The following is a 271,924-nucleotide window of genomic DNA, read 5'->3' on the forward strand; positions in this document are numbered from 1 at the left end:
GGCGGATGAAAATAGCCAGCCTCAGTTTTGTGAACAAAGTACGTTAAGATTAGAATGATGGTGTATTTCCCCAAATATTGTGTGTGTGTGTGTGTGTGTGTGTGTGTGTGTGTGTGTGTGTGTGTGTGTGTGTGTGTGTGTGTGTGTACATGTTTGTATTTGAATGTTCCCTGTCAGAAGCTTAGACGTATTTTCTAAAACGCTAACCTCATTTTAACCTCATAGTCAAAACTCGTAAGTGCGAGTGTGAAATATACATATAACTGGTTTTGACCTGCGTGTGGTACAATTACAACTGCGTCTACATATTGCATGTTAGTATTTCGCAAAACGTGCTTAAGAATTTGCATTTAGTTTCAACACTGTGACAATGATAATTTGAATTGTGCTGTGACCAGTTGTGTTAATATTGTGGGGTTTTGAGGCACTATTTTGAGAATGAGGTTAGTGTTTTGGGAAATGCACCTAAGGGATTGAGGAAATTGTATATAAATGCACCCTTCATGACTTCTTTCTGTATCGCACTACGTCCACTGCCTGTTTCTACACCAAGGCCAATCTGTGAATGCTCCAGTGACCTCTTAGTCACTCCAAGGAAGCATATTTCTGTGCTCACGATCAGTGTTAGGTTGTTCTGAAAGCCCTCCTTTTTGTGCAAGTAGTATTGTACGAAAGAACTTAACCACTGTGTGCAATGCAAAGCTTTATTAGCTGGTCATTTTCAGACAGCTCCCAAATATCTAATATATCATATATGCACATCTCTGTATAAAATACAATATTATCAGGCAAACCGTGGCAATTTGATTACTGAAATATTTTTAGTCTTTACTGTGTCCACTTGTTTATGGGACGATATGATGTCTGCTTGCCTCGGAAATCCTCCTCTCGAGGTTAAAGACCCGCTTGTGTATCGGTACTGGCCAGCTAGCACCAGCTGCCAGACCCTGTACGAGTTCGCCGGGTGACAGCACCAGCTATGTCCAGGCAGGCCTCTCTAAAAATGTTGGAGCATAGATCTGTTCAAGCTGGAAGGGTAAATCTGCCTGAATCACACTGAAAGACACAATAAACAACATCATATTTCTGGATACCTAATATTTCATTGTGGGCATTACTTTCAAAATAATTCCTAGTAAAACATTTTTTTAATATGCAGACAGGAGGTATCTGTGCTGACACAGTTCAGCGTAGCTTTTTCAAATTTTTTTCTGTCATAGAAAAGAACAGGATATGTGCCAGGTCCATCATTTTGTCTGTCCAGCCTGTTCTCCACACTTGTTGGCTGTCTGCTGTGATGGAAAGCTAAAGCATTAGCGTATTTGGAAGTCAAAAGTGTAAGTATAGGTATTAAAAATGTCATACAAATATAGAAAATGAGAAATGAGAAGCAGCTAATAAAAATGGTAGCCTTAAGGTTGTCTTTGAGTACTCATAACAGACATTTTAAGAAATAATAGTAAAATGTGATTTTTATTATCGACTTGCATGTTAACTCAGCCCCTTATATGGTAAATGGACTGTATACCTTTTGCACTTTTCTACTCTTACTTTCTTACTGACAACTCAAAGTGCTTTACACTACATGCCAAAGTCACCCATTCACACACATACTGATGGCACAGCCATCGGGGGCTATCTGGGGCTCAGTAACTTGCCGTAGGACACTTCAGCATGCGGATCCAACCACCATCCTTCCGGTTAGTGGATGGTGGGCTCGTTCCCGGCTAAGGTTGTGGAAGGTTGTTGGCAGCATGCGAAGTGTAAGCAGGTTTTTTATACAGCTGTTGTTTTGTTTTTTTTTGGTTTTTACGTGCGTGTCACGAACTGACTTTATAGGCAATTGGCAGTGCTATCTGTGGTACTGCCAAGTTCACCGCTGGCAGAGGGATGTCCAAAAAGTCTGGTGCCAAGATAGACGAGGAGGGCATTTAAGTTGCAGTTTGCAAGTATGCATTTCTCTCTGTGTGTAGATGTGTATGGTTCTTGAGGCTGGTCTCATTATTTGAGTTTTGATTGGAAGCAGTCCAAGTCTCAGTCTTAGTAACCATTGGAAGCATTGCACACTTTTGATTGGGAGTGGTACGTATTCATCCTCTGTAGCAACCAAGTATTATATTTTGTTATAGGCACCCAGATGACAGAGATGTGTTTATTAACCACTAGATTATCTTCTGATTTCTAAGACACGAGGACTGAACCGTTACGGTGGAGAAATATTTGCCTATCTAACGGCTCCTCTAAGAGAGATGTCAAAGAAGCCAAATGTCACCTTCTTCTGTATGGATGTTACTTGCACGTAGTCCTTACTGTCATATTGCAAATCCATCACCATGTTTAAAATGGCCCGTGCCTCAGCTTTAAAGTGCTGTGGTCATTTTAGATTGACATTGTTGTCATGTCAATGAAAATGGATCTTTGTAACACTCACATATGCTGCTCCTTCTTTTTAGGTACTTACCCTACCTAAACAACGTAGCAGAGGGGTTACCAAAGCGTCTCCCCCTGACAGAAATGAGGCCATTTCTTAGCGTCATGTGTTCAGAAGCCCATACAGCAAAATGGGAGGTACCTGCAATTACTTCAATTCCGGTGTGAGAGTAACTACGGGGAAATAATGGGCAGGCTTGGAATGTGCTGTTTGTTAAACTACACCAACTGCTTTTCAGCCGCTTGTAAGAATTTTTAGAACAGGGAATTTGTTTTCCCATCCAAATGGAATTATGTCATGTCATGAGATATCTGAGAAACCAATTATAATGTTCTTTTTCAAATATATAGATAAAACATACAATCTTTGATGCAAAGAATTTTTGAAGTGTTGTGCAGTGGTGTCATGCCTGGTTGGATTATGTTATATCAAAACTTCTTAGCAATGCTACGTAACACTTCTCATGCTGTGTTGCAGGTGGGATGGGGTGGCACAGTGGAAGAGGAAGTGGAGCGGGTCCATTATGCTATTGACGTCATTATTGTAACTGCATGGATACAAGAAATCAAACACTAAACACTAAAAATAATTATTTGTCATCAGAGTGACAGGCTTTGTGTGAGGGATAAAGCACATCCTTTAAATGAAAGATAGGCAGTTGATATTGTCAGCAACGCAATATGCATGCGCATTGTAGGAAGGGGTCCCAGATTCCTGGGTTAAGTCAGTACACGTGTTTCCTCTTAAACCATCCAGTTTTTGATCTGTGATGTGTATGTGGTATTGTTATGTAATGGAGATTGAAAAGTAGTTGCAATATTTTCTTTATAGGTGAACAGCCTTCTCTCCAGGGTATCTCTCGTCACAAAATACATGACAAAGGCAGGTTGGTGTTACACTTAGACTACACACTCTGATAAGGCAGCCCCAAATAGTGTTTTTACACAGAATTTTACAAGCTTTTTTTCTGTCCCTCCTTTCGAAAGTTATCGCAGTATTACTTTACTGTAATTTCCAGTTCAACAAACTTTGAAAGGTTGGGTTAAAGATTTAGTTATGTCTATCAGATTTCTCTCTCATTATTGCCTTTTTTTATTTGAACACCTACTTTTGTCTTGTGGATGCATTTTTGTTTTAATTAGGAAGAGTGAACATGCTCACTCAACAGGCCATGGGTTTGGACAGACGAAAGAGGGACAACCTTCATCAAGTGTTAGCCAACAGATATGTCAAAGTAAGGGCAAATTATCGTTGTCTTTTCATCTGACACTGCATATTTATGACAAATGCCTGAACTTTTAAAGGACTGTAACCTCACAACTGTATATTATTTATATATAATATACAGTATACTATACTATACTGTACTATACTGTATACTATACTGTATATATTTATATTTTTTCTCTTTTCCACAGCTCCTCCCGGGAGTTAAATTTGCAGATAGCAACTTGGCAAGACAAAGCTAGAGAAAGAAAATAACATAGCTGAAGAAGCAGCTTCGTAAAAAGGTCTTGCAATACAACCCCATAGTGGAAGAAGATCAGATTGATGAAGAGTTGGCTTGCAGTGCGACAGAGGGCTACATCCTACTCTGGAAGAGACATGAAGATGGTATGATAATTGTTAGTTGGCTCTTTGTTCTTTTAGTCTGTGCCCATAGTCTGTGCCTATGGTACCATTGTACATTGACTTTACAAATTTTGAACGGTTTTAAATCGTCATATGGAGCAATGGTATGGGACGATATATTGAAATGAATGGTGAGCATCAAAACCAGCAGTATGTATACGATCTTAAAATTTGGAAATATTCATCCACTCTGCAACACTTTGCACGTCCTACATGAGTAGACCACATCACTTACTGTTTCAGGCCAAAGTGAAGTTGTTCTTTTCAAAGATTCTGTTCAGACAATAATGTAGTTTTAATGATTTATTCATTCTTGTATATATACATAGAACTCCACTTTGTACGTTAAACCTTGAGTTTTGATCAGACACCGAGCTGGCCAGCTATTCGGCACCAGTGTGCACAATGTAAAAGTTGCGTCTTCTTTTGACGAGTAAAGATAATGACTGATATATACGTATATGTGTGTGTGTGTGTGTGTGTGTGTGTGTGTGTGTGTGTGTGTGTGTGTGTGTGTGTGTGTATGTATACACACACACACACACACACACACACACACAAACAAGTCAAAGGAAAAATCAACATAAAGTGTCTTAGTAAAGTGTTGGGCCACCACCAGCCTCCAGAAGTTTCAGTGCTCCTCATCATTGATGCTCCAAGTCTCTGTGGACTCCACTGGAGGGAGGAACACCATTATTCCAACAGCTGTTCCCTCATGTCGTGTTTTGATGATGGTGCTTGAGAGTGCTGTCTAACATGTCGGTCCAAAATCTCCCATTGGTCGAGAATATGGGGAAGGATGACTCATCTGACCGTATCACTGTTTCCCACATCTCTGTGCCCCAACATTGAACACTCTTTCAAGGTCACCTAGCTCTTTTCCTCTTGCCATCTCGATACAAAGTCAGAATCAACTGGGCCTGCTCAGCAGTTTTATACATGACACAGAGCGTGATTGGATTATATGTTAATTGCTTCATTCTACCATGCAGTGCACCAGTGTGGAAGCGTCTGCATTTGTCAAGGTTCTGCACTCATTTATTCAGTATATAAACTTCTATATATTTTTTCAGTATGTATGAAGCTACAACCAGTAGATGTTTGGTATTCGCATTTAATAAATGACTGAAATGATTCGTTATCAAGATTAGAATCGATTCATTTCTGTCTATTGACTAATTGTTAACCACTATATTAAATGCATATGCAGCATTGTAGAATGCATATATATTTGCAGTTGTCTTTGCTTGTTTACATTGAGCCTTGCTGCTGTGTGATGTGTCATCTTTTACTTTCTGTTTTTCCCCACAACTCCTCTACAGATTTTGGTGACCTGACGGAGGATGATACACAATGGCTCGACAATGTGCTCAGTCGGAGGTGGCACTCACTGAAAAGTCAACACCAAAAGGCTGTTAAATGTGTACAGTGGTATAGCTGCTATGGAAACTGATTTACTTCACATGCAGGAGGACATTGAGGAGTGGGATGAGAATGGCTTCACAAGCCACGAGTCAGAGGAAGAAGACGTGTAAAGGCCACTGCCAAACAACACAGAGGAACTGGAGAGTTCATTTCTGCTTTAGACATGGCTGAAGGGCAGCCATAATGGAAACCAGTGTTGGGAGAAGTCCCTTCTGAAACTAACTAGTTACTTACTACTTTGTAACTTGCCCTTAATAATAATTGGTTACTTTACTAACTTAAAATTGTGCCCTTCAAATGTGTCTACACCAATGTCATCACTATTATTGTAGTAAATCATCGCTAAGGAACATTCTGCTGTTATGTAAAGAAAACATCAAGATGTTTTCATTTACCTTGTTCGACAGTAAATAGTCATATCACAGGTGAAGTCTTAACTGAGCCTGTCTCCTGGAAACTGCAGATTGACTCCAAAGTGCTTTCAATTGTAATCGTAGGTTAGATAGTGAAAGCTTCACTTGTGGTGCCGCTGCTCTGTAGGCGACCTGGACAACTGTGCTCCTGCATTGACATTTCTGGCTATAGTTTGGAGGCTGCAGTTTGTACAGTAGTGTGCTGACCATTATCTCCATTATCTAGTGTCAACACTAAGAAAACAGAAGAAATTATTTTTGATTCAGGACATCTGGGGGATGGTTCTTGCGCAGACTCGGGTGTTTGGGTTTGGACACAGGGTAACAATGTTATTTTATCATGCTGTGATAGACAGTATATTGCGTTAAGGAATTTCAGCTTGGTTTGGTGACTTATCATGAAGTTAAAATCACAAATGAACAGAGTGCTCCACGCAGCAATGAAAGTGGTGGGGGTTAGGGAGCATCTCTCCCTCCAAATGCTCTTTGAGAAGACTATAGTTGGACAGGCTAGGAAATTTAGAGCTGACCCCTTCCGTGTCCTGTATTCCGATTAGGAAATGCTCCCATCAGGTAGGACACTACATGGTTCCACTTTAATACAGGAAAAGATACTCGAATAGGTATAAAAACTCTTTTATCTCTCTATCAGTGAAACTTCTAAACTCAGGACATAAGGAGGGCGTGAAATGAAGGGCTGTGTTGCATGTATTTGAACGCACTTATGTGTGCACCTGTCTGTGCTGTGCACTTTATGTCAGAACCCCAGAGATCCTTTGTATCTTTATGATTCTCGGTTATACATACCCCATTTAACCCGTCTCCATCCTGTTTATGTGCGAGGACAGGTTAGGGTTAGGGTTAAGAAGGGCGTTGTGTCATGGGTGAAATACTTGTCGTATTTGACTCCTATTTCCGGTTGTCTGCTGTCAGTGGGCTTCCACGAATCCACACGCCGCTATCTCAGTTAACAAAAACCATTTTATAGCCTATATTGAATATTAAAATCATCAATTATGAAACACAGTGTCTTCCTCGATTAATGGGTTTAGTTCACATCCGCCTCTATTTGAAAAAAAGCGTCAGAAATTTAACGGAGCAGTCGGATCACTATATCAGACGCCTCAGATCATCATCTCAGGCATGTGTCTCCTAAATGTAGGCTACTTAATCAAATGTAAAACTGGTGAAGGCAAATCTTCTTTTAAAAGCAGTGTTTAAACATGGCTATATCTCAGGATTTTGGTAGTGCTGTGTCTTGAGAAATCCATGGCGCTGTCCGTGGTGCTGAAGTAGCAGACGATTTGTAATTGCGCCGTTTTCTGTCAGTCCCGCCCTTCTGTCAGTTTCGTCTTGGATCTAAAATATCCTCTAAACTATATGCTATAAAGACTCAATTCTATAATATATCGTTACCTATTTACTCTACAGAGAAGTGTCATCGCCACAATCTAACTGACAAGTAGCAGCGTGTAGTCACGGAGAGAGAGAGAGGATCATGGAGACACATTGCTGCCTGTGGTATTCCCATAATATTCCTTTAATATTTCTATGATCATGCTCCCAGTGGACCATCCCAGCTGTTAAAAATGAACAAATCACTGAACAGGATACAATTCAGTATTGCTGCATTTGATGTGTATGTTGCATTTGACTGCTGTAGATGTTTAAGGTTCAGCTATTTTTAACCACTTTACATACTGTTGAGTAGTTTAATCTACAGCAATGCATCACGGTCTATAAGATCATCATATGCTCATAACGTCAACATAAAGTCAACTTTTCATGAGCTCTGAAAATCAGCCTGTTTTCAGCTTTGTGACAATGCATTTTCCAGCTGATCCAAGAGGGTTTTTCAAATAGTTTATTTAGCTTAAGAGGTAAGAGAATTTTCTCAACCCATAAAGGGTAACACTTGATCCCTGTAACTCTCAGTAATTACACTTCTGACATTTACCAAGCACTTTAACCACTGCCACAACTCTCTTTTAATGACTGTATTCACAACACATGGGCAAATACATGCGTTCAAACTGATTGAGGTAAGTGACAGTGCCACAATCCAAATGTGCCGGGATAGCTAGATGACACTTAGCTGGCTAGGTAACTTCACCCTGAATCTGCAAGCTCAACGTTACAGGTAGCGTTAGCAAGCCGCAATTGGCAAATGGTCGAGCAGCAGCCGTGTAAAAGTTAATGCAACACACTAACACACTCAGCCTAATCTCCAGGGATGAAACGCTATAGACACTGTGCTACAATGACATAACAGCAACACTATTTCGTGTTTTGAGCTAATGAGCACCCCGTGGGTTGAAATACCTACTGTCGTCCGGTGGCAGGTGACATGAATAAAAGCGCAGTGATTATGGGTAAACGTGACGTGACGTTGCCATCGTCTTCTGATTCATTATTATTGATGATAGTAATAATACTAATGATAATGTTAATATTACTATGAATGAAAACACATTTGAAAGAAGCTGATTTCAGCCTCGATGTACAGGCAACCGCAAATATCTATTTAACAAAGATGGTGTTGGCGCTCTAGTATTAACGCGATTTCAAATCATATCAAACGTAATTATATGTAACATAATGTAATGTAATAATGTAACTATATGTAATTATACGTCATACCATATTTAATAAATTCGTCATTCCAATGCGGGGGGAGTGTTCTTCACAATCATTAAAATCATCATTCTATTATTATTATTATTATTATTATTATTATTATTGTTGTTGTTGTTATAAGATATATATTGTATATTAAGATTACATGGATATTACATTACATATTACATATCTGCTCAGACAACGCTATTTTCGTGGCTTTTTAGCCGAGACTCACTCAAGATCTAAAATTCGCTAAAGAAAAAAAACCTGATGTGCATCTGACTGACTCTTAGTTAGTGTTTGTAAAATGAACAGTTTCATTTTTTTACCGAGTAGTTTTTACTACCACTATTATTATTATTGCTGTTGTTGTTATTTAAAACCGGGATCTAAAGGGTAACCCTCTATTGGCACCTTGTTTTATGTTGCATGAGCTGTTCCACACACGCCGCGTTTATGCAGTGAGGTCATTTACCGTGCAGTGTATAGCGGCCGACTTTCTTTTGTCTTTCTGTTTTACTCAAAGCGAATCTCTGACCCCGGCTTCCTCCGGATCATGACAATAAATTATTTCTGTAAACAGGATTATTCCGCAGGAATCTCGGTTCATGTAAGTGGCCTAGCTGGTCGTGTTCGTCATAGGATTTGCAGGAAAGGCACTATTAGGCACCCGTACCCTTAGATGGCTAACTGCATACAACCTTTTAACCAACTCTTCAAACCGTGACTATATAGTCTACAGTACTGTAGCATCACACACACACTGACAGAACTTCAATCCCTCCCGAAATGTAAAATCAACACCTGACCTTGAAGGATGTTTGGGATGAACCAACATAAAATATGAACATGTAAAGTTCAGTATCCTATTCCGGATCATTTCCTCCACTGATGCGTGTCAATCTTTTCTCCTCCTCCCAGAGAAGAGGACTTTCCTGCAGAAATAAGCCCCGAGTCTCCTGCGGGCTCAGTACACCGTCGAAGCGTCCGCTGCTCTCAAAGGGTTCGAGAGGATGAGAGGAGCTGATGTGACTCCAGCTGTCGTCGGAAACAGATATCGGCTAAACGGGATAGATTCCCAGTCAAAATGAATTTGGAGCTCTTTACATGTATTGCAAACGACTGCTTTCATACCACGAATCGCAGGTCCTCATTAATTTCCAAGCCTTTCGGAAGCGTACACCTAAACACACAGGGGAGTTTGCGGAGCCTTCCTTGTTAGGACATTGTACTGACTTTGATTCATCATGGACGGTTTAGGCCTAAGGTCTGCTACGAGAAGCCTGGCGTCTAAGATAGCGATAGTTTACCCATGTCTGGTCTTGAGCTGGCGAGGAACCACCACTACGCAGGCGCAAACGCCGCACCAATGGACGGGCCCCATTCTTACCTTTGTCAGGTACCGTGCTCTCGACGACTGACCACGCCTTCTCTCCACTCAGATATTACACGTGGAATAACCGAGATATTCAATTGAAACACCGAACTGTTTGTTCAGAAATATTATTCTATCTAAACGACGTCTAAATGAAAATGGCTTATTGTCTTATGTTGAATTTCTAACAGTTTTAATTATCCATTACGCCGGAAGAACGTGCTTTTGTTTTTGATGCCATTCTAAAAGGTGCTTTAAAGGTTCTGAAAAAAATCTCTTGATTTAGAAGCCCTCAATAAAAAATGTAGTAACAAGCAGATTAGGAATCAGTACTCCCCCAATGCAGATTTCCTGGTCTTCTTTTTTTGAGACTTGAATTGGGAAAAAAAACAAAAAAAAAAACATGGAGGATATCAAATATTGTTTCAACAATAAAATTAAAGTAGCTTCATTCGAAATTCTATAAGAATATAGCCCATAAAGCATGTTCTGGGAAGGTTGAAACTGAATATCGATTCTTCCCATGATTTTTGTGGGCAAAGAAAAGAGACAAGCTCACTTATTTTTTCATTGATTTTCTATTCTATATTTTTCTGTGTAGTGTTGCAATTAAGTCCCCTGGTACTTTGTTTCCTCTTTGTTTTATATATTTGCATTTTATATAATTGTAATGTCATTGGTTTCAATAAAGTTTGGGAAAAAAAAGCCTACGTCCTAACAGTGCTGACCTGCTGCTGACCTTTTGGGGGACGGAAAGCTGAAGAGCCCTTCAATGGAGGAAGCTATTGTAGCCTCACACGTATGTTTAGCCTCTGATGATGGGTGAGGGTGGTCTGCAGACAGGAGCCACTGTTACAATTTTCTGAAACATCTTTTGAATAAACTGTGAACTTGGCCTGTAAAGTGAAATAAGTTTGCTAATAATGTCGTGCAATGGTGAACACAATGCTAAACAGAGGGAAGCAGAGAAAATAAAAGCTCTGGGAGCTTATGTTTTTTGCAAATCTTATGTCCCACCATAACTCTAAGTGGGGTTTCAAAGTGTTCTCTACACTGACTGCAAATTCTGGTTGAGAATTAAGGGATCTCTGAATGCTGAATTTTTTGGTCTAAGTATCATTCACAGTACATTTAAACACGCTAAATCTAAAAATATTGCTAAACTGTTACTAGCCAGTAAAATACCCAGTATGTGAGTATTAATTCTGTAATGTAGGTGCCTGAGTTACAGCTAAGTATCTAGACCTGCAATGTTGCGAACACACATTTGCTACAAAGCTGAGTCTTTTACAAGTATCTTCTTTTTTCCACAGCATGTTTTCCATTTTTATACACTTTACAAGATCTGAAACTGGCACAACACTAAACTCTGTATCTATAAATGTCAAAATGTCCCTGTCCAAATATAAGTCTCTCACAATACATACATTAGTTACATTTTTAATTTCTATTTACATACATTTTGTTATATAAATATACATAATTTTCAGAAAAGCTGTCAAGTCAATGCATACAAGAGCTCAATCACAATACAGTTAGTTTGTACAGATTGGGGGGGGGGGGGGTATGCTGTTTGGATTGGCTTGACTTTAGAAAATCAACTGCATGCACATGAAGACATGATAGTCTTGTCCTGACAGAGTGAAAATCACACAGAATGGGCAGTAAGAGGGGGTTCAGTTGTCAGTCTTCATCTTGCCCAGGACTTCAGGATAAGCTGGAGGCTTTGTAGCTGTAGATTCAAGGAGAAGGTGGCTGGGTGGTGGGATGTACGATATTCAGGATGTAAACAGCTCATTAGGATGACATTTCAAAACTACTGCTCAGTCCATTAAGGAATTTGACAAACGATTTATGTAGAGTTCATTATATTTGCAGATTGAAGTTGTTAAAACAAACAGACAGCAGATAGCATCATTCCACAGTATGGAACTAAAGGCCAGTCCAACTGAACTGGACCAAATGTACAGAAACTGATACCCCAGTGATGTGAGCACTCTTGTGATGAGGCTCAACATGGACACATGCCCTGTTCAAAAGAAATTCCGCACTCTCTCTCTGACTTTGCTTTAAAGTTTTAGATCAGAGTCAACATTCTGGTCTAAGACTAGCAAAACCTATACTTGTTAGGTTCCAACCACAAGTGGGGGTTTGAAATGCTGGTGACAGGTGGGTGAAACGGGGCAGGTGGAGACAGTAGGAGTCTGGAGGGCTGGATGATGGGAAGGTCAACCTGTGTGATGAGGATAGGGCCGCTACAGGAAAATTAACATGCAAAGGAGACTCTAACTGCTTGGCTGATGAAACTCAGTAGTTTGGAGGTCCATAAACTGACCGCATCACCTGTAACATCAGCTCATCAATCTCTATAAACTGTTGCTGTTTGTTTTAAATAAAACCTTCTTCTATTTTATGAATTGATACAAAAACATCTGCATTTCCTGCAGCCCAGTATTATTCAAGAAGACCAAGTATGGTCGTGTATAAAGTAGCTGGGGGAATCTAGTCAATTGTTTCTCTGTCCAAAGAGTCCAGACCCTCCTGTCTGCAGGCCTTGATGCGCTTCTCAGGCATTGTTGATGATTATGAGAGCGGGACTAGCTGTCTGCTGACTTGTCTCACACATGGCCCCCTGATTCGCCGGTTTTGCAAAGACTCGCGGCGTGTTAAGGTTGTAGACTCCTGCCTGGAGAAAACAGGCTTGCAGAGTCAGACACAGCACCTCCTGAGGCTTCAGCTGCAGCTTGTACTGGGTCTGACCCACCCAGGTGTACGAGTTGTGGACCTCCAGAGACTCTGGGCTGAAAAAGGCATAGATGGATGCAGATTTTACAAAATATGTTCACTTTAACCAAGACCACTTAAAGTGAATGTGTAATTGTGTTCCTTACTGTCTGTAACTATGTGTTGTTGACAACACATGACCCTGAGCCAGGTCGCTCTTGAAAGTGAGATTTGGACTCTCAATGGGACCTTACCTGGTTAAATAAAGGCTACTGAACTATAGAAAATTAAAATTATATTTAACTCTTTATTGGAACTTAATTGGAAATTTTACAGCATCACATTCTGGTTGTGTAAGTCTGTGTACATAATATACTTAGTACAGAATACGGTGGTGTTGTGTTATTGTCAGTTATTCTTTTGACTGAAATATATATTGTGTTGTTAAAAAAAAAGAGATGAAGGGGGATGGAAAGGAAGGGAAAAAACACCAAGTCCCCTGAATTAACTGTGAAAATTTACTGTATATGCAACAACTTCACTTCGTTTCGGATGAGCTGTTCTTTTGAAAGGGCACTCCAACAGTTACAAATGGAGGTCAATTTACTCCTCATAAGGAATAGTATTCAGTCTGTGAACACAGTTGAATCATCTTTTTGTGGCTCTGGAGAAACTTGGTCAAGTATGAGAAAATATTCCTAATGACTTCATAGTGATCAGTGTTATCTCAGCTTGGGTTTAGAGACTACAAATTTATAACAGAAAGCATGTTTTACAAACTGGATGTTTAATGTTTTAAAGATGTGGGTGTTCACAGCAGGAAGGGTCAAATGAAGATGCAATCAAGTTGCATTATGGGAATTTCACCCATGGACTAACATGGACTAAAAGTAAGGATATACAGTTAGGTCCATAAGTATTTGGACAGTGATACAGTTTTCGTAATTGTGCCTCTGTACACCACCACAATGGATTTGAAATGAATCCATCAAGGAGTGATTTAAGTGTAGACTTCCACCACTTTTAATTCAAGTGGTTTTAACAAAAATATCACAATAACCGTTTAGGAATTAAGGCCATTTTTATACATAGTCCCTCATTTTCCAAGACTCAAAATCAATTGGACAAACCATGAGAGTTGTAAATATGTGGATTATTTTAATACTTGGGATGAAAATCCTTTGCAGTCAATGACTGCTTGAAGACTGGAACCCATGGACTTCACCAAATGCTGAGCTTACTCCCCTGAGCTGCTGTGCCAGGCCTCAGTTTTGTCTTCAGGAAGTGAAAAACAGGCTCAGTTGGGTTGAGGTGAGTTGATTGACTTCGCCTTTGAAGAATATTCCATTTCCTCTGCCTTGAGAAGCTCTTGGGCTGCTTTCACAGTATGTTTTGGATCATTATCCATCTGGACTGTGAAGCAACGTCCTATCAGTGTTGCAGCATTTGGCTGAATCTGAGCAGGTAGTATAGAACTATACACTTCAGAGTTCATCCTGCCACTTTGTCAGCAGTCACATCATCAATAAACACCCAGTTCCATTGGCAGCCATATATACCCATCACATAAGACTGTCTCCACCATGTTTGACAGCTGATGTGGTGACTTTGGATCATGAGCCGTTCCTTTCCTTTTCCATACTCTTCTCTTCCCATTATCCTGGTAAAAGATAATCTTGGTTTCATGTGTCCAAAGAATCTTGTTGCAGAACGAGGCAGGCTATTTTAGAGGGTTTCTGGCGAAGTCTAATCTGGCCTTTCTGTGATTGAGTCTTACCAGTAGTTTGCTACTTGTGGTAAACCCTTTGTATTTACAGACATGAAGGTGTCTCTTGATTGTAGACTTTGACAATGAATGGAAAGAATTCTGTGATCATACACTTTAGTTGTCTTCTGTGGTCTTCCAGGCCTTTTGGTGTTGCTGAGCTCACCAGTACATTCTTTCTTTTTAAGAATGTATCAAATTGGTGATTTGGCCGCTCCTAAAGTTTCTGCCATCTATCTGATAGGTTTGTTTTGTTTTTTCAGCCTAATGATGGCCTCCTTCATTTGCATCGACACCTCTGTGGACCGCACATTGAGAGTTCACATTAACAGCTACCAAATGTAAATTCAACACTTGGAATCAACTCCAGACCTTTTATCTGCTTAATTTGTCATGAAATAATGAGAGAACAGGCCACACCTGACCATGAAACTGATTGTCAGTCAATTGTCCAATTACTTTTGAGCATGTGGAAATGAGTGACTATGTATAAAAATGTCTGCGATTCCTAAAAGGTTAGAGTGATATTTTTGTAAAAACCCCTTGAATTAAAGCTGAAAGTCTACACTTCAATCATATCTTAATGGCTTCCTTTCAAATCCATTGTGGTGGTGTACAGAGGCCATTACAAAAATTGTTTCACTGTCCAAATACTTATGAACATAACTGTACCGGCCCCTGCTGCACAGATCTTAACCATTTTTTCCCTATGTCTCTAGCAAGTCGCTTCACTTCAGAAGTGTAAAACTAAAACACTGGAGGCCCCTTTAAAGGATAGATTTAGATATTTCAAGGCTGCCCTTATACAACACTCACAAGCCAATATGTACATCGAAAGAGCTGCTGATGTCCGTAATCTTTCCTCTGCTCCATACTGGCTACGAGGAGATGTCTTCCATGATTTGTCTACCTTATCTCTCAACTCGCTTTTGCTGAACCAAAGAATGCATTTTACACAGACCAAGGGACAAATCCCCATCTCTTACAGTGGAATCCTGTTAGGAGGGATCAGATTATACATATACTACATCATCTGTCAAGAAACTTACCTGGTGCTTTTGTGCCGCAAATCAATGATGACGTCTACTTGAGCCAATGAGCAGTTGGACAGAGTCAGAGTAACTGGCACCAGACAGAGACTAGAGACAGAGAGGAAATAAGCTTCACTGACCAGTTCTTCTAGGAGGTTACAAAGGTTACATTTACTACTGTCAACCAAAGACGGTGACAGATTTAGCGAAATTAGAGCCATTTAAAGCTTTATTCCGATGCAAGTCCGATGTATATACTGCACAGGGGCTTGAAACATTTTAAAGAGAGGTGGTTTAGAAAGTAGGTGGGATTAGCTAGGTGGGATTAGCTAGAAACATTTACTAGTACTCTTTGGTTATTAAACTGCTTACCTGAAGCGGCTGCAGTACACACAAGAACTGATTAAGAGAGCAATGCTACACATGTCCTGTCAAATCTGCCACAAATCTGCCCTTTGTCCTCACTATTGTGCCAAATCTTACCCTAATCTCCACGTCAGCCTGCATGGCTACCTTTTCTGCTGAACCGATCCTAAGAACTGGAGATGGGGTAGTTAAACAGCAAAGTCTTCTTTTAACTTCTCAAGGCTGCTTAGTAACAGCCCCTAGATTTGTCTGGTCAAACAAACCAGGCCTATTGACACTGAACCATCAACAGTAGAGATCCAGAGTCTCATTCTCTCGCTCTCTCCTGTGAGCCAGACTCCTTCAGCTCACCCCTACAGGTGCTTTGCTTACTGACATCAATAAACACTGCCTAAGCATTGTAGAATCACCAAGACTACCTTAACAACATGAGGTGTTTGCCATACATCCACACTAAAAGCTGCATCCTCCAGAATATTTTGCAAAGATTTCACCTGCCTATACGCTGAAAACGCCACTGTTTGCGGCCTACTGAGACCTCCAATGGGCCCAAGTTTCAAACTGACCAGCATGATGGACCCCACTCTGAGCTGTGGAAGACCACCTACAGACCGTATGGTTGTCCTGCCATCTTCCTTTACCACACACTACCATAAGAATGTCCATTCATCATATTATGTTCCTGGGGTGTTTCAAAGTCTCCTACCAGAAATTGTCTAATTCTCACCTTTGTAGGTAGCATCTCTAAACCATCATAGATATATTGCTTATCATTAATTAATCTAACTTTAGCATGTATTTCCTTTTTTGGATGCATTGCCTACTTATTATCTAATTTGGTTTAGTCTTGGATTATGCTCTTGCTCCCCTACCTTTGATTAAATATTATTAATTATTTAGTGTCTTGATTAACAAGGCTACTAAGATTGTTAATTTCATAATTTATAGTATTATTAGGCATGGTTATCCTTGTTATTATTTGTCATTATTTCCAATAACTGAGGCTATTCATCACATTGTCTTCTGTCTGTGTTCATTATATCTGTTATTATGGTAAATAAATGATTGCTACTACCAATTCTTAATTGTGAGTTCTTGTAAATTTCTTGTTATGTCATTTTCTGAAACAGCCATCTTTTCATTCCCTGCCTTTGTCTTGACTTCATACTACAAATACTAGTCCTTGTCAGGTTTATTCACGAACGTTGCCTCCTCCTTTGATCATTTACTTAACATTTTCTAGTAAAAATCTGTAGAGAAATGTTCCACCTTGAACAAAGACAGTTCACGCACAGTGTAACACAATGTGTATAATGTGTGTGTTTGTGTCTGCTCAAAGTCTACAGCAATTATTTGCCAAATCAGATGCTCCAGAGAAACATTTCAGGGAGAGGTCTCACCTATCCTGGAAAAAGGGATGTGTGTAGGTCTCGGGGTAGTGCATGTTGGTTTTGATGAGTTGGGAAAGCTCTGCAGAGGGCAGGCTCACTGGAAGAGGCAGGTCTGATTTAAACTTGAGCAGCACCATCTCCTGAGCTTCCTGAAACAAAAACACAAAAACACACGTGGAAATATTTTATTCACTTGCTGTATGTTATTAATCACTTACTATATGTTGTTAAAAGTTATACATGTATTTTTTATTGAACAAATCGTGTGGAATCAGTTATAATGGTATCTAAATCTGAGAAGTGACTGCTCATATAGTCTGTATATTTAATGGGTAATCATTTATTTTTATTTTAGATATGTGGGGTTTTTGACACCATTAAAATTCTGAGGACGAATTATGAAACATGAATGTATGTAGAAATAATGATATATAAGAAGGTACACTGTGAAGGAAAAGGAGTGGTCAAGTTGCTCCCAGGACCAGCTCAGTTTATTGTACTCTGTTTGGAACATGGAACATATGCAATAAATCTATTATACATGAGACTGTGAAGACTTGTTGATTATTGTTTCCACTGAAGTGTATCGAGGTGTATCAAGGTGTCAACCTGGGCCAGGCTGGGGATTCTCAGATACAGACACTCAAAATCACAGGGCACAACACTTGCTCTGAAATCATCTCTTTTTATGACCTCATCCAATCAGTTTTGAATCTGTACTGAGGTATGAAGCATCCCACCAGATTTTGAGTCTAAAGCTGCTTCTGTATTATTGTAAAGATTTCAGTGCTTGGCAGGTATACTGTTTTAGGAATTTTAATTATGGCAAGATTACAATTTGTCTGGTCATGTAATTCAAAGTGTAACACCATGTCTACAGAGGAGGCATGGTGTGACTGGCATATTAACAGAACATTAGTGGCAGTTTCAGTGCACCGTGTGTGTCTACACAGGATGCCTCCAGAGATATGTATTGAGTTGGAGGTCACCCGTGTTTTGGCAGTGCTCAGAGGTCAATACACAATCACTTTACACAAGTTATATGGAAGAAAATAAGACTTGAAGTGTAAAAATACGCTTCAGACCATTTTTAAGAGCGTATAGCAAAAATAAAATCCAAGCCACTTAGATAGCTGGATTGATCAAAATAGAAGCGCATCTGTTCCATCAGATGTGCATGAGACAGACAACTGTAAACCGCAACTGAAACACCTGCTGCATAGACACAATGGAAGTGCCAGCAGCAAATTATCTGCAAGAGCAACTGCATGTGTTTATTAAGTCAACATGACCAAGAATCTGAAATGTTTCACACAGGCTGACATCTTAGTGACAAAGTCAAGGCAATACCTTTACTACAACAGACAGCTCAGGAAATTCAGAGTCTCTCTGGGGGTCCTAAAGACCTTCTACTCTGGTGCTGTGCTAAGCATCCTAACAGAAAGCATCATCAACCGGTTTGGGAACTGCTGTGCTCAAAACTGTTACAGCCCTATTGAGAGTGGTGTACGATCAGGTATGCACTCTCTTTACTACTTTGTAGGACTTATTCAACAGATGGTCCAGAACCAGAGAGGGCAGGGTTGTGAGGGATCCTCACCACCTGAGCAATGGACTATTCCAGCTTCTAAACCAAGGCAAACAACTCTGTAGCTCTAAGTCCAACACAGAAAGACTCAGACCATAAGGATGCTGAACCCTGACCTCCGGGCTTGTCTAACATATTGTCCTCAGGGCTTATTTACAAACTCATTCTATGGTGTGCTATTCAGCGATGAACCCCTATCTGCTTCCAAATGAGCTACTTGTTTCAAACTTGTGTTTTTTTTTTGTTTTTTTTTGTTTTTTTTTTTAGGGAAAATACATGTTATGTAGAACCTTGGACCATGTTCTGTATTTTAGAAAACAAAACCGTGGCATCTCACCATTAAAGGATGTTCACTGAGTTGCAGAGAGGGTGCATGTGTGATTACTGACCTCTTTGGGAGTCAGAGAAGTGGCCTCTTTGCCGATGGTCTGCAGTGCCACGTGAAGCTGGCCCTCTAGGATCAGCTGTTTGTTGTCCTCAACCACATAGGCCTGTACAAACCCACAAATTACAAACTGTAAACTCAAGCACTAACTGTCCATTTGGTGTATCATGAAAGTTACATTTTAGTTTTCTACATTTATTTGTGAACAAAATATTAAAATGTGGTTCATGTGTCAGCCACAGGGACCCTATTTCTGTAATGCCACATAGGGCTGGCCGGTATATCGACCTTTTAAGGTATATGCTAATATTTTCAAACAAGATACAGGATGAGACGATACCGTTTATATCGATATAGTTTGATGTTGCGTTATATAATCCGTTTCTTCCGTAAAGCCATGCCAGTGTTGGCATCTCTCCTCTCTCATACTCTCCACGCAACCCCGCCCCCACTCTCCCTCTGTGTCTACCCAAAAACCCCACCACCGCTCACCCACCAGTTCTCCTGCAACATGGAGGAAGACACAGCGCCAGTCCACACTGCCAAAGATAACTGTAATTGTACTGTATTTTAATCAGTCTGTTACTTTTGTTGAAAACAACTGAAGGAGCAGTCTCAAAAATTTGATTTTCTATTGAATTTAGGCTTTTTATTTTAAATCATTTTTCATTTACATGTTTTGCAGCTGAATATTTTTAAACAGGGTCTTTTATTTTTATTTTTAATTTTCAGTTTAGTTGATCACAGTCTGTTTCAATAAAAGTGCTATTGACATCTTGCATGTGGCTTTGACTTACAAGCGAACATTTAGCCCACTTTGTAGTAAGTACCGAGATTTATATCGTGTATGGCTATTCAGCCTAAAAATAACAAGATTTGATTTTTGGTCCATATTGCCCAGCCGTAAGGCCACACTCTGGTTGGCAGGACTCTCATAGTGTTGTTTTCCCACTGGCCATAAATTTAATGCAAGATTTGACTTAATGGATTAATTCCTCACAGATAATAAGCATTGGCTACATATGTAAATGACCACATCTGCTTAGTTCTCCCAGAACAGAAGAGAATGATTAATATGACAACGTGTCAATGTGTTGGCACAATCAGGTTTGAATATCAAGAGGGGATTGGTGCTGCTCCATTACAAAACTGTTAACATCTTAACATTCCCTTAACACCAGTACCTGGTAATGTAACAGTGTTAGGATACTCAAAACATGCCAGTGCTAGTTATGAAAACGGAGACTGGAAAAATCATAATTTCAGCTGGTGAGAGCAGTGGAAACTTCCAACTCTTATATATTGTAGATATGATTTAAGAAGTTTAAGATATTGTAAATAATTTATTTTAGAATAAAAACTTGGGTTTTTCAATAATAATAATAAAAAAAGAATCATTGAGCCCTATTCTGTACTTGCTGTTTTGTCTCAATCAGGAAGGGAGTCCAACATAATAAGGCTCTCTAGGACTTACCTGACTTCACTAAGCTTGTAATATACATTGCAGTTGGTTATGATCTGGCTGTGTTACATGTACCTTCCAGATAACAATTATGTTGAGGTCCAGCTCATTACACTTCTTGATAATGTTAGTGATGTCCTCAGAGGGGACAGGGCGATGACTCTTGCTGCTGGATGATGTTCTGGATGATGCCACATCCACTCGCTGAGACTCTGAGGTCCGACAGCAACGGAAGAAGAAATCGCCACAGGGTGTGGAGGAACTGACGATCTGCACCAAGATAATTGCAAGAGATGAGGGGAAGGCAGAGGAGGGTAGAAAGCAGAAAATAAAGAGAAAGAAGAAACAGATCAAAGAATGCCAGGATGTTGTGTGAATGTTACTAACATGAATTCCATACCAGCTATGTTATGCTTTTTCCTAAATGCTTACATGTTGCCATGGCAACCTTGACTATGTGGATTTGTTGTGTGGCACTTTTAGTTAATTTGGATTATTTATGTAGTCTCCTTAATTGCATTTGCATCTAACAGAAACACCCCTACAATCCTGGGGTCTAAGTAGAATTATGTTTTTGTTTTTTTTAGCAGTTACTTTGTGTTTTTTGTAACCTTAAAGGACATACAATCAATATTTTTATATTAACAATGGATTGCATCTTCATAGTGTCTTTCAGCTCATTGTTCTGTTTTTGACCTTGACTGTTCTGCCTAATTTAATAAATAAAGTGAAGTATTTAGCCACTAAAGAGCCTGATATTTCTCTCAGGATTTGGTGAAGACCAAAAGCGGCGCTAACATGAGAGTGAATGTTGGACTTAAAATCATCAGGTGGACATAAACATGACTCCAAATGAATGCTAATGCTGCTCTGTGTCTGGTTGATGTTTTAAGAGACAACTGTTTGCTAACATATCAACTTAAAAGGTGGTGACTTGTCAGTGTTTTCTTCACGACATGTTTCTGCTGTCCCACAGAAGCCGAAAAATCTGTTATTGCAGGTTTAACTGCTTTGCACAGTACATCATATGGATATCTACAGAGAAATGTAGAAAAACAATTTGAGTGAGATCGATAGATTGAGTTAACTGTAGCTACAATGTTGTTTGAGAAAGTATCAAACACCAGAGGTATCCATAGATAGTGAAATCAGGCATGTCTGATCACTGAGCTCCAAGGGATCAGATGACAAGTTAAAACAAACTATTACAAAGTATCAGTATGAGAATATACAACTCTTCTTTCTCTAATGTCAATGCTTTAAATTTACCCGTTCATTTCCCAGATTCAGGTCAGCAAACGTGTATTTCTCTATGGTGTCCGATGCAGCTAGAAACAACAGACAAAACAGTCAAACTGGTGCTTATTGAAAATTGTAAATCTAATCCAAGCATAGTGATGCGGTTTGTTTTTTTCTGTATGAATGACCTTGTTGGGGTTTGCATCGTGTGGCCCTGAAACACAGCTTTGCTCTTTCTCTACTGGTGAGTTTACAATCTGGAGGTGAAGAAGGCAGAGAGAGAGAGAAGTGGTAATTGATACTGACATCAAACAGGTTTGTCTTGGAGAGAACATCACATGTAAGCTCTGTGTAGATCAAATTATCTGTCATTTTTGTGTTGAATGTAGCAGTAACACTAGAATGGCCAATAGGAATAATTGACTACAGTTAAATTCCACATGACACATAAACAGGAAAAAAACACTCTAGATCTTCAAAAGTTGATGACTGGATTTCGGTTGTGTTTTTTCCCCCCTCTTTTTTCTGTTTTTTTTCCCCAAATGTAGGGCCCTGTGTTTTTGAAATTTCTTAGGGAAAGACGGGACACTGGGAAAATTTCCTCGCTCCTGATGTTCACGATACAACGAAGCTGAGACAACCAGGAAGAAATGGTGGAAAACAAGGGTTGTATAATATTTAAAAACAAAGAAGGATTGGGAAAAAAAGCTGTGAATTCAACATAGACTGCAGCTCATTTGTCACCTGATATTTTTTGTATCAGTTGGTCAGATATTGTGAAAAGTTCTGTTAAAATGGAATCCATAGCTGTGTTCACCACTCATGCACTTAAATATAGCTGTACACAATAAAGAATAAAAGGACATATTGAAATGACCATGGAAGAAAATGGAGCATGGATTACGCTGTACCAGACTCACCTTTATCCCTGCCTGGGTTGATACACTTGTGGAGGCGCCAATGTTGACTGCTGCTGGACACCTGGACAATGTGGAACTCACGCACGCCAGACTCACTCTGAAAGTCAAGAGGAGTCAAAATAAACAGAGTCTGAGTACTGATAGGTGGTTCAACTTGACAGCAAAAGCAAAAAACTACATACAATAAGTGTGTACTGGAGGTGTGTGGCATTCCCTAGATCTCACCGTATTGATGTTCTCGACATCAACGAAGACCAGCGTTCCACCACTGCCTTTGTCTTCCAGACTTTGATGTGGAGGGACACTGCTGCGGGAGGCCGACGCCTGCACACTCAGAGACCGACTGGCACAGATAAACACTGTGTGACGTAACACCCGATGACTTCACATGAAGAGAGAAAAAATAAGAGATGATGGAGAAGGGTTGTTTACACATGATAAGCAGTCCGAGCTACACTCACTGCTGGCTTAGTGGAGTGTCAATGGAGAGACCTCAGTTAACAGCCATTACATCACTAATTATTTTATGATAGAACTGTTACATTAAAAGTATGCTGATAAAAAAGGAAAGACAAAAATATTTTGAAATTTGACTAATGCTATACTGTATGTCCAGGCATCAGTCGTAACCTGATTGGATGTGTTTGAAAAGTCAACTGCAAACAGCTTTTTTTCTGCTAAATTATTTTGCCAAGGTCAATTACTGTTCAGATTGTTGCCTTTATTTTATGGTCGGCATTGACAAAGACAGAAACATAGGATGAGAGGGGGTATGACATGGGGTAAGACATGCAACAGTGTTGAGCCGTGGATGTTGCAGGTATGTGGTATGTGCCTCGACCACTAGGCTACTGGTGCTCCACTACTGCAAACAGATTTAAAGGAGGGACTATCCTGGAGAGACTGTCTGAAAATGTGTGCTGTTATCCCCATATTTAAACGACATCTAAACTGAATGGGTGGATTGGACTTTCAAATTTCAGGTATTATCTTTGTGCCATTGAGCCCTTTGATGTCATGGAGTAAGGATTACAGATATACTCGATGGCTCTGTTGAGGGGAGCTTCATTATTTGGTGCCGCTGACTCATTAGTGCTTCCTCTCTCTATGCCATTTGTTATTGCTCTCAGATTCTTTGCAAGTACTCCCTCTCTCTATTGACTAGTTAAGAAGCCAACTACAGAAGTTTGTTTTTAATGTAACTGCCCTTTACAAGAAATGTACGAACCTCGCTGTAGGTGATACCAGTGGCACCCAGTACTGTTTACTGTGGGAATGAACCTCCACACAAGTTGAAGAGCCCCTGGGAAAGTTCCCATAGTTGAAGTGGGCTATAAATGATGATTATTGATAAACTGTATACATGCTTGTAATTGAAAGGACTGATTTTTGTATGAAATTTTGCTCTTCCAAATGCAAGTGTGTCTGCACAATGACACACAGGGTGATCAATTATACTTAAACATGCTCCATATTGATCATATTTATTCATCATGAGTTTCTCATTTGTGATACAAGCTGCTTATGTTTATGTTAAGATGATTGGTTTGTACCAATTATTATGCATGCCTTCAAGCCAATTCCACTTAAATTTTTACCTGATTTTTATTCCTTTCTCTGCACTCTCGTAGTAGAACAGGAAGTTGATTTCATGGACTCCCTCCTGGTCTGGTCCTCTGAGCCAGAGAGGCAGCTGGGTGGACTCACCCGGTTGCAATGGGTTGCCTATTGGGATCTCCATCACACTGGACAGCTGGCTGAAATCCTCAGCTGAAACCAGCATCTCAGATGCCAATGTGCCCTGCTGGGGGGGCGTGGCCAAAGTTTTATAGGCCGAACAGTTTTCAGCTGAGGTCGGGCTGAGCGGCGTCAGGGGTGTTGTGGCCTGGCTGCCAAAGGTGAAGAAATCGGGGTGTGTGGACGCCACTCGCAGGCCGCACAAAGCGACACTGCTGACGTTACAGAATTCAACGTAGGCCTTCCTGATCTCACCACACAGCAGAGCAGTGGGAAACTGCAGGAAGAAGACCTGTAGAAGACCGCACGCAGGGACACGCATGCACGCACACACGCACGCACACACGCACGCACGCACGCACGCACGCACACACAGATAAACAGGCAGCATTGGCATAACTGCATAACCTTTTATTTATTTATTTATTCTTTTTTTTTTTTTTTTTTTTGCATTTTGTTTTGGTGATGCCACAGAGGAATTTATGAGTCCAGATGATTGTGGATGATGAACAGAATACGATCTTGAATCATTTTCAAAATAATGACCATGTTTATGAAAAGTGTTACATGCTGGGAATAACTGAATTTTTCGTTTTAGGTCAAATGTGGTGAAGACTAACACTTTTCCAATCAAATTTAGATCCAATTCAGAATTCTTGTGATCACTTTTAGAGCACTGCCTGATCAGGAACCTGCTTGTATTAAAGATCTACTGCAGCCCTACATTTCCAGTAGGTCTCTGAGGTTTTGTGATCAGGGTTTATTGTTTTCTCCTCTCTCTAGGCTTATTACTGAACAAGACTTAGCCTTTGAAGCTGTTGCTCCTAAACTACGGAATTCTTTCGCAAGTAGCCTAATAAGGGGAGTCAGAGGTGAACAGTTGCAGGGAATTAGGAACTGGGACGGCCAGACAGTTTTTCAATCGTGTGTGGGCATCTGTGCCTTTTTCGTCCTGTCGTTAGTTTTCTTGTTTTTTTTGTTTCGTAGCTACAAACTCGTTTTTAGATCATTCATTCAGTGCACCCGGCTTTTGTGAGTGTTTTTAAATTTATATATAAATTGTCAAACACATAGACCTAATTTTTTTGCACCACCACATGTTGCAAATGACTTTAAATTCGCTCAAGTGGCCTTTTTATGTTGTTCGATTACTACTATGCTTTGTTGAAAAACTGAGCTCTAATGGATGGAGCACTTTGATTTTTGATACGGAAGGACAGCGCTGCGGTTTATTGACTCTGGTCTAGCTGAATCCACTCAATTGGATGTCAACAAGTAAAAGCCTGGGGAGAGCAACACTGAAGAATCACCATAGGATTATTTCAGAATTGTTACAGGCTGTGTGGAGGAGTTTGGCCTTCTGACAAACAGGATACAGATACCTTTCGCAGCTTTGCTAAATCAATATCAAAATGAGTGATGTGGAAATTAACGCACTTGTCAATCAAAGTGAAACGGAGAATGGACTTGGTAAAAGACCTGTTCAACTCACGATTAAAGCATTGGAAGCAAAAATAATATCACATCAAAAAGAAAGGAAATCCAGGATAAAGAAACTCTTGAAACTAACAAAGGAAGTTGATCAACTGATGCTTTCAAACGAAAAATGTGTCTGAAGTGCAGACCAATTATAAAAAGTTTTTAAAACTCAATGTGAGATCAACATAGTTGCTTGAATCATTGAGACTATTAATGTCAAAACAAAATGAATGTGTTGAAACTTGAATGCACAGCAACAAAGAAATAATACAAAAAATGGAAGAGTGACTGCTTGATACCAGGGAACAATGCAAACATGATAATAATGATGGTGATGGTGATGGTGATGATGATGATGATGATGATGATGATGATGATGATGCTGAAGTTGATGACAATGCTGCACCAAACATAACTGTGGTCAGAGGTGTATTGGTCCAGTTGACAGCGTTCGTAATGTTGGTGGTAAAACATGCTCATCAACTGGCCACTCCAGCCATAGGTCTTCAAGGTCATCAACCTCCTATGCATTTCTCAAAGAAGAGGCTGAAAGGGCTGCTCATCTTGCTATGGAATTTGTTCCACAAAGTTCAAAACATCAGTTCGATCATCCACCAATAGAAGGCAGCAAAGCTGCAGTGTCAATGGAGGCACAGCCCATGGATTCAATTCATTAGTTCAATCATCTACTAATTGGAAGCAGCCAAACTACAGTGCTAATGGAGGCATGGCCCAAGGATTAAAATAATCAGTTCAATCCTTCAACTATAGGAAGCAGCAAAGCTGCAAAATGAGTGGGGGCATGACCAAAGGATTCAAACCAACAGTTCAATCCTCCACCTATAGGATGCGTCAAATCTGCAATATCAATGGGGGCATGATCAAAGGAAACCATTTTACAAATTCAACCAAAAGCTTATGCTCTGAATCCCAATCGAAGCATGACTCAGGGATCTCAGCGAACATATTACGCCACACATCAGACACACGAACCTGCCATGCACTTCCCGCAGGAACCCATTCAGTGTGCAATCTTCTTACCATCATGCAATGGCAAGATGACACGACGACTTTACTAGTGCAGCATTATATTTACTCCCAAGGGATATACCAACTTTTGATTGAGACCTTCTTGAGTACAACACATTCATCAGAGTGTTTGAGAATGGAGTGGAAGGACAGGCTGCTAGCAGTGTAGACTGCTTAAAGTTTTTGGAGCAGTCAGCCAAAGGACAACCTAGGGAGCTGGTCAAGAGCTGTCAAATTGTGCCATCTGACAGGGGATATCAAACAGCAAGGACACTTTTACAAGAACACTTTCGAAATGAGCAAAAATAGCCACTGCGTACATGGAGAAAGCTCTTGGATGGTCACCAGTATAATATGAGGATGCAAGATTTTGCTTTGTTTCTACGTGTCTGCTGTAAAGCCATGGAGAACGTTAGTTACATGTCAGAGATGAATATACCACCCAATATGCATGCTATAATCTTGAAGTTACCATATAAACTGAGTGAAAAATTGAGAAACACTGCTTATGAGCTGCAGGAGATGTACTGTGGTCAAACAGGTTTCAGTGATATTGTCATTGTGAGACAAGTGTTTATTGCTTCTTATCCACTCTTATGAAACAATCAGGACATATCTATATCACTAAAAAAAAGGACAAAGGTGGAAATAAGGTCTCACAGGTTCACTTTAGGGGAAAGGAAGCAGTTTCGCTATCTCTGTGTTAATTCTGGAACCACGACTCAAATGCAAAAGGAGAAAAACTTACCTGATAAGCCAACAAGGGTATCTTGTCTACTGTGTGAAAAGAGTCACAGATTGGAGTTGTGAAAATTGAATTTAAAAGAGAAAGCTGTGTAACCTGAAACATCCTACCACCCTCCACAACCATTCAAAGGAGAAAGACATCAAGTCAGAGGACATACAGCAAGAGACATCAGGGAGAGTTGTACATTTTCTCCTAAGATCTGTGGCCATATAGGGGTCGGAGCACAGAACTTGCCAATTTGTGCCTGTACAGAAAGGCAGCAAAATGCTAAAGACATATGTATTCTTAGATCCTGGTAGCACAGCCACTTTCTGCTCTAAACGACTCGTGAGGGAGCTTAAGGCAAGAAAAAAATCCCCAAATCCTTTGGAGAACAATGAATCAAGAAAAGTTTATCGACAGTCACATCATCTCAGGATTGGACGTAGCTGCACTCAATAGTAACACCTACTTTGAATTGCCTGATGTGTACATACAGTGTACAATGCCTGTGACTCCTGATAACTTTCCATGACAGGAAGAGTCAAGTGCTCAACCACACTTAAATTCCACAGAATGCTTCATTGATGCTGATGTGGAGCTGTTAATTGGGACTACTGTTCTGAAAGTAAGAGAACCATGGGAAGTGGTAAACAGCAAGGGTGAGGGACCTTATTCTGTCAGAACCCTTCTGGGGTGGGTTATTAATGGACCACTGAGAGAAGGCAATGAAACTGGGAGCATCTGTCCCAACATTACAGCCAACCGAATATCCATTGCTAACATAGAAGAACTGCTGGTGAAGCAATATAACTGCGACCACAATTAGAAATCAACAGAGGAAAAGCCAGAGATGTCCAGAGAAGATCTCACATTCATGGCAGTCATGAACAGTTCAGCTTAACTCAACAATGGACATTACTGCTTGAGAGGATTACGTTGCCATGCCCAATAACTGCCATGTTGCTGGGCAAAGGGTCCTCTGCCTGAAAAGGGAATACGTCCATTTTCTCTGTGACGTCATAAATAAAGGCTATACAGACATGGTGCCTGAACACCAACTGGAAGGAAAAGAAGGAAAAGTCTTGTAAGTCTGGTACATCCTGCATCGTGGTGTGCATTATCCTAAAAAGGGAACTTTGAGAGTGCTATTTGACTGTGATGCAAGCTTCGAAAGGAACCTAACTCAACAGTCAGCTGCTCCAGGGTCCTGACTTGAATGCTTTGCTCTGAGTTCGCACAAAGTTTCGTCAAAAACCTATAGCAATGGTGGCTGATATACAAGAAATGTATCACCAAGTCAAAGTGGCAAAACAGGATGTAGACTTTGTCAGTTCCTATAGTGGCCAAATGGTGAACTGTCACAATATATTACTGAATAGAGTGTCACTGTTCATCTGTTTGGCGCAATATCATTGCCCAGCTGCACCAGTTTCGTCCGAAAAAAAACTGCTGAGGACAATGGAGCAGCGTTCCCAGCACATGTGTTCACCATCATTGAGCACAACTTGTATGTGGATGACTGCTTGAAGCTCCTACCATCCACTACATCAATTCTCTGACGCTAGCAAGGATGGTTACAGCGCAGTTTTGTACCTGAGGCTGCAGAATGACAAGGAGAAGATTAATCTAGCCTTCAATAGCATATCTCAAGTTGATGGTAGCTTGGCATTTTAATGTACATTAATAAAAGCAAAATTGATGATTAATACTTGAAGGAAAAATTCAACAGTATGGGAAGTATACTCATTCCCTTTCTTGCCACATGTTGAGAAGAGAGGAGAAGATGAATACCACTCTCATATCTGTACACCAAATATGAAGTTAGAGAGAAGGATTATTTATCTTTAAATTAGATAATTTTGGTTTGGCTTGCACTTTGTATGAAGTTAATTGATAAATAAAACTATTCATGGCATAATTTTTGAAAGCATCGTCATTTTACTTTTAGTGCCTAAAACTTTTGTACATTACATTAAATGTTTTGGAATCAGGATCATTGCATTGCTATTTCTTTTCTGAGATTGGCAGTCTCATAGCTCTTGTGCCTATGAGAGACACCATTAAAGGAGAGCTGGGATGAATGCTTAATTTTCTTAATGCAGGGCTATTTAGTGGTCATACATACTGAAACTGAAAAGGCATTCCTTAGAGTAGAGCAGGCAAAGTTTCCACCGGGCAGCTGTATTTTTTAGGGAAATATCGTTAGTAAATTGCATTTAATGACAGTATAAGCACATGCTCAACATTAAATGACTAAGATTGGGTTTGGGGCCATAAAAAAACCGATCCAGACATCCTTAGTCTTTAGACTGGCCAGACTGTTTAAATTGCAGGATGTGATGAGTGTCTCTACAGTCAGTGAGTCAGTGTTACCTCCATCAGGGGCATGGATGGTGTTATGATGGGATCGAGACGTCGATCGGGACCATGCCGGACTGACATCTTGTCCTCTTTGGTCTGGTTGAGTCGTGGGCCCTGGATCTTAAGGTCCTGTCTTCCACGAACCACCATCAAATCCGTTGTCTGCTGGCCTGCAGGCGGGAGGAAATCCACACTGTGTGTTAGTGTGGCAACAAAACACAAAATATCCTGAATGATCTGTCAATGGCATTTTTATTTTCTGTCAAAAATGTTTTCTCAAAGTTTGACCAGACACAAAAGAAAGATGGAAAAAAGAACAGAAAATGTACATACAATCTATACCGTAAGTATTTGGACGAATACAAAGTTTTTGTTCTTCAGGCTCTGAGCTTCAGTACATTCAATTTGAAATAAAATAATGGATACAACATTAAAGTGCCAAGCCTCAGCTTAAATTTGAGTTAGTTAACGTCAATATAGAAGGAATTGTGTGTGAGATGTACTGTCCAAATTGCAAGGGTTCAAAAATAACTGGACACTTGGTTACTAAATATTCTTTGGGCAGCTGTGTTATGTCTCAATGTTAGTTGATGCACAAAAGAGGTCACACGAGGCTCGGAGTTGACAGAGTTGAGAGTTGCCATTTAGATTGAGATAGAGTTGTCTGTCAATATGAGGAGTGAAGACGTGACCGTACAAGTGAAGATGATAATAATGAGGCTTAAAAACAAGCAGGAGCAATATCAAAGGTTGGTTGGTTTGCCAAAATCAGCAGTTGGGTACCTTCTAAAAACCCAGGTGTGTACAGGAAAGAAAACTAGAAAACAGGCTCAGTTGAGGTGAGTTGATTGACTTGGCCATTGAAAAATATTCCATTTCTTTGCTTTGAGAAGCTCTTGTGTTGCTTTCACAGTATGTTTTGGGTCATTATCGATCTGTACTGTGAAGCACCGTCTTATCAGTGTTGCTGCATTTGGCTGAATCTGAGCAGGTAGTATAGAACTATAAACTTCAGAGTTCATCCTCTTACTTCTGTCAGCAGTAACATCATCAATAAACACCCAGTTCCATTGGCAGCCATACATACCCATCACAAAACGCTGTCTCCACCATGTTTGACAGATGTGGTATGTTTGGATTTTCTTCTCCATACCCCTCTCTTCCCATAATTCTGCTACAAGTTAATCTTGGTTTCATGTGTCCAAAGAATCAAAGAATCTGGGCAGGCTATTTTAGAGGGTTTCTGGTCAAGTGTAATCTGGCCTTTCTGTTCTTGAGCCTTACCAGAACTTGTGGTAAACCCTCTGTATATTATATTAATGAAGGCATCTTTTGATTGTAGACTTTGACAGTGATACGCCTTCCTCCTCTAGAGTGTTGTTGACCTGGCAAGATATTGTGAAGGGTTTTCCTTCACCAAGGAAAGAATTCTGTGATCATCCACTTTAGTTGTCTTCTGTGGTCTTCCAGGGCTTTTGGTATTGCTGGGCTCGCCAGCGCTACCCAAATGCAAATTCAAGACCTGGAATCAACTCCAGACCTTTTATCCACTTAATTTGTCATGAAATAACAAAGCAACAGGTTACACCTGGCCATGAAACTGATTGTCAGTCAATTGTCCGATTACTTTTGAGCCTCTGAAAATTAGGGACTGTATAAAAATGGCTGTAATTCCTAAATGGTTAATTCGATGTTTTTGTCAAACCCTTTGAATTAAAGCTGAAAGTTTGAACTTCAATCACATCTTCATGGCTTTGTTTCAGATCTATTGTGGTGATGTAAAGAGGAAAAATTACGAAAAGTGTGTCACTGTCTAAATACTTATGGACGTAACTGTATTTACAATATTTCGTACATCATACACACAATAAGCCTCAACAATACTTAAGACAAACACTGAGACAAAACAACAATAATTCAAATATAAGAGCATCACCAGGAAAGATACAAAGAGTCTGTTGACATCTGTGGGTCAAAGACTTCAACCAGTCATTGACTACAAAGGATTTTACACTAAATATTAAAAATTATGATTTCGTTTGACTGCATGTGTATCTGTCCAGTTACTTTTGAAATCCTAAACTTTAGGCACCATGTGTTTAAAGGCTATATCTCCCACATAGTTCTTTCTATACTGACGTAAACCTACTCAAATTAAAGCTGAGACTTGGCACTTTGTATGCATTACCATCACTGCTGGGAGTCATCTCTCCAGAGGAGGCTTCAGCCAGGTTGTACACCACACCAACAATGTTCAGCTGTCCAGTTCTGTGTGGCAGCAGCCTGAGACGGGCCTGGGATCAAAGGTCACAGAGACTGTTAATAGCACAACATATCTAGATTTTTATGGCGCCTCTCATGAGCCAGAGAAGCAACTGTCTCAATTATTATTTGCTGGAGATTTAAAAGAGTTCCAATTACACAATCATTTTAATGGTCTTTATGCATTTTTATGCATCTAGGGCCTTATTTATTGAAATGCACGCACGCACACACAGGAGTAACGAGGTTTACAGTTGTTTTTTTTAGTTTTTTTTTTTTTTTTAAAGATCACTGTCAGTCACCTAAGTCACAAAGCTTCAGACACTTACACACAGCAAAGTGTTGCTGTAGCTTTGATACGTCATCAGGCTGATGATCATTACTCCACTTGAGTTAATAAATGTGTAAGACAAGTCTTAATAACACAATGCAGATACAGTAAATCAGTTTGTTGATCTACACTCTTCATTCTATCACACATTTGCATTACTGTCTCTGCAGTAGATCACAAGATACAAACAATCAGAACCCGCTCACCAAAACACTCACTAATCTTCAAACCCTCCACAGTTTACCTGTGAGTCATTTGAGCACCTTACCACTTTGGTCTCCTCTGGACCCATATGAAAATCTGGAATGTTCTCAGTGGTGATTATGTCATCTTTCTGTGTCATCTGCAAGAAGAGAGAGGTATTGAAGAGACCATGAAAGTCTTACTTATGGTTTTTATTGCATCCATCAAACTGAAGTAAATTCACAGTATCTAAAAGGACATTTGCCCAAGTTGCCCACCCCTAGACTCAGGGTCTCCTCATTGGTGACGGCCTCTCCTGCCAACTCTTCAGTCGTCTTCTCCTTCGGCGTACCATCGGCAGTGAACCTCCAGAGGAGTGCGAGGTTGGACAGAGCCAGAGACACCTTCAAAGGGTTCCTGAATGTCACCTCCACTATGATTGGCTCTGCAGAGACAGGGACAGAAAGAGGGCTATAAACAATGCAGGCACAATTCAATGATAAGAGGGCTTATATTATGATTCCTTATACTAAGACAACAGAGGTTAAAGTTAAGATAATGGTTAAGGTGCATTCAACATAACCACATCCATGGTTCAACTCACTGACTGGGGGACCTTTGTTGCATGCCATACCCCTCTCTCCGATTTCCTGTCTGTACCTCTACTATTGCAATCAAATAAACGCCAAAGTGCCAAAAAGTACTAAGTAAAAGTCTAGGTACCATTTCAAACACAGTTCTACTGTGTCTGCTGAGGACCTCTTACCCTCCACCACAGCCAGTGGGTGGCGCAGGTTGTCTGTCTGGCTGTTCAGGCAGCACTGGGTGGGCTGGAAGTTTACTGGGACAATCCCTCTGTTGGCAGCAGCCACAAGCTGCTCCTCTAGGTGGCACCACATGGCTGCCAAATCCTGGTCATACTCCTGGTCTAGGGACACATGAGTGGCTGCCTGTTTTTCACCTGTACATATCAGATAATTAGAATCAAAAAATGATAAGTTTTTCAATATAATGACATATAATGTCTTTCCTCCCACGCTTACACATTCACACCTAGGAGCCTCAAATAACAGTAAACCTTTGCTCAAAGGTACCTCAGTAGTTAAGATATTGCTGTCGGTAAATAAGGTTATCCTGGTCAGACATCACTAGTATCACATGGTGCACTTTGTTTTTAAAACCAATAATAATCATAATTTAAGACCTTTTTAATACCACATAGAATGCAACTTTATACGTGTTAAATCATCATACTGGCCAAAGTGTGAAAGTATGATGGAAAACCATTAGTGACTACATGGGCTAGAAGTATTTTTTTTAAACACTTTTTTTTTTCATTACTTCCCAGAAGTGTATAAAACTCATTTCTAATGATATAATTAATTAATGTGGCATGAACCCACATTTGTGGTAGAAAATGAATGGATTGAATAACTAATTTAAATTCATTATAGATTTTGCTAAAATACGCACTTGCTCATTATTAGACGATGAGCTTTCTAGCTACTGTAGCTAGCAGTAGTCACTCCACAAAAAACAATCTCACTTTTTTTCAACAGCCCGCTATCGGATACAAAAACTACTTTCTAGTGTAACATACTGTATTCCACCAGCTTGACTTTACTGTATTTAATGTAATTATTTTTTTATAATGCAGAAGATAATTTGATTTGTGGCAAGCAAGCAACAGCCTGAACGCCCTTTTTGGACATGAAATACATAACGTTGCTGGCTACATCTATCAGGTAAAGAGATTATCTCTTCAACATAGAGAGAGAGAAACATGTAATAGCAGCAGGGGAGAAATCTTTGTTCTCTATTAAATTGTTATTTTGTTCATTAACTTTTAATCAGATAAAAATAATGGCGTGCATGTCTGAAAGGGGCTTAACAACATAGCCTGTGATTCTTAAAGGTGTGTCTGTGTGATGCACGAAAAACCCAAAACAAATGGTCAAGCATGACAAGTACTAATCACCACTCTTGTTTAGATTAAGTCAAGCTTGGAAGAGATCGTTACTAATCTGTGCATTACCTTCTGCAAGGCGGCGTTCACGTCCAAAGTAGACCCTTGTGGCTGAGCTGTGGATGCAGGGCAGAGGCAGCTGGGGGAGGCTGACTTCATTTCCCCCTGTCAAGCTCTGAAAAACATGCACACAACTTGGTTACTTGTGTGTCAACGTGTTTTTTTTCCCCCTGATCCTGCTTTAATTTCATTATTTCATTTACTATAATCAATATCTTTCAAATTAGATGTTGTTCATTCTTACAAAACAATGCCTTGCATTTACACTCACACAGAGGATGGCCTTCTAGTGTTTATGTCTGTTCCACTCATGTAAGAGGAAAAAAAAAATCCAAAACTTTAAGACATTCTGAACCTCAGCCGTGTGCTAATTTCCTCGTTAGCAGCATGTGCAGCTCTGCAGCCTGCTGTTTTTTTTTTTATTTCCATGTAACTGATGTTACTGTGAAAGGAGATTTGATATAATCTGGGATTTATATACCATTATGTTGTGATGTAGTTCGATTCCTGGTTTCTTTGTCTTAAAGGCTGCATTACAGTGGAGTGACATACTGTATATTTCTAAGGTTATTTGGTTCCTCTGGCTTACTGAAATAAACAGTGAATGCCTCTACCTCTTTCAGAATGATATCCATATAGTCGTTTTTTTTTTTTTTTTTTTTTAGTGTAAATCTCTAGCAAAAGCACTACTACCATCATATATTTTACAACATATAGGTTTTGTGATATTTGATTTTGTCATTACTAACATTGACAAGCTCCAAATTCATGTTACTAGGTCATGTTAGGTAGTCTGATTCAACAGACGGGTCACGTTGTCATTGTTTTATTACTTTGAGACTCATTACCTTACACACTGGTTGTCAGGGATTCAGACTTTTTGCAAGACACGTTACGGTAAACAACACGTCAATCTAATGTGCTTTTCATAATGAATTAACATAGGATAAAAGTCATGGGCATATAAATAGGATATAAAAAGAACAAACTATAACAGGGAATTTAAAAAAAAAAAGAAAAAGCTTTTAATCATTCTTCGACTCCACGACATTTATTTCAGCTTCATCTTTGTTCAACTGGCACATCCAATCACTTACTCAGTAACTGTATATGACCACAGTCACCTGGTGATATCACTGTGTAAATCTGTGTCTGGTCCTCATAATTATTGTTGTAAGATATTTTGCTGTCTTCCTGAATCTGAGCTGGTGGATGCATGTAGATGTCAAGGTTTGAGAATGGAGCCTTGGGTTCTCCATGTCATTGTTATTCACTCAGGTGTATGATTACTGATTGACACAAAGTAGTGTTTATCCTGTAATGAAAAGTAATAAGTGATTTTAGCATACAGACATGGTTACAAACTGTTGTTACCTTATAAACATAGAGATACTCTCTGAGAAAGGCACCCTGCTGTGTGGCTGTCTGTCTACTGTCATTGCTCAGGATCTGTCTGAAGGCTATTACAGCGCTCTCTGGTTGGCGAAGTGTGAAGGACTGACGACCAATTGTGAAGTTGATGTGGTCTTCTGCCAAAGACCAGCCCCTTTCCTTGTACACCTGCATGGCTTGGTAGTAACAGCGCAGTGCGTGCCTCCTCTACATGAAGAGACAGCAGAGAGGGCATGGGACAGGAGAAGGAAGGAGACTGTGAGGTACACAATGCAACCAACATAGAGCTGAAAATACAGTAAGGAGGAAGAGGAGTATAAGGAGTGTGAGGACATGAAAAGTTTTATTAAGATGCCCCTTCTGACAGCCTATTACTCAAGTTTCATAATGGATCACTGAACCGACAACTCACTCCATATTTTGTCTTCTTCACCACTCAGCTGAAATAAATTTTTTTCTGACCTGAGTGTTCATCTGATTGTGCTTTCATAACCCCAGGATTCCTGTCTCATATAGCATCTTCTCTAACACTGACAGTAAATCAAACAGTGTGGAAGTTAAATCAAGTACTTCACTAGGGAAAACTCAGCTCAAAGAAATGTAACTTAATTTAACATGCACATAGCTACACTGACGTCATTCTCTCTTGGCTGACAAAGCAACTGCCTAAATAAGCCCTTCAATCTACAGCAGACTCAATCTGGGGTGAACCATATTTCTCACAGGGGTATGATTTTCACCTAAAACAGGTGAAATAAGGTTACGTTTATCAATAAATATACAAAGTACATTAGACTTCAAAATAGCTTACCATATTATGTATGGACTCTATAACCATTGCAAATTAACCGAATCACAATCAGCATAGTAAATTTAAGTGTTTGGGGGCCTCCATGGCACTGCCACTCAGCCTTGCAGCCAATTTGCCCCAGTGGCCACTCACGGTATTGCAACGACAAAAATCCCCTGCGGCCCAAGAAGCATTTTCCCCATAGACCACCATTATAAAAGAAATGTCCATAAAACTGCTGACAGGACTCCTCCAACTTCAACCAAGATCGGCTTTTACTTTTTCTACTATGATTTTTTTAATTCATGGAGGTTTTATATTTGTAAAGGTTTCCCAGAGCCTAGAAAAGTGACTTTTATTTTTTTGATGTTGTACCCATATAAAGTCTATGGGCAAAGTGGGAAAAAGTAGGCGGGGCCAGCAGGTGAAACACTAATGTGAATGTGCATTAATGCACATGGTGATTATGATAATCAAGAGCAAAGAAAGATAACAATTAACAATTCAGGATTGAATTAATAAAAAATAACTATACTTAAACAACTCTATCCGTGTTTTAATTTAACCAGAAAATGTTGTAACACTCAAACAAACCTGGAATGGTAAGTGTTTGCAATGCTACAGATTAAAGATCGAAATTTGGCTAAAATGAACAAAAAACAAGCATGGTTATGAGAATTATAAGGTGTAAATGGGGACAAATAGAGTGTTATCACCCACTTTGTCACAGACAGGCAAATCCCCTCATTCACAGGTATAACCTTTTTTAGAGCTCCGGCCACAGACCTGGGCACCTGTGTTAAGTCAGACCACATAGATCACTGATGGTGGAAAGACTCACCTGTTCTGCTTTGCTGAAACGATGACCAGCCAGGATCATATGGAAGGCAAACTTGCGCACCATGGGATTACGCATATTAATAAAGCAGTGTGCGGCCTGTTCCAACAGCAGAGCACTACGCAGGTCGGAGTCCTGGACAAAAAAATAAAGATCCAAGTAGAACAACACAACACGGTACATTGCATTGTGGGATAATTTGTGTCCACTATAAAGATAATATAAATATAAATATAAAAATTCTCATTCTGACAACACTACAAAACTCCCAATGCGCTACATACAGTGAAGAACCAGTGAGCAAGTGAAAGTAAGCAATTTATGAGAAAAAAAAAGGTATTTATCAGACAAGTAAACACAGTTTATCACAGTTTTATCTGTGTATATGAGAACTACCGGAGTATGGCATGCATGTGTCCCTATAAGGGCAGAGACAAGTGTGCACTGCACCTGGGGCATTTCCAAACATACAACAAGACTGAAAACAATGTGGGTTTCCTCACCTCGCTGGTCATCTTAATGAGGAGAGTTGCAGCCTCTGAGTATTTTCCCTGACTCTTGAGTATCTCAGCGCTGAGTAAAGCACATCGCTCAGCCAGCACCATGTTCCTGTAGAGGGTGGAAGGAAGAGGTGCTGTCAGGAGAAAAAAATTGTAACATGCTGGGCCAAAGCCAAGCACACTGACAACTGCCAGACACACAGAAGGAATTTCATAAAAGATAAGCTCTGACACACTTGTCAAGTAATGAGTTAAGAGCCAAAGCATGTGCCTTGTGTATTATACTTCAGTAATCCAAACTTTGTCATACATTTGTCTGTCCTCAAAATGCAACATCATGGTGAATCGGGGTTTGCAAGCTTCTTGAGAACTCATGGGCAATTTTGTTTCAAGCTGGCCCTGACGGGGTCCCCCAAGGTAAACTCAGGTGAGGAGCCATGCAGTACAAAGTGCAGTTCATGAATGACTAATACGATTGGGTCAGAAATATTAGGCTTAGCCCTGAATGGAACAAGGACATTAGTGGCCACCTCTGACCAGGACTGGAAGTGGTCTTGCAAGGGAGCAAGTTATCAGGTTCAGCCTGGAAACAACATATATTTGTTTTTTATTAAATTTTTTCAATAGTGTTCAGTAGTTTTAAAAGTCTCAGATTAGATTTATGAACCCAAAGCCCTGAGAATAACTGTAGCTGTACTTGACAACCAAAGTGTTTCAAAAGTGAGAAGGTCATGGCTCACAGCAGTGAGCACTGATCCTATAATCCGGACACCACCAAACATCGTTCGTGACCCAGACGAAACCCTGCTGTCAAAGGTAACACGACACACTTCAAATATGTTCCTGGATAAATACCCATGACACAAAATAAATTTACATAAAAATCATGAAAGTAGATATATTAACCACCTGAAACTTTTGTTAAGGTACACAATGAAATAATCAATTTGGTTGGCCTCTAAGTGTTAGTTATAACAAGGGATCTGGTGGTTACTGAAATAGCACAATAGCCTATCCAAAAAACTACTTTAAACTGAAACAGCTGACAGAAAAAAACATGATTTAATTAAGTCATACTTGCAGACATCTCTGTACGTCTGTATTGCAGTGTCCATGTAATGTGCTGGATACGGTCTGGGAGCTCCAGCTTGCAGAAAGGCTGACACTGCAGCCATTTCCTACAGAAGAAACATCATGATAATGACTTAACACACAGGAGTTTAAGTGAGATTGTGTGACTTTTAAAAGAAGAAGAAACAAATTCTTACGACTGAAAAGTTGAATTGATAGGCAGATAGGCTGTTGTGCTGCAGGTAATGACCAGGAGATACAGAGGTGCATTTTTAAAGCTGAAAGAGGTACAGCCAAATTCTTTTGTGTATCCTTGCAAAACAAGTGCTGGTAGTAGCTTGGTGATATGGTGATTACTGTGCACTCTGTCACTAACCACACTCTAAGTTTAAGTCAATTCAAGGAATTGACAGGAGACCGCAGACCATACTGCATCTTGTTTACTGGAGCAGCGTATATTCCTACAGAGGAGGGTTAAATCACAATGGATGGTGTGGCACAGCTAGTATGATAGCATCCTCTATTTTGGACACTTTGCTTCTCCATTTCCTCAAGGTTAGCACTGTCAAGAAAGTTTACTCTTGGTCAACAGTGAAATTTGCATGCCAAATTTAACCAAAGTGCAAAAGCTCAGCACAAACTGATTTTACTGAAATTTCACTGTTTTCAACAGTATTGTGACAGAGCTCTTGAGTGAGCTCACAAAAAGTACTACAGGCTCTGCTCTTTGGCACACACTCAACAAAAATGGAAGATTATAAGCTTCACACACAGCGAAAAACTGTGTTCATTACTTTCAGAAATTTCATCTGAAACTGAACCACCTGTGAGAGAGGCCTGCTTTAGACTAGATATCCTTATTGCAGCTCTAAAACTTGAGTTGGGGAAATATTGCTATCAACACACAGTCCTCATATAGGACAGAAAAAAGGTGTATGTGAATGTGCTTGTTCTCACCAGTGCCCCTGCAGCATACAGCATGGCCTGGTCTGACAGGAAGTCTTTCTTAGCAGTGTGGTAACAGCTGTAGGCCAGCTCATAGTGCTGAACCAGGAAGCAAAGGTCAGCCATCTTCCTGATCTGCAACTCAGGGGCTTCCTGGGGATATCTGACATCACAGACATTAAATGTCAAACCAGCAATGTAGATTATATAGCATTGTAAATATAAATTCATGGGAGCCCAGTTGAAGTTTCATATAAAGTGTGATGAAGGCGTAGTGGTGGGGAGCTTACAGAAGACCCAATGTGCTCTTTGGTTCATTGATGCTCTTCTCTGGAGCTTTCCCTCCACCAAACCACTTCTTGGTCGCAGTGAACAGAGACCGACTCAGACCTTTCCTGGAGACCAGCTGTGGACAGAGAGGCAGATCATATGTCTGAGTGCTGGGAGGATGTTGGGGGGGTGTTAGGTTAAACAGCACCAGTACAGCTGAGTCCGGTTGATCTGACTGTGCAACAGCTAGTGTTGCTCTCACAAGCCGCTGCTTATAATCAGCTCCTTGCAATTACTGAACTTCAGGGTTCAACAGTTATGGTGTAAAACACGAAGTGCTATATACACTACTGGTCAAAAGTTTTACAACACCTCAATTTTTCCAGCTGTCATTGAAATTTCACTAGTTCAAGTCCAGTGAAAAACATTAAATGGTACAAAGGTCAGTGATAAACTGTCCAAGGTAAAAAAAAAATAAAAAATAAGTTTGTACATTTCACAGAAAATGGGCCTTTTTCAGGGATTGAGAAATGAGTTCATTTACAGCTTTCCTGCAGCAATGGTGGTAAATAAAGCTTTGGAAGTTGATGCAAACAATTCCTACAGGTGGCCCAACTTTTGTTGATGACTGACAAACCCTCTGATGCATTATTAGGACAGCAACTACATCCTCCAAAATGACTAAGCAGTTTAATCAACACTTCACCCCGGAATATCAAAGTCAGTTATAGTTACTTGCAGTTGGACCAAAAGATTTTTATTCTGTTAGTGTTCTCTGTCCATCTCTGTAAATCAATTTGATAATAATTGAACATATTTCAGGAGAAACTGGAATTGAATACATTGCTGAAGTTTGGAGAGCAGTTTTGGTGATACAGTCACAGTGCTCATTTATCACAATCAAATAATTTAAATATATCGAGGGTCAAGACATGGAGTTGTACCTGGTCGTTGAGCTGTCTGATGTTCTTCTCTATGTGTGGCAGGAGGCCTCTGAAGGTAAACTCTTGGATGAACTGTCTAATGTGGTCATGGTCATTCAGGGTCAGAGATGCCCCGTGGCTCCCTGCTCCACCCGCCATACTCTCTGGATCTCTTGCACCTTTCTTCACGTCAGTGTTAACAGTGCTGAGGGTGTGCAGGCTACCTGAGCTGCTTGCTGTGTCCAGCTGCAGAGGATGACTTTCCAGGCTGTTGCACACTCCGTCTGGTAGGAAACAGTGTCAAAACTAAGCTCACTCTCTGATAAATCAGGGGATTTAACATTACCTGTTACTCAGTGTTGTTAAGGGGTTCCTGATGAGGCAACCTATGATCATAGTCATTACAGGCATGCAGTTTTGGTGTTGGAGGGCCAGATTAATGATGGATATCCATTTGCCCTAAACCTGATAGGCAATCAGGTCAAATCAAAATGCCTTTAGTATTGCATGGCTGACACCAACACATTTTGGCTAAAAGCCTTGTCAGGGTGTTTTTTTGTGTGTTTGTGTGTTATTTTGGTGCCAAGTACAAAGCACGCAGAGCAAAGTGGGGGGAGAGGCACAAACGTCAGATGGTTATTCAAATAAGACAGCACAAGGAGAGTCATTAGTATTTTTGGAAAACGTGTCTTCGATTTTGCACTGAGAACAGACATTTTTAAGACAGTTTTATTTATTGCCATTATCACTTCAGTCATTTGTACCAGTAACTTTCCAGGAGGTGGAAGGATGGAAGGAGAAAATGTTGTGTAGCGATTGCCTTAAGTATTGCTTATTCATTTTACAGAAAAAATTTAATTAGATGTGTGCCACCAGTTTGAGCCAACGAGAAATCTTTCTGTGCACTGCCACACACACACACACACACACACACACACACACACACACACACACACACACACACACACACACACACACACACACACACACACACACACACACACACACACACAAAACTTAAATTAGTATATTGAGGAACTGTTGAATTGACTGACCTTTCTCTGTTAAGTGATAGCAGTCCATTTCAGCTGCACTGGTATTGTTCTCAACAGCAGCAGTATTCACAGTTTGATCATCAAGCATATCCTGCAATAAGGGTCACAATGTTAAAACGACGCACATTTTTGACAGTAAACATAACAGCCTAATACTCTGACTGATTCATGCGTTGATGTGTTGTGCTCTCTAGCAACCCTGTCACTACTGCTGAGTCGAACTGAACTGAGTGAAAGCACAGATGTTGGGGTTCAATCACAATAACCCCCTCCAAAAGATTAAAGTAGTTTGTATGCATGTGCAAGTTTACCAAGTCTCATAACACACGTATAAAACACAGTGACTTCAGAAAAAATTCAAACCCCTTGACTTTATGCACACTTTGTGTTGTACATTTAAGTTTAAATGGTTAAATTGCCATTTTTGCCCATCAATCTACACACAATAAACCATAATGACAAAATGAAAAAAAGTTTGTATAAATTTCTGCACACCTGTTTACATTAGGTCCCACAATTCACACTGCACTTCAGGACAAAAACCAAGCCACTAAGTCCAGAGAACTCTACGTAGACGTCTGTGATAAAACTGTGGTGAGGAATAGATCAGGACAAGGGTATAAAACCATTTCTAATGCTTTACGTGTTCCCAGGAGCAAAGTGGCCTCAACAAGGAACTGAGGGTGAACTGGTCCAAAATTGAGGGAGGGATGAATGAAGCCAAACACAAGGAGGCCCTTGAAGAACACCTGATCCACAGTGCATGCGACCTAAGACTGGGGCAACGGTTCACCTTTCAGCACAACAATGACCTGAAGCATTAAACCAAGAAAATGCTGGAGTAGCTTCTGGTCTCTGACTGTCCCTGAGCGAAACCTGATAGAACATCTGTGGAGAGACCTGAAGATGGCAGGTCACAGACCCTTTGCTGTCCAATCTGATGGTGCTTGAGAGGATGTGCCAGGAAGAATGGGATAAACTGCCCATTCCAGGGGCAAAGCTTCTAGAGACTTGCCCATTTAGACTAGCAGCTGTAATTGGTGCCAGAGGGGCTTCTACAAAGTACTGCAGTAATAGTCTGAATACTTTTGTACATGAGAGATGCCATTTTTTGATTTTTTAATAAACTTCCTAAATTTTCACTTTTCTGAATGAATGAAAACACATACATACACGCACAGACACATACATACACACGCGCACATACACAAAAACAGAAATAAATGAATGGGGTCTGAAAGCTGTAAAACTGTAGGTGAATGACACAGGCTGTTTAGTATTTAAACTGGCATTACTTGCAAGTGTATTATTATGAATTGACAAATGTCTGATTTCTTCTATTGTAATCAGATTACATAAATAATTTAAAAAAATCCGGGTAACAAGACATTTTTTGAGTGGAAATTTGATCAGGAAACACATTCAAACAGTATCTACAGTAGCTAGCAGAACTGCGGGCCAGCAGCGACACGCTGCAGGCAGACTGTCTAGCCAGACTGACTTTCCGGCCCACCACTGACCCAGCTTGCACTTCAGTGGTCCTAAGTCAGACTTGTGAAATTTGTTTTTATTTTATTTCCAAAGTTTAACTTTGCCATAGCTAATGACGCTGGACCATGCTCAGTCACTACTTGTGGAGGAAGCTACAGTGTTTACCTGGTTATGCAGATTATTCCTGTGCAGGTACTGACTCCAGGGGTCTGGAATCTGTTCATCTTCTTCAACTGAGAAGGTACGAGAGTTCATTTTCAATAGATAGCAGCCCTGAGGACCATACCTCTGTTTCATATCCTCATACACCGTTTCTGCCCTGGAGAGGAAGGAGGAACATTGAGCAAACACAGAACAGCTTACTCTTACTAAAACCAAACCCCTACAACAGCATGACATGTTTTTTTGCAAACTCATCAACAGTAACTCTTTAAAAAAAACAAAAAAACCCACATTTAACAATGTTGACTATTTAGCGATTCAAATTCGATTTTTAAAAACATAATCTTTAACACTGCTTGCTTTTCTCTAAACATGCATCGACATCTTTTAAATCAAGATCCGGTCCAAGAAGACAATAATCCCAAAACTAGTAGACTGGTCATTCATATTTCTTTCGTACAACATGGAATATTTCAGTAATGCCACCCATTTGCACAGAGACTCATGAAGGAAAATAATGCTAATGTTACACAAGCTTAGTTGTGTAATGGTATCTTGTACAGTACTACAACTCTAACTGGCAGATCTGCAGAAATCTATACGTGTGCATAGTAAAGCTTCTTTAAGTACCTTTGTTCATCCCCCTCGCTCATGTCATGCAATAAGACGTAGTACTTGAGAGTGTTGGGGATAAACCACTTTGGTTTAGTGTATTCTCCACTGTGCTGAATCCTGTGCTGCTCTTGGGAAAGCTTGAGGAACTGCTCCACAGGAACTGCCTCAGTGGACGACACCACCAGCAGGCCTGTCACAAACAGGATGTCAAGGACACAACTGTAAACCATGTGGATCCATCAGCAAAGAGAAGATACACTGAACCTGAAAGGTCTATGGGAGCAGAAGCAGCTGCTACTACTACTGCTATTGCTACTGCTACTGCTATTGCTGCTGCTGCTGCTATTGCTGCTGCTGCTGCTATTGCTGCTGCTGCTGCTATTGCTGCTGCTATTGCTGCTATTGCTGCTGATATTGCTGCTGCTGAATTCTCAGATGATTTTTATCAAGTTTAGTCCTTATTAAAGATGAAGTACTTATAGTAGGTGATTTCAATATTCATGTTGACATTGATAATGAGCGTTAGAACTGCGTTTATCTCATGGTTAGACTCAATTGGCTTCGCTCAGGGTTTAAATAAACCCACTCACTGTTTTAACCACACCCTGGACCTTCTTCTTACTAATGGCATAGAGATTGAACATTTAATAGTCTTTCCACAGAATCCTCTTTTATCAGACCATAGTTTGGTAACTTAAATTCCTATTGCTGGACTACACACCATTAGGCAGAAATGTCTTTAGTAAATTTCTATCTGATAGTGCTGTAGCTAAATTTAAGGAACTGATTCCATCAGCACTTAATTCACTGCCATGTTACAATATAACAGAACTCCTATGCTAACTTCAGTTCCTCCCAAATTGATCATCTTGTTGATAGTGCTGCAGGCTCAATAAGAATGACACTTGACTTTATTGTCCCTCTACAGAAGAAAATAATAAAACAAAGGAGGTTAGCTCCATGGTTTAACTCCCAAACCCGCACATTAATGCAAACAAGGTGAAAACTTGAAAGGATATGGTTTTCTACCAAACTGGAAGAATCCCATTTAGCCTGGCAGGATAGTCTTTAAACATATAGGAAGGCCCTCTGTAATGCCAGAGCAGCCTATTACTCATCTTTGACAGAGGAAAATATAAACAACCCTAGCATTTTTCAGCACTGTAGCCAGGCTGACAGTCATAGCTCCATTGATCCATTTATTCCTATAGTTCTCAATAGTAACGACTTCATGATAACTAGCACTGATTTATCTTCAAACACTTTAGAAACAGCTTTAAAACCTGATATATACTTGGACTGTTTTTCTCCCATCGACCTTCGCCAGCTAACTTCAACAATGTCTTCATCTAAACCTTCAATCTGTCTCTTAGTGCCCATCCCAACTAGGCTGCTTAAGGAAGTTTTACCCTTAGCTATCACTTCTTTAATATATATAATCAATATGTCTTTATTAACAGGCTATGTTCCGCAGTCATTTAAAACAGCTGTAATTAAACCTCTTCCTAAAAAGCCTACACTTGATCCATATGTCTTAGCCAACTATAGACCCACATCTAACCTTCCCTCTCTCTCTAAAATCCTTGAGAAAGCACAGAGACAGCACTGGTGAAAGTGACAAATGATCTACTAATTGCATTGGACAAAGGACTTGTCTCCATACTTGTCTTGTTAGATCTTAGTGCTACATGTGACACTATTGACCATCACATCCTATTACAGAGACTGGAAAATTTGATTGGCCTTAAAGGAATCACTCTAATCTGGTTTAGGTCCTATTTATCAGATCGGTTTCAGTTTGTTCACTTTAACGATAAATCCTCCATATACTCAAAAACTAGTCATGGAGTTCCACAAGGTTCTGTGCTTGGACCAGTTCTATTCACCTTATATACGCTTCCTTTAGGCAACATTATTAGGAAACACTCCATAAAGTTCCATTGTTACGTAGATTATACCTTGCTAATCTTCAAGCATCCCTTAATGACATAAAGACCTGGATGACCAGCAACTTTCTGCTGTTACACTCAGACAAAACTGAAGTTATTGTATTGCAGGCCTGCAGCACCTCAGAAACTGACATACTGACAGGAACTAGGAAAAGAAATCATATTTCTCCTGTGTGAGCTTCTCTGCAATGGTTTCCCTGTAAAATCCAGAATAGAATTTAAAATCCTCCTCCTCACCTAAAAAGCCCCTAATGGTCGCGCACCATCATATCTTAAAAGAGCTCATAGTACCTGTTAATCCACTAGAACACTGCGATCCCTGAACGTTGGCTCACTTGTGGTTCCTAGAGTCTCCAAAAGATGAATGGGAGGCAGAGCCTTCACTTATCAGGCTCCTCTACATTGGAACCATCCTCCAGTTTGGGTCAAGGAGGCAGACACCCTCTCCACATTTAAGAGTAGGCTTAAAACCTTCCTTTTTGATAAAGCTTACAGTTAGGGCTGGCTCAGGCTTGGCTTGAACCACCCCCTAGTTATGCTGCTATAGGCACAGACTGCTGGGTGACTTCCCATAATGCACCACGCTCCGCTCTCCTCCTCTTCCTCTCCATCTGTAGTCATTCATCAATGCCATCCCATCAATGCTCGTTACTAACTTGACTTCTTTCTCCCATAGTTTTTTGATTTCTCCTCTCTCTGCTCTCGTCGCTTTCTGCAGGTATTTCTGCCCCTGGTGCTAGAGAGTATGGATCTGGGATTACAAACCATTAGCTTTTGGTATTATGATTATCATTATTATTATTATTATCATATTTAGTCTTATTATTATTATTATTATATTTAGTCTTATTATTTGCCCTATTATAATAATTATTAGTGTTATTATTAGTCTCATTATTATTATACATCCTTATGTGGTAACCCCCCCCCCCATTTCTCTCTCAACACAGCCGGTCGATGCAGAGGGCCTGATTTGATGTGCTTTGAAGTTTTCGAGGATGATTCTGAATACAGTTCACTAATTTTTACCACTAACAATTCCATACATGCAGTAAAACCTGTTACTTTTTATTTCGAGTTCATAAATAGCACAAACTCAGTGTTGTATTTTAACACATTCTGTGACATGAATGGTATCACACCTCTGAACCAGGACAATGCTTAATTTAATTGGAATTTAAAAAAAAAAAAAAAAAAAAAAAGACCTGACCAGATCATGTTGACTCTTCATAACCTGTTGTCAGATTTTTATGCTGTTCAAAGGATACAGGCGAGGTAGTGATTGAGGAACTCATGGTCGGACGCAGGCATTGATTGCAGAAAGTTCTCCCTGTAGGCTTCAAACCAGGGTGTGGTTGCTAGAGACACAAAGACAAAACGAGATAGAGGATTTCATCCAAGAAACACCCACCATTTTTTAATTCTATATGTTTTTCTCAAAATTAAATGACATTTCTCATACTGCCTCATCTCCTCTGTAATATCCGGGTTATGGTTTCATAAAAGTTAAATGCATGTGACATCAGTACTGCACCTGCTTGATTTTGGACAAAAAGGAGCACTAGTGAAGCATCCCCCACTCCAAAAATGTCACAAATGTATATTATTGTGGCACTGGGCACACATGCACAAACCCCATTTCCACTCTCAGTTGTCCATGAATGGATGTAGATGCATAATTAAAACTATATTTGCGGATACTGTTCCAAGACTCTTTAGACCGGTCATTGAATTGGGCAATTTCAATGACTGTGTCACTTTAAGATTAAAAGATTCTTGAAGATTCTCCAACAGCACCAGAATAGCTGTCATTACACACAACCCTTACGCACAGATGGGGCTATTTACAGCGTGTATTATATTTTAATATAGTATTATAATGTATCCATGTAAAGTACCTGTAAACCATCATCGGCGCTGATATCTCAGTCATGATTATTAAACACCAGAAACAGAGTCGATAATTAAATTCTACTTATCATTATGAAACATACTTTACAATGTACTACACAATTGAGGATTAAATGAAAGATCCTCAACACGGGGAAATGATGGTTCAAACGTAAATAAAAAGAATGATAGAATTCATAACTCATGAAGAATTTAAGAATTTTGAAATTAAGCTTATAAATGTGCCTTCAATTGAAATTTTACAGACTGTGGAACAGTCTGAGAAAAAAATAACACAACCAAGCAAACAACCTAAATAAACAATATTTTCCCGTAAGATAAGATCACCTTATATTCAGTTTAGAGAACAATGTGTACACCTGGTCTGAAGTATGCAAGAGGTTTGCATTTAATACGAAATACCATAAAATATGCATATTTACCCATAAATACCAGTTTGTGTGTGGGAAATGGCATATGTATGCTTTTGTGTGTATGCATTGTTTGTACATCTGGCCGCAGGTAGAAAATAACCAGTTATTTCATAATGTTGGCACTGTCATTATATACAAAAAAAGCGCCCACAAGACACTGCAGCTACTGGAAACTATAGGAAGACGAGTTGGGCAGCTGTGGAGCTGAGAGGACTATGACTATCCACACACGAGCCACGAAACAGTGATACCTGTGCAGTGCTTGGAGGTGCTGACTTCCAACAGTGTTTCTCTACAGGCACTGTACCATGGGATGCTAGCTTTAAGAAACTGATCTGATAGGTGGAAATAGAGAGCCAGGGCTAATGTTAGTAACATCTAATTTCCTTCAAGGTGTCCTCATTCAAAATGAAAATTTGCACATGACCAAGGGAAAAACCAGGGAGTAGAAGCAGTGCAAAGGTCTGAAACTGACAGCCAACATTCAATTCATCCAAAGTCATAAGGACTTTCATTACATCAACTATTAGAGTTTAACTTCTAGAAATAATTGTGTCATTTTAATTTGAAGTAGAGAACGCACTGAATACCACATCACTAATTCTCTAACAAATTAATAGTCATCATATTTAAATTTTCTCCAGTTCTTTCTCATACCGTCCAGGCCAGAAGTACTTGGATGGTTACACATTTTTAGTTCTTCATGCTCTTTGTTTTAACACATTCAATTTGAAATAAAATAATGTAAAATTTAATGTACTGAGGCACAGAGCCTGAAGTGGCAAAAAAGTGTAATTGTAGCAATTATCATTTTAAAATTTTTTTTTTTTTTAATTTTATTGATTGTATTAATTTTTTATTCATGTTTATTGACTGCCCTTTTTTGCTGATGACACATTATTCTGTAACTGTCTATGATCTGGTTGTTTTTATTCTGCTGCCTTGTACAACCTGCTTTTTTTGATTTGCTGCTCTATGTGAAGCACTTTGTTACAAGGGTTTAAAAAAATGCTCTATAAATAAAGATTATTATTAATAATAATAACTTATAATGTTGGTGTGAACATGGTGACACCACTAAAACAAAGTCTGTCTAATAAAGAAACACGAGCAGTCAGACAGGTTGCAAACAAACCATCACTGTATCCAGATTATCTTAACTTTATTTGGAGTTAAAACTGAAAGTGAACAGTCTTGTAATGCCGCTAATAATGCCTAATAATAAGTTACAGCAGAAAGTATGTCTAAACTGTGAAAGATGTTTCAGGGTTTCTGCAGAGTCCTTCCAGGTTTAAAAATTTTTAAGACCTTTTCAGTACCACATTGAATGCAATTACATACCTGTTTCATGATCACGAGTATGATGAAAACCAGTATTAAGATATGGCCGAGAATTATTCATTATTATATCCCATTTCAGTACTTCTCAGCAGTATATAACAATAATTCTTAATGATACAACAAATTAAATAACATGACCCAGACAAGTAGCATGAAATGGATGGATGGATTAACCATGGAAAAAAAACTATTTCAAACTCAGGTTTTTGCTCAAATCTGCACTTGCCCATTTTGAGTCCTAGCTGCTGTAGCTAGCAGTAGTGAGTTTGCCACAGGCCTCATGATGTTGACTGAATATCAGCCTCAGCCTTCTGCAGCACAGTCCACTCTCACAACAACCCCAAGTTTAATGTATAGGTGTGTAACATCTCCTTTTATAACTGACATTACTGCCTACAGTAGGCAAGAGAAATATTTAAGACTTTTGTAAATTAAAATTCAGACTTTTCAGTACCTATTAATACCTGTCTTTGAGGAAAATGAATTCAATGCTTCATTAGACCCACAGATACCCTGTGTTTAAAACTGACAGCTATGTGAATAACTTTGTGGTTGACCTGTGTTTTCACTTCCAAGTAAGTCTGACTTACCTGGAGGTTTGCTTCTAACCTGTCTGGACATCTGACTGCTATGTTTTTTTTTTTTGTTTTTTTTAAATAAAAGTTATTGAAGAAGATATATCAAATATACAGTCAGTAAATCAGATAAATTAAAATAAACTTTTGCCTGCCCATGAGACTTTATGTACCTAACCAAACCAAACCTTTTATTAAGTTATATTTTTTTAGGCTGAGCTGAGCTGTTGATGTCAGCTATAGTTCTACTGTTCGTCCTCCTGTCCTCAGGAATTTTAACTCAACAGATCAGCTGGGCTCTGGTGATTGTCCATAAACACTGTGCCTTACATACTGTGACAAAATAATCTTTACTCAAACGTCCATGAACAGACTTTTTCGGGGAAAACATCTGCGTGTACAGTGACAGTGAGTGTACTAAAATACCTCTTATCCAATATGTAATGTATATTGAAAATTAAAGCAAAGTTTAATTTAGACCGCACTGCCTCTGTTCTGTCACATTCTGAAATGTGGTGATATATCTGTACATATAAGAACCACAAAATCCACAGTGCTGTCGTTAAACTGTCCAATAAAACATGTATTTAATATGTATTGACCTTCGGACAACCTTGCAGCAACTGTTATATTTCAACTCTGAGACCAAATTTTATCATCCAAAATAAATTTTATCACATATCAAAACAGACAATGGAGTCAGCAGTAAATTACCAAAGGGCCTTTTGAGACAAGGGTCTTATCTCAGTCAATGTACCAGGCAATGTGCGTCATCGTCTGGCTGGTCATCTTGGGAGTCGGACTGTGAGCTGCTGAGATGACCATCTGTCTCAACCACTAAACCCCCGAAATGTCGAAGCAAATTTCCAGTAAGACATTATTTGGACAAACTGACCACATTTTTAAAATCTAAATAGTTACTTTTTTGCCTCGAAAACTATCAGCGTTTAATAAAGGGTTAAGTTAGGTTAGGCACACTAAGTCTAATGAGCAGGCAAAAGTAAGTATGTTGCCACTGATCCAAAGCGAGCCCTCCCTCTAGTGTCCCGGAGCACTTCTGGTTTAGTAATTCTTTTTGCATATTTTTTCGTATTTGTCGCATTTCTGGATTTGGAGCTTACATCCAGCTATGAATGTACTAACAAAAAGATGAAATGTATTGTTTTACATAGATAATCAGCTCGGAAACATTTGACTTCTTGCTTGTAAATTTGGATGTATGAATATCAAATTTGTCAAAATAACTTAATTAATAAAGTAAAACCAGAGAGCAAGAACTCCTGTAATATTCAGCATATCAATACATTTTTGGCTGGACCACAACAGCAGGTCCAGCCCTATAAACGCAAATGTCTGTGACTGACGGAGTGATAGTCTGAGTGATGTAGTTACACTATTGCTCAGCCGAAGGCTGCGTGACGGAGAGCGGAGTTTCCCCATTGGCCGTTACTCTTTCAAAATGAATTGGCACAAGCAGTTTCTATTACATCATCAGGGGACGTTTACAGGCAGTGTTGCCGATTTAGCCCCGTTATCGCTAGATTTCCCAACTTTTTTCAGACGCTTTAGTTACTCTTTCACAAAAGCACTTAGCGTCAATTATAGTGACTTTCTGGACAAACCTTAGCTACTTTCTGTAGATTAGAGTCGCCAGTGTTTCCCCGCGAGCACAAGGACAGTCTTTCTCTCCGCAGACACCAATCTCTATGCGTCTCTTTCAATTGACCGCAGGGCGGCTGACACAGCGTGAATGAGCCTCTAGCTTTCTCTCTGACCTATCATTTTACAGGTAAATATAGCTGAAATCACAGCACAGTCGTCTTTAACTTATGTGTGTGATGATTCTGTCAGACGACATTGTGGTTATAAAATCAGGATTTTAGCAGTTCAGAGCAGGAGCTTGGAAAAGTCTCGGAAGTGGCTGCTGGTTAACATGTCGTCTTAACGGGCCAGGTTTCAGTCACTATTTCATACTTGTTCCTTTGTCTGACAACAGAAATGGAAAAACATGTAAATGAGAACAGCTTTATTGGGAATTCATCTGTATTAAATTACTGTATATGTGAGCATAGGGAGTAGGAGAGAAGCAAACAGATAAAGGGCGGTCGAGCCATAGACTGGGTTTCAACCCAGTCTTGTTAAAAAGTAATGAAAATCGACGGGAAGTATTGTCACAGTCACAAATTGTTTTGGCTTCCAACTTACAAGTTCTTACCCTAATATGAGCCTGACTGATGGAGATGGATGCATGAGAGTGGTGTGCTGCAAATGGATGCAAAGAACAACTTTCCATTGAGACCACAATGGACGATGATTGATATTCCTTCTCCTTTAAGTATTCTGGTGTAGGTTCAACTCACGACTCAACATTAAGTTGTCTTTGAACTGTCATCTTGGAGAGACCTTACATCTTGTGTTTTATTGATCTGACACACATCTTTTTAGTTATGTCACCATAGTACCAGATGTCCGCTACGGGATTAACTTGGTGAGTTAACTATTATTATTACTGACTGAAAGGATGGACAAACAATAACAATATCGTTTTTGTGTTTTCGTGAACTGCAGCCTGGTCTTTCTGTTTTTGAGGTTTACCAGGGGTATGCATCTTATAGTGGATCCTCAGAGGTTCTGGTCATGATTCTTCTCTTGATTGTTGACAAAAAAAACACGTTTGCCTACATCCTTGAGAGTGTTCTTGACTTGCTGTGCAGTCATAAAGGGGTTTTCTTTTGTATTTTGACACTATTTATTTAAACATGAATACATTTTTTAATGGGTTTCCCCTAGTTTCACTCAGCAGATGTGGAGCACGAGGATCAGCCTCCCACTGGCTACTGTACATTCTACGTTCTGCTTGTTTCCATAGTTTTTAATCACTAACATTCATTATACACAAAAAGTACACTACGATTTCATCCCACTGTGTCCCATTGTGTTGTATCAGTACAACACAAATAAAAATGGGCAATTTTGATCGGTCGTAAGTTAAGCTACATGCTTTGTTACAGCCTGTGGGAGTCAATGACATTACTGGATAAAAGTAAAAAGTTTATATTTTGCTATCAAATAATTATCATGTTACATATTATGAATAATTAATTATGAATAACTTTGAAAAACATTAGGATTTGGGGAAATTAATGGGTCTGCACTTAACAGATAGTCAGACAGTTCTAGAGGGAACAGCACCCCTATCATTTTGTCCCATGTCAGTACAACACAGAAAGCTTTTACAAAACATGTTTGTAGGTGATCTTCTGCTGAATTAGTCCCCTAGCTTGCCACCAAGCTAGCTAATGTCATGATTTTTCAGTATAGTAGAAGATATCAAATGAGTTGTTAAGTCATAGCATTATACACATTGTGTCTAACTGACCTAATGGTAAATACATTCGCCCCTCGCATTTCAGTACGCGTTAGTACAGTTTAAGTCGGTGCACTGAAAACAAATCTGATTTTCACCAGAGGAATTACGCCAGCAGTTGTCTCAAAATTTTAAGATGAGACACAGTGCCTTCTCAGAGTTACTAATCCCCTTTACTAATGTCTGATCCTCACATTCCAAACAGCTGACTAGAAGTGTTAATGGCCACTGGAAAAACAATAGCAATTAACATGTGCATGAGAATGAGAGTAAATGCTGACACAAGATACTCCCCATGCCCCCTCCCTCTCATTGCTTGTTTTGCAGTGGTGTTTGCTCTTAAGTGAACTTGATAACTGTCACTTGTGACATGCTATTGTAACAAGCAACGTAGTGGTGTCTTTAACAGACTCTTCACATACAAAAGAAATGATGAGTAGATAAAATATGATGCACTCTTATACAGTGGCTTAAGAAAATATTTAGCCCCCCCCTCAGTTTTTGCACACTTGTGTTGTAGATTTAATTTTAAATGGATATGGTCATTTCTTCCCCATCAATCTACACTCAATCCATAATGACAAAGTAAAAACATGTTTTTAGAAATTTTGACATATTCATTAAAAATCAGCAACTAAAATCTCATTAACAAAAGTATTCAGACCCTTTGCTGTGGCACTTCATAGTGTGTTCAGGTACATCCTCTTTGCTTAATTATCCTTGAGATGTGTCTAGACCTTGATTGGAGTCCACCTGTGGCAAACTGAACTGACTGGACATAGTTTAGAATGGCACAAATCTGTGTATAAAAAGGTCCCACAATTCACATAGCGTGTCAAAAAACAAACCATAAAGTGGTGAGGAACAGAACAGCACAAGGTATAAAACCATTTCTAAGGCTTTGAGTCTTCGCGGGTGCACAGTGGTCTTAATAAATGTGGAAAGGAGGAAGTTGGCTGTCTAGCCAAACTGAGTAAGAAAGCAAGAAGGGCCTTGAACAGGGAGGTGACCATGAACCCGTCGGTGAAGCATGGTGGGGGCAGCATCGTGCTATTGGGGGGGGGGCACAGTGGCCTCAACAAGGAACTGAGGGTGAACTGGTCCGAAATTGAGGGTGGGATGAATGCAGCATAATACAGGGATGTCCTTGAAGAAAACCTGATCCACAGTGCATGCGACCTAAGACTGGGGCAACGGTTCACCTTTCAGCACAACAATGACCTGAAGCATTAAACCAAGAAAATGCTGGAGTAGCTTCTGGTCTCTGACTGTCCCTGAGCGAAACCTGATAGAACATCTGTGGAGAGACCTGAAGATGGCAGGTCACAGACCCTTTGCTGTCCAATCTGATGGTGCTTGAGAGGATGTGCCAGGAAGAATGGGATAAACTGCCCATTCCAGGGTCAAAGCTTCTAGAGACTTGCCCATTTAGACTAGCAGCTGTAATTGGTGCCAGAGGGGCTTCTATAAAGCAGTGAATTAATAGTTTGAATACTTTTGTACATGAGAGATGCCAGTTTTTGATTTTTAATAAATTTCCAAAATTTTCCCTTTTCTGAATGAATGAAAACACATACATACACGCACAGGCACATACATAAATATACACACGCACGCGCACAAACACACGCGCACACACAGCGCACACACACACACAGACACAAAACAAATAAATGAACAAATAAATGTGAAAATCAATGAAAATGCGTATGGTTATTCATCTTTATATTTCCACATTTATTTTACAGATTTATCCTTTTTTAATAGCACTCCTATGACTTCATACCACATGAATGCATCAGTACTAATAACCCAATATGATAAATAATAGTATAGCACTCATATTGGGCCAATTTCTGAATTAAGAAATATTTTAAGTACATTTAGTTGAAAATTTCAATCCATGACATGTAAGTGTTGCTACTTTCAGGATCTGGAAATTCACCTACCACTTATCAACACACACCCGTTGGTGACACTGCTTCCAGTGCTATGTTATCGAACATGGCACACAACGAGTAAGTACAACGAGTTTAAAAGAGTCGCTTCATATTTGTTTCTGTTTGAGCTATGAAGCGCATGGGTTATGGAACAACAAGGGAAGGGACATTTGTTCCCCAAATCTGCCGTTAAGACAACCTTCTCCCTAGACTTGGTGCAGATTTAACAAGGTACTTATGCTGCTTGGGAGGAGGAACTGCCTTAAGGCTAAGGTCAGGGAACAAAAGTCTGCGACTGACTACAGCCTTATTCTGCAAGATGTACACTGATAGATATCTGTGGCTCTGTTAGTAAATCCCCTTGACTAGAAGAGGGTATATGCTGCATTCCTGTGTATACGCATCACAACAGTGACTTTAACTATCAAAAATTAATTCAGCCCAGTACCTATCGTATAATTTGTTATTGTCTAGAAAGGAGAAACCTTGCTTACTAGACAATTATAATTAGCAACAACAACAATAACTGACTGCACTTATATAGCGCTTTTCTAGTCCTATCGACCACTCAAAGCACTTTGCGCTACATACCACAGGCACCCATTCACACACATTCATACAGAGCTCTTCCCTATACAGAGTACGCTTTCTACACTTTCCACACCCACACACACACACACACACACACACACACACACACACACACACACACAGATAACCCTAACAATAACGATAATAATAATACTAATAACGATAGTAAAAATTCAAGGGAAATTTAGTGTTGTGATTGCTGTTAGAGTTATGTTTCTTGATAATAAAATATGCTTATTTCCAACTGCATATCATCCCTTAGTACATATCTTGGCCAGAACCCTTTGATAACAAAATGTAGGGGATCTTTATCAAAAATGTTTGTTTGTGTTGTGTGTTTTGGTTAAAAAATTTACATTGGCTGATATATCATTATCTGATTTTCTAAACCCTCAAATATACAATCAACCTTAAAAATCCAGCTCTAGTTCTTACCACTGAAGTTGAGGTTGTATTCTCCTGCTGTGATCACAGTGGTCACAGCGCCCTCTTGGGGCTGACAGGATAACACCACTTCATTGAGCAGCTGGCGCTGGGCGGGGCTAAGCGCAGCAGATGCTGTGTTCGGGCTCGTCACCACATTGTTGACACAGATACGCAGGTTTTTCACGACTTGCACCTGGTTGTTGGGGTCCCGGATGTGTCCTAGAGAAGACAGGAACAGCACTTTGTTTCAGTCATTCAGTACAGTAAATCACTGAAATGCATCCACACTGTCTCTAAAACTGTCACAAAATTTGACTACAAGGCTGTAGTCTGGAGCCTTATGAGATATATGTACTTGTGCATTACTGTTGGCCTCCTTGTGGCTACAGGTCTTAAGTTTATTTGTAATGAAACAAACATTTTTGAGGGCATCTATTTTTCGTGTGTATATCTGCTTGCATTAAAAATAATTGATTTCAGAACATATCTCCCTTTTATTCACAAAACGATGGAGTATAAATAAGAGCACTAAAAAATAACAAAACAGTAACTAACAGTTTCAATAGGCAGCACCAGTATGCATCATCATCATCCACTGAAATGATGCTGATGATGATGATAATTTGATTATCATTATCAAACCATCTGTCACATGACTAAAATTCCTTGCAAAGATCACATCATGGCAAGCGCTCTTCATCACAGCCAAAAATAAACAAATAAATAAAGAAAATTGCTGTAATTGTGCTACAAGTTTTAGGGAAGTGGTAGTTAGTTGTGTGTGAGGTTAGATGACGTAGTGGCAAGAAAAAAAATAAATGAACCCTTTGGAATTATCTGCAATTACATGTCAATTTGTCAGGGGAGAGATTAACAAAGGTAAGTGTCTTGTCTGCCATGCAACAAAACCTGGAAAAGACCACAAAAGAGATGGGGCAAATTATAGAGCATTTGGCACTTTTGCAAGCAAGCAAATGTCACAGCAAGATGCAGCAGAGTGTTGAATTTCTCAGCTATCTGCAATGTCAACAGCAAGACATACGTGTGTCACGTTCCAGCTCCAGCATGGCTGCCGAAGCCAATCCGCTACCATTCTACCCAGCATGTGCGTATTCACACACACACATGTCCCAGAAACTCTACCCCCCCACTCCACTATCTTTACACACCAGGTTTATCTTTGTTAGACCAGGGCGCATCTGTGAAGCGTGAAATTCCCTTATATTTAGAAACTGACCTAAAATAAATTTGTAATGCTCCATTTAATTTGTTACTTACTTTGTTTTAACGTGTATACAGCAAATCTAGTTTTTCTTGTTATAACTGATGGGAGAAAGACTGATGGAGAGAAGAAAAATAGAAGAGAAGGGGTGAGACCCATTCTGGCCCGTCCTGCTCTCTGTGAACACCTATACTGTGTTTTAATGCAACTGAATTTTACAATATAGTGTTTGTGCTGCAGACAAAATCATTGTTTTAGTGTCACTAGTGTCTGATAAAACACTCCATCAGACAGTCCAGTCTTGAAACATTTCCAGTCACATCAGCGGAGCCAGAATTATAATTGTCTAGTGAAAGGAGCGCACCAATCCCCAGTACCGATTCCAGAGGAAGGCCAGCCTCCCACACCGATTATCAAACTGTTTCTAAGTTTTTTGAAACAGGAACAAGTGCTGGCTGCCACAAGGGAGAAATACAGAAATAAGGAGAAAGTAAACTGGAAAGGTTGTAAGCTGTCATTTTTCTACAACATGACTACCACAAGACAGCAGATAGGGGGAAAAAAATTCACAGATGTCTGAAGGTGACTGCAGGATCTAGGTGTGCATATCCAGCTGAGCTGCGCTTTACGTGAAGGAGAAATAGAATTACGTTTGCAGATCATTAAAGGGCTATGAACTTTTTTGAAGCACAGGAGATTGAAGAGGTATGCATACAATACAGAAAAAATCATGAGGTACGGAATGAATATTTTAAAGTGATAATAGAAATGACATGCTTGAATGTGGTACTTCAGGTAGTACAGTATTTTAAGATCATTTTAACTTACTAAACTGTACCACATATTTTATAAGTCCAGACAGAGATATAATGTGAAATATTATAGTAATATTATACAGGGCTTAAAATGATAAACTGTGAACTAGTGTTCTGATTGTTAATGATTCAGTAGGCAGAGTTTTGGTCATTTCCATACTGTCTTTATGAACAGTGTTACTGATTTGTTAATTCACCGACTGGGGAAAGAATCCATGATTCACAGTGACTTGTTCCCCTGTCATTAGGTTCATTTGAGATGAAGCAAACCTGCACAGAATCGATCACCGGCCATTGACGCACAATGGACGCCAGTTAGATTTCTGCCCAACTTGATCCTGGCTCACCCCAATCTAAGAGCTGATTGGTTCAGATGTTGAAACAACATGAAGTTTTATTAAAAAAAAAAAAAAAAAAACTGTTTAAATGAAGAGTTTAGATTTTATTAATCTATGAAGGTTTATTCTTATAAATAGATTACCTTTTGCGTGGTCGATGGTGATTTATCAGGCAGACAGACTGAATACATTCAGCTCTTATTACAGACAGTTCTCATAGACTGCATTCAATCTATGATAGAAATCTTTTGTGAAAAAGTGGGATGTGAGGATTCATAAAATACCATCTGATTTCAATGCCTAATAATCTAAATATCTAAAGGTCAATATATAAAACTACTGTCCTGTTTTGTTGCTTTCCTCTCCACATGTATTCTGAATATTGATTCATGTTTTGAATTTCTTTAGTTTGAGGGGGACTGGTCCAGCAATCAAGTCTGGTTGGATGATTAATAGTCAGCAGACTGATATGATGGCTGCCGTACAGGAGAATTCTAGACCTTCTACATTATCAAGTAAAAATAATTGAGTAATTTGGAGGGTAAAACAAACATTTCATGATGATCAAAGATAGCCTACGTAGCAATTTAATAGGTTACACTGTTATACCAAAGAACACAATTAAAACAACATTTATTGGAGACTAAGCAGATTGGTCCGATAACTTTTTCTAAAATCAGGATCGGTTCTAACGGGATTAGTGCCGGTGTGTTCCAGTGTTTTTTTCCTTCAGTATATTATTCCGAGTTTTCAAATATTGGGTGTTGTGCAAGGCACACTAGTATGATATGCTGCTATCATGTGAAAGTAAAACAATAGGCTTCATTATCCTCCCAAATTATTAAGCTGTCGTTCTGAAATCAAGAAGTGATTTTACGTAACTTATTGTGGTAATAATGTGTTGATGCTACATGTATATTATTACAGTAAATAAGCAAAAATCTACCAAGTCATAAGTATTTGTATCTTGACAGTAGCAGAAATAAGACTTGACCTGGAGACGATAAAATTATTTAAATCAAAATGCAAAGAGTCCCAAAGCTCCTACTCCTGAAGTAAGGGAAGTGTTGAGGGAAGCAAGTATGTATGAGAGCTGGTATCAGCAGCAGCCGAGTCTAGTCGAGTATATGGTTTTGTACAGCTCTGTAGTAACGAAAGGGTCTCAGCAGCGAGCACAACTTAAATTACTCCTCTCACCACCTGCACTCCCAAAAGCGCAACTCTGTCACACAGAACTGAGTGGGTTTTTTAGGTTTTTTTTTTCTCTATTTAGGGTGGTAATAGTTTCATTTTTATGGCTGGCAGTTAGTTTGGTAACATATAAAAGTGAGATAGGCGGGAGAAAGTGAAAGCTTTTTTTCAATGTCGGACTTCAGAGAGTGAGTATGTGGCTATTTCCTGGAGGCAGCATGTACCAGTGTAAACTTGATTCATATCGAAGTCGTGCAAGGTCATTCCGTGTCAAATCTGGTAAGGTCGTTACAGCACGGTCTCAGATTTTGTTCAGAACCTGTGTATATCATGAATGGGTCCCAAAACCAAGGCCTGTAAAATATTTCTTTTCAAATCCTATGTTTTCATATTTTTCAGCGCTTGATATTATTTATGGGGAGAGGGTTATATTTATAGCCTCAAAAAACGCCTTAAATGGGATGCCTTGTTCGGGCCTTAATATTTTTAAAAGTATTATTCTCAGCCTCACCAAACTTTGTAGGATGGAAGACAAACATGTTTTGTGTATGTTGAAACCACAGCCTGTACCACATGTCATATTATTTTCTATAAGAGGCCCTAAATTTGGAAAAAAAAGTGCAAAATTCCTAAACGAGTGATATTGAGGGTATCATAAACCCACAGACTGTTTTTGCGCCAATATGATATCAATCATTATTTTTTTTGCAAATACATTTTTCTACATTAATTTTGTGCCAATATTTGAGGTCTCTGCCCCTACTGGACATGAATATATAAAGAATAAAACAAGGCGTGGTTGGCCATTTTCATAGGACCAAAATGGTTTATGGCCTAGTGAGAAGGAACATGAAAATGTATGTGGAAATAGCTCAATGTATGGTCATTTAGTGTACTAAGTGCCAATGCCCTTCAATGTTCCCTTAATAGATAAATACGCATAGTTGAAGGCATTGCTTTACCTCTAGGAATAAACGTCAGTAATGAAGAAGCAGGGTCTTCCCTTATTATCTCTACTTATGTTTTGTCCCAGCCTCTGAAACTTTGACTGGAGTAAAGATATCCATGTTTTCTGTAGGCTCATTTTACTATAGATCATTAATGCAAATATATTCTTTATTATCATGGCCTCATTATTGAAAAAGGCATTAAAGCTGATAAATGCTATATTCAATGGAGTTGTTAAATTTTATATTACATATTTAAAAAAGAATAAGCTACTCAGTAAAAAATTCAAATAACTATTGAAAATTATGTGCAATGTAGCAAATTATGTTCTAGAAATTATAATTTGATGAAAAATATGATACTTTAACCATATAACTTGAACAACAGGACTGAATTGGGCACATTCTCTGTGTTTTTTCTTGATAACGTGAGGGCATCTACTGATGATTTCACTGTGTGGAAATGTTTCAATATGTGTATCAGTACAATTTCCATATATAGCTTTCTAACATGCACGCTTTAAAATTACATTTATAAAACACATCCACCCTTTTATGTGGATAGACATTTATATATTGAGAGGACCATTTAACTTACTCCTCCTTATACGAGGGGTTTTATCAAAATAATTCACTTATTTTCAATATCTAGGACCTTAGGAGACACACTTGCTATCTCAAATGCCCTCTGTTCCAATTAACATACTGAAAACATGTGTAATCCTTTATCTCTTACAAAAGCTATGACACGGGAATTCAATAATCATGGCGATGCCAAGGCAAGGAAAATTGAAAACGTCTTTCTGCCATAGGTAAAATATCTCAAATCTCTATTTTTGTCGGAAAGAAAAAAAGAAAGTGCAAGAAAATGGCCTTTTAATACCTTCAATATCAATTGCACTTTTTTTTCCAAATCTAAGGCCTTATAGAAAAATTTATAGGAATGCAGTACAACCTTTTAATGGTTCAGTCATGTTCAGAACATGTTTGTCTCCCATCCCACAAAGTTTGGTGAGGCTAGGAATAATACTTATACTTATCGTATTAAAAGGGCCAAACATGGCTTCCCGGGCGCTTTTGAGAGATTAAAAAATATCAAGAGCCGAAATTAAATAAAAAGACTGGAACTGAACAGAAAATGTTTACAGGCATTAGCTTTGGGTTCAAAACATTATATAGACAAACTCTCAACAAAATCTGAGACAGTGCTGCAACCACTTTGCTGGATTCGGTGTGACTTGACAGAGAATGACCCAGTAGAAACGACCGGCTCCTTCTTTGTGGGTCAGCATTGGTACAGACTGTGAGGGCTGCTGGAAAATGTCCCTCTCCGCTGCACCTTCTTGTCACCTTCCCCTGCTCCCGCCTCCTGCTCTCGTCCACTCCCCAGTCGAGGCGCAGTTCATCTCGAACGGCTCATATTGTGTTGACAATGTTTCTGTGACTCGGCTTGGCCATCGAGTTAACCTTACTTTTCATGTTGGACTGCAACGAAAGCCCATTAGCCAATTAGCTTACTTACGACTTCAGCTGTTTCTTGTTTCTGATCATCCCGCACCGACAGAACTGTTAACTGGCTGCCCTGACGTTCTCCTAGAGACCAGCTTTAAAAGGCTGAATGCTCAGTCGTCACTCGGTCCCCTCAGATGTCAAGTCTGGACTTCGTATCCCCCTCCTGTCAACCCACAGCTGCTTAGTCACAGTCCAGGCTGCTAGCCGCCTGTTAGCGCGGAGCTCATGTCAACTGTAAAGCGTCTCAGGCTAAAGATGTTAGCTACCCCTTTCTCAAGCTCAACTTGTTACGGCTATAAGACTGCCAGTCGAGGGGAGCGGCTGGCTCTGGACGTCTGCCCTTACCTTCGGACGTGAGTCTGCAGAAAGGCCTCAGCAGCTCGGCGAAATTCAGGTTGTTCTTGCGAGTCACTCTCTCCGCTTCTTCACTACATAAGACGGCCACCATCGGGACAAACGAGTCCTGAACGAACTCCTGAACGGACTGCACACATTGGGCCATGTCGGACCAGCGTCAAAACCAGCTAGCACACTGAACTGAGTCAACCGTCCTAAAATTTAAGGAAACCGGACTATTTCATCGCTTAAGACAGGTCCTCCTCAATTTGCAGACAACAGCCATGTTGAATTAGCCAACCCACTTCCTGTGTAGAGCTGAGACGGTCAGGTGATGCCTGACACCGAGGCTGGACGAACACTTCCTTTTCCGTTCCTGCCGTTTGAACCCTGACGTCGAGGTCGTCCGGGGCCCGTTCCACGGCAAAGCAGTAAGCCCGAAGAGGCCGCGGCTCGCGGGGGGACTTCAGAGCCGCTCACGGGCGTCGCTGGGCACGACGAGGAGCAGGTTTAACCCGTGTGGAGCCCCGTCCTGAACTCCGAGGTGGGAACCTCCGAGTTTTCGGCTCCAGAACAGCTGAGCGGACTCGGTTCGTTAGGCCGAGAATGTTCCCGCGCGGGTCCCCCCCCCCCCCCCCCCCCCATCCCGAGAGTAGGATTCACCATGGCAACGGGAGCATTGTAATCCAGTGGAGCTAGAAATGATGAGTGTGTGACGCTAATGCAGACATATCCTAAAAAACGCAGCAGCAGCAGCTGAAAGAGCCCGAGTTGGAGTGGCTGACCCTTTTTTTTTCTCCCCCTGGACTCAGGAGATTTCACTGTGTGTAACAATTGAATGTGAGGACAGAGATCCCCCTCCCTGTCCGTGCGTGGATGACTGACTGATCATAAAGGCGATGGCTCGGGTAACGAACGAATGGCCTGTCCAACCGGGTTTTTTTTTTTTTTTTTTTTTGATCATTTGTCCCCAGGTACACTGAGCAGATTAGGTTGACGGAGTAAGTGACCGCAGTAACTGAGCTGGAGTTAAAGTGACCCCTGTTTCCCTCAGCTCAGGGTTGACAAAACCCCAGGTTTCATTTCACCCGCTTTCTGGAATACAAACACAGGCAAATACATATAAATGTACATGTAGCGTGATAGAAGACGTCAATTGCTCTCCACGTTGGAATCCATTGACTCCCTTTAGCCTTCATATGCCCTTTTCGGATTTGGTTATGGTCATTTATAAGAACTCCTAATTCCTAAAAGAGCTATGGGAAAAAGTTGAGCGTTGCCAAAAGCAAAATGTATGGAATCTTTGTTTGATCCAAAGGGCATTCCAAATGGATGCGCTCTGGAAAAAAATGTTAAACGATGCAAAACGGACTCGCTCAAATTCTCTTCCAAAGTAGGCCTGTGGGCAATAGAGCAAAGCATATACAACCATACAGTTATGCCTTTGGGAACACACACTAGTGTCACGCAGAGAGAAAAGGAGAAGTTGAGGGGAGAGTAGACGACTTGGAAATTGGTCCAACCTTTGTGTTGTTGATATTATGGAAGAACATAATGCCATTAAATTCATGTCAGGTATACCTTGGGTAATTTCCTTTTTTACCCTCCTCTCACGGTCTGGTCTACACCTGGCTGTATCCTGCAGCAGTCCAGAGGTCAGAGGAAGGACTCCAGGGACTGTCTGTATTGTGTTCTCCTGTCTCCTTTCTATTAGATACAAGTTTTATTTGTGTAAAAAGTTTAGATATTTTGGCGGACTGCGACATACATTTACCAAATTTAAAGAGAGTCTGTTTTAAACAAACAATAGATGATTAAGCAGAAGAGAGCTCATATGGAGGTTTTAGCTGTAACTGTTGTTCGGGTGAGAAAACCATGATTTTGGGAGGGGACAGTGTTTGGTTAAGAAGGGTTTATGCTGGATTATTTTGGCCATTTTGGTGCCAAAGTTTAATTCAACTTTGATTTTAAACTTCAGTCAACCCCTGGTTTGTGTCATGTCATAAATAAAACATACCTTAGGGTGTCAGTGTGCATGTTTGCATGCACACTACTCTTCCCCCTTATGGGCAAAGCAAAAGAGAACTTTTGGCAGCATGTTGTAGTGTCAGCAGTGAGTTCAGACTCTCAGAAGTGGTGATAAACACAATGCAGCAAGTGCTCTCTGCTAGCTCTGTCTGTTGCCGCACTCTGTATTCATGACATTGTGGGTTTGGCTGTCACGCACGTGATGGAAGATTTCTTTGTATAATTAGTTCTGAAAATTGATCATGTATAAGATGTAACATACTATTGCTATCACAATTACTATTATACTATATTTTATAGAGAGAAAATAAGATAGTTTTTTTCCTTAGAAACTTAAGCTTGGCTTCACCTCAGACAGACTGAAATAAATACAGTGTTTAATACAAAGTTCCTCCCTGAATGTCCCTCTTTACTGCTGTCATATCTTTTTTAGTCGAAAGAACTGCAAAGGATTCCAGTCAGCATATGTGTTTTTAAATGTACTGCAATCAAAATAAAACTAATAAACAAAAGCCATTGTAATACTTTTAATGTGTGCTGCTCTGTGGCCACAAACATCTCAGTTTTGTCTTTTAGATGTCAGTTTTTTCACTTTGAATTAATGTGATGAGAGCTTGAATGTCTCCAGTCTGTTTTTCAAAGTCAGTTCTTGATCCAGACTTGAATTAGTCTTATTTCATCAACTCTGAGCTTGCTTTACGAAACTGTTTAATCCTGAACAAGTTTGTTAGGCTCATTCAAGACAGACTTTTCACACTAAACCCCGCTTTTCTGAACCACCTTTGTGAAACACCAATCCTGTTCATCAAATGTGGCTTGACTACTTCAGACTAACATGCTGTTATCAGGCCAAAATAATTCTGTTAATTCTCATCTGCTAATTTGGTTCTTTGACACAGTTTAAGGATCGATTTATTAGGGTGTTTTCACACCTAACTTGTTTGGTTACGTTGAAACAAACTTGTGTATTTGCCCACTTAGTTCAGTTTATTTGGGCTGATGAGAAAGTTGTCAATCAAATCCTGGTGCAGGTCAAACAATTCCGATATGTGGTTTTAGGATGAATTCAAAATCTAAAATACTAATAAATTCATCTGTTTGTGAACTTTTCAGGAAACCATCTTATAACTGATCTTTATAAGCAATGTTTACGTAACGATGGTAATATGTATGTGCATCAGCACATGGATGTGGAAATTTTTAGCCTGATCGATCAGACGGTCAAAAGCTTGTATCCTCTGAGTACTTTGTCAGTTCAATAAGGAGACACCCCAGTAGCGTGTCTCCTGCTGCCATATGGAGTCTGCCTACAGACCATAAGGATACACTCTATTTGGTGTCTGCAGACTCCTCTTGACAGCCAACACTGGGTTTAATTAAGAGTAATGCATGCATTGACTTGAGTGGGACACACTGTTAAAGTAGTTTGGGTTTTTTAAATTAAACACAAAAATGCCCTCCTCATCTCTACTGCCCTTCCAGCTAGTTGTATTGCACACAAGAACACTAAGTTAGTGGAGGTCATGTAACATCACTAAACAACTGGACCAGAAATGGTCTTAGCCTTGACAAGTACAGGAATATTATAGTATTATTGTACAGGGCTTGAAAGCTAAAGTATGTGTAACAAAAAGTACGTGAGTGCCCAGATTTTCTTTTAATGTTTCATGGTGATTATCTGGAAAACCTCTTTATAGAATGCACGGACGCACAGTCTATAATATTATACTGATACATCATTATTATGTTATACTGCTAAATAAACACAAAGACCAAGATCACCGAAAAGATCACCAAGCACTTTATTAGGAACACCTGTACACCTGGTTATTCGTGCAGTTATCCAATCAGCCAATCATGTGGCAGCAGTGCAGTGAATAAAATCATACAGACACAGGTCAGGAGCTTCAGTTAATGTTCACATCAGAGATCAGAATGGGGAAAAAATTTGATCTAATTTTCAGAGGTCAGAGGAGACTGGTCAGACTGGTTGGAGCTGACAGAACAGCTACGGTAACTCAGATCACCACTCTTTTACACCTGTGGTGAGCAGAGAGGCATCTCAGAATGAACAGGTCCAACCTTGATTAGGATGGGATACAACAGCAGAAGACCACGTCGGGTTCCTCTCCTGTCAGCCAAGAACAGAAATCTCAGGCTGCAGTGGGCGCAGGCTCAACAAAACTGGACAGTTGAAGACTAGAAAAATGTAGCCTGGTCTGAAGAATCTGGATTTCTGCTGAAGCAGCAGATGTTGGGGTCAGAATTTGGCATCAACAGCATGAATCCATGAACCCAACCTTCCTCTTGTCAACAGTCCAGGCTGGTGGTGGTGGTGTAATGGTGTGGGGGATGTTCTCTTGGCATACTGTGGGCCCCTTAGTACCATTCAATCAATGGTTTGAATGCCACAGCCTGAGTGAGTGTGAACTTCAGTGTCCCTCCCTAGTCACCAGATCTGAATCCAGTAGAACACTTTTTGGATGTGGTAGAACAGGAGATTGGCAGCATTAATGCGCAGCTGACAAATCTGCAGAAATGATGCGATCCAATTATGTCAACATGGACCAGAATCTCAAAGGGATGTTTCCAACATATTGTGGACCCAGGCCATGAAGAACCAAGGCTGTTTTGAGGGCAAAGGGAGGAAGTACCCAGTATTACTGTGGTGTTCCTAATAAAGTGCTTGCGGATTGCACAGTACTGATGACATTAGAAATAACAAGAATGCAGGTACATTAAGCTCAACAAAAAGTACTAAATCCTATTGTTACTTTGGAATGATTAATCAGGGATTTATCAAATATCAGGTCATTTCAGGTTTGTTTCTTATTTGTTCCTTGATAACTACTCAGTATTTTGTGAACTTTATTGCAAAGTGTTACCTCTTTATTTTTACATTTTTTATAATTAAATTTCTTAAAAACAACAAAAAAAAAATTATGTATCCTGCTAACAAATATTGTGTGTATCTTGTCACAGAGCTTCACTGTTGTCCATTATATGCACAGCACAGTTTACTGTGCACATGGGGTTTCTTCATACGCACGGTCAGGAGTGCTTCTGAATTTCCACACACTCTCACACACAAGATCATACAGATGACTGTGCAAATGTTTCTCTACACTTTTGGTTCCTTTATAAAAACAGGGCTGAGGTTCAGCTACCATTACTGAACACACTGTTGCAGCATACAGACATGGATTGAACAAACGTCACATGGTTTCCACTGAAAACACTGATGACTGCTCATCTGCGGCTGTGCTTTAACACTCAGCAGCATCATTACCACCATGTATGTAATGTTCTGGTTCAGTCGAATGCTGACACAGATGTACTGTACTCTGTTAGGTTAGGGCCTCTATGCCGTTGCATTGTTGGTTCTGACAAACCACAAGAATGGCGTTTTATCTCTGTCTCACACTTTAATACAATATCAGCAGCACTGTAGAAACCTTACATACAATACAGTCATTGAGATTTGGCACATATCGTGATCTAGGGTAAAAAAAAAGCGACGACCAGATGGGCAGAGACCCGGTTTAACAGCCAGGACCAAATCAGAAGAAACACTCGACACTGCACTGAAGAATACAAAGACACTGCTTAATGTTTTCCAGGTATAAAGGCAGTAACATAGTGTTCGCAGTTGGCAGGAGGCACACGTGTTAAACAGAAGGTGACTTGGGCGATTATTTGATGTTGCGTAATATGCGCCGAGAATGACTGGTTTTCATGGCGGCCAGAGCAGCCTCCAGTGTGGAGATGAGGTGCAGGAGAGTGCTGGGGTCTGTCTGGAGAACCCTCCCGCTGTTGTCGCTGCGGCTGTCACAGCCTCTTGTTAGGAGCAGACGCATCGTCAGCATGGGAATGACCTGCTGACGAACTGAACGACTCGCCAACTGGCAGGAAGGAGTGAGGGCAACCGCAATAAGAAGCGACAGAGAAACAAAGGGGAGAAAACGAGTTAAACTCTGAATACTGATAACCTGAACCTTTACAGCTCCAAGGGCCAAAAACACAAACTGTATGAGCACAGGTTCTAAACATAAACCAGTCGTTTTTCAGTTGTTCGTGTACCCCGTTTCCCTCCTTTCCACATTTCATATCTGCAGGCTCACAAGGTCTGATGGAGAGGGACAGACTGATGGTCTGATCTTGGTAATTGATTAACTTTAAAACTAATAAATTAACAAACACAATTACACATGAAAAATACAACACATAGCAGAATATAAAAAACATATTCACATATATACAACATTATCCAATTGAATCCACAGCAGAAGAATAACAATTTCTACATGATATAGCATACACACACACACACACACACACACACACACACACCTGCACATCCAGTCTCCATTCCAGGTTGTGGTAAGCAGGTAAATTGGAGGGCAGCTGTCGCAGGATGCTGCGGATCTGACTGTGGTGCTGCAGGTAGAGCTGCAACACAAACACAAAAACACACTCAACCGCCATGCAGTGAACATACTGACTGATTAAAGGTCAAATTAAACTGCTCAAATCAACTCCTCACGTGAAGAAAACAAATTAAAAGTCACCTGTAAGAGGATCTGGTTAAGCTCATCACCAAACCCCAAAGCTAACACTGAGTCCAGGAAATCCACTTCGGAGATCTACACACACACACACACACACACACACACACACACACACACACACACACACACACACACACACACACACACACACACACACACACACACACACACACACACACACACACACACACAGAACAGGGACACTGGGATCAGTCGATGTTTGGCACAGTTGTAAAATACCTGGCTCACTGGTTTCTGGTGTTTTAGTGTTCCATGATGACACAGGGTGCACAGAAAGTCACCACACAGTACAAAATGTTACAGACATTGACCTGTCATCAGTGGAAAAACACAGGTATAATTATTGCATTCTGGGACTAACGGAACAAAGGCAAAATGAAAGGATGGGCGACTGTGGCTCAGGAGGTAGAGCGGGTCGTCGACTAACCGGAAGGTCGAAGGTTCAATTCCTAGCTCTTCCAGTCCACGTGTCAGTGTCCTCGGGCAAGATAAATAATAAACCCCAGGAACGTACTTAATTCTTTTCAGAAAGTTAGATGAAAGAAACGCTACATGAGAGATCGCACTGAGTTACTGAAGCTAGTGGAAGAGAGGCTAGCCCGGATGTGACGTCACGACTTTGGCTCTCTATGGGTTGAGCGGGAATTCATGGATAGGACCAGCGGGGTAAACACTAATGTGGAGCGGGCCATGCACTAACCGGAGGGTCGGTGGTTCCATCCCTGGCTCCTCCAGTTCACGTGTTAAATCGTTCTTGGTCAAGTTACCGAACCACTAACTGGAATTGCGATGTATGAGTGTATATGAGAATGTGATGTATTGCATTCACACGGTGAAAAAAAATGAAAAATTAAAAAACTGAAGGATAAAAGTCATATTAACCTTTACATACATACATCTGTACACAGAGTCTCGGCTCAAGGTTATGGTAATTCACCTATTCACCTTTACCAGTGTTTTCTATCTTCCACTTCTTCCTATTTGTTTTACATGACAATGGGTTTTCTGAATAAACTCTGTAAGTGTGGAAAATGAAACCAAGTAGTCCGGACAATGTCAGGCAGCCTTTAAGAATCTCTTCCATTTCGAAACACAAAGAGAAGTAGTGCATGAGTCACCATGTGTTTGGAGCTCTCCGTCATCAGGAACATCAGGCCTTCCACTCCATGCTGCACCATATCCACAGGAACGCACAGCTTCCCTGCAAGCAGTGGTACATTATGGAGTAACTCTGGGGTCCCGGGAGGTAGCACATAAGTAAGTTGCATAATGTATGTGTCAAAGCTGTATGATATGGAAAAATACCCAAATGATTTCTTCAGTTCTCTTTAGCACTAATAATAATTACCTTTAACCACCCTTATTATTATGTGCACTTCTACCCTTGACACACACTCCCAGAGCACCTGTACACCCGCGTATTCATGCAGTTGTCCAATCAGTCAATCTAACCAGTCTACCCGGCTTAAACTAATGCAGTGTACGACAGGCTTCGTGAATGTTCTGACGTTCAGTTTGTGTTGAAAGTGTTTTAGAGAGCCGTTGATTCAACTGATTGGTGTCATTTTGGAGGGCTGTAGCATGGGGGGCTGTCCAGTTGTATTGTTTTACACTGAGATGTGTTTCTCATATTTTGTCTGACTTATATCAACTAAAGGTGGACTAAATATTTCAACCATTATTACTAAAAGGGCGGTTGTGTCAGCCTGCATGAACTTTAGTAAGGTGTACCTAATCATATGACAACTAAATACATATCTCTGAAGCAACATAAACTATGAGAGTACTGCAGTACTACAAACCATACTAAATACTGTACATACAGTACGTGTAAATCCAGATGTAACTCTTTCAGAAGTTTCTGTGATGCTGTTTTTAAACCATACTGCCTGTGACTAGTCCACTACTGCCCGCAGTGCTGACTAGTGCCTTTAGCGGAGTGGACCAGTCGGCTGCTGGGTAAGGAATATGGAATGACAGGTGTCGAGTCTTACTGGCTGCTCCCTCATAGATCTTGGGGCTGCTTCCTCTCCGTAGGAACTCCAGAGCTATTCGACCAAACTCTCCAACCACTGAGGACAAAAAGAAAAGTTTTTAAAAAAAAATGTAGTAAACATAACAAATAAAAAAAAACATCAATATGTTCAATTCATATTTGGGGTTATGGTTGTATATTGCCTAATTGAATGTCATTCTCTGAAGAAACTACTATTTATGCAGATCAATTATTCAGCTGTTATATACAGGAAACACGTCTGTCAGAGGCAACGCTCCAGAAACTGAGAACCACATCAACCACTAATGTCTTTTCCACTTATTCTTTTAAAAACGGAGGCCAAAGTGTAAGCCAGATGCGGAGGGCTGCTCTTGTTCTTAGAACAGCACTGCAATCCGACGAATCGTTTTATTTCATGTGCGCAACAGGAGTGAAATCTCGCCCACAAGCCACGAAATAATGGGCCAATTTTGAGTTACAGACGAGAGGCTCTTTTCACACCAGATGCATTTATTTTCGTCAGGCTTTTCGCGGACAGCAGTGTTAAGAGACTCCATGTCTAAAAGGGCCGCCTGACTGGACCTGTTATCCCTTTGTGTCATTAATGGTGGAATGTAACGAAGTGCATTTACTCACAGTGCTGTACTTTTGTAGTACTTGTACTTTGAGTAACTGATGCAACGTTATATCTCACAGATTATGTCAAAGATTTTAATAGCAAAACTAAAATATGATACACTGATAGATTTAATGTTCCAACTGTATAAAAAAGTAGTATCTTCCTTCTGTCCTCCTGCTTTTGATCCTCTGTAATACATTTGATTATTGTGCTTCTGTCATTTTTTCTGGAACTTTTCTGAAGTACTTCTACTTTGAATGGAATAGTTTGTTTTGTTTTTTCTTTTCTTAGTGTTCTTCAACTACTGTACATTATATATGATACCACTGTAACCGAGGCAAATCTCGTGTGGTACTTTTGAACTGTGGGTTGCCCTGACATTAACCAGGCCTACCCGCGCACTGTGCACAGGACGAACACGAGCTCGGTGCCGGTTTAACATGTAGCGTTGGCGACGCGGGTTCTTCCGCGTTGGCTCGCCCGGTGTAGCGGTCCACACTGGGCGGACAGTCACCCAGTTAATCCTCTGCTCTCCCAGCGAGAGAACAGCGGGGATTTACCTGCGGGCTCGACCGTCGGCAGGAAGGCGAGGTGCTCCTTGTGGTCTTCGGACAAAACTAGCAGCATCCTCGAAAAAAGCGTCCTGTTCAACACCGCAGCGACAGTTTAACAACAGATGCGCACAAACACAGACATATGTAGTAACGGTTTGGACCCTAATGTCCCCTTCTTCGTCGGGTTCTTCCCCTCCTACTTCACTGGCCACTCATTCTTCTTCTTCTCGCGAATCTCCGGCACACTTGATGCCCTTGCGGCACACTGCTGCCTCCCTCAGGTCGGAAATAGATTGCAGTTTGGGACCTGCCTGTCCTACACGACTTCTCTCGCAGTCTGGCTGGTTGTCTGTGGGAAAAATCGGGTTCTTCAATGTAACTGTCTTTCGCAAAGGCCTGATACTGCAGCATACACGCACACACGTACGTACATTAAGCTCTCCCATTCCATGAGTAGGTTTGGACCAATTTGTTCGTTTCCGCAAAATCCACAAAGCCCATTCTCATGTTTGTCTTTGCTAAGTCCCATGCCAGTCCACATTGACCCAGTGTTAGTCCATTCATAAAAGGTGTATGCCTTCTCTCCCTCCCTCAAACACAATGGGTTTTTTTCTTACACTATTTTGTATAGTAAACTAAAGACATCCCTTCTTTTGGTTTTCATGCTCTTTCTGCCACATAGCTGTTACCTTTTTTCTTGATAATGGACTTCAGCTCAGATGTCCCAACACATTCTCGCGCACACTTTCACATCTACGGCCGTCCTCGGTGCAGCTTTAGCTGCCTCGGCTACTGCCTCACTCCACCCCAACGAGGGCTGGCACCCAAAGGAACCCCACTGAGTCTTATACAACAGAAGCAACTGCACCAGCACAAGGTCCCAAACGTGTTCTCCCCGAGAGTCATCTGAACTACAGCAGAATCAATCAAGAACATATGGCTGAGATGCTGAAGTCTGCTTCTGAAATGGGTAGAATCCATGGTGATATGACTAACCAGTATATTAGTGGGGCCCCCCTACCTCTCCCAATGCCAGCCTCTCCACCTCTTTACTCATCTTGAAAATAAAAACACTCTTTCATCCCTTTTGTTCCTCCCCATCCCTGTGCATTTTCCAGAACTAGTTTTGCCGGGGGCTCCCCTTGATGTCCCCTTTTCTCAATTATGCATTGTCAGTTATGTACTGCAATGCCAGTCACTCATTCAATTCCCACAAGTAATGGTGGAATTGGGGTTGTACAGAGGGCCCCACAACATATTATCAGTGCCTTTACTTGTACTATGTCCATTCCTTTCAGAGCTGATTTGGCTACAGTTCCATGACATAAACAACCATAATCTAGTCTTTAATCTTTCCCTGTAATTTAAAAATTTGGACCACCATTCTTTGTAACCAAGAGGCGGGAAGAATTCCTTCTTTCCGAAATACTGTGTATGAGAGCCAGTGCTTCATGTAACACTGAATTGTTTTATCTCCTAAGGATCTCATAGCTCATGGCATCCTTTCCAGGAGCTCTGCCCCATCCGTTTCACATAACTCTGGCATTTCTTCCAATGAAAAGTACAGAGTAACAGCATCAGTATCATCTTCATTTACCTCAAGTTTATATATGTGTTGCCTCAGCGTCTCACTCGTTTTTCTCGTATACCTTCCTTACCAGCGCTTGCTCCACTGTGAACAGCCTCAAAACCTATTTTCACACACTTTTGTCACTCACCTCCTCCAGCTCTCTTTTTGCAAACGTGACCACGGTCCCAGCCTTTACTCTCAGCCGGTTACATCCTGTTGTTCTGTTCTCTGATGACCACTTTCTCAGTGCTCCGTGGGCATGGTTTCTATCTCTGACTGCTTCATCACACGCCTTGTTCCACCATGGTACAGTTTTAGGGTTTTCTTTATAAGGATGCAGTTAAAATAGCAAAACCATTTCCCGCAGGCTATTATTCTGTTATCTATTGTCCCTTCCCCCTTCATGCTTTCAACGGCTTTATCACACTTGTTGGAGAACTTCTCTCGGCCCGCCTTAATATGATCGAAGTACCTTGGTCTTTTTTGCTATTCAGTTAATAAGGTTTTCCCAAATCTCATCAATATTGGAAAGTGGTCACTGCCTATTGTGTACCAATCCATAGTCCCTTGGTAAGTCACTTGATGCTAGAGCTAAGTATGTATGAAACAGCACGTGTTATAATATCACACCTTGTTGGTCTGCCAGCTCAATCAGAGTGCTACAGCCAGGCTTTTAACAAGGGCTAAGAGAACAGAGCACATGACACCTGTCCTCAAATCCCGACACCGTAGACTACAGACTAAAACCAGTAAAGAAATGTTGTTTTATGTATTGGTCTCTTGAACAGTAATGACTGCACATACACCGTAATAAAAGACCTTTACCTTAAAATGCCAAAGGTTTACCATTCAAAAGTCAATTCTCAGAATCTCTAAACCAACCATTCAAAACTTTTATTGATCTGAGGAGACTAGAGTCTGTAATTCTTTTAACAGGTGGCAGTAATCTCTTGCGAGGCACCTCAGTTGCATACTTAAATGACTTTCCTAAGATGAAGTTTAAAAAGAGGCTAACTTTAACTTTCTATATGATAAAGGGCTGAGGGAGACAAGACAGTGAAATGAACTCTCGAGAAAAAGTGATTTCTCTAGTGTAATAATAATAATAATCCAGTTTTCTAATACAGGGTGGGATAGGGTTCCCATTCCCTTGCAGCTTTAACAAAAAGACAGACTGACTAAACTTGTTTCACAGTGAGATAATACAACTCCCTGTTGTAAACTGATACCAAGTTCTTTCTATGCTGTCTGGTAAGAGATCTGTGTTCACTAACAGCTGACAGCATACCAGAGAGGAGGTTTGAAACATCTGTTAGGAAGGTGCCCACGATGGATAGTTACACTACGCATGGTATAAAAGGTGATAGTAGCATGTAGCATCTATCAGGTACTATCTAGCCATCTTTAACCAATTTCCACTGCTTTCTCTTTCATGACTGTCAGGATGTTAGCACTCCATGATAATGGTAGTACAACACCAAAAAAATACATCACTTCGTGGATTGCGGAAAATTTTAAAACACTAACCCCATATTTCAAAATCATATTTAGTTTACTTGATATAGATCTGATACTTTATGATGGATAATGTATTTCCATCTTGACTACAGAGCACCGCATTGCCCGTTCTTCGACATCTCCAGTGATTTTTATCAACAGTATTATCAACATTTTGATCAACTCCTCTCTTCTCACATCGGGTCATCTGGTAGCTCAACGGTCAGAGGACGAAGAGTTTGGTGTAGAAAGCAAACTGAGGCTGTAGGTGCATGTGTGTATAAATTACTCCCTCGAGATGAGGACATTCCCCAGCTCAAGCTCTGAACCTGAATTGTGTACCAATAACCAGGTGCAATACCACGAGTATATGTAAAACTTTTATTGTGTGTACAAAAAGTAGGTCAACAACAGTTAATCATGAATGAAAACTGACATTTTGCCCCCTCCCCCATCCCCAGTGTTTAAAGTTCTCAACAGAACTATCACAGTCACATCTATATTGTAGAACTAGCCAGACTTGAGACATTTAAAAGTCCCTCCAGGATCTGAGCTGTTAAAACTGTCATTTCAATTAGATTTAAAAATTTGCAAATCAGCTGCAAAATGTTGTTGCTGAAAGAACAATCTGATAAGCATGCATACTAATACGCAACAAAAGCTTCCAAAAACAATTACCTCCTCCATGTAGTTCCAAGGTCGTCTTTTTTTTTTTAGACTGAAACTTAATTCTTTGACTCTGGCTTGTGAAAAAGGTTCTATATTAAATCATATATGAAAATATTGATAGTTTCAGAAGTTTTTGTGAAAAATAAAATAAAATAAAACAATACAAAAAAACCTCTTGGAAATATTGCAGGGATCAGTTGAATTGAAAGTGAAAGATTGAGAATTCCTGGAGGGACTGAATTACCACCATATATCAAAGCCTTACAACGTCTCTGTTTGGTAGAGCAATCAAAATCAGATCAGTATTAAAAGTCACAGTTCATCTAACACCAACAGACCTCATCTCATTTGGATGTTCAAAGCTGGTCACTAATCCATTATTACACGTCATTGCTTCTGCCAATATGAAACTCTTAAAATCATTTTCATATCATTCAGTGAAGACTTTAAACGCACAGCAGAACAGTACAGGAGTAGTGTTCAGTATTGTTTTATCAAAATCCTGAAATATAGTTGAGCCCAAGAGTCAGTTTCTAACCTTCCATGAACACCCAGCCCTAATCACCCCAGAAATCCTAAACACAAAATAAATGAAGTATTTCATGTAAATAAACTGATTACATAGACAATAACTCTATAGAAGAATAACTAGCAATATAAAGCACAGCATACAAACACACAAGAAAAACGGAGTTTCCCGAGATGGCACACAAGTTGTGAGAGCAACACTCGTACCATGTACTGCAGTCCAAAACAACACACGAGAACAGACGGAGATAACGCTGTCCATCAGAATATCAGCTCAGACGCTGTATCATACCAGTGTTGTTTTCACTCTTTACCTTGTGTGTACTTTTAAAAAAATGGAGGCAATATTATGTCAGTTTAATATTTCTGATTGACAACGCCAGTCACAAGGCCGTATTATTTCAGCGGCCCAACTGATGATCAACCCGGTGGCTGCTATTACAACAGATCGGACATGTCCGAGAAACATTTTAACACATGACCATGAGTTAACACAGCACCCCTTCCCCACAGGAGATGCATGTCGATCTACTCCTAAGAGGCAGCTGTCACAGGGACACCTCTGGTTGTCCCGGTTAGAGACTCCCGGCTGCACTCTCCTGCTCCGTTACATGACATGATTACCAGATTAAGATAAGTTTCTGTTCTATTTCTCTTTGTGCACACCCTTCCTCTCACTGGTCCGCTCCTCAGCTCAAAGACACTGAACTTCTAGCGAGCCGGAGAGCCAACCCTTGTCAGGGTTTGCTGGAGGTGGACACATCAGTGAAGACTGAACTCACAGTCGGCAAGAGGTAGGACAGAAGCCTGAAATGGAGTGTACATGTTAAGACACTTAACCCAAAAAAAAGGAAATAAAGACGCCTGATGAGCTTCAGGAACAGGTTACCACTCCCCTTCACTGTTGAGGATTGTATTGAAGTTCTATTTTTTTGCAGGTCTTCAGACTCTACTGTGCACTTCTGAGGTTTTCATACCATTATATTTGTCAGAACGACCGGATATTAAGCGGTCACTGCGACCAACCTACCCGCTCTGCCCCTAATGTCACTGGGCAAGGAAGATGTCAACCACAGGCTCCCGGGCAGCACAATAGATCTTCCAGCAGCTTGCGCTGTTTGCAAAAACTGCTCGTATTATAAAGCTGACGCTCAAAGATTTTTATTGGGCTGCCTGCGGGAGTCACTGTGTTAGCAGCCAGCTTTACATGACAGCAAATTTTCCTTCCACTACAGCACAGAGACAACCGATTCTCTACTTTTTCTACATCACTGCTATCAGGAAAACCTAAGGTTGTTACTCAAAATACACTGGCAGTGTTTCTGTTCAAGAACTGGCCCTGCTGCAGGGAGTCCTTGCAGGTAATAGCGACAGTTAACTGAAGTACAGCTTCAAGGCAGAACTGGAAGCTAACTTCACGTGTGGCTCTGGACCTTTCCATCAAGTTTTCAGTATTTTTCTTTAGTTCTGTTCAGTTCCGCCAAGTAAAGACAGATCAGGTGAACAATCACTTTTCACTGCTCTCTTCCAAGAAGCTCGGAAGAGGAAGGAAAGGAGGACAGAGACAAAGCAGAGGGATGGAGGACCAGCTTCAGGGATGTGATTGGAATTCTGACAGCCGGTCATGTAAAGACAAAATGTGTTCCATAGGTTTGGATTTCAATTGTGATGGTCTAAACTCTGAAGTCACACACTCGCCAGGCTGGCTACAGACCAGCAGTGGATCTGCAGACTAAGTTTTGATTCGGGGAATTGTGGTTTCAGCACAGTCACAAGAAAAGCCTCATTTCAACAGGCTTTTCAAATCAATCCGTAATTTCAACTGCATTTCTATGCAGATCTTTCAAAGCAAAACTAATAAAAGGAAATGAGCAGAGGGGCAAAATGTATCTGGATAACCACGCAAAAAATGCTACAGATGGAAAACACTTAAAGACCCGAGGGTCAGAAATTTCTTGATTTTTTTGAGACAAAAAAAAAAGCCCCATTGTTTTCCAATCCAATTAAGAGCTGCTCATCCCTTGTTCAGCACATAAGTCATGAATTCTTTAGATTTTTATGGCTCTAGAGAGGTGGTCCTTATCTTGACAACTCACATACCAGGTTCGTTTAGTTGATCTCAATTGTTACACATTGTGTTCTGCTGGACATGAAGGATGAACCCAAAATGCTTACTGCGGAAGAATGAAAGACAGCCAGGAGAAGAAATATTGACAGTACTGTTAGTAAGGGTGGGGAATATTCAGTTGTAACACCACAGTTAGACAGTTTGGATCCATTATCTTTGCATAATGCACAGATGCTGGCATTGATAGTAACTTGTAGGGAAATGACTCTTATTAAAGCAGGCCCAGAAATGTGGAGAGCAGTAAAAACAGAGCCCATTAGTCCAAAAGTTCTTACATTGTCTTGAGAATAAAAACACAAAATGATGAGGCAATGGACAGGATCACATCTGAGAGGATCTAGAAAAAAAAATTGTAATGGGGGAGACAAAGCCATCAACAGATCAGGAAGGCTTCACATGATGGCACACTCTCTGGATGACACCTTGCCCTGAAGGAGAAACAGAAACATTTTATTAGGGATTTGTATTATTTATACCTATTTTGATTGAGTTTAAAAACAAGTATGATTAAGAAGTGAAGAAATAATTAGAGCCCAGATGATACAAAGATTGTGAGGTGCTATAGAACATCTGATGATACATCAACCACATTTAGAAACTCTGGAACATGGAAATGTTTGGACATTGAAAACCCGTGGCAGACATCTGCACTCAGGCGTCAGTTTATTAGGTCCACCGAGCTAAATCTGATTCCACAACAGTCCTGTAATAAATCCTCCTCTGTGAAGGCTCTAATGCCCAGGGTTTGCTGAAACTGTTTTACTGACGTGCTGGTTTCACTGAATGATTGGTGTGGAGATTGCAGTCTGTGCTGCTGTTGAACTGGACTGTGTATAAAGAGAGGGGCTTTTGTTATTAAGCCTACACTCATTGATATGAATGTGGTGGACAAAATAATAGGAACCCCGGTGCTAATGTAGTGCGATTTATCGCCAGCACTACAGCCTCCAAACTGATCATTCAGTTGAATATACACCTCTGTAAAACTGACAACTGAGTGTATATACTGGGGCAGGATAAATTATGGTCAAACATTAAACTAAATTATCGAAGCAAAAATGATAACTGAAACAACTAAACTACTAAAAGATACTGAGAATTAATCAAGATAAATAAGAGATGAAACACATCTGTACTGTAGTATCCTTTCACTTAGAAAAGGAATTGAAAGACAAAGTTATGAAAATATCATCTAACAGCAGGGTTATGAAGCAGATTCTATTCATCTCTCAAAAAGAACATTGCACATATGAGGAGTCAAGCCCAGAGGATAATTGTTCTTTTTGCACAAACAGTCATTCTCAGTGATGAAATTCAACAACTCAAGGTACAGATCCTTTCTCACAGGGGTGCTGATTCAACTTTCTAGGTCATTTTGGAGGCTGCAGTTTGTGGTGGTGTTAATTTTTATTGTGTTACAGGGACTGGCGTTTCTTTTATTTTGTCCACCCCATATGTATCAATGAGTGTACACCTCCTCTGTATAATGTAATACAGTTCAACAGCTCCAAAAATCAATCAACACCTCAGTAAAACCGTTTCAGCAAACACTGAGCATTAGAACCTTCATGAAGGAGGATTTATTACAGGACTGTTGGATTAGGCTGCATTAGTTTTAGCTAGGTGTTCCTAATAAACCGGGTGTAAAGCCTCTGTGGTTGCATACAGGCAGATGTAAGGGCTTTTTAGCCTCCCACATGTTAAACATGGCACTTTCAAATAGGATGGCATTAGAGGACCCCGTTACTTCAGATAATAGACCAAGATTATTGCATGTAATAGATTATCCGTTCAAAATACACAACTGTTCAAGTGCTTGTTGAGACACCCCCACAAGTTTGGACCACTTGCTAGCAACAGCCTTCCAGTGTGACACTTGTTATCCCAGGAAAACAAAACTGATAAGAAATTGCATGCAGATACTATTTCATAACCACGATCTCCTTATATGTTGTCATCAGATTCCTCATAATGAGTGGAGTCAAAAGAGTGGTCTTCACTTTGAAGGACACTGGTGGACAGAAGGTCTGGTCATTCCAAGACCTTAAAGGTACTTTTAATCTTCCTAATGTTTTTTTTTTCTATTTACATTTACACACTGCGCTACATGCTTATAGACGGTCAGGAGGGGGCAGCTTATCCTCTCATCCTCTTACCAAAATCCTTAAGTACTAAAGGAGTAGTCTCAAGTCTTTACAATTTTATGTCAGAACACAAGCAACTAGCCCTTAGAATCCGGACCATCAAATGATTCGTTATAAATCCATTCACAGATTTGAACTTTACCAGAGAGGATTATTTGAAATGAAAATACTGAAGTCCCCCGATTGCTTATTTCCCTCTAATGGCAAGCCAGGAACTTTCATACATATGGTATGGGAATGTCAAAATGCGATACTTTTGGAAAGCTGTGTGTGCTACTCTTTCTACTATTGTTGGTGAACTCAATCCCTTGCTGTCTCACATACTTTTTTTAACTGATTGCAACCAATTTAGACCTATCACTATCACAAAAGCGACTGTGGTTAGCCGCTCTTACAGCAGCTGAAAAAAGATGAGAGCCTGTAGATGAAAAACCACCGCACACATTATCCAAGTGGTATCAAATGGTTGCTTTCGCTATCGGATATAGCATCTTTTGGAGGTTCTGCACGCAAAATCTATGGGGGTAAAACTTCCAACATTGAATTCTGGGAGGCTGCTTTGATGAGAATCAGATCATGTGCCTTTTTCCTTCGTATTTTTATTTTGTAGCTTTGTATTGAGTTTTATTTTCATACTTGCAGTTGGCATGTACTATACAGTATACAGTATACAGTATGTAACCTGTCTGCGAGTATTTGTGCCGTGACCTTTGCTTGCTTTTCACAAGTAAATCTGGCAAGAAAATCAAGTATACTCACTGTTTGTGCCACTTCCTCCTCCTCTTCTCCGTTTTCGACCTCCACCTGAGTCTTGGTTACACTCCTTCTGGCCACCTCCTGCAGGACAGACAAAAAAAGATACACCTACTGCGAAGCTCAAGCACAACCCTTCACCAAGGCTAACAGAGGTGAACATCCTTCAGCATATTACGTGGTGGTCTGTGCACCAAATCAGGAACAAATAAATGCAGAGAAAACAGTTATAATTAGTGATGCATATCTTTACCTCGCCATCAGCGTTGACTAAGGAAGTAACTAAGTCATTTCCTGTGCCCCAAGAAGCCTGGCTCTTCCACAGCAAGTCAGATGGTGGACTGTGGGCCACGCCAGCATCAGCAGACCACACCTGTATACACACAGTGCAAGTATATACATCATAGACTCAAAGTGTTCATACCGAGAACTTGGGGGTTGGTGGGTTTGGGGGATGTTCCCCTAAAAAAAGGTTAATGTTTGGATAAAAAAAAATATATGCATTTTCAGATCATTTCAGACCATTATCATTACAATATTTATAAAAACACTTATAAAAACATACTCAGACATTAGCAAGAAGAAAAATATGCTCACTGATGAAGTGAGCGCTATGTCCTGAAGTACCTCGTCACATTTTTGTGAGTGATCGCATTGCACGCCATAAAAAATAACTTTGGTAAAACAAAGTTTCAGTGAATGGATTTGAACTGCAATTTTGTAGCCATCTGACAATGTAACAGCGCTTGGCTGCTTACCAAAATTTTTATTTGGTTGAACGTCTGTAGACAGCTCACTTTCCCAGTGGCCACTAGTCAGCTGACTGAGTTACTGTAGCGAGTTGACTCCTCTCTCACTCTCATTCCTCTCCCAGAATCATTTTCTCTGACAGTTGACATTTTTCAGACATCTTTTTGAGCTCATCATCTGTGTAGGTGTAATTCTTGGCTGTTTGACAGATTTTCTCCCTGGTTTATTTCTGCTGTAAAGACGTCAGAAAACGCTAAGTACTCGTCAGGAATTTATTTCCTCTGTGGCAGCAGAACATGTTGAACCAGCCTCTGAAACTCCTGCAGGTTGAACTGGACTAACCAAACACTTTTGAGGCTGAAAAACTCAGTTACTCACTATAGGTGGACTCGAAAACACCCACTAGTCTAGCAACATATTAAGGGTACAAACAACACAAAATGCAACACTCTGTAAAAGACTGTAGTTGCACTGGTGCTCTCTCCATTCAAAAAGAATATCAGTTTTAATGAATGAACACGTAATTGTCTCGTCCTCAAATATAAGACAGCCCCCACTTTTTTAAACCCAAGATTCAGAAAAAAATACTGTCTTATATTAGGGCCAATGCGGTATCCTTTCTCTCCAGAGCCGTAGAGAAGTCTCAGCATAGTTTTTTTCCCATTCATTAGGTTTAGGTGCTGTGCCTAAGTTATGTTAGTGAAGAACCTGCAGTATACCTAGTTATATATAACAGTGTAATGGTTCTTATCTACCTTATTGGGTACTTAATTTTCAAGTACAATTCTTTCTTTATTTTTTAATTTAACCTTTATTTAACCAGGTAAATCCCTTTGAGGTTAGCAAGCTCTTTTTCAAGTGTGATCTGGCCACAATGGCAGTATCCAAGTTTCAGACAGGATAATACAACATCAGGCACACCACAGTTTTGCATTAGCCTGGAATTCAGTCTGGGATACCAAATCTTTAATTTAATTTCCTTCTGCAAACTGTTCCAAGTGGCTCAAGCAGACAACATGAAGGTTTTCTTCACCATTTCTTTCTGTATAAGACTTCTGTACACTAGGAACAGATAATTGATATATGTCTTGTGATCTACACTTATGATTGGAAGATAAAATCTGTGAAATATGTCTGAAAATAGAGTGAGAAAAAGAGAGTGCAAGGCAAGGAGGGGCCGAGCAAATCAATGCACTGTGCACAGCTCTACAATGAAGCAATGGCTTTAAAATCTACGTTAGAGATCTTTTATGTTATTATGAGAAGTGTAAAAATATTTTGGTCATTATGAAACTATTGCAGGACAAATTAGACTGGCGGGCCGCCACAGTCTAGGTAATTAACGGGAAACGTTGGGGTAAACAATGTCATACTTGTTTGCCGAGTGTGGTTAACGTTAGCAGTGCTATCAAAAGCAGCCTTCTGTCTTTGCAGGTTAAGTTCACATGCCTGTGCTGAATGCTGTTACGTAGTACTTCAGTCAAGTGGTTAAATGCCCATTTGTTCTCACACAGCGTACATACAACCTTATTTTCATTTTTCTACATCAAAATACAGCTAGACTGCCGTGGTTTTACGAGATGTCTTCTTTTCCACTTTCCATCTTGCTTGTTTAAAACATCTGGGCATTAGCGCTGGGAGAGGAGTGCTGCAGCCCCAGCTGGTGGCAAGCGGCTGCGTATCATCTTACACGCAACAGTTAACTGGCATTGTACATTAATGAGACATTAATAATTAGTTTAAAAGAGCAGTATTTCTGGTGGCGACTAGCAAGGGCAGTAACCTTTAATTGTTTTGTCGACTAATCACGCACATCCCTACTTCCCGCCCGGCTCAATCTGCTCTCTGCAGCTTGACACAGCTACACAGAAGAATCCCACAAGCGCTGAGTATGTACACAATATAAATATATGAATAAATTCACACAAACTTTTGGCATACAAACTCTTTGGAAAAATAGGCTAGTCACACTGAAAAATATCTACAAAATTGAATACCTTGTAAAATGGCGTTTAAGACGTTTTAATACTTTTTAAGGGCCTTCATTTTTGCTGAATTGATTTATTACCTTATAATACTTGTTAAGATCCTGTGGACACCCTGATTAAACACAGACTGCAGTTTATGAAGTGCCTGAGTGAGCCAGGGTGCACAGCTATATAAAACCATCATCTGCACAACAATGAGTAGAAGTTCTATGTGCACTGACACCTCAATTATTCATAGAAAGAGAGAATAAAAATAGGCCAAGGATAGAACATTGAGACACACTGTCAACAACACAAAGCTAGTTTAAACTGAGCCCATTAACTTTCACACACTGAGTCCTACTTAAAAGAATTAAATTTGTAAACCAGTCTAGTGCTCTGTCGGATAACACCATATAGAGCACACTCAGCTTTCCACTTCATATCTCTCACCGTGACTGACTGTCCAGCCTTGAGGACAAACTTTGGTGAGAACTTGTAGATGACCTCGTCCTCGTTGTCAACCTGTCTCTTCAACCTCCAGTTGCCCAAAGGCTGGTCCTGCAAAACACAACAAAGCTTAATATTCAAGTGCATGATCTTCTAATACCAAATTTACTGATCCACAAACACACACACAGTTTTTGGTGAACTCTAACATGACCAGCATTTCAGCATTTACTGCTATCATGGTGATGGCTTTTCGTATTCAGTTTTTGTGGTGACTATGTGAGGCTACGAGTCACCAGCTGCTGGACATCTGTGTAGACTCGTCTTCGCCCAGTCTTGTATACCTGCTCAGTGTCATTCATCAGTGTGACAGCGTTTCCATCCATGTCAGTGGGTGATATGGTAACTGCTCCACTAGCCGTGGCCTCTTCCGACACCAGCAGCTGGCCCTCTCCTCTTCCCACGTCTGGCACATCCTTAGCCTCCATCTCCACTCTCTTCCTCTTGGAGGAGCGGGAGGAGGAAGATCCTGTTATCCTGGAAACAGTGACTCGAGCCGATGGGCTATGGGACAGCTTCAGTCTGAAAGATGCACAGCAGTCACCAGTGAATTAATGGCTACCCACCAATGACAAAATAAGGTCTACGCTGTCAGAGGTTAGCAGAAAGGACAGTCACTTCCTGCCTTTCAGATTAGAAACTGAGAATAGCCACTATTAAAATAACCTTACTAACAAAAATAATATCTGTTCTCAGTAATTCCAACTCAGTAAACCCCAACATGGTTTACACATTTCCTCTATATCCTCTATTGAATACACAGCAACCAAGTACACTTGCTACCCTACTCTGGACACCAAAAATGCAGGGAAGCATAGAACCCCCAAGCTGCTTCTATTATATTCTAAACAACCAGATTCAATTTAAAGCCCATTCCAGACATGGAAGACATGGCTGCCTTCATTTGTCTATTGAAGCTATGGTTTTGTGTCATTGAGATATAGGTGACTTTTATGTTTATGTTTCTCAAGGCTTTACTCAGACATGACGTAAATTTATGGAAAGAGCTGCATGCTTGCACGATAATTGGCACCTGGTGTGTGTGTGTGTGTGTGTGTGTGTGTGAGAGAGAGAGAGAACAGCGAAGAGCTACAAATGTTACGATAGCCTGGAAGAAAGCTGTTTGCTGGTTGCTCTCAGGCTGAATCACAGATGGATTTTGAAACTTATGTAGCTGTTGAAGCCTTAATTAATAACCACTGAGAGTGTGAGGGACCCTCGCCCCCGCTTCTCATATTGAATCGACTGATACATTTTCACATCAGTTTCATCATGGGTGTTAATTCTGCTGCCTGTTTGATGTTGTTTGACAATGCAGAAGCATTGAATGACAGGACGTAAAGCTGGAACTCTTGTTTAATTCCTATTTGCTCACATGCTACATGAAGTTTTTTCTGGATAATCATTTATTCATCCATGCAGCTGGCAATAAAAAAAAGTTTTATTCTGATCTAATAAGACTGATCTCCTCAACAACTTATAATTGGCTCTTTCACAGCATTTCATACTTTGTCCATTCGAGAGGATGTTTAAAATAATAAATGACAGTGACCTTAGAAGGCGGTACAAGAAGCACATTTCTCTTTATGTCTCTCTTTCTCTGAAAGTTCCACCTTGTGCTGCTGCAATCGCCACATAAATCTAATGGCACAGAGTTCAGACTTGTGCCGTGTTGAAAGTGGTTCAAAAATGTTACCAGGCCCAACCTAGTAAGACTGCCGTCATGACATTTACATCAAAGTGATCAAGGTGCTTATTCAGACACGAAGCTGACGTGTTACATTGCCATCACCTTAACATAAAGTAGTGCATGTCTGAAAGGGGCTTAATTCCAGTGGCTCCATCCCAAGCACAAGGCACATAGAGACAGACACACAGTAGAGCAAACATCAGTCGGTCTACCACCACCATCCTTGTTTCAATACATTAACTTTAATAGTTACTGATATCCCAGGGGAAAACTCCAGAAAATCACAAACACCACTCTGCCACAATAAAACTTCCTATCTGGAACTCACTTTCATTTACAACAACATTTAGTTGTTTCACACACAGACAGGTGTCAAATTAAAGGAAAAACCAAGATAAAGGGTCTTAGTAAGGTGAACAGCTTCAAGGCTCCTCAGCATAGATTGTCCCAAGTCTTTGGACTCTACTGGAGGGACAAACACCATTATTCCAACAGATGTTCCCTCATGTGGTGTTTTGATGGTGGTGGTGGAGAGTGCTGTCTAACACGTCGGTCCAAAATCTCCCATTGGTCTGTTTCTCCACTCATTTTTCAGGTTTTTCCTTTAATTTGCCACCGTCTATAGTATGTAGTCACATGTATCCTAAGCCTTCAAGTGTGTTTCGGTTGTACCTGTGCTCCTCTCCCTCCAGCAGTTTTCTGTATGCATTGATCTCCATATCTAGGGCAAGCTTCACGTCCAGCAGCTCCTGGTATTCACTGAGCTGAGCGTTCATCCTGTCTCTCATTTCACTCATCTCTTGTTCTTTCCCTTCAATGGCATGGCGGTGCTTGTCTCGCTCTGCTGACAGAATTTCCTCCAGCTCTCTGATACGATCCTCTGAGGCAGCCACCTACAAACAAGCACATCCAACCAGCATAATAATCATTTAGTAAGGGCAACTAGCAATGCCATTCCTGAGCTTAAATGGCAAAAACAACTGATTTGTGTGTAGAGGTGGTCATAAAGCAGTACCTGTTTCTGCAGGGCATTCAGCTGATATCCAAGGCTCTCTATTCTCATGCGGGACTCATGCACCTCCTCCCTAGCTGTGCTCATTGCCTTGTCATTCATCTCCGAGGACACCTTAGCATTATCCAACTAGAGGGAGGCCAAGACAGACTATGTTTCAGAGTCAGAGCATCAAAAGACAAAGGAAAAAAAAAAAAAAAGATTTGTCCCTCACCTTCGCCTGGAAGGTTTGCTCCAGTTCTTCCTTATAAACAGAAACTTGCTCATCATGTTGCCTCCTTAGGTCCTGGTGGGAATCATATAAACCTGATTAACGCTAATTCTCAAATAAAAGTTCCGCTTGGGGTGCCTTAATAGCCACATGGTAAATTATGCAAATGCTTATTTCAACAGTACGTATTAAATCAAAAGAACCACGTTGTAGTCACAACACCGTTGCTATTTGTTTTTCGATTTAACCGAGTAATGACCTTACACAGGATGTCTGCTCTTATCAGACACTTAATTTTAATTCTTTTTAGACCCTTTAAAAAAAAAAAACATTTTCAGTTAGTTTCTAACAGTATATTGATATTTCAGATACACATACAATTGTACGCAAAAGTCTGTGTAACCTTGGGGAAATTCCACATTTTGCAAAATTTTTTTAAGAGAAATTATGTAAACCCAACCACTGCAGGAATCAGACATTAAAAATGAGCCCTTCTTCAAATGTTGCACTGTTACTTTTTATTCAATGAAATTTTAAAAATAGAATAAAATTAAACAATAATTGTGGCGAGTGCAAAAGTTTTTTGCAATTAGTTTTGAGCCTCTGAAAATGAGGGACTGTTTTTTTTTTAATTAATTAATTAAATTTAAAAAAAAAAATTTTAGAGAAAAAAAAAAGGCTGTAATTTCTAAAACCGTCAATGCAATATTTTTCATTAACACCCTTGAATTAAAGCTGAAAGTCTGAACTTCAATAACATCCTGATGACTTCATTTCAAATCCACTGTGGTGGCAGACAGAGGCACAATTGTTTAAATTGTCACTGCCCAAATAACTTTTTGTGCTCACTGTAAAAACTTGGTTTCCACAAAGAAGATATTTTTCACATCATGCATCCCTAACTGCACCACTTACAACAAGCAGCCCCTGCATACACGATCGTGGGATTTTAACAATCGATAATGGATAGTTTGATAGTTGATAGTTGATAGTTCAAATCAAAATTGTGAGTAATTGGATTTTTTTTTTTTTTTTAATCCAGCCCTCCTACAAAACAGGGGAGGGCTATAGAAAGATATGAAAGTGCATCAAGCTTGAAATTTTGACTGTTCAAAATGTCATTAAGAAATGGCAGTTAAGGTGAACTGTATATGACAAAGGATCTGCAGGAATATTTAGCACAAAGAAACGAGTGGTAGTGCACAGTTCCATTTTGCAGTGTTACTTGCACAAACAGGGTCTACATGGAAGAGTTATCTGAAGGAAATCTCACCTGCGATCACACAAAGTAACGGTCTGAAGTAGGGATGTCACAAGAACTGATACTTCCGTAGCTAGTCAATGCCAAAATTCTGAAAACGTGAAGGTACTTGTTTTTCTACAGTCCTATAGGCACCAAAGGTCCCATAGCCGTCGTAGGTACTGGATATGTGATTCTGAAGTCTGCAAAGCAACATTTGGATAAGCCAGAGACGTTCTGGAAACAAGTGCTCTCGACAGATGAAGTTAAAACTGAGCTCTTGGCCATGATCACCAAAAGTGTGTTAGGAGACAAAAAAGGAGCAGCATTTGATGAAAAGAACACCTTGCTAACTGCTAAGTATGGGGGTCGAAATACCCTGTTTTGGGATTGTGTGGTAGCCAGCGGCACAGGAAACATTTCAAGGATAGAAGGAACAAATATCAGCAAATTCTGGAGTCAGTCCAGAAGCTGAAGGTGAAAAGAGGCTGGCTTCTACAACAGGGCCATGATCCAAAGCAGACCTCAAAATCCACCGTGGAGCACAGTCTGTGTGCAGGACAGACTAAAATATCTCAGAACCTGAAGTGATCTGCGGGAAGAGGCTGAAAACTCCTAAATCCAGAATAGAAAGACGCTGAGCTGGCCACAAAAAGCATTTGCAAGCTGTGGTATCTGCCAAATGACTTAAATACTAAATAGTGACTTAATAGGGTACTTCTTTTCACTTCACTTTCAAAATGTTGAATTTCCCCAGGGTTGCCCAAACTATTGCCCACAGCTGTATGTATATATGAATTTTCAGTGTACTGTTGTGTTTGACAAGAGCCAATCACATGACAGACACATAGCGATGAATGCAACGAACTTCCCTCTGTCGATTGCAAATGCGGTTTTTAAATTTAAATCTTCTCTTGGTGATGCTTTTCCCTAATTTTTGTAAATTCAGTGTGCTGAAGTATGCATCCCCATGTACTCCAAATGTATCTACAGCCATCTTATTGCACTTCCACATTAAACCCAAAACATGATTATGGATGTCCACATTTTTTCATACAACTGCATCAACCCTGTATCTTTATTCTTTTTCACTGAAATTAGTGTATATTTAGAAATATTGTTCCTATCACCCAACCCTACCACAGACAGGACAACACCAGAAATGACAGCTAATATCATTCCCCAACATACCTGTAAGGCTTGTCCCAATTTGAACTCGTAGTCCTGTCTGACTCCAGAGTCCACCTCCACTATTCTCTGCTCCTGTCGCCGCCGGGACTCGCGTACCTCCTGAACAAAAAGAGAAAAATTCTTAACGCCAGAGACTTTTCACAAGTTTGATCAAATAAAACAACCTTTCTGCCTCGGATACAGATGTGCCTAATACTGACTGTATTCAATTCTAAATAGTCTGCACACAAGAACGTTTTAGGGTAGATATGTTTTTATTAGAAAACAAAATTGTGACCTGAAGGATAAATGTTAGTTTTAAAAAAAAAACATTAAAATCTCTTGAATAAAAAGTTAATGAACAGCAGTATTTAATGTATATAACTTTTGACTAGTGTTTTTTAATTTTGCCATGGACCTTTTTTTAAGTTTGTGGATTGTTATTTTAAATTTAATTTTATTTATGACAAATCTAATAACTGAATAGTCATCTATGCCATTGGTCAAGTCAGACTAAAACAGTTTCCTTTGGACTCTGGGAACTTGAAATGAGAATGTCATTTTCTACATGTGTAATTGGAAAAATCGCTGGTAGATTAAAATAATGACCTGTGGCAGTCCAATGTACATGTCATTGCCTTCACAAACCCCTTACCTCTTCAAACATGTTCTTCCTGAACTCCAGCTCCTCACTCAGTGATTGACAGCGGTTCTCCAAGTCTACACGCATCAGTGTCTCTGCCTCCAGCTGGCGCTTAGCAACAGCATGGCTGTCCTCTGCCTACACACCACGCAAGGCAATAAGAAGTATTAGCACACGGACACCCCAAAATAAGTTTAACTGAGTAACTCACAAGGAAGCTGTGGTAGAAAAACTGAAACAAATTTACATCAGTGAAAAGCTACGGTAAGAAGTTAAGGCCAATTCATTCTTTCTGCATACCTAAAGGTCTGCTTTGGTCCAGCATTAGCCACATTTACACAATTCTTCTTTGAATTATATTAGATAATATTTTTTCTTTTTTTGCCCTCCTCTTGTTCTTCAGCCAAAAACAACAAACACAGGAGCTCTTCTTTCCGTCGTTGCGAGGTTACTATTTTCCCCCCCAATGTGCATGCTGCTTCTTCTGCTTCTTCAATTTTATAGCGGTTGGCAAACGTTTTGGTGCATTACCGCCACCAACCTGAACGGAGTGTGGATCATGAAATGCACGCGCATGCAGCGCCAGACCGATGCGGGCCTTCAATCGTAGTGTGAATAGAACTGCGTTTGTGCGACTGGAGAACGCGGAAAGTACGCCCAAGACATGGTGCCATGAACATGGATTTTTTCTTTAATTTCAGTCTATTGATCCTGAAGTTGGTTTGTAACTGTTGTCTGTGGGGTACTTAAAGATGTACCAAGTTTCTGTGTTAGGAATCATAATCTTTGTCTTCATGTGGACTATGACGTTAAGAGTGCTGCCATACTGGCTAATTTGGATGTGTAATGCCTACATACCTAAATCAAAATGTTTACAAGAGCTTCTTTTGGGCTCTGAACCTTAACTGATTAAAGGCATCTTTAGGCTGTGATAACAATAATTAGGTAAATTTATTGCATATCACACGGTGCATGATGGGTCCGATAAAATTTTGGCCTCAATCGTGTCAGATTGTAAGATAATTAGTTAGAGTACGTGATGAATGTTTAGTGAATCATAGTGCTACGATGTCAACAGAAAAAAGTACATGAGAGGGGAGGCACGTCATCAGCTTGTGTCATCCATCCGGCTGTTCTCATGTTTTTAAAAATGCAGCTCAGCAAGGTTTAGTGGGTTGTAGCAGCAGTCACAACATGAGAACTAGGTCTTAAATTTCTGGCAAAGTCTGAATTTTGCTTAAAGCGGTCTATGATCACCAAAGCTCCAAATGATTAATCTGCCCCAGTGAGATCTCAGACCACTGTTCTCGATTGACGACCACAGATTTTACCAGGCTTTTCCCACGAGAATTTATGTCTCAGACAGCCCAAAATCACACAGTGTAAAGGAGCTGTAAGGATGTACTGTCACACTTTCTCTATGCTTCTACACAGTCCCAGTTTGACACTGTAAACACACTCATGTTGGGCTACCTCTGCATCATCTCACTGCGTAATAAAAATCTCACAGCTAAAAGTCATACTTTTTAAGACAATCTCTCTGGAATGAGGGGTATACATTTCTCTCCTCACAACCAAACTGCTTGTACAAGGTGTTTTGCGTTTGGCTAATTGTACTTCATCTGAAGAAAGTGTGTGTTTGTGCAGATCAGTTTGCCTGGTTGGGTCAGTGGTTACCACTGCTGCCTTTTAGTAAGAAGATTCCTGGTGTGAACCCAACTAAGTCCAAGATACATGCCGGTTGATAAAAAAAAGAGAATTGGGTACTTGGATTTTTAGCCTCTCTAAAGAGTAGTGAAGCACCGTCTTTCAGTAAAAGCAGACTTAATGTTTCTTCAGACTAATAATCCTTTCTTCCTTCCCTCCTAAAAAACAGGAAACCCTGCAGTACAAACCTTAGCCAGCAGGCTCTTGACATCAGCCAGCTCAGAAGTCAGAGCAGCATTCTGGCTTAGAGCTGTAGAAAGAGCTGCTTCACTCTTGTTCAGCTGGCCTTCCAAACCACTGGCCCTGGACATCGCTGCAGCAAGATCATTATCCTTCTTCTTGGCACTGGAACACACGGACAGAGGAAGGAGAAGACAGTTATTGCCTCGAACTGGCTACTGACCATAACAAATGACCCCGTTTCCAAATTTTGACCTGGTCCCCAGACTAATCGGATCCCAAATAATGTAACCTGTGTGCTTATTACGTTTACTGTATCATATTACCTGCGTGTGGCTTCTTCCAGATCAGACTGAGCCTTGCCAAGGTCTATCTGGAGCCTGGCTCTCTCTCTAGCAGTTTCATCCAAAACCCGGCGAGCATCAGCTAACTCTGCTTCATACAGAGCCTTCAGGCCCGTGACCTACAGAGAATGACACAAAAGTTCATTAAAGGAAAAAAAAAGAAAAATTACAATTTGACTGAATTTCCATTATAATTTTCACAATAAATGAGCTATATACAGCCATTCAAGCAGATTCTGTCCAATGAGCCACATTTGCTTTCAGGGATTGGCAGCTGACAACCTCAGAATGGCGTGGAGATGGACTTTCCATCAGTCCGGATCTGCGTTTCGACTTAACATTTGAGAGAATAGTTTCGCACAAAGGTTTGCGCTTCAAAACATACATAAGACCTGCTTGAAGAGCAGGGACAGCTGTGGGAGTGGGAGGAAGCTCCGTCACATCGTGTTGGCACATGTAAACTCAGAGTTGCAGGCCCCCCATGAGCCTGAGGATTGTGTTTAGCGTTAAGTACGTAATTTACATACTCAGCTCTGAATGGACAGTTTTTTTCTCCACTTGTAATTAAAGGTGCACACAAAGTAGTTAATTACCTGAGCAATGCACTTAGGTAATTAAGCTTTTTTTTTTTGCTCCCTTATTGAAGGTTCACCATCTGTGGTATTCCAACAAGTTTATGCCATGACTGACCGGCATAGTTAATTGTGTGTTCTGCTGCTCAAATACAGTTACGTCAATAGGTATTTGGACAGTGAAACAATATTCGTAATTGTGCCTCTGTACACCACCACAATGTATTTGAAAGGAAACCATTACGATGTGATTGTGTTTAGACTTTTAGCTTTAATTCAAGGGGTTGAACAGAAATATCACATGAACTGTTTAAATTACAGCTGAATTACAGACATTTTTATACATATACCAACATTTTCAGAGGCTCAAAAGTAATTGAACAATTGACTGACAATCAGTTTCATGGTCAGGTGTGGCCTTTTCCCTCCTTATTTCTTGACAAATGAAGCAAATAAAAGGTCTGGGGTTGATTCTTAGTGTTGACATTTGGTAGCTGCTAATGTGAACTCTCAATGTGCGGTCCACAGAGGTGTCGATGTAAATGAAGGAGGCCATCATTAGGCTGAGAAAACAAAACAAATCTATCAGACAGATGGCAGAAACTTTAGGAGCGGCCAAAACCACAATTGGGTACATTCTTAAAAAATAAAGGAATGTACTGGTGAGCTCAGCAACACCACAAGGCCTGGAAGACCAAAGAAGACAACTAAAGTGGATGATTACAGAATTCTTTCCTTGGTGAAGAAAAAACCCTACACAACATCCCACCAAGTCAGGATTAGATTAGAATAGATTTGAATGCTGACAATTTTACATACGGCTGGATTTTCTGGTTCTACAAAGCTGGTTTAAAATTCATCTATAAGTTTTGTCAGAGCAATAAGTCCTGAAGCCAAAACCTGCAGAAGTGCAGGCTTATTGACAATTAGCTGAATCGTGACCATTATATTTTAGGGTGAACTTCATACATGAGCTACTTTACAGATTCACTTTATTCAATTTATAATCAAAGAGTATTGATATAATTAGGATTTTAGACAAGAATATGCAGGTTGTTGAAAAATCACTATGATTTGTTGGTGTAATTATCACAATTAAATTTTCAGACTGAAGAGTTACCCATACGTATACATGGTAAATATACAACAAAATATAAGCACACTTAAGAACCAAACCAAATTTAGTTGGAGGTAATGTGCACTCAAAACATAAATTTAGCTAAATATTCTGACTGTTAGACAAATAGTGCCAGAGTCTGTACACGTCACTGAAACAGATGTGGTAGACCGGCAGCCACTTTTCTCCCGGTTACTCTGACTGCCTTGGTATGACTGTGTGGGCTCAAATTCATTTCAGGTCTGTAAATAATAATAATAATTAAAAAAAAAACACACACACAAGAGAACCACACGCTTTCATTTCAAAGGAACTCTAAACTGCTGACAGCCAGCACCATATGAGCATAACGTGTTCCCTTTTCAACACAGGCTCTGCTGTTACTCACCGGGTTTACTACCACAACACTTATGGGCCAGTAGCAAATAGCACAGAATAAAAGGACACGAAGCTTCGAACTTCAAGTTACTGAAACGTGTTGTACTAAAAACAGACGCTAGTGCGGGCGTGCGCGCCGTTAAGCGGAGTACACGATGAAAAATCCTTGGGAATATTTATCGATTGGCGCGAAAGACAGCCCCCGAATACTCCCGGTCCAGTTACGCTTGACTGCAGATTAGGATATGCAGCAGCATACATACTATCATTGGTTTCAAAACAACAAAACAAAACAAAACAAACAGAAAAAAAAAAACATCAGCGAATGCAATAGCCATCTGTGTTGATAAACTGTATATTAACTCGGGCAATTCGTTGGTCAGTTTGCACGTTTTTATGGCCAGTTGCCAACCATAATTAACGATAACTAACCAGTATTAATAATTAGTATTAGTACATAATTAATAATTAGTATTGCTTTGTAATTATTTCTATCGAGTTTTAACCAAACACATGGGACGGGGGCATGTGTTGTCTCGCTAGATTCACTGTAAGTTAAGACTTCGTGCTGCGCAAACTGAGCTGGTGGCTGTGGGGCGACGTGAATCTGAATTCAAGCGGTTCACCCTCGTGTTAGTTAGACTCACCTCTCTGGTAGTCACCTCTTCTTTCTCGGACACTTTGACCATCAGCCGGTCATTCTCCAGTTCCAAGGACCGGACCCGGTCGATGTACACGGCCAGCCTATCGTTCAGATGCTGCAAATCCTGTTTCTCTTGTAAGCGGGAGATCCGCGTCGGGGAGAGAGGTGTAGAGGCCGCCGACCGGCCAGCTTCACGGCTTGGAGTAGCAGTCGCCATAACGGTTCTTTCGACAATCCTGAGTTTGGTTCACCACTTAGTGAACAATAGGAAACTAATGTATCGGCGGTTTTCGCTAAATAAAAAAACACGAAAACAGGTTTTCTCACCAATTAACGATACGATGGCAATCAATGAGTCGTATGGTCATGCAATGTCTCAGACAGTTGCCCGAAACAGTGATGTGATTCCAAGATGGCCGACGCCGCTATCAAGACCGCGCCAAAAGCACAGAACGCTTCCTGTCTCGCAATGGATGATGGGTCGGTTTTTTTTTCTCTTTATTTGAAAACGCAAAAACATGCGCACAAGGGCGGGCTCGTGAGACAGAAACCTATAACATAAGAATCATTGAAAAAACAATACAGTCACACTTATACAAACAATCAAACATGAAGTGGAGCCAGGGGGTTGGCATACGTGTGCATTTTTACAGCTTTTCTATTCACAATGTTCAAAATAATAGAGACATAGTTTTTAATTTCATTAAGCAGATCAGGAAATAAAACAGTTTAGTATCAGAATATTTACACTTATGGATATGAAATGGTGTTTGTCAATCCTGCTGGGGTCAGGGAAACCAAACAGAACATTTTCCCATTTCAGAGAGAAAGTGTGATGAATTCTGGAAAAAGCAAAGCTGGAAAAAATTCTGGAAAAAGCTTCGACAATAATTACATTTCCAGAATAAAAACAAAAACCACAAGCGGTATTACTAGTCTGATCAAATCTTGTGAGATAATGGCTAGAGGGATAAGACCTGTAAATCAACTTAATAAAGTTTTAACAGGCCTCAGAAATTGATTCCCAAAACCAAAATACTCAATGGCTTGACCATGAATGGGTGATTAATCTTATCATACACTATAAATTGACAAACATAATGAAACTGTTGTCAAATATATAGTCATTGTAATCAATCATATCTCACAATAGTCTGACATTATTACGCATATTTCTTCCAGACATGAATCCAGACTGTTCTTCATCAATAATATCTTTCAATACTAGTTTTAATCTTTTGGTAAATATTAATGCAATTATATTATTATTCAGTAGACTGATTGGTCTCCATTTTTTAGTGCTCAATTTAATATTTCCTTGGTTTAGGGGTGTTAGAAGCCTTAGGGGCAATTCTTCACTTTTTTGGCCTCTTCAAACATGGTAACCAAAAATTAGGTAAACTGTGTTGTGTTGAAAGTCTTGTGAAATTCATTCATCGTTCTCAGGAGACTTATTGTCTTTAACATCTGTCAGTTTTTCCCTGATATGTTTTTTAGGGATACATCAATTTCTTTTTGATTTTCAGGACTGAGGAATATTTTGCTAAAAAGGAACAACACATTGTGAGATTTGAGATTTGACAAACTTTTTAGTTTTCACAAACTGCATAATTTAACACTAAATTAGAAGATAATTCATAATTCTCTTCTAAATTAAAGAAACATTTCGTTTTTCCCCTTGTTCTAATACTTTTCTCCTCCTCCTCTAACATAGGCAACTTTAGCTTCATCTTCATACATTTTGTTGAATTCTAATTGTAAAGAGGATGATTCTCTCAATTCCTCCCCAGTTAAACTAGATTTCTCGGAGAGCTCTGTTGTTCTTTTGATCTATATTCTTTTTCTCTTTTTGCTTTAGCAATCATTTTACCCAATGACACAGCCAATTTTCTGATTTCATATTTCCTTAATTCCCAATATTTCCCACTACTTGAAATGTTTTTCAAGTGTTTTTTTTTTTGAACCCTCTGGTATACTGTGAAATGCAGAGAGATATACCTGGCGCTGATAGGCTTGATCAGCACTGTTTTAACGTTTGGCAAAGGCTTGAATGTAACAGACGTTCATTTACATGTAAAAGTCCAGTACTCCGGCTTTAAAGAAACAAATCTACTGAAGGCTCGAAATATTCAAGTCAAGTAAGAATACATTAACATACATATGTTCGTTGGGAGATACTGTATATTTGCCATTTCAGTCTATTTTAATCTCTTTCCCATTTGTGAATGCCTTCTTCTCTCCTTTCTTCCTCGCTGCCTCTACATCTGCCCACAGGCCATTGCGGATGGCCTGTGGTGTGAATTTTGGTGTGAGCGCACCATCAGAGTAATCCTCCAATACTCTTTAGTCGTCCTCTTGGCTTCAGGTTTAAATTCATTCACTGCCGAGCTGTCAAACAGGCTTTGAAAGACCACAGAACTGCTATGGTTTCTGTACATTTTCATTATTACTCTTTAAGTCATTTTATTTTCTGCTCAGTAGGCCTCAACGGAGTAAACTTTTGTGTAGCTACTCGATAATGTAACTGACTTCTTGTTCTCTTTTTACAAGGTCCTTAGGAACTTGGAGGAAGATCATTTCATCATCTCATCATGCCTTATGTTACCTGCCGATGATCTTCCTCGAGTATCAGCAGTCCCTCTGTTAAACCATCCAACTCTAACCGATCAATATGTGCAAAAAAACACAACAATAATCATTTTCTCATGTGTCAATAACAGACCGATAAGAAAAGATTTATTTTTAATGGATGTACAAAATAACAGCATAATTTAACCAGTGTCTTAGCGCAACAGTACAGGAGTTAAAAAAGGTTAGTTAATTTTATATAGCACCTTTCAGTAACAAGACAAGTGCTACCGTTTTCCTGCTATTGTTAACATTATGGGCCACAGTGAAACTTTTTCTGCTCATTCGTTTGTCTGACGAGAGAAACAGAAAAATAGTTAAATGAGAGCGGTTAAACAGTTTGTGTGTGTACATTTAAACAGTGTAGGCAGTGGTGGAGATCAGGACAGGACCGAACAGTCCTCGCTTGACCTGGAAATTGTTCTGGTCCTGCATCTTGAAGGCCTTCAAAAAACTCTTATTTCTGTTCTGAGGAGCAAGGAGGGGTCGTTGAGGAGCCATGAGCGAGGATACATACACCATCCTTCACAAAAAGCTGTTATCAGGTCAACACAATTTAAAATATTGGATATGTAGGTCTGCTCAATAAAAGAACCATAAACAACTTTCATTATTCATTAGACATATTTTTCTCTATATGTTATTTCCCCTGTCTTGGAGAATATATTCTGAGAGAGAAGGAGAGTCTGATGTATTTTAGAAATGATCATATTTTACTTGTCTAGCACAATTTCCAGAAACTGTATAGTTTGATGTGAGATATATTTCGTTAATTTTCACTTTTGTTCAAACATTTGAGCTAATAAATTATTTCTAAAATTATAAAATATTCTAACCAAAACAGCTGTGGTTCAAAAAACTATACAGCATATCAAAAAGGTATTTTGCACAAATATAGGGCCAAAGTCTCATGTCATGTGTAGTTTGAATGATGCTTCTAAGTGGACAAATGGTGAAGTTACTGAGCTTCAAATGCATGTAGGTAATGTTTACTATAGCGCAGCTTATTGGCAAAAGTGCAAAAATGCAAAATTGCAAAAATGATTTAAATTTGGTGGAAATTGAAATTTACATTGTAAAGTTATTCTACATGTTTGCAATGACATTAGGGTAACAGATATTGAAATATTTTTGCCTCTGTAACGCAAAATTTTAGAGGCTTGATCAGGTTTCATATGTGCAGATTTATACTCATAAAACATAGACTCTGCCTGTAGCATCCCCCAGCGGCAAAATTGCTTGAAATTCTACAGGCTTGTTCAAAAGCCCAATGTGCACTTGTAACCCAATTTTGTTTAAAAATGAACACTGAATTGAGGAGGTATAGCATTTTAAACCCGTAGATCCCACCCACTCACATTTTGTAGCCAATTGTACGACAGTGGTAAGGACTATCTAAAAACAAACGTTCCGTTGTTTCCAGAGTTACCCCAAGCTTGGTGATTACTGGATGGAAATATGGAGAACAGGGAGATAAAAATGTGCTTCACAAAAATTAAAAATTCAAAAAAACAATTTGTATTGATCTAAAAAATCCTTGGCAAAAATAATTTTTCTTCTGCAACTTATAGTTGACGAGGTATCAGCCCAAAAGTGCAAATGACACATACATTTCTATAACTGGCCACATGGTTGCGCTGTAAAGGCTATTTTTTTTATAGTCTGCAGGCATTACCACAGAGAAAAATTGGCCTGAGTTTGATGCTATTAGCATTTATGGTTTTTGACACATTTTAGAAATACCGGCTTGGACATGCCTTTTTGGCTAGACCGCAATAGCGGGGCCAGCCCTATAAATGCAAATGGCCTTGACTGACTGACTGAGTTGGCACAAACAGTTTCTCATTTCAGTATCTCATCATCAGGGTGCGTTTACATGTCGTGTCGCCAACTTAGAGCCTTTGTCGCTAGATTCACAGACTTTTCACACCCTTTTAGCGAGTTTTTCTCACAAAAGCGCCTAGTGACAAATCTTTGTTAATTTGTGGACAAACCTTAGCTACTTTCCGTACAAGAGAGTCACCACTATTGTCGTTCAACTGATCACATGGCAGCTGACACAGACGTGATCTCTGACTGATCATTTTACAGGTAAATATACCTGAAATCTCAGCACAGACGTTGTCTTTAACTTATGTGTCTGATGATTCTGTCAGACGACGTCTTGGTTATAAAATCAGGATTTTAGCAGTTCAGAGCAGCAGCTTGGAAACGGCTTGGAGGTGACTGCTGGTTAACATGTGGTCTGAATGGGCCACGTTTCAATCACTATTTCACACTTGTTCCATTTTCTGACAACAGAAACAGAAAAACATGTAAACGAAAACAGCTTTTTGTGAACTCATCTGTATTAAATTACTGTATACGGGACCACAGAAAGTAGGAGAGAGGAGATAAAGGTACAAAACAGTACATTAGATCACAACCAAAATTCATAGCACACTTGTCCTAATGGGAGGGAAGAAATTTTAGGTATGCTTGCACCACCGACTCCACTGTGGGCCCCTTCGCATCCACGGAGTTGAAAGTGTCCTGTGTCATTTAAAGTTTGAATGAGGCCCCAAGGTGTAATATTGCCAAAGTTACAGAGCATAAATAGTAGGATACAGTCAAAATTAAGTACACCTCATGGGAATGGCTTACTTTTTAAACATATTTTAACAAGACAACATTTGATCCTCTTTGAAATAGTGCCATTAATATATGATATACTCAAACAAATGACACATAAAATTAACATTTGTAGTCATTTTCATAATTTGCCAATGATAAGAACCAGCCTAGGGAGCACAGGTGGAATTTGTCTTATTTAAACCTCTGTCATCTAGGGTCTGGTGTTCTCTTTGCTTTTGAAGTATATCATCATGCCAAGATCTAAAGAGCTCTCTCAGGCCATCAGAATAAAAGGCAGCGGATACTTATCTGTCTGGCAAGGGATTTTAAAAGTTCTCCAAATTATTCATTATAAATCATTCGACTGTAAGTAAAATCATCCAAAAGTGGTGTAGATTTGAAGTGGCTGCCAATTTGTCCAGGATTGGTTGCCCCTGAAAATTTAGCCCAAGAGCAGACCGTAAAAAATATTTGAATAGAACTTTCATCCTTGTTCCCAGGTTCCTCCTAATTGGGTATGTGCAAACTTTGGTGAAGACTTGATGAAATATGGGGCACGGAACCATTATGATTAAGACTCAGCCTTGTATGAAAATGTGGTAGGTGTGCAGGTGTCACATAAACACATTTTTCTGTGAACTGTCAATCCTGGAGCTGAGATTATTTCACTTTGAGAACCAGTAGGACCCACAAACGTCACTAGTCAGATTTTTCCACATGAGGGAAAAATGAAGCCATGAGGGCAGGATAAAATGGGAAGTACCAATTGCAGCTTCGGTGCCAGCATGCTTAAAGAGAAACACACACCAAAAATAAGAAACCCTAACCAAAATACACACAATGCAAGGTTTGATTTAGATGCAAATGGCATTTCAGATTGTAGCTCTTTGTCAGATTTTTGAATAATAGTAATTTTGTGCTGCAGTTTATGTTGGCTGGTTCGCAATTCCATATTTCTTTGTGTTTTAATGAACAAAAATATTACCCCCATATGCTGACTTAGCAACAAGGTTTGGATCTGGTTTTGTCTCATGAGTTAAGACAATACTGTCCCATTTCACCATTACCATTTACATTTTTTTAGAACCACTGGCAGTATTGATAAGACACAATAAAATGATTTCTGGAAGACCAGGTGGTGGATAGGAACATAAACTGATGTTATATGCTGATGATATTTTACTACTGTTGATGCACAAAAGAGGTCACACGAGGCTCAGAGTTGACTGAGAGTTGAGAGTTGCCATTTAGATTGAGGTAGAGTTGTCTGTCAATATGAGGAGTGAAGACTTAACCGTACAAGTGAAGAAGATAATAATGAGGCTTAAAAACAATCAGGAACAATATCAAAGGTAGTTGGTTTGCCAAAATCAGCAGTTGGGTACCTTCTAAAAACTCAGGTGTGTACAGGAAATAAAACTAGAAAACGGAAAACAACCTGAGGAGCACAAGTTGTGGATGACTGGAAAATCATTTCCATGGTGGAGATAACCCCTTTATGACTGCACAGCAAGTCAAGAACACTCACAAGGATGTAGGCAAATGTGTTTTCTTGTCAACGATCAAGAGAAGAATCGTGACCAGAACCTCTGAGAATTCACCATAAGATGCAAACCTCAAAAACAGAAAGACTAGGCTGCAGTTCACAAAAACACAAAAAGAAACCAGTAGAGTTTTGAAGCAAAGTTCTATGGACTGATGAAACAAAAATCAACCTCTAAAACATTCAGAATATTGGAAAATGGAAAAGGGGGGAAAAGAACAGCTCATGACCCAAAGCCACCACCTCATCTGTGGTGGTTCTGTTGTGGCCTGGGCAGAATACAGGAGCATTCTGTGTGATCAGATTCAGTTAAATGCATCAAAGCTCATTGGATGACATTTCATCATTCAGCAGGACAATGATCCTAAACATAAGGCCAAAGCAACCATAGAGCTTCTCAAGATGAAGAGCTGGAATATCAATCCCCTGATCTCAGTCCGACCGAGCAGCAGTCCGTTTGGTGAAGACCAGACTAAAGGAAGAGAGACCCCACAACAAGCAATGCTGAAGGATGCTACAGTGAAGCTGAAGCTCTGGGAGAGCATTACCAGGGAAGAGACTCTGCTGATGTCATTGAGTAAAAGACTTCAGGCAATCACTGACTGCAAAGGATTTTCCTCGAAATGTTCTAAATATTTCTTCCTATCTGTTCAGTAACTTTTGAACTCCTAAACTTTGGACACTAAAGAGCTATATCTCCCACACAGTTCTTTCTATATTGATATTAAATTCCTCGAATTACAGCTGAGACTTGGCACTTTAATCTAGTATCCATTATTTTATTTCAAATTGAATGTGCACAGAGCCTGAATAACAAAAAAATGTGTAGCTGCCCAAATATTTAAGAGTGTGGATAAGACTATAGATGGATAACCAACATCTCTCCTACAAGTAGATGCCCAGATGGTGGCACTCTCATTAGGCCATAACCTCCCAAATATATTGTATCCCAAAATGTAATAATTATAAAATTAAACAAGTCATCTAAAAATAAACTGGTGATGTATTTTTATTTTCCAAACAGAGTCACAACGCCCCCCTTATACAAACTGAACTGTTACAAAACATAGCAAATGTAATTTTGGTCAGAATTTTCACAGGAAGCCACGATGATAACTGCGTGATCATGCTGCACATAACTATAAATCCATAGGCATCAACTTATTCAAAAGCTGTTGTTCTCATTAGCGACTTTTATTGTGCTGTGAAAAAGTTTGTTGTCACTGAGACATCCTGTATATGAGGATAGGCTCAGGAGCGCTTTAATCTCTTGAAGAACAAGCTTGTGGGCTTAACAATGACCAAGCAGATGGCACGTACAGATGGTCCGTACTTATAAGTCTGGTAGAAAATTACTGAAAATTATTCAGTATTGTGAAATGTTTAAGGGTCAGTTCACCCAAATTTAAAAAAAAAGAGCTAAAAAACTAATTTTCTCACCTTTTCCTGATGGAACAGATAGTTTTGGTTTCATGTGCTGCTGAGGGTTTTTATATATGTAGAGTGAGCTGGGTTCATGGAGAGGGGGAGGTGCGGGTGGATACTGGTGTGAAGGTTAGTAAAGAGTATGGCAAGCAAGTTCAGCAAACGGAGTCCTGTCACATTTACTACACATATAGTACACAGCAAAACTGAGCACACCCATGTGCAATATCACTAAAATGTTAAATTATTCAAAATTGTACCATCTTGCTATAACTCTATTATTTTTAACTTGAAGCGTAGGATATTTGATCTTATGTATTAATAAAAACAAACAGGTTAGATGGACTACATTGAGAATATGGGGCCCAAAGTACAACCTCAGTGCAACAGAGGCGAGTTCACCTGTGATCACTGCAAGAAATTAGGGTACACCTGTGATTTCCAATTAAGGCTAACTGCATGAGCAAGGTTATCAAATAACACTTGAGGAAGCAAATGCATCATTATTCAAACCGCCATGATGTTAAAGAGGAACCACAAACAATTTTTTTTTCATGCTTTACATTTTATGATCACAGATTTTTTTTTTTTTTTTAAATAGCTTGTATATACCTGCTTGGACTTGAAAGTTCTGTTCAACTAAATTCTCCGGCCCCTCCCTGACAATATGATGGGTGACAAATACAATAAGATTCCAATAGTGCCGGTGCTTGGATGGATTGAATCCCTAATCGACCAACAGTAACTCTTCCGCCCCGGCAGGGGCGCTGCCGTGCTGACGTCCCAGAAATGCCTTCCGGGTCAAACATTCTATTACCCCGCTTCGCTCTCTAAACAGTCCTTCCGGCTTGACCGCCATCACAGACAGCAGGTAGGATTGTAATGTAGATAACTATCTGCTTTAACTCATGTGTAATCTTCGCCATCCAGCCAGTCCATGCTAATAAATTGAAACCACCACAATCTATTGACTTCATCTAATATCTGGGTCCAGTATTTTAACACAGGAACTAACTGAAATGAAAATTTGTAGCCGCGTTGGTGACTAGCCAGCATCACTAGTTCCGTCCGTCCAACATACTGCGGCAGCAGCTAATTCTCCCCTGAAATCTGTACGAGTTATTGTTTATGACCACAAACGGCATTTTGTTCTGTAATGGTAAAGAGGCTGGAAGACCAATCGGAGCTCCACTCGCTGAAACGTTACATGCTGGACTAAGTACAGTGCGAAGCCCAGTAGGATGGTGGACGCTGTCGGTTGAACGGGTTTTGAATTTGCCCTCTATGTCTGGCGTGAACGGTTTCCACCCGCTACAGCTTCAGTTGCGCACCTTTTTTTTTTTGTTACTGGGACCGGATCGGCTAAATGTCGCTAGTCATTTAAGTGGTCAGTGCTGTGCAACACACTGCACCATGACGACTGTTGAGCTGGACCTACTCTATTGTTGTGCCTGATCACTTGAAAAAGGATGTGACTTCCCCACTTTGCATATGGCCTATCGGCTAATTTTAAAAAATGTTGTCGTTTACACTTGAACTGATGTTTGTGTGTGTGGTCTTCTGCAGACATGGCTATTCGCTACCCTATGGCTGTTGGCCTTAACAAAGGCCACCCAGTTACCAAAAATGTAACTGCTCCCAAACACAGCCGCCGGCGTGGGGTGAGTATCTGCTGTTGAGTGACCGCAGTGACAGGTAGTTTAGAGTAACCTTTTTTTGTTGTTCAACTGCCAACTCCCATAAAAGTACTAAACCCAGTGTTTTGTGTGCAATTTAAATACATCAGCCTTTGGGAAATTGTGATACGAAGTTCACAATCATCAGTCTTATGGTATTATTCACTCCACACATCAACTCTGATATATTTAAACACTGCACTTCTGCTTCAGTTTGTCTGTATCGTCTGCAAGTCAGTAATTTCTGTCTTCAGTAGGACGTAGTTGGCTTGGAACTGATATAGCAGTTGGACTATCGAGTTGGACTAACACATTTTTGTTTCTTTTAAAATAAGTACGATTTTCAAAACTCCAAGATTAATCGATAACCTACAATGTGGCCTATGGTCAATTTCAGATATTTCCTTTAAATGTTTACAGTAGCATTTGGAGTTTGTAGAGTTTATTTCAGAGCAGTAGTTCTCAGTACTGATCCTAAAGTTTCAAAGTTTGGAGCATAAGATGGTGGTAAAAACATTAGTCTTTTAGGTCTATTTTCCTATTTATAGTTCTGATAAGAAAATCCCAAAGTAATCCAAAAAGTAAATATCAATGTGTGTGTGTATATGTATATATATATATATATATATATATATATATATATATATATATATCTCACATTGTCATAAGTTGCACATTTTTTCCAACGTTAACATGCTGTGAATATGCTACCGAAGATGTAATGCGTAGTTACAATGATGTTATCTCTATTGCCCAGAACTTTGGATATGAAAGAGTGAACTACTCAAATATTTCAGATAAAATGGACCGCCATTAAAAGATATGTCCTATTTCTTTCCCCTGCAGCGTCTGACCAAACACAGCAAGTTTGTTCGGGATACGATCCGTGAAGTGTGTGGTTTTGCCCCGTATGAGAGGCGAGCCATGGAGCTGCTGAGGGTGTCCAAGGACAAGAGAGCTCTCAAGTTTATCAAGAAGAGGGTGAGTTTGTGTTTCTGTTTTCTGTCGGAGTACTTAGAAATAAGTATTGTTGTGAACTTCAACAACTGCTAAACAGCCACTGTAGCATTCCCCACTAATTTGTGTAATTTATGATGACAATGGGAGTGGAAAATAGTCCTGTGCAATTGCACACAATTTCTGTGATTGAGCTACATACTGAGTCACTCGTACATTAGATTTATAAAGCAGATCGTGCGTGTACAGCGGCATGGAAAAGTTTAGGCACACTGGTCAAAATTTCTGTTACTGTGAATAGTTGAATGCATAAAAGCTGAACTTATCTCCAAAAGGTGTAGATTCAAATATGGAACATTTCTATTATGATTATTTTCTGGAAGATAACTGTTTTATTTCCATCATTTACATTTTTAAAATTAAAAAAAAAAAGAGAGAGAGAGAGAAAAAAGGGCCGAAAACAAAAGTTTGGGCACCCTGCATGGTCAGTTCTTAGTAACGCCCCCTTTTGCAAGTATCACAGCTTTAAAACACTTTTTGGAGCAGTTAAGTCTTTCAGTTCTTGTTCGGGAGATTTTCACTCACTTACTGCAAAAGGCTTCTAGTTCTGTGAGATTCTTGGGCAGTCTTGCATGCACTGCTATTTTGAGGTCTACCCACAGATTTTCAATGATGTTTAGGTGGGGGGACTGTGGGGGCCATGACTAAACCTTCAGCTTGGGCCTCTTGAGTTAGTCCATTGTGGATTTTGAGGTGTATTTAGGATCATTAATCTGTTGTAGAAGCCGTCCCTCTTTTCATTTTCAGCTTGTTTACAGACTGTGTGATGATTGCTCCCAGAATTTGCTGGTATTTAATTGAATCCATTCTTCCCTCTACCAGTGAAATGTTCCCTGTGCCACTGGCTGCAACACAAGCCCAAAGCATGATTGATTCACCCTCATCTTTAACAGTTGGAGAGGTGTTCTGTTCATGAAATTCTGCTTCTTTTTCTCCAAACATACCTTTGCTCATTGTGGTCAAAATGTTCTATTTCAACTTCATCAGTCCACAGGACTTGTTTCCAAAATGCATCAGGCTCCTTTAGATGTTCCTCTGCAAACTTCTGATGTTGAATTTAGTGGTGAGGACACAGGAAAGGTTTTCTTCTGATGATTTTCCATGAAGGTCGTATTTGTGCAGGTGTTGCTGCACAGTAGAACAGTGCACCACCGCTCCAGAGTCTGCTAAATCTCCCTGAAGGTCATCTGCAGTAAAACAGGGGTTCTGAGTTGCCTTTCTAGCAATCCTACTAGCAGCTCTCTCTGAAAGTTTTCTTGGTCTTCCAGACCTCAGCTTGACCTCCACCGTTCCTGTTAACTGCCATTTCTTAATTATAGTACGAACTAAGGAAACGGCTACCTGAAAACGCTTTGCTATCTTCCTATAGCCTTCTCCTGCTTTGTGGGCATCAGTTATTTTATTTTTCAGAGTACTAAGCAGCTGCTTGGAGGAGCCCATGGCTGCTGATTGTTGGGACAATGTTTGGGTAGTCAGAGTATTTATAAAGCTTTGAAACTAGCATCACATGGCCTTTCCTAATGATGACTGTGAACAAGCCACAGCCCTAACAAGCTAATTAAAGTCTGAGACCTTGATGAAAGTTCTGAGAGTTCATATCTCTTGGGGTGCCCAAACTTTTGTATGACGCTCCTTGGCTTTTTTCACTCTAAGATTATACAAAACAAACATAATACACTAATTTTGCTTAAAATGTTGAAAAGAATGTTTCACTTTAGCTTTATGAATTTTGGAGACCAGTTCATCTTCTACTCACTTAACTAGTCACCCTTTCATGTAGCTGTATGTCTTGTAGCTCTCTGACTGTAGCAGGTTTTTTGAGTATGGTGAAAGCTTTAGCCTTTTTCTGTCCTTTTGTGACGCCCCCCCCATGATTGACACGATGCATGACACTGACACCACAGCTCCACAGAGAGAAAGCTCAGAGTTTACACAGTGCTGAAGTCAGTCAGTCTAATGTTGCTGTGTTTCTTCCCCAGATTGGCACTCACATTCGGGCCAAGAGAAAGAGAGAGGAACTGAGCAACGTACTGGCTGCCATGAGAAAGGCTGCTGCCAAGAAGGACTAATATGTCACTTAATAAAAGTTTTTGCTGAACTGGTAGACTGATTGTCTGTATGTTTTCTGCTTTGCTTTTGATAATCTGTTAGCAGTCTGGTGTAGTCTGGTTCTGATGGTCCCATGTCAGACATGTATGTGAATCCCTGGCCGTTAATAAGATCCACCTCAGCTCTATTGTGTTGATGTTTTGCTTTCTTTTTACAAAAATCATAATTAAACATACTTCAAAACACCAACATGGTGCACTGCAGTTTAGGAGATGGACACTGTTGCAGCACAAGTTTCTTAAAGGCAGGTTTTCTGGCTAGATTTTTTCATAAGATTGCATTAGATTGTATGTGTTTCTGGCATTTCAGTCACTGTATGGTATATAGCATGCTGTTGATCACTAGACATGATGAGGTATCAAAAAGTTTAGAACAGACTTTGCATATGGCCTGCTGTCACTGAGGTGAGGGAAGCCGAACCAAAGCAGATTAAATCCTAAACATAAATCGTAGGCAATACAATGCCATGTGATTAGTTAGTGAAGTGAAATGTGATCCATCAACTAGGTGTTAAATTGCATGATCTAATAATGGGCTGGTTAGGCTGCTGACCATAAATCATACTTATAATAGCATGATGATCATAATGCTGCATTTTTATAGCCACATGACATGATTTTGGTGTTGACATGAAGAGAGAAGCTCAATCTGCTGTGTGAAATTTTTTATCGGCTGAGCATTAATGGTGTGGGGAGGTGGTATGCTTAAGGCTAAACTAGCACCTAACTAGCTGAGTTAGGAGGCACTTCTGAAAATAAGTCTTAGGCTTTTGAGTGATTCACAAAGAATTTTAGTGTTAAAACTAGCTCTGAAGTCCGAGAGAGGTTTGGGGCAGTGCTGAAGACTCCTAATTCACTATGTCTGCTCACAATCAGCCAAATTCGGGTAATGTGCCCCATTGTGTCAGTGTTGTGGAATAAGCTTTTTAAAAGCCCTTTTTCATGGCTAATGAGTTTACAAGGATCCAATCTGCTCACTAGTGAGTCAATTCAAATCAATTCAATAACACTGGAGGTGAGTTGACACAGCTCTCCTCTACCTGGACACTGGAAAAATGTACTTTGCTGATGAACGTGGAAAAACTCAGCTATCTTTTAGAAGCAATCATCAAACTTAAAATGGGCTCTTAAGGACACAATTGTTTTCGACAGTTCAACTGAATTAAATAAATGCTGATTTCATGGTAAGTAAAATTGCCACTATATGTAAAATTACCACACCAAAAAATTAAGTTTTGTTTGCTCAAATGGAAAAAAGTATTTTGTTTCATATGAAATTTGTGATGTGTAATAATGAACGCTTAATTTCACATCCACTGACCTGGACCCATGGCCTGTCAACCTATCTCTTTAGACATATTGAGTTTATTCGTGAGTGGTCAACTGCCTACTCGTTTGGCATATTTCCGGTAATTGCCACAGTGCCTGTTAAAACTGCAAGAGTGTGGTTTTTGATCAGACGTGACTGAGACACACTTGGGGAAAAAGGACAGACGGTCACTCCCGCAATCACGAATGCAGTGCATGACACATTCAAGCTCAGATGATTCGTTGAAAATAATCTGTAGTTTTACAGTTATAGTAATGTGACGGTAAAAAAAAAACACATTCAGGAGCTCGGAGGAGGAATACAAATAAAGAAACACAGGTACATAAAAGAGAGGGCATGATATTATAATGGGTATTGTCTAATGAAATTAAACTCATTCCTCAGTCTGATAAGGATATCTCTGATATTTATGTTGACGGTGTCAGTTATGCAATATTAATATCTTACCAGTCACAATAAGAAGAACAAAATGCGTGGAAGGTCTGCCATAGCTTATAAATCCAATTCTACCAACAACTGGATTGCTGTTACACAGTAGACTGTGGTGAATTATGGGAAATATTTAGCTCTTACGGCAGACAGCAGGCAACTGCGTCCTATGCTGGAAAAATATAACACGCAGTACAATTAAACTATTTTCCCTAATGTTGCTTTGAAGCTTTATTCAGAACTGGATTTAATTTTAGCCTATCCCACAAATTACTAGTACAGTCGTGGTGGCAGTGCGCCTATAGGCAAGATTTAGAGCCAACGATAATCAGCAGGCATGACCTGCTGACGTCAAAGTTATGGCAGAACCTCCACAGATGGTTATCACATAATATTATCTGTTCTTGATAAGACTACATTGCATATCTGACACAATCAAGGCAACTATTACAAACCATATCCTTTTATCAATGATTTTGAGAAATAAGTTGACTTATTAAAAATTATCATACAGAAACCATTCCTGTCTCTTTTATGTACACTATACCTACAAGCTTCTGGATAACACAATTTAATTGTTTCATTCATTCTTCTCAGTGCCTGAATGTGGGTTTTTTTTTTTTTACTGCCATTGTACTGTAACTGTAATACTCTAAACGGTTGATCCTAAATATTTGTTCATTATGGGGAAACTAAACCAACAAAACATCTGGACTTGATCAAGACACCATTTGTATTGTGAGAGTGACATAAAATGAGACATAATGTGCATGTCAGGACAAAAACCAAGCCAGTCAAAGGAACTCTCTGTAGACCTCTGTGATAAAACACAGTGGACTCAGTAATTGTGGAATGGAGGATGTTTGGGACCACCAGGACTTCTTGCAGTGTTGGCCGTCCAGCCATACTGAGTAACTGGGTCACCTCCTTGGTCAGGGAGGTGACCAAGAACCCAGTGGTCCCTCGAGGAGAGCTTCGGAAGTCCTTTTCAGAGATGAGAGAACTTGCCAGAAGGGCGACCATCTCAGCAGCACTCCATCAGTCAGGCCTTTACTGTATGGTGGATTGGATATATAGAAGTCACTTTGAGTAAAAGACAGCCTGCTAGGTGTTTGTCGAACGACACTTAAAGGACTCTGCGATCATGACAAAAAAGATTGTCTGATTCTTGACTGACAGCTCTCTCGCCTTGTCACAATTCCTCTACATTTTGGAAAACTATAACATCTCTTGAGCACATGGATCTCATCTTCCACCACAAATAAAAGTAGAATCTGGTAATATTTCTGATGGACAGTCCATGGTCAAAGCTTTTAATCATCATTTTCTCTCCTCTGGTCTTTTATTCACTATTGTGTCTGCAAACTCAACTGTGGAAAGTTACCCTTTCTATCCAGCAGAGGGATTCCCAAATGCCTCGGATTTTTCTGACTACAAATTTTCTTTCAGCATGGTGACCGTGGAAGATGTTCACAGAGCTCTGACAAGGTGGCAAACGTGTAAAACTACAGGTGCAGATAACCTCGACATATATCTTCTTTGTGCCCCAATAATCTGTCCACACTTAGCAAACATTTTTAATCAAACCTTTTTAACAGGAATAATTCTAGCTGTCACGGAGGAGTGCCATAGTAGTAACCTTAAACAACAGTAGTGATGTCAGTGATCTCAACAACTACCAATATCGAGACTTCCTTTTTTACCAAGGTTCCTAGAATCCTTGGTTAATTTAAAATTACGTACCTTTTTTGACTCTCCACACTTAATACAGTCACAGGAGTCTGTTTTTCACCTGGAGCACAGCACAATAACAGCTGCAGTTTCAGTAATTGATAACATTATCTACGCCCTGGATTAAAAAAAAAAAAAAAATTACGCTGCTCTCTCAAAAGCATTTCATACAGTTGATCATAAACCTCCCACTTAACAAACTCCAGTCTATAGGTCTAGATGATGTCCTGGTCACTTGGTTCCGTTGTTACCTTACAGGGAGAACTCAGACTGTTGTTGCTGACGCTGCCCTGTCAACCCCTCTTACCCTCAGTAATGGGGGACCACAACCCCAAACATACAGCCAGAGTCATGAAGAACTATCTTAAGCGAAAAGAAGAGCAAGGAGTCCTTCAGCACGTGGTCTGGCCCCCACAGAGCCCTGATCTCAACATCATGGAGTCAGTCTGGGATCGAATGAAGAGACAGAAGACACTTCACTTCATGTAATCCCAGAACTCCAGAATTTAGCCACATACCACATAATTTGGTAGTGTTTGTGCAGAAAATAAAACCTAGTCAAACATGAGCAGTAATAGAATCCAGCCAAGACCATGCCACAAAAACATTCACATAACATAATTTTTCTCCATTTATTGGTTCTTGTTCGTATCCAATTTTCTATCCTTTACACACATTCTTATAAATCAGCAGGAATAGTGTCTGCGTGTGTTTGTGAAGGTTAATCGACAGTTTTGCTTAATGTCCTTATTTCTCTGCTACTCAAGACATTTCCGTGAAGAGTGAAGATGATGAAGAGAAAGCCCAGCCCTCACAGCTTCATCAAAGACAGACCGAGGAGAATGGAGAGGCAGAACCTCCAGCCAGCAGCTCAGCCGATGGCGGGGACTGTGGAGGATAAGAAGCAGCCAGTGATTTACAACCAGCTATGGATGGATAGTCCCTCTCTTCACACTGTTCCATTGACAGCGATTATGGTTGGAGGGAGATAAAGAAACCTAATTTAGATTTAGACTCACTGTCATAAAAATCCCAACAGAGCTATATATATGATAGAGAAGAACTTAAGTTGCCTTATTTTTGGTAAAACATTTAATTGTACAAGGGACAATAACAGACATATAAAATTCCATGAAAGAAACACCTTTCCGTTGTTGTGTGTGTACAAAGGGATTTATTTATGACACGAAAGAATCCATACTGGGGACACACCCTTCAGTTGCTCAGTCTGTGTCTAAAAGTCCTGGTGAAAAAGGATATCTTTTGAGACATGCAATTCTCCAAGCAGGGGTGAAACTGTCTAGTTGCTCAGTCTGTCATAAACATTTTAATGAGATGTGAAATCTGAGGAAAAACTTTACAGTCCACACAGGCGAGAAACCGTATAATTGCAGTGTTTGCAGAAAACGTTTTTTGCAACCAACTCTCAGGTGCAAGTGCACTGTTTACAACCACAACTCCGAAACTGCAGACCTGATGAATGAGCTGAACTTTTGGCAAGTAACATTACAGTAGACACATGTCAGAATAGACTGACATCCAGGGGGAAACCTTAACCCACTCTGCCAATGATGTGTTCGGGGTGCAGCCAGCTCTGTCAGAGAACAATCACTTTTGCTGCTCTTTGGCTAAAATGTAGTCATTTCTTTCACATGTCAGCTTGAGAATGAGGCTGATGATATTCTATATTTATCTTGTTGTCAGCAAATCAGTGACATGTTCATTACATTCAACACAGGCAATGTGATTTATCTTGGGTCAATCCCACATACGCCATCCTGCTGCTGAATCCTAGAGCAGCAACTTAAACTATTCCTGAAAATAGTCTCAAAAAAGTCACTTTTCCACTGTCTGAGTTTGAGTTTATTGTTATTGTTCCTACATGCATTTCAACGATACTTCATTTCAGGAGTGCAAAAACTGTATGTGCACAAAAAAAGAGTGCAAAAAACTAGTGACTTGTGTAAATAGAGCACAGGATGGTAGTGTTTGTAATGAGTGGATGAGTGTAAGTGAGGTTCATTGAGTGTTGAGTGGCGCAGCAAACTAAACAGACAAAGGAGACAGACTGAGGTGGATGCCCAGAAAAGCTGAGGTAAGACCCAGCGGAATGAGACAGACAGGTAGCGCAGTGGGGTGCCTCCATCTGCTGCAAAAGTTTTGGCTCCCTTTACACGTTGAATGTCTAACATGTCTAAATGGAGCAGCTGAAGAAAGAGAAACCAACGCATAAGCCTCTGATTCTGACCACCAATTCGGTGCTTCCTTTTCTGCAATGGAATGATTCAACTTGTGTGAATTTAACTGTCATGTACGCAGCTGTACAGTAAGGTTGTAGATTTCATTGAACAGCTCAATTCTACATGTTGGTTGTTCATAAAGTAAAGGATTTTTGGCATATCAATTGTGCACCAAATACATCGGGGGGGGTTCTTGGCAGCCATGGAAGCCAGTCCTACACAAAGCACGAAACAGAAATTAGCAGTTGAGCCATTACCTCAAGCAGTCATGTTGGCTGTCTCATGTTTGATAGTACACAAAGCACTGCTCAGACATTTGCAATGGATGTTACCTTGTTAGGGTTACTCACCTGTGTCCTCTTCCTCAAGCAAAGGAGTCTGCTGTGGGACCCAAAACACTTTATACTTCCTGAATGTTCCATTTGGGGGAGCAGCATATTAGACAGATAAGGGATATTGCTCATTGATTTATGCAAAAAAATTGTATTATATGTAAACATTAATTGGACCATATAGTGTTTATGTGTGTAGTGAACTCACCACTGATGGTTTGGTCCTGTAATTGGTCGGAGAGTATTTCAGGGGTGGTGGGGCCGGGTGTTGCTTAGTGTTGTTCTTTTGTCACTCTGTTACACATGATGCTCAATTCCTGCCCACACAAGGGCTAAACTGATCTCTGCCTGAGACTCCTCACACATTCACATTGAAGGCCAAAGACTTTTTTGTTTTTTTACTTTTTTGCTTTCATTTTTAGGTTTTTCCTTTCTTTGCACACTATTATTTATGACCAGTTTTATCCCGTACAAGAAAGGGGAACACTTTTTCACCAGTTTACGTTTCTGATAGATTTGGGTTACTTTTTCCACCCTTTCATGGACTCGACTTCTTTGAACTTTGCCTCAGACCGGCCCTGTTCTACAGCCTTGCTGTACTGTTACCAGTAGAGGCTTAGATTAAAGGTTAGCAAAGGGTTAGGGAATGTAGTTTAGGCGTTGATATTTTATTCATTCAGAAGTTCAACAGTGACTTTTAAACATTTCACTCACATGAATTGATCAGATATTAGTTAATAACTTCCAATGATTTATTCACTTTGAAGTGCTGTGATGTTGTTGATATCTGAACATTTAATTGGCATTAAGGGAATGATTATCAGTGGTTAAAGTAAGGTCTTTGGGTAATGTTGGAGCAAAGTGAAAGGTAAATGGTTCCTGTTCAAGATCATTCATGTTAGTGCGACCAAGTTCTCTGTGAGTGATGTAAAATTACAGTTCTGTTAATTAACATTGCCTTAGAAGCAGAAGTATAGTTTTATTCAAGGTATTCTCCAGTGACAACACCAGCAGAGGCATCAGAAGAGAGCAGGTGTTAACCAGAGGGACTTTCTTGTAGGTCATGCCAGCAGGGTGCAGGGTGTTGGTGTAGCAGAGGAGCTGGAAGAATCTCTTTCAACCTGCCTGTTTTGATTAGGGTCCTGTGGTGTTTGTCATGGTCAGGCTAATTCTGACACACCTTTGGGCTGGATTTGGGCTTTTGTACTGGAGCTACAGGCCACAGTGTGAGCATGAACTCCAACCAACAATAAAAAAGTAGTCCTGCTTACTGATTTGCACCATTGTCTGAAATGGCTTCCTGCATCCAGGGATACCTCAGTGTAACCTGCAAGGCAAAACTTCTGCAGGGTGACTCATTTCTATCATCTCGCGGAGTGTATTTTTATGTTTTCCAACCCTATTATGGCTGGCTTTGAGGCCTCATCTCTCTCTTACAATGATGGCTTGTGGCCATTCAGACACCAAGTTAGAAATTTCCATTGAACATTGTTAGAGTGAATTCTGCTGCCTGTTTTATAATGTTTGACAATGCAGAAGCACTGAATGACAGGACGTAAAGCTGGAACTCTTGTTTAATTCCTAGTTGCTAACATGCTGCATGTAAAGTGTTTTCTGGGTGTTCATTTATTTATCCAGAAGAGAGAGGAAGAAGAGAGGAGGAGGGAAATGCCTCAGACAGAGCCCCCCACAGAAGGACAAAGAACACTGGCAGAGTCGGTCTAGAGAAGGAGGGCATTCAAATAATATATTCAGGCCACTCAAACCTGATATCTAAATTGATTTTGTTAATGGAACTGTAAAGCATACCTTGTGTTCATATTAAGATTTAGCCTATTGATTATGCATATACCTGATAAATCACGAAACACTGCTCTCCCCTCCATGAAAGTACATCATAAAATAAATTTCTAATGGTAAAAAGTATCAGTATACGCAGCCATATCTAGCCCTGTATTACTTGGAATCAGATCGAAAAGACATTTTGTGGTATTGACTACCCCTGTTTTACATAAGAAGTGACCAGGGCGTGTATTTAGACATGAGACCAATGCATTAGATTGCCATCAGATTTTCTAAAGGTGTGAATGTCTGAGAAGGTCTTTTTAAATGTCACAATAATACCATATGGCCCACTTTCTCAAATGGATTCTCTATGTTAGTGCCTGCAGGAATGTTGCAACATATCTCGTGCAAATAAAACCAAATGTAAATAAAAGTCATGTGTCGATAAGTCTTTTGTTTTAAGGGTAGTGCTTTGCATTGGAGCTAGGTAGTCATCTGGGTGTACATTTTGTCATCTAAAAGTAAAAGATTACCTGTGTAATGTGCATTGATGTGTACAACATGTTGTCCAGTATCTATATTTGTTTTAAAATAGAAATTGATATTTAACAGTAATTACCAGCAGTAATATTGTGAGTACCATATGGCTGCATTTTCTTCCCAATTAATTGCTTTTTGGGGCAAAAAAATTGAGGCTAGAATTGATTACACTTTTACTCTGAGGATATTGAGTCAGAAATGCCGTTTGTTTTTTTTTGTTGCTGCTAGCGAGGCTTTTATCTGAACGGCAGCCATTTGTAGAGTTAATGTATACTAGAAAAAGTCTTGCTTCTACCTCGTTGCTAGAAACACTGTGTCACATTTACGGATATATTTCTCAACATGTGTTCATTGCAAGCCTCTGCTCTTCTACCAATGCAGTCCTGCAATTTTTTTTTAACCTGTTTGATGGAGTCAGGATTAAGTACAGGCCAAGTGGAGTGTCTTGACATACCATGGCAAACAATCAAACTGCAACTGTACAGTGTGTATGTTAGTTTCAAAACTGGGGATAAGTGTTATGACTTGTGCATTAAGAACGAAAGAATAATTGTGCTGTGGACACTGATTCTCCTAATGTTGCCACTTTATTGACTATGGTCCACTTTGAGAACTTTTTTTTTTTTTTTAAATCTTATAACACCACAGATGAAGTTATAGGGTGAGAATAAAGTATGTCCGAAGAGTAATACCTGACATATCATTTGTGCATAAATAATCAAAGAGGAACTGCACAGTGTATGTTTAGGTCACAAAATGTCACCAGTGTATTGATTTTAAGATCTTACAGTTTTTTCTTCAACCACTACAAATTAAATGATAGTGTGATAAAGTAATAAAGCGGAGGTCAGACGGAGTATTTTGATGTAATTGATGCAGTTTTTAGTTCTACTTGAAAGTTCATATCACATAGGCCTACAACAGCAAGCAATCATGAAAGGATGCTGACGATCATGGAAGCAAGGATACAGGTTACTTTATCTGGTCAGTTAGACAGTTTAAATTTTGTGTTTTTTTGGAAAATACATCCAGAGTGGTAAGATGCATTGGGATGTGGTATCTGAAATAGCCCCATTTGACAGCCTAACGATTGACTCAAGCCATTTATTTTAAATTATACTTTAGATCACCAGCTTTTGTAGAATGGATTGCCATGACATTTTGTACAGACAGTCATGGTCCCCAGAGGATGAAGCCTACTTCCTTCGGTGATCCTATGACTTTCCCTCTAGCGCCACAAACATTTATTGGTGCAGGAAATGTATTGTTCTGAGTGAAAAATCTCCATATCTATTGGATGGCTCAAAAAGTCTTTTAACCAGAGCACATGTAACTTTAAGTTCAAATCCACATGTCATATACTGTAAAATTACTGAAGTTGACAGACACCACCTGAGTAGCCACAATTAGTCGGAGCTCTAGCGCACAATTCAAAATATTGGCTTCATTATTCGTCATTATTCAAAGCAGAGTGCTGAAAAACTGGACATGGATAGATAGATAGACATTAACTGAGCACTTTATTAGGAACACCACACTAATACTGGGTAGATCCTCAAAACAGCCGGTTCTTCGTGGCCTGGGTCCACAAGATGTTGGAAACATCCCTTTGACATTCTGGTCCATGTTGACGTGATTGGATCACAAATTTGTCAGCTGCACATTAATGCTGCCAGTCTCCTGTTCTACCACATCACAAAGGTGTTCTACTGGATCCAGATCTGGTGGGGGGGGGCACTGAAGTCCACTGAACTCATTGTCACATTCACAAAACCAGTTTGAGATGACTTTTGCTTTGTGACATGGAGCATTATCCTGCTGGAAGTAGCCACTAGAAGATGGTTAACTTTGGCCATGAAGGGATACTCATGGTCAGGGACAATACTCAGACAGGCTGTGGCATTCAGACCATGATTGATTGTTTTTAAGGGGCCCACACTGAGCCAACACCTTTACACGACTACCACCAGCCTGGACTGTCGACACAGGGCAGGTTGGGTCCATGGATTCATGTTTTTGACGCCAAATTCTGACCCACCCATCTGCTGCTTCAGCAGAAATCGTAGAGAAACTGTAGCCTTTCTGTCAGCTCCAACCAGTCTGGCCAGTCTCCTCTGACCTCTCTCATCAACAGGAACTGCTGCTCACTGGATGATTTTTGTTTCTGGCATCATTGTGAGTAAACTCTAGAGACTGTTGGAGATCAGCAGTTTCAGAAACACTCAAACCAGCCCGTCTGGCACCAACAGTCCTTCCACGGTCAAAGTCAATGAGATCACATTTTTTCGCCCATTCTGATCTTTGATGTGAACATTAACTGAAGCTCCTGTCCTGTATCTGTAAGATTGTATGCACCGCACTGCTGCCACGTGATTGGCTCATTGGATAACTGCATGAAAACGCAGGTGTACAGGTGTTCCCAACAAGCTAGTGTACACCTTATCTTATAATATATCCATGGTATATGATTGTCTGTGTCAGGCAGAATGCTCCAGACTGGCACTACTGTGAGTCAAGAAATCTAATTCAAGCAGCAAGGTGTATGTTAAATCCATGTGTTCTTGAGAAAAGAAGTGACCGCACACGGACCGTGCCGCCGTGGCTCCAGTCACCCTTTACACTATGTGTAGCGTTGCCCCTGGTGACGCGTCTCTATCTAGTTTAGTCCCACCCATGCTTCTCACTCTCGACTTGTGATTGGCTATTAGGAGTAACCCTGTGCCCCTGACTGGCTAGGCCGGCGGTCATTTAGTTAGCTGGGTATATTTAGCTGATTGCATTATCGGATCAGATTTAACCTGCAGTCCAACAAAATAGAGGGAAGCACTCATAGTTTATGCTATTTCCATTTGAACATTAGTTGCAGTGTAGTTAGCTAACTAGTTAATTTCAACAGCAGCTCTGTTATTTTAGTGGATCCTGGGTTTTCTGTAAGGAACGAAAGCAGACGATTTCTGAAATGTCTTCAGACGAAGACAGGGCCAAGGAAATTTTGAAGGGCTTCAAACTGTATCCTTTTTGCTGTTTGTTCGGCGATGTTCTGCGAAGGCTAGATACCTAGTAATAGGCTAAATGCCTGTCCTGTTTAATACTAGATAACGTCATCTAACATTAGCAAGATGCTAGTAACATCTTACGACTGTTCTTGTTGTGCAGTAAGGTTAGCTGCTGTGGCTAATCTCTTAGTTTCCCCTCTCGTTTGACAACGTCGGCTACATAGCTAACATTTGTCTCTATTTGATGTGACAAAAAGAAAATGTTCCTGTAGTTACGAAGTTAGCTACTTCAAATCTGAATGGCGGCCTGATAGCTAAAATAAGTGGCCTTGCCCTCTGGCTAACCTGCCTGGCTAACTGCTCAGTGTGGCAGCTCTAACTATAAGTATCCTATTTGATAACATTGACATGCGATGGAGATATGGTTAGGATTGTCAGATACCGGTTGGCCTTTGTCAAAATTTTCCTCACTATTAGTAGGCTCTTAGCAGAAAGTGAAAAGTTAAGTATGGCTTGTTGATAGCTTTGATAGTTCCGTACGTATTGGAAGTTGTCAAACCCAGGTGCGTCCCTTTCTTGTGTGGAAGTGATGCCAGACTTTAGGACAGATCAGCGAATTTCAGCGCTGCACTGCTTACAGATTATACCGGTGTACTGCGAATGTGTTCTCCCATCCACCAAAAGTCGCGTGTACTTTATATTACTATCAACATTTTTCCGGTCGTGGTTTTAGATTTTGAATGTTTGTTTTTGTTTCTGGCACAGTGAGTATAAGGTCTGCTGTTATTGCTGTCAGAGCTGTGTTCTTGTTGAGGGATGATCCAATAAATGTTCAGAAATGGAATGATTACTTAAGAGGACTTTCAAAACAACAGAAAACCCTTTGGAAAGTATCGAATTTTCTGTCTACCCGTTAGACCTGAACCAGGGTTCATGTTATGCCCATTCTCCAACATACCCACAATAGGCACTCTTCATTTTCAATTCTGTTTTTGGAATTTACCTGTAATATAATTGACAGAAGAGATGCTGACAGAAAGCATGGGAAGAGAGAAGAGAGTAGGGTTCGACATATAATAAAGGTCCCTGGCTGGGAACAAACTTGTGATGCTACGTTTGTATTTTATGAATGCACTGGCACTTATTTTACAATGTTGATAGTTTGCTGATATTCTCTCCTTTCACTGCTCTTTGTTCCTGTTGTAGCACTTATTTGTTCTCACAACACTTTGACTCATCCGGTTGCTTTTGCTTATAGTTTTGTCTGAAAATACATTGCTTAGGGTAAGATCATCCGCAAAATACTTCAATCATGTATGCATTTAAGCCTTCTTGAGCATATTCATTCTCTGCCTCAGTTTTCTTGACATAGGAACGTTCATCTTCTCAGTAATTGATCTGGGCCCTGTTTCCTCAAATTATCTAAGGCTAAGTTTAGCATAGTCCCATTATAAGGTGACAGTCTGAAATCATTTTAGCCTTAAGATGCGTTTGGGGAAACAGGTCCCTGGTGGGTCTGGTGGGACAATGGCCACTTATCCCGTCTTGTCAGTTGACACCATGCAGTCTAATGATGACATTACATAATGACTTGGTGTGCATGTTAATTTAAACCAGTTGTGGTGTTGTCAGGCAATTCCGATCAAGCCAAGTACTGCAAACAGTACAATTGTACTACCACCTCCAGTACATGCTAATAGTTGTGCAAGCAAACCAGTTGAATACAACAAAAACAAAATGGAAGAAAACACAGCATTACATTTCAAAGAAAAAGGTGTAGGCTGAAGCCACTTATTAGGTAACTTGTTACACCATAGGGCCAGCCCTTCTTACTTAAGCATCAGTATATATCTGATCAGGGAGTGGCTGGGCCTTGCCTGTCTGCGAAATAATAGAAATGGGGTGCAACCCAAAATGTAAACAGCAGAATTTACTGCTGATGCAGTGTCCTTGTCTGTTTTGAAGTATATCGGGCCCTGAAAACTGATCCACCTGAGCTGAACAGGAAAGCAGGTGGATGATACAGCCAGTAGGCTGATCTATTGATGAATTTAAACCTTCACCACACCTGTACATAATATCATTTTACATCAGTAATTTTTTTTCTTCTTGCCACTGTCAACAAGTGCTTGTTCATGTGGGAATGTTGTCTCTGTAAATATAACTATAAAGAGTCCGGTCTAGACCTGCTCTACATGAAAAGTGCCCTGAGGTAACCTCTGTTATGATTTGGTGCTATATAAATAGAATAGAATAGAATTTAATTGAATTTTGAGCTGCAGAAGCCATCAGACAAAAAGGCAGATTAACTTGAACCCTTACTGGAAAATATAACCCAAGGCAGCATGAAGAACTTGGAGTTGGCTCATCAATAGCTTTTTTTTTTTTTTTTTTTGTCATAATGGTCTGCTAAAAGTTATTTTCTTGTTATTTTCCGATGTGTGCCATAGTTTCCATTCCCCACTACTACTATAAATTCCACGTTTTTCAATTGCCATTAATCTGGGAATGTTGTGTTTTAATCCTTTTAGAATATATTACTTTTACAAAAGCAAACTTTGTATCTAGGATGTGATACTGAGGGTGGAGCCAACATGGCAAGTTGACGCTTTCTATATTACTGCCTGGACTTCATGTGACCATGTAGGACTGAATTATCCCTAGTAATACCTTCTAGAATAAGCAGCACAGCACTGCAGCATGGTACACTACTACTAAGCCCAGTGCTTTCCAATGAGTGAAATCATGACCATACAATTTTAGTTTAGCTACAACTAAACCTTTTAGTTATATAAATATGTATGGAATGTGCCCCCCCTTACTTATCCCGGTCTATACAAAAAGATTGAAGTGTGAGTGTTTGTGTATGTTTCTTTGTAAGGCTAGACCTCTTGCAGCAGTGTGGTAATGGCTAAATCCATGATTTAGTGGAACAGGGATTTAGAGCCTTCTGTCCATACAGCCTTATTAAAGCCAACACGGAGGCTAAACAACATATAATGTTCTTTTCATCTTTTCTGAACGGGCAAGGTGACAACACTAACTTCTATCATCCAAAATCCTTATGAAGAACATAAATAAGAATATAAAACTGACCATATTAAATGTATTTTCTTTATGTTTTCTACAAACTAAAGCCGATAACAGATCATCCAGTGTGCTGTCTTTGAAGTTGTCTCACTATGTTGATGAGTATTTCTCAGGAACAGAGCATGGAGAGCATCTCTAAAATGCTCACACAAGCAGTAGCACCTGCCCTAGTCAGTTACGAGTAATTACACAAATTCAAACTCAAAGTTTGGCTGATTTTATTATCATTCTGAGATAGTTAAAAAAAAGAGTACCTCTATTGTTTAAATGTATTTTTTAAATGAGAGAGGTAAAACCCTCAAAACATGAAATGTCATTGCCAAAAATAATTGAACCCGCACACTGTTCTTTTGATCCCACAATTTTTTTTTTCTTCATTGTAGCAACAGTGTAAATACAGTGTACGGACTAGGATTTTTTGCATTGAATTTCTAAAAGGTTTTCCATCATTAGCATATAGCTTCTTATTTAAAATGACCATTTGTCATTATTGTCTCCTATTCAAAATTACCTTGGTGAGTGAAGCAGAAGAAATTAGAAAGCAATAGTCGAACCCCAGAGGAAGACCTTTTACCTTCCCCTCGGGCTTGCTCTAAGAAGCAGGTTCACTAAGATGCCGAGATAACTCTGCTGTGTAAAGCCCGAAACCCCTCCAACCTGGGACCTGGACTGAAATGGACTGTTCAGCATGTTAATGCAGAAACAATTTGTCAGTTAACTGGTTAATTAACAGATTGACAGGAAAGAAATTGATGGCAGTTATTTATTAATCATTTATCAAGTGAAAACACCAAAAATTTCACATCATTTTTCCATTTGATAGACTAATTCATTGGAAAAAAAGTCAGACAAATTGATAACAAAGGTATATAAAAAAACGTGTTAGTACATGTTCGTCACAGCCCAACATGAGGTAGAGTTTAGTCATAATGACCTATCAGATCCCTCGAACAGCCAGGCCACAGCCCTGTAAAGGTGGTGAGATGGTGAGATGAGAAAGTGGAAATGAGGATACAATGTGTGTTGGTGATTAGACAGCCTGCCTGTAGTGTGGCAGGGTTGGGTTCAGTCGGCTCTGTAGTTGGCATGCCATCTTGTAATCTAATGCAAAAAGGCAAAATTCATCACAAAACTGTAAATGTAGCTCCATATTACAAATAATAATATTGAAGCTAAGAAAACCACAGGCCTTACCTTAAAATGAATGGGTGGTAAGTTTATGTTCCAGTGTTTACATGAATTTATGGACTAAGTCTTGCTGAGTTGTTGAAGTATTAATCGACTGAATAGAAAACTTTATCTACTCAGTAGAAGTGTGTTAGGGCTTTTGTATTGTGTAAAGGTTGCGGTAAGGAAGCTGCCTATACTTTAAGCCATTAGCGCGTCTTTAAAAATAAATGCAGACTAAACAGTGACAGCAGCTTTTCACCGGGGGCTCATTAACTTGTGTGTGTGTTCTGACAGATTTGTACAGGCACCCTGGTGGTTTACACACACACAACCTGCAGCTGGCCCTTGGGAGGCCATGGCACAACCTTGTATGATGTTGTTGGATTTTAAATCAACTGCTATAATAGATTTTCTTTCTGTTTTAGTTTGGAAGGAAATGTTTTGGGGGAGAATGAGGGAAAAAGGCACACATTATCAGATGGGTGGGTGATAGGTTTTCCCTCCTAAAGCCGAAAAGGTTGCCCACTTCTTTTGTTGGCGTTACATTAGGGCACTGTCATAATGGACATCCTATTAATATGATGCATGCATATTTTTTTCTCTTTGCAGTGACACATGTCTGGAGATTACAGTAGCCAACCTGGTGATAGAGCATCAATTAGAAGGACAATGCAGTCTGGCCTGGATTATTCCGGAACGTGTGGAGGATGATCAGTTTGATGTAGGAGATTAGATTCAGTTGGACCTGAGAGGATTAGAGAAACCATTCAACTCAGCACACTTTACTAAAAAGCCAGAGGAAGAAGTGGGGGAAGGTGAACGTGGTGGAGCTTCGCTGTTAGTGGGATCTGACCTGTACAGGTTTCCGAAGGCCAGTACAGCACCAATAGACATGAAGCTTCAAATAGGTTATGTCAGATGAGCATTTCAAAATGATATCATATGATCATTTTCATATTGATCGTTGAATTATAACTAGTAGCAATCCACTTTTAATGACTCCATAAATCTCTATTATAAGTAGAATCTGATATGATGACACAAATGTGGAGACAATTGAGATGGTGATTTGAAATAGTCATAACATCAATTCAATGATGGAAGTTAAAGAAATTTGAGTGAAGTTGAGTATTTTGAAGCTTTTGATGGCTGAGATTCTGTTTCTTGAATCTGACCCAATTAGAATAAAAAAACAAAAAACAAAGACAAAAAAATAGAGCAAAATGAAATAAACTAATCCGTACTCTCCTAATCTTGTATACATATGACCTGTATAACATGTAACATGTTCCTGGGGAGCATGTTCGTGGTCATCGTTACATCGGCACTTGCACGAACTTTCCTTCAACATACCCTGTATCTTCTCCTGAATCTTTTTTTTTTTTTTTTGACTTTCCTCTACAACATCCTGACCAGCTGGATTTATGAATGTCACACTCAGTAGTATGAGCTTAGGAAGAGTACCTGAATGCAACAGGACCCACCTAAAGGCTGATGAGCATAAGAAATTGTGTCCCTTCAGTTTACTGTTTCTATTAGTAATCTGTACGCAACTCTGTTGTCTCCTCACTCTCCTAACAGCCTGTATGCTAACATGGAAAGTAAGAGACCTGGAGCTTTTAGAAGCTGTGTGTTTTCAGACGGTTGATGGTTGCGGTGAGGTGGGATGAAGGGTTTCACAGATGGGGTGGAGTCGAGTGTGTTTGACACTAAGTGGTATCTGTGTTTGACAGGATGCTGAGTGGAGAATCTTCTAGAACAGAGGGCTGTTTGACGATGATTCTTCACTGGTGTCCATCAGTCTGATTTTCGAAGATAAGATTGACCTTTCTCAACTTTAAGGGGTATCAGTAAGTGCGGCTGTCTTCCACGGTGTCTTGATTCCACCGCTAACAGTCACCAAAGTCAGACATTTTCAGATCTTACACATGCGTTGATGAATTTATGTGGTTGCTGGGATGTTCAGCCTACAAACAGTTCCTCTGTAGAATTGTACTTATGTTAACCAAACAAACCAGCAACACGCTGAGTAGCTTAGAATCCCAGGATGATCTGTCGAAAGGCATGGCCTGATCATTGCAGTACTACAGAGGCCTGACATTTTATCCCTAGCCAGGCCCAAAGACAATGTTTGAATGTCCAAACTTTAAAACAACAAAGTAGTATATATGGTAGGAGAAACCGTCTTGATAACCATATTACTGTACAAGACTGAAAATTAAAATAAATCAATGCGGAATCACAGAGGATAAAATCCTTTACGTAGCTCTTTCCCACTCTTGCAGTAGGCATTTCTCTTTGGCGTAAAGTACATTGCACACCCTCAGGGTAAATCAATTTGAGTTGTTGTCTTTTGTCTCTTGTGCCTGAACAGAGTCTCACTCCTTGCACTAAATTTTTCTGTCCTGGTTTACACAATCAAAAAGGTGTGTGTACCTTGATAGATCATTAGTAGTAATCTTACGTATGCTGATGCATTGTCTGTCCCATAGACCCCAGTTGTGCTGTTGATATGAACGTGAAAACACTGCGTGAGAAGCTGTAACGTACAGCTGAGTCACTGACTAGGTCCTTACAGGCTCTGCGAGTGACGGTTGTATTGTGTTAACAGTGACTGTGGAGGTCAAGAACAGCTGTCCCAATGACAGTCTGATGGGACAGCTAGCAGCCAATATCACCTGCACAAAGGCCTCTTCAGCTTCCTCTCGCTCACTTACACACTGTTGTCCTTAGATCGCCTATAAGCTTGCAATATTTCTTTTCATTCATCCTCAGCTGAATTTTCACCTATGTGAGTTTCTAAAGCATGCTTTTATTTGCTGGCGGAATTCAGGTCAAATACTAGTTCCTGACTAGCCTTGTTTGCTAATAGCAGGTTTGGTTTTTGTGGTTGTAAAAGAAATGTTGCAGTTAAGAATTAAATTTAATTAAACAGATATTACAATTATTGTGATTAAATGTGAATAAAGTGAGCATGTGTTATTCAACATTCTCTGCATGCCTCTGTCCTTCCAAACAGAGCTCTGTCTCATCTGTACACAACTAACAGTGACAGTCTCATAGAGATGTATAATAATGATAATCATGATTAACTAGACTGTCACTCAGTAGAGCACAGTCCTCCACCAAGGCCAATGTCAAACAACATACTCCAGATTTCTATAGAAAAAAAAATTCAAATTCATAGAAAATGATTTGGATCTGCCCCAAAATGTAATTGGTTCTCCCCTGGCCCATGTCCCATCCCTCCACCAAGCTCGGTTCAAACATTCAGTAGTTTTTGTGCAGTCCTGTTGACAACTAAATCAACAAACAGACAGGGGTGAAAAACTAACCCCCTTGGTGGAGTTAATAGGACTAACACTAATAGGTGAAGCAGTGGGTGTGGAGCAGGATCATGGGGGCAGTAGGTGGTTTGTAGTCACAGATCCGGATTCTTTAGCACCTGGGGCAGAAAGCGACGAGAGGAGAGAGGAGAGATAGCACAAAACTATGGGAGAAAGAAAAGGCAAGTTAGTTGGTCATTGATAACTGTAAGAATTGTGTTCAAGCACTTTGCTAGTTAGCTGTTTGTAAGTCAGCTAGTATATTTCTACATACTGAACGTCACAGCTTGAACTAAATGAAGGTGTCCAACCACAGGTCTCCATAGTCAGTTCATATCATATGCAGCCCTGCAGCTGTCAGTAAAACAATGAAAACGCAGCTTGTTTAAACTTGTTTGAGAAGGGGTGAAGGTGCCTGCCATGAAGTGACAGAAAGAAACAATAAAACAATGCATTGCTCTTTTTTGTAATTTCATTGTTTTGTAATCGAACCAAGGTCTTTACAAAGCTTAACGTCTTTAGAACACACCCCAGAGTCTGACATGATTCTTATTCTTGTTTCAAAAGTAAGACGATCATCTAAACCTAAATATTTTTAACTCTCCGTATGACAAAAGAACAGAATCAATATAAAACACAAACTTACTTTTGGGTATCCCGCTTTTTTCTAAAATTCATTATGATTTTAATTCTTATGTATCTTCAGTCACAATTCATTGTACACCAGCCATGTACAATATTTAGCATAAGCTGAGGAACCGGTCTGTGTCGAAAAAACTACATCCTCTGCATAAAAAAGTGCCAACTATAAAATCAGAAAAACCTGACCCCAATACCTTTTTATTTACTTTCAACAAAGGGGATGTGACACTGTTGTAACAGTGTCACACACCAAAAGATGTGGGAAACCAACCGGTTCTATAGTCATTCATTTGCACACATGCAACTGGGGCTTTGAGCTTTCACAGTTTCATCAAATTTCCTATCAGATCAGATTTCAGTCATGATTTATACTATCACAGGCCTTCTGGAAATCTGTAAAACAACAGAGGGTACATCTCCCTTCTTGTATTCTCGCACATATATGGATACCCATTTAAATTGTCTGCTCATTGAGAACACTAGTAAGTTACGTTTGAAAAACACAGCTAAGAGGATTTATCCCTCTATAATACATGGAAACTCTGGCATGATTTTTTAGAGATTTGGGAATTGGCTTCATAATTGATTTATACCAAACTGAGCGAACCATAGTATTTTCAAAACAGAAAGTAAAGAGGTTACATAGAATAGAAAATAAACAAGGCAATTTCAGAGGTTCATTAGATATAGTACTCAGTACCAGTTGTTTTTTCATTTTAGCTCCAGCATTTGCCTTCTTAACTTCCTGCTCCTTGAAGCTCGCATTTACAGTGGCCTCAGAAAGTATTCAGACCCCTTCACTTTTGGCACACTTTATTGTCTTTTGCCATATTTTAAGGAAGAGTCCTGGTGGTTCTAAACTTCCATTCCATAAGTTATTGAGGCCACTGTGCTCCCGGGAAAGCAAAACTTTAGAAATGGTTTTATACCCTTGTCCTGATCTATTCCTCACCACAGTTTTATCACAGAGGTCTACATACAGTTCTTTTGACTTCATGGCTTGGTTTTTGTCCTGACATGCTATGTGAATTGTGGGACCTTTTTATACACAGAAATGTGCCTTTCTAAACTATGTCCAGTAAGTTCAGTTTTCCACAGGTGGACTCCAATCGAGGTCTAGACACATCTCAAGGATAATTAAGCAAAGAGGATGTACCTGAACACACTATGAAGTGCCACAGCAAAGGGTCTGAATACTTTTGTAGATTAGAGACAGTTTTTGATTTTCAATATATTTGCAAAATTTTCTAAAAACATGTTTTCGCTTTGTCATTATGGATTATTGAGTGTAGATTGATGGGCAAAAATGGCAATTTTATATATTTCAAATGAAATCTTCGACCCAGTAAAGCGTGCTTTCTGAAGGAAAGACTTTCTGAAGCCGCTGTAAGTACCAATTGCAGGCATGTGCCTCCTGCTGCATATTAGCCTCCATGGTGTGCTTAAGATCAACTGTCCGAGCAAGAATTACTTGCAGAAAATAAAAGTCTCTTTCCCACTCTTGCAGTAGCCATTTCTCTTTGGTGTAAAGTAGGCTTTATTACAGTAGTACTGAATTAAGGGTCTGAGAGATTTCAATTTTTGATTTTTAATTAATTTTCATCCATTTAAAATTTAATCTACAACAAAAAGTATGCAAAAACATGAAGAATGTGAAGAGAATTAGTTGCAGAAAATAAAGCTGCAAAATCAGTTTCCAATTATAAAAATAGATTTAGAGGATCCAATTTTTTTTTTTTTTTTTTTTTTTTTTTTTTTTTTTTTTTTTTTGCATTCATCGATTATAAAATGTCATCTGATCTTCATCTACATCACAAGTATAGACAAATACAATATGCTTAAGCTGATAACACAACAATTATAATCTTTAGTGTCTTCACTGAACGCACCCATTAAAAATTTATAGCGCTGGTGGAAAAAATAAGTGAGCCCTTGGATTTAATAACTTGTTTAACCTCCTTTGGCAGCCATAATCTCAAACCAGCACTTCCTGTAGCTGCAGATCAGACCTGCACAATGTACAGGAGGAATGTTGGACCTTTCTTCCTACAGAACTGCTTCAACTCTACCATATTCTTGATGTCTGGTGTGAACGGCTCTCTGAGCTCATTCCACAGCTTCTCTCTTGGGTCAACATCTGGACTCTGACTGGGCCAATCTGTTACAGCGCAGGTTTAGGAGGACTCAATAGCACGACTCAGAGACATCAGTAAAAGTTCAGAACAGTTTTATTAAGGCTTGGCAGGCAGAAGCAGGCAAGGGCAAACAGGAGGTGAAGTCGAGGCGTGGGCATTGGTTGGTAACATACAGACAGATAAACCATGCGAAAGGCCAAATTTAAAAAAAAATGGGCAGAACAAGCAGAACAGGTTAAAGGATAATTGAAATTTTCTTTTCACTATTTTGGCCCCTTTTTTGCTGCTTTCTTTCTTTTTTTTCTCACAGTTTTAGCCATAATTCCTAACAGTTTAGGTAACATTTTCTCATCAGCTACATTGCTGAGAGCTGTGGATATGGGGCCTCTGCAAGATACAGCTTTACAATGAAGGGCAAGGGGCAACCCTATGAGCCATATAGGTTTCACGTGAAACCAGTAGAGGTATTTTTACCCAAACCTTTTTGTCTAAACCTCTTCTTGATTTATAGGATCTACTTCCTAGTTCATCTTTAGTCCACCATTCTTACTGTTGTTATGCACAAGGATTCAAGGATTCAAAGGTTTATTTGTCGAACACAAAAACAGTAGGTGTCGCGAAATGCGATGTGGCATGCTTTTAAGGCTGTGCAAAAGGGACGAGGGTTAAAATATTTAAAATAAGAATTAGAAAAAAGAAATATAAAGAATTCAAATTTAAAATGAAAATTACATGTTAAAATGTACATCACAATTGAAGGCATATTATACAATCAAATTTTGTATGCACTTGAGTGATAATTTGCATATGTGCAGGGCAATACAAAGGATTCACAAAGGAAAATATACTAGACAAGGCTGAGGATAAATGTATAACACAGCTTTACAGTGCAGTTGACATTTAAAGTGCACGTCCATATTTTTCAACTTCCTCGTCAGTGCTTTAGATAGCAAAACTGGATATGTCTGGTTGTTTCTTTAGGCATTGACCTGAGGACTTGATAATAAAGCTGTGTGATGAGCCATGCCATATCTCAGCAAGAAGCTGTTACTGTAGCTAAAATGTTACTATAAATGCCTGGAATAATGACTATAACTATGAACATTAGGCCTCTTATGTATATAAAAAGTTTATATGGTAAATTTAAGAATACCAGCTGTCAGTATCATAAGTGAAATGGTGCAAATTATTTGACATATCGTTAACAGAATAGTATATGGTAAATGCATGAAAAAGTATGGTAAATGCATGATGTACATGATGCATTTACCAAACATGATGTACAGTCTAATACAGTGGTATGTAATTAACACTATTAGAAGTTAATTAACTGGACCTCTGTGAAAAAAGCAGGTATTCTGTAATGTTAATGATACAATTTAATGAGTTTTTAGGATGTGATGCTGAAAATGTGGGGGCTTTTTTTTTTTTTTTTTTTTTAATTTAAATACTACAGATAACGCTAACTTCTGTGTACCTTTTAGCATTTGCAGATTGAATGCCTTAAAAAAAAAAGTGTCAGGGTTTAAGTAGGGCTAGCATAGTGTATAGTTCCAGGCTTCCTTCAGCAGGTTGCAGTCCGTCATTTTAATGGAAGCCTTTAAAGTCTAAAGGGGAAAAGGTAACTTTGAAACAAAGTGTCTCTCTTTTGAAAAATGCTTAGTATTAGTCACATTTCGCAACTGAACAAGTTGCAAGTCTTGAATCCATGGACCTGTCAGTGAATCTTTTTTGTATGCTTTCAGAACTAACTTGAGCGTGTTGGCAGCACAGTTAATTATAGTTTCTCACTGTCTCTCCAGCTCGTGTCCCGAAGAAGATTCTGAAGTGTAAAGCAGTGTCCAGAGAACTGAACTTTTCCTCCTCAGAGAAACTGGAGAAATTCAGGCTGGAGCAGAAAGTTTTCTTCAAAGGACAGTGTCTAGAAGGTAATCAGCCAAAACACTGGACTGCATACAGTGACAAGAATCTGAAGGTCAGTCAGTTAAAGATACCCTGTGGAGTTCTGACCACTGGTAGCACTATGGATCAGTGTTTTAACCAGCGGCTCTCCTTTTTTTGTTCAATGTGCACGGTGACACGATGTGTATTTCTGCCAATGGTAAGGTTATTTCACTGATCTACTGGTTGCGGTGATGTGCCAAGAAACGCAGCAACATGCCAATAAAGACAGGGGAAATGGAGACTGCTAGCAAGTGAAAGTGGATATAAAACACTGTATGTTTCAAAATAGTCAAAAAAAACGAAACAAAAAAAAAACAACTTGTGTTTTATGAGGAAGGAAATGCAGTCAACACTTGAAGACCTCAAGGACGCACACTGTTCTGACTCAACTCAAAACGTATAATTAAACATTTCACCTTTACTTGAATTGTCAACACAGAAACAAGCCGAAATCTATGTGCTTGCTGGAGTCAGTAACAGGTGAACAGGCACAAAGATCCAAAAAGACAGGCAGGGATCAAGTATATGTAGAGTAGATAGTCAAGCAAGAGCGAGACAGACAATCTGGCAAAGAATAATGGAAACTGGGGTGGTTTAAGTAACGAGGGGCTGATAAGGGAATGGGAAACCGGTGAGCTGGTGGGTGTGGTGAGTCAGGTGCCCGAGAATGGTAGAAATGGAAGAGGTAACTGCAGGGCAGGTGGGTGTGGCAGGGTCCGAAATGACAAGAGAGTTAGGCTTTGTTCAGACTGCAGGCAAAGGATTGGTCTGATTGGTGTCTCAAATCAGATCTTATGAATGTTATAGGGAGAGCTGCAGGAGTGCTGAACTGTTCACTCGCTGATTACTTGACTCACCTGTCTTGCATTTTTACTTAAGACCGTTATTGCAGATTATGTATGCACTCTAAATTTAAAGTACATGCATTTCATTCAACATTTACTGCTGACGTGGTTTAACACCTACTCCTATATTACTTATACAGTTTCCCGCTACAAGTACCACGTGCATTGAAAATATTCTAATATACTTGGTAAAAATAAGATGTAATATGCGTATGTAAATTATTTTCACCATTTTTAAACCATTCCAATGAAACTGGAGTAGCCGTAATGGAAACATTTGAATGAATTGACTTAAACTGAATTGAAGCAGCAAAAAAAAACAAAAAATAAGTGAGGGTCAATTTCATTGGCAGTTAACTGGATTTGCTTTCACCCATGGTGATCTGTGCGAGAACTGTGTGGAGATTTGTGAGAGAATTCAAAGTTACAGCCTAAACCATGACTTCAGCTTTGGCCTAATATAGTCCAAGATGTGCCCTAGGGAGATGGGTTTTCTTTGCTGTATAAGAAGCCCTCTTTCCACCCAGAACACTTTGAGACAAAATGTGAGACTGGCACATATTTATACCTATCCCAGCCTTGTTGAATCCCTGTCCTGATCTAAACATAAAGATCCCAAATATTAATTAACAGATCTTAAAAAGTAATCAAAAAACAATCAAAGCAAAGACTAATGATATTGGTAGCCCACCTTAGTCACTCTGTACTACATCCCAGAACTCCTGCCCTTAGATGAGAACCACAAAGCCAAGATAATCAGGCATAAAAAAGAAAATAAATTAGGTACTGTTTTGTTGAACAGGGCATCTCCCATTACTTTCCAGCATTTTTTCCCTTCTTCTTAAAACAAACAACTAATCAATCAATCGAGAGATCAGCCAGCAATGAAAACAATGGTTTAGTGCAGCCCTACTTATAACCCCTGCAGGTGTATTATTGGCTATGAAAGAAAAAAGGGAAGGGTGGAAAAACTCATCCAATGAACCTTAGAGAGGAAATTAGATATTTTCAAATTCAATGAAAAAAAAAAAATCTTTGAGCTACGGAGAGGAAGTGGGAGGCATAAGATATTTCCAGTGAAGTCAAATTCTATGATGCGCTACAAGTGATGTAAAACACAAGTCTTTTTGTTTTTTAGTAAAATTGAACCGAGATACAAGATAGAGACTAGACTGATAAAACACAGCTTTTAATATTCAAAATGACTGAAGAACAAGTGGGTGTTAAAGTAACTAATGTAAATCAATCGATCCGTCTTTATTGCATTAAGTGGGAAATTTGGTGTTCAGAAAGATGACATCAGTGGAAAAGACCACAGCAACAAACAAACAATAACAGTAGTCGGGCAAACAATACTCTAAATCTCAGACAAGATGAACACAGACACAGCACCATCCTGAAGAAAAAAAAAAGAGACAAAGGAAGAACACCTGTTGAGTCTATTTCTACTGGACTGGGGTTTCCATATCACACCACAATGCTGACAAATACAACTATGATAAAACGAACATTACAGTAAGTATTTTTTGTTGGTCTTAAACAGTCTGTCTGTTCATCTCAAATGATGTTTGCAAGAACTTCCTCAAGATTTTAATACCCTGCCACTAATATTTTCTGGGCCTGGGCTTTTCCTAATATTTACTTGCTGGAACAAGAAATCAAAGATCCCCTCAATGAGTTCATCAATACTCTCTATTGATTCCTGAAAAACCAACCAGTCTGTGGATTTGAAGCAGGCTTGAAAGGCCATAGTGCTGTTCTCATTCCATATCTGAATTCGTCTTTTTTGCACTTCAACCCTCTTTAGGGTTAGAGCTTATATAGAGGGAGATGGTGCACAGAGGAACACCTGACCTGAAATCCATAAGAAGCAAGATCTCCAAAACTTCTCAAACAACATCCCCAAAGAAGGCAATCTCCAAATCTTCAACAGATGGCTGAGAAATTTGTGGCTGTTAAACATTCTCCCTGAAGTATTTTACTATAGAACAACCATTCAAAACACAGCAGTGACAAATAACAGCTCCCTTAGTGTGAGTGCACAAATGGGGGACAGTAGGCCTATTGGTAAACTTAATAGTAATATAAGAAGACATCCCTGGTGCGAATAATAGAGAATGAATGTCGGTCTTAAACAGCCTGTCTGTTCATCTGAAATTATGTTAGCAAGAACTTCCTCAAGATGAGTTGGTAATACCTTGGCCAACACTTTAACATCAGCATCAAGCAGACTAAGGGGAGGGATCTGTGTTTCTATGGAGCAATATCTGCTGAGATATGGCTTGTTGTGTTTTTTTTTTTTTTTTTGTCATTGCCACTACATTCAGTAGCATGTCATGGTCTAGTGGGAGAAAGTATGAAAACTCTGATGTTATGAGAAATGCAGCCAAAAGATGCTTTGAGTTGGGTTCCCTAAAGTGTGTCACAGTATACCTTCCTAGGTTGGTTTTTAATACCCTCAGATCTTCAACCTTCTGCCCCACCTTACTGTTGTGTCAAAGCACACCTGCGCAGAGCTGAGCATGATCTCAGCTCAAGTTGGCCCGGTATCTTTTATATGTTATCAGTGTTGTCACTTCCGTGATTTTCATCCTATGGGAGGGTAGGATGAAAACTGTATGTTTTTTGTTTTTGTTTGCCACCCCCCTCCTCAGCACCCTAGTACCTGAGAAGCAAATTCAGAGGCAGGGAGAGTAAGAGCCTGTCGTGACAAGGCAGAATGCAGTGGCATGGTAATAGACTTGGGGATCAATCTATGGTTGAAAGACACATCTTAGGGTGCAAGAATGTAAGGTAGGATGAAAACTGTTTGGTTTTCTTCTTCTCAGTGTTCAGGAACACGTTATAGTGCGTCTAATGTGGCGAATCTCTTGGCCATAAACAGGCAAAAATAATGCCAATCTCATCTCGCAATCAATCAGATGCCTCTGATTTGGACATCTTCTTCAATGTAAAAACATCAGACTCCTGCCCCTACATACACCTCAAATGGTGCAGGGCCCAAATTAATGCTAGGGCTTCATTTTTTTTTAAAAAAGGAGTAATTAGGATGGTGACGGTTAAACTTTTCTGAAAAGAAGCTATCTGGCCTCACCAACCCTTGGTCATCCCCCCGAAGCCATACGGCACTTGCTCCCAGCTGGCTGGTCTACCTTTAGCATGAACGCCTTATCGAGCCGTGGAGCACCTAGAGCAGGAGAAGACTTCAACAAACCCAGGAATCCTAATAGTGCTATTTGTATCCTGTTAAGGCAGCACTGAGCTCTTTGCCTGTCTGTGTTTCTCTGTCCAGAATGGTTCTTTGAATTTGGTTTTGTTATCCCCAACTCCACCAACACATGGCAGTCTCTGATAGAAGCAGCTCCGGAGTCCCAGATGATGCCGGCCAATGTTTTAACGTGAGTCTCCACTCAGATAATCTTTATCTTTTCTCTGGTTTATGTTTCTGTGCTATGACACATTCAGTAAATCTTAATCTCATCTCTACAATTGAATCCTATGCAGCTGTGATGCAATTTTAATCAGACACTGAGTGAACTAAAGGTCTACAAAAAAAAATCTACATTTACAGTCCTGTATGAAATGATTGGCACCCCTGAATTTTAAGTACAGAATTTAGAATATCCTCAGAAATAAATGCAAATTAACCAATTTTGTATAATAAGAATAATCTAATAAAATGTCCAAAATTACTGAACATCAACAAAAAAATGCTTACATACAGTATAGTTAAATAAAAAAATACAGACACAAAATGTACCTTGGATGAAGTCATTGGCAGCCTTGTGATGAATTTAAATAAGTTCCTCAAACAAAATGAAAAACAAATAAGAATCACCTGTGCTTAATTTTCAGTGTTCACATGACCTGAATTAACCAATGAATGAAAGTTGTACTGCATAAAAAGGGGCTGATTGTTTCCAGTTTCTTTTTCACAATGGTGAAGACAAGAAAGCGCATCAGAAGAGCGCATGAGAAATGCTATTATCAAAAAACATAACAATTCCTAAGGCTACAAGGCAATCGCCAGAGATCTTGAAATCCCTGTTTAAACAGTTCATAATGTAATTATAAGTCAGTTTCACAGTCATAAAAAGGTGAAGATGCTTCCAAAACATGCTGCTACGAAGAAATTCAGTGAGAGAAGTCTGCGAAGGTTGATGCAGATTGTGGAAAAAACACCACGCAAGATGTCTAAAGAGCTTCAGGCTGACCTGGAGCGATCTGGAGTGGTGGTTTCAGCCCGAAACCATACGCTGCACATTAAACCAAATAGGGCTCCGTGGGCGAAGGCCAAGGAGGACACTACTATTGAAAGAAAGGCACAAAAAGGCAATGACTAAACTTTGCCAAAACTCTCATAGATAAGCCACAGTCTTTCTGGGATAATGTTCTATGGACAGATGAAACCAAAGTAGAGCTCATTGGGAATGCAGTGCATCAGTTTGTGTACAGGTGACAAAATGAAGCCCATAAGGAAAATAATATCCTACCTACAGTAAAACATGGTGAAGGTTCTATCAGGCTGTGGGGCTGCTTTGCTGCCTCTGGCACTGGAGGCATTGAGTGTATCAAAACAGTGATGGAATCAGAAGATTACCAAGACATTTTAGAATAAAATCTGTTACCCAGTATCAGAAAACTAGGTTTGAAACCAAGGTCTTGGGTCTTTCAGAATGACAGCGACCCAAAGCACACATCCAGCAGCACAAAGAAATGGTTGAAAAGGAAAAGATGGACTGTTAAACCGACCAGCAATGGGTTCTGACTTAAATCCCAATGAAAACCTTTAAAGAGAACTGAAATCTGCCATTGCAAAAAGGACTCCTGTAAAGTTAAAAGAGCTTGAATGCCCAGCAGTGGAAGAGTGGCAGAAACTACCAGCAGGGGGGTGGTGCAAGAAGTTTCTAGATGGCTACAAGAAACGTTTAGAGGCTGTCATTGCTGCCAAAGGTTCTACAACCAAATATTAGTGAAGGCTGCCAGTAATTGCGTCCAGGGTAAATTTTGTGTTTGTGTTACTTCACTATTATGTAAGTTCTGTTTATTTATTTTCTTTTGTTCGGTAACCTTGGACATTTTATTTAAATATCTTGATTATACAAAACTGGTTAATTTGTTTTTATTTCTGAAGATATTTTAAATTCAGTTCTGCCAATAATTTCAACCGGGACTATAGAAGTTAGTTACAGGAACATGTAACCTGTAACTAACATTTAGATGTATACAGGTTTTATGTGCATGTGCATGTACATGTTAGAAATTTACCTGTTTAATGTTAATTTAATGCTCCAGTTTGCTACAATTAATTATGATTTATGCAATGATATTATGTTAATTTTTATTTGTGTGAAACTATTGTAAGGATTTGGCAAACATGTACAACCTTAAAAATAATCAGGGGATGTTTAAAACATTATTCTGATTTATTACAACTTTGATTATTTTCACAGTTTTGGCCATCATTTCTATCAGTAAAGACAACGTTTTATTCACCAAGTTAGTCTTGGAACACAGTTGATATCCCCAGAGTGAACTCTGACAGGTCAAGACACAGAAACAGTCAGACAGTAAGACGGTTCGGAGACAAACCAACCGGTTAGGCAAACTCATTTGGAAGAGAAAACAAAGGTGAATGGTGAAATGATTACCCAAGCTGTGTGTTAACATCACAGTTTGCAGACCCAGTTCTTCTTCAACTTTGAGCTACTGTATTTACTAATTGCGTCAACTTTTACGGTGCAATGTGGGATTATTGGTGACATTTCATAAACTGAAACTCAGCTTTCTTCCAGTTTGACTTAGAAATAAAGGGGTTTAGACAATCTGTATAAATGGAGGGTTTGTTTACAACCTCTCTGTTCATCTGACTACTTATGTTTCTTGATCTCTCTGACTTATTTTTAGTCATGTCTTCATGTACTCAGATCTCCTAAGCAGTTCACTTGGTGAGTACAGTGTTATCATAATTAACAGGAGTGATGGCCCAAACTACAGCATTAAGATGAAAGTTGTAATCAGCTGAATTTTTCCTTTAATTTTGTGTTGATTCACAAGTTAAAGTTGATATAAGCTCAGTTAAATTTGATGAATGTCTTTGTGTTCCAGTGGTAATGTAATCATAGAGACCAAGTTCTACGATGACGAGCTCCATGTCAGCACCTCCAGGGTACGACTCTTCTACGTCTGACCTCTGACCCATGACTCCACCTTCCAAAATGCTGACGTCCTGCCAAGGTCTATAAATTACCAAGGTTAGCTACAATTTGCTGCAGTAAACAGTTCATCGCTGACTTTGGATCAGTACATTTGGGTGAAGCCCAGCTATGGTCACACAGTCAGTGAAGTGAGCTTTGTGTTTGGTTGTTCTCTTGTTTTGTGTTGACCTGAAAACTTCTTCTAGACCTTGGGAGGAGAGGGATGAAGAGGAGAGAGGACTCTGCTGTTCCTCCCCGTTCCAAGATCATCTCTCTCTGCACCACCCCCCCAGACTGTTCCATTGTAAATATATTACCACTGATCTCAAGTCAGCCAGGGAGCCACTCTGAAACGACACTTGTCAACTTGTGCTTTTTTTTAAATTCTGCCCTCCCTCTCCAAGGTTGCATTTACTCAGGAACAGAACATTAGACTTGTAACCTTCTGTGATCTGATCTTCTTCTTTCTGTCTGAACATGGAAACACTGCTCCCCATGTGTCGTCCATTTAAGCAGGACCTGCACACCAGTCTCAAGGGAAGATGCAGCTCTGTGTCTCTCCTGAGCTATGCTCAAGAAGTCTTCATCATAAAACCCTAGATGACATTTCCTCTAGCTGTGTCCCACTCCAGATGCTACCTCTTGTGACATCTCCATTTCCTGACAGAGTATATCATCATGGGTAAACAAGGCTGGCCTGCTCCTAAGGCCCAGTGAAATAAGCCTCCTTTTGTACACATTTATGGGTATATTGTTTGTAGTTCTCAATTTATCAAAATCCTTTGCACTGGTCAGTTTTTGTTTACTTGTAAAGTCAGAGAATTGCTCTATTATCAGGGAAATGGACGTTTTGTGGATTTATTTCGACATATTTACTTTGTCAGCTATCATCTCAACTCTGAACTTTCCACTTTTCGGAGTTGGTGAGGACTGCCTGAATGCACTGTTAAAGGTGGTCTCTGTGAGGCCAAGTATTGGAACTGCTGATCTAGCCTTAGTCCTTTGAAGGGCACACCTTTGCAGGCAGCCTCTGAAGTTGGACACAGCTTCTACCAAGCAAACCTTTCCTGTTTTCCGACTACATGAGCTAGTGTAGAACAGTGGTTTCCAGTGTAGTGTAAGTGAGGAGCAGGCGCCTGTTTTTTAATCCTGTTTACCACGAGAGCCGCTCGTTTAAATGGATTGTTTGAAATGAAAACATGAACGCCGTTGTCATGATGAACACACGTTCGAATAGCACCATGTGTGAAGGACATTCATCAGCAAACACAAGGGGTTTTAGTACATGACTTTCAGAGGAATACTTACTTAAAATATTCAACTTTCAACTAAATCTCCATCAGGTGTAGACTGAGACATGCATCAATTACTCTCAGTAGTTTACCTGTTTATAATTTTATCCCAACCTGACCCAGATGTTAACAGCTGCTTAAGGTGTTTAACACAGCTCTGCTCCCTACATCCTGGTTAGAGTTTTAACTTTGACTTCACTGCATTTATGTCATTGTTTGTTTTTCCTTAGCTGCTAACTGAGCTGTGTAAAATAGATTTGTTTTAATATGACAGGAGTAGTGGATTAAAGTCATCCAATGTTGTAATATCATAATGTGTGTGGTCTTTATTGGATTGCTTTCAAATAAGGTTACGTGCACTTTATTCGAAAGCACTTGTGGGTTGATACTGTTTGTTAACATAGTGACAAAAATGCACTGTCACCGAGCAAAAAAAAAACCACAGCTATATCCTGAAAAGCTGACATTTTGAATCATAAGGCGGCTGTTAGGTCACATAATATTTGGTTAGCGTAGCAGCAGTAGCTAGTTGGTTTAGCTAAACCACCACCTTCAGGAATTTGAATGCAGTGGCAGTGTGATTGCACTGTCAAAATCGGTTTATTTGTAGTGGTGATGTTAACTGTTACAAGTAAGTAACCCCCCCTGTGGTTTATCTTAGACTCATTATTCAGTAGATTTTAGGACCCCTTACGGGAGGGAAGGGCGTCTGTGTAGCTGAGTGCACAGAACATTACCAACACATTGCCAAGTTAACTGTTGTTGGTTGTTGATTTCTTTGCATTTTTGGAGTTACAAATGTATCATGGTTGCATGGGGCAAGTAAATCACTTTCTTTGTAGTCATTGACAATGTCTCTTGAGTTTGCCTCCTATCACCTTCCTAGTCACTGGTCAGGCTTCCCCACATATGTTGTACCGTTTACTGTATAAGCTAGCGCTAATTTGAATGAAAAAAGCAGTGATGAAAAGTACCATTTTTAGGTACTTACAGTATATTTCAGAGGGAATATTTTACCACTACATGTATTTGACAGTGGTAATTACTGGTTCATTTGCAGATTAAGATTTTTAACAAACAAAACATATAAATTTATAAGACTGGAAACACTGGTGTAGGTATGGCTACCCAACAATATATAAAGTATTAGCTTCACTTCAAGCAACCCCAGAATGCCGCTCATGTTAATGCATCAGTAATAAGATAATATATCCAAATTGGCATAATTATTGCTTCGCTCTTTAATTAGTATTTAAGTATTATTTCTGAGCAATTATTTTTGAAACTATTAGTGAGAGATAGTTTCATCACCTGTTGTAGAGGGAACAGGTGAGAGAGTTTACATAGGAAATGTGTTAGAATGGGACATTGGAACAGTCTTTGACCTCATGTTAGACCTCAGCATCGTTTCTATGATTTTTTTTTTTTTTTGTTTGTTAAAAGTGAAGATAAATCAGGCAAACTGAAGGCAACAGTATCTTAGACTGTGTCGTACTGAGTAGAATGTGTAAGGACCGGCCAAGGGATGGAGGAAGAACACACGGATGCAGGAAAAATCTTTAGTGTTTGGTTTAGTTGCTCTGTCCACCAGACAAATATAGAACAGTTGAGGCTGGTTTTGAGGTGGAGGGAGGCAAAAGCTATATACAAAAATAGAAAAACACATTTTTAAAAACCTACAAAAAGCATATAGGGAAATTCAGAAATCAACAAAAGAAGATCCTTGCTGGGCCCATGGCTATTGGCCACTACGCTAGTTCCATAGTGCTAAAGCAAGATTGCAGCTGAACTGATCTGCACTCCGAGAAGCTTCTTTCCTTTCCTTTTGTACAGGAGCCCCACCTGCATGTTTTTATTCAGAAACAACTGAGACAATGTCTAATTATTTTTCTAATTCTACAAACACTACTGGTCGAAAGTTTTACAACACCTCAATTTTTCAGCTGTTATTTAGATTTACATAATTCAATGTCGTAGTTTTTCTGAAATAAAGATTTTAAAAACAAGGAATCATGGAATCTTCATGTTGAACTAAATTCAATCTAAATTTTTGACTCATCCAGCACCTGAACACATCAAAACGTTGTTTCTACAATGGAAATCATAGATTGTTCAGAAAGTTCGTCTCAACTTTGTTGCAGAAGTTCGCATCAGTGTGTTGCACCTGCAGGCTGCTTTGCTTTCACCTTCTGTCCAGTTCATCCCAAACCAGCTCCATGGGGTTCAGGTCTGGAGACTGTGCTGGTCTTCCATCATGTGAAGCCGTCGTCTAGTCCTGTTCTTCCAATGTTCTGGGTCATTATCTTGCTGTAGGAAGAACCCCTGACCATCCAGTCTGTCTTCATCTGTTGCTTGTCTTTTTCTCACCACTATGACAGTAATATACAATCCTACTTCCTGCAGTACAGTGCTGTCCTAATAATGCATCAGAGGGTTTGTCAGTCATCAACAAAAGTTGGGCCCCCTGTAGGAATTGTTTGCATCAACTTCCAAAGCTTTATTTACCACCATTGCTGCAGGAAAGCTATAAATGAACTAATTTCTCAATCCCTGAAAAAGGCCTGTTTTCTGTGAAATGTACACGATCTTTCAGTTGTTGGTGACCTAAGCTTTTTTTTTTTTACCTTGGACAGTTTACCACTGACCTTTGTACCATTTAAGGGTTTTCACTCGATTTGAACTAGTGAAATTTCAATAACAGCTAGAAAAATGAGGGTGTCCTAAAACTTATTGACCAGTAGCGTACATAGAAATATATATACAGTAAGTGGTTCAGCAAAAAGATTATTCCCTGACAATAACCCCCCCCCCATACTCTGTCCAACATGATACAGCCTGGGTCTTCCCAATCTATAAAAACCCATTAGATGTTCTCACTCCTGTTTGGCTGTCTAGACCTTTAACCTGCAGGTAACATGGATGGGAGGTCACGCAAACAAACATTTGAGTAACTGAATCATGATCAATAGATGAACTTGAATAGAATGTACTACAAAGGAAAGAGAACTTAGTACAGTACAGGTTCCACATAAAGATGTATAATAATAAAACATATGTATAATTATAGGGCTAATAAGACAATTAATAATAATGAGATAATAAAGAAACAGAGTCGGCTGAGTCCATCTTGGCCAGATTGCACTGTAACGTTGTACCACTAGGCAGGGTACTCAAAAGCATCCGGAGTTCTCACAATCTCAAGCAATGGTCGGTACACAGGCAGACAGTCAGGGACAGGCAAACAAAAATCAGAGGGCTAGTCAAAGGCGAGGTCCAAAAAACAGAAACTAAGTCTCACGAAGAGAAGGCTGGAACGCTTGTTACTGGGAACGAAGACGAACTAGCACAGAGACTAAATACACCAGGAGAGGGGAGACAATGAGACACAGGTGCAACACATTAGGGAAGGGCAGACAATCACAAGGGCAGGAAGTGAAGATTTGAGTACTAATGAGATACTGAAAACATGACCTGGACAAGACAACAGACAGAGCTTCACTCAGTCAGGTTTCAATCCAAATGTATCAAACATTTTGACCAAATGTTCTGAAAACTGGCAAAAGAAAATGCAAATTTATGTGCGTTTCCATCCAATACTGTTATTTGAACATTAGGAGTTGGTCCATCGAGATAAACAGTAGGTGGTGGTAATTCTCCAGTCTGGTGCCATCATACCAATTCAGTTCAGTTCACTTCAGTTCAATTCAATTCAGAAGTTATCTCAGGGCACTTTTCATATAGAGCAGGATTAGACCCAGCTCATGGCGGGCAGCTGTCTGGCTCGACAGGCTGGGTTGAGGAGGGAGGAATGAGAACATAGCACAGTACAGGTTCAACATAAAGATGTATAACAACAATGAGACTAGTAATAAATGTAATAATTATAATAATAGGGCTAATAATAATACTAATAAAACTATATATAATAATAATAATAATAATAATGATAATCATAATATTTGAAGCAGTGGGTGTGGAGCAGGATCATGGGGGCAGTAGGTGGTTTGCAGTCACAGATCCAGACTCTGCAGCTCCAGGGGCAGAAAGCGACGAGAGGAGAGAGGAGAGAAAGCACAAAACTATGGGAGAAAGAAAAGGCAAGTTAGTTGGTCATTGATAACTGTAAGAATTGTATTCAAGCACTTTGCTAGTTAGCTGTTTGTAAGTCAGCTAGTATATTTCTACATACTGAATGTCACAGCTTGAACTAAATGAAGGTGTCCAACCACAGGTCTCCACAGTCAGTTCATATCATATGCAGCCCTGCAGCTGTCAGTAAAACAATGAAGAGCAACAGGAGGAGAGAGACAAGAAAGCAAAAAACTACGGGAGAGAGAAGAAGTCAAGTTAGTAACAGATGGAGAGGAAGATGAGGTGAGAGTAGCTTGGTGCATCATGGGAAGTCACCCGGCAGTCTAGGCCTATGGCAGCATAACTAGCGGGTGGTTCAAGAAAAGCCTGAGCCAGCCCTAACTGTAAGCTTTATCAAAAAGGAAGGTTTTAAGCTTACTCTTAAACCTGGAGAGGGTGTCTGCCTCCTGGACCCAAACTGGAAGATGGTTCCACAGTAGAGGAACCTGATAACAGAAGGCTCTGCCTCCCATTCTACTTTTGGAGACTCTAGGAACCACAAGTAAGACGTGTTCTGGGAATGCAGTGTTCTAGTAGGGTAGTAGGGTACTATGAGCACTTTCACATATGATGGTGCCTGACCATTAAGGGCTTTGTAGGTGAGGAGGAGGATTTTAAATTCTATTCTGGATTTTACAGGGAGCCAATGCAGAGAAGCTAACACAGGAGAACTAACACTACAGAATAAGAAGGCGCAACAAGATGACATAATTAAAAGAGCAGCAGTCAAACCTCAAACGAAGGAAAACCATGAATGTATAAACATGATGGAAAGCTTGGTGATGGTGAGATGAAGCTTCATGAAGCACTGAACCATCCCAGCAAAGTGGTCCGAGAAAAGGGTCATTTCTTATGCTTCATGTTTAACAGTGCGATATCTACTAAAATAAGCCAATACAAACATTCATATTATACAAATGAAATATCAGTGTAAGGGAAACCATGATTGTATTTTTATCCTAAGCATGCCTTTATAGTAATGACTCTAAAGGCAATCAACATATTTTGTCTGCATCAAATGTATTAATATCAGACAAGTTAGGATCAATATCTGAGATTAAACTGACGTGTGAAAGTTGAGTCACTGTGCAATGTGTGCAAGGAACATGATTTTGGAAAAAGACTTTATTAATTTTTATTAAGAAATCACAACTTCTCAACTGGGCTGGGCTCATTTGAAATGATCCCCCCTGCCTCTGAGAGCAATCTTTCACGGGACACAGATGAGGCTGGAGTACACAAAAACCCACTTGCCAGCTTGTAAAGACTAGGAAAAATTAATTTCTGTCTTTTCCAATATATCCTTGGATCCTCAGGCCAATTATTGGGAGAAATAAGATCGAAGCGTTGCCAGACTGGAGAAGTCTTTGTTTTCAAGCTTGCCACTTGTGCTGAATACAGGGTAGATGCCTCAACATTTGGTTTAAGTCAAATAACAGTACGTTTTTGTATTTACTCAACCTGCCAAGCCATAAAATCAAAGCTGATGTGCCAGTACATCACATTACCTGACCTCGCGGAAGCACAAGAAGTAGTGGATCGCAGTTACTCATTACACCATGTTCCACAAGTAAACGGTGCACCGGAAGTTACGTACATCCCAATACCTCCTCCAGCAGCTGGGTACAGGGACTATGTGAATCAAAAGGGATGGCCATCTATTGTGTAGCAGGTAAGCTAGGATAACTATTTCTTTTCACATAGTTTTTCACTCTCACCTTGGACAAACAAGCAAGAAACAATTCAACTGCTTTTCAACTGCAATTCTCAACTGCTCTGATCAGTTATGTCAGTGTAGTTTGCCAAGTGTATTGGTTACATCTAATATTTCCTGTATTTCTCCTCTGGTATATAGTACATACTGCTATGCTTGCAGATTTCTTGAGACACATCCCCAAGCCCATGCAGAAATACGAGGAGACCCAGCCTGTCGGTCGTTGCCATGGCCGATGAAGGGTCCTAACCTCTCAGAGGAAAAGCTGATCTTCAACGAGTAGCTGAGCAGAATAACTGTGAAGATTGAACATGCTTTTGGTCACCTTAAGGCAAGACGGAGAGTCACAGCCAAACGTTCGGACGTCCACCACTCCCTTTATGCCAACAGTGGTAGGTAGCATGTTGCGTCCTGCATAACCTGTGTGAGAAGGAGAGACAAAAGCCAGTACTTGCTGCACCACCAGTTCAGGGTTGTGGTCCCAGAATTCTCTCCAATTTTTCACTGAACGTTTGTTGTAAAGACCAGATCAATATGACAATGCTACGATGGTGGGAGAGTTGGTGGCAAAGGGCCACTGTAAAACATCATACAGGAATTTAGTGGAATCAACAAATCTTTTCTCGTTAACTTCATGTAAATACGTACGTTTTGTTAAATCAGCTTAGAATGTCTAGTTTTAATCCTCACACCACTTGACAATTTATAAACGTGAGCTGTTCTGACTCGAGTTCTTATGACCTGAAATGATAAGTTGAATGAATGAACTGCTGAGAGTTCACTCAACTCATTTCACTGAGTTTTAAAGAAACAAAACTAGCACATTAACAGACCCCCCAGCATGCATTGTTTGAGAGTTAAATTTCATTGTTATATAAGTTATTGAAATTGAAATGAGTGGAATTAAATTGGGTTAACACTCTACATTGGTTCTCCTTTTTTGTGTTTTATTTTTTGGGAAACAGACGTGATGCTAACTTGTTGTGTGTCTTTAATACTTGTGAACGTAAATCATGGTTGTTTCTTTTCATAATAATGAAAACAATTCCAGCCCTGACGCTGTACATTCTTCATGTCAAATGAAGAACAGTCGATTCAGCTGAACATCTAAAGTTAACTGAACTTGTTTTTTTGAGTTCACTTAACTTATCTCAGTCAGTTTTCTATTTTCAAAATTCATTTAACAGAGTTGAACCAATTATTTAAACGAAGTTCTGTTAACTTTTATTTGCATCTCTAAGCTGAATGAATTTAAAATGATTTACAGTGCAGTGTGTTGTTCCGAAAAATAAAAGGATTAAAGGGGGTCATATATGGAGTTTATGCTGGTCTGACTGAAAAAATGTTTTGAAGTAAAGAGGTTCAAGCCAAGAGATAGGAAGAACTGGGAAACTCCAGTTCTGTCAGTCTTTGCTGGTGATGTATTTCAGCTCAGAGAATATGTGAGGCCTCTGTTTCGTTGGGACCGGCGTTTTGTGGACGTGAGCACTTTGTGAAGGCAAAGCAAGTTCAGATTGTGAGAGATCAGACACAAATTTCATACGCAGAGGCGGTAAAAGGAGTCGAAACGGTCCAGGGGGGTGGAAATGAAGATGCAGTGCTGGGGAGTTAGCTCACTCAGTGAGCATTGCCAGTGTTGATAATTATTCGGGAATCCTTTGGCATTTGTTGTTGAGGTTTTGGTTGGAACTAAAACTACAACTTGATGGCCGGGCGTAATAAATAACAAAGTTGCACAAGCACAGTAAATGACAGACAAACAGTCAGAATAATTGTACGATGTTTTACATCTTACAGTGGAATGCATGGAGTTTAAATGCAAACGGCCAGGAATTAAAGAGATTTGCTGGCGCTTTTAAAGATAAAGCAGAATTTCTTTGTTTCATTTCAACATTTCATGCCAGAGAATGTTAGTTTGAGGTGCGATAGGCCTGATAGGTCAGGTTGTGGTTACTCACAATTTGTTAAATGAGAAACTCCTGATATTAAATCTAATCTCAAATGTTTAGCCACTGACATGTGGAACTCTCAGGATGAAAGAACAGAAGTGAATTCTTATAATCCTTGTATTCATTTGTTGTTATCTGATTTTGATGTAATAATGGAAAGGGTAGGGTTGGAGATCTTAAACCTGCAGTGCAGAGCTTTTGTCTCCCCCTTCTGGCAATTAGACTTATTACACAAACACTGAAATTTCCAGTTCCAAGACAATAATTCATTATTTAGGTAGAGTAAATGTAATAGCTACATAGCCTACTATAAATATTTTACAAATGCAAACCTGTCCAAGAGCAGTAAGGGGACATCGGTGTCTGTCCTCAGTCCCTGTTCTTCTTTCAGCGCTCTCCCACGAGGAAAAGCCACACCAGTGTTAATCTTTGTTTATCGTCACTGTCTGTCACTTTCTGTTTGAGACTATTATCCTTCCTCTGAACGCTGAGTTTCGTCTATATCTGGAGCATCAGAAACTTTTCGTGGACGCTTCCTAGGTTTTTCCTCCATAGGCTCGGCCGTACTCTGTCGCATCACCACGGTTGCTCCCCGCTTCGGCTCTGGCAAACTTCCTGGCTGACACAAAATGCGTCGCTGCGGGTTATCAACGCGGGAACGTCGCCACAGACACCAGATTTAACCCTCTGGTATACTGTGAAAGGCAGAGAGATTTACCTGGCGCTGATAGGCTTGATCAGCACTGTTTGAACTCGTTTGGCAAAGGCTGGAATGTAACGTTCATTTATATGTAACAGTCCAGTACTTCAGCTTTAATGCTCATTACCCTTTATATGCGGTAGTGAGAGTAAAGGTAGCAATGAGGTGGTTATGGAGGAATTTCTGGATAAATATTATCTGCTAGTTATAGATGACAGGAGGCCAATGAGATATAATATTATACAGAGTACTTGCAGCCATATAAATTTATCAGTTGCTACATCAAACTTTGCCAGGGTTGGAGAATGGGATGCGATGGACAGGTATACATCAGATAGTGACAATTATCCCATTTCATGCAGGTTTGGCAGAGACCTGAGGGTAAAAATGGAGGAAAGACCTTGTAGATATAACCTCCCTCAGGCTAGATGGGATGAGTTTCAGAAAAAGGATTCAGCCTGGGAAAACTGGAAGCTTCTAGGAACAGTTAGTAGTTTATATAATGATAATCCAGTCAGTGTGTTGTTTTACAATGAAGAAATTAAAGGAATACTTAGTGGATCAAAAACTACTCCTGGGAGGGATGGGTTATCTTATGAGCTTTTGAAACACCTATCAAATCATACCGTTATTCAATTCTGTGTGGGAAGAGGGTCATTTGCCAGCAAAATGGCAACATGCTGTGACCGTTCCAATTACAAAACGAGGTGAAGATGCATCTAGCCCTTGTTCATATTGTCTTATAGGTTTGGATTCAGTACTCTGCAAAATAAGGGAAAGGATGGTTACTAACAGGCTTTTTTATTAAGAGATCAATTTCATGATTTAGGGTTTATGGGCAGAATATTTAATTGGATTAAGGACTTTCCTATGAAAAGACCAATACAGGTGAGGGTTGGTGGGAAAACCTCAAAAACTGAAAATGGTACTCCACAAGGGAGCGTTATTATCCCAGTTGTTTTAAAATCATGATTAATTACATATTTGGAAATGCTGGGAGAGGGTTTGGACAGTCTTTAGTTGAAGGTGATGGTGCCATCTGGAAAGGAGGTAGAAATGTCAAGTTCACTCTAAAAGTAGTTCAATGTCAAGTCAATCTAGAGGAGTCGGCAGATCAGTGGGATTTTAAAATCTCTTCCTCCAAGGACATGATTTTTTGTATTTAAAAGAATGATACTTGATCTTGGATTATATTTGTATGGCTGTCCTCTAGAAAGGGTTAAGGAACTCAGGTTTTTAGGTGTCTGGTTTGATGAAGGACTCACTTGGACAGTACTCATAGGAAATCTAGTTGGAAAATGTGAGAAAGTGTTGACTATAATGAGAAGCCTGGCTGCATATGAACAGGGAGCAGAGAGGGCAACCATGCATTTAATTTACCAAGCAATGATAAGGTCGGTATTTGTACTGCCTTAGCTCTGCTGCTAAAGCAGTACTTGAAAAATTAGATTCAGTACAAACAAAGGCATTGAGACTCTCTTGTGGGGCATTTGGAAGTTCTCTAAATCCTGCCAAGCTTGTTGAAATGAGAAAAAATGCCATTAAATGTGAGACACACTAAACTGGGATTGCAGTACAGCACAAAACTAAATGGCTGCAATCACAGCTGTGGGACATGGGAATAATCTGGTACAGCACAAAAAAGGCCCTTTTTGGATCAACTCAATCAGTGGGTTGGGAAATTGGACATAGAGAAAGAAGGTATAGCAGAAAAAGGTGCTGCTGCTTTTGATGTCCTTCAGGGGGGTTGGGGGCAATGCTGGGCTGTCAAGACGGGATATCCTGGGCCCCTAGGCATGCTAAAGTTAAGGGTAATGACACTGTGCATTCTAATGCAAAGTCAACTTTAAAGAAAGTAGAAATAAGGAGAGGCAAGAGCAATGGAAAAAGGAGGCAAAAGGGACACATTACTATTTTCTTAAACCTGTAGTCAGAAAAGTCAATTATTCTGGAAGCTGAAGGGATGTATTTAAGTTAACTAGACCGAGGTAGGGGCATCGTGGGTTAAATAAATTTGCAGATTGTAGGAAAACATCCAACTGGGCTATGGGAAAGTGGTAGTCCTGAGAAAGTCCATCATATTTTTCTGACTTGTAGAAAATAAAGTCCCGTTTGAATTTATTGTCACCCCTGAATTTTAATAACAGAATTTAGAATATCCTCAGAAATAAAAACAAATTAACCAGTTTTGTATAATCCAGATATTTAAATAAAATGTCCAAGGTTACTGAACAAAAGAAAATAAACAGAACTTACATAATAGTGAAGTAATACAAACACAAAATTTATCCTGGACGCAATTACTGGCAGCCTTCACTAATATTTGGTTGTAGAACCTTTGGCAACAATGACAGCCTCTAAACGTTTCTTGTAGCCATCTAGAAACTTCTTGCACCACCCCCCTGCTGGTAGTTTCTGCCACTCTTCCACTGCTATGCATTCAAGCTCTTTTAAATTTGCAGGAGTCCTTGTTGCAATGGCAGATTTCAGCTCTCTTTAAAGGTTTTCAGTGGGATTTAAGGCAGAACCCATTGCTGGTCAGTTTAACAGTCCATCATTCCTTTTCAACCATTTCTTTGTGCTGCTGGATGTGTGCTTTGGGTCGCTGTCATTCTGAAAGACCCAAGACCTTGGTCTCAAACCTAGTTTTCTGACACTGGGTAACACCCAGTGTCAGAAAATGACGTATATTTGACGACGTATATTTGACGTATATTCAGTTGAAATGGCAGTCTGAGATCATTAACCTCCAGCCAAAAAGATATACTTTTCAAACTGACACAGGTACATTCCAGACTCATCCAACAAGGTATGTCAATTGTGTTCATGTGGATACCCACGCATGTACTTTAGTTCTGAGGGAAAAGGTGAAGAGATGGACAGACTGGCAAAAGAAGCTGAGAGACACCATGGATTTACAAGTCTCACTTAGCAAATCACAGGTCAAGGTAATAGTATGGCGCAAAGTAGACCAGCGGCAAGGGAGTGGGATCGCTGAACTAAGGGGACGGTTTCTATACAGTTTCAACAGCAAAGTCAATTCAACAGTTAGAAATGGAGGTGGGTCAACGAAAGAAGAGATCCTTTGTGATAGAATACATTTTCTGGTATTTAATTTCTCCATAATTTCCATACTCCAAAGCAGAAGGTGGCAGTGATGCACCTAAAATCTAAAGATGAAGAAGAAGGAGGAGAAGACGAGGAAGACTGGGGCATTGTGTTCTAGCCGGCTATTGTTGTTATATACAACAATATATTGCAAGGTATACAACAGTATCAGTATTGGGCTCTTTAGAAAACAGAGCAGACAATGTAAACAAATTCATAAACTAAATAAATAAATAAAAATAAAGTAAAATAGCTTAGGGGAGTCTTCTAATAATTCTGTAGCATCAAAAATGTTCAGGGGTTTTTTGCTGCTTCCTTTTTCATATATTTCAGTGGTTTGTAGTATAGTGCTAGTTCACTCATAAAAACCACCAATAAGTGTTGTGTCTCAATACATTTACATTTAGGGATAAGAAATCCACCTAAAATAACTAAAGTATTCAACAGAAATTATATATATATAAATGTGAAATGGGAGAGAGAACATATTTTTTAATTCTAGCCAATCATACATATCACACCAGAAAGTATTGCTATAAAGACAGAATAAAAATAAACGAAGTTGAACCTTTGTCTAAGGAGTTCTCCTGAAGCATATACACCGTTAAAAATTTGGACGGAAGCTCTTAAAGATTGGGGGCAGCACAACATATGTGGTAGAGTGTTTTTAGCCATCGAAATAAGTTGTTAGGTTTTAATAACCTTATCATATTGCTTGCAGTTGCGCTGGAAATCATATTTTATACAGAATTCCTCAAAATGTAAGATGTTGCCAGATTCATCCAATAAATGGGTGACTCACCAAATATTTCTTTTTCTTTTTTTTTTTTTATTTCTGGAAAGAATGAATCTGCTATTCCAGACGGGAACATCATGTGATGTGAAATTGTGTTTATACAATAGTTACTTTATACAACAGTACTTGTGAATGGAATGAGGATAATTTCACAGGTAATGTTGGAACTAGAAAGTCACAATGTAAAAGATAGTCAATCCCAAGATTTCCCTGGGAACACAATACCAAAAGCTGTTATTTACTAGAAAGGATCTTAACCATCTGATCTTTAAGGTTCCATTTGTACAAAGTCACTAGCCTGTAGACTTCCATCTTCGTGATCTTTTCCATGGTTGCTTTGATTAAATAATGAGATTTTCTTTTCCAAACCTCGTCAAGGTTTAACTTGTTTATGGTCTTTACTGTTTAGTTAGATATGGAGAGAGAATTAGCTGGATAAATGCACTTTGAAAGACTTTCCAGATTTGTTATATACATGCAACCAAAATAGAAAGATCTCTATTTAACCACCCGTCTAATCTTAATTTGCATTCATCAATTTTGTTCCATATATTTAAAGTTTCATTGAATTTAGTCTCCTTTTTTTAATATGCACACCCAAGTATTTGACTGCAGTTTTAAGGGCGATACCATAGGCTGCCACGAGATGGCAGTCAAGCACAGCTAGTACTCCACACTTTCTCAAGCTCAGTCGTTAGCTAAGGAAAATCAATCTATAACCTGACAGGGCTTTGGAACATGCCCAGCATTTTTCAGAAAGAACTTTGTTTCCAGTTAAAATGTGACTATTCGGTTCTCAGAGACACTCGACTTGATCAACGTCGGAACTTTTCGTAAGACGTGAGAGCTTTTCCACTGCTAATAAGAAGAGCGGTGGTGAAATCGGACGGCCTCGTTTTAGACCTCTGTTAATTGTAGAGAGAGGGGAGGTAACATTTGCTAAAGATATTGACCTATTAGAGTCACGATAAAAGTATCTGATTACTTTCCTGAAATTTCTCTCCGAAACCACCGAGTTCCAATGCCTTGGAAATAAAAGGATGTCCTACCATGTCAAAAGCTTTATAAAAATCAAGGAAAAGAATGAAGCCGTCATCATTTATAAAATCATTATTTCCAAGCAAGTTGTCATATATTGATCCATCTTTCTTAAATTCTGTGTCACTTGTTAAATCCGGCAATCCCAGCTGGCCGACCTGCTTCTCCTGCTTGTTTGACCTGTGGCCGTACCGCTGCCCCCTGTCAGCCGGTTAGAAAACCTCCATTCAGTGCCTGCACGCTGCAGAGCCCTGGGTCAGGCGTCAGGGACGAGCTCTGAAGCCCCCCCCCCCCTTTTTTTTTTTTTACCCAGCAGGTGTACAGACTCCTCAGCGCTGTGGATCTTGACCAGAATGTGTACGACGTTTCCTCGCTCCTTTAGCCCGCGCAGTTTAAAAACTCCAGGCTCCAGCTCCAGCTCCAGTTCCAGGACTCTCTCTCTCTCTCTCTCTCTGCGGCTGCCATTCTCTGTCTTGATTTTTTTTTTGTGACCTCTCTCCAGACCAAGAGTTTTGGACTTGGGAGTCTTTTATGTCTTGGGCGCGTTACCCCGCACGTTTGGCCACAGCGTCGTTCTTCGCTTGCGCACGAGGCTCCTGTAGCATGGTAGAGAGGCCCGTTCACAGCGGAGGTATCACAAACAGGGGCGCGAAAAACGTAAATTGAAAAAGTCTCTGCACATCAGTAACTATAAGTCAAGTTTAGCGTTAAGAAGGACGAGATTCTAAACTAGAAACTAACAAAATAACGTGCGCTCAGTTCGTCATTTGCCGGAACTTATTTGAAAATCTTATATATGTATCTTATATATGTCAGTGTGAAAGATTTGGAAACAGCCCGACAAGTTGTATTGGCAGAGCTGTCTTAAAACGTCCTCACTCAACTGGACCGCATTGGGGAAAAATGTGGGATAAACAGCGATTCATTGTCCGTGGAGGGGCAGCGTCACGATTTACAGTGTACAGACTGCCGGAAAGTCGGAAGAAGAAGAACTACGTATCCCAGTAGACTTTGCGGTCCACGGGTAGGGGGTGTTGTCTCGACCTTGGAGTTCGACGTGCAGCGGCATGGCGAGCAAGGACCCTAATGTAAGCGTTTTAAATGCTACATTATTTTAATTAAAGAGTGTTTTTTTTTGCGGTTCTTTGATGCATGTTTATCTACCGTTAAAGTATTTAATGGTCTTTTAATGAGCTAACATTAACCACAACAACCAGCTACCTTTTAGTCAAGAAAGCGTTGGTAAATATTAGCCAGGTTAGCTCAGTTAGCATGTCGCATTAGTTAACTGTTCTGCTAGCTCAAGCATCGCTAAACTTCGCAGTCAGCCGTCCTTATTAGCAAGGTCGTATTTTATGACCTGGCGCGACTGCTGCCGGCTGTTAACAAACTAATATTCTACGCTGGGTGTAAACAGAGACGCAGTGGACCTGGGCACTAAGCCGTGGCTTATTCATTCACTTAGCTCAGTCAGTTTCAAGGTGAGTCCAGACCGGTAAATATTCCGCACACATAGGTGTCATCTGTCCTAAATGTCTCCTCGTTTCCCCTCACTGGCCTCTTATCCTCGCGTTATGTGTGGAATGGGTGCAAGAGGAGAGGAGTTGAGGAGAAGGAAACATTTTTATTGACACGAGGGCCCAGTCCCCCCCCATTGCAGAACCCTTACAGACCTGAGTCGACCCTACCGGTGACACCACTTTAAGTATGAGTGAATGCGGGAGGGTGTGTGGGCTGTTTTAATGAATGTAACAGCACTTTGTGATATCATGTTACCTGGACAGAGACACGGTTATGCACTGTACAGTGTGAGGCAGATACAGTATCTCAGACTCTTTGGTTTAATGAACTGGACTATTGTTGTTTGCTTCCTGTCGATTGGTAAAAACTGTTCTGTTATATTAAGTCCACATATATTAAGTCACAATCCTGCCATAATAAGACAAATAACTAGGCTACACACACAGTGCTGGTGAACAACATGTGGTTATAAGTAAAAGGAAATTGCCGGCACATTCCATTTCTATACTCTCTTATAATGCACAATTTCACTGTGATTGCTGTTTTAACATCACAACGGTGTGCCTTGAGGGATTCGTTCAGTAAATTCCGCAGAGGTGTGGACTTGTAGAAAGTGTGCACAAAGAGCTCTAACAGTCCGTGACTGAGCCCTCAAACAGTTTGCTGAATTAGGACAGTAGGACAGTCTGGGGCCCTCACAGACATAGAGGGAGCACTTGCCTGTGAGTGTAAGAGGGGCCATTGGAACAGTGCCGAAACACCCTTTCCTCTAAACCGTCATCTGGAGTGATGTCAGTTTCTGATGATGACGACACAGCCGGATGACCTGTCAGTCTGCAGGTGTTAACAGCTCTGCATGCCATGGAGTTTGTGTTTAATTAGATAATGTGAAATACTGTCCAAATAATAATAATGGTGAATAGTTACTACTGTCAGCGCAGTGGTGTAGTGATGTCCTCCAACATACAAAAGTAAATGTGAAATATCAGTTCCTGCACGTTTCCCCTTAAAGACACCCTCTTAAAACAGATTTATAAGTATCTGCACATCTATTAGAAACCTGTATTTCGTAGGGCTTGATATTGGCACTGATCTCCAGATTCGATTCAATTTGATTTTGATTCACAAAGTCCAGAATCAGTTCATTTCTATTTGATTCTTGATGATTCAGTTACATCAGATAAATACCAATTTTGTGTAAAGCTCTTCTCATAATTTATCCTGGGAACTTAAATTTCTTTTACATTCAACGAATGAGCAACGCTGTTGTTTCCATGAATATAAAACTATATGTATGAGCAAAGTGCTTATAAGTGTTGTACGAAGGCAGCTGGATTTGCTGGAGGTTCTTTAAGACGTTTCACCTCTCATCCAAGAGGCTTCTTCAGTTCTAACTGACTGGGGGGAGTCCACTGGATACAGGATAAATTCTAAACACATTTCCCGGTTATAAAACTGTGGACCAAGGATTTGTTTTCCTTGGCAAATGCAAAAACTACTAAAACATGATACATCAATATTTTTTTAGGTCTACATGTGCAAAACAGTTGAGCAGGAATAATTAAAAAAACCTGCGCCAATAAAAAGTGCGGCGTCATTCGGCATATTTTAAAAAATAAAAGCTGTCCCGTACTGCTCTGCATGGACTGTCAGCAGCAGTAGATTCAACTAAGTACAGCATGTCCACTTTAATGAACAGTTTGAGCACAGACGGATAGAAGCTGAAAGTCTGCTCAGTGATTCATTCACTGCACTGTTTGTGTTGACAAGACATCAGCTTGATATCTGCAGACAGCTGTTAGCTAGTGTTAGCTACCCGGCAGGAACGAAGTAGAATCCACACACTGTTCAATCGACTTCCATGGCTTCACGTCTCGTAGCCAGAGATAATATCTCTTCAACAAACACATACCAAGAGCTCAGATCGGTGTGCAGGGTCTTTTTTCAATCTATTTCTCTTGTAGATGCAGTCCCTAAATTAGCTACGAAATGGCCAGAGTCCTGTCCTATCCTGGGTTATTTTAAGTTAAAGTAATGTCGATGTCAGCTGGCTATATCAGTCGCCTTGAGTTACGTCGATCCTGTAAACTTTGTGACTGAAGGTGGCTCATAAAGCCAGCTTTCAACTGTTACTTTTTTTAACTTAAAATAACCTTTTTGTGCACATTGTAAAAACTCAGTTTCTACACAGACGACATTCTACACATCACGCAGTCCTAACTGCATACACTGCATACACATAACATTTGGCACAGGTGTACATGTTTACTGAGAAAAATGCAGACATCATGACATTGTAAAAATCAATATTGGATCATTCAATAGAAATTGCAATTAATTGCAAAATCTTTTTGCAGTCCTAGTAAGCTATTTATACTGTGAAAAGACCACAGTTTGTAAAGATAGTGTTCAGACACCTCAAGCCAGCAAAACATAATTTATTTATTAGTTATTGCATGTGCATTTATTGATATTCTGCTTGTAAATTCTTTATGTAATAATCCCAGTTATGGTGAGAAAGTCTTGTAATTTGTAGAAATAATTACATAGCATATAGGCTTGGGCAGTTTCATTGCACTAATCTGACATGCATTAAATAAACTGACACAGATGTGTCTACTAATGTGTAATGTAGTGCACAATTTACGCCACCAGAGGTCGGCCATGATATAGACAACTGGCAGAATAGGCGGGCCGGCCGGTGGGGATACAGGACTCCCTGTTTGGGAACATTTTGGGTTCATTTCCAGTGATACAGGTGAGACAGGCAACATGCTGTTAACGCTATTTGCTTCAAAAAAATTGTGGATAAAGCAGATCACACATAAAACTGTTGTTGTCCAGGTTGACCTGCAAATATCTCTGCATGTGTGCTTCAAGTGCAGCATCTGAACGAATATTCAGCACAAGGGGGAACACAGTCACCCTGCTACTTTAAGCAACTAATGCTGGACAAAGTAAATGTTCGTCTTCTTGGCAAAAAACTTAGATGACTAGGTCTTGTAGACCTACAGTGGCTGGCTAAACCAAAGTATGAGCCATCAGGCTAAATTATTAAGACTTTTTTTTTTTTTTGCATAGGCATATATTTTATATCTTTTGCAGCCAAACGTCCCACAATTGCCTTTAGTTGGCCCCGTTTAAAGGTCCAGTGCGTAGGATTCAGTGGCATCTATGTGTGAGGTTGCAAATTGCAGATAACTGAATACCCCTCTCCTCACCCCTACCTTTCCAAGTGTTCAGGTAAGGTAAGAACGCAACAGGCCCCCTTTAGAGCCAGTGATTAGTTTGTCCGTTCTGGGCTACTGTAGAAACATGGCGATGCAACATGGTAGGCTCCATGGAGGAGGACCCACTCCCTATGTAGATATTAAGGGCTCATTTCAAAATAATTACAATTAATAATAATATTTTATTTCTTTATTTCTTTAAATAATACATATACTGTTGGTGAAATGTTGGGAAGGTATTAATGTATGAATACATAGATACTGCCCATGCCTAGTAGTGTACGTGTTTTAGGTAAAATGGAAATTATATAAAGATATTACATGTCAAAATATACTTTCTGCCTGTCACACAGGGATTTTTAGTCTCATAGAAACTGATATTTAATGAAGTGATTTTTACCTCCGAAAGTCAAGATAATCCTGGGCTCCCTGACTGTAACGTCATTATCAATGATACAGGTAAATGGCACAATAAAAAGAACAAAGCTGAAAAGTTGAACGCTGTTTTATGCTTCCCTTATTAATCTGACCTACAGTTAGCGAAGATCCACTAGTTTTGAATAAATGGAATCAGAGCACAAACAAAATCTAAAATTGTTAGTGAGTGGAACCTGTTATTTGTCCTGGTATAAAACTGTGGCAATATAGTACCAGAGCGGTCCAATCAGCTGCAGAATCCAATGACATTTGCTAAGGATGGTCTCTTGTATCCTTGCTTGGCCCTCCTCTGGGCAGCCTCTTCACTCCTCTGAACAGAAATAATGGAATTAAGACATCCTTCATGATGGTGGACCAGATCGATTTCTGGCTGACCAGAAAAAGGGGGATCAATGAGACACGAAATAAGGCAAATGATTAAAACCCACAGTTACATGTAACAATTTCTTAAGGAATAGTTATGCTTTTAGTGTTGACATGAACTCTTAACAGTACATAGTAATAATCCACTTAATAAAAGTGGCAGAAAATGGAGGGATCGATGGACTTGATATAACAGCTGCTATTAATATGAGGCAATGCTAAAAACTAGCTTGGCTCTTCTCTGGTACACATTGCTAATATAAGTCTCTCAGTCTCAACTTTTTCCTTTGTCTCATGAACTTGCAGAATTTTTTTTTGTGTGTGTGTGTGTCTTATACTGCTATATGTTGCTGTTTTCAAGAACTGACTTTACCGTATGCCCTTTTATGTAGCTGTTAGGCTGAAGTTGATGATTTTTTTTCATAATTAAACAACATGTTTTTTTGGGGGTTTTTTTTTGTTTTGGATCAACCAATTTATAAAGCTCAGAACTTCATTTCAAAGTAATGTCTTCAGCTCTTCAAAGATACTCATTTTACACTAATGTAAAACAGAAAAGCAGCTAAAACTGAAACTACATCTATTTTTTCTGTATATTTGCTTGATAAATGATCAGTGAATCAATTACCTGACCAATGGTTTTAGTGCTACTCTAGAGTTACACATTCCTGGAAGGACATGACTATAATCTTACTTTACTGTCTCTCTCACTCTCATCTCCCCACACACACACACAAACTATAGCGCTTTCTCCAGCATCTAAGGGATCTGGCAGGTCGGATGTCTTCATTTGGTGGCAGAGGGGCAGGATTAGGACTGAAGCTGCTGCTTGGAGCTGGTGCTTTGGCATATGGCGTTAAAGAAGCCACCTACACAGGTAAACACACGTATACAGTACTTTCACACCAAGCTCTCCATATGTGACAGATGAAAGCAGGCAGTTCATGTCCTCAGATGTCACTGATATGCAACAAAAACTACAAGGAGATTAAGATGACTAGAAAACACCACTGACTGCTGGCTGTTGTATGTGGTTCCTCTCGCACAGTCAGAGTTCCACCTACTGGGTTTCAGTATCTCATCTGGTAGAGAGTGCAAGTCATTAATTTTTAGTTTCTTGGTTTGATCCCAGACTCTCCCTGATATTATATTAAAATCGTTGAGCAAGACACTGAACCTAGATAATTGCAGAGACATATAACCATAATGCAACTTAAGAAAATTCAAGCAAATACAGAACACGTTTGCTGCATTAAAAAAAATGCAAATTAGGAAACAAGTTTGCCAATTTGACAATGAAGACACAATGCTGATAGAAAAACAGAAGCAGTTAAAGACACATTCCAAGTCATTATGCAGACAGAATGTTAGACACTGCTCATTTTCCAACAAAACCGATTAGGATGTGATGAGGGTATTTCTATCTTGTAGGGTTGTTGTATTGGACTCCATGCCCTACATCACATGGGTGTGTCAGAGTTGGTGTGAATTGATATATTTGATATGGAGATGTATCTTTTCCGTGACTCAGGCAATTGACAGACGTCAAAAATGCTTAAAGAAACACTCTTAACAGGTTGCCCTTTTAGATTGTCTCGTGTTCCTGAATCTGCTGTGTTTGTATTTTCTGTCACTTTTCATTCATGGAATATTAGATGGTTCTCAGACTGAAAAGCGGGGTAGTAAATTTAAGGTCATGGAGGTTTTCGGTCTGGAGATTTTTGGAAGTGTCATATTTACATCATTCAGTCAAATCTTGATCATAGTATCATTAATAGCTGTCATTAACTGCAACATGTCAAAACTTTTCAGAATGCTATTTTATAACCTTCCCAGTGCTTACATTTCACATATATTAATCAGATATTCTTTGTGTGTTTGTGTTTGTGAGAGCAGTGGAAGGTGGCCACAGAGCCATCATCTTCAACAGGATTGGAGGGATGCAGATGGACACTGTTCTGGCAGAAGGGCTACATTTCAGGTAGGAACGATTAATTAATAAACTCACTTGTTCCAGTATCTATACTGGTCAGTCTGTTGTCTCTCGTGGCTTTAACTGTTGTCAAAGTCACAATTTGCCATTTGTCATTTCTGAGTGGTTTACAACCTCAGGAAGGCCAGTCTTATGTAATATGAGCCAGCCTTAGGGCAGAGAGAGGAACGCATGAGAGTGACATGCTGTGGATAGCCAGCAGCCTTCTATAGAGATTGTGATGAACAATTAATAGGAACCCCCAAAAGTCTGAGATCAACTTCCCAATTACTTGAATGGGAGAGTGGTCTCAGACTTTTGGACCCCACTGTGTAAATATCTGCGATCTTGACTGGTGTTAATTAAAACAGGGTTTTATTTTGTTAGCTAAAGCTGCTGTTCATTGGTAGCATAAGCATTAGCTGCAGGATGCTAGTAAGCAGTCAGAAAATGATATATTATTTTTTGTTTGCTCTTTGTTTCTTTTGAGATAATAGTTGTTAGGACTGTGAATATGCGTTGCTGACAGTGGTTGGTCGTTTGTGGCTTGTAAAACGTCCGTTTCTGCAGTGTGTGTTGCAGTTTTGATAGTGATGTCCGCAAAACGCTCAAAGGTGTTGCTTTTTTTTGAATCAGCAACTGTGACCTTGGCATAATGGCTACTGATTCTGAGGAGTCCAGTTGGGAATTGAGGAGATGACCCCTGCACAGTTTAGATGGTTCAAAAAGTAGGAGTCAATCAGGATTGCTGCATAGCAGGAAGAAGTTGATTTGGGGAAGAAATATGGCAAAACCAATGATAGCATTGTGGCAAGCTGAGCCAGCTTTTGATATTAAAGAGCATCTTGCAGGTCATCAGCCAGCGGGGAGAAATCTAGTTGGGGTGTGAGGAGAACCGGTGGAGAACTATGCAGGTGTCTGTGACCACTTTTAGCTATCATTAGCTAACGCGGGTCACTTGTGTTCACATCACAATATTATAAAGTTTGCTATCACATATCAGACTAAAACAATGCTAGTATTGGTTGTCTAATACTTGCAGGACTATTGATTATATTGAATATACCCAGGAGAGGGAAGCTGATTCCTGATGAACATTTTGTTTGATAGGTGCTAGTGTCAGAAATGCCAGCCCCTAGCCACAGCTATGGAGAGTATGGCCCTTTTTCAAAGCACCACCTACAACCTCTCCCTACCCACTTCCACTCCATTTGCGCGTTCACTTGGAGGGTCCACCACATTAAGTGCCATCCCAAACCAATTAGCTGGGAGTCCAACAGCGAGTCTATATTGATACTGTCTTACTGACTACGTGCTACACTTGTGTTGTTTTCAGCATGGAAGATGCCCTGCAAAAATGCTAGTTCTGTTCGACTGCTCAAACTAAGATAGACATTCAGTATTGTCATAGAGACGTCAACAACTTTAGGTGACATTGTAACTAGGATCAAACATACCTAGAAAACGATAGACGTCTTCATTTACTTGTATATAGTTGTACGCCTATATTTACAGGGACTGTTGCCAAAACCAAGCAGCCTATAAACATTAGAGTTCAAAACAAGAAGTCGTTTACAAAAAAAAGAAATGCCACCAAAAAAGCTTGGGAGTAAGTTTTATTTTTCTACACAAGCTTAAGCCTACTGTGGAGTGAATGTAATCAGTCTGCCACCTCACTGCCCACACTGTTGCTTTTGTAGCCAATTTATTAATGCTGTGTAAAAGAGATGATGTTTCTGACCAAAACATTTTCTTCACTACTGTTAGTATGAAAGTTAGTACAGTACCTGTTTCCGATGGAGAGACGGAAGTTGGTCCTGAAGCTTGGTGCTGTATTTATACCCTACACCCTTAATGAAGGGTGCTTCATTCAGCTGTGAGTGTGACTAAAAACAGAGTTGCTCTGTGACGGAGATGTGGGGAGGATACACTTGAGAAAGGCCCTATGTGTTGCAGGGAGATGGAAGTCTTAAGGGCCCTGATGGAGAATCTCACATCCAGACCTGATATAACATGTCTGAGTATACTAGAGTATACATGAGTATGTTTAGGGCAGACATAATGTCTTATTCTGTTGAGTTCTTCCAGTTATCCTTTCTCTACAATTGGAATAAAAGCCAAGTGGACCAAGGCAAGATAATAAAGAACACTGAGTATTCAGCAGGTATCTAAACCCAGACTTCATTGCTTTTAAATCATATACTTGGTCTTTTATATGTAAAGCTGACTTTACCAGTGTGAACTTAAAATAAAACAGATAAGAAGTAATTTATATGTAGATAAATTGTAAATTGCTGGTATTATAGTGTTGTAATTTACAATACTATAATACTAAAAATATTCAAACTAAATCTGAGTAATTTTACTCTATACAAGTTGCCCATATTTACATCCTCGCTACCTATATTACACATTTGATGATTATAATAAGACTAAAGCTTAACTCTAGGTATTGTTTCCATATCCTTAGGCAGTACTGCTACACAGCTTACAGGCAGATTGTGCCCTGGGCCTGTGGCCTTCTGGGCAGGCACATTGGAAAGCCCTTACCCCGATGTGTTGTGTCTGCCATCAGAGCACAATTTCCAGAAGGAGTGCACAAAGCTTGTGAAAGGCCTCATTTGGGAGACAATCAACAAAATTAATTACAATCATAAGGTGTGTCCTATTGTATAAATAAATTTTAATGCAGCTCAGGTCAGATATATATCAAACAATAAAGGCAGCAGACTTGGACTAATAGCAAGCATGTCCGATGTAAATACAATAGTATATTATTATATTCATTGAATGCAGTTAAGACAGTAAAGCCAGTCCTGCAATACAAATATAAACTTAGAATTAGCCCCACCACCAAAACTCAAAACACAACATTAGAACTTTTAATATATGTACAGTACACTTCCAAACTGAGTACATCCCTGGTCAATATCAATAAAATGTTAAGTAATTACAAATACTCTCCATTTAATACAATTGTATCAGTTTTTAGCGAAAGCCCAAGAAGAATGAAGCCACTCAGTTTGAAGAACAGAAATGTTTGACTATTACAACTATAATGAAAGATCCTTATTAAAGAAGCATATGCAAAAAAAGTCAGTATACCCTTCATTAGGAGAGGTTCTTTTTTTTTTTTTTTTTTTTTTTTTTTTTTTTACTGTTTTTTTATATTTTGTGTATCCGCCTTTATTTTTGTTGACAGATTGGATCCTCCTCGGCATGGATGATACCAGTCTTGCACAAATCTGTGGAGAAATGTTCTGCTTCTTTACAGATGATTCTTTTCAGCCGCTCTTTTCTTGAAGGGTTTTGTTGTTCTACCTTATGCTTTAAAATAGTCCAAAGGTGTTTTATTGTTCAGTTCAGGGGAAATACTGGGCCAGGTTTTAGTTTTCACTTTTTCTTCTATTTTTTCATGTTGAAAAATTCCTCTCCTGACAAGCTTCTTGAGACTGGGAGTCATCTTTTCATTCAGCATTTGGGTATACAAAACCCGCATTCATAGTGCTATCTATAGATGTCATCTCCCCTACACCTTTTGTACTCATGCAGCCCAATATCAGTGCTACATCCTTGGTGATCTTCTAGCAAGATCTAGAAGGGGGGGCAGGTGCAGTGGAGGATAAGACAGTACTGCTCTCTTATAGAGCCTCTGGCGATCTGGAGTAGCCCTCTAATAGGGACTTCCTGAGGGCCCATGCATAAGGGAAAAGATGTTTAGATTACATTCATTGGTATTATTGACTCATGCACTGACTCACAAAATAAATAATATTTAGGGACTGACTGAAATTACTAACCGTACATTCCTGATTGGGTGGATTACATAGCCACCTTTGCAGTAGCAGGGATAGCAAATAGCGTTGTCAAAATAGGCCAAAAATGACATTTGATTATTAACAACAACATTGAGCGACATACCTACTCGGGTGAATATTTTCAGAATGGATGCTCGTGCTGGAATGGTCGGCTAACTGTAGATTTCATAGCTTGCATACAACTTTATCTAGAGGTTGACCAAAATCTGAAGTATTTCCAAACGGGGGAATGTTACGGGGGCGAATGTTGTTTAAGGGGCGACTGTGGCCCAGGACATAGAGCGGGTTGTCCACTAACCGGAAGGTTCGTGGTATCCATTTTTCTTTGGGCAAGATATTGAGCCCCAAATTGCCCATGATGTATCGTGTGTGTGCGTGTGTGTGTGTGTGTGTGTGTGTGTGTGTGTGTGTGTGTGTGTGTGTGTGTGTGTGTGTTCGTTTTAATTATTCACCTTTTTTCAGCTTGACCTACATTACATTTTCAATCAATGAAAGCGATGTTTTGTGACTCCTGTCCATCATGCAGTGCATTCATAGCCCACGGCAGAACTCACCAGGCAGACAGCCATGGTAGTGCTGCTTATTTTTAGCAATCAAATGTTTGTTTATTTTACAATATATTTATTATATAATCGAATTTAAAATATTCGTTGACAGCCCTAGTAGCAAACCACATAACATACATCACTGTCACTGGTTCAGGCAACCTCTTAGCTGTCGTTATGGTTGAAATGCAGGGCTGCCAACGGAAGCCTGTAGAAAAGCAGATAATGCAGGTCACACTTTGTACAGATGTGAATAAACCCAGAAGTAGAGAGAACATGTAGAAAATTTGTAAAACCAAATTTTTCTTGTATTGAGAATACTGTAACTCTATGGCTGGAAAGTGCCATGAGCCATTTTTTTTTTCGTTAAAACTGTTTTAAGTGTGGTGTTGATTCAACTTTATGGTCCCTTTTGGGTCTGCAGTTTGTGGTTCAGTTGAATTCTATTGTGTAATACTGAGAGGTGTTTTTTTTTTTTTTTTTTTTTTGTCTGCCCCATTTACAGTCCCAGTTGAAATTAATCAAAAAAGTAGGTTTGAGGTGAAGCTCTTGGGTCTTTCAGAATGACAGCGACCCAAAGCACACATCCAGCAGCATAAAGAAATGGTTGAAAAGGAAAAGATGGACTGTTCTAAACTGGCCAGCAGTGAGATCTGACCCTAAATCCCACTGAAAACCTATGGAGAGAGCTGAAATCTGCCATTGCAAAAAGGGCTCATGCAAACTTAAGAGTTTGAACACACAGCAGTGGAAGAGTGGCAGAAACTACCAGCAGGCGGGTGCAAGAAGCTTCTAGATGGCTACAAGAAACGTTTAGAGGCTGTCGTCGTTGCCAAAGGTTCTGCAACCAAATATTAAGGAAGGGTGTCAATAATTGTGTCTGGGTTACATTTTGTGTTTGCATTTTTTCTCTATTATGCAAGTTTTGTTTATTTATTTTCTTTTGTTCAGTAACCTTGGACATTTTATTAAAATACTTTGATTATACAAAATTGGTTCATTTTCATTGATTTCTGAAGATATTCTAAATTCTGTACTGCCAATAATTTCAACCAGGACTGTATATCAGTGAGGTTTGGGTTGCTGTGTTAGACTACATTAGTTTTAGCTGTACTGATTCTTCATGATCACACGATATTTACCTACTCTGTATCCAAAGGAAAGAGAACCCAGTGTGCTTTGGTGAAAAGTGGAGAATGAGGGAGTGAAATGTCTGTAGTGAGGCTATAGTAACATCTGCTGAACATCCTTCAGCAATGCTGTTCTAGTAGCTACACTCTGCTGATTAATTGTTGATCCTTCATGAAACATTGTTCTAACGTTACATGAACCATCTACATATGCATTTATTATGTACACTGATAAGACATGATTGTACAATCACTATCAGGTGTGACTACTACAACGCCTAGTTCACGTGTAATTTTGCAGCATTACCTGTCATTTATTTCAGCACAGATTTTGGTGTGATGTGCCTCCTTTATAACCACACAGGCAATTCTTAGCACACTCTGGGCTATATGTTGCTGATCATGGACATTTACCAGAATATTTTATGGCCGGAGCACACTGGAATCAAAAATATATCAAGTACCAAACAGCACACTGAAAATTGGACCACTAATATTTTCAGCCGCATACTGCACACAGCATGTTGTACCTGGTTCCAGCAACTCCTTGTTTCCTACCTCTTCCACCAAAGGTGGATGTGGACAGCAGGGAAAAGCAGGAATGTTGTGTTCATGGATGTCCTTAACGTGCATCACCATACTTTGCCATTATTAAGTAAACCTGTACAATCTAATACAATTCAATACAACAGGCCTACAATAAAATCTACCTTTACAAAGTTCATAATGTCCGGTTTTTGTTGACATTCGGTCTGAGATGTGTTAATTCAATTATATGTTAATTATTGAGGTCATAGCTGGTTTAGAGGTATACTGAGCTGCATTATACTGAGAGGTGTTTCTTATATTTTGCCCTTCTACATTATGTACATGGAGTGGACATATCTGTTTGCTGTAGAACATGTACAAACAATGCTACATATGAGTGTATTTACACTATCTGATGAACAATTGAAAGTTTTGAGGTTGCACTGTGAGCAACAGTGAAGCACAGATGGCAGTTGAGGAGTAAGTGGAGAGATGTATGTCCCAGAACCACATGAAAGTTACAAATGTATGAGCTGTGGAAAAAAGTCACAAAGCTATGTAACTAGACTTCAGGTTTCTAATGTTAGCACACCGAAGTGACCAATTATGCCTTATCAAATTGTAAGTTTTACAAACTACAATGCTAACACTAGCTATCATTAGCCATTATACCTAATCGGCTGGTAGGTTTTCTAGGATAGCTAAACTGCTTTACAACAATAATTACTTACTACAAGTTGCATCTCATTATTGAAATCATTATGCTGACTAATTTGGATGTTAGCAAACAGTTAGGAAACAAGACTTGCACAATTTGCTAAGCTGAATTTCTGATGAATTTTTGAGTAGTGGCAGTACCAGGGGCTGCTGCTGATGATGGACTTGATGAAGCACCTGTGTGTATTGAAGGAACTGCACCAGCTATCAGTCTAAATGGTTCTGGCTTTGACACCCCATCCTGAACTCCGTTTTATCACTTGGAATATGATACTCCTGTCTAAAATGAGCACTGCACACAACCACATTTTTCCTTACAGATGCAGCAGTGAAGTCATGTCTCTTCACCTGCACAAAATGCATCCAGGAACAAAAGCTAGCTCTGTTTCTCCTCCTGTTAGGAAAACTGTGGGCTTAATTTCCTGACAAGCTTGAGTTTGTGCAGCCTGCACAATCACAAAAATTCACCATGATGAAAAATGGTGAAATGCAAAGTAAAGCAAGTGTTGTGGATGTGTGTGATTTGGGGGTCTGAGCTGTTCTTACTATAGCTTGGCGAGGGTGGTCACAAAGGACAAGTTGCATACCATTCCACTAAGCTACAGAAGTGACAGTAGGCATATTCAGCTTTTAAGAAAGAAGCTTTGGTCTTGGTGTGGGCTGTGAATCATTTTGAGGTTTATGTCACCAGTGGTGACAAGATAGTGATTTACTGAGACCACAACTCATTAGATTTCCCTGCAAAGTTCCAGTGTGCCAATGCTCAAGTACTCAAATAGAGCCAGATGCTGCAGCAGTATAACTTTTTTTTTTATTGGGACAGGGAATAAAAAGTCACCGTTTGTCATTTATCATTTGTCATTTGTCATTTTTGATTGGTTGCCAACTTGAAAAATTAAGGTCTTAGTAATATGATCCAGTCTGATGGGAGACACAAAGGGAAGGAGAGTAACACATGTGAGTGATGTGCAAAGAATAGCTAGCAATCTATTTGTTTATCTATTCGTTCACCTAAATGATCTGCAAAAAACACAGAGCTCAGTGTATAATTGCCATCCCAAGAAGAGGATCGGACCAGGCTGACCCAACCACACAGTTGAGTAAGTGATACTGCAGAGTGACGCCACTATGGACATTCATCTGAGCTCACCAGGGTTCAAGGAAGACCTGCATCCTTTTTTTCTCATTGGCAATCAAGGCTTTCACTTTATGTTGTAGCCAGTTGGTAGCTGGCACAGCAAATAAGACACTGTGGTAATTAAATCTCTTAGACCCTAAACAAATCATTTTACCGGAACTACCTGTGCCATGACATTAGTGTCTGTGTTGTAGGATCCCTTGGTTCCAGTACCCTATCATCTATGACATCAGAGCCAAACCCAGGAAGATCTCCTCTTTGACTGGCAGCAAAGGTAACAAATGCTGGACACACACACACACACACACACACACACACACACACACACACAAAGCTTTTTATGGTTTGCTAAATGTAAATATTTGTAGTGGAACTGTGCTGCTGCCACGTGGATGACAACATCTACATGGGCCATGGTGAAAACTTCAAGATAAAGCAGAACATGTTGTAGAACATGTTGTAGCATAGAAAATTTCCCCATTAACCTAGTAACTACAGTAAAATGAAGGGATGAAAACTTTATATAATACTAATTTTGAATTAAACAATCAACATTTTATAAAATATATTTATTAACACACCAAGCACTTTATTAGGAACACCATACTCATACTGGGTAGTTCCTCCCTTTGCTCTCAAAACAGCCTCAGTTCTTCGTGGCCTGGATTCACAGCATGTTTGAAATATCCCTTTGAGATTCTGGTCCATGTTGACTTGATTGCATCACATCATTTCTGCAGATTTGTCAGCTGCACTCTCGTGCTTCAAATCTCCTGTTCTATCATATCCCAGAGATGTTCTACTAGATTCATATCTGTTGACTGGGGGGAGCACTGAAGTCCACTGAACTCATTGTCATGTTCCTGAAACCAGTTTGAGACGACTTTTGCTTTGTGACATGGAGCATTATCCTGCTGGAAGTAGCCGTTAGAAGATGGTAAACTTTGGCCATGAAGGGAAGCACATGGTCAGCAACAATACTCAGACCGGCTGTGGCATTCAGACCATGACTGATTGGTACTAAGGGGCCCACAGTGAGCCAACACCATTACACCACCACCAACAGCCTGGACTGTTGGCACAAGGCAGGTTGGGTTCATGGATTCATGTTTTTGACACCAAATTCTGACCCCACCATCTGCTGCCTCAGCAGAAATCCAGAGTCTTCAGCCCAGGCTACATTTTTCCAGTCTTCGACTGTTCAGTTTTGGTGAGCCTGTGCCCACTGCAGCCTCAGATTTCTGTTCGTGGGTGACAGGAGAGGAACCCAGCGTGGTCTTCTGCTGTTGTAGCCCATCCACCTCAAGGTAGTACATGTTGTGCATTCTGAGATGCTTTTCTGCTCACCACAATTGTAAATCTTGATTATTTGAGTTACTGTAGCATTTCTGTCAGCTCCAACCAGTCTGGCCATTCTCCTCTGTCGTATCTCATCAACAAGGTGTTTCAGTCCACTTAACTGCCGCTCACTGGATGTTTTTTGTTTCTGGCAAGATTCTCTGATCTGATGAAACATAAATTGAACTCTTTGGGCAGAACTCCAAACACTATGTCTGCTGAACAGCGTTCTCAACGGCAGGGACATGGAGACTGGTCAAAATTATGAGAAGGATGAATGCAGCCAAATACGGAGAGGTCCTTAAGAAAACCTGCTCCAGTGCCCACTTGACCTGAGACTGGGGCAATGGTTCACTTTTCAGCATGACAATGACCCGAGAAAATGCTGGAATGGCTTCGGGACAAATCTCTGACTGTCCTTGAGTGGAAATTGATAAACTGCCCAAATCGAGCCTCTACGAGCAAAGCCCGAGAACAAGCAAAGCTTGTAGATACTCGAAGCTGAAATTACTGAAAAAAGGGGCTTCTACAAATTTCTGAATTAAATGTCTGAATACTTTTAAGAGATTTCAGTTTTTGATTTTTAATAAATTTGAAAAAAATTCTAAAAACATGTTTTCATGTTGTCATTATGGATTATTGAGTGTAGATTGATGGGCAACAATGGCAGTTTAACCATTAAAAATTAAATCTACAACAAAATAAAGCGAAGGGGTCTAAATATTTTATGATGCCACTCTGGAATCAAAGATTCTGGAGCACATCCCTTGTCAGAACTTTGAGTTCAACAGCCTCTCTCATTAAAGATGAGAATCCCTAAATCGGTTATGAAATTAAAAACAGGTGTACATTTCTCACTGACAAAGTGTTGAGGTTTTGAATTTGTCATTGTGATATTTGGTTTTAGTCTGATGCAGTCAGGATTAAAAACTAATGATTTGCAGCAACACAGAATCAGGGTATAAGAACATGAGAGGGGATTCTGACATGCCTGATAAATTCTGTCTGGGCAGAAGTTGGCTTTTTTTTTTCTAATGGAAATTTTTCTTAATTTCACCTCTAGTTTAGGTTATACAGAATGCTGCAAGGAGTTGAAGTGTTTTACATAATATTTAATTCATTTCTTATAAATAGTGTATATAAGAAATATAATTATAAAATAAATGTTTGTGTCGTGTTCCAGTTTCAGCAGTTTCAGGAACACACACAAGTATGCCAGATCATTTTTGTAAAGACCTGCTGACTGAGACATCTATCAAAACTCTTTTTTTTACAATCATGAAGTCCTCTGACAAAATAAACAATAAGTAAAAATAAGGTTAATGACAACAAATGTACTGAGAAGTGAGTGTGTGTCATGGCGCATCATGACCTCATAGCAGAGAAAAGCTGGATGTTAAAACTAAGGTTTAAGATCTGGATAACGTGAAATAATTCCTCCAATTACCTCCCAGATCTTCCCTGAAGCCATAGTAACATTTCCAAGACAAAAGCCTACATATGTTACTGCGCAGTTCTTTTTCTCCGATTGTGCTGATGAATAGTGTAGGTTTGTCATCGTGAATAAACGATGACATATTTCCCTGACTTTAAAAACAGATTATGGGACACAGAGTATGGTTGGGCAATCGTGTGTCTTTTGTAAATAACAATGATATGTCAAAATAGTAAGTTTGTCTGCAGAAACAGCTTGGTTCACTTCTTGATTTCTGCTTCCCTCCTCCCCTGGTTTTCATGCATTTATCTGTGTATCTAATTACACACATGAAAAATTGTGTGTAAAGGCAAGGTCAATGGTGTATGAAATGCATCATTGAAAAATAATTTGAATATAAATTATATTAATTTAAAATTTTTTTGCAAAGAACAAAAAACATCAAGTGAGCAGCAGTTCATGTTGATGAGAGAGATAAGAAGAGACTGGCCAGACTGGTTGGAGCTGACAGAAATGCTACGGTAACTCAGATAACCACTCTTTACAATTGTGGTGAGCAGAAAAGCATCTCAGAATGAACAAAACGTACGACGTTGAGGAGGATGGGCTATGACAGCAGAAGACCACGCTGGAATCCTCTCTTGTTACCTACGAACAGAAATCTGAGGCTGCAGTGGGCACAGGTTCGACAAAACTGGACAGCTGAAGACTGGGAAAATGTAGCCTGGGCTGAAGACTCTGGATTTCTGCTGAGGCAGCAGATGGTGGGGTCAGAATTTGGCGTCAAAAACATGAATCCATGAACCCAACCTGCCTTGTGCCAACAGTCCAGGCTGGTGGTGTAACGGTGTTGGCACACTGTGGGCCCCTTAGTACCAATCAATCATGGTTTGAATGCCACAGCCGGTCTGAGTATTGTTGCTGACCATGTGCTTCCCTTCATGGCCAAAGTTTACCATCATCTAACGGCTACTTCCAGCAGGATAATGCTCCATGTCACAAAGCAAAAGTCGTCTCAAACTGGTTTCAGGAACATGACAATGAGTTCAGTGGACTTCAGTGTGTCCCCCCAGTCAACAGATATGAATCTAGTAGAACATCTCTGGGATATGATAGAACAGGAGATTTGAAGCAAGGAAGCGCAGCTGAGAAATCTGCAGAAATGATGTGATGCAACCATGTCAACATGGAACAGAATCTCAAAGGGATATTTCCAACATGCTGTGAATCCAGGCCACGAAGAACTGAGGCTGTTTTGGGAGCAAAGGGAGGAACTACCCAGTATGAGTATGGTGTTCCTAATAAAGTGTTTGGTGAGCGTACATTCACAAGTGAATTTCAGGCTTCAGCAAGAGATGCGAGCCCAACAGAAATAGACTTGGCACGTAGAAGTAGTTGAGTTTAGAAAAGAGCTGCCGTCACCCATAGCTCAAAGACCCGATGGACCGACACACACCTGCTAGGATCAAGCAGTAATAGCAATGACATAAAACACAGTACAAAACAGTAAAGCACATGATCACAACAACAGGGTGTCAGTAAAAATAAACAAATACTGTAACTCATGCTATGCTGCGGCACAAATGCGTTGTAACTGTGTTAATAGTGCACCGTTACGCGTGTAGGGTGTGACACATTTAATTGCTGCCACTGTACATTGCTTGCAGATGGGGTTTTAGCCTCACTAAAAGTCAGTAGCCCAGCCAGCTACATTGGCCAGCCTTTTGCTCAGGGGCAAGTTTGTTTATTTTGCAATGTTAAACGTGCTCTCCATGCTAAAACATGCACAGCTTAATTGCCATATACATTTGATTGTTAGGTCTGTTTTTGGATGGGTCAATTCCAGCTAAATCGAGTCTGCTTGCAGCATCTGCGGATTATTAAAATGGACAGAGTATTATGTAGAAGATAAGTTTTGGGCTTGAATAAAGCCTGTTGGGCAGTAGTTAGCTTTCTAGTGATTAGCTTGCTTTGTGTAGAAAGAGATTCCGATTTTTTTTTTTTTTTTTTCCACAATTTTATTTAAATGGTAGTGTACAACCTATTATGAACAATTACTGTATGAGAATAACAGCCTAGTATCACTTCCGCCAAGACCTACAAAATTAGGAAATAAAATCAACCTCTTTCTGGCATGGTCCTGACAAAACTTTGTTAAAAGGGTAAGGTTTATTCCAGGGCTGTTGTACAGGGTTCCTCTTGAATGTGGTGTTGTCGTCTTTTGGCTGCTTCTGTTAGGGGTCGCCACAGTGGATCACCATCTGCATGAATTGGCATAGGTTTTTACTCCAGATGCCCTACCTGATGCAACCTGGGTTTTGGGGACAAACTGCCAATCCAGGGATCAGCAGCCAACCTGCTTAGCTGCCTGAGCCCTTTCTTTTTCAACATGTAGGGTTTTTTTTCTGGATACTCAGGCGTTGTTTTATCAGAAAGAAAGTTAAGATCATAGCAATAATTGCCTTATGTTAACAGAGTTACATTGCAATGGATTTGTTAATGTTGTTGCGTCTTTCCAGTCTTCATTGTTTTATCCTCTTTCAAGTCTGAATGTACTACTGAAAGACCAAATGCCCTCTCTTTAAAGCTGCATTCTTAATCATACGTGACTTATTTTTCATTTTACTTTTCTTTTAGCCCAAAATCAGTTGGATGATCTTGACCAAAAACTTGACTAAAATGTTCACAACATGCTGTCAACTAGTCTACTTATGACTAAAAAAGACGAAAATGTCATGTTTTTGTCAACTAAGACTAGAGTAAAATCTTCATGGTTTTCTTTTGAAGACTAAATCTAAAAATAGCTGACAAAATTAACACTAGACTAATGTAAGGCTGGTGTGTTAGATGGGGGATCTAACAAGTTCCACTCTACGTGTTAAATCTGTGGCTCTGTAAGTGGAAGACAACAGCGACTGCTGACTATAGGTCTAACCTGAATCCCTTTTCTTTTGAAGCACATTGAGAATTATATCACAGCAACAACTATAGTAGCTTGATCTCTAAAACTGCAAACATCACAGACAAAAACAACGCTGAAGTTAGCTTCTGATTCAGCAGTTAAGGGAAACTTAAATGTCAGCATTTAGTGACAGATTCTCTTGTTTTTTGCAATACTTTTTGTGTGAAAGTTTGTTAGACATCCTAGTTAAAGCCTTAAAGCTGTTAAAAACCTGTTTTCAGAGTTGTGAAATCTTTATTTTATTTATGAAAGCAAAAAAAAGGTGATTTCATTGTATTTCATTCGGACGACAATCAAATTCAGAATATATTTTAATCTTTTTTTTTTTCTGTTTCTGTTTCTGTTGGAAGTGAGTATGTAATGCACAGAAGTAGGCTTGGTCACAGCTCAAATACTCAAATACAAGTCTATATTTTATGATGGAAACACTGTCAACGTAAGCGCAGGGAATGACATCAGCTGTGTGATATATCAGCATTTAAAATGAACGATCACAGAAGTTGTCCTCTCAACTTTACATCATGTCAAATATTTCAGTGTCTTATATCACTATTTTAGATACATTAAATACCTTTGACTAAATATCAGAAACCCTAAAAGACAGATTATGATTATTTATCCAGCACAGCCCCTATGTGATATGAAATACAATAAGGCGAATCACAAGCATTGACATTGCTTTGTGATTCTGTACTGCATCCAGACAGAGTAATGATGAGGGAGCACCTTTACTGCTCCTGGTGGTAGAAAAGTGAACAACATGTTTGATTTTATGCGGTTAGAGCAAGGCTGGAGGATAATGCGTGTTTACTGCGACAACCCAGCAGAGGAGCTACAGCCATACTGCGGCAGAAAAGTAGGACACTTTTAAGTGCTACCACTGAATGATGGGTGAACTGTATTTTGTTTCTGACCAGAATTACAACTGTGAAGTTAGTTTGTGAACAAGGCATGTGAAATATGGAAAGATTTCAACCTCGTGTTTCCAGAAACAGATAAATGTATTCCTTGTAATAAATATACATAGACTTGTATGTGGATGAGATGGTGTTGGACCTTGACTTTTTTAGCCTGACTGCCAGTGCCACAGATGCTCTAGCTAACAAACTTAAGAGCAGGCATATTTTAGGGAGGCAAGAGTATTAGCAGTTAGCTTTACACATGTATTGGGGTGTGTGCACCACCCTGCCACTGCAGTGGTAACTGTGTTTGACTTGAGGTTTATATGTTGACAAGAGATAAATAGATCGAGAGAAGCAGTTTGCGAGTGTTTTGAGAGGTGGGTGCAGGTTGACAGTAGAACTGCAGCAATGAGTTGATTAATCAATTAGTCAATCAACAGAAAATGAATCAGTAACTGTTTTGAAAATCAAAGAGTTTGTCATTTTTTTAAGCAGAATTGCCAAACATTTTCTGTTTCCACCTTCTCAGATTTGTCGATTTGATGCTTGTCTTTGTCGTACATGGAAAACAGAAAATTTTTGTGTTTTGGACTGTTGGCGGACCAAATAAGACATCTGAAGACTTCTCCTTGGGTGCTGGGAAATTATGAAGGAACTTTTCACTATTTTCTGGGACTTAGTTGAGGAAATAATTAGCAGATAATAATGTAAATAATCGTTAGTTGCAGGTGTATCAAACAGACGGAGAGAGGGGGCAAACACATAGTGGGGCGAGCATAGCAAACATACAGTAACATAAACTTTAAACACTTCATAAGTAGACCATTGAGTAAAGGCACATATTTAACTGTATTGGATAATAACAGAGGGTTTTTTTTTTTGTTTTCTACATGGTTTGGGAAGTTGGATTAACATAGCCAGGCAGTGAGGTCTTTCTCTTGACACAGATGGAGATTACCGCTTGAAGAGACTACAGAAAACAAACTTTGTGACTGGTTTTTGTTTTCTGATGCACTACCGAAAACATTCACTGAGATCCAAAATACGTAAAATAATTTATTTAATGAAAAAGATCAACTTATTATAATGTGCACAAAATCATAATCCAAATAATCGCAGCAATCAAAACAAAGTGGCAGTCAACTAAAAATATAGCAACCCCTGGATCTTAGGCTGTCTGATCATGAAGTCCTTTAGTGTTTTCTCTGGGTCAACATAAGGGTGATCAGGAGATTCTGTGAGATCAGACAATATTAGGTTATCACGAATAGATCACACTTGTAAGTCCAGGATAGTCTCTTTCAAAGTTGTTTTTTTTTTTGGTGAGGGTTGTTAGATCGTAGGTGAGAGACTTGACTTAGTTTTTCAGCATTGTAGTATGACAGGGTATCAAATCAGAATGAGATTTATACTCCTAGCTGTTTTCAGTTTTCCAGAATTGTTTGGGTTCAACAACAGAACGCTGCCATGTTGACTCTCACAACAGGTGTTGTTTGAATATGATCACAATGTTGTCACCACCCACAGCATTTGAAGATGTGAAGTGCAGTATATATTGAGTCCAATATGTACTAAAAACACACCGCACACAGAAAGTCAAAAAGCTTGTCTTCAGTAACATTAGTAGTATGCAGTCAAATTTAAATGTTTTGAACAGATATATAGCCTACAACATCCTGCAAAAATTCAGTATTGTGAAGTTCCGCCACAATGTGTAACAGCCTGAATTGTTAATATTTGGGTGCCAATTGCAACCTCTAACGCATTTAACAATGGCTGTAACTGAGAATTTTCAGTCAAATCTGATTCACCAGGTTTGGCTGACACTTCAGTTATGTGCTGGTATTTCCTGTTTCTGTTATCTATCTGTATTTTTGCTCTTTATGACTCTGCGCTGGCAAGTCTTTCTGGGATAATGTTCTGTGGACAGATGAAACCAAAGTAGAGCTCACTGGCAATGCAGTCCATCAGTTTGTTTATAGGTGACGAAATGACGCCCATAAGAAAAAGAACAACCTACTTATAGTAAAACATGGTGGAGGTTCTATCATGCTGTCAGGCTGCTTTGTTGCCTCTGGTACTGGAGTCATTGAATGTATCAAAACAATGATGGAATCAGTAGAATACCAAGGCATTTTAGAGTGAAATGTGTTATCCAGTGTCAGAAAACTAGGTTTGAGGTGAAGGTCTTTGGTCTTTCAGCAGGACAATGACCCAAAGCACACATCCAACAGCACAAACGAATGGTTGAAAGGGAAAAGGTGGACTGTTTTAAGCTGGCCAGCAATGACTCCTGGCCTAAATCCCACTGAAAACCTTTGGAGAGAGATGAAATCTGCCATTGCAAAAAGGACTCCTGCAAAGTTAAAAGAGCTTGAATGCATAGCAGTGGAAGAGTGGTAGAAACTACCAGCAGGGGGGTGGTGCAAGAAGTTTCTAGACGGCTACAAGAAACGTTCAGGAAACGTTCAGAGGCTGTATTTCAGAAAATACAATAGTAATGTGCCATCAGAAGACAAGTTTTAAACTGTCTTGTCTGAAAAAAACATTTTTGAGAATATAACCTCATTATCTGCAGCCTCAGTTGTCATGGCACAGAGAAAACGAATATGAAGCATGTTTGACTCATAAATTTAATGCATTTTGTTGTGGTGCACTGTGTAATTAAATAGAGATAATGAAGAGACCATATTGATAAAAAAGACTTGTGAGGAAATTTTGGATGAACATACGTATTTGGACAGGTACACAGTTTTCTTAATTTTGCCTCTGTAAACCACCAGAATGGATTTGAAAGGAAGCCATTAAAATGCGAAGTGTAGACTTTAATTCAAGGGGTTTAACAAAAATATCACAACAGTTTAGGAATTACAGTCATTTTTATACGAGGTCCCTCATTTTCAGAGGCTCAAAAGTAATTTGATAATTGACTGACAGTCAGTTTCATGGTCAGGTGTGGCCTGTTCCCTTGTTATTTCATGACAAATGAAGCAGATAAAAGGTCTGGAGTTCATTCCAAGTGTTGAATTTACATTTGGTAGCTGTTAATATGAACTCGGTCCACAGAGGTGTTGATGCAAATGAAGGAGGCCATCATTAGGCTGAAACAAAACAAATCTATCAGGCAGATGACAGAAACTTTAGGAGCGGCCAAATCCACAATTGGGTACATTCTTAAAAAAAGCAATGTACTGGTGAGCTCAGCAACACCAAAAGGCCTGGAAGACCACAGAAGACAACTAAAGTGGATGATTGCAGAATTCTTTCCATTCATTGTCAAAGTCTACAATCAAGAGAGACCTTCATGTCTGTAAATACAAAGGGTTTACCACAAGTAGCAAACCACTGGTAAAACTCAAGAACAGAAAAGCCAGATTAGACTTTGCCAGAAACCCTCTAAAATACCCTGCCTCGTTCTGGAACAAGATTCTCTGGACACATGAAACCAAGATTATCTTGTACCAGCATAATGGGAAGAGAAGAGAATTGAGAAGGAAAGGAACAGCTCATGATCCAAAGCCACCACATCATCTGTCAAACATGTTGGAGACAGTGCTTTGTGATGGGTATGTATGGCTGTCAATAGAACTGGGTGTTTATTGATGATATGACTGCTGATAGAAGTAGCAGGATGAACTCTGAAGTGTATAGTTCTATAGTACCTGCTCAGATTCAGCCAAATGCTGCAACACTGATGGGACGGTGCTTCAAAGTCCAGATGGATAATGACCCAAAACATACTGTGAAAGCAACACAAGAGCTTCTCAAGATAAAGAAATGGAATATTCTTGAATGGCCAAGTGAGTCACCTGACCTCAGCCCAACTGAGCCTGTTTTTCACTTCCTGAAGATAAAACTGAGGCCTTGGACAGCAGCTCACGGGAGTAAGCTCAGCATTTGGTGAAGTCCATGGGTTCCAGTCTTCAGGCAGTCATTGACTGCAAAGGATTTTCACCCCAAGTATTAAAAATAATCCACATGTTTGTCCAATTGATTTTGAGCCTTGGAAAATGAGGGACTATGTATAAAAATGGCTGTAATTCCTAAACAGTTAATGTGATATTTTTGTTAAAACTATTTTAATTAAAAGTGGTGGCAGTCTACACTTCAATCACTTCTTGATGGATTCATTTCAAATCCATCAAGGTGGTGTACAGAGGCACAATTACGAAAGCCTGTGTTTGTCACTGTCCAAATACTTATGGACCTAACTGTAAACGTTGTTTGCACCAGAAGAGGGCACTAATACGTAAAGAATCAGACCACAGACGAACATCGTAGTTGGTAGCATCCAAAGCAATGCAGTGAAGCACATGTGACACACTGATGTACAGTAATGAACATATTAGATGCCTTGGGCACACTTTGTAAAATTAACAAACTGCAGCTCAGTAAGAATGGGGATGTTGAGCACCAAGTCAGAGGTTGGCCAAGATTCATTTACACCTGCATGAAAAGTGCCCTGAGATAACCTCTGTTATGATTAGGTGCTATATAAATAAAATGTAATTGAATTGAATTGTATCATATTTTAATTTTTAGTCAGTGTATTATAACAAAGATAACTTGACTTTCTGTATAATTATATAATCTCTCAGCACAGGTTTCTAACATCTGTGTGTGTGTATGTGTAGATCTGCAGATGGTGAACATAGGGGTGCGAGTGTTGTCGAGGCCCATGGCATCCAACCTGCCGGTCATGTACCAACAGCTGGGGAAGGACTACGATGAGAGAGTCCTGCCCTCCATTGTCAATGAAGTCCTTAAGTCTGTAGTGGCAAAGTTTAATGCCTCGCAGCTCATCACACAGAGAGCACAGGTACTGTTTTCACCACAGCCTAACATCTCTGTACACTCTGCTGGGATGGTGATGGCCTGTGATATTTGTTAAATCCCATTTATAGTAAATTTTCCCCTTGATCAATTCATGTAATCAACCTCAATCAACTAAACCTAATCAATTAATGTAATAATCAACTGTTATAGCACTTATGCAACAATTACGAATATTGTGAAGTTTAAAACGTTCTGTTTTTTTAGCCTGTGTTTGGCATCCAAACACCTCAGAATGCAATCCAAAAAATAAAATAACAACCCACTGCCTCAAGACTTGCCACCGAGTCCAGTACATACCAATGTGATATTAATATTGTTAACCCAGTGTTGAATATTGTTGGTCTATATTGTTGTCTAGGTGTCCCTGCTGGTGCGCAGGGAGCTGTTCGAGAGAGCCAAAGACTTCAACATCATTCTTGACGATGTAGCCATCACAGAGCTGAGCTTCAGCAACCAGTACACAGCTGCTGTGGAAGCCAAGCAAGTTGGTAAGGCTCAGTATACCACACACATGTTGTTATTCAGTTTGAGCCATTCTGCTGCCCGTTTGTTACGTTGCTCAACCGCCCCATTAGTCTCAGACTATTATTTGTTGAGCTTCCGATTAACAATCAGAAATGTTAATCGGATATAAAGGAAAGCTTTTGATTATCAGAGCAGACTCAAATTTAAGTGTTCTTGTTTAATTCTCAGATCAGCCTTACATCGGAAGGGGCCTCGGTATTGAGACACCAATTTTTGCTTCTGTCTAATCGAGTCAGCAGATAATCACATATGTTTAACCACTTTGCAAGTGCAAAGTAAGCAAACAGTAGTCAGCTCATTGAGTCATACGTCGTGTCGACTGCTGCTTGTTTGGCTCTTCTCACCAAAGCTGTTTAATTGGCTGTAACAATTAGTCAATGTTCACAGAATCAATGTTCATTGAATATTAAATAAAAAGCTTAAATGTCGGTTGGTAGAAGTATTTATTACCTCTGAAATGTTTTTTTTTTTTTTTTTAACTATGGAAATTTTTGAAGAATCACCAAGTTTGTACTAAGAAGAACTTTATCAGTAATAGTGTTTGTGTGTGTGTGTGTTTAGCCCATCAAGAGGCCCAGAGAGCCCAGTTCTATGTCGAGAAAGCCAAACAGGATCAGAGACAGAAGATCATCCAGGCTGAGGGAGAGGCTGAAGCTGCCAAAATGGTGACTGACTGATTGGACAACTAATGTGGTTCTCAGTGTTACAAAGAAAACAGCAGTGCTCCACTGCAAAAGTTTTATCCTACTGAAAAATGAACCAATGTGAAACAGCAGCTGTACCAGTCTCTGATTTGATGTAAACTTGAGTCGGGCACTGAATTATTGACTATGAGGACTTTATATATGTAAAGAATACTGTGAATTGGAATCAGTGTCATTTTCTACCTTGCGCTATATTTCTCGTCATGGCAATATCTTGACTTACCGTGTGTGTGTGTGTGTGTGTGTGTGTGTGTGTGTGTGTGTGTGTGTGTGTGTCAGTTGGGCCAAGCAGTGACTAAGAACCCAGGTTACCTGAAGCTGAGGCGAATAAGAGCAGCACAGAACATCGCTAAGACGGTCAGTACTATTGTTTGTCTCCTGTGACATAATTTCTGTCTGTTCCACTTTAACTCATCTTGAATAAAACCCACAAGATTTAAAAGTCCTTGATGATAATGACAATAATGGCTATTGTGTCTGCTTCCAGGTGGCATCATCTCAGAACAAGGTGTACCTTAATGCTGACAGTTTGGTCTTGAACTTACAAGATCGGGACTTCTTAAACACGTAGGTTTGCACACACTCACTCTCTCAAAACATTGCATAACGTAACGTCAGGCCAGTGGGTCGTAAGTTATTAAGCTCCAGGACAGATTTTTTTCTCGGTAACTGGCACACTCCATGATGTTTTGGACATCACTGGTATTAATAGTAGAGAAATTGAGAGGGAAAGATGTGGTGGAACAATCACGTAGATGAACGGTACATTTTCAAAGTGCAGGGATGGAAACTGTCCGTACCAGCGGCCTCATTTGTTCTAAGTTGCCTTACCTGCAGGGGAACCTGCTCAACAGCGACAGTCATGGGAGAACATGTGTTGTTGGGGTTCCTCTGTAACAGGACCAGAGAGCCTGAGCATGCTCAGTGGGGATTTCGTGCTCATCGAATCTGGCGAATTACTTGGTAGCCCCGTCAGTAGTAATAGTACCGCAGCCAGTGATGAGCTTCAGACTGCTCTAGACGGCCTGTTGTCCTGAAATTTAACCTTGGTTTTCCGCTAATACTCCCTCTTCCCATGCCAAATAGACCTTTTGCAGTCCCAATGTGCAATCATAATCGAATCTTTGTTCCCACTTGCAAATGCTGATTTCTTCCTGTTGATAGCAATTGTACATCCTTTGTAAACCGTGGCCTGTCATTAGAAAAACATTTCACAGATTATAAGGGATTACAGTCTTCCCAGATATGTCTGTAGCTTGTAGCATTCATAACATTCCCTTAGACTCTGACTGGCATCATTAGACCAGTCTCGCCCTACTTTGCTTGCTCCTATGGACAAGTGGAGTGTATGTTGTGGTCAAGCACACTTGGCTGTGATCTGACTACCCCAAAGGCAGTAGTGCAACATGTAGTGGGGCACGTAGCTGTTGGTAAAGTTAGAATGATGTAATGATCCAGTTTGGAAGTGTAAACAATTTCAAGACAAAGTAACTAAGTTGAGATGCATAGCTGACTGAGTTGCCATCTCCACCTGATCATGAGGAGGTTGCCTGTTCATGAGACTTAAGTAGTAGCACAATGGACAACCCTAAAATTGCCATATAAGACTCTCTGTTTCACTCTGTTTGTGGGCATGTTTCATTCACAAAAATATGACCACTGACTAAAAAGAAGACCTTCACATCCCTGCTGTAGTAATGTCAGTAGCTATATTAGAGGACCGAGTTGTTGATTAGAGTATTTTCTACACAATGAGAAAATTCTGACAGTACAGCTGTCAATGACATGTCATCAGATTAGTGCCGTACTGTGAGAGACATAAAAGGGGAAAGCCTCAGGTTACATGAAGTTAGATGCAAAAAACATCAACAAATACATTCAGATGAAGACGTTATAATTTTCAGGTCAAACAAGTGTGCTTCTGTATCTGTAAGCAACTTGTACGACAGGTGTTAGTCGTTGTGTAATTTCGTTCATTCCTAAGAGAAAATTCTAAGTACAAAAAATCGGTGAATGCTTCAAATTCTCCTAAATCCCCTGCACAGGTCACTTAAGAACAAATCTGTCCATATGATGGGTTGTCGCATGAGGCCCTATGTGTAAAACCCCCCCTGGCCTATTGATAGGATAAAGAGTTGGAACTAAAGGACTATACACTGGATCACAGAGTGTGTTTTTCTCTTAATGCTACCAGTTCTAGCATACAGTAATACTGTTGGCTAACATTTCATCCACATGAATGTACAAGTTTCTGCAGTTGGGTAAGTTGTTTTGTGGCTCATGGTAAACTGTGTCATACCTGCAATGGATAAGTCAGTGCACTCTGAGCTGTTAAAGTAAAATTGCTGACTTCAAGAAATGCTTCGTTAAGTACATGTACACAAAAGCCTTGCACCTCCAGTAACAAGAACAAACCTGGTGATCTTCTACCTTTTCAGCTTGTCACAGGGCAAAAAGAAGTGATGAAGAGGACATGAAGAGAGGCAGTAGAACTTCCCTTGTCGCCAACTTCATCTGAACAGTCGTGGTTTTGCTTGTGGGATAGAGAATCAACATACATGACTCTGGACAAGTCTGAATGTGGACAAGAAAGAAACAATTACATTTTGTTTTAGTTATGTTTTTTACCTCTCTGACTTCGGGAGTAGCCTGCATTATATATTATTAAGTTTTGTCAATGAATTATTGAAGAGGAACAACACCTTAATCTCATTTTAACTTCTCAATGAACAAATCAGACAAAAAACATTTGTCAAAGTGAAAGTACATCCTGCTCATCCTCTACAAACCGCGAGGATGAGCACATCACATATCCAGTGATTTTCAGTAGTAAGCAGTGTGTTGAAAGGGCCTTTAATGATCATCATAATTTAGGAGATCACCGTCTTCTGTCAGGAAGAGCTGTTAAGTCTTATGTCCAAAATGTCAAACTAATTTCACTGCTGTATTCCTCTCCAATAGTTAGTCCTAATCTGGCTGCCAATCTTTTCTCTGCTCTACACACTTCTCATCAAAAATGTTCCAGTCCTCCTCCTAATGGTCCTTACAGGTATTATATTGGAAATGTTTGTCAGGGCTCCATATCTCCACGTAGGTGGAGCAGGTGTTACAGAGGTTAGGTGGCGTGTGCGGAATCATGCAGTAATCTTGATAATACAGCCACCAGGTTTGGCAGACCAAGTGAATGCTAATTTATCTGTTAATAAATGTTTGTTTTAAGTACATTTTCTCATATCTCAGCAGTTTGATTTTATTGAATTTAACTCAAAACAACCACATTATTACACCAACTAAAATAAAATCACTTTTAGCTGATTTTCTAGAATTTCCATATAAGGTGCCAACAATAGAAAGTCTGAAGTCAGAGACTGTGTATGTCAGTAATGGTAACACGTGTTGTCAGTTCTTTTATCCATGTGTTTATAGAAATCATCTTCATATTTTTCCTGAAGAATTGGATTATTCTCCTGAACTGCAGAGCTCAAGTGTCAGTTGGCACGGATCTAAAGACACAGATCTCTGGAGTCTCAGTCCAGAGAGTTTGGAATCTCTTTTATCAATCAAGTGGGCTATAGAGACGGGAGAAACATGAAAGGAAAACCTGAATAAATAAGTAAATAAACCTAATAAGTACAGATACCTCCATACCGGCAGGAGGGGTCACTGAATGGTTTGATGAGTAGGAAAATGATGTGAATCGTGTGCTGTGGCCTTCACAGTCACCAGAGCTCAACCAATGGGAAGAAGACCAATGGGAGATTTTGGACCGACGTGTCTCCACCACCATCATCAAAACACCACATGAGGGAACAGCTGTTGGAATAATGGTGTTCCTCCCTCCAGTGGAGTCCAGAGACTTGGAGCATCAATGATGAGGAGCACTGAAGCTGTTTATTTTTCACTTTGTCAGCCAATTGTATGTTTGACATTACTTTTCAATAAAGTTGCTCCTTGAGGTGCAAAGAGGTTCAAAACAACAATTCAATTCAATTAAATTTTATTTATATAACGCCAAATCATAACAGGTGTCCTGGGGACAGCAGGTGGTTTGCAGTCGACCCAGACTCTAACAACAGGGGCAGCAAACAACAGTGGGCTAGGAGGACATTTGGGGATTTGGGGGCATTACTGGGTGTTGCAGGAAAATCTGTATTTATGAAAGACCATATCAAAGTTTTTTTTGAGTGTTTAAGAATCCTACAAATCATATATACATAAATCATATGGTCAAAGATAGACCCTGCCCAAACTGTGGGGAACTCCAAATACTTTTGCCCTGGATCAGTTTTCCGTGGTTTGGGCTACGCAACGAAGGGAATCTTAATGCTACAGCATACAATTATACGTAGAAGTTTCAACATGTCTGTGCCCCGTGCACAAAGTCAGCTCCATACAGAAATGGTTTTCCCAGTTTGGTGTGGAAGAAGTTGACTGGACTTCAGCCCTGACCCAAACCCCATCCAACACCTTTGGGATGAACTGGGCCACTGACTGCAAGCCAGGCCTTATCGCCTAACATTAGTGTTTGACCTCATCAATGCTCTGGGGAACGGGAGCAGCTCCCTTTGCTTCCAAAGTTTGGCGGAAAGCCTGATACTAGAAGAGCGGGGGCTCTATAGCAGCACGTTAATAAACATGATTCTGTCTCACACACAATGAAATGTTTCAAGCAAGTGCATATGAATGAAGTTTTCGGGTGTCCTGATACTTGTGGCCATGTAGTGTATTTTTACAGTTTTGCCAGACATTTTCAAATGCATGCTCTAGCTGATATTACAATCATTTAGCAGACTTTTAGTTGTGTAATCCGTCAGAGTAAATGTCTGCATTTTTTTATTGTCATCGTTGCCCTAACAATCATAACTCTGCCATGATCATTATCATTGCATGCTAATACAGTGCCTTACACTGTATTAGCACACAATGGTGATGTAACGTAGACAACAGTTAAACTACTTTGTTCAGTGTGATGCGAAGAGTACGTTTGTCAGAAGGGATCATCATTCTGCACAGAAATGAATGAAAACAAATGGATGCCTGGAACTGCAGGAATATGCCTGAAAAATCAAAACAAATCAAAATGGGTATCTGTACTGAAAAATGTCTTGGTTTGTAGTAAATGGGCCAAAACATACTGTTTGTATGGTCTTTTACATTGAAAACTTCAACCATTACAATCTGAAATAGTTGAACATGAGCATCCAAGCATTAGACAGCAACATCTGTCTGCCTCTTCTCATAATGGATCATGTTGTGTTTCTGTTTCTTTTTATGGCTGTGTGAGTTGTGTTCATTGTTCATGTCCGGGCTGTTACCCGTCGCAAGAGTTAAAAGTTCAGAAAAATTCCAGGTATAACTAACAAAAGGAATAATGGCTGAATTCCATTTAGCTGCTATAGTCTCAGGGTTCTGGTATTGTGTATGCTGGATCACTGTCACACTTCCATGGCTCACTGGGATACTTGACTAGACCAATGTTTAAGACTCTCATTGAGCCACCACTCTGCTAAACTCCAAACATGACAACCATGAAGAGAGTTGCAAAGTTGCAAATTTCAAAAGTTCTATACTTTGAGGTTGAATTTTGACTGCTCCCTGTTCCCCACTCACGCATCGGCCTTGCTGAAATGTGTACATTTCTCACAGCACACATTGTCTGCCATTTGGTGTGGTGATCTGGGAGGTCTGATGATTGTAAATAATCCTCAGTGTTTTCACTACAAGTATTTAGTGTTTCCTCAGAATCATATACTGACGTGTCGTAAAAAGGTCTGTTTTCCGACATCATGTTTGTCTACTCATTCTTAGTATCCCTCCATGTCAACTACAGGATTCTTTCCATGTAGAATCTACATGGACATACAAGTATTTCCTGTATGTTAATGGTACTGTAGTTGAAATTTATTTGCGTGGATTATGCGTCATCAGCTGCTGAGACTTCTGCTGCTACCCCAGTACAATGGAGCTGACTTGTACCCGGTTTGTGCAGTGAAAAGTGAAAACTGCTAAACAGTAATATCTGTTTAAATCCCTCTCTCCGTCTCCCTTGCTCTTTCTCAATCTGTATTTACCATTTTAGTTGCCATGTTTCCATGCTAATCGTGACATCATGCATTAGGGTGGCAGGCGGTTGGCTTTATTCTGTAAAAAAGCCACCAGCTGAGGGAACACTGCTGAGCTCAAACATCTTGTTCTTGATAGTTATGTTATGTTATTAAGTTATGATAACTTAAAAAAAATAATATCTGACACTTCAACACATCCCCATTAGGCCACAATCCTCTTTGTTCTCACTACAAAAGTAACACAGAAGACACGCACAAAAATATTCTGAAGGTGGTGGTGGAAGCTTAGTTATGTGAACTGCTGAAGTCTGGCTCTCTAGCCGGTCAGTAAGTTAACACAGTTAATTCGAGGGGACATTTTTGCTCCATCTACCCCTGTCTCATGACTGATGCAGACCATGCTGCTTCTTTTTGCGGAGCAGTTTATACTGCAGGAGAGCAGGGTTATATCGAATTTGATAGTGCAACACAGCTTACAAGATATCTTCCTCCATTTTGGACTTTCCAGGCCTCCATCACTTCATAGATTGGTTGTGTCAAGAATCAAGCTGTTGTTCAAAGATGCTATTTTACCTGCCAAAGTTGACCAAAGTTGAACACTACAGCTCAGTTGAAATTTACTTTGCCTCTACAAGTGAATCCACTGATTGCAGATATTTCTCTGCACTGAAGTCCAAAACTTTGCCATTAAAAATGCTGGTGTGACCAAACCTACAATTACTCAAACTCTCTCTCTTCAGAACCTGTGTTTTTTTTTATAATTACCACAATTATAATTATAACATATGCTTCACTTTGTGATATTTGTTTGCTAAAGAGCAGCCTTGCACTAAATCCGTACAGAAGAAAATGTTTATTCACCTCCATCTTCCACAGGTTGATTGGTTCATGTTTGTTCATCATCACAGCTGGATGTTGTCAGGTGTGCTCTGTTGTACTTTTGTCCCAGCTGTGATGCAGCATTGCACTGTAGAAGGTCTAATCACTAGCCATAGTCTCCAGCCCTGTAAACAGTATAATACATTGTTTAAAGCATGTAAGTGTCCCTCTGGTAACTTGCAGTTCAATTTTTAAAGCCAAACACAGAGCGCATGAATTGCCATTAAAGCTACTACATAGTGTTGCTTTAGATGATTAGATGTATAATGCTTCATTGGACAAAACAGCTCATTGCTCTTTTCTTTGTGCTAAAATATTAAGTACGCTAGGTATTTTTGGGCAGAACATTTACTTTAGGCCACATTCAGATCGCTTTTACAAAAGTGTAATCTGGGAAAAGAGCTTTATATATCTCCAATTAAACAAAATATGAAAAAAGTTTATATAAAACGTCAGTTTGTTGGGCTGACCTCTAAACCAATCAGCTCTTAAATCAGAGGAGAGCCAGGCGTTCCCCGTCATGCCCTGAAGTTTTGCAATTGGTGGAGAGCATCTGTGTCACCTGGCTCCAAATTTACCTGAGGCTGCCCTGATCTCGTGAGGTTATTGTTGCCCATGACAACAGAGCAATTTGAGATCAAGTTGGACAGATATCTCACCAGCATGCGTTTGCTCTGTGCAGGCCTGACTCTCCTGGAAGGAGCTTAATCTAAGTAATGTAATGTAATGCTGCTCTTTGTTGGCAGCATTACTGCAGTGCCAGGACGTTTGAGTTTTATTTTCGATCAGGATGCTCTGGGTGCTAGCACACCTCTATCTTCTCCACAACCTGCTCAGCTGGTCCCATCTGGTCCCCCTCACAGCCTGAAGACTCACCATAGCCCAACTGACTGCCTGTGCCAACAGCCAATATTGGCCATGCCCTTCAACTACTGAGCAGTAACCAATCTCCAGGAAGAGACCACTGTGCGTTTCAGCTACTGTAGATTGGGAGAATTGGCCAACACCAACCTGGATCGTGGAAAATTTTTCACCATGAACCCAAACACCATTGGTTGACCTAGTGAATTAATTAACAGCCTGCATTCACAGATTAGGAGCGGCGCCGTCACCGATTTCAAGCACTGCCCACTTGGAACCAGACAGTAGTCCACAAGCATCAGATGAGCGTGAAACATTGAGGACCTCGACAGCCAGCATTGCGGATCAACTCCCGGCTGACCTCACTGTGAGTGCTCATCTCCAAGGCAAGTCTCTACTCATCTTCGACACTCCCCCTCATCTCCTCAACCCCTGAACGGGAGAGGACCTACCAAGGACCGAAACTGGCTATACCGAAGTTAACAAAGGATGATCTGAGGGAGAGCGCAAGACTTGAGATCACTCTGGAGAAGATTCTATCCAAAGATGCAACTGAGAGATTTAAATATCAGGTGTTCATAGACCATTTAAAATTTTAAAAAGCCCTGCTAATAGCAGATCCCTACAGCAACTTCCGCTATCCGTACAGTGACACCACGGCCTCCCTCACCTCCCGCTAGGGACAGTAACATCAGCTGGTAGGCTTGCTAGACCAGCTGGGTGAAGAGCTTCAGTGTGGTTAACATGTTGCGAGACTTACCACAAAACTGCTTCACGACATGCATGGGAACTTCAGAAGGTATGTTCATCTGCTGAAGATAAAAGTTCCAACCCTTCTGAACTTTGCTGATTGCTGAGAGTATGAGCTTGAGATCCAAAAGAGTGGACTCAAGTTTGGCTACAGTGAAGGGGAGAAGAGCTCAGAGCAATGGAAGGTATTGCTTAATACCGCAAACGTCATTCTCTGGAATGGAGATCAAACCATGGAGACTTGCAATATTAGATGATGGGTCAGAGAGGACCATCCTCTTCCAAGCTGGTGCCAAGCAGCTGGGTCTAAGGGGAATGCCAGAAGAGTTACCGCTAAGAACAGTATGGCAAGACATCAGAGTTCTCCAGGTTTCAAGCATATCTTCACCATTTCCCCTGCTAGCCAGCTGCACAGCAGCTTCAAGATCAAAGGTGCATTCACTGCAGATGAACTGGGTCTGGCGGAGCATCTCAGCCATTGGCAGCTCTGCTTCGGAAATACAAGCATCTCAGGGGAATGGCCCCTTCAATCACTTGACCGTGTTTGGCCACTCCTGTTGATTAGTTCAGATTACCTGAGGCTGATCACCCCAGTCGAGCCGGTTCACGTAGGCCCCCCTGGTGGACCACCACCACTCAACACTATGCTAGGATGGACCATCACAGGTTCAACTAAATACATAAAGTGATGTATCCCCTCATCACAATGCTTGCTTACATCCACACTCTCTCCATCCGAGGAACTGTCCAGGCACGTGGGTCTGGCAGCTGGACATGCTGCCTTATTGGAGTGAGAAGTTTTTCATTAGGTCAATACGGGATCAGGAGGCAGTAAACCTACTGGAAGCTAAGAAACTTTGAGTGAAGGTCAATGGAGTTCAAAGGTACACCGCACCCCTGATCAGCTGGACTCATGTTGTCTTGTGGTCAGGCTCCACAACGGTCTTAACAATGCTTCTCTCTGAATCGTGCCGCCACGACATTTTTGTAGGCACAAGAGTAGCCGAAATTCAGGAAGTACTATAGTGCTATGTGGACTCTGCCAATAATCCGGCAGATGATCTTACACAAGGCTTGGAGGTGCTTGCTACAGAGAATCGGTGGAGTCAGGGCCCAGCCTTTCTGCGAGTCATCTGACCACTGGCCAAAGACACCTGTAAGAGGGAGGAAAGGGAACAAAGGGAACTGTATCGTCATGTGGCAGCTAGTTTGCAAGGTAGCCCTTCTGCAGAAGCCCACATAGAGGCGGAAATAGAAATCTTGGGAAAGGCTCAAGAACAATGTTTCCCAGTAGAGCTCAAGAAATTGGCAACAAGAGAACCAGTATCGTCCATGAGTTGCCTGCTCACTCTGGCTCCAGAGTGTGACATGACATGATGAAAACACAAAGCTCATACAGGTGGGTGGAAGACCACAGCACATTCATCATTTAGAGCCTAATACTGTTCATCCTATTGTCCTGGACCCAGTTCAACCATTGACAAAGTTGATAATTCAGGACACCGACGTGATGATTTACAGCATACCGGGGCAGAGTGGCTATTAGCGTATTAGTGTAGATATTGGATTCTTAAAGGGTGAGAGGCCATCAAAAGACAGCAGTGGACCTGTGTAGAATGCCAGAGATGGATAGCCAAACCCACTGTTCCAAAATATCTGACCTGCCTGAATCCTGTCTACGTCCTTACCAGCCAACATTTACCTCCACCGGAGTGGACTGCCTTTGACCTCTCCAAGTGAAAGTGGGCCGACGGAATAAGAAAAGGTGGGGAGTCTTGTTTAAGTGCATGACGACAAGAGCAGTCCACATAGAACTCATGTCCAGCCTTGATTCAGATTCCTTTCTTATATCACTGCAGAGATTCATTGCAGAAGGTGCAAACAGGCATGAATTTCAAAGGTGGTGATCATGAACTACAGGAGGCATTTAGAAACTTGCTTTCAAAAACTTACTTCTCGTGGGGCTGCTTGGCCCCGCATTGCCCAAACCCATCTACCAAGAGTCAGAGCTTCTAAGTTGTCGTCGATGGAGACACTGCCAAGTGTTGGCTGACCAGTTCTGGAGGTAATTTGTGTGGCATTACTTGTCTACTCTATAGACCCGCTCCAAGTGGTGGAACAACTCCAAGAACCTTCAATCAGACACATTTGTCATGGTCGTTTACCCACAGTTGCCCAGGCTATCTCAGCCAGTCGGGCGAGTGAGCAAGGTCCTCCCAGGATCAGATGGACGAGTCTGAGGTCAAGACTGAAGGCAAGACATGCACGAGGCTGGTTGCATGTCTCATCAAGCTCCCCGCCATTCCAGACGAGAACACTGAGTGACTAAATCTCCTCCTCGATAGCAAAGATGGCATGCCATATTTGGCAGTGGCTGTAAAGAAGATTTCATATCCTTTCATGTATTTCTGCCTCAGTTTTATCTTGCACGGATATCTGTTCCTTAGTTTTATATCTTTGCCTATTATTTTCCAAAGTCCCAATTACTTTGAATTTATGTTGGTTAAATAGCCTGTTATTCGATCCCTTGTAGCAGACGTAAGCTGTATCCTATTTCGGTTCCTTCAGAGTTTCAGGACTATAAGCAAGTTGTTACTGTGGTTGAGTAAAAAAACTAGCACTGCATAGTTTGGATGGTGAGAGCCAGTGTGCGTCCATTGAAAAAACTACACAAATGGACAACCATACTTCTTTTCTGCAAGTATTAATGGTGCACAGTGAGTGAAGTATTCAATAAAGTGCACTAAAAACAAATCCATCTCAAGAACATTTTTACTGATGTCCCACATCAATAAAAATGTTTTCTTTAAAAAAATTAGTGGATTACAGTTACTGACCAGCAACCTAGTTCGTGGTAGTCAAGCACACATCACATTGTCTGATTTAACAGAAGTGTATTGTTTGGCCTTCACTCAATACTCACATATCATGTTACAGTGGCCTGAAAGGTGCCCTACACAAAATACTCAAAAACTCGATATACTCGATACATTTAAGGTCTGCGCCTGGTATACACTGATGTAAAAAACTTGAACCTCCTGGCACTAGCTGCAGCAGTTTTCTCAAGTGGATTTCACGGGAATTCATCAGGCATGTTGAAACAACATCACCAAGACCTTCTCATTTTCTCACTGCCCCCTGCTGATACCAATTACTCTTGACCACTCTCCAGGCAAGGTGCAGTTCATTTTGAAAGTAGTGCCGGCCCAAAATGAACAACCAATTATTTTCTACTGGTATGCTGTCAAGGTCAATATACGAATTGAGTTTCCCCTGGTGTGAAAATTGCCATTCGCTCGCACTCTAAAGTCTGAGATTGACAAAGCTTTTGCCTTCTCCCACCTACTCCACTTTTCTATGTTTCCAAACTAAATATCAGCCATATAAATGAAAGTATTATAACCCCTCCACAGTGTTACAAACTCACTTGAGTACTGCGTAACAAAGTTTAGCTTATTTAAACAGTGAGGTGGGTGACTGATTGACACGTTTTGCCCTCGAGTCATACCGCGGCTGTATGTGTTTGCCTCTGAGACCATTCAGTAATACAAACCTGTACAAGCCTGTTTACTCAACTGGAGTTTGGTTGCCAATGGTACCAGCTCTCGTACAGACTTGCTGCTCTCAACACTTCCATACATGCTGAAGCAGAAGCAGGGAGGCCTCGTGCTCACACAAAGCTAAAACGCTGCTGCCAGCGCCATTGAGAAAGCCATCAACTGGATATGTATCTGCCCCTTTACCTTGAATAGGACAGCTGGCTGTATGACTACAGTCCCAAAATCAAAATTCGTACAGTACACAATTTTTTTCCTGCCAAGACTGATCGACAAGATAAGAAATACCCACTAAGTTAAAGTTCAGTCAAAATTTGAATCCCTTTTGCAGTCCCGGTTGAAGCAGTAACGGACTGCAAATATTGAAGGGCTAAAATGAAAGCTTATTGAATTGATATAATTCAAATAACAAGGATTAAAATGTACGGTGACATATGAAGGTTTCTTTCACTGATAGACTATAGACTCTTTATTTGATTAACACACAAAGTGTAAGCATTTCCTTTGCTTACTGCCAGGTGTTGTTAAGTAAGGACTAGAGTGGACTCTAGAAATTGTGTTTGAAGAAATTATAGGTTCGACTTCAAACTTTGTCTAGGGTACAGAACAAGTAACATAAACCACGTGCTGAACACGAGCAAGATCTGGGAAAGGTAATAAAACAGAAAGACCCTGATGCAATAAAGGAAATAATACAGCACAAATGCTGCTTTGAAGGAAGAGCAGTAGACTCATGCCAAACTGATGAAAGCACTCAGCATTTTGTGTTTATGATAAATGTGTTCACTGCATCAAAAACCTTCCGTGTCCACACTCTATTTGCCTGGTAAATATATTTTGTCGCTGTCATCACAAATGCTGGAGGAAGTTTTTTCATCATTATCATCAGCTACCACATTGGGCTGCTTTATGGTTGCCAGATATAGTGGGTGAGCGCAGGTTTTGGTTTTGGTCTCGGCACATCCACTCTTCCATTTTCTGATGCGTATCCGGGGTTCGGTTGTGGGGGCAGCAGCTTAAGTAGGGCAGCCCAGATGTCCCTCTCCCCAACAACGTTTTTCCAGTTCCTCCTGGGGGATCCAGAGACGTTTCCCAGTCTAAAGGAGATATATAATCTCTCCAGTGTGTTCTGGGTCTACCCTGGGGTCTCGTACCAGTTGGACGTGCCTGGAAGACCTCCAATGGAAGGCACCCAGGAGGCATCCTAATCAGACTCCTGAACCACCTCAACTGACTCTTTTTGACGTGAAGGAGCAGCGGCTCTACTCTGAGCTCCCTCTGGATTTCCGACCACCTTACCCTATCCTTACCTTACCTTTACTTTCAGTTTCTGGTTTTTCTGGTTTACAGAATCACAATCCATCCTTCAGCATTCAAAGTTGTGAATAAGTTCGCTCTAACAAACAGCTGCAGCTGCTGACTGTGATCGCTGCCTCTTCTCACGAAACCTGTCCAGTCAATCCAGTTCCACTTTGCACTGCAGCTCCACTCTGGGTTTTGTCTCCAGCCTCTCTGCAGTGCCACAGCTCTCCTCCTCTCGCCGCCATTTCAAACAGCTACCTGCAGTCTGCCCTGTGATGGAGGAAGAAGGAAAAGAGCTTTGTTGACAGGAGAACATAGGAAAGAGGGAGTGAGTGGAAAGAGATCAGACAGGAGGAGGAAGAATTTCAGCTGCAAGCAGCAACACAAAGGCAACGTTTCTGAGGAAAACTGAGGGAAATCAAAGTTTTATTGGCAGGATCATGTTTTTCAGTCAAAGTAAAAGTTGCAAAGTTTGGTGAAATTTCATTTTCTTTTAAAACAAACAAAAAATGGGAGGACAAACATTTGTTGTCAAAAGCACAGCAGATAGTCTTAAAAAACTCTTTTTTAAATTACAAACTTTCTTAAGCAATCTAGAAGTCCCATTCATTGATATTGTGAAATCAGCTGAAAAAAAATCAGAAGTTTAAAAGAAATACGTTCTAAATGCTGAAATGTCTCATAGATACATGTCACAGGGGTTAATAAAGTATCAGGTATCATGTTCAAATCTCTGCTAATCAATATTACATTAAATGACAGTGACATTTAATTTGAAAGGTGGGGTGCCCCTGTGGCTTAGGGGTTAATTCATGATACATAGAAAACACCTTGTAAATGTCCAGAAAATGGCAGAACTGCACGCATGTAAAAATACAGACCACAGATAATTATTTCTTAAAGGCTGTCATTCATTGCAACATTAGAAAAGCAATAAGATAATGGTTAGTGATTTGTTTTTCAAGATCCCTCCAAACTCTTAACTTCTGTTGTTTTCAGGGGAGCTCAGGTCTCTTTTAGGGCAGCGAAGCCCCTCTTTAGCTTCCCATAATTTGAACACGCTAAGCTAAAAGGAGAGTGAATATTGGACTTAAATGAATCAAGTGGACACAAACATGAGAAGTGGATGATAATGTTCCTCTGTGTCTGCTGGATGAGTAACTGTTTGCCAACACATAAGCCATAACACTGAAATGAGGTGATAAAATAGACCTTTCTTTATCAGTCCCTTTTCCTGTTCTTGTGGTCTTGTGGACTTGTCATGGCCCAAGTGCTATCTCTATTAAAAGTCCACATTTAGCCATGTACGGTCCAAATGACTGGAGGTGTTTACGCCCTGCCCATTTGACGAGCATAGTCCTCTTCATATGCTTGAGCTGTCTCCATGGTTGTACTACCAACCAGGGCCTGGAGCCTAAGGGGTCTGGGGGGCTTTAAGAAAAAATCCCTTTCAGACATTTAAATGGCCAAGCAGGGGAGGTCATGATCACAGTGTTTTGCTCCTGATCCTGATCCAAGACCATACCGTATCTGAACATAGATTTATTCTTTGTAACATTTTTGTTATTCTATTCCTACACAATACAGCTGAACAGTGCCAAGACTACAATAAGGCTAAGTAAGTAGTAAAGCAATTTAAATATGTTTGACAGCTGAGCAGCTCTGCTTTAAGAAAACATAAACTGCGCCCCATACTCCAGTAACACTCCAGTGCTACTGTTGCACAAAGCGTTAGAAAGGAGTTTGACAGCCTCTTCTCATATGCATATCTACGTCCCCAGCATGAAGAAAAACTGAGGTTCAGGTGCAGTTTTCAACTAACAGCAGAAGTTTCGGGTGCTGGTTTCCCAACTCTCCGGCTTATCAAGTCCAGGTCTGAACCGCACCAAGCTCACTGCTGCTCTTGATGACCTTCAACTAAGGAACGTTGTTCACCTGGCATACCTGCAGTATGCCCAACAGACAACTCTTCAGTCATTAACATGTGGTGACATACAACAAGTTTTCCATCATTAGCATGTAGCTTGCTAGCTACGTGACCTCTTGTCATTACTGTAACAAGGGGGAACACTGGGCTGATGAGGAGAGCAGAGAAGAGTCTGTTATGCCAAGCAGTGATTGATTATAATAAGTTCACACTATTATTATTATTTTTGTTACCATTACTATTACCATACACCTCCATATTGAACCGGCCCTGTTCTATCTTCTGTTTCCTCCTGCTCTCTCTCTCTCTTTTCTTTCCCCCTCTCTCCACCTCCCTCTCTCCTCCATATTGCTCTTTCTTTCTTTCTCTCACCCCTCTCTGTCATGATTTGGCTCTAGATAAATAAAATTGACTTGAACTGACTAAATGAATCAATACTGGAACTATTTGAAAAATATTGAGGCGATGGTGAAACAGCAGGGAGTACAGTTTCAACTATTGTTTACTTATCCTGCACTTTTTAAACTTTCACTCTCACTGTTTGTTTCTCATAATATTACGTTTATTTGAAACCTTTCATGCAACAGAGGTTACCTTAGGGCACTTTTCATGTAGAGCAGGTCTAGACCGGACTCTTTATAGTTATATTTACAGAGACCCAACATTCCCACATGAGCAAGCACTTGGCAACAGTGATAAGGAAAAACTCCCTTTGTACAGAACCCGGATCATGGTGGGGGGGGCGTCTGCCCCGACCGGCTGGGTTGAGAGAGAAGGAGAGAGAGGGGGGGGGGGCTGGATGGAGGAAAGAGAACATAGAACATACTGATTCCACATAAAGATGTATGATTTAAGACTAATAAATACAAAAAATAAGTACAATATTAACAATAATTAGTATTATAATCACACTAACTATAAGACTAATAATAATAATTGAAGCAGTGGTTGGGATCATGGGGCAGTAGGTGGTTTGCAATCACAGACCCAGACTCTGCAGCACCAGAGGCAGAAATACCTGCAGAAAGCGACAGGAGGAGAGAGGTGCATCATGGGAAGTCCCCCGGCAGTCTAGGCCTATAGCAGCATAACTAGGGGCTGGTTTAAGCCCTGCCATTCATTAGTATTGCCTCTGCCATCTCAAAATATCAGCAGTTGTCATACAAATCATAATCATAATCATAAAAGCAGAAAGGTAAAGGTGTGTTCACCCCATCAGCAGAAACATGTAAATGAGGTACTAGTTACTTTTCCTCCACAACTCAACAGCACAGAGCAGTGTGTCCCTCCACACTCACTCTGGGGTGTCTGCCCGCTGTCAATCCACTACTGCCCTCTGCTGTCAGAGCTACAAATCAGGGTTTAAATGACCTCACGGTCGACTGTATGTGAACCGGATAACCAGGCATTTAAACATTTGCTAATATTAATCCCATAGAGAGGGTCACAAAAAGAGCATCTTCATTCATAACTGTAGTGTCAATAGTCAGTGGTTGATTCATATGAAAACCAGTAGTACTATAACAATAATAACAGTAAGAGTGGAGGAAAAATCGGAGAAGCCTGTTGTGCCGTGGATGACATCAATTCTTTGAATGATTATTTCATCATTGATTTCTCACTTAAATATGCCATATAAACATGTTATGGGACTGTATTACATCATGCTGTAACCATTCTGCAGAATGTTTCTCTTACCTGTTCCTCAACCCATCCCTGCTTCCATCCAAATCTCCAAAACCTTTCCAATTACCCAGAAGGGCCAAGAGAAATAAATTAATGAATTGACAATAATAATAATAGAGATCAGAGAGGTTCTAGTTAAAAATGAATGGTCTGATAAATACACCTTGCCCCTTTAAAATGAGCTGAATTCATTGTACTAGTGTTAATACTGGATTTTATTTTGATGTAAATGCCAGTGGTGGTGCATTTGCAGCCATTCTGCAAACAGCTGGTTGACAGCTCAGTAGTTCTTTTTTACCAAATGGGAGACACATTGGTGTCAGAAATTCCCCGATATCTCAAATACAGAATTACACATCAGAGGAAGATGTGAGTGGTTTTTCCCACTCAGCTGCTCGTAATCATGGTTTTTAGCTATACGATGTGAATGCAGCATTAGGACAAGTATTTGCGAGAAATATCTCAGTCTTACCTGAATTTGAACTCAAACCACCACCACGTAAAAGATCAGTGGTTAGGACTCTCCTACACAGAGCACAACATCTTGTCAGCAAGGAGCAGGATAGAAAAAGGGGGCTGCAGTAGCTCCTGGGGGTTTTTCGGGGCAAATGGATACAAAGAGTGACATTGAGTATCCCACCCCAGGCTGACACTGCGAAACCAACAGGAATGATCAGAAGCATCTGAGTTGGACTCCCTTACATATTGTCGACATTTAGATGTAGACAATATCTGACAAGAGTCACCACAAATCTGCACTGGTGGGGGCACTGTTTAAAGTGAGACAACGAAATGCGATGCAGGACGTCTAACTGGAGTAACAAATTATAAGTCATCAAATGCCAAAACACTGCACAACGGTTTGTAATACTCATTATCGTGGCAACTATTTTATCTCTAGCCACACCACGTAAACTGTCATAGACGCTGATTTCGCTTTTCCATGGTTGGTGCTTGGAACATAACGCTATAAGTTTTAAACTGTGCAAAGACTAACACATCACCATAGGGCTAATGTCGGTCAGATGTCACTCTTCTAACCAACAACAACATCAATACAAATAAAAAATGATTGACAAACAATTCCCTCTACCACCAAGCAAGTAAAATGAATGGCCAGCTGTTAGTCCCTCAGAAGGAAGGTGGTTCTCCTGCAGGATGTGCACTTGATGAATTGATCAGAACCTTCTGGAGAGGTTCTTGTGGCAGTTCAACACAGCAACGTGGTTCGGCCTCCCTTGCCCCATTGTGGAATGTAAGTAGCTCTTCAGAGGCCATAGGCTTGAAAAAGACCTCTCGGACGAGGGAGATGTCACAGGGTCGGCCAGTTTCGTCAGCCTAGGTAACATCATACTCAAGGGAACTCCTTTTCGCCCTTTCAACTACGTCTTAAAAAGTAGTGAGAGAAATACATCTTGGTTTCGATTTGTCAATGCACATATCTCGATGCAGTGTCCTGTCAGTGTTTGTCAAAATCGTCCCTGTAAGTTCTCAGGATTTGTTCACAGTTGTTTTTTCCTGTTACCAATTCCTTGATTACCTGCGCGTGTTTGAACACAGGGGTTGTATTCAGGAATCCAGAGATGTTAATGTGGAGTCCATCACGTCATAATAGTCTGGGGGACTGAGGGAGATGAGATGCCGCTTCGTCGTCTAGTGGACACTGTATTTTTTTCGACTTTGGCAATGTTGGAAGCTCCAGTTCAAGTTCACATGCTGCTATTGTCATGCTCCTCAAGAAGTCTTCACACCTTCCTCATGAAGGTGTTGTATTTCCTCTCTGAGTGTTTCGATTATCCTCACAGCTTTATGTGGGCGAAGTACGCTGTGTTGCAGTGCCGTATTCAGTGAGAGAGAAAAACATCAGCAGCACTTTCAGTGTGAAAAAGGTGTCAAACCTGTGCAGCAGCATAAGTAGGCCATTGGCTTTTCCTCCTGCATCACCTCTGTCATTCAGAGATAAGTCCTTAATGAGTTGTAGTTTGATGCAATGGACTGTAAGGATGCTGTTTTCACAGTCCAGCGACTGTGTGCTATTCCTTAAACCGTTCCAGTCGCTTTGGAGGATTTCTGACAAGTGTTGTGAGGTCATGAATGAGCACCATAAAGTTGTGACATGCTGGGATATTTTGGGGGACGTCCTGCACCACTAAATGAACAATGTGAGCCAAGCAGTGGATACACAGGGCTGATGATTCCTCTTCTTGTACACGAGCCTGGAGGCTTCGGTGTAACCCAGAAAAATTTGCTGCCCCATTGTAGCATTGCCCCCTGCATTTTTTGAGTGGTAGGGCAAATCTCAGCCAAGCATCTTTTAACAGTCCATAAATGGTTTCTGCAGCCATGTTTGATGTCTCATAAAATCCGACAAACAGTTCCTCGCGCTCCAACTTTTCACTCACAAAATGTAAACATGGAAACAACTGCTCCTTGAATGTTGTGTCAGCAGTTTCATCCATAATCCCAGAGGATACGTCAGCTGCTTTTATCTCTGCGATTCAAGTTCGGAGTGCATTACGGGCCAAAATTTTGATCATCCTAGCCACGTAACTTTAGTAGCTGATTCAAATTTGACTCCTCATTGGTGTGTCCGCAAACAGCTGATCCACGACAGGTAAGGTACTGGATGGAAGATGATATCTGTAAGAAAGCACATCTTGCTTCAAACATTTGTTTATGTTTACTCTTAGAAATGGCCGTTTCAATATTTACACCTATGGTTAGAGCGTCTATGACTCCAAGTGATGCTCGATGGAGGCTTGACTTTACATGGTGTCGGAATCTTTCTAGTGCTTTAGTCCAGCTGGAGAATTCTGTCCTTTACAAATGCCTTTAAAACTCTTTGTCGTGTGAACTTCCAGGGAGTGGGGCATGGATTAGTCATTAGCTGCTGCAGAGCAGATCTGACAAAACACTCTTCTTGTATGTGGTTGTAGGTAATCCAGGGAAATGGTTTTATACATTTTGGTTGGTAGCCCAGGTCTTTAGTTCTTAGGGTCTGACAGGGTGCTAACGTTAGCTGTTGTTGACTTGTTAGCATAGCGGCCGCTGCAAGCATCACTTATCTGATTGGCCGGTTTTTGACCGCCTGGCCTAGAGCCAAAAAGGTCGCGACCTCAACTGTCAATTAAAGATGACGTTGTTTGAAAAAAACTGAGGGGGGAGCTGTTGGAAAACGGCAGCGTTTCCAGAGTAGACACAAAGTGAAAAATTGACTGCGGATAGCATAATTTCCCAGTCGGTGCTCACCACTCGCGCACTATGTAACCAGTAGAAATATGCCGATCGTCTTACAAAGTAATCTCCTAGAAATGTGTGACTGCTTGTATCGATCGGCCAGGGCAGTGGCATGCCGGATGACGTCACGTTGCAGCCGAAGTTGAGCACGGTTAAACTCTTTGGACCCTGTGTTGTTTTGCCGGAGCCCCCTGTGTGTGCACCCCTGCTACGCTTGCTGGACTGGCCCCATTCAAGTGAATGAGAGAGCTGTGTTTTTTCTGAACACCAGAAACAGACAGCATCTTCCTTCCGTGAACACCAGACCCAAACCGCTCACAGCATCAACTGCAAAGAGGTCAAAGGTCATCGACCAGAAGTCAGTGGACAACAAGAGGAAGATGAATGAGGACATTAACTTCTCATACGAGACTTATTTTTAGTTGAGTTGAATTTATGTTAAAAAGCAAGCCGCTGATGTGAGGACTTGAGCCCTGATTTGAAACAGCCAGTCCGGTCTGCCTCCAATTCGCTCCTGCCGTTACTTACAGCCAAACGCCCGCCCACTGTCACAGCCTGTGCTGGCTGATTGACAGCTGTATCAGCCACTCATTGGGCGCAAAGCGTCAGCTTTATGTTCACTCCAGTTCACTATCCAATCAGTTGAAATGTTCAACAGTCACGACGCCATATGGACTCCAGAGGCCGCCATGTTGGTGAGGGACAAAACCGCAGCGCTGTTAGCACACTCTTAAATCTTCTGACGTTTGACCGAAGTGAAGTGTTGCCCTCCCTTTTCTGTGGATTATAAATGAGTATTTTCTTAATCAGGGTCTTGATGGCAGTATTTATTCCTGAGGAATGTGGACACCACAGATAACGAGTGTCTTTGAGAAACAGAAAACCCAAGGCTCAGACACTGCAGTGAGTATTTGAGGTGTGTGTCTGCATATCGTTCATGATGCTACAGAGAACAGTTTCACAGTAACATGGTTTAAACGTCTGCCCACACACGTCCATGCACATTTCCTTCTCCCGCCCGCCCCTCCCCTCCCCTCCCCTCCTTCCTCTCTCACCCCCGCCCCTCCCCTCCTTCCTCTCTCACCCATCACTCACCCCGCTTCCCTCCCCTGTTTCTCTCCATCCACCCCTGCCGCTCTCTGTCCCTCCCCATTTCTCCGTGTCTAGTTCACTGTCTCATTCTATATCGATATGTAAGTGCTGTAATAATAGTACAACCCCCCCCCCAAAAAAAAACCCCAACAACAACACATCAGTAGACAAACACGTTTACAAGCAATCATCAATAACAGACGGGCCGGGGAGGAAAATGATATAAAAGCTGACCGTACACTTTAGACCGTGTAGCTTACATAAGCTGGGTAAGCGACAGTCGTCGAGAGATAGTCGTTGAAGTGCCAGAGCACTGAAAGCGGCAGCAGCAGTGGCAGGAGTAGTAAAACCCTTAGCTAGCTACTGCAGCAGCAGCAGCAGCAGCCTGCTAGTAGCACTGTCCGCACTTGTTGTGGTACATCAGCTGGAGTACCAGCACCAGGCTGGTCGGAATAGTTCGAGTAGGAATGGGCATGACAGGTCTGACTTGCCGGTTTGTACTTGACGAAAAACCAAAACACTACAGTCAAGTACGACGCTTAGAATTCTTTTTAAATTCAGTGCAAAAAGCACTCGCATTTTGCCGGAGTATTCCCACTTTTTGCAGGGTTCGTCCTTGGGCTCAGCTCACGTCGGAGCAAGATTTTTCGCTTCTCCGGCGGCTGCTATCGGATGACAAAGACTGGCGTGAAACTCGCCGATGGGCCGCGGGCATCGGTTGACCTGCCCAACAGAGGTGGCTCTGCAGGACTGAACCCGCGCTGGGCAGCGAGAGGTGTACGGCGGTGCTTTCGGTCGGAGCCCCCGGCCAACAGTGAGCTGGGACCGTGACTGGGACGACAGGGTTGCTGCGCGGCACGACTTAGCGAGGGGTGAAAGCCTCACAGTGGGGGCATGTGTCTGTGTGGGTTTATCGTAAAGCCAGAGAGGGACAGATTAAAGATGAACACACACACACACACACACACACACACACACACACACACACACACACACACACAGAGAGAGAGAGAGAGGGCTGTCTATTGTTTCCCTCTGGTCAATCGCAGGCTGAACATTGACGGACCAATCACCGTGCACTTCCAGACACCTTTCGCCTCCCACTGGTCTATAAAGGCAGGAGCTCCGGCTGCAGGACACGCCGCTGGCAGGACACCGTCTTTTCTCAACGCTGAGTACCCGGAGGATCCTGCGTCTGTCTCTTCATTTTGCAATATTCGGCCGGGATATTAACTAAAACATGGCGGACAGTAAAGTCGAGAGCAGTGGAGAGCTTAGCACCAAGGTAAGGACGAGAGAGGAAGAGACAAGGACGCCGCGCTTTCGCTAACTCCTGCCTCCATTTCTAAGTGTATTAGTAATTTGCCTATTTTCGGCACAGTGTCGACACGAAGGGCGACTCTCCGTTGAGGAAAATCTACCAAAAGCCCGTGTCTTTTGAAAGTAGCCCATTTCGACGTGAAACTCCGCACTCCCGCAGTCCGCAGAGAAGTCTAGGTGAAGCAGCTGTGAGGATGCTTGAGGAGCAAAGGCAGGCTGGCGAGGGTACCGGTGGAGGGGAGCTTCCTCCGGGGGCATCAGACCCGAAGGGATGCCGTTTTACCCGCTACGTTTACGGACTCCGTAGCTGCTCCATCCAGGTCGCGGTCGCTGTAAGACCTGCCAGCTCGAGGGTCACTGGCCGCCACTTTGTGCCTCTTCTGGAAAAGAAACGCGACGACTCTCGGACTCGAGCGACGTTTCCGCCTGCAAAGCCGGAGGCTAGTGGCAAGAGCGAAAGGGGCTGCTGTTTTCTTTTCGAAGGGGGTGACAGCGGGTCTTTCACATGGACACGCACACCCACACGCCGCTCTGAATAGCATGTCAACCTGCTGTTTGGAAGGAGTTTTCCGTTCGGAGTCCGGGCCGAGCGACAGCCGCGGGTAAAAACCTGGATCACAACGGCTCCCGGTTTAGACTCGCCAGCCCGCGACACTAATCGGTGACGCGACAGAACAAGAATCTTAGTCTCTTCACGTCGAGCTCCTCCGGAGCTGCGGTGAACGCTTGGCGGGCTTCCTCGGCGTCTCTGTTGATGACCAGACGCTGGAGAGTCGCTCCTCCCGGTCTCGGTCCGGATTCTCGTTTTCTTTGATAGGCTGTGCCCGACTCCGCCGTCCCTCCTTCGGGCTACCTGCTGCTCCCGCTGAGCGCGGGATGCCGAGGCGCTTAGTGTTGGTCTCCGCCGGCCCCCGCGCTCGTTTCTGGGCTGTCGAGGGGAGCGGGTGACAGTTCAGAGCGAGGTGATTGGAAGGAAAGCCTGCTGCTTAGGTGTGTGCGTGTGTGTGTGTGTGTGTGTGTGTGTGTGTGTGTGTGTGTGTGTGTGTGAGAACCACAGAGCCCCCCCCCGCGCTTCCTCCAGCAGCTGGCGGCGAGGGGCGAGTCGTGCCTGCCTCACCGAGCTGTGCGCCAGTTCGAGACGTGGTGCTGAGTGGGAGGAGGACGGGATGGACGGACCGACGGACAGAGTGTAACAGAGAAGGGTCTCCCCGCGTACTGCAGCTGTCACCGGGCGCAGAGGAGTAAAGACCGCGCCATCCACACGGACATTTACATGCCGTTGGGGGGGGGGCATGGTGGACAGGTGGTCCAACAGGGTGTGCATTCTTCTGGCTGACGAGGTAACAGGTAGTGTGTGTGTGTGTGTGTGTGTGTGTGTGTGTGTGTGTGTGTGGGGCCAACGTGCGCACGACCAGAAGAGGCTGGAGACAGCGGCAGGGATGCCTCGTATGCTGTGTAGAAGCTTCCGATGAGATGTCCAGTGCTGTTCGGGCGAGATTAAGAACGGAAGGCCCGTAACACCGGGGCTGTCTGAGGAACTTTGTCAGGAAAGAAAACATTTGCTTGCTCTGGCACCTGATCCGATTAGCCGAAAGGGAATAAGCAGCTTGTGCGCTGCTGGGAGTTGTAGTCCTTGCACTGGCGTGTCTGTGGTTCCTCCACCATACTGCCTCTGGCTGAACGGCAGCAGCGACGGACAGTGTCAAGTTTCAGCCAGTAGGAGATGGGAGGGACTTGGAAAGAACTGGCCAATGGGAGGTCTGGGCTTCCAAGTACCACCTGACAGCCGAAGGCAACTTGCAGCCCAGCTCCATGAGGGTGAGGGTGGGGGTGGGGGCACACCTGAGTTTCCCTCCTTTTTCGGCAGGACACACTTGTGTCTGTTACCGATCAGAGTAATAAAGGGCCAGCTCTGGGGATCGGAGCCAGGACCAAACCAAAACCATTACTTTCTCACTAAGTTCATGTTTTCCAACTGGAACTGGAGCAAACGTTTGTCTGTGTGGCCTATTGGTAGGGATGGAACTTTCTACATATCCAGTTCCAAATCATTTTAATGTCTTTCATTTAATTGCAATTATTACAACATCAAGTTTTTCAAATGCAAACAAATGTATATAGAAACAAATGGGACACATGTTCACTCTAAGCAACTAATTAATCATCTGCATTTCTCAATAATAAAACAAAATCCCAATAAAATAAAAAATGGCATGTGCTCTATGGGGTATCGTATACTGAGACTGAGTCTGCTTTGTCCCCTGCTCTACACAGAATATGAGCAAAGTGCAGCCACGGTTCCCAGACACTTTGACTGCAGAGTCAAGTACGTGAGACAGAAGAAATTACACAGAGACAATGCAAAGCTCAGGAAAAACATTGGGGTTGTCAGATTTGGTCATTAGCTTGTTTCTTTTGTCCTTGAGTTATTTACACAACACTACTTTCGTAAAACAGGACACGTTTGCTTTCAGGAGCTGAAGGAGAAGAAACAGACTGAAGAGACTGAGAATGGAGAGGACGCTGCTGCAAACGGCAAAACTGTAAGACAGCTCCCCCTGTTTCTCTTTCTCTCTCTCTCCGCTTACAGAGCTTGAAAGGTCCTTGTCTCTCTCTGCTGGTGACGAATGTAACTCTGTCTCACCCCGTCAGGACGAGGAGAACGGCGAGCAGGAGAATGAGGGCGAGGAGGACGAGGAGGACGTGGGAGAAGAGGAGGAGGAGGAGGAGGAGGATGGAGAGGGTAGGTGTCTTCATACCCTGCTGAAAAAAAGAGGAGGAGGAACAACAGAAAGTCAGTAAAGGTTGCGACACCCAGCGAGTGCACAGCTGACACTATGTCTGTGAGAGTCACACTCTTTATTATGGGATGATGATGTTGCCAGAACAAAAATATTCATGTACATTAGCAGAGTTTTAGAATACTGTTCAAACTTTTATTAACAAATAACCAACCAAATTAACAGTCACCTTCATTATGTGGGAAAGCAGCTGCGTGTAATAAAAGGAACTCAATTCAATTCAAGTAATACTCTGACACCATAGCAGCTCCCAGACGAGACCTAATTCCCAGTCACACGGTTAGCAGAATCTGGTTGTGTGGTCAGGAGCTCCAGGACAGAGGCCTGGTCCAGCGCGCACTCTGAAGGTGATGATAGATAGCATTAACGTGGCCTCAGGACTTTTTGAACACAAAGTGTCCCCCCTAATTAATGCCAGCTCCCTTATTGACGCAACCGGTGTTACTGGAAACTACTGGACTTCTTTAGAATGCAAGTAAGCTCTTGGTTTCGAAGGGGGACGTTTCTTTGACATGTCAAGCAACCAGACAGAACCAGGATTCACAAACGTATTTGCAAATACTTCCGTGCAGGAAAAAAATTAAACTTTGCTGTGTGACGTAAAGATGTAAAGACTGTGCTGTCACTGTTACTGAAACACAACTACACACTGGGTGGCTCAACTAAGCAGGTGAGTTCACTGGATTCCTGTTTATTCAGTAGAAGAGTTGGCCTGCCACCTGGCGGCCAACCTGTACAACTGCACGATGTCCGTGAGTCTACGCTGACTTCACTATGCTCACCGTAACGGGGAGTGAAACCCACACTCAAGGAAGTTCACGTAACCGTAAACAAATAGAGGAGCTGTCAGGAGGCCAAATATCCTGAGCCTTTATACGAAAACCTGCAAGCAAGATGAAGCATCCGCAACTCATTGCGAGTTCCCGTGGTTGTTTTTGAAGGGTCTTATAAACCGTGACCGCGTTTTCGTTTTGAGCGAGTTATCCCCGTGAAGAAAACTAGGCTAGATGATATTGCATGTTTGCGTTATATAGAAATACAATACATACAAATATTAGAATGCATCTATTAAAATCTTGTTGGATATGTGTGCGCTTGAAAAGAGAGAACTGAGTTGCGTCAGGCTGACCCCTGTTTTGTAACGTTCACACAGACCCCGGTCTGCATCTGCAGGTCGAAACACTTGACGGCCAAACCACCGAATCCTAGCGGTGCTGGTGTACACCCTTTTTGACAGAGTTGTGCGCTTCGCTGTCCTTAGCTGTGGTGGCGGCAATGTTCACGCTGGAGAGTGAATATGAACTGAGAGTGTCGTTTTTGGATGGCTCGTTTTGACCTTTGTCCAGTTTTACAAAAGGACGATTAAATTATAGACTTTAATGAATGATCATTTTCTCCTCTGTGGTTGCGGTGCTTACGTTCTTTACTCCTCCTGTCTGTTTGCAAGGGAGTCCCTCTCCAGCAGCAGGCGTCTTATTCCAGAATATCTCCTAAATACCTTCAAAGTCCAAAGTCACTCACCCTCATTCATTATATCCATGTTAATTGAGACTCATTGTAATTCAGGATTCCTCAAAGGTTACTGCTAAAGCAGAATATTCCCACTGTTGTATGAGCCACCTTCAGTGTGTTTTAATTTTCATAGAACTTAAAGGATGGGGCTGGTGTTAATTAATTTTTCTTACTGGCAGCAAATCCGTAATAAGACCAGAAGGTACAGTGGGTTTCTTGTGTCTCTCAACACTTTCTGACTTTCCCTACCCTGTTCCTACCGAAGATGTAAATCTTTAAAAAACACAGACCGGTATATAGTTTCATTTAAGAAAAAAAGGTAATTTCCTAAAACACCTGGCCCCTGCAGTTTTTATCAAATGTTACTCAGACATAGTGCATTTGTTGGGGCCTGTTTTCAATGGTGAATTAATACACACTTGGTTCTCGGTTACAAGCAGCACTGCAGCATCTTTCACTCCTGTTTAGGAAGCTATAGTACATTGTTTTTAATCCCCTTAATAGTAACCTAGTTTCCCTGACATTGCATTGCCTGTATATTACAGGAGTTCCTATGCGGATCACCATAAACCCAGATTACACACCTAAGTACCAAACCCGGAAGCTATCTATATCATTTATCAGTACACTCAGAGGCATGACTACCTGCGGCAGCTGCTCAGTGCTTTCTCAACCGTCTGCCGGCCTCACAGTATTTCACACTGGTCACCTTGTGAGAAGGTTAATGAAGTGGAATGTTCAAGTATCTCGGAATGAGAGAAGCAGCAGTGACGGATAAGGGGAGCCTGCAGCTAGGTTTACTAAAAGCTCAGTGCAATCCTGTAACAGCTCTGTTGTATCCACATAGTGATGTGATGGGAGCAGTGTTATCCAGCCGACTCGAGCCCCGTGTTCATCCAGTCACTGTGGTTATCTGTGTGTATTCAGGTGATGAGGAGGATGATGAAGAAGACGACCTTGATGGGCCGACGGGGAAGAGAGCAGCTGAGGACGACGATGATGATGAAGAGGTGAGGAAGAGTTGCCGTACCTTCAGTTGTAGAAAGAGCAACGACCAAAGAAGTACATAACAATACGATGGAGATGAATGGAATATAGCTTGAGGTGCTCACAACTTTGAAAAATGACATTTAAATAACAACTGTGTCCAGAATCTACAGATCACAGGGTCAAAACATTTCATAGGGATTTTTTTTTTTCCTGGTAGTGGTAGATAGAAGTTCTCTGTACAGAGCCCTCACAACTTCTGACAGCGGAAGGAAAAAGTATTGCATGGTGGTCCATGGCGCATACACACTTCTGCTAACAGTAGCACAGTGCATGGTTTTTTGACATAAAAATGACGGGATGTGACTGTAGGGCCGCCAGTGACGACGCAGAATGAGGATGACTCACAAGCGTCTGAAATGTCGGTTCACTCCCTGCTGCAGAGTTAAGCACTCGGTGTCTGTCAAACAGCGAGTAATGAATGAGTGACCGAGGGACATTGTTTGTGGAAATAAAAGTTGCTGTGTCGTTTAAATGTCACTCTCACCGCTGTGAGCACCACAAACTAAATTCCATTCAGCTGCATTGGAGCTGATGATCAGCACATCTATCACAGGTCCACGGGTATAAATCAGAAAGCCTGATGTTAGTGTCCTCCTCCTCCCTATGGTCAGATCTTGGGACGATCTCAGTATCCAGGGTGTCGTTAAAGCCGTGGCACTTCTCAAACTTCACCAGGGGCTCCAAACGTGTAGATTGTCCACATCATTCAGTGCAATTCAATTTTATTTATACAGCAACCAAACCATAACAGAGGTTACCTCAGGGCACTTTTCATGTAGAGCACGTCTACACCGTACTCATTACAGCCCCGACCGGCTGGGTTGAGAGACAAGGGGAGCATAGCACAGTACAATTACAACATATAGATGTACAATAATAATAATAACACTAATAATAAAAGTAATAAGTATAATCATGGCATCCATGTTTATCTTCACTGATGGGCAGTGAGCTGTGGGAACACACCTTTTTAGACCCTGGTCTGACGGCAGTAAGAAAGAAGAAGAGAGGATCAAATGTACAGCTCACAGATACTGAAGCCTTCTCTAAAGACGATGGCGACTCCATGAAAAATCCATGTCCAGCAAAGCAGGTGACAGTTGCTGGGAGGAGTCATGCTGGCTGAGGATTGATCTCTGATATTTAAAAGTTCAACTGTACATCTGCAACACTGAGTTCAGCTAGGTATATCATTATTATTATTATCACAACTATTACGAATAATGATTTAAAAATATTCCATAATATTTTCTGTTATTCTTCAAACAAAAGATGATATTACTCAATCACTTCAGTTCAGTTTTGCTGCTACTTTAGTCACAGTAGTAGAGAAATGGTTTTTTCAAAGTAATCAGGAAACTGACAGGCGTAATGGAAACACACCTAACTGTACCACTAGCTATTGTAGTACAGCTGAACCGTACAGACATCATTGTATCAACTAGAATAATTTCACATCATCATCAACATCTTTATGATGCACGGGGAGTACATTGAATGTCACTCAACGGTAGTGACTGACGGCTGCGATATCTTCGAGTTCAGCTAGGAGGACACAAATATTCAGATGCGTCATAGATTTGTGACGCAAATAATAGATGTAGTAATCCACAACAAAAACAGTCCAGTTTTAAAAAAAAGAGTTCCGCCTTTAGAGTCTTTCCCCTCATGCTAGTGAGCATGGAGCTGTGATTTGTTAAGGTTGATGCGTATCCCAGCATCCTGCACCACCAAGCTCCACCTTAACACGGCACAGCCCACATTACGGACTGTTTTCTTCTAACCAGCAGAGTGGCTTCATTTCCCCAGACCTCTGAAGAGGGAGATGAAGGTGTGGTTACTAGTGTCATGTTTACCTGAGATGGCGCTTCTCACCTTGTTCTTCTGTTTTGTTTTTTGCCAGGATGAAGTTGAAACCAAGAAACAGAAGACAGATAAGTAGAGTTTGCAGCGCCTGCTCTGTCTGGAGGACAATACCATCAAGAGACAACCAGTTTTCCAGCAAACCTTTAACACCTCAGTCCTCCCTTCTGAACAAGAATACTTTTAAAAACAGAATTAGTCTGTATTTTTATTTACATTTTATATTTTTGTAAATATTGTAAGGAGGTTGGCCATTTTGCAACAATGATCTTTCTGGGTATCAAGTGGTGCTTCGAGGACTTTTAGATCCAGACTCATCCACAGCCGTCCACATTCTGTATGAGCCAACCAGGGACATCCATCCCTTTACTACCACCACAGAAGAAAAAAACAAAAAACAAAAGACCCATACACACACCCTGGCTTCCTTTTATTACATCAGGGTTCTGCTTAGGGTTTCTCCAAGGTGTGTGTTGACTTGTAGTGGCATGGGGGAGTTACAGTGACTCAGCAGAGTGCTGGTTTGTATGAGATTCCAAGGCTGTAGTTTCTGCTGTCCATCTGTCATGGCCAGATGTTAATGTTCTTATTTCTGTGCAGTTTTGTTAAACAATAAACAGTCATTTGATTTTGTTGGTTTGTAACTGTGTTAGTTATATACCTGTAGAAAGAAAGAGGAGAATGAGTCATCAGTGAGGTGTGATCTTCTCACGGGGAGTAGTGCTCAGACGTGACTCCCACTGGCTGCATGTCCACGTTTGAATAATAAAAATCAGATCACTACGGATTTGAACGGCCAGGAAACCATCTATAAAGCTCCTCGATGTGGTCATGGATTACAGCTCGTCCACAAGCGTAGGCGTGAGTGATGTGAGTAAACGGCAGGCTGCCGAGGACTCTACGCTGCTGTTGGATTGTTGAGCTGGAGGAAGTGACCTCATCAGGCCTTCACGTGGAGCGAAGCTCGAAGACGATCAGACTTGTTCTTTGACCCACCGTCCTCTGGAGTTTTGAGTTTTGCGTGTCAAGGCAGAACACGCTCATTATGAAGAGCTAAAGCTGCACTCCTGTGTGACTAATTTCTGGTTTGGATTTAAGAACAGATGAGAATACAGAACAAAGTGTATCGACATGCTATTAATCTCACAATGAAAGTGCTGAACTGGGCAAATTCCGACCATTATGGCCAGTGTGAACAGATTTAATTTGCCGGCTGCCATGAGATATTAACTAGGACTGGAAGAAGAAATGAAAATAATTCTCATTTATAGTAAATATAGACTAAACAATTTTGTACTAGTTTTGATGCAGATTGCTCTGTAAGCGCTTTCACAACCACACTTCAGTTCCCATTTCTGTCCATCATCTAGACCTGCCTATGCTGTGTAGGGGAGCTGAGGACTGTTGAAGCGTGATCCAATTTCGCAATCCACCACCTCTTCTGGGTGATGAATTTCAGAAAGATTAAGTCACTGTGGCCTTAGTCATGAAGGGAAAGATTTACAGTGAGTTTTCTTTCTTGGTCCAGGTCTAGGGATGGCAAACAGACGTTGTGGTGTTTTAGTGTAAAATGAAAGTTTGAATTCGTCCTTGTGGTGGATGAGTTCAAATCCTACTGCTGTCTCCTCAGATCACATTAAAAGCCGTAGCACAGACAATATGGGTTGGTCTGGACGGCTGATATTGTTATATATAGGTCAATAAAGAAAGACAAGAAAGAAAAGCTGTTGGCACATGAACCAGTGTCAGTCCTCCAGTCTGATTCAAACGTGGGATACGATGGGTCGTGAAGAGAGGTCAGCAACCCGAAGGTAACTTCACCCATCAGGAGGGACAGACTAGCAGCTGTGAGGGAATTTTTTTTATTATAATCATAATCTGTGCTTTGACAGCACACATGAAGCCAACTGGCAAAACTCATTTTCTTTTCTAGCTGCTTAAAGCTGTTGTTTTGTTTTAATGGGCCTATGTTCTGAAGAGCGCTTCTTGCATTGGGCCCTTAACTGTTGCTACTGAACTATGATAAAATTCACACCACTCCTTGTAATTTTTATCAACAACTTTATTGAGAGAAGTGCCTTTGTCATTGGTTCTTTTATTACTGTGGACTGAATTGCACACTTGTGTAAAATAAAGAACAATCAACTTGTTGGTTGAAGCATTTAAATGTCAAAATTGATTTAAAAAAAAAAAAAGGCCTGTGTTGAGCACATCTGAGCTTATTTCAGGGGTCATGTAGGTATGCGGCTGCGGAGGTACTCCAACACTGCATCCGTTCCTTTGGCCACGATCGCTGCTCTGGGTGTGCGGAAAGGATTCCCCTCCAGACTAAGGCACCTGGGGGACAACACAGGCTTCAACTCATCTGTGTATGGGTTTTTTTTTTTTTTTTTTTTTTGAATTTTTCTCCAGCATTTGAAAATTCAAAATAAACATAGTAAAATTCCTGGATTTTTAAAAAATTAAATCAAAACCAAGTATATTGAATTACATTAACAAGACAGTGCTTTGAGGACTGACTCGCTGCATTTCAAACTCAGCTGAATGACTTCACTCCACTTTTTTCTGGGTTGAAATTTAAGAAACTATCAACCTAAGAACAAGCAAAGGAAAGCCTAGAAGGCAACGGACATTGCACGGTAAAAAGACTGATCAGCTTTAGTGTCATTTCCCTCTGACTGAAGAACACTGGAGACGGCAGCTGGTGGTGTGCTGCAGCGAAGGCGTCCAGACACAAGCACGTTAGGAGAAGGTACAGGACAGAGTGCACACTTTTGTTTCTTTGCACAGCTGTGCTTCCTACCTCAGGTTGGAACATAGGCCCAGTTCAGGGGGGATGTTAAGCAGGTCATTGTTTGACAGATCCAGTGTTGACAGGTGAACCAACTTCATCAGACGACTAGGTTCCACCCCACCCACCTGGTTGTTACCAAGCAACACCGTCTCCAAGGATGCGATCTGATAGAGGACTTCAGGGAAGGACCTGAACCTGTGATCAGTACAAAGACTATGACAAACTGTAGGACACAGTCCAGCTGACGGATCCACTATAGATGTTTTTAATTTGGCTAATTGTGCTGTCTCTCTGGCCCGTGACCATCAATCCATTGAGGTCTCCCATCACTTGGAATTATCCAATTGCTTCAATGCTTCTAACAGGAACAAGGAGAGAGAAGGCTCCCTGAGGAGCTTAGATTGAGGAACCCCAGGTGTACCATGCTTTTCAAGTTTTTTACTGGACTGACTGGTTGGCTGATTTAAAGGGATAGTTAAATGCAGGGCTGGGTGGCTGTGGAAACAGCAGCATTACTTTAATATGAATATTATGGCAATACGGTAGCATTGGAGGAAAGTATACATGGAGACAGGGACAACAGCAGCTGCTGCTTTATTGTTATTCGTATTTATTCCCAAATTGAAATAATTAAATGTGTGTAGTACGTCAGTCATCCAGGTCATGGTTACCCAAGAAGAGATACCTGAAGACATTTCACCTCTCACCCAAGAGGCTTCTTCAGCCCCCCCCACCTCAAAAAAAAAAAAACAACCAAAAAACAAAAAAGCCTCTTGGATGAAAGGTGAAAGTATTTACAACCAACTCAATATTAGCTCGTTTGAGGAAATTGAAGTACCTTCTCCAAAAAATTGTTCTATCAGTCCTGTAATTTCAGAAGAGTATTGGTTTTTATTGCCCCCTCATGTCTGTTCTGTCTTTTCAGGAAACGCGTATTAATTATCTATTGGTGTTATTTCTATGCGTCACATTCTGAGACCCCCAGATGTCGCAATAGATCCATTATTGCAGCAGAAGTCGTCAGGTGTTTTTCTTTAAAACGCTTACTGAATTGATATGCTATATGCCATGAGTAATTGCCATCTCCTTAAAATAATGCTGGACTGAGGCGAGGTTGTTTCATTTGGTGAATACATGTCCTCCGTCAATGTCTCTTCCTCATCTCTCTCTTACATTCATATCAGTTATCCCTCTGAGGTCAAATTTCATAATTCAGTTCTTCACAGTGTTCTAAACCTAAGTCTCAATGAGACTAATCCTTCATGAGTCTGATGAAACATCATGAAAATTAGAACAAAAAAATTTAAATCAATAAATAAAGCAATGCCGGGGGCGACCTGAGACAGCTCACTGATGCTCTTTGTGAAAGATAAAATGAAACTGAAGTAGCTGATGTGTGTGTTTGGTGGTTATATGAACTTCAGTTCCACTAAAACAGATTCCATCAGATGATGATAATTTGATCTGTAACTCAGCGGCTCCTGAAACAGTGAGTTACCTGTTGCAACTGAGGATAATGGAGCGTACTTTAGTTAAGTTCTTCATTTCAGATGGTAAATCACTCAACTGGTTATTCCTGAAAGAAAAAAAAGACAGGACATAAATTCAATATGCAGCCCTTTACTGGTGGTTCTCTATTAAAATCCTATTCCTAAACCCTTTGAGAAATGGGATCTGTGACATTGCTGGCTTCATCTATTTGTTAAAGTAATCACATTTTGGACTTCAAAAAAACACTAACTGAGCACTTTATTAGAAACACCATACTAATACTGGGTTGCTCCTTTTGCTCTCAAAACAGCCTCAGGTCTTCATGGCCTGGATCCACAAGTATTAAGGGGCCCAACGTGTGCCTTGAGAACACACCACACCATTATACCGCCAACACCACCACGGACTGTTGACACAAGGCAGGTTGGGTCCATGGATTCATGCTGTTGTAGCCAATTTGTGACCCCACCATCTACTGCCTCAGCAGAAATCCAGATTCTTCAGCCCTGTCTTCAACTGTCCAGTTTTGTTGCTGTGCCCACTGCAGCCTGAGATTTCTGTTCTTGGCTGACAGGAGAGGAACCCGATGTGGTCTTCTGCTGTTGTATCCCATCCTCCTCAAGGTTGGACCTGTTCATTCTGAGATGCTTCTCTGCTCACCACAGTTGTAAAGAATGGTTATCTGAGTTACCGTAGCCTTTCTGTCAGCTCCAACCAGTCTGGCCAGTCTCCTCTGATCTCTCTCATCAACAGGAACTGCTGCTCACTGGATGTTTTTTGTTTCTGGCATCATTCTCATTAAACTGTAGAGACTGTTGGAGATCAGCAGTTCCAGAAATACTCAAACTCAGCCCATCTGGCACCAACAGTCCTGACACATTCAAAGTCACCGAGATCACATTTTTTTCCCCATTCTGATCTCTGATGTGAACATTAACTGAAGCTCCTGACCTGTATCTGTATGATTTTATGCACCGCAGTGCTACCACATGATTGGCTGATTGGATGACTGCATGAATAGGCACGTGTACAGGTGTTCCTAATAAAGTGCTTGATGTGTTTAATTCTCCTTTCTGTACTTTTGTTATAATGGCTCTATTTAAACATGACAGGACCAATACAAATAGAGCTGCAATGCCTGCATGATATTTGGTACCTTGTGCATGAAGAGGAGCTGTGGCACTGCTGGAGAACAGCGGTGTGTTGTTAAATAACGATATCCAGTGAAAGCTTTACAACATATTTTTGCCTTAATTATTATTTGCATGAATAATGTTCATCATGAGCATGAGGGACACTGATGTCACTCCCATTTCTCACTAGTCTATTCAACTCTGTAGATCCTCTAAAATCCCATAAAATCACTGTCATCATTTATTAGATGCAATGTAGAATTCTGCTGCCTGTTATATACAATGTGACAGCACCCAAGCATTGTTGAAAATGACAAAACATTATGTTTGATTCCTAGTTGCTTAAATGCTGTATGTAAAGTATGTAAAGTCTATGGGTAGAAGACATGAATAAAAGCTAAAAAATGTAGGGAGACTGATGGTTTGATGATTACTATGGTGTCAGTTTCTCTAATATGAAAATTTGTATGTAAACTGAATATCTTTGGGTTTTCGACTGTTGGACAATACACTACAATACATACATTTGAAGAAATCACGCTGGACTCTGGGAAAGTGGGACATGTTTTTTCACTGTTATCTGACATCTCACTGAAAATTCGATTCATAGAGAAACTAACGGGCAGATTAATTACCAATCAAACAACTGATTTATTGAATAATCGTTAGTTGCAGTCCTAAATCTGAATACTGTGTGAGCAGAAATTTGTATAATGTCAGCATACATTACTGAGTTTATGCAACAGCCTTAAAATGTAAATATATTGTAAATGTATGTGTGCTGATCTGTGTCCATTTGTGTGTACCTGAGGTCGATGTATGTCAGCTGCAGTAATTTGCAAATATCAGGAGAACAGCAGGTCAGTCTGTTGAAACCCAGATTGATATCTGACAGTGACGAGTGGAACTCCACCAGTCTGCACACATAGCACACACACATGGTTAGTCCAGGAACCATATTTGTTCAAACAGTTGTTTTGTGATACAATGGGCTCGTTCAAGATGAACTACATTTTGCCCTGAAAGCGCACGAGAGCGGCAGAGAGCAGCAGGGGGCAGTGACAAAAAGCTGCAGTTAAGACGGACAGTTTCCAACAGCCTTCACAGCCTGTACAAGAAGTCAACACTCATCCCATTAGATCTGATCCTGATTTAGAAGGTTATCAGAGCAATCAATCAGCTCATGCTCAGTCTCCAATAACTGCTGTTTTGATGATATTCCTCTTTATGACAGGGGGTCTTAAATTGCTTTATACACGACCTTTGATCATAATGACAGCATTTATGGTTTAACCTCCGCGTTACAACATTATTTTGCGTGAGGATTTAGATGGGCTAGAATTCTCCTGTACGGCAGCCATCATATCAGTCTGCTGCATATAAATCATCCGACCAGACTTGATTGCTGTACCAGTCCCTCTCAAACTAAAGAACTTCAAAACATGAATCAATAGTCTACTGATTGTATTCCATAAGCAATATTCATATAGTAGACTACAGCTATCATAGATGACAATCTGTGAAAACTATCTGGAAGATAAGCTGAATGTATTCAGCCTCTCTGACTGACAAGTCACCATCGACCATACATTTATTCTGTTAATAGAATAAACCTTCATAGTGAAAAATATGCGTAAAAAAAAAAAATCTAAATCTCTCTAACTAAATATGAAAGGATTGTATAAAAACGCCATTCTGTTGAGTCAACATCTGAACCCATCAACTCTTAGATCAGGTGAGAGCCAGTTTGCATGCCATCAGAGAAAGTCCAGATCCAGTCAGAGAAACCTGGCTCATCTCAAGCGAGCCTAATCTTTGACCTCAATCACACAGTGATTGAGATCAAGTCAGCATCACCCAGGCTGAATGTAGGTGTGTGTGATTCTATGTATGGTTGTGTATTTTGCGTGTGTACCTGGGAGGTATGGAGGTCAGCTGGTTCTTGCTGAAGTTAACAGTGGTAACACCTTGACCTGCTGCAGCATCAAACAGCTCATCTGGTATGATACCTGCCTGCTTCTCGCTGAACACAAACACACGTCAGAGGAGTACCACCTTTTTTCGTGATTTGTTTTTTGGGAAGAAAAATGTGTGTGCAGGACACAAGTGTCTATCACTAACCTGTACACCAATGACTTTTGAGTTTTAATTTTATGTGCATTGACGCCGGCCTGGCTGGGTAACGTCATAGCTGTATGTCCTTCATCTGCTCTCTCAGGCTCCTCTGCAAACACAAACACAAACACAACAAAAATGTACACCTTTAGCTTTACTGACCTAGACTACATGCGTCAAATTCAGCAGAATGAGAACAATTAGCAGATTCAATATATTCAGTCCACTAGATGGAACTGATACAACGAGTTAACTGATATACACTGAGAGAAGTCAGTAGAGTCTGTAGATTTTAGGACTGCAATAGTTTCAAACTTTGGCTCACTATTGGTTTTGTACATAAAAAGTAAACTAAACTTTTGGGTATCACTCTGTTTTGCTGTTCATTTGGTATATTAGGTGCAAAATGTCATTACCAATTAAACACAATCTCTTTTTTCGGCAATACTCTTCTACTTAACAATGTTTTTTATTTATAATCCCTATAATTAAACTGTAATATTAGATTAACTGCAGAAATTTAATGAATCGTGAAGATTCATGTTCATATACGTTGGGTGACACCCGGCGATGAGTAGTGGTCACATCAAAACTTGCAGTGTCCACTCTCCTGAGAAAAAGCAACATTCATCTGTAGCTACAAAGCAGCATGGCAGACCAGCATGGAGCACATCACCATTTTATCTAGAGGATAACTGTGTGATCGAAGAAGATCAGCTGGTGGTGTCTAACTGACATGAGGAATGGAGAACATTATTTTTGAACAGCTCTGTCTACTTTTGTCAGTGGTTGAATTTACACAGTGAATTGAGTGAAACCTCTAACGCACACTAAGATACACTAAGTGTATAATCTTAACTCAAGGCCCACTTACTAGCTTTTTCAGAATTTTAAACCGCATCTCACAGTTGCACATCTCACAATATAGAACTTCAATCACAGAATTACAGCAGGTTGTAAATGGGGGAAGATGGTAGCCTGTCTCTGGTCAAAGATGGTCTCTGGTTTCAGCTGTGAATGTCTTTCTTGATCTTTCTCCTGCCTTCCACTGACTCTTGGTTGCTGAGCTCTCACCTATTCCGGGTGGATGCTGTGAGCAGTTTTAGTCTGGTGTTCAAAAACAGCAGATGTTGTCCGTTTCCACTGTTCATTCAGTCTCTTGTCCAGGCTCCTTGCTCTTTCACTCATGTGGTGTTCCAAGGGACGTGTTAACAGATCTGGATACCGTATTCTAAGATGGCACCCCGTTTCAACGAAAGGTGCACACTGGGTGCAAAAATCGCTTCTGCCTTTTTGGGCCATAGAGCACTTGAGTCCTTCCCTGTTTGAACCTGGCTGCCACATGAATAGCACAGAAACACTATTATGGCTTCCAAGACTTCTTAATTATTATCTGACGCAATGGAACAAATTGTGATAGACAAAGAGTCATTCAGAAAAATGTATTCACCGCTTTACAGCTGTTTCTTGAAAACTGATTCTTGAGGGAAAAGTCTTGCTGGGCCTGTGGACCTGCAATTCTGACCACCCCTCCTAAATCCCTTCACATCGCAGCGCTGTACCTGATTGCTTGAGTTTTCCCCACAGCTATCATCTGTGATGTCTTACACCCTTTCAGTCTTCCTCTTAGGAGGGCCTGTCTTTACGGTGTACCAGCAGGGATCTTTAAGTGTTGAATGGTGTGTAATAAATGCTGACTCCCTCTGACTTAGAGACTCTGGCTAGATGTTCTGACGGTCCTGCTGCATAAGAGAATCCCACTGGGATGGCTCAGAAGTCTGACCAGGACACACATCCATTCCTTTTACCTGTCGGCCCTGCGTGCCACTCGCTATGAACGTCCCTTGAACTCGCATGACCTTGAGATACGGTTAAAAACTAGGAAAAAGCTAGTTAGTGGGTCTCGAGCTGAAATTGTTTTGTTAATCACATAGATCACAAGGTCAAGAATGAGCTTCCATTCTCAGATAATCAAGAAAACTTAAGAAATGCCTGTTTCTGTTGTTGCTGCTGTCACCAGTGATGTGTTCATAAATGTTGCAGTTGTTCTCTGTGGAACCGATAAACACTTATGGGAAACTCTGTTTCAGTCAAGGGAAATTCAGACCAACATGGGGAGAAGAAATCATTCTCATTTTGTGGTTTTGTGATCTCTGCTGAAACAATCAGTATCAGTATCAGAAAAACTTTATTGTCCATAGCAAGGCAGAGCAAATTTGTTTTTGATGTGACTGACACAGTCATTGAGTCAGTGTTGATGAACAGCATTGTGCACGTGTTTGATGAAACTGTTTTAGCCCTTTTAGGTTCAGTGGTCAAAACTGTTTTCAGTCAGCACAAAAATTGAATTTTACCTTTAATTCTTCCTCTTAAATATTTCAGAAGCTCATTGGTTCCTTTCTGTGGAGAGGACAACAGAAGAGGAGTGTAAGCGGTCAGAAAATTAATATGTGAGTGCTTTTTTTTGGACGCAGAACTAAACACTACCAGCTGATTTGAGGGTTTTACCTGGAAATATGTCACTGAAATTTCATACAGAACCATCACTAAATGTATTAACTGCGACATCTGAAGTGTACTCTTATCATTTCTGATTTCCACCCCCCTAAAATGCAATGTACAATCTAGAACTGCACTGATGTGTTATATGTAGAGCAAAGCATTTCCAAGCTGCCAAATGGTAATATCTTCATTTAGAAAAGAAATTAAGAAATTAACCTTTCCCAGAAGACCACAATCTTTACAAGTCTTTACATGGAAGTTATTGTGACACAATTAACTCTCCAGTCTACAGCCCTCATCTCTCTCCCTGTCACTGAGGCGGAACAGATGAAGCACAGTGACCTGGAGCTGACATTGTGCTACTTTCTTTGGGCACAAGCATTTTCCCAGCTTTTCTCATACTTACACAATCTACTATTGTGTTTTATAGTCATCACTAAATTAAACCAATTTGATAGACTGTTTTCAATGTTCTTCAATTATCCAATCTGTTTTACTGTGGATGTGTTTGTGTCCTCAGTGTGTCACCTACAGTGAGTAGGTCTCTCCTGATTCCTCGCAGAGGGTTTCCCTCCAACAGTAACACCTTCAGATTGGGCAGCAGGCTGAGAGACGCTGGAAGACTTACAGAGATGGACCCCAGTTCACATGAAAAAAGTCTTAGCTGCTAACATTTGCTCTGGAGGACTCAACTGTGCTGAGTTAGCTGTTAGCTTATATCAGTGTGCATGCACACATGCATTTACTGTAACACTGAAATAATTTAGTATTATATCACTTAACACCCAGAAATAGAATATTTGACATTAATTTAATTATAAAATACAAAACATGAGTACATGTGTACAAAAATAAATTCCAGTGATAGATTCTAGAATCCACCTGGTGAAATCCCTCTGAGCACTGAAAGATGAAATTGTGAATGGTGCAATGACTAATGGTTATATTTGTTTCTCACTGGATTTTCCAATCATCTGTTGAATTTAGCTCATGAGCATAAACAGTTACCTGCTATAGGCAGTCATGGCGTCATGATGCCGGTGACTTACGTTGTAATGTCATTGTTGGTGAGGTCGAGGCGTGTGAGTGTGCTCAGTAAGGTGATCTGTTCAGGGAGGGTTTTGATCTTGTTGTCTCGGAGTTCTAGAAGAGAGATGGCTGCCAGGCAGGCCAGCTGCTCTGTCTCCAACTGCTCAATCTGGTTGTTCCCAACATACAACTCCTACACAAATACACAAAATTATATTTCTTGAGGCCATAATATATGAGCAACATTTAAGGCAATGTGAATGCAAGTTTTGACATACTCTGACCTAAAATAGGGACGGAAATTCCTTAACTGGCCACGTTAATGATCAATACTCAATTAATCATGACAAGCTTGTAAAATACAAAAGTCATACACATTTTCAAGTAAATTGGGTATTTGACTCATAAATCAAATAAACAGAAGAAAATGATCTGAATCATACTTTCAGGGTAACTTTATTTATTACACATCATCTATGATGCTCTTACTCCTGCTCCGCGAACTCTTATGCAACACATGGCCAAACTAAATCCTAGACTTCTTAAACTTGTAAGAATCAGTTTTCAGTTTGCTGCTGACTCTGACAGTAGACCTTAGATGACAGCACTCCCACATTGCTGTACCTGTTTAATTAATAACATACACTAACTGAGCACTTTATTAGGAACATACTGGGTAGATCCTCCCTTAGCTCTCAAACCAGCCTCAGTTCTTTGTGTCCTGGGTCCACAAGATGTTAGAAACATCCCTTTGAAATTCTGGTCCATGTTGACATGATTGGATCACATAATTTCTGCAGATTTGTCAGCTGCACATTAATGCTGCCAATCTCCTGTTCTACCACATCCCAAAAGTGTTCTACTGGATTCAGATCTGGTGACTGGGGGGGACACTGAAGTCCACTGAACTCATTATCACGTCCACAAAACCAGTTTGAGATGACTTTTACAGTACAACATGGAGCATTATCCTGCTGAAAGTAGCCCTTAGAAGATGGTAAACTTTGGCCATGAAGGGACTCACAAGGTCAGGGACAATACTGAGACAGGCTGTGGCATTCAAACCATTGATTGATTGCTACTAAGGGGCCCACAGTGAACCAACACCATTACACCACCACCAGCCTGGCCTGTTGACACAATTACGGTTGGGTTCATGGATTCATGCTGTTGATGCCAAATTCTGACCCGACCATCTGCTGCTTCAGCAGAAATCCAGATCCATCAGACCAGGCTACATTTTTCCAGTCTTCAATGGTCCAGTTTTGTTGAGCCTGTGTCCACTGCAACCTCAGATTTCTGTTCTTGGCTGACAGGAGAGGAACCCAACTTGGTCTTTTGCTGTTGTATCCCATCCTCCTCAAGGTTGGACCTTTTCATTCTGAGATGCTTTTCTGCTCACCACAGCTGTAAAGAGTGGTGATCTGAGTTACTGTAGCCTTTCTGTCAGCTACAACCAGTCTGGCCATTCTCCTCTGACCTTTCTCAACAACAAGGCATTTCAGTCCACATAAGTCACTGGATGTTTTTTGTTTCTGGCACCATTCTCTGAGAGAACTCTGAGAGCGTGAGGAAAAAGATTCTCTGGTCTGATGAAACATAAATTGAACTCTTTGGGCAAAACTCCAAACACTATTTTTGGTGAACAGGGTTCTCAGCGGACATGGAGACTGATCAAAATTAAGAGAAGGGTGAATGCAGCCAAATACAGAGAGGTCCTTACGAAAACCTGCTCCAGAGCCCACTTGTCCTGAGACTGGGGCAACGGTTCAGTTTTCAGCACGACAATGAGCCAAAGCACACAATCAAGAAAATGCTGGAATGGCTCTGGGACAAATCTCTGACTGTCCTTGAGTGGAAATTGATAAACTGCCCAAATCCAGCCTCTACCAGCTTGCAGAGACTTGAAGCTATAATTGGTGCCAAAGTTTTGGAAAAGAACCCAACGTGGTCTTCTGCTGCTCACTGGATGTTTTTTGTTTTTGGCATCATTCTCAAAACTCTAGAGACTTTTGGGGATCAGCAGTTTCAGAAACACTCAAACCAGCCCGTCTGGCACTAACAGTCCTTCCACGGTCAAAGTCACTGAGATCATATTTTTTCCCCATTCTGATCTTTGATGTGAACATTAACTGAAGCTCCTGAACTGTATCTGTATGGTTGTATGCACCGCACTGCTGCCACATGATTGGCTGATAGGATAACTGCATGAATACGCAGATGTACAAGTGTTCATAATAAAGTGCTCAGTGAGTGGACACGGCTCTAAGAGCAGAAAACAAGAACAAGAAAATTCAGTAAATCTGGTCACAAATGTAATGCTCTTAGCATCATTTGCACCATAAATTCGTTTTGTTTATACTTGGGGAAACTCTCATGTTGCTATGGTTACCTTGAGTGCGGGTGCAGGGAGCTGTGGGAAGATGCGGAGCTTGTTGTGTCTGAGGTAGAGCTGCTCCAGAGCGAGCATCTCTGACAGGCTTGCAGGGATATCAGTCAGCTGGTTTTTACTGCAATCCAACAGCTTAACACCTATCAAAACAAGTCAGTTGCAGATACTCTTAAAGGGCTGGGCAGGAGGCGAAGGTTTTTTGATTGATTTTTTTTTTCTGTGAACAAGATCACACTTTTAAACTCTTCAAATGCACAAATATTTTAGGGCTTCAGTATGCTTCCAATAAAGTGTGTGTTGTACCATCAAAGAGTGTCTGAGACCACCTTTCCAGCACACCTTTCCAAAGTCAGAATTGTAACCGCTGTACCAACAGTATGGTGGTGTGAAAGTAGGCAGAGACTGAACTTCTCTTTTTTTATTCTTAATTACTTCTTTCACTTTCCTTGTTGAGACTACGAAGACATGCAAAATACACGGAAATCTTGGACAGAGATCACGGAGGCAGTGAGGTGCAGCCAGGAGGACGGTATGACAGCAGCCTTTTCACCCCACTTTCCATTGTGTACATTTGCTGAACTCTATTTGGTCATGCCAGTGCACTTGTTACATAGCACCAAGGGTAGGGAAACCCAGTTAAATGGAGAGCTTGGAACAGGTATGATGTTGAATCTCTATGACCTGATGGAGAAACAGCAGCTGGTGGTGGAGATAGGGTAATAATAATTTAGATATGAACAGAACAAACGTCGTACCAAACAGGTTTTTTGATGCGTATGGAAAGTCTTACACTATGTTCAGAGCCCCGTGTGAAAAAAAGCAATCCTCTCATTTATTTGAAAGGAGCCAGTCCATCAACGCAGCAGGGGTGTCCATGCAGAGGGCTGTAGCAAAACAATGCAGGGCCATTCGGCAAAAAAGCTGAACTTGGCTCAATTTTTGCAACATCATCCGGCAAGACACTGTGTTGGCCAATCAAATACATGAAACAGCACATTCCTGGTGGACTACTTTGTGACATTAACAGAGTATTTTTACTGTTTTCATGGTGATCATCTTGACAAAAGCTAAAATAGCTACTGCCATGATAACTTTCAAAACTTGTAAACTCCTATGAGGATGTTTTAGCATCTGATCAGCGCATTAATATGTTACCCCAAATTGACTTACTGACTTGTATTTTGTTGTCTCAACAGTGACTTAACCAACATGCCTCCGATACCGAGCCTCCTGCCCCCCCGCAGCCTTCAGTAAACTTTGAATGGAGTTTTAATATTCAGACATGCAGAAATATTCCAAAGTTATAGTTTTCTGTGTGGTTGGTGGTCACATTAACTTAATTTGACATAGAGGTCAATGGATACAGTTTCCATATTTACACACCCCAAATGGTCAAACAAACACTAACAAATAAAGGCCAGGTGAAGAGGATTCACTGTGTATAATAGCAAATTCACAATAATTTCCATATTATCTATATACTCCTATTATCAAGACAAGAGAAGACAAAGAAGAAGTTATGAATTTGCATTGACTGCAAACAGTCTTACTAGAACAGTCTTACAGTCTTACTAGAAAAAATTAAAAAAAATCAGATCGTGATTAATTTCAAATAAACACCTTTCCTTAATATAAGCCTGTTTCAAATAAGGCTTGTTTCTCTCTACTCTTGAGGTAAATAAAGGCCATTATTTCATAATTTAGGTTATATCGAGTGTGAAAACCGGCCATGTAAAGAAGCCGAAAAGCTCAGTTAGCTGGTCTTACTTGTTAGCTTAGCCAGACTGTCAGGCAGACAGCTGAGGTTGTTGTGACACAGGTTCAGTTTCTGCAGGCAGGTGAGATGGCCCAGGCTGGACGGCAGGCCCTTCAGATGGTTGTTTGACAGGTCCTTCAACAAATCCCAACAAACAGGACATCTCTGTCAACCGATCACACAACATGATAGAAAGAGCCTAGTGGGAGTGTAATATACTACATACAGTTTGTGTTAGTTACCAGCTCGGTCAGGTTCTGCAATTGCCCCAGTTCCTCTGGCAGGCTCTCCAGCAGGTTCTGCTGGATTGTGAGGCTACGGAGGTTCTTTAGAATACACACCTCCACTGGCAGTGATGTCAGCTGGTTATGACTGGCCACACAGGGCAAACAAACACATATTAGATTTCAGTTTATATTACATTCATGAATAAATTTTCCATTTATTTTTCCCTCCATGGTTAGCTCCATGCAGGGCTTAGTGCAGCTGTCAGAGATTTGTGTAGCTGACCTGGAAATCTAGTTTAGTGGGTGCTGTGGCACACTGTGCTGCCATAACAAGTGGCCAGGGATGCCGCAAGATTTGTTCATTTTTATTTTTCATTCTAAAAGTTTACTAATGTTTTAATATATATAAAAGTTTGGGACAAATTTATGTTGAAATTAAGTTATTGTGAAAAGAATGGATTCTTGGTCGTGGTCAGTGACACAATCGGCTAAAATAATGTGGGCTACAGTATATGTGTGTGTGTGTGTCTGTGTGTGTCTGTGTGTGTGTGTCTGTGTGTGTGTGTGTGTGTGTGTGTGTGTGTGTGTGTGTGTGTGTGTGTGTGTGTGTGTGAGAGAGAGAGAACACCTTAATAAAGCAGTATAACTTTGGAGTTCTTGTCACTGGGCTGTATTTTGCTCAATTTAGTGAACATTTCTAGATGTATATATATAGAGATTTCAAATCTGAACTGTATTCTATGACAAAAACGTCATCACATCATGCTCTAATATTCAACTCAAAAGCATGGATACAAAAACTTTGGACTGCAATATATGTGGCTGTACCTTAGTCGAAGTTGCTGGAGTTCCTGCAGTTCTCCCAAAGCACGTGGTAAACTGCTCAGCTGGTTGTCATGGAGCTGCCAGAGCAAATTAACTTTTTATAGCAGCTACAATTAAAATGTCTTCATCTTTTTCGATAATTAAAACTGATGTCTCACATTAACACTACTTTCATCAATATCTACAAGTAATAAAAGGCAGCCAAAATAGATGTCATGTGTACTTTACTCAATGAGTAAGTGACTCAGTAGTGGTAGTTTGTAGTTTTAGAAAGTTAATGATTTAGGCTGGGACCATATTACAAGAGATTTATTGCACCTCTTCTCACCGACATATTCATAACACATGTAGGATTTGTCTACTACTTGGTTGGATGAATTACTGCGTCAGGCTTCTTACTGACTTAGTTTGGGTGGCTTACATCCAGTGTAGTGAGTCCAGCCAATAGTCTAATGTCATCAGACAGCTGGGTAAGCATATTGGATGAGAGCAGTAGTTTGGTGAGGTCAGTCTGTTCCCACCAGCGATCTGACGCTCCGAAGCACACATTCTGCTGCGCCTCCTCTGGCGTGTCAATGTTTAGACGATACACGTTCTGAGGGACTGAGACAAGTGATAATATAGCTTTTACACAGACACATGTGTTTAAATGGTTAAATGGAATTAACATATTATATTATATTATATTATATTATATTATATATATATATATACACACACACACACACACACACACACACACACACACGTATATATATACAGTATATACATACATACACACACTCACATAAGATTTTCAATATTATCTAAATGCAAATATCACAAGGTTGCTTTAGCTGCTTCATTAGTTTCAACACTGACTAGTGTTCTTTGTGTGAAATGCTGCAGCATGTGCTGAGGACTCAAAGCGCTTCAAAATACATGTCTCATCGACCCATTCACACACTGACAGCACAGTATCAGGCACAGTTAGGGGTTCAGTTGTCTAGAGGAGCCAGGGATCGAACCTTCCAATTATTAGACGACCGCTCTACCTGAGCCAATGTCCCCCAAGCCAGTATCATTGAATTAATTTGTTCATTTATTATTTTAATCTCCGCTACCACTTATCTTTATTTATTCATCAGGGGGACAACAAGACCAATTTAGAGGATCAGGAGTCTTAGGATCACATATGATTATGGATGGCTGAAAGAAAACTGTCCCTAAGAGCATGGCTGATCATTAAAATACGAAAGCACCTAGATTATACTTCTCATGAACTTGATATGCTTCCATGAAAAAAGTAGAAACTAAAATTTAAATAACTAAAGCAGAGTTAAACCTAGTTTAGAAAATTAATTATGAAATGACTTTTGCCAAAACAGTAGGAATAAACCTAAAAATGCACTGCAGCATTATTCATCTGTGGCTCAACGTGTAAAAACTGGCCGACAATACTGAATGAATGTCTTGTTACCGGCCGCAACAGCCTGGCTTGTGCTGGTTTTACCTTGAGTCTGTGAGTCTGTGAGCATGTGTGTGTGTGTGTGTGTGTGTGTGTGTGTGTGTGTGTGTGTGTGTGTGTGTGTGTGTGTCAAAATGGCAAATTGTGGTCGTGGAGACACCTACTGTAGCAGGATCTACCACAGAGGCGATTTTGAGTACTTTGGCAGGTGTCTGTCTCTTCCTGCCTACCCGTCTTACTGTATGTGGACAGATGTTTTCACCACGATAGCCTCACAACTGTTCAAGATACAGTCACCAAACTTCACAGGTATGTAGTTGAGATCAGAGTGAAGGCTGAGTTCCAAGACGGGCCCGGTCCGACCCATGAGTACTCGGTAGTCATTACTAGGTTACTACGTGACTGCTGAGTATTCCTGTGATAACGTAGTAATGACTACCGAATACTCATGGGTCGGAACATCAACATGTTGACGGGCGCTGCTGCTGGTGAGATCCCATCCCAAGATGGTCTCCAGTTTATCTTGGTATATCACCCGAAACATTTATTATCCACGTTTTTATGCCCCATTTTGAACAAGCGTTTGAAGTTCTAGTTCATTTCATAGACAGTATTATACCTTCGATGGTGTTGTAGCTAGGCAAGCTAGCTAATAAGTGAAAATTACCTTCTGTCAGCCCTCGGCCGGACAGGTTGAGCTGGCCACTTTTCCTGGCTGCCTTCAACAAACCGTGAGGAACGGCCGGTTCTGCCTTTTCTGTCTTGAAGCCAGCAAGAGAGTCCATCTTATCCGGTCTTCTGAATCGAGACATTGTCGGCGTGTTTGGTGAAATGGGTCTCTAGCACCGAGCTACGTGTTTACCTCCACACCCAAACCGTCCGTGTTCCGCCCGCCAGCAGCAACAAAAATATCTCTTTCGTCCGGAATCCTTCACAATAAAAGCGTTATCGCCGCAATCCCACAGACTTGCAACAAGACGGCGCAAATTCTAAGTCAAATATTCCTCTCGGACATGGCTTGTCCCTTTTTCCTCACACAACATAATTTGTTGTGGGATTTAGTGAAAACAACTAAACCCTTGAAATTTGTCATCCACCGAAATTAGTGGTGACGGGAAAAAAAACAAATTGCCTCATTTTATTCTGAAGGTCACTAGCACATTGGGAGTGGTGTATTTTAATTTATGCTACATATCATTTCAGGATGAACATTGCATCACGAGTGGTGGTATGCAACTGGGTAAGTAAGTACAATTACACAAGCACTTTACCTAAGTACACTTTCGAGGCACTTGAACTTTACTGCCACTTTATACTTCTACTCTGCTACATTACTGAGGGAAATATCGTACTTTTTACGTCACTATATTTATTTGACAGCCTTAGTTACTAGTTACTTTGCTTTTTCAGATTAATAATACAAAATAAAATGAGATAATAATGATCATATATTATTATAGATTGAGCTACCGGACAGAATATAAAGTAGTTAAAATGAGGTCCACCTTTACCAACTGCAACATTAAAGTAATTCACACATTCTTGCAATAGTAATTATAATCAGGGATTAAATTGGGATCAGTGAAGAGGGGGAGCCCTTGTCCAATGAGGTTGGGGGATTGGGTACCTGTTGGGTCAACAGTTTTCATAGGGGCTCTGAAACGAACACAATGTCTATGTCTTTAGACATTGTGTTCGGTGGATCTGGATTGTCTAAAATAACAATGGCACTGTTTCAGGAAAGAGACGTTGTTGATGATTTTTTTAAATTAATTTTTTAAACGCTGTTTAATTCACCATTGCATTGGTGAAATTTCAGAGACAGATATCTCAAATTGAATCTAACTATCTAAATGGACAGATACCAACAGTGAGAGCATTCTATTGCATTTATTACTTGCTGCTGGATTCTGTGCTCTCTCCATCTGATGGCATCTATCTTCATGACCTCATCCTTCCTCTGTAGTGCTCTTGTTGCTCTTTCAAGTTCTCTCTCTCTCTCTCTCTCTCTCTCTCTCTCTCTCTCTCTCTGGTATTGTATCCATTAACATTGTTGGTCTATGTCTCCTCTATCGTTCTACTCCATACCACACCTTTGTTATCAGTTGGTGTCTCTGCCCTTTCATGTCATGTCTTTCCATCCCCAAAATCTTTATTCTTCTATTGTGCTGTATCTCCTCTCCTCCCCTGGCCTTCGTACTGTTGTGTGCAAATATATTCTATCTTTTTCTGGGGAGGAAGGATCAGAGTGTGGTGTCAGAGTGTGATTTCGGTCGACTGCCTGATCATTGAGCCTCTGCTTGGCCCATGGTGCGCCTGAGCCTGGCTTGTAGGCGGCGGAGAGCACTAAATGATCTCTCACAACTGCAGCAACTGACCGAGATGGTAAGGGCTACCCTTAAGATTGCCTTCAATGATTGGAACATCGTGGGATCATGGACCTTGAACACAATCTGTCTGAATGTCTTGGATGGCTTCTGGCCCCTTGCTGCTCAAAAAGCTTTTCGCCACCAAGACCTCCTCTGGGACTAGTTTGATGTTGTAATGCAAGGCTAGTTTCTCTAGGGACTGCATGCAGTAGAAGGTTTCAGAGGTTGGGTGACATGCTTGGATGCCAGTCATGAGCTCTCTCTCAACACTGGAACAACAGTTCTTCAGCTCACTGGTCATTTGATCAATGCTGGGGTAGAAAAACCTCTGCTTGAGATGTTCTGAATCATTGAGCAGGTCTGAGCTGGACCCTAAGGACACCTTCACTTCCTTCTCAGACCGAGAGAGGGCTCCTGGATGGTGTCATGGACAGCACTTTTTTGGTGCACTGCCTGTGCCAAGTCAAATGTTTCTTTCTGAAGAACCTTGTTAAACCCTTCAATGATTCCAAGCAATTTTTTGAACACAACCAACAGGTAGACCTCAGAGAGTTTGGATAATTCTGAATGCAGACCTAATACTGTTGGTGTTTTGTCGTCTCAAGGGATTTCATGTCAGCAGGAAAATTCGTCAGGATATTGATAATTGATGAATGTACAAGCTCTCCCTGCTCAATGTGGAGCTATTTCTGAATGGCAGAAAATTGGTCATTGTTGACTATAAACACACTAAAAATGATTAGTGGTTGACAAGTAGATCAAAAAATCCCTGGCTTCAGGAATGGCCTTGCAGGTGTGGCAAAGGACCAGGTTTAGGTCATGTGCAGAGAAATGCACATAGACAACTTTTGGATGTTTTTCCCGTAAACTAGCTTACACCCCTCTAACAGATCCACTCATCACTGCTGTGTCGTCATACATTATATTTGGGCCACAACATTCAGGTCAGCAACGTTTTTGACACAAGAACTTGCTCGACTGCATTTGTGATCGCTTGTGCACAATAGCCATCCAGTTTCTTCAAGCAATGGAATCTTTCCTCGATGTTACCTTCTGGTGGGACATAACACAAACATACAGCGGGTTGTTCTGTGTGCTCATTCTTGGCTTCGTCTGTCATTACCGCATACATCTTTGATTCCTTTACTTCTTGAATCATCTGCGGCATGACCTCTGTGGAGCAACATCCGATCAATTCATTTTGGGAAGAAGGGGAGAGGTATGTAGTATTGGCAGGAGCTTTGTATTTCTAATGGAAAGGGTCAAACTTTTACAGCAGCTGCATACATTAAAGGAAGTTCACTTGCCTTGGGCTGTCATCCATTTTATTTTGGCTGTGAAAAGAAATGCCCAGTTTGGCCGGACATGCAGTAACGGAAACAAATACACTAGCAGTTTGTAGCTGCTCAGCTTCGTCACCATGAACGTTGCTTGCTTTATAGCTCATCCATGCCACCATGGAAGCATCTCATTCGTCCCTAAAGAATCCAGAGTCCCCTTCCAGTTGGTGTAGCCAGTAGAGGCTAGACCATCTTTGTTGTCCCTACATTGCTGCTTGCTGAAGAGTCTGCAGCAGAGGCAGAGGGCAGAATTTTGGCTGACTGAATATTCAGGCCACTTATAAGTGTCATACCAGCTCCTTTGAAAGGACCTCTTCTGAAGTCCAAAATGATTGGATAGCAACTAGATGTCTTATACTAGCTTCTGGACCTGTGTGTCGGCTGCCTAAATCTGTCTCATTAGCCTTCTCCTGTCTTTTAGTTTTAGGCATCTACTTTTATCTTCCCACAATGAAACTCACAACAACTCTATCACCTGTCTTATTTACTCTATGTTTTACCTAGTTTACTTAATTTTTCCTTTTATTTTTATATATTTTCCATATTTGACACTTTTACACAGTATTTTTGTTTTATTGTCCTATACTAGTCTACATTTTATTTATTTCACACCTGTTAGGCCATGTGTCTAATTCAATCATCACCTTGTCTTTTCCGCCTTATTTCCTCCTATTTGAAGTGTTTTGAGCTACATTTTATTTATTAAACATGATTCACTATAGGATTCACTGTAGGATGATGGAGTCATTGACGTTGTAAATAAATATTCATATTGTAATAATAACAATAGTAATAATCATAATAATAAGTGATTTAAGCAGCTGACCATGTTTCTGGCAATGGAAGCATAAAATGACCTGTTGCTAGCTTGACATTTCTGCTTGTTAATGAAGGTGAACTAAGGTAGCCTGGTAGCTACCTAGCTGCCCATCTGAGTGGAATACACGTTTTGGTCGCCAAATGAGTTGCAGAGAGGCATATGCTTCATACATATACTTCATACATAGGGGAAACGAATTATGGCTTGAAGACCTATCAATTGGATTCTACAAAGGCATAGTAAGGTCATCCCACGTTCTTTCTATGTTTAGCCCATGTTCCACATTAATATCACAGTGATTGCAGGCTAGTTAGACCAGTGGTTCTCAAACTGTGTGCCGTCACACACTGGTGTACCTTGGAATTAGTCTTATTTATAATGATTTACATAGTTACAATCAAATGTAAAGGTGTAACTTGGCTATTCTTGTTTTCAACAATGGTATGCCTTGTGCCTTGTTGCCCTTCATCCTTTTTCTTTTTGAAAAAGCTTCTTATATCCATAACCTTCAAATCTTGCCTTAGTGGATTGGCTACAGACAGTTGACAAGTTAAAGAATCATGATCATTCTCCACTCATTTATTCAGATTGTTCCTTTGATTTCTCACCGGTCTGTAGCTAGCTACCCACCAGATGCCAACAATGACAAGCCCTGTAACCAGTGTGCTCTCTCTGTCTCGATCTGTCTTTCTCTCTCTGGCTCACTTAAAATGTGCGCATGCCAAGTAGTGTGAAGCAGATCTGCTGCTTGAATGACACACAGAGGATCCAAAAGGTACTTTTGTTTTTGATCAACGATATCATATTATTTTTGAGGGCCATAATGCATGACCGGAATAACAAATGAATAGATCTGGGTCTATTTTGTTAATGCCACTGGCATTAAGGTTGATATTCCCCAGAGATCATTTAATCATTTTTTTTTCTTTTTTAAAATAAAAAAAGTTACATGTTGGATGGTTATATGTCTTGTTATGTGTGTCTCGGAGGTGTCAGATGGTCTTCTCTCTGGTCAAATGTGAAACAATGTAAACCACGGCGAAGATAGAGTAGGTCTGTACTTCAGACACTTCCTGCAACCTTCTTTTTTAAGGCTCTTGAGTCATATGGGTGTTGTTGAGGAACAATGTCCACGGGCTTACTCTGACTACCAGCAGTACAGCAAAAGTTGTCATGAGGAACAAAGATAAGACTTAAGGAATTCATGCTCATTTATAAACAGAAAATTCCAAGAGGGCACAGCATACAGATTTGGGACCTACACAATAATGTTGTGGCTGATCAATGTATGTCTAACAGAGAATTTGGTAGTTTATTCTCATGTACCTTATTATTATCTACTGTATTGTGTGTATAATATATAGGTTTGCACCAATTCCATACAGTGGATCAGTATCCGACTCAATACTGACTCTCATGTTGGCCTTCAATATGGATGAGTGAGGAGGCTCAGGCAGAGATCAGTTTAGCCCTTGTGTGGGTAGGAATTGAGCATCATGTGTAACAGAGTGACAAAAGAACAACAGCAAGCAACACCTGGCCCCACCACCCCTGAAATACTCTCCCACTGACCAATTAGAGGACCAAACCATCAGTGGTGAGTTCACTACACACATACACACTATTTGGTCCAATTAATGTTTACAGTTAAATAGATAAGTATTTGGAGAGCGAGAGTGTTGTTGACCTGGCTGGATGTTGTGAAGGGTTTTTCTTCACCAAGGAAAGAATTCTGTGATCATCCACTTTAGCTGACTTCTGTGGTCTTCCAGGCCTTTTGGTGTTGCTGAGCTCACCAGTACATTGCTTCTTTTTAAGAATGTACCCAATTGGTGATTTGACCGCTCCTAGAGTTTCTGCCATCTGCCTGATAGATTTGTTTTGATTTTTCAGCCTAATGATGGCCTCCTTCATCTGCATCTACACCTCTGTGGACCGCACATTGAGAGTTCACATTAGCAGCTACCAAATGTCAACACTAAGAATCAACCCCAGACCTTTTATTTGCTTCATTTGTCATGAAATAAGGAGGGATCAGGCCACACCTGACCATGAAACTGATTGTCAGTCAATTGTCCAATCACTCTTGAGCCTCTGAAAATGGGGGACTATGTATAAAAATGGCTGTAATTCAGCTGTAATTAAACAGTTCATGTGATATTTCTGTTAAACCCCTTGAATTAAAGCTGAAAGTCTAAACATAATCACCTCGTAATGGCTTCCTTTCAAATTCACTGTGGTGGTGTACAAAGGCACAATTCCAAAAATTGTGTCACTGTCCAAATACATGTTCCTAACCGTACACATTATACAGTTCGCTTCATAAATCAATAAGAAATGCCAATATCCTTTATCTGTTATCTGCTAATTTCAGTTTCATGCTTTTTGTAGGACTTGCATCCATGGCTGTCAAGAACTGCAGACTGATGAATCCTCCTATGTGGCAGAAACACAGACATTAATTCACACATAGCATGACATACATCAACATGAGATGAAGGATGATCTCCATCACATTGACCTTGTTAAGCTGATCGGGTACCTGCCATGACACGACTTATCCACAGTAAATACAGTTTCTTTGACAATGTCATAAAATTCCACCATCAGTTACGTTCATTCAGTTAAGGCAGGCCCCACTGACTTTGCAGTGCCACATGGATCTTTGGCTACATAATACCTTACCTTACATAACAATGCAACAACTTCCATGCAGTGGGGTATACAGAGAGAGCACTAGTATCGGTTTGGTACTCTGTATCCACAGGAACCCAGAGTTGAGGTATCAGAATACACGTAAGGAGAGAAAGCTCGATTAGTGCGTCCCTAGTATTGTAAATGTTACTCTTGTATTTTGTAAAGTACAGGAACTAGTTTGTGATAAAACGATTAACTGCAAATTTGTTTGGTAATACTGTATGTAGAACGAAAGCACAGTACACATATAGAAATAATAGGTGCCTTAGAGGGAGGCCTATACTTTTATATAATCTTGAGCGACAGTCTTGTAGAGTGGCTCTGATTAAAATTAGTTTAAAGTACATTTTTTGTTTTTTTTGTTTTTGCAGTTTATATTGCACTTACACCTAACCCTAACCCTAAATAAACAATAGACTGGTGGAGAAGCTGGATATGCACTACTTGTTTTATTGGATGACAGTGTTTTTATTTATGGAAAGTCACTCACTCACTATTCTTCATGTTTATGTAGCATGTATTCTACAGGAGCTGGCTGAGAACTGCTGATGAAACACAGCAGATAGCACACACCCAGATTGCGGTGACAAGATTCCTTTGGACTGTGAACTTTGACCACAATTAGAATAAGGTGTGTGTGTGTGTGTGTGTGTGTGTGTGTGTGTGTGTGTGTGTGTGTGTGTGTGTGTGTGTGTGTGTGTGTGTGTGTGTGTGTGTGTGTGTGTGTGTGTGTGTCACAGTAGTCCAGTTGAGCTGAAGGTCCAGTCCTGGTGTACTGTTTCGAGTCAACTTGGTCTGCTATATTCAGGATGGCTCTGTCTTTTCTTGTGCTCTTGTGTGTGCTGTTGTCTACCACCTGCTGCTCAGCTAACAAAGGTAAAAACCTTTCTTTTCTGTTCTTTCTCTTGATATATAAATATGGGGTTATATGTTTATGTATGCTTGTGTATTTCCCATTCAATAAAACCAACCGAAAATAATAATTCAATTCTATTTATACAGCGCCAAACCATAACAGAGGTTACCTCAGGGCACTTTTGATGTAGAGCATGTCTAGACCAGACATTTTATAGTTATATTTACAGAGACCCAGAATTCCCACATGATCAAGCACTTGGTGACAGCGGCAAGGAAAAACTCCCTTTAACAGGTAGAAACCTTGAACAGAAGCCAGGTCATGGTGGGTGGGTGTCTGCCCCGACCGGCTGGGTTGAAGGAGAGAGAGCGAGAGAGGGAGAAGGGGGGGGGGGGCATAGCACAGTAAACGTATAACATAAAGATGTGTAACAATAATGAGACTAATAATAAAACTAAGCAACAGGAGGAGAGAGATGAGAAAGCACAAAACTATGGGAGAGAGAAGAAGTCAAGTTAGTAATAGCTGCTAATGTGCAACGCTCTGCATTGATGAGGTACTGAGTTTCAATAGTGATGAAAATCAAACTAACCCCCCCCAGAAAATTGAAAAATACAACAATTTGTTTACATAAAAAAAGAAAATATATATTTTATATATGTACAAATATATATTTATCGACATACGAAAGGAAAAGTATAAGGAAAATGTATTTAGAGGACAATACATCAGGAGTTCCTAACCAGCCTTGGGCTTGTGTGCCTTCATCAGGTAGGGAAATAACACTAAAGAGGTGCCTCAATTTATCCTATAAAAGGAAGTGCAGTATTATCAGCTAGAGACCAACAGCACAGGGACCAAAAAAGTTGTGGAGAGCACAGATGACCAGTAACACAGATGATATATCTAGCTTGTTGTGGATGTAGGGAGTCACAAAAAGAGGCAGATAAATAGTACACGAATCAGTTCCTACTAATGTGTGATATTAAAGGTGTCCATCAAAACGATGAAACAATGTAATATTAGTTAGCTGGTGTTGTTACAAGACTGCTGTTCATACATCATTCAGAACTATATATCATTTAAGTAGCATATTTTAAGTGTGTGTGTGTGTGTGTGTTCATTCAGGTGTGCAGACTGGCATGCAAGTAGCAGCAGGATCTAAGTCAGTGACTCTTCAGCCCTGGCTGGTGGGTCTAACAGCTGTAGTTGGCTTCCTCTTCATTGTTTTCACCATTCTGATTGTTCGCAGACTACTCAGGAAGAACAGGTCAGCCACACTGTCTGTCTCTGTCACTGCTCCGTCTAAATAGCTCACTTTCCACATTGCCAAAAAAAGGAGCTGCAGTTTTCTAAACTGATGTTCTAAAATAGTTTCATTAGTTGTTTTGGAAAAAAGAAAATGTGTTTTACTTTTCAGTGACTTCACTGGACTTGTAAATCAGGTACACCCCTGGTTTTAAAAATGACAGTGTATCATTACAGAACAGTATATCATATTGGGTTAGGTATTAATTTGAAGAGATATTAAATGACGTGAGATGCGAGTTCCGCTGACTCTTGGATGTCGTGTGTGCTGCCAGCTCAGGCTAACAGCTGTCTATCTGACTGGAGCCTCTGAGAACAGTCAGGTCAAGAGACCATGTGACTCATACCTTAACTTCAAAGCTTTAGCTAAGATAATGTAAAAGCAGCAGTTTGGCAAGATTCCTTTATTTACCTGGCTCACCTAGTAAAGCATCGATGTCACAAATTAATCAGGACATAAAAGTCTACAATTTTCAAGTCATGCACCTGGTCCAGCTTTTAATTTTGGGACAGGGGATGATGTAGATCTGGTAGTGTATTCTTCAGAGAGGGACACCAAAGTTATTATCCTGATATTAGTGCAGATACGGATGTCCCAGTTTGACAAAGTCTACTTGCGTACATGAGAGTACTGCTAATTACACCTAATATATTGTGATACTGTATAAATCAATCCAATACAACTCCTCCACTGAGTCAACTCAGCTATATATAATCTGAAATCCTCACAGTGCTAGTATTAGTTGGGCGGTGATTACACTGATGGGAAATACTGTATATTGTACATTGTATTACACAATAATACAAACAGCACTAATTTACGTAGATCTTAACGAGATGGCTTTGCTTGCTCAGCTGCATTTAAACATACAGCAAGTGCATGTGTGGCGTACACCGAGAGAACGGTACAGCCCTGAATGCTTGACCCCTGCAGTGAGGGGATCCGCTGGCTCTGTTATGCTGTGGGGGGTCATTTTGCTGGCGACTCCCGATGGGAGGGGTCTCTTCCAGGATGACAATGCCCCCATCCGAAGGGCAGGAGGGGTCACTGAATGGTTTGATGAGTATGAAAATGATGTGAATCATGTGCTGTGGCCTTCACAGTCACCAGATCTCAACCCGGTTGCAGACCAATGGGAGATTTTGGACCGACGTGTTAGACAGCACTCTCCACCACCATCATCAAAACACCACGTGAGGGAACAGCTGTTGGAATAATAGTGTTCCTCCCTCCAGTGGAGTCTAGAGACTTGGGACAATCTATGCCAAGGAGCCTTGAAGCTGTTCACCTTACTAAGACACTTTATGTTGTTTTTTTCCTTTGATCTGACACCTGCTATCTATGTATCAATAGATAGACAGTATATACTGTATATACAGTATATTCAACAGTACTTCTTCAGGTTTCATTACCACTTAATTCAGTGACTGATAAACACACACAAAATGGCTGATGGATCAAGCCTATCCTTTTTTGGTTAGTAAGCAGTCAAGGTCGAATTCTCTCCCGGGTGCCCACATTTGCAGAATATTGGTGTCTGCTTCACATTGTTGCAATGTTCTTCAACTCCACTACATCCATTATAGTCTTGCACCAGGACACATTTTCATGCGTTATGCCTTACTTGAACTTCCCGATAACTGCAGGTAAAAGAGGTGAAAAGTGAACATCTAACCTGTCTGCTTATTGTTGTCTTGTGTTGCAGGGAGGATGAAGAAGGATGGGATTACGCCAAGGCTGTAGAGATGGATGGAGGTGATATTAAACAAACCAGTCTGTAAAATAAAAAAACAACAACTGAAGAGCACCACCATCAAATCAGAATCGCCCGCTCACTTCTGACACTGTTCTTTTACACTGCATTAAATTCACTGTTAGCTTGTGTAATGAAAAGGTTGTAAAATGGAGTTTAGTGAGAGCCATCAACAATGTCTGGTGTGTTAACTGTATAAATATGATTTGGTCTAACCTGTGTTGAAGCTTTTTGCTTTTCCTTTTAAAATACAGAAATTCAGTTTTAAAAAGGCTTGTGTTGGTTTTTGCATTGCGTTGGGTCATAAATGACAGACATAAAATGATTTTTTGCAACCATCTCAAGATTTATAACTAAACCAACAACCATAATCTATTCAATCCATTCCCTAAGCCCCAGCCTTCTGGGTGGGTGAGCCAATCACAGGGCTTTGGGAAAATGTAACCTAGTGACCTCTGCACTGTTTCAGACCCACCAGTGTATCTATGCATATAAACTCATGTTGTTCTAGCAACCACTGTTCAAACCCACAGGAGTTAATATTAAATTCTTATTTCTAAAGATTCCCAATCTGTCAGACTGAATTCGCGGGAAATGTATCAAAAATGTTGCACAGGACATTTAGAATGTTTCCATTTAATGAAGTAATTGCAATGATGCACACACCAAATCCATAAACACATGGATTCTTCTTTTTGAATGTTTCAATCAGTGTAAGCATAGTAACTGTTGATCCTGCTTCTATCCTGTCCTTCACATTAATGAGCTGCCCTGGTTTTCACCCAAGGTGCAGTAACACAGATAAACAACATCTAAAGAGGTGCTGCCCACATAAATATGTTTTCTGAGCTGTAAACTAAATAATATGACTGTTCTGTGATGAACCCAGTCAGTGCTGGTGTTGATGTTGACATTTCTCACCAAAGTTATAAAAATCTGCATTTCATGGGTTGAAAATGGCTCAGCATGCCATCTACTGTGCATCAGCATCATCCCGAACCTAGCAAGAGTCAGCTGTTTGGGATGTCTTTACGTCATGACATTTATGTAAAAAAAAAAAGTGTGAACGCCCTCTGGTCCTCTAGTGGGAGTCTATGAAATACCGCTCGTTTTCAAATATATGCTGATGGATTCATACAGAATCCACAAAAGCACAGAAGCCAACAAGAAACTCTTCCTTTTTGATAAAGTTTACAGTTAGGGCTGACTTTCCCCTTCAGACCCTCCTGTGGCTCGGCAATGGCTGCAGAGGGCAGCAGGTCCCTAGATAAGAAAACACTGCTATGTACCTTTGCAATAGGCATTTTTCATGAGAGTTGCTATTCTAACTACATGCTCGGCTCCTGGAGCTCAAGTTTCACGCATTACTCGGGCTGCAGCTAATAGCTCGAACTGATGCTACTCGGGACCGCGACCACGCTAATGTCCGCTTCAGGGGATTGTGGAGGGGAAAAGACCATCACCTCCAAAGAACGCCCAACATAGCTGCCTTGCGGTCACTGACCAACTCCGCCCTCACACCTCCACGCCCCTGCCCCCTGCCGCCTGCTCCTTTCAGCCCCTTGCCCACTCTTTAGCATTTTTCAAACTTACGGTTTGGGTGGAGTTGGGCTCAGAGCTGGGGGTGACGTTACTCTTTAAGTACTCAACACAGTAGTATATACTCTACCTGATACCTGAGCTACCATGATATTACAGTGTTAAAAAGAGCTGTTGAGACAAGTGACATATTTACTTGAATGTGAAGGTGCCATATTAATATGGATGATCCTGATTGTTATTAGTTTAGTTTATTTTCAATACTATATTAGTTTGTGTGTTCCTGTTGTGTCCCACTATCAAAACCTGTGCTGGCTTTCATATCCCATCCCCATATAATATCGCATTTTTCACTTAGTTTGGAATTATTTTTCCCCACATAAATTCATTTGAACAAATGTTGGATGTATAAAATGTAAACACACTATTACCAGATGTGAATCCTGTGCTTTGGATCTCAACCCGGTTGAAGACCAATGGGAGATTTTGGACCGACGTGTTAGACAGCACTCTCCACCACCATCATCAAAACACCAAGTGAGGGAACAGCTGTTGGAATAATGGTGTTCCTCCCTCCAGTGGAGTCCAGAGACTTGGAGAATCAATGATGAGGAGCACTGAAACCTCTGGAGGCTGCTGGTGGCCCAACACCTTGTCTTTATGTTGTCCTTGCATTTGTCACATCTTTTGCTCCAGCAAAAGACCTGTAATACTTTAAGGACTACTGTGACAAATGACACATAAGTACCATTTAACGGGCTAATAAAGATTATCTTAATTTATACTGTTTAGTTTATTTGTATTTTTTTCTTCACAGGAGTTACATGAGACCAGGGTTTTCTGTCCAAACTGTAAGCTCAATGGGTATCTACTTCTGTACTTGGTAGTAAAGTAGGAGCACTTAGGAAATGTAACCATGCCAATTATTACTTTTTCTGCAACTGCTAAGGCTGGATTGGCAACTGCAAAAAAGCAGGTCACTGCCTAAAGCCCCAGATCCCCAGGGGCCCAAAAAGCCTCAAGTTCATTGTGTGGTAGTTGTTTTGAATTTGAGTTGTAATTTTGTTTTAGAATATAGATATATGCGCTACTAAAGTACAATATCGACTGACATAATAAAGGCCTCGAGATGGCTCTTGCTGAGGCCCTGTCTTGGAAAGGTCCTCTCTGTAAAAATCCAGTTTCAGCTGAGGAGATAGTTGTAAAACAATGGATACATTTTTTCACAAACACACTGAAGTGACCTTTGTCTCCAATAAAGATGGTTCATAAACAGATGACAGGCTGCCGGTAGCCTGTGTAATTATCATATAGGCATTATTTAACCAGAAATATCTTGAGTTATAGGCTACAGTAGGCTACGCACTGTAATAATAACGCATCAACAACAGAGATAACTTGAGGAAGTATCAGCTTTTCTCATATCACATGGGGGTGGGAGTTTTTCCTTGTAGGCAATGTAGCCTAAGGTGTAGACTACCTTTTCATGCCAAGAGTTATTTCACTTATTTTCTGATTTTCATACAGGATCTAGCTTGTTTTGCCTTTTCTTGTTGTATTGATCAATGTGATTTTAACTTGTTTGTTTTTATTAGGGGTCCAAGCACCACCAGTGCTGGAGCCCAACTTTTTTCGGTCGTATTATTATTATTATCATCATTTCTATCATTTATTTATTTATGTATTTTTCCTAAAAACCGTTGTGTGGACTAAACGCTAAGTGGAGCAACTTGGTGAAATTTTAGAGGAAGGTAGTAGTGCATGTGAGTAAGCTCCACAAAACAAATGACCCATGGCAATCATAAGGACGCTATGATAAAAAATAAAAGCATTTTGTTTCATAACTTACTGACCATAAATCACACATTCAAAAACTTTTCATCCACACGTTCCCTATATTGAGCTACTTGTCCTGGTGTAGTCTGTGGATTTTTGACCCAGGGTGAAAGTATTGGCGTCTCTGGAACCTCCTTTTCAGTCATTTGTTTACACATTTTTGATTTTCTACTTTGTTTGCTAACTAAATGACTTTGGTCATTGATAGCACAGTGTGCTATTTGTAGAAGAACACTGTATCTTACCAAAACAATGTCCAAATTGCTCGAGATTTTACATGGACCTCAAAGATGAGTTGCTGATGTACCATGCAAAATCTGGTGTAAATCCACCACTAGGTGATGCACTCTAGTTGACTGATTACATTTGTGATCTCCTGCTGCCCTCTTGTGGTGGCCTCGCTGCATTTTCAGAGGGACGTGGGTTACAAGTGAATAAATACCTGAAAACTAATAAATAAAATAAAATAAAAAAGAGTAAGGGAAGTCAAAGTTTATATTACTCAGCTAATGAATCTTTACAATAATGAATAACTATTTTCACTTAACCCACCAACTTGATGGCCATTAGAATGTCAGCCCTTCAACACGTTTCTCCCTTGGCTGCCAGCTGTCCCTGCTCTCTGCTGCAGCATCACGTCTCATTTATTGCTCATGGAAGAGGACTGCTGAGGTGACATGAGTGAAATGTCCATGCCATCTGATTAAACATCAACAAATTCGTTTCTGGTTTGAGAGTCTGGCTGCCGGCTTGATGACATTTGGGCTGTGTTTTTTTTTTCCTGTTAAACTTTGGCATTCCTTAGCCAGCTACCTGGCTGAGTATCTTCATTGACTTTACGAGTTCAAAATCTTCAAAAAGCCAAGACTTACAGCTGATGAGCTCAAAACGACTGAAGTCTGAGAAATGCTAACTGTCAGAGAAAATGATCCTGGCCGCTTCAGCAGTCTGACAGGACAGAGTGAGAGTCTGTGTCTGAGAGACAAGATATACTGTTGTGGGTTTTACATATTGCTGTATTTCATGCTTCACCTTTATGACAGAGAGTGAAACAGAGAAGACTTCAATGAGGACTCTCTTCTGGTTGGATTAATCAGAGCTCAGAGAAACTTGAAACGAGTGTAAAAGTGTTTCCTGTCCTCAGAAATCCTTTCTCAAAAAACAGCTGTGGGAAAAGGGGTGTCGTTTTATATTCAGTCAGGCCAATATGTAGTTAGACAGTCGCTTGCCTTGTTCCGTCATCTTGTAACTGCTGGTAAGTGCAACATTAGCAGTGCAGGGATGAAATGATTGTTTTTTTTCAGTGTAGAAATGTCTGACTCTTTTAGGGGTTTTGTGCCTTGGCGAATGTGCCATATGAGAAGGGAAGAGAGATGAAGCAGATGAGGAAGGAATTTAAAGGTCAAGTGTGTAGAATTTAGTGGCATCTAGTGGTGAGGTTGCAGATTACAGCCGACTGAATGCCCCTCCCCTCACCCCTCCCTTGCCATGTGTGTGGGAGAACCTATGGTGGCCTTCAGGTAACGTGATGGGCCCTCTCTAGAGCCAGTGTTTGGTTTGTCCGTTCTGGGCTACTGTAGAAACATGGCGGTTCAACATGGCGGGCTCCGTGGAAGAGGACCCGCTCCCTATGTAGGTATGAAGGGCTCATTCTAAGCTGAGGAAAACACAACGATTCTTAGTTACAGGTGATTACTATGAGTTCAAGTTGCCCATTTCTATAATCAGAATAGCATCTCACCTGCAAGGTAGAGTGTCCATTAAAAACAGCTAACCTAACAGACTGTGGAAGTGGAAGCACCTATCTAACTCTATCAGCTGGCGGTGCATTGTATAAGAACCGACCCAGAGTGTGTGTGCGCTTGTGTCAGCCACAACATTTAAACCGGCTGATGGGATCATTACTAATTGTACCGCGAGTGAGCTGACTAGTTGTGGTTGAGTGCATCTTTTGCAAAAAGGCCTTTGCCCCTGGAGAGCCAGGAAGTGGAAAGTGTGTGAAAATACTTTTATTGGTGTAAATGGTTTTGTAATTAATGCATTTTAACAGAATAAATAACTCATAGATATATTATATTTTATTTTTTCCTCGTCACTATTTAATAGTGACAGAGTTCAACTCTGAGTTATTATTAAAATCAATTTATTCCTTGATAAATATGTGCACATACTTTATATCTGACTGTAATTTCAGTTTAACATTGTGTTAGGTTTCTATTTGACCGTTATCTCTTTGAATAACTCATAATGATTTTCATAATTCCATTCCTACATAGCTGATACCCTTTGAAATTAACTCAATAATACAGAGAGAGCACTACTGCTAACAAACTACTGCACACTGTAAATGACAGATATCTTCCCCTGCTGTGTGACAGTTGATGTTTTTGTGAGTCTGAAATTGTGTCTGAGACAACGACCAAAATACGGTGCACCAGCGGCCCCGCCCATCCAGATTTGTGGGAGTGAGCATCCACCTTAGTTGGTCATCCTAGCTGAGATATAGAGGCAGCCCTGACTCTGGAAGAGATACGTTAATCAGATCTCACCTCATTTACACGCTACCTGAAGAGCACAGCTTAACACAACACGCATTCACACTGCACATCAGGGGGGAAACAACAGCTCTTGGATCGCAGCTGCCAGCATGACATTGTTGGTAGCCCAGTGGGTAGCCCAGTGGTCTATGTTTGGACTGCTATGTAACAGCACCAGAAGAGGGGCTTTTCTTTACTTTGAATGTTACAATAAAATATCCTGTCATATCCATTAATTTTATGCTTGGTAATAATCTAAGTGTTGCATTCTCTTAGTTTAAGCCGTAGCGGCTGTGATTCCATACTTTAATTCCTTCTCGATTTTGATACTTAAATGATCTCTTTTTATTTCGTTGACCTCTGTTTTTGTATGAGCAAGACAACTTAGGAGAAATCAAGCAATACAATACCACCACCATTAATTCATTTCTACTTCATTTAGATACTTGCATAACCTCATTTTGATCCCCTTATTCATTTGGCTTAGTTTTGTCGTATCTTTGGATCCCAAACATAGTCACTGGATTTATTTTTATTTTTGTTTAAAAAAGAGAAATAAGGAAAAAAGAAACGACTTCCCTTTTTCATAGTAGATTTTTCCCCACTTTGATCGGCAGTGGACACTCTGACACTTCAGTGTAATGATTCCTGCTGAGGGCGACAGGCAGCTCAGACACATTAAAAGAGTGATGTTGATGAAGTTCCACAAAGAGGAAAGACAAGAGGGGCCGCGAGGACTGAGTTTATACTGCAGGTCTAAAAAGAGATCAATCTTTATTCTTGACTGGGTTTTATATTGTGCACACAATTTTGTAAAAGCTTAATACCAATTTGATGACTTGGAGTTTAATCCCATCATGATTCCATGAAAACTCATACAGAATCCACAAAAGCACAGAAGCCAACAAGAGTGGGCTTAAAACCTTCCTTTTTGATAAAGCTTCTAGTTAGGGCTGGCTCAGGCTTGTCTTGAACCATCCCCTAGTTATGCTGCTATAGGCTTAGACTGCCGGGTGACTTCCCATGATGCACCAAGCTCCTCTCGCTCCTCTTCCTCTCCATCTGTACGCATTTATATCCCATCAATGCTCGTTACCAACTCAGCTTATTCTCTCTCCCGTAGTTTTGTTCTCTCTCCTCTCTCCTCCTGCCGCCTTCTGCAGATATTTCTGCCTCTGGAGCTGCAGAGTCTGGATCTGTGACTGCAAACCACCTACTGCCCCATGATCCTGCTCCACACCCACTGCTTCAATTATTATGATTATCATCTATTATTATATCTAGTTTTATGAGTTTTATTAGTTTTATTATTAGTCCCATTTGTGTTATACATGTTTATGTGGTACCTGTACTGTGCTATGCCCACCCCACACACACACAACCCAGCTGGTCACCCCCCCCCCCCAATGAGTCTGGTTCTCTTCAAGGTTTCTAACTGTTAAAAGGGAGTTTTTCCTTGCTGCTGTTGCCAAGCGCTTGCTCATGGGGGAAAGCTGGGTCTCTGTAAATATAACTAGAAAGAGTCCGGTCTAGGCCTGCTCTACATGAAAAGTGCCCTGAGATAACTTCTGTTATGATTTGGCGCTGTATAAATAAAACTGACTTGAACTGAACAATATCAAACAGCCAGGCAGGAAAAAGCCAGGATATATCTAGGTTTCATGGAGAGAAAAGCAGCTGACATGAACAACAGCTGGAATGCTAAGGCAGCGAAGCACAGAAGCAGATTTGGGAGATGACTGGGGACAGTCAGGGGAAATGAGACCACCTGTTAAGCCCTGTTGGTCAATGCTCTCAGCTTCTCCATTACCTTGGGTCAGTGAGACTCTGGGAATGAATCGCACCAGGGTGCTTGGATCCCATTAGACTTGTCTGAAGGTCTAGTCGTGACTAGAGACCACTTTGTGGAAGCTAATGGGGATCTGAGAAAAAGAATATGTATGTAAAATACTAACACTTAGTTATGTATTTTCTAACCTGCAACATTTGCTTAGTCCTAGAAGACCCTTCCTAAAATAATATACTTCCGGACTCACAAATATCCTGTGATTCCGGCACCACAAGATAACTGCTTAAAAACACATTGTTGAACACAAGATGAAAAAAGATTTCAGCTGTGTAGTTTAATTCAGGAAACCTTGCAAATGTATATTTGTGGGAGATACTATTCATGTGAGTCTGATAATGTACTAGGTCACTCTGTCCATAACAGGCTCCAGCCCATCTGTTGCCACTGAGGAACCTGAGTTCAGGGCAGGTTATCTTTGATTAGCAGTACTTTTCCTACTCCTAAAATTATGGTGAATTTGAAGGATTTAAAATTCACCATAATTTGTCATTTCGAAATGCTTTAACATTTTGCCCTTTGACTCTGAATGCAGAAATCAGAAAAAGACTTGCTTCTTGTTTCAGATATGTTGGATAGTTGACGATCCATTTCAAGATGAAAACAGGGAAACAGTCATTTTCTTTTTTTTTTGCCCCCCCCCAAAAAAAAAAACTAAATTCCAATCCCTTTTTCTTCATTTTTTTTTGTTTTGCAGATTGAATAAAATACAGTTCAGTGAACAGATACATTTAAAATGTTGCTATCCTGTGCATTAAAGCACACACTCTACTGTTCACGGTTAAAAAAAGCCTCAGTTGTCTGAGATTATTACACTGCTAATCGTGCTTCCTCTAGGTTCCACTCGCTATTCACCGTAACAATTAGAAATCTACACTAACTTCTAATAAACCAATAAATAGGTCTGTAGGCTTTACAAAATATACGGCATATTTTTATATAGGTTAGAGAATGGTACGGTTCAGCTAAAGCTCATGGCCACAGTTCAAATAAAGCTGCCTGTTGTTATGAGATGAGATGAAAATTGGTCTCGTCTTCAGCTTTTAAGAAGGTATAATAGTGTACTACATCTGCCTTTGTGGCTGACAGAGGGGAAATATTTACTCCTACTGCTGCGACGGGGCTCTTGCCAGGAAAACGTAAACATAAGTGGTTTTAAGTGTTTGAACAAAGACCAGTGTAATCATTTTTCTGGTCGGGACGGTCTCGCTGCAGCTGTGTTTGTGGTCCACATGTGATTTGGATTCGATGCAATTTCTGAATGTGCAGTGTTCATAGTGGCACCAATGCCGGTGTCAGTCACCATCAAAACTTTTGATGGTATTTCTGTTGAAGCTGCAACAACTGCTCAACTGAAATGTGCAACCACAACTTTGCAGTCTTTTGGAATACCCTGAGTGACAAACATAGCTGCTGGTCGTGGCTCCCAGTGAAACCTGGGGAGAAATTATACAAAAAAATTTAAAAAGTATAATAAATATAATAAATAGATATATAATATATCTTTATTCTTTTCCTATTTTTGAAGTTCAGCTAAAATCATATTTAGTCATCCCTTTATGCAGTCAAAAATAACGCCAACATGTTAGTTCAAATTTAATATTCATAGTTTTTTTTATTATTAAAAGGAGGAAAAAGGGTCTTTGTGGAAATATCAGAAATAGTCCTTTTCCTCTCAACAGCTGGAAGAGTGTGTCAGTGTCTGTGTTTGATCGACTTCAGCTGAGCTTGGACAGGATGTGGAAGGAGTCAGGAGTAGTCCAGCATCTAAACGGAAGGAAGAGATATTTGTAAGTACGTTTATATGCTGTGCGATGCCTTGGGTTACGTTTAACCATGGTAGACCACCATGGTGGCTACCCGAGACAAAGACGCCCAGAACCAGCTACGATTTGGGTCACACGTTTATATCAACCAATGGATAAACATGCAGGGCTAGTTTCTGCTACAACAGGAACATCCAGCAGGGGGTGCTAAACATACCCCAAACAAGTGTGACATAACAAGTAAATCTGCTTTTGTCTCTTATTAGAAAATAAGGTCCTAGTGAGTTATAAATGCAAGACTTTGGTCCGATGGACCTCATTAGTCATTCACTGCTCCTCTTCTCCTCTGTCCCTTCTGATAATATTTTTATAGCGTTTTATTTTATTTTATTTCGCAAATATTTTTCAAGGGGCGTCTCAACAGATTAATCCAGCCATGATCGCACACTGCCATAGTTGTTCACTGATACTGGACCAGATATATATCTGGTAAGCTTTTTATTCAGTAATCATCATCATGTTAAACATGCATCATAAGATCACAGCTTTTTGATATATTAAGTTTTGCTGACTAAATTCAGCTGTTCCAATTGAAATAAAAGACGTTCTTGCAGGCAGTTTTTATTGAACACCTTGTGTGTGATGGCTGGGAGGGCAGCAGAACTCCAAAAAAGCTATGCACCGACTGAAAAAAGTACAGCAGCTTTTGAAGCCGCAGAGTAGATAGAGGGCTGTTCTGCTCTGTCATTCAGTAAGTGTGAGGTCTGTTCAGGGGTTTGGGCAATGGAGTGGGTGTGTGTGTGTGTGTGTGTGTGTGTGTGTGTGTGTGTGTGTGTGTGTGTGTGTGTGTGTGTGTGTGTATTCTGTCCTGTAATTTTCCGTCTTTACATCCTGTTGTTCCTCTGGACCAACGCTGTGATTGGCTTAGAGCTCCTGTGTTTGAGCCTGATTGGCTGGATGTTTACACCTCTGAGGGATGTTAATTGGCTAATTAACTGAGGGGGCGGGAGCCTGGAGTTGATAGACTGGACTACTAATCATAAGATTGTGTTTTAGTTTATGTGCATGTGTGTGTGGGGGGATGTGGGCTGTTTAACATCGCTAAACCTTTAACAAGTTTCAATCCTCCCCCTCCTCCTCCTCCTCCTCCTCCTCCTCCTCCTCCTCCTCCTCCTCCTCCTCCTCCTCCTCCTCCTCCCCTCCTCTCCTCTCCTCTCCTCTCCTCTCCTCTCCTGCAGTTGTAGGTATAGTGTAAAAAAAAAAAAAAAAAAAAAGAACAATGAAGAGCACTGCTACCATAAATAATGATGCCAGCTCAAGGCAAGCCTAAAACAGCAGCAAGACATTTGGTGGAGGAGTCCTGACCTTCTCCACAGTGGGCTGTGGTTGGTCTGATCCAGAGACCTCAGGCCCTCAGCTGTGAGGCTCTAGCTCTGTGGGCTGACATAGACACTAACCTGACCACACTGTCACCACACCCTGAAAAAATGTCGGTCCTCTATATAAGGGTTCTCTGTTGAGGGTAGAGTCACCGTAAATCGGTTGATTTACAAAGAACTGTTAAGTGAGAGGTAACTATTCTTCGTTGAATAGTTAAATGACTCAGTGTTTTTGGATCTGATGCCTCTATTAACAAGACAACATAGTTTGCAGTGCCCTCCGAAACTGATACAATTCACTATTGCAAAAAGAGCAGTTCATTTTCTGATCTGCCACTGCTATGGTTCTGTCATGATTCTGTGTCAACCCTGTTTATTCCACCAACTCTGCCCATCTCCTGCCACTCTCCATCCGCCCACCAGATGTCCTCGGACTTTCCTCCTTGTCCCAGATTCCTCCTGATTCCCAGTTCCACATGCAAGCTGGACTCCTATTCTCTGTCACCAGGCTTTCCTTGCCCACCCACACATCTGTTCCCGTTTCCCTCATTCCCACTCCAGATGTTGTATATCAGCCCTTTTCCCCCAGTCATTTGCCTGATGGTGGACTTCTTCATGTTCCTGCTGAAGACTTTCTTCTGCCAACCTGCATGTTACCTGTTCCTGACCCTACCTGCCTACCTGTAAGCTTTTGTAATCACCTCATCTTTTAATGAAGCCAATTCATGGCATCTGCTTGCATGTCTGCATTTTGAGCCCTCCCTGCCTGCGCTCCGAACCCCAGCTGAGACAGGTTAGATTTAGACACAGACAGTACTTGTATAAGTTTAGGGAAAGCCTGTGGTTTAGGTTAAAATAACTACCTGGTAAAGGTTAGAGAGCCTGGGATGTCATGGCTAAAAGAAGAATGACTTTACTAGGCTTAAGTAATGAAAGTAGCAATGGTTAAAAAGAAAGCAACATTGACTGCTGGTAGGAAACCGGAAACAAACTGCAGTCTCCTGTGTCACAGTCACGTGTCCTGTTGACTAGGTAGACTAGTCATGGTAGACTAAAAATTGCACTACAAATAAATGACAGCAGGGTCAGGCCCGACAAAGGATGGAGTCGACAGTAGTGTAGTAGCGTATATGTAGCTATATTGATAGCTATTGTCTGGTAATAGTTATAAATACTACCATACAAAGAAATCTTTGGGGGTTCTGGTTCAGGTTCAGGTTCTGATATAACTGGGCTCTGATATTTTTCTCCACTAGTAGTGCCCATAAAGAGTCTAAACCCCAGAGATATTCAGAGGCTCATAGTTAAAATAACAGTAACTTGCCAGCAAGGTGCTATAATTCATACCACAGTAAAGGTACTGCTGAACTGACTACAGTAGTTATTAGCCTACTGTAGAAATAATGAGAGTATTCTCTGTAAAATGAACTGCAGTAGTGCTACTGTCTATTATTGTTACTGTACATTTTATAGCAATTTTCTCCTGTTGGTGCAAAAGAAGATGAACATAAAGGTGAAACAATTTTTCAATGTCCGTTCATTTACACCTTTAAGATATGTTGACACCTCCAAGGGGCCATGGTAGGTAACACTGCTGTTAGCTAAGCTAGCAGCTAACCTAGCTCGGTATTGCTCCAGCCCAGCAAGACATGCAGCTCGAACATCCATATAATGATCTTAGAATGATTTTTTGATTAAACATGTTTCTTTTCCTAATTTTAAAGACAGAAGGAAGCAGAAGTCCGTAGGGAAACTACGACAGAAGATGAGGAGCCATCACTCATGTGCAATCATCAAACATACTTGTAAAATCTCTAACAGCGTGAGATAAAGATGATTAAAAAGAATCTCCTAATATTATGCCAAACATTAAAAAAAATCAGTTTTTCACCAATTTCACCAAAAGCAGTCTGACCTTTTTTGCACTTACTAAGCATTACTGCAACCAGATTTACAGTAAAATATGACCACACTGTAATATTTTTGCAAATATCTTTGCAAATCCACAGTAACATAATGTACATGGCTTCTACAGTAAGGAACTGTTGAGAATACAGTATGAATACGGTAAGAACAATGAAAGACATTTCCAGCACTGCCATCTTGATCACATGCTCCCCCAGTCTTCTTACAGGAGTTTGTTAAGTTGTCATGGAGATGGTTTAGTTGTCAGACTTATTCACCGATGAACGCAGAGAGATCTTAAGTAGAGGGAACAGTTTTACCTTTTGGGAATTATGCTGATTCAGTTTATTGCTGTGGGTCAGATGGAGCTGGGGCTTCGTTTCGCATAAAAACCCGGCACTGTGACTAATCAGAGTCTTGTCAAGAGCGCAAAGTTCCCAGACAACCAGCGGAGACACAGCACTGAATGGGTGGTTGGAAACTACTGTTTCTTAATAATTAGCTCCAGCACATGATGCCACCTAAAACCAAAAATTGTCATTTTTACATTTTTAGTTTGTGTACGGATTTAACAAAGGAGACACAACAAATTAATTAGTGAGCTTCAGAGGTGTTGGTAGTTGTATTTTCAAACTTTGGACAGAGCCAGGCTAACTGCCCCCACCTGCCTCGAATCGTTACGCTAAGCAAGGCTAACCACATCCTGACTCCAGCTCTGTACTTCACACACACACACACACACACACACACACACACACACACACACACACACACACACACACACACACACGCACACACACACACACACACACACACTTAAAATATGCTACTTAAATGATATATAGTTCTGATAGAACTATATATAGATAGAGATCCATCTTCTCTGCTCACTCTTGAATAGAAAGTCAATGAGCAAATGATTCCCATAAGATTATTTTGCCAAACTGCTCAAGAATGATCTTTTATTCTCAGTTGGATTTTTACAGTTGGATTCTGGAATAATCTGAAAGTGACCGTCCTTAAGGGAGATCTGAATGAGGGTTCTCCGCAGCACTATGAAGTTTTCTTCTATGGTCCAAAGTCATGGAAACGTTTGAGGTCCCCTACAGAACCTTTTTTGTTCAGAGGGTGTGAGGAAGATGGAAGGAGGGAGAGAGAGTGAGTAAGAGACAAAAAGAGAAAGGTCAATGTCATGATTTTAAAATGGGCACTGAGTCACAGTGGAGGGACACACAGACAGGCCATGTCATGATAAAAAACTGTTTTGACCTTATTTGTGTTTTAACCATATATAATAAAACTCTTTTGAAACAACAGGTTATATGTGAGTGTGTTTAGACAGCTGGTAGGAAGCATTTGATGGATGTGTGTGCGTGTGTCCATGAGTGTGTTCACTAGTTCCTAATCCGCCTCTTCAAAGTGACAGCCCACTCTGTGCAATCAAGAAAGGGCTGGCTGGCTGGCTGGTTTGTTGGTGGCTGGTGCTTTTTAGGGACTGGAACTTGATTGGGCATTTTTAACCCGGAGTTCCTGAGTAAAGACACTGTTGAGCATGGGCAGGTGCTGAGAGGAGCTGCAGAGACAACACAGGATTCTGTTCAGGACTCACAGAGAACTAGGACGAATGCATTTTACACTAAAGTGATGTGAAGAAGCAGTACAGAGCTATATGCATGGATTATGAGAGGAGGCCTAATTAACAAAAACCCTATGTCGTATGGAGTTTTGCTTGAATTTTAGCCGCTGTACGAATCTCTTACGGCAAACATTTTCTGTGGTGTGCAGAGGTTTTACCTGAGGCTGTGGGAGACGAAGGACCACAGCTTGGCAGGTAAGAGGCTTGAAGTGGACAACTGTAACTGGAACCCATGGGGGACTTGGACTTGTGAAAGTCTCTACCTGGTAGTGTTTTGATTCAGTGGGAGTCCAGCAGGACTGAGAGGAGAAATGGTGCTGGATCGGACAGGATGGCTCTGTAGTTCAAAGGTGCGTTTTTTAAGTTGAGTACGCTCTGTGGTAAAAACGTCTTTGAGTGAATGATTTGGTTTCTGAGTTTCTGAGACTGGATTGATGGGCCAAACCAGGAGAACATCATATTCAAGGAGCCCAGGCAGAATTCAGATGCATCTTAAAATGTTCACTTAAATAACAGAATCTTTTTTAATCTCATTTATTTTAATGTAAGTAAAGCAAAGGGGATCTTAGTTTTACTCAGGCTGAAGTTCTTAGTCATAAATTTGCCAGCTGTTCCCTTTGGAGGCAAAATGCACCTCTAAAGAACTTCTTCTTTGTATAAGGAATCAGAGCCACACTACAACTGGGATCTACAGGGACTGGAACTGAACTCATACAGAACAGAAACAGATTCTGTCCAACAAACTGGAAAAGGGTTGGGAAACACTGTATTACTACAAAAGCCCTCTCATCACTTGGGATTTACCACAAATCCTGTTTTTACTCCAAAGCCATGGTTGTTTGACATTTCATCGGTTCCCCTCTGTTGTCATGGCGATGTCAGCTACAGCAGGAGCCTGCGGTGAGGCAGACAGCTCGGTAAAGTGGCAACTGTGTTATGATGTCACTGCCAAGACATGGTGGATGGTGAGTTTGACTTCCTTAGGGCCCAAAAAGTAATGTGGTTCAGGGATCTTGACTGCTTACTGTAGAATTAGTTCAGTAGTTCTCTGCTTATTCAGTGGGCTCCCCGCTGTATATATTACATATTTTGATCAGATTTCTGACTGTTTTATTCACATTCACGTTTCAAAAAAACGTCAGGTTTAAAAAACAGGAACAGAGACGCCTGGGACTGCAGGGATTTGTTGGATATTAACACTGAACTAGATGAGACGAGCTAAGAAAGGCTTCCCAGTACTGATAAGCACACTGAGAATCAACAGCACAGGTTGCAGCTCTTTGGCCTGGTTAATTCCCCTCTGCTCTCACTGTAACTGAGATGTGTGAGCGTCCACTTGGATGGCTCTCTTTGCACACACTCGATACCTGGATTGTCTCTGTTCATTGTCCATCAGTGTGCCAAGTATATAGACATTGTACATATGCTCCTAGGTAGCTACACACCTACTGTGCGTATGGAGTGTGCCAGTGTTTGCGTTTGTTTAACAGCTCAGACTGGCTGATCTTAAAACTTAACTAGGAACTCCTTCAGTTATTTACCTCCGGTTTCTCTCCCTGTTCCTCTTGCCTCTGTTCTTTTATGAAATGAGTCATAGAGCTTTGGAACAAGAGTAAATGTTTCCCCAAAGCTGAAATGTTTTTAGCCTCAAGTGGGCTTTAATTTTTGCTGCCACGAACGCATATTCATATTCACGTATTCAGTCACCGCCTGTAACATTTACTGCATGTTCAGTCTGAACACACCTTTAAGAACAACTTCAGTTCTGTAGCTCTGGCATCCATTTCGGTCGGTGATAATGACAACTTACTAAAAAGTTAATTGCTGAGTTTTGGGAACACGGTGACATCCTAAAATTAGGTCAGACGGGGCAATAAACACGAACAGTCAGGCGACCAGAAAGATTGGAAACAAGCCAAAAGTTTAGCCAAACTTATCTGGACTTAGTTGATTTATTTGCTCCTGTTTCTTGCCCCGTTGGACCCATTTTTAGCGAAGTTGCAGGATCTGAGATCTCAGCAACTGAAGAGTTCTAGAGATCTAGTTACGATGGAACTATATTGTTCCGTGCCTGTGTAAAAATGAAAGCAAAGAGCCAGGGAAACATAACTAGTAAGGCTGCTCAATCATTAAAAAAAATAAAGACAACTCTACATTAAATATGAAAAAAATCAAATAAAAAATCAGATTCAATGACTTTGTCATTTCAAGTCCTGTGTGTATGTTCCTATTCAGATTCAGATTCCTAGACAGATCTTTACAATGAGTTTACTCTACATCACTGTAATATTTTTCTACAATAACTCATATTTTTTTGTCAGTAGTGACTTTATCCAACTTCACGCTTGTTTTAATCCATCACAGTAATATATGTAGGCCCAATCAACAGTGAGTTTCTGATCTGTCATCCTCTGATCTGACGCCCTATCGAGGATCTGGTGGATGAGCGATTTAGCTTGTCAGTGGTTTGTCACAGGGCACTGTTGACGCTGAACAGTGTGCAGTAAATAATGGCCTATAAGAAATAACAGTAGGTAAAAATCTGACGCCCCTTCAGTCGGGTATTTTCAACCGTGTGTGTGGGCTCTGTGTGGGTGACTTTTTTGTTTGTCCTTGAGCCAGATCATTTATTTAGATATGTGGCATGATGTGTTTTTTATGTATTATGGCTGTGTGCTGCTTTCCTGTTATTTTGTTTTGTGTACCTATGTGTCTTTTATCTTGTGTGGATTTGATCAGATTACATCAATGACTCTCAACATCTGGGCTGTGATGCAGTACTGAACTGTGGTGTGTTGGCTACATTGCACAACTGCAGCATTGTTACTGCAGAAATAACAGAAACTTTAGAGTGTTCTTTTTTAAATTTATTTAATGTTTTTTAAAAGTCTGAGATGACAGCAAGAGTGTACTAATTCTCTTTTTTCAAAAGGATTGAGTTTAGCATCAGCAAGAAAATGTTCAGGTTTTTTTTGTTTTGTTTCTTTGTTTTTTTTTTTCTTTTTGACAAAAAGGGCCAGTAATGCCTCCCTATAACTCCAGTCAAGTTCCATTTAGGTATAAACAACTCACTGGGTGGCAAGTGATGTGTAGGAGGGCAGCAGGCAGTAAGATCTTTATAATGAGGGGGGAAGTGGAGGGGTCACAGAGAGAGAGAGAGACGGATACACTGGGAAAGGATGAAGAACAGAAAGTCTGGAAAAAACAGTGAGAGAAGCCTCTCATTACCAGCAGCATTGACCCAAGCACAATGGAGAGCCACAGAGAGACAAAGAGACAAAACCGGGTTTCTTTATTTCTGCTATATGTTGCAACTGAAACAAATTAACTTCATGTATATTCAGTGTGTAAACACATGAGACCATTGTTTCAGCCAGAGCTATAAGAAATCTGACTGATCATATTCAGCATTTAAGAGCTTATTTTTCGGGAACCTCCAATAAGGTGAGATCCTTCTCATCATCAGCATCTCTCTTTAGGAATTTTTTACAAATGAATTCTCAGTTTCCTGAATCCAAAATTTTGCATGAAATTTTACATGAAACCAATGATCCATTGACACCCCCAAAACCGCTTTAATCACTGATTTCATATTAAGGCCGATGTTTAGGAATCAGTATTAGGGAAAGTTACTTTTTATAGTAAATGTACTTTATTTGTTATGGAGAACATTTAAAAAAAAAAAGAAAAGAGAGAGTTTGAACTATCATCCAACAACCATCATAAAGTAGTTTGGAAGGGTCATTCTAGTGTTAGATGCATATCAGCCTGCCAAAAAATGCTAGATCGAACAAACAAGACAAATAAACAAAACAAGAAAAATGTGGTTTTTATTTTGAAGATGTTGTTCTCTGCGATGAGACCATAGACTATATGGGTGTGACCAACTTTTTTCAGCAAGGCTGACACTTGACTGTGTAGGTTGAAGTGTACCACAAACAATGTTTTAGATTAATTTTTGTGATTAATTGCAATTAAATGTTCCCAGTGGAGCTGACCTCTGGTTTTTTATGAGTGGGTCCCCCTTTTGTTTATCCCGAGCACATTCACGAAGGCGTGTGCATGCATGCTCGGGTGGATGAAGGGGTACACATTCCTGCCAATTGTTTCACACTATTCCTCTCATCACAGGCCAATTGGAGACTGTCCTCCCCTAAAAAACGGCCCAATAGGTCGTCTGTGCCGGCAGCTTGTTACGACCCATAGTTCCGTTTCATTGTTAGCCGACCTCTTACAGTGATAGTAACTATGACGGGAGCAAAGGAGGAAGTCAGGTGACGTTGTATAAAGGGCAACAAAGTCCACGTTAGGAGGAGGTTGGGGTTGATGGATGGGTTGACAAAACACAGGACTGTCACGGAGGAGACCACTGTTCATTTCCATTGTTGTTTCTTTTGACCATGACCGGTTCACAACCCACGTGTTTATTATTGGAACCATAATGAAATTGAAACCATAAGTCCCCTAATGTCAGTGAGGTTCTTATTTTAACCCAAACCACGATCTTTCCCTAAACCAAAGCAAACTGTGATCATTCCATACGCCTAACCATGTGTTTCTTATTGTAACCATGATAACAAAGGTCCAGTACACCTGCAGCCATAGGGGCCCTATTCCAGGAGACGCTCCAATGGGTCGTATCAGAAGGTTGTGACAAACATCCTATATGGTGGTTTAGATTGGAGTGCTTGTATGCCAACAAAATGCAGCCATGTGCCAAAATAGGCTGGGAGGAGGACGACTGCAAGCTGGTAAACATGGATGTAAACTATGTTGGATTTAAAATACTTCAAAATCAGGTATGTGTGTTGAACGCATTACCTTCTTGTTTTATGAAGAAGGTAATGCGTTCAACACCTTTCAACACAGTGCCTTTCACCGAGTAACTCACTCTAAACGTAACTTCTGCACCTTGAATGTATCTAGAAAACAATTTCACTGAAGACTGCCTGGTTGTCAGTCCAACACTATGGAGCCTTCTTGAGCTCTGCCCCGTATGTGTAATGAATGGGCCACGGCTTTGTGGTTGCACCACCTGCAAGACAAGACGTGGCCAGGTACTTTGCCAATCAGGTTCACGGTAGATAAACATGTCAGAGCAGCAGTGGGATCCGAGGCCACTCTGGGCGTTTGAAGTCCACCACTAAAATCTTAACATCTGTTCTGAAACTGCCAGACCAGTGTAGTTAGAAACTGGTCTGATGTGATGATGTGGTCAGGTTCCCTTGTTATCGTTACAGTTAGTATATGAGCAGATGGAGGTTTTTCAGTTGACTCTGAAATAGTAGTATTATTCAGCCTATACGTCCGACTTTGTCTTTGAATTTTGCTACAAATGATTTACTTTTTGAGCTATTGAAAGACTTACAGGAACTGAGTTGGGAATGTTATCTAGTGCCAGTTGTAGCTTGATGGATCTGAGCCTTGTTTACGCTGTTATCAATAATCCTGGAAAATCATGACAGTCGCACAGACGTCTTCTTCTTATTTTAGTTCTGCATTTAATCTGTAAATGTCGCAGAGGATCTGAGGATTGAATGCAAGCCATTTGTGCTCAGCCCTCTGACTGTCCTCTTCTAATCCTCTCAGCAGCTCCCGTTTTTGCAGGGAGGCTTTTTAGTTGCCAAACTTTTTTTTTCAGAGCATCAGCAACGCTAACAGTGTATTTTAATCAGTACCCGAAGTCAGCTGCCAACGAGTTGGGGTAGTGTTTGCATAGCCATCAGTGGTGGAGAAGGTATTCAGATCCTTTAGGGTAAAAGTAGCAATATCACACTGTAAAAATACTCCATTACATGTAAAAGCCCTGCACTGAAAATGTTACTGACGTAAAAGTACAGGAGTTTTATTAGCCACATGTCCTTAAAGTATCAAAAGTAAAAGTACTCAGTGCAGAGAAATGGCCCTTGTGAATGTTATACTATTATATTATATTATTGTCACTGGATTGTTATTACTGATGTATTGGTAGCTGGTCAAGACGGAATTAAAAAAAAAATATATATATATACCATTGGATAGCTTAATTTATAATAATGCATCATATTTTAGACCTATAGACTCATGATATGCTTTGTACATAAAACTGGAATTGCTATCAAGTAAATGTAGTGGAGTAAAAAGTACAATATTCCCCTCTGAAACATAGTGGGGTAGAGGTATAAGGTAGCATGAAATGGAAATACTCAAGTAAACGCTTAAGTGTATATATATATATATATATATATATATATATATATATATATGTATATATATGGAATTATTTACATTCTGCCACTCATACTCAGACACTCAGACATATAGCAACAGTGGATCTTGTATTGGCAGAACACGTATAACTTCCATCTATACGGTGAACACTTAGACTTCCCTGAGGCTTAATTAAAGTGGCCACAAACTGTTGGGATGCCTTGTCCACATGAATGCCCTTTCACATTTGGGGAGAAGTGTGTTACTGTGCAGCATGCCGTGGGCAGTGTGATGACTGCTCTTCAGGAGGTGAATGTAATTTGGGAAAAAGTCTGTTGGGCAAGAGTCAAGACACTCAATGAGGGTCAGGGAAGACAACGTGTGACCATACCCAGCTGTGATGATGGGTGGGCTCAGACATGCAACAGACTGAAAGACAACAGCATTTGTCCTTTTTCCAAATGTCTATGGTTATGTTTGTATGGTGTGTATGATGTATGGATAAATTTGTGAACTGTTCTCAGGAGCTGCACAGCAAATTTTTTTTTGCATGACTGTGTGCAATGACAACCAAGGTATTCTATTCTATTCTGTTCTATTTTATGTTCACTTAACAAGGACCTCTAGTGGCTGTCTGAATTATAGCGGAAGTAGTGTGACTCCCGGAGAGACTGAAGTTCACACCCTGTTTCCTACCAACAGTTTACATTAGTTTCTTGAACCCGTGACCACAATCTTCCCCTGACCACAAAGTTTTTGTTGACCTGACAAAATCTAAACCACAGAGTCATTTGTAACAGTTTTGGTGGGCACTGACAATCCGTGTCATCCCGCTGATTGGGTCATCTGATCAGAAAATGGGTAAAGAGGAAGGAAATCTCCTAAAGGAAAAGACCAACCATGTATTACATTGTTAAGTCTGGAGGACATGTTGGTTCCTCCAGATAAACTTTACTTTGGAGTAGTAGCAGCTGAAAGTCTTGTCCTAATCTCCAGTGGTTAAAGATCTCCCTTTGCTGAGGTGATGTTGGGGTGCAGTCAGGGTGGGGCCAGCACAGAATGTAATCAATGTTTTGTGTGATTGGGTTCCGGTCAGAGGTGCAACAGATTTGTAACTATCAACCAGGAGTAGAAAGCGTAACAATGATTTTCAGGTGGCTATAGTTTGTACAATTACACATCGTAGCAAAAATAGTTTAACTCTTTTTTCTGTAGGTGCTTTCACTCACCCTTGTCTTGCTGTAACTGCGCATCACTGATCAAGACGTATACATCCAACTGTGAGTTTATTACAGATGCAGTTGCCACAGGAGGTCTCATCCAACACTAGTACTGTGGTGATGTGTGGGTCCAGCAGAAAGAGGCTGAGCTCCGTAAGCCCTGTTGATCAGTCTTAAAGCAAATAATTCCACCAACATCTGTCCTCTAAAAGACACATCTCTGTCCTCTCCTTCTCCTTATCACAAACCAGGTTAGGCAGAGGGTATTTCCCAAAACAACGTTCCACTGCTTTTGTCCACCATGAATAGTGAAAGGCTGTCCTCTAACAAAGAAAGAAAGAAAGAAAGAAGACCCTTCTGGGGCTGTAGTCCACCAAGGAACATCTTAATGGACTGATATCATAGCTGCTCTTCAACCAACCGACTGGTCGCAGGAAAGAAAAGTCTGCATGTTATCTCTAGATGAACTAAATCGCCTCATTGCACTGAGTGCACTCTACCTGGCAGCCTTATTAGAAAAAGTGAATTATAAATTGACATAAAAAACTAGTATGTGCAGCATATTAAATCATTTTAACTGAATTATTTTAGGCTGAAATGTTAACAACAGACTCAAAGCCAACCAGCGTGCGCCTGCCCATATTCATATGATTTCTGAAAAAAGCACAGGAACTATTGAGGAATATGAACTCACAACCTCAAGCAATGAACAGGCAAGTTGAAAGAGAACCCTAATGCAGACAAGTCAGCCTACTGTTTTTAGATGATGTGCCATGTTGGTTGTTGAGCTGTGATATGAAAACTGCTGTTTGCAAAGTTGACACTCGACTTTTGTGTCGTTTGTTTGAAAAAAAATGAAGCCACACCAACGACTTCTAAGACATGGTGCCATTTAGTTTGGAGCCGACTCTGAGGAAACGTTCATAAAAGTTAGACCTAGCAGTCTCCATTAGGTGGGGCAAGCTCAAAATTGTGAACACAGGGGTGTTTTCAGAACACCCCCTTGGTGTCACAGGTAGTCAGTCCCTCCCACTGTCACAGTAAATAATGGATTGATCCTGGAAGGCGCTTTTCTACTTAGGGAAGAAACACCGACCAATGAGAATTTGGTCGGACAAGAGCATATCGAACAACCAATCAGCCCCACTTGAAATCTACTGCGTCTGCTGAACTTAATAAAGAAATGGTCCAAACCTGTGGAGTAAAGCGATGGGTTTGATAGTCTGAGCTTTGCTGTCAGCAGACTCGTGAGTTTTTTGTGCATGTGTTTTCATTTTCAACATCTGGACGGAACTCATGTGTGCTGGTGTTATCTAATGCCTTCCCTTGCTGGAAGAGTACCACTTTCATATAAGGCACCCTTTATAGGAGTTTACTACTCTCTGATTGTATCACAGGGGCTGTTTCTGAAATCACTCCTTAGTTACTTTATCGTGCACTATATTTACCCCCTATATTATCTTTGTGTCAGTGTCTGAATTGCGAGTGTGAAATTTATGCCCTCAAAAGTTCCCACAATTCATCTGCTGACAATCTCACAAAACAATGGGTCACATTTTGCAAATGTGGAAATGATCAATACCTTTCAGTGATGATACAAGTGATGATGATTTATAAGTGTCCGAGGGTCTTAATTTACTGCTTCAGATATGGAGTAAAGTATTGAAACTACTCTCTTCCGGGGCGAGGAGTGAATGAGTGAACGAGGGAGTGATTTTGGACACAGCCACGATCCTTCTCAGCAGATGGAACTGCTCATCTGTCTTGGCTTCGTGGATGTTCAAATTTACATTTTTCTGGGCACTTGTCGTCCGTGTTGGCTTAAAAGCTGAGGATGATAGACTTTGTCACATCTCAGGGGGCATTTCCATAGCCAATCAGAAGATATTACTGAAGCCGCCATGTCGTGGAGCTAATACCCTAGTGCAGCCAACTCTGTAGAGGGTTAGTCCTAATGCACTGTTCCAGGTGGTTTACAGTGACCATGTGAGATGCAACAATATTTGAACTAAAGTGAATTTCATGGCGGACGGCTGTAACGTGACTGGCTTCAGCCATCTACATTACTTTCAGTGCTCCCCACCTGTACTTTCGACCTGGAGTCTTGCAGGGCCAGCCTGAAACACTGAGGCTGAGACATCTCATGCTGTCTGCTGGCTCCGTGGATCTATAAACTGCTCTGGGGATAAAAGCAAAGGTTAGCTTCCCTCCCTGCTTTGTGCTACCATTGTTTTTATTCTCAGCACTGTGACCACCTTATGTAGAAAAAGCATCAGGCAGTGAGTGTGTGTGTGTATCTGTGTATGAGTGAACATGCAGGCCAAGTTGCTATGCAGATTGAAGGAGGCTGAGTCAGCAACTGCTCTTCTTTTGTTCTAGGACACACACACACACACACACACACACACACACACACACACACACACACACACACACACACACACACACACAACTGTGGGGACAACTCATTAACATAATGCATTCCCCAGCCCCTTACCCTGACCCTGACCTAAACCTGATTCTAACCTGAACCCCGAAACCTGGCCTAAACCTTAAACAACAGTCTGGACCAGTGGGGACCTCAATTTTGTCCCCACAAGTACAAGTATAAAGTAAGTATAACAATGCTGTTGTTCATTCAGGATACAGTTGACACGTACCACTCTCCCATTCTCAGATTTTTGGACCCCGCTGTATATTTTGAAATTCCAAAAATCTGAAATAATTTATCACTGTTAATTATCTATCTAATATTCTAGTCTAATTTTGATCAAAAGTGTTATTTCTTGTTTGGATCACTTCATTAATTTATTAGTAATTTGACCAAGGTATCCTTATAGGCCTGAAAAGATAAATGTTTGACTCTTTGATTGTTGAGAAGCGCCAATCAAAAACCGATCAGTGAAAGAGGTTCATTTGGATGAAATAATGTTTGTGCGAGTTTTTATTGTAGCGTCCCCCGACAAGCATGTAGGGAAACCTCCCACCCTGCACTGAGGCAACAGATTTGTGGATGTCCTCTTTGTGTTTCTGCAGTGTTACTGCTGCTATTTTCCATTGGGTGGCAGACTGTCGCCAGACCTCTTTTATTCTTCTACGATTAGTTATTACCAGGGAACACGGTTTGAGTGTGAGCGATGTGGTGTGCACTATTGGTGAGATTCTTAACTACATGAGATCTAAGAGCGCTTATCTCAGGGTTGATGCCTGTTGCCAACAGGAGCACAGAATAATGCATTCTTTCTTACTGAGGGAGATATTTAGTAAAATGCGTGATCTTATATTAAGTATTAAGTAACACCAAAGCAAGAATCACCAGCAAGAATCTATACCAATACACTTTAAAACACAGGCTGTAGACGGAACATGATCATGATCAGGGGGGTCTGGAGATTACACTAATAATGGCTCAAAGTGAAAGTCAAGTACCCATTTACAGGGGAGGAAAACTGAATTCCTACTCCCGCAGGCCATAGAGGAGGACTGGGCTTCAGAGAAGTTGCTGCCAGGTTTTGAGGAAACAAAACAATTTGATGAGAAATAATATAACTTTACAGGCAAGAGGAGAATAAAGGAGATGTCAATCAAACTAGTTGGTCAAAATAGGACTCGGTGTAGGGCCTTTCATAATTACCTGGTACAATAATATTGTCAGTGGGTAACACGACATGAAAAAAACCAGAGTCCTAAAATAGCAATTTAAGGAACTGTGGTATAAGTTATTTGGAAATTATGATGTAAAATTTACTTTGCGAAACTATATTACAAGTTTTACAGGTAAAAAATTACACATTTCTGAAATGTGTGTTATTAATATGCTGTACAATACTGTTGCTTGGGAAAAACCCTTTGGCTAAGCCTGGGAAGAAGACTGTATCTTTACAGCTATGGCCATAAAACAGTTATGTGTAAGACTTTTAAATGATGGTAAAATGCTGAGGAACAATACCGATGATTAACACTAACTAAACCTCTCCTGTCCTGTAATATCATCAGATCACATACCTATAAGCAGCCGAATACACAATACAGTGACAAGACTCAAAACTCAGGCAGTAGAATCAAACGGGTTCGGTACACAGCGATCCAATACGTTAGGCTGGAGCGGGGTCTGGGTCGTCCAAGGTCACGGCTGGGATGAACTGGCCCGGAGGGAGGGGGCCACAGCGCCCAAACACACTAGGGGGGAGAGACAACTAGACGCAGGTGACTCACATCAGGGCGGGAACACGGGACGGCAGGAAGTGAAGTTATGCGAAATGAGCCAGGAGCTGAGTCCCTTCAAAACAAAGCGGGAACTGATAAATGAAAAAAGCAGAACCAAACAAACAGGACCTCAAACAGCAGAGCGACGTGACAGCTTCATTGCACAATATACAGTATGAAGAATGTCGTGGCAAGCGACTCATCAGTCAAAAACAAGTTCTTTTATCTACCAGCTTCCTGAAAGAGATGCAAGAGGAGCTCCAGCTGAGCTGATGGTATTTCTTTTGAGTGACAGTAGGCAACCAGTAGGGTAAAGCACTGAAAATATGGGAGAAACCACCCATATGACAGAATAAGTGAGGGTAAGGCGGGCTGTAACATAAAGCAGCCCCGTGTTCACTGATTTTTCACTGTAATTACAGTAGAGTCACAGTTGCTGCTCAGGATAATATAACTATTTCAGTCTTGAAAAAATGTCAAAGTGTAAACAGTCCGTAGCATGTGCAGCATTTGTTTGTTCCCCTGAAGAACTGCGGCTCTGGAATGAATCCGGAAGCCTCTGGATGAAATGGAGTTAACCTGGCCAATCGGTTAGTCAATCTCACTTGTCAGCTTCTGCAGTTAAATCTCTCTTCCCAGTGGCAAACACACAACACAAGCCTTGCACACACATACACATACACACACACACACACACACACACACACACACACACACACACACACACACACACACACACACACACACACACACACACACACACACACACACACACACACAATGCATCAATACTCAAACTCTTTGGCTTGGAAACACCATAAACACACCGTTACCTGGAGGGGGCTGCAGGCCCTGAGGCTTTACACAGTACACTGCTGTTGTCTAGCCAGGTGAACCAAGGGATGACTCCAACTATAGAAAAACTGTTAAATTAAATCAGAAAAACAAAACAAACCTTGGACTTGAAAGAAAAGTTTACTTCAATTTAAATATTTTAATTCACATAAATGCTATTCATTCTATACATTCTCTATATTACTTGGTTGTCATTTCCTGCTTTTTTCTGCCTCCGTTATAGCAATGCCTATCAGCAATAGTGCACATAAAAAGTGGCAGCAGCCTAGAGTTTAGCCTAACATGCCATCTTGCAAGCGATTGCTCCTTTTTTGTTGAATTGCCGCCATCTGCTGGACTGGAAAAGTGTTAGATCCAATTCCAGTATTTCATCTCTTCAGAGAGCGGTGTGGAGTGTCTAAAAGTCTGTGCTCCTCCAACGATAAGCTACAATTATCGACAGCATGAGAAATACATAGAGAGCCTCCTTTGTGAGGACTCTTGACTGGCAACTCAGCCAGTCACTCATGAGACCCTCCCATATATTTGTTTTCAGGCCCTGTCTTCTGCACCCTTTTTTTACACAGATTATCTTGAATCCGACGGAGGCAGGGTCAGGAGGAGGCTACTGTTGAATTTAGTGATAGAGTGCTAGTGATAGATTCATTTTTCGGGGTAATTTCACACTGTATGAATTCACTTGAAGTAACATCAAAACGCTTACAAAGTAAACACTGACCTGCACGTGCACCTTCAATTTGCCGTCCACTACTGCTTGCATGGTAGAGACTTGCTTGCCTATTGCAGACTCTACATGGATATAGTATAGGAAATGGATACTGGACTCAAAGATAGCGCTTGTCACTTGAACGAAAGTGGCTCGCCCCGTCCAGGAGCCACAAACATTTTCTAGCTTCTGGGTTTGCTTCCATGTTGGGCAGCTCACTGCACATATGCATTAGTGGAAGCAAGACTGGCCTCTGTGCCAGGTGAGCAATTTACATTCAAGTGAGTGGCTGCCATCTTTGACTCCAGTATGCAGTTCCTATGACACATCCATGGCAAAAAATATATCTAGTATCCTCATACACAGAATGCAAGATTCTCTAAAAGCAACAAGCCCTTTGAGGCTTGCCTGATATATACAAAATATCAAGGAACGCTATTTTGTGTGGCATCGTTATCACTGAAAGTATTTCAGTAGCTATGATACTTTTTCCTCTTTTTGTAACTTGTAATCTGAAGCATTATGGCAACACTTTAGCTTACAAACGAACAAGGGGCTGCTTTATTTGACAGCCTGCACAACCCGGACTTACACTGTAATAAGGGAACTTTATTCTAATTGTCGTGTACTGTCCTTAAAAAGCAACATTGATTACCTCAGCTCAAATTGCTTGTGCCTGTTTTTGAAAAAATGTTGGGAAAAACAGAAAATCTTTCATTTGTTGAATTTATCAATAGCTCCCCACACTGTTCTTTATCTCATTCTACTCCAATGAACCTCAATTAAATTAGTTTCTGAGTGTAAGTATATGTATTCAACCCCTTAAATTGTTTATGACCCGATGAAATAGCAGGACATAAAAGCTCCTCTAGGTTCTTCTTTAACATTCCTTTTGATTGTCAGATGAATCCTACAGTGGATCCCAAAACGACATTATTTTTCTCCAGTATTTTAGAAATATACACATGAATAATTTTATAGCCATAGCTACAGAGGTATGCCCCTCTTTCCAGGCTTAGCCGAATAGTTTGTTCCCCAGCAGCAATAATAAGATGCACTATATTAAGTACTTATTATTAATGATAATAAGTACTTCATACTACAATGTACTACAATCACTTAATTTAATTTTATATGTAAGTATATCATTATTTTGAAATACATTATATGATACCATATCAAAATTCACTGAGATATCAACACAGTAGCAATGTTTTTCCTGTTTGTCTTGCCTTACAAACTGTGCCCCATAATTATTTAATACACACTCAGTAATTGAAAAAATACTAACAGTGTCATTTATACCAAAGTCCCTCTTAAACACAAAGCTATTTCGTTATCCCCTTATTCCCTAAACCTAACCATTTGTCTTCCTCCCCTGTACTTAAATATTTGTCTCAGTATAGCTACCCAGTAATTATTTTACTGATACCCAGATAAGAAAATTACACTGTAATTTGCGGGATGTAATCTACCTGGAATGTTTCTTTGTCTACCGCCACGTTAGCGGCTGTTTGAGGTTGTACTTATGCACAGCATTGCTTGGAGCTAAATGCTAATAATAAAATGGCAACATGCTCAGAATGACAATATTAACATGATGGTGTTTAGTAGGTACTATATAATGATTACCATGGTTACCATGTTAGTTTAGCATGTTAGGATGCTTACATTAGCTAATTAGCACTTAACACTATACAGGTACGGGTACAAATACAGCTGAGGCTGATGGGAATGTCATTAGTTTTGCAGGCATTTGGTCATAAACCACATTATTACAATTCATATTGATGGCACTCCTGTTCTAGTGGCAAATGCTGATTCTGAGTGGTATGTCACTGTTGGTTTTTAGTATGTCATTAAATGGTATACCACTCCTGTTCCACTGGCAGATACCACCGTCCACAAGCCACACTGTGAAAGTCCTGCTCTTGTC

At 40.6% G+C, this 271,924-nt stretch overlaps 9 protein-coding genes across 14 annotated transcripts; 5 read left to right on the forward strand and 4 right to left on the reverse strand.

Moving 5' to 3' along the window:
• Positions 1-11,319: 11,319 nt before the first annotated feature.
• On the reverse strand, positions 11,320-64,350 carry trappc8 (trafficking protein particle complex subunit 8). 2 transcript variants are annotated; one of them, XM_040127928.1, is made up of 29 exons: positions 63,840-64,350; positions 57,479-57,688; positions 48,174-48,263; positions 44,972-45,146; positions 44,345-44,498; positions 42,689-42,779; positions 41,655-41,917; positions 40,731-40,846; positions 40,453-40,603; positions 39,502-39,602; positions 38,428-38,533; positions 37,928-38,059; positions 36,279-36,503; positions 34,914-35,019; positions 33,645-33,839; positions 33,157-33,323; positions 32,964-33,038; positions 32,291-32,396; positions 30,115-30,272; positions 24,365-24,795; positions 22,992-23,148; positions 22,767-22,863; positions 22,035-22,103; positions 21,877-21,935; positions 20,683-20,877; positions 19,150-19,251; positions 17,182-17,321; positions 15,434-15,523; positions 11,320-11,627 (listed from the first exon to the last, which is right to left on the reverse strand). In XM_040127928.1, exons 1-29 carry the CDS (start codon positions 63,994-63,996, stop codon positions 11,603-11,605), a joined length of 4,143 nt encoding a protein of 1,380 aa, XP_039983862.1. In that variant the 5' UTR covers positions 63,997-64,350; the 3' UTR covers positions 11,320-11,602. The 2 variants fall into 2 exon arrangements, with proteins under 2 accessions (XP_039983862.1, XP_039983861.1); XM_040127927.1 differs by having other exon boundaries at positions 11,320-12,696; positions 63,840-63,996.
• Positions 64,351-69,268: 4,918 nt separating this feature from the next.
• commd2 (COMM domain containing 2) lies at positions 69,269-73,875 on the reverse strand. Its single transcript, XM_040127698.1, has 6 exons — positions 73,623-73,875; positions 72,442-72,519; positions 71,566-71,648; positions 70,427-70,501; positions 70,209-70,307; positions 69,269-69,760 (listed from the first exon to the last, which is right to left on the reverse strand). Exons 1-6 carry the CDS (start codon positions 73,687-73,689, stop codon positions 69,551-69,553), a joined length of 612 nt encoding a protein of 203 aa, XP_039983632.1. The 5' UTR covers positions 73,690-73,875; the 3' UTR covers positions 69,269-69,550.
• Positions 73,876-77,074: 3,199 nt separating this feature from the next.
• Positions 77,075-97,505, reverse strand: lmnb2 (lamin B2). 2 transcript variants are annotated; one of them, XM_040128373.1, is made up of 14 exons: positions 97,367-97,505; positions 97,044-97,275; positions 94,312-94,448; positions 93,994-94,150; positions 92,111-92,236; positions 91,477-91,575; positions 89,049-89,120; positions 88,838-88,963; positions 88,495-88,715; positions 86,417-86,654; positions 86,076-86,183; positions 83,159-83,278; positions 82,912-82,989; positions 77,075-80,436 (listed from the first exon to the last, which is right to left on the reverse strand). In XM_040128373.1, exons 1-14 carry the CDS (start codon positions 97,405-97,407, stop codon positions 80,401-80,403), a joined length of 1,791 nt encoding a protein of 596 aa, XP_039984307.1. In that variant the 5' UTR covers positions 97,408-97,505; the 3' UTR covers positions 77,075-80,400. The 2 variants fall into 2 exon arrangements, with proteins under 2 accessions (XP_039984307.1, XP_039984308.1); XM_040128374.1 differs by lacking the exon at positions 97,367-97,505 and having other exon boundaries at positions 97,044-97,280.
• Positions 97,506-105,994: 8,489 nt separating this feature from the next.
• On the forward strand, positions 105,995-110,045 carry rpl36 (ribosomal protein L36). Its single transcript, XM_040127793.1, has 4 exons — positions 105,995-106,119; positions 106,815-106,909; positions 107,771-107,905; positions 109,921-110,045. Exons 2-4 carry the CDS (start codon positions 106,817-106,819, stop codon positions 110,008-110,010), a joined length of 318 nt encoding a protein of 105 aa, XP_039983727.1. The 5' UTR covers positions 105,995-106,119; positions 106,815-106,816; the 3' UTR covers positions 110,011-110,045.
• Positions 110,046-112,667: 2,622 nt separating this feature from the next.
• On the forward strand, positions 112,668-142,387 carry pde6d (phosphodiesterase 6D, cGMP-specific, rod, delta). Its single transcript, XM_040128640.1, has 6 exons — positions 112,668-112,863; positions 114,307-114,429; positions 133,598-133,723; positions 137,877-137,982; positions 140,693-140,838; positions 140,988-142,387. Exons 1-5 carry the CDS (start codon positions 112,668-112,670, stop codon positions 140,772-140,774), a joined length of 633 nt encoding a protein of 210 aa, XP_039984574.1. The 3' UTR covers positions 140,775-140,838; positions 140,988-142,387.
• A 14,082-nt stretch (positions 142,388-156,469) lies between these two features.
• Positions 156,470-186,835, forward strand: phb2b (prohibitin 2b). The gene is made up of 10 exons (XM_040128450.1): positions 156,470-156,597; positions 161,806-161,938; positions 162,958-163,042; positions 171,104-171,183; positions 182,181-182,365; positions 182,741-182,870; positions 183,469-183,572; positions 183,891-183,968; positions 184,099-184,178; positions 186,050-186,835. The coding sequence occupies exons 1-10, from the start codon at positions 156,577-156,579 to the stop codon at positions 186,072-186,074; spliced, it is 921 nt and encodes a 306-aa protein (XP_039984384.1). The 5' UTR covers positions 156,470-156,576; the 3' UTR covers positions 186,075-186,835.
• A 17,629-nt stretch (positions 186,836-204,464) lies between these two features.
• LOC120790432 (prothymosin alpha-A-like) lies at positions 204,465-214,146 on the forward strand. 4 transcript variants are annotated; one of them, XM_040127924.1, is made up of 6 exons: positions 204,465-204,570; positions 204,686-204,778; positions 208,762-208,830; positions 208,940-209,030; positions 211,528-211,610; positions 212,599-213,544. In XM_040127924.1, the coding sequence occupies exons 2-6, from the start codon at positions 204,716-204,718 to the stop codon at positions 212,599-212,601; spliced, it is 309 nt and encodes a 102-aa protein (XP_039983858.1). In that variant the 5' UTR covers positions 204,465-204,570; positions 204,686-204,715; the 3' UTR covers positions 212,602-213,544. The 4 variants fall into 4 exon arrangements, with proteins under 4 accessions (XP_039983858.1, XP_039983854.1, XP_039983856.1 ...); XM_040127920.1 differs by lacking the exon at positions 212,599-213,544 and adding an exon at positions 213,554-214,146 and having other exon boundaries at positions 204,480-204,570; XM_040127922.1 differs by lacking the exons at positions 204,465-204,570; positions 212,599-213,544 and adding an exon at positions 213,554-214,146 and having other exon boundaries at positions 204,589-204,778.
• Positions 214,147-215,592: 1,446 nt separating this feature from the next.
• Positions 215,593-232,134, reverse strand: lrrc40 (leucine rich repeat containing 40). The gene is made up of 15 exons (XM_040127919.1): positions 231,892-232,134; positions 230,199-230,380; positions 229,781-229,854; positions 228,968-229,097; positions 228,737-228,860; positions 226,970-227,109; positions 224,598-224,770; positions 224,081-224,171; positions 223,401-223,446; positions 221,053-221,155; positions 220,847-220,954; positions 219,738-219,848; positions 217,806-217,883; positions 216,317-216,502; positions 215,593-215,850 (listed from the first exon to the last, which is right to left on the reverse strand). The coding sequence occupies exons 1-15, from the start codon at positions 232,034-232,036 to the stop codon at positions 215,745-215,747; spliced, it is 1,797 nt and encodes a 598-aa protein (XP_039983853.1). The 5' UTR covers positions 232,037-232,134; the 3' UTR covers positions 215,593-215,744.
• A 7,072-nt stretch (positions 232,135-239,206) lies between these two features.
• Positions 239,207-244,651, forward strand: smim24 (small integral membrane protein 24). The gene is made up of 4 exons (XM_040129130.1): positions 239,207-239,326; positions 240,435-240,576; positions 242,321-242,370; positions 244,342-244,651. Exons 1-4 carry the CDS (start codon positions 239,260-239,262, stop codon positions 244,446-244,448), a joined length of 366 nt encoding a protein of 121 aa, XP_039985064.1. The 5' UTR covers positions 239,207-239,259; the 3' UTR covers positions 244,449-244,651.
• Positions 244,652-271,924: the final 27,273 nt, after the last annotated feature.

The sequence above is a fragment of the Xiphias gladius genome, chromosome 6, assembly GCF_016859285.1.
Source record: "Xiphias gladius isolate SHS-SW01 ecotype Sanya breed wild chromosome 6, ASM1685928v1, whole genome shotgun sequence".
In the NCBI taxonomy this organism is placed as follows: Eukaryota; Metazoa; Chordata; class Actinopteri; order Istiophoriformes; family Xiphiidae; genus Xiphias; species Xiphias gladius.

Bases quoted from the DNA above. Each gene is read 5' to 3' on its own strand.
- pde6d (XM_040128640.1), top strand. From the start codon at position 112,668: ATGTTTGGGACCACCAGGACTTCTTGCAGTGTTGGCCGTCCAGCCATA. The intron at 114,430-133,597 runs GTGGAGGATAAG...CTGTCTCTCCAG, and splicing joins CTCAGCCGATGGCGGGGACT to CTCGTGTCCCGAAGAAGATT. The intron at 133,724-137,876 runs GTAATCAGCCAA...TTCTCTGTCCAG, and splicing joins CAAAGGACAGTGTCTAGAAG to AATGGTTCTTTGAATTTGGT.
- LOC120790432 (XM_040127920.1), top strand. From the start codon at position 204,716: ATGTGGACACCACAGATAACGAGTGTCTTTGAGAAACAGAAAACCCAA. The intron at 208,831-208,939 runs GTAAGACAGCTC...TCACCCCGTCAG, and splicing joins CTGCTGCAAACGGCAAAACT to GACGAGGAGAACGGCGAGCA. The intron at 211,611-213,553 runs GTGAGGAAGAGT...GTTTTTTGCCAG, and splicing joins ACGACGATGATGATGAAGAG to GATGAAGTTGAAACCAAGAA.
- phb2b (XM_040128450.1), top strand. From the start codon at position 156,577: ATGGCGAGCAAGGACCCTAAT. The intron at 182,366-182,740 runs GTACTGTTTTCA...ATTGTTGTCTAG, and splicing joins TCATCACACAGAGAGCACAG to GTGTCCCTGCTGGTGCGCAG. The intron at 184,179-186,049 runs GTAGGTTTGCAC...CTACCTTTTCAG, and splicing joins GATCGGGACTTCTTAAACAC to CTTGTCACAGGGCAAAAAGA.
- lmnb2 (XM_040128373.1), bottom strand. From the start codon at position 97,407: ATGACCATACGACTCATTGATTGCCATCGTATCGTTAATTG. The intron at 86,184-86,416 runs GTATACAAGACT...TGTGTTTTGCAG, and splicing joins TGATGAATGACACTGAGCAG to GACCAGCCTTTGGGCAACTG. The intron at 83,279-86,075 runs GTGAGAGATATG...GTGTGTATACAG, and splicing joins AGGCTGGACAGTCAGTCACG to GTGTGGTCTGCTGATGCTGG.
- rpl36 (XM_040127793.1), top strand. From the start codon at position 106,817: ATGGCTATTCGCTACCCTATGGCTGTTGGCCTTAACAAAGGCCACCCA. The intron at 106,910-107,770 runs GTGAGTATCTGC...TTTCCCCTGCAG, and splicing joins AACACAGCCGCCGGCGTGGG to CGTCTGACCAAACACAGCAA. The intron at 107,906-109,920 runs GTGAGTTTGTGT...TTTCTTCCCCAG, and splicing joins TCAAGTTTATCAAGAAGAGG to ATTGGCACTCACATTCGGGC.
- commd2 (XM_040127698.1), bottom strand. From the start codon at position 73,689: ATGCTGCTAGTTTTGTCCGAAGACCACAAGGAGCACCTCGCCTTCCTG. The intron at 71,649-72,441 runs GTAAGACTCGAC...CACTGCTTGCAG, and splicing joins GATCTATGAGGGAGCAGCCA to GGAAGCTGTGCGTTCCTGTG. The intron at 70,502-71,565 runs GTGACTCATGCA...GTGTGTGTGTAG, and splicing joins CGGAGAGCTCCAAACACATG to ATCTCCGAAGTGGATTTCCT.
- trappc8 (XM_040127927.1), bottom strand. From the start codon at position 63,996: ATGGCCCAATGTGTGCAGTCCGTTCAGGAGTTCGTTCAGGACTCGTTT. The intron at 23,149-24,364 runs GTAAAAATTTAA...CTTCATGTGAAG, and splicing joins GAGAAAGGAATAAAAATCAG to TCATCGGGTGTTACGTCACA. The intron at 21,936-22,034 runs GTCATTCATACA...TGTTGTTTCTAG, and splicing joins ACGATGCAAACCCCAACAAG to CTGCATCGGACACCATAGAG.
- lrrc40 (XM_040127919.1), bottom strand. From the start codon at position 232,036: ATGTCTCGATTCAGAAGACCGGATAAGATGGACTCTCTTGCTGGCTTC. The intron at 228,861-228,967 runs GTAACTAACACA...GATTTGTTGAAG, and splicing joins TGCAGAACCTGACCGAGCTG to GACCTGTCAAACAACCATCT. The intron at 217,884-219,737 runs GTACACACAAAT...TTTTTCTTTCAG, and splicing joins CTGACATACATCGACCTCAG to GAATAACCAGTTGAGTGATT.
- smim24 (XM_040129130.1), top strand. From the start codon at position 239,260: ATGGCTCTGTCTTTTCTTGTGCTCTTGTGTGTGCTGTTGTCTACCACC. The intron at 239,327-240,434 runs GTAAAAACCTTT...GTGTTCATTCAG, and splicing joins CTGCTGCTCAGCTAACAAAG to GTGTGCAGACTGGCATGCAA. The intron at 242,371-244,341 runs GTGATATTAAAC...CACTATTACCAG, and splicing joins GGCTGTAGAGATGGATGGAG to ATGTGAATCCTGTGCTTTGG.